The 206639-nt window shown below is 60.0% G+C and overlaps 17 protein-coding genes, 1 long non-coding RNA gene and 2 other non-coding genes across 31 annotated transcripts in view; 9 read left to right on the forward strand and 11 right to left on the reverse strand.

Moving 5' to 3' along the window:
- The window catches only part of ARHGAP45 (Rho GTPase activating protein 45), a 15542-nt gene extending 1091 nt beyond the window's left edge, over positions 1 to 14451 (reverse strand). The window contains exons 1-20 of one of the 3 annotated variants that reach the window (XM_057407437.1): positions 14259 to 14451; positions 12317 to 12653; positions 10366 to 10509; positions 9590 to 9674; positions 9214 to 9274; positions 8750 to 8828; positions 8503 to 8640; positions 8293 to 8357; positions 8068 to 8178; positions 7002 to 7082; positions 6623 to 6802; positions 6296 to 6433; positions 5545 to 5735; positions 5123 to 5280; positions 4048 to 4125; positions 3130 to 3231; positions 2421 to 2584; positions 1937 to 2125; positions 1493 to 1630; positions 80 to 318 (exon numbers count right to left, since the gene is read on the reverse strand). In XM_057407437.1, coding sequence (XP_057263420.1) covers positions 80 to 318; positions 1493 to 1630; positions 1937 to 2125; positions 2421 to 2584; positions 3130 to 3231; positions 4048 to 4125; positions 5123 to 5280; positions 5545 to 5735; positions 6296 to 6433; positions 6623 to 6802; positions 7002 to 7082; positions 8068 to 8178; positions 8293 to 8357; positions 8503 to 8640; positions 8750 to 8828; positions 9214 to 9274; positions 9590 to 9674; positions 10366 to 10509; positions 12317 to 12653; positions 14259 to 14348 — 2768 coding nt within the window. In that variant the 5' untranslated portion in view covers positions 14349 to 14451. Of the gene's footprint in view, positions 1 to 79; positions 319 to 1492; positions 1631 to 1936; positions 2126 to 2420; positions 2585 to 3129; positions 3232 to 4047; positions 4126 to 5122; positions 5281 to 5544; positions 5736 to 6295; positions 6434 to 6622; positions 6803 to 7001; positions 7083 to 8067; positions 8179 to 8292; positions 8358 to 8502; positions 8641 to 8749; positions 8829 to 9213; positions 9275 to 9589; positions 9675 to 10365; positions 10510 to 12316; positions 12654 to 13540; positions 13749 to 14258 lie in introns of those variants that run through there. The other 2 variants (XM_057407436.1, XM_057407434.1) reach the window with 2 other exon arrangements.
- Positions 14452 to 17916: 3465 nt separating this feature from the next.
- CNN2 (calponin 2) lies at positions 17917 to 21813 on the forward strand. The gene is made up of 7 exons (XM_057407438.1): positions 17917 to 18047; positions 20062 to 20183; positions 20421 to 20487; positions 20568 to 20705; positions 20803 to 20919; positions 21173 to 21319; positions 21396 to 21813. The coding sequence occupies exons 1-7, from the start codon at positions 17985 to 17987 to the stop codon at positions 21660 to 21662; spliced, it is 921 nt and encodes a 306-aa protein (XP_057263421.1). The 5' UTR covers positions 17917 to 17984; the 3' UTR covers positions 21663 to 21813.
- A 2666-nt stretch (positions 21814 to 24479) lies between these two features.
- On the forward strand, positions 24480 to 39409 carry ABCA7 (ATP binding cassette subfamily A member 7). 2 transcript variants are annotated; one of them, XM_057407439.1, is made up of 49 exons: positions 24480 to 24784; positions 24896 to 24989; positions 25215 to 25356; positions 25446 to 25573; positions 25658 to 25779; positions 25861 to 26055; positions 26160 to 26249; positions 26356 to 26593; positions 26712 to 26851; positions 26911 to 27027; positions 27642 to 27815; positions 27894 to 28102; positions 28195 to 28371; positions 28519 to 28741; positions 28846 to 29067; positions 29158 to 29362; positions 29431 to 29547; positions 29684 to 29855; positions 29983 to 30114; positions 30189 to 30328; positions 30417 to 30554; positions 30679 to 30890; positions 31017 to 31089; positions 31343 to 31545; positions 31667 to 31715; positions 31918 to 31980; positions 32586 to 32740; positions 32840 to 32964; positions 33041 to 33139; positions 33283 to 33478; positions 33953 to 34047; positions 34185 to 34217; positions 34363 to 34468; positions 34556 to 34630; positions 34808 to 34977; positions 35049 to 35226; positions 35318 to 35433; positions 35564 to 35708; positions 35795 to 35918; positions 36016 to 36145; positions 36227 to 36347; positions 36465 to 36527; positions 36608 to 36714; positions 37884 to 38025; positions 38098 to 38232; positions 38312 to 38415; positions 38535 to 38627; positions 38728 to 38965; positions 39044 to 39409. In XM_057407439.1, exons 1-49 carry the CDS (start codon positions 24719 to 24721, stop codon positions 39173 to 39175), a joined length of 6723 nt encoding a protein of 2240 aa, XP_057263422.1. In that variant the 5' UTR covers positions 24480 to 24718; the 3' UTR covers positions 39176 to 39409. The 2 variants fall into 2 exon arrangements, with proteins under 2 accessions (XP_057263422.1, XP_057263423.1); XM_057407440.1 differs by lacking the exon at positions 24896 to 24989.
- A 410-nt stretch (positions 39410 to 39819) lies between these two features.
- LOC130598238 (U6 spliceosomal RNA) lies at positions 39820 to 39926 on the reverse strand. Its single transcript, XR_008971963.1, has one exon. It is a non-coding gene; the product is annotated as a U6 spliceosomal RNA (small nuclear RNA).
- A 740-nt stretch (positions 39927 to 40666) lies between these two features.
- On the forward strand, positions 40667 to 51493 carry TMEM259 (transmembrane protein 259). The gene is made up of 11 exons (XM_057407443.1): positions 40667 to 40891; positions 42818 to 43084; positions 43688 to 43856; positions 45403 to 45513; positions 46799 to 46921; positions 47247 to 47347; positions 48208 to 48265; positions 48561 to 48644; positions 49095 to 49227; positions 49629 to 49728; positions 50454 to 51493. The coding sequence occupies exons 1-11, from the start codon at positions 40667 to 40669 to the stop codon at positions 51297 to 51299; spliced, it is 2217 nt and encodes a 738-aa protein (XP_057263426.1). The 3' UTR covers positions 51300 to 51493.
- A 1649-nt stretch (positions 51494 to 53142) lies between these two features.
- GRIN3B (glutamate ionotropic receptor NMDA type subunit 3B) lies at positions 53143 to 59980 on the reverse strand. 2 transcript variants are annotated; one of them, XM_057407441.1, is made up of 10 exons: positions 59531 to 59980; positions 58219 to 58817; positions 56897 to 57941; positions 56569 to 56714; positions 56334 to 56449; positions 55170 to 55321; positions 54909 to 55073; positions 54768 to 54835; positions 54171 to 54419; positions 53143 to 53231 (listed from the first exon to the last, which is right to left on the reverse strand). In XM_057407441.1, exons 1-10 carry the CDS (start codon positions 59978 to 59980, stop codon positions 53156 to 53158), a joined length of 3066 nt encoding a protein of 1021 aa, XP_057263424.1. In that variant the 3' UTR covers positions 53143 to 53155. The 2 variants fall into 2 exon arrangements, with proteins under 2 accessions (XP_057263424.1, XP_057263425.1); XM_057407442.1 differs by lacking the exons at positions 53143 to 53231; positions 54171 to 54419; positions 54768 to 54835 and having other exon boundaries at positions 54945 to 55073; positions 55216 to 55321.
- Positions 59981 to 61864: 1884 nt separating this feature from the next.
- WDR18 (WD repeat domain 18) lies at positions 61865 to 70210 on the reverse strand. Its single transcript, XM_057407446.1, has 10 exons — positions 69960 to 70210; positions 68308 to 68418; positions 67018 to 67151; positions 66702 to 66843; positions 66027 to 66170; positions 65797 to 65861; positions 65557 to 65681; positions 62963 to 63129; positions 62258 to 62326; positions 61865 to 62016 (listed from the first exon to the last, which is right to left on the reverse strand). The coding sequence occupies exons 1-10, from the start codon at positions 70167 to 70169 to the stop codon at positions 61885 to 61887; spliced, it is 1299 nt and encodes a 432-aa protein (XP_057263429.1). The 5' UTR covers positions 70170 to 70210; the 3' UTR covers positions 61865 to 61884.
- A 3915-nt stretch (positions 70211 to 74125) lies between these two features.
- Positions 74126 to 88520, reverse strand: ARID3A (AT-rich interaction domain 3A). The gene is made up of 8 exons (XM_057407445.1): positions 87707 to 88520; positions 86923 to 87238; positions 76906 to 76978; positions 75829 to 76012; positions 75432 to 75679; positions 74933 to 75229; positions 74769 to 74858; positions 74126 to 74657 (listed from the first exon to the last, which is right to left on the reverse strand). Exons 1-8 carry the CDS (start codon positions 88132 to 88134, stop codon positions 74458 to 74460), a joined length of 1836 nt encoding a protein of 611 aa, XP_057263428.1. The 5' UTR covers positions 88135 to 88520; the 3' UTR covers positions 74126 to 74457.
- A 2038-nt stretch (positions 88521 to 90558) lies between these two features.
- R3HDM4 (R3H domain containing 4) lies at positions 90559 to 96065 on the forward strand. 2 transcript variants are annotated; one of them, XM_057407448.1, is made up of 8 exons: positions 90559 to 90697; positions 93230 to 93384; positions 93499 to 93617; positions 93877 to 94000; positions 94370 to 94455; positions 95134 to 95219; positions 95358 to 95413; positions 95909 to 96065. In XM_057407448.1, the coding sequence occupies exons 1-8, from the start codon at positions 90654 to 90656 to the stop codon at positions 96010 to 96012; spliced, it is 774 nt and encodes a 257-aa protein (XP_057263431.1). In that variant the 5' UTR covers positions 90559 to 90653; the 3' UTR covers positions 96013 to 96065. The 2 variants fall into 2 exon arrangements, with proteins under 2 accessions (XP_057263431.1, XP_057263430.1); XM_057407447.1 differs by lacking the exon at positions 90559 to 90697 and adding an exon at positions 92822 to 92940.
- Positions 96066 to 97022: 957 nt separating this feature from the next.
- On the reverse strand, positions 97023 to 97129 carry LOC130598237 (U6 spliceosomal RNA). The gene has a single exon (XR_008971962.1). It is a non-coding gene; the product is annotated as a U6 spliceosomal RNA (small nuclear RNA).
- Positions 97130 to 97508: 379 nt separating this feature from the next.
- MED16 (mediator complex subunit 16) lies at positions 97509 to 105098 on the forward strand. The gene is made up of 14 exons (XM_057407449.1): positions 97509 to 97670; positions 98256 to 98363; positions 98547 to 98716; positions 99284 to 99715; positions 99909 to 100014; positions 100379 to 100534; positions 100848 to 101059; positions 101300 to 101506; positions 102398 to 102608; positions 102791 to 102924; positions 103014 to 103206; positions 103460 to 103676; positions 104071 to 104154; positions 104832 to 105098. The coding sequence occupies exons 1-14, from the start codon at positions 97535 to 97537 to the stop codon at positions 104956 to 104958; spliced, it is 2493 nt and encodes an 830-aa protein (XP_057263432.1). The 5' UTR covers positions 97509 to 97534; the 3' UTR covers positions 104959 to 105098.
- Positions 105099 to 105937: 839 nt separating this feature from the next.
- CFD (complement factor D) lies at positions 105938 to 107763 on the reverse strand. Its single transcript, XM_057407451.1, has 5 exons — positions 107627 to 107763; positions 107317 to 107470; positions 106987 to 107131; positions 106421 to 106678; positions 105938 to 106148 (listed from the first exon to the last, which is right to left on the reverse strand). The coding sequence occupies exons 1-5, from the start codon at positions 107685 to 107687 to the stop codon at positions 105975 to 105977; spliced, it is 792 nt and encodes a 263-aa protein (XP_057263434.1). The 5' UTR covers positions 107688 to 107763; the 3' UTR covers positions 105938 to 105974.
- Positions 107764 to 109862: 2099 nt separating this feature from the next.
- On the forward strand, positions 109863 to 112706 carry PLPPR3 (phospholipid phosphatase related 3). The gene is made up of 7 exons (XM_057407450.1): positions 109863 to 109987; positions 110099 to 110284; positions 110414 to 110543; positions 110674 to 110869; positions 110949 to 111006; positions 111199 to 111372; positions 111451 to 112706. The coding sequence occupies exons 1-7, from the start codon at positions 109913 to 109915 to the stop codon at positions 112696 to 112698; spliced, it is 2067 nt and encodes a 688-aa protein (XP_057263433.1). The 5' UTR covers positions 109863 to 109912; the 3' UTR covers positions 112699 to 112706.
- A 6182-nt stretch (positions 112707 to 118888) lies between these two features.
- PTBP1 (polypyrimidine tract binding protein 1) lies at positions 118889 to 142958 on the reverse strand. 6 transcript variants are annotated; one of them, XM_057407458.1, is made up of 15 exons: positions 142740 to 142958; positions 140993 to 141023; positions 131179 to 131254; positions 130095 to 130264; positions 128938 to 129084; positions 127582 to 127752; positions 126750 to 126860; positions 126249 to 126423; positions 125375 to 125464; positions 123936 to 124078; positions 121241 to 121274; positions 120611 to 120703; positions 120036 to 120252; positions 119707 to 119784; positions 118889 to 119316 (listed from the first exon to the last, which is right to left on the reverse strand). In XM_057407458.1, the coding sequence occupies exons 3-15, from the start codon at positions 131201 to 131203 to the stop codon at positions 119184 to 119186; spliced, it is 1587 nt and encodes a 528-aa protein (XP_057263441.1). In that variant the 5' UTR covers positions 131204 to 131254; positions 140993 to 141023; positions 142740 to 142958; the 3' UTR covers positions 118889 to 119183. The 6 variants fall into 6 exon arrangements, with proteins under 6 accessions (XP_057263441.1, XP_057263443.1, XP_057263442.1 ...); XM_057407460.1 differs by lacking the exon at positions 142740 to 142958 and having other exon boundaries at positions 125387 to 125464; XM_057407459.1 differs by lacking the exons at positions 140993 to 141023; positions 142740 to 142958 and adding an exon at positions 140303 to 140418.
- A 1460-nt stretch (positions 142959 to 144418) lies between these two features.
- On the forward strand, positions 144419 to 153560 carry LOC130598235 (uncharacterized). The gene is made up of 3 exons (XR_008971961.1): positions 144419 to 144517; positions 153065 to 153139; positions 153462 to 153560. It is a non-coding gene; the product is annotated as an uncharacterized LOC130598235 (long non-coding RNA).
- A 5098-nt stretch (positions 153561 to 158658) lies between these two features.
- On the forward strand, positions 158659 to 161796 carry LOC130598233 (uncharacterized protein KIAA1958 homolog). The gene is made up of 2 exons (XM_057407464.1): positions 158659 to 159865; positions 160199 to 161796. Exons 1-2 carry the CDS (start codon positions 158659 to 158661, stop codon positions 161038 to 161040), a joined length of 2049 nt encoding a protein of 682 aa, XP_057263447.1. The 3' UTR covers positions 161041 to 161796.
- Positions 161797 to 162603: 807 nt separating this feature from the next.
- MISP (mitotic spindle positioning) lies at positions 162604 to 168365 on the reverse strand. Of its 2 annotated transcripts, XM_057407453.1 has the most exons (5): positions 168217 to 168365; positions 164707 to 166719; positions 164071 to 164282; positions 163861 to 163899; positions 162604 to 163349 (listed from the first exon to the last, which is right to left on the reverse strand). In XM_057407453.1, exons 2-5 carry the CDS (start codon positions 166643 to 166645, stop codon positions 163263 to 163265), a joined length of 2277 nt encoding a protein of 758 aa, XP_057263436.1. In that variant the 5' UTR covers positions 166646 to 166719; positions 168217 to 168365; the 3' UTR covers positions 162604 to 163262. The 2 variants fall into 2 exon arrangements, with proteins under 2 accessions (XP_057263436.1, XP_057263437.1); XM_057407454.1 differs by lacking the exon at positions 164071 to 164282.
- Positions 168366 to 172506: 4141 nt separating this feature from the next.
- On the reverse strand, positions 172507 to 185038 carry PALM (paralemmin). The gene is made up of 9 exons (XM_057407465.1): positions 184930 to 185038; positions 178343 to 178391; positions 177296 to 177376; positions 177067 to 177197; positions 175940 to 176066; positions 175507 to 175529; positions 175297 to 175385; positions 174277 to 174408; positions 172507 to 173188 (listed from the first exon to the last, which is right to left on the reverse strand). Exons 1-9 carry the CDS (start codon positions 184932 to 184934, stop codon positions 172626 to 172628), a joined length of 1200 nt encoding a protein of 399 aa, XP_057263448.1. The 5' UTR covers positions 184935 to 185038; the 3' UTR covers positions 172507 to 172625.
- A 660-nt stretch (positions 185039 to 185698) lies between these two features.
- On the forward strand, positions 185699 to 187580 carry PRSS57 (serine protease 57). The gene is made up of 5 exons (XM_057407461.1): positions 185699 to 185870; positions 186013 to 186166; positions 186635 to 186779; positions 187050 to 187310; positions 187397 to 187580. The coding sequence occupies exons 1-5, from the start codon at positions 185807 to 185809 to the stop codon at positions 187574 to 187576; spliced, it is 804 nt and encodes a 267-aa protein (XP_057263444.1). The 5' UTR covers positions 185699 to 185806; the 3' UTR covers positions 187577 to 187580.
- Positions 187581 to 191024: 3444 nt separating this feature from the next.
- FSTL3 (follistatin like 3) lies at positions 191025 to 197649 on the reverse strand. The gene is made up of 5 exons (XM_057407463.1): positions 197495 to 197649; positions 195411 to 195596; positions 192694 to 192909; positions 191291 to 191518; positions 191025 to 191176 (listed from the first exon to the last, which is right to left on the reverse strand). The coding sequence occupies exons 1-5, from the start codon at positions 197556 to 197558 to the stop codon at positions 191124 to 191126; spliced, it is 747 nt and encodes a 248-aa protein (XP_057263446.1). The 5' UTR covers positions 197559 to 197649; the 3' UTR covers positions 191025 to 191123.
- Between the last annotated feature and the right edge of the window lie 8990 nt (positions 197650 to 206639).

Consider the following 206639-nt stretch of genomic DNA (forward strand, 5'->3'; position numbering starts at 1 on the left):
GTGGGGAGGCTCCCATCCTTATCCCATCCATCACCCTCCCACCCTTAGGGGCGATGCCCCCCGGGCCTGCCCCTCTCACCTCCTCAGGTGCTGCAGCAGGTACTGCAGCGTGGCCATGTTCTCCCGGGGCAGCTCCTTCAGCAGCTCCTTCAGCTTCAGCACCAGGTTCAGCACCACCCTGTCGGTGTCGGCTCCCTTGTCCTCCAGCTCGGGGCCCCCTTTGCCGCTCCTGCCCTTGGCCTCTCCGCCCTGCAAGCTCTCCTTGGCCAGGCCCATCAGCTCGTTGTACATGCGGAAGGGCATAAGGGGCTCCGGGAGCTGCAAGCAAGAGCAGGGGACATGGTCCTGGTCCTCCCTGAGACCCGGACGCATCCAGTGCTGTTGAGCTGAGGAAACCTGGAGCCTGCCTGCAGCAAGGAACCATCCCCGTGGTTGCAAACCACAGTACCCACAAGGTAATGGTGGGTTATCCATCGCCTGGAGCATGGGAATCAGCCTGGCCCATTGGTACGGGTGAAGCTCAAGCAAAACAAGCATCGTTTGATCGACAAGGAGCGGGCCCCTCCAGGTGGGGAAGGCAGGATGAGGGCACAGCCCGCAGCGAAGGTGGGGATGCCCCAGGTGCGAAGCTCTCGCTTTGATGCCTGCACCGAGCTAACGGGTGGTGCTGGGCGGCCCCAGGAGCTTCCCGGCTGCTGGAAGCGGGGCGGGGGGGGGTTCGGGACGGGCTGCCCCGGAGCAGGGTCCCTCCAGCCCTGCACTTCCCACAGGGACTTGAGCCTGCAGCGAGAGGTTGGATCCTGGCCCCTCCTCTCCGGGGTGGGGGGAAGCTGCCTCCTCCCTGTGGCTGGTGGAGGATGTGGGTGATGATGGCGACAGGAGGCAGAGCTGCTGGAGCAGCGCCAGGGGCTCAGCACCCATCAGAGCCCACCCCAGGCTGACCTGAGGGGCTCAGCACCCATCAGAGCCCACTCCAGGGGCTCAGCACCCATCAGAGCCCACCCCAGGCTGACCTGAGGGGCTCAGCACCCATCAGAGCCCACCCCAGGGTGACCTGAGGGGCTCAGCACCCATCAGAGCCCACCCCAGGGTTGACCAGAGGGGCTCAGCACCCATCAGAGCCCACCCCAGGCTGACCTGAGGGGCTCAGCACCCATCAGAGCTCACCTCAGAGTGACCTGAGGGGCTCAGCACCCATCAGAGCCCACCCCAGGGTTTACCTGAGGGGCTCAGCACCCATCAGAGCCCACCCCAGGCTGACCAGAGGGGCTCAGCACCCATCAGAGCCCACCCCAGAGTGACCTGAGGGGCTCAGCCCTGCTCCTGCTCCGGGCCCCATGGGCTCTTTGTGGGTCACTTCCCCTTTCATGCACCCGGTTCCCTGTTGCAGAGGGGAGCAGGGATTGGGGTTCCCTGCGGGTACCGATGCTGCAGCGGTGCTGGACCCCCGTGGAGCTGCCTCCCCCAGCAGAAGGTGTCCCCGGCACCGTACCTGCCTCAGGTAGAGCTTCAGGACGTTGCTGATATCGTGGGGGGAGGCCTGGGACAGCTCCACCAGCTCCTTCCCGTTCTCAAACGCTTGGCAGAGCTTCTCCACGCGGGTCTTGACACCGTTAACTCGGTAGATGCCCTGCAATGGGGAGGGAAGCGGGGTGGAAGCGAGGGGAGATGCTTCCCGTTAGGTTTGCACGGCACCGGTGAGCTTCTGCCTGCAAGCCTCTCCTTTTGGGGCTGGAAATCCCTCTCAAGCCATTCTGGATGTTCCCGTCATAGGAAAGAGGGAAGCGAGAGAAATGGGTTTCCAAGCACAGAGTTTGGGTTTATCAGCCTGGACCTCCCGGGTTCCTGTCTCCTGCAGCCGGGTGGTTTCCGTGGCAAGTGAAGGGGGGTCCAAGGCAAAGCAGCTGAGAAGAAAAGGGAAGAGGGAATTTGTCACCTTGGTTTTCAGCGCCCGCTTCTCAATCTCGGCCACGCACTTCTTGATGATGAAGGGGATGCCGTCGGCGCTGCTCTGAGAAGCCTTTGTGAAGTCCTGCCCAAAAAGCTGCAGCTTCCCTTGGAGCTTCTTGTGCCCGCACTGGATGGCCAAGGATTCCAGACACTTCTTGTGGCAGGCCAGGTTGCACTGGAAAACAGAGGGGAAAAGGCACGGAGGTGGGAACAGCAGCACGGGCCAGGAAGGACGGCAGCCACCAGGCATTGCCCACACCGAGGAGCTCCTGGAGCACAATAGCAGAGAGGAAAATGCCTTTGTGGAGGCATTGCAGGAGGCTCCCCAAAGGAGGAGCATCTTCCTGAGCACAGGTTGGAGCTGGGATAAGGAAGTGCATCAAGGGACCATGGTGAGGACACCCCACTGCTGGGATACCTGGGTATCCACCTGGCTATACCTGGGTATCCACCACTTCTCCCAGCTTTACCTCCTCACATTCTGCTCCCTGGAAGTAAACGTAGCTGTTGCACTCCCGACACTTGGAAGGGGTACGGAGCTTCCGCAGCCGATGGGTCTGGGCAGCCTTGGATAAGCCAATGTTTCGGAAAGGCCCCGTTGAAGCCGTCATCTCTGGGGTGATCCCATTGATGCCTATGAGCAGGTCAAAAGGAAATGCTCCTGAGGATGCAGGGTGAGCCAAGCTGGAATCCCAGGATGGTTTATAACGGAAGGGACCTTAAAGCTCCTCCAGCTCCAACCCCTGCCACGGGCAGGGACCCCTTCCACTGGAGCAGCTTGCTCCAAGCCCCTGTGTCCAACCTGCCCTTGAACACTGCCAGGGATGGGGCAGCCACAGCTTCTCTGGGCACCCTGTGCCAGCGCCTCAGCACCCTCCCAGGGAAGAGCTTCTGCCTAAGAGCTCATCTCAGTCTCCCCTCGGGCAGGTTCAAGCCATTCCCCTTGGCCTGTCCCTACATCCCTTGTCCAAAGCCCCTCTCCAGGTTTCCTGCAGCCCCATAAGGCTCTAAGGTCTCCCTTAAGGAGCCTTCTCTTCTCCAAAAGGCAGCTCTATGGGCTCCTCGTGCGGTCACCATCGGGTACCCTCCGTTACCTCCAGACCTCCTGAAGGTGGGAGAAGCCAGCGCAGAGCTGGCTTTGCCTGGGGGTGCTCAGCAGGACCCTGTACGGTCACGTACCCTGCTCGAAGGGGGCCGTGTTCTCATCCTTCTCCTCCAGCTCCTCGCTGGAGGACGCGGTGCCGTTGGAAGACAAGCGCTGGAGCTTGTGGCTGAACTCCCCTGGCAAAAGGAAACCCAAGAGCTGATTCCCACAGCGATCCCTGTGGGAAAGGGGACACCAGGAGCCGGCAGGGGCTGTGCAGGGGAGCGGGCTGCAGCTGGGGGGTGTGAAGGTTCAGTGGTCCCTCACCCCATCCCATCCCCTCCTATCTGTCCCATCCCATCCCCTCCCATCCATCCCATCCCCTCCCATCCCATCCCATCCATCCCATCCCCTCCCATTTCAACACATGCCATCCCTTCCCATCCATCCCACCCCCTCCCATGCCATCCCATCCCCTCCCATTCATCCCATCCCGTTCATCCCATTCCATCCCATCCCATTCCATGCCATCCCCTCCCATGCCATCCCCTCCCACCCCATTCCATCCCCTCCCATCTCATCCATCCCATCCCATGCCATCCCATGCCATCCCATCCCATCCCCTCCCCTCCCATCCCATCCCATCCCCTCCCCTCCCATCCCATCCCATCCCATCCATCCCATCCCCTCCCCTCCCATTCATCCCATCCCATCCCATCCCATCCCCTCCCATCCCATCCCATCCCATCCTATCCCATCCCATCCCTTCCTATCCCATCCATCCCATCCCCTCCCCTCCCATTCATGCCATCCCCTCCCCATCCCATCCCATCCATCCCATCCCATCCCATCCATCCCATCCATCCCATCCCATCCCAGCCTGTTGGAGACTGGGATCAGAGCACTTATTTACAACACCGTGTTATTATGAAGCAGATAAAAGTGCCAGATCCCCCCCTAACCCCAGGGCTCTGGTTTTAGGCTGATGGTGTTGGGCTGCTTTTGGTGTCTACCTGTGCTTGAATCCAGGCTGCCGTCAGCTTCGGTCACCGTGGTTGGCCAGGATTTATGGACCTGGTGTCCCCTCCCACCTGCAGAGGAGAACACATCATCCATTTGGGACTGCTTCCCGTGCTCAGGAGAGAAACACAGGGGAACGGCCTGGACACCGGCAGGCACTGAGATTCCTGCTTGGTTTCCTGCTCCCCATCGTGGCCTTGTGATGCCTTTGGTGAGACACCCAGCACGGGAAAGAGGAGCTGGGATGATGGAGAATGCTCTGGGTACCACCAGAGAGCCAAAGCCAAGGCAGCCCATGGATCTGATTCCTGTCCTTCAGGAGGTTCAGCCTGAAGAGCTCCCAGCCTGCCCTGATGCTGCACAGACCCCCTGGTACCCACAGAGGTCCGGCTCTGCTCCGGGCCCATGGGATGCTGTGGGATGCTGTGAGAGGTGCCATTGGGAGCCTCTGCTCTGTCCAGGGCCCATGGGATGCTGCGGGATGCTGTGAGTGGTGCCATTGGGAGCCTCTGCTCTGCCCCAGGGCCCATGGGATGCTGTGGGATGCTGTGAGCAGTGCCACTGGGAGCCTCTGCTCTGTCCAGGGCCCATGGGATGCTGTGGGATGCTGTGAGCAGTGCCACTGGGAGCCTCTGCTCTGTCCAGGGCCCATGGGATGCTGTGGGATGCTGTCTGGGAGCCTCTGCTCTGTCCAGGGCCCATGGGATGCTGTGGGATGCTGTGAGCAGTGCTATTGGGAGCCTCTGCTCTGTCCAGGGCCCATGGGAAGCTGTGGGATGCTGTGAGCAGTGCTATTGGGAGCCTCTGCTCTGTCCAGGGCCCATGGGATGCTGTGGGATGCTGTGAGCAGTGCTATTGGGAGCCTCTGCTCTGTCCAGGGCCCATGGGATGCTGTGGGATGCTGTGAGCAGTGCTATTGGGAGCCTCTGCTCTGTCCAGGGCCCATGGGATGCTGTGGGATGCTGTGAGCAGTGCTATTGGGAGCCTCTGCTCTGTCCAGGGCCCATGGGATGCTGCGGGATGCTGTGAGTGGTGCCACTGGGAGCCTCTGCTCTGCCCCGGGCTCACCTCTGCCCTCGGAAGCCGTGGTCCCCCCGTGCTGCTCCTTGGCTCCTGCTCCTCCTTCCGAGACGGCCCCGTCCTTGGGCATCCCGGCTCCATCAGAGCCGGCTCCCGATGGGAACTCAGCACTGAAGCTGCCTTTCCGTGTCCGAGTGAAGGGGGACCTGGGGGTGGAAAGAGGGGGAAAAGGGAACGTTTGAGCGGGTGAGGAGGGAGGAAAACCTTATTCACTGCTCCATCTGCCTGCCCTGGCATCCCTCTCTCACACACCGGGTAGCCTGCCCCATCCATGGGATGAGATGAGGGCGTTCCCAGCCGGTCCAGCCCCATCTTTCCCCCCACAGGAGCTGCCTCCAGGCCCCCGCGGGGAGGTTGTGACGACGAAGGCGAGCCTAACCCAGAGCTGGTTTCCCCTTCTCCCTTCCTACCAGGCGTTGTGTGAGACGTAGGGCTCGAAGTCGTACTGGGTGTCGGGCTCGTCGCCGCGCTGGAGCTGCCTGACGTGCGAGGCGTACTGCTGGCCCGGGTCGTAGAGCTTGCTGCTCTCGCACAGCGTCTGGAAGTTGACGGGCAGCGGAGCCGTCTGCATGTGCATGATCTGGTAGAAGGAGATCGTGGCCTAAAGGTAACGGGGGGGGGAAGTCAGAGGTGAGATTTGGGGAGCCTCAGAGAAGCCTTCGGTGTCTGAAAAGGGCTATAAGGATGCTGGAGAGGGACCTTCAGCAGGGACTGCAGGGATAGGACAAGGGGTGATGGGTTCAGACTGGAACAGGGGAAGTTCAGGTTGGATGTAAGGCAGAAGCTCTTCCCTGTGAGGGTGCTGAGGCGCTGGCACAGGGTGCCCGGAGAAGCTGTGGCTGCCCCATCCCTGGCAGTGTTCAAGGCCAGGTTGGACAGAGCCTTGAGTGACCTGCTCTAGTGTGAGGCATCCCTGCCCATGGAACTGGATGATCCTAAGGTCCTTTCCAACCCAAACCATTCTACGTCTCTATGGAGGAGATGGGAAGTCAGGAGCAGCCCTTGGTCTGCAGGCTTGAGCCTTGGCTTTTCAGGGAGCTCTCCATCCACCCGGACCTCATCTGAAACAGGGGCAGCCAAGCCAGGTCTGCTGTGGAGGCACCCCTGAGCAGGGTAGGGCCACCTCTCGTCCTGGGGCTGCCCCAAGCGAGCCCCACTCACCAGCTTGATGACCTGGTCGCTCTGCTTGATCATTTCATGGATCTGGCGCAAGGAATTCACTTTGGTGTCCTCCAGCTCCTGCTTCTGCGTGTTCGCATCCGCAACACAGGTCCGGTACGTGGCCATCGCCTCTTCCGCCTGTGAGGGCGCGAGGTGGGAACAGGTCATGGATGGGGAGAACAAGGAGGGAGAGGGAACAGCTCTGGAGAGCAGCTCTGGACCCCTCAATGCGTTCCTGTGCCGCTCGGCTCTGTGCGGGGACAGCGAGGGGGCGAGAAGGCTCTTGCCAGGCTCATCCCGTAGCCACGACGAGCCATTCATCCCCACCTTGTTCTTGGCTTCCTCTTCCAGCCTCCTCTTCTTGTCCAGGGTTTTGGTGGTGACGCTGCTGGCGATGCTCTGCTGCTCTTCTTCTGCTTTCACCGCCACGTACTTGGCCTTGTCGTGCTCCTCGCTGCGCTGCATGTAGGTCTGCTTGGCCTTGCGCAGGTTCGCCTCTGCCTCTTGCTGCCAGCGAAACAGTGACCCACGGTGAGGACTGCCCCATGCAGGGGTGGTGGTGGGGGGTCTTACCTCCTCCGGTGCCCCCCAGCACAGCCGCACGCAGCACCCAGCGCCGCTGGAGCGCAGCATCCTCAGAGGGGTATTTGCCACGGGATGCTGCAGACCAGCCCCGGGGCAGCACAGACCCGGTCCTGTCACTCACCAGCTTCCTCTGCGCCCGGTGCCACTGCTCCTTGATCTCCTTCCTCCTCTTCTCGTGTTCCAGGCGTCTCAGGGAGAGCGGCTGCAGCGGGGAGAAGCGGCCCCACGTGGGGCTGAGCTGCTCTTCCCTTTGCAAGAGGCTTTGCAGGGAGAAGTGCCCTGTGCTGGTGGTTCCCAGCACATCCCGGGGACATGGGAATGCTCCTCGGATGAGGCGGAGGTCATAGAATCATAGAATCACAGTTAGGGTTGGAAAGGACCTGAAGATCCTCCAGTTCCAACCCCCTGCCGTGGGCAGGGACGCCTCACACTAAACCATGGCACCCAAGGCTCTGTCCAGCCTGGTCTTGAACACTGCCAGGGATGGAGCATTCACAACCTCCCTGGGCAACCCATTCCAGTGCCTCACCACCCTCACAGGAAAGAATTTCCTCCTTAGATCCAATCTAAACTTCCCCTGTTTAAGTTTGAACCCATTACCCCTTGTCCTGTCACTGCAGTCCCTAATGAAGAGCCCCTCCCCACCATCCCTATAGGCCCCCTTCAGACACTGGAAGCTGCCCTGAGGTCTCCACACAGCCAACTTCTCCAGGCTGAACAGCCCCAGTGTTCTCAGCCTGTCTCCATACAGGAGGTGCTCCAGCCCCTGAGCATCCTCGTGGCCTCCTCTGGACTTGTTCCAACAGTTCCATGTCCTTTTTATGTTGAGGGCACCAGATCTGCACACAATGCTCCAGGTGAGGTCTCACGAGAGCAGAGCAGAGGGGCAGGATCACCTCCTTCGCCCTGCTGGTCACGCTGCTTTGGATGCAGCCCAGGACACGGTTGATCCTGGGCTGTGAGCGCACACTGAACCCAGCTCATGTTCATTTTCTCATCACCCAACACCCCCAAGTCCTTCTCCTTGGGCTGCTCTGAATCTATTCCCTGCCCACCCTGTAGCTGTGCCTGGGATTGCTCCAAGGTGCTGATTCATTTGGGGGGGGGGCTCTCCTAGACCCTGGTTTTGAACCCCTCCAAGCCCCCAGCAACTGGCTGCGAGCTTGGGCAAGCCGGGTGGCCCTCACCTGGAGGAAGGTTTGCTGCTGCAGGGTGCTGGCAGCCTGCAGAACCGATGCTGCATGCTCCGTGTCCTGCTCCAGGCTCAGCAGGTAGATGGACAGGAAGGGCATGTTGGCCTGAGGGAGGAGAAAAGGCATCACCCTGAGCCCGGCACCGGGAGCCGAAGCATCCTCCAGTGCTGCCTGTGGGGATGCAGAGCCAGAGGTGATGCTGGGATGCATGGACCGTACCTCCTGGCTGAAGGTTTGCTTGCAGCTATTGGCCATCTTCTGAAACCCTTTGGCAAACTCCATCTCTGGAAGAAGAGGGTTGGGAGTGAGGAGGCATCCGGGATGCCCTCGCAGCATCGCTGCCCGTAGAGGACCTGGACCTGTTCTGATGCTGCCGCGAGGGGTCCAGCCCCACACGGGAGAGCCCCCCCCAAGTCCTCCCTGCCTCACCCAGCGTGGTCCTTTTCTCCAGGTACCCCATGAGGTCCTTCATGTACTTGGAGATGTTCTTGGCGTACTGGAGGGCAGCGTCCACCCCCCCCTCGCAGCGCTGCAGCAGCACATCCACTTCCTCGGCAGGGGGACAGCCTGCCATGGGGCGAGGAGGAGGAAGGTGGGGATGCAGGCACCTGGCCGCCCTGCCAGCCCCAGCTCAGCCCCGTACCCCGGCACCCCAAACCCTGACCCACAGCCTCACCCGTGGCATAGCTCTCCACACCCGAAGGCAGGCCACCTCCTCCAGGCCCAGGGATCCCCCCGTAGAGGTTCTCCATAGTCTGGGAATTGGGAAAGAAAAGGGAATGATGAGAGAAGAGGAAGGGGAGTAGCTGAAGGGGCTGATGGATGGAGAGACCCGGAGCCATTCTGCTGTCCCTGGAGGTCCGCTGTGCCCAGCCTGCGGCCCTATGGAAAGGCTGGGAGCTAACGGGAATGCCACTGGGGAAACACCTTGCTCCGGGCAGAGCCAAGGAGGGCACCCAGAGCCCTGTTTTCTGCTTCCATCCCTTCCCAAGCCACCTTGCCCATTGGCTCCTGCTCCCAGGTGGCTTTTCCCATCCCTGGGGTGGTGGCGGCGAGGTCCGGAGCTGGGAATCAAAGACATGGGGCTGGGGGCTCTGAGCGCATCCCGGGAGCCGTGCCATGGGATCGGGCCCCACTCACCTGGTTCTGGATGGAGAGGATGGTGCTGCTGTCCACCTCCCCCATGAGGAACTCGGACACGCTGCGAGAGAGGAGCAGGGCTGGGCTCAGCAGAGGGGTCCCTGACACCCAGCAGCACCCCCCACCCCGCGCCCCATGGGGCAGGGCGAGGAGCTGCGGGGCTGGATTCAATGGGGTCCTGGAGGAGGAGCAGAGCTCAGCCCATCCTTGAGGAAGGGATGGGACGTGGATGCTGGGGGCTCAGGCAGGCTTCGGTGCTGGTGCATGTGGCAGGAGGGATGCGTGTGCCCTCCTCGTGGGGTCCCCGGACCCACCACCATGGGGACAGGGCGATGGGGTCCATGTGTGGGGGATGCCTGGCCCGAAGCCCCCTTACGTGCTGCTGAAGGACACGGCGATGGTCTCCACGGCCTTCTCGAACTCCCGCTTGTCCGCCTCATTGTTGGATTCGTAATGGAAGCCTGGAAAGGAGGACACGGGGAGGCTGTGCCATCGCTGTCCCCGTCTTGGCTCCTGCTGTGGGGCTGGGTCGGGGTCTGGGGCTGGGTTGAGCTCCAGGGAGCATTGGGATGTAGAAGATCACCCCTATGGATGACGGAGTGCAGCGCAGTGCCTCTGCCCCCTCCATCTCCTCCGTGCCAGCATCACTTGGCTCCTGCTTCTCTTTGCTCCCATTACCGGGAACAGCAGGAACCGGCACCGGCCGAGGCTCCCCTGCGCTGCTGGGGCCGGCGAAGGGCTGGGATCTGCTCCCCTGCTCTGCCCCGGCGACGGAGCAGCCTCGTCTCGCCCCATCGCAGCCCCGTGTGGGGCCAGCCCCACGGCGAAGCCCCTGTCACCCAGCACGAGGCTTCCTGTGCCCTCGCCGTTGCCGTTGGGTGTCCAGGAAGCGGCGGGTGACGCACGGTGCTGTTGTGCTCTGCCTGCGGTTAGCGCGGCCGTGCCTCCTGCCTGCCATGAGCACCCAGCTCCGGCCATGCTGGAGCCCATTGTGGAAGTGTTTGGAACCCCCCCAACCCGGCAGGGATCTGGGCTCCGTCGTTTCTGACTCTAAAGCCCAAACCGCAGCGAGCAGCAGGCGATGCTTCCACCCCCTGTTCCCGTCCATGGGGCTGCTCCCCCCCCCCCCACCTCCCAGCCCCATCGTCTCACCCTTGACTCTGGAGATGAGGGTCCCGGCAGCCGTCAGGGTCTCGAGGGTGTTGAGCAGCGGGTACTTGCTGATGACCTGGCGCAGGACGCGCAGGGTTTCACCCAGGCACTCGTGGGCCAGCGGCCGCTGGGGCTCTTTGGGGTCTGTGAGAGGGCGGGTCTGAGTTGATGCCACGTCCCTGCCCCATCCCTGCCTCACATCCCTGCCCCTTCTCTGCCCCACATCCCTGCCCCACATCTGTGCCCCACGGCCTTGCCCCACATCCCTGCCCCATCCCTGCCTCATGTTCCTGCCCCATCCCTGCCCCACATCCCTGCCCCACATCCCTGCCCCATCTCTGCCCCACATCCCTGCCCCATCCCTGCCTCACATCTCTGCCCCACATCCCTGCCCCACGTCCCTGCCCCACATCCCTGCCCCACATCCCTTCCCTTAGTCGCTGCCCCATCTCTGCCCCACATCCCTGCCCCATCCCTGCCTCACATCCCTGCCCCATCTCTGCCACACATCCCTGCCCCATCCCTGCCTCACGTCCCTGCCCCATCTCTGCCCCACATCCCTGCCCCACATCCCTACTCCACGTCCCTGCCCCATCCCTGCCCCACATCCCTGCCTCATCCCTGCCCCACATCTCTGTCCAATGTCCCTGCCCCACATCCCTTCCCATCCCTGCCTCACATCCCTGCCTCACACCCCTTCCCCACATCCCTGCCCCATATCCCTGCTATCCAGATCCCCCTTCCCATCCCTAACATCCACCCTCTGGGCAGGGTCCTGACAGGCCCCCAACCCATGCAGCCCATCCCCTCGGCCTTGGGCCTTCGCAGGACCGATACAGCCGGTCCTGCTGCCTCCAGGCCTCCGCTCCCATCCCGGCCGTGTCCCGGCGGGGGCACCCCGACCTTCCAGGCATTTTTCCCTCAGAAGTGACTTTTTCCCTTGAAAGCCTTTTGGGAATTTCCTCCTCGTTTCCTCCCCTTCCTCCCCACGGGATGGGCTCTGCCGGCCGCCGGCAGGGATGCGGCGCCTCGGTCCTGCTGCCGTGCCCCCATCCCTGGCATCCTTCCCCATCCCCTCCATGGGCTCCAGCTGCCAGCCCCGGGGCTCCAGCGGCCATGGTCTCAGCGCCGGTGCCTATGGGAGCCTCCCATAGGGAAGTGCTGGGGTAGGGAACCGGCACCCACCGCCCCACCAGGCTAAACCTGCCCCACATCCCAGCCCCAGATTGGGGTCAGGAAGGGGTTTCCTCCATTTCCAGAGTGGGAATCAGGGAGACCACCAGGGCAGGGAATGGGAATGGATGCGTTCAGAGGAGAGCCGGACTCTCCAAAGCCACGGCGACATCCCACAGGTCAGCCCCATCCTCTCCCTATCTCTTTGCCAGCGGCAATGGCCCCATCTCGGCCACCCCAAACCGGGTCCAGCCATAACTGTGGAACCCAGCAGTGGATGTCACCCTCCTGCTCAGGGCTGGTTCCTCCCTGCCCAGACCTTTGCAGTGACCTTAAAGCATCACCCCCCCCGACAGCGCAGACCCCAGACCCATGGGGCAGACCCCTGGGGCCGTGGTTTCCACAGCGAGCGGGGATGCGCCAACATCTTTGAAGACCCAAAGCCAAAACCACGGCACTGCCTGAACCAAACCCCCCCCCCCCCAGCCCCACCTCACGAGATCCCCGCATCCCCCTTCACCTCCCCTGCCCCACAGCCCTGCACCCACGCTGTGGGTCGCTGTGGGGCCGTGCCCGGTGCCCCACGGGGCCCCGACCGCTGGCACCGCCGCGTTGTAAACAGGAAAGCGGGCGGATGAAAATAGCTCGTGGGCAGGAAGCGGCGTTATCCCGGCTCCGAGCAACCGGCAGCCCCCTGCCGCGGCCCCCCCCCGCCCCCGGTGGGTCCCGGTTTGCTTCTTCCAGCGGGGCCGGTGCGGATGCTCCTGCCGGTGCTCACCGTCCCGCAGCACCACGTCCCGCAGCTTCTCCAGGGCATCAGCGAACCGGGCCACGTGCGCCAGGAGCTGGGAGATGTCCTCGGTGTCCACGAAGGGGCCCTCGCCGCCGTCTATGGGGCTGTAGGAGGAGGACGTGGGGGTCCTGTGGCCCTTGGGCACGGCCCTGGGGCCGGCGGGGCTGAGGGGGAAGCCGGCGGCGCTGGCATGGCGGCTGAGGCTGGTGGGGCGCTTGAGGGTGCCCATGGAGCTGGGGCTGGTGCTGAGCTTGGAGCTGGAAGGGGGCAGCTCCCCCAGGCTGGAGCCGGGCGCTTCCAAGCAATCCTTGCGGGAGAGGTCCTGGGGAGCAGGGAGGAGCGTGAGGCTGGGACCCCAGAGCAGGCAGGGAGCAGGCAGCACCCCGTGCCTCAGTTTCCCCATGCAGGAGTCCCGGCAGAGCCCCAGGGTGATCCTGGCCGGGTCCAGCCATCCCCCCCCATCCCCTCCACCCCAGCTCCCTGCGGATCAACCTCCCCAGCGCAGGGGTTTTGCAGAGCAGCATCGTCTCTGAAGCCGCAGGTCAGGAGCCAGCTCGGTCGCCACAACTGCCCCCGTGAGCCCCACTGGCCCCCATCAGAGCCTGTGGGTCCGGGTTTGTCCTGGGGGGCACACAACCACCATGTGGGTGACACTGCCCTGGCTCCACCAGCACCCAATGCACCCACTGTGCCGGAGCTGCCCATCCCCAGCGGGCCATGACGCAGCTGAGGAGCCGGCCCCACCATCCCTTCCTCTTTTGCAGCCCGTCCCATCCCCAGGTCGGGCACGGCCCCAATTTCTAGGGGTGAAATTGCCCCAGGGAGGGGTCGGTGCCAGCACCGGGGACCACAACCCAGCGAGGGTGCTTGTGGCACAGGGAGGGGAGCCCCATTGCCCATCCAGCATCTTCCATCAGCAGCCCTCAGGCGCTCTGGTGTGACACGAGCGCGCTGGGTCTCAGCATCCCCAGCCAGGCGCTGCTGCCTCAGTGGGACCAGAGCCCAGCTTTGGTACCGGGGCAGACACCAAACCCTGCGGGCAGCTGTTGTGGGTGAGACTGAACCGGAGCAGCTCAGCCCTTTGGGACCAGCCAGACCAGCAAAAAGGGGGTGCCCAAAGCCCCCCACCCTGCAACTGCTGGGGCCAACCCCTTGAGACCCCATCTGCTTCCCTGCGCCCCGGGGACCCCGGTTTCCCCCCAGCCGTACCGTCAGCCTCACGGCAGGCGTGTGGGGCAGCGAGTCCAGGGAGCCTTTGGGCGCGCTGGCCTTGCCCGTCCTGCGGCGCCCGGCCGAGTAGGGGCTGTAGCTCCTCTTGCCACCGGCCCGGCCCAGCATCCCTCCGTCCGCCACCCATAGGCCCCTCTGCGGAGGGCTCAGGGGTAGGGCCGGGTGCCCCTTGCTATGGAGCCATGAGCGGGCTCATCCCCGGCCCCATCTCACCCCATGCTCTGCGGCTGGGCGCAGGCGCGGGGCAGGCGGTGCCATGGGGTGCATGGAGGAACCCCAGCTGCCGGCCAGCCCCACTTCCTCCTGCTCCCCTCCAGCTCCCGGGGGGGGGTACAAATACATAAACACAGAGCAGAGCCGGGGCACCGGGGCTGCCCAAGCCCCCCGCTCCTCTCCCTGCCCTCTGGGGGTGTCTCTGCCCTCCCCAAACCCTTGGCCGCAGCCCCGTGGCTGGGCTCCCCTGCCCTTTGCCACGTTCCCTGTGCCTGCTCTATCCCCTTCATCGGGTGCAAAATCCCCCCAGGCGCACTGAGCAGGGTCTGTCTCTGTCTCCCTCCTCCTCCTCCTCGCAGACCCCCTGCCCGCACCCAGGTTCCCCCCCCCTCCCTTCCCACCCTGCGGCTCTTCCCCGCATCTCCACGGGTCCCGTGGCCCCATGGCCCCCCAGGTTGCCGTGGGGTGAGCAGGGGACACTCACCGGGAGGGTCTGCGGGACCGGGCTTCCCGCACGGCTCTTCTTGGAGATGGAGGGGGTTTTCATCAACTCCCGCTTCTTGCGGGAGAACATGGCTCTGGGGCGGCCGAGCCGCTGCCCCCGGGCCCCGCTGCCCTGCCCGGCTCCGGCTCCGGTTCCGGTTCCTCACCGTCCCGGCCACATTCGCCGGGGCCAACTGTCAGAAGGGAGCGTGTGACACCGCCTTATTTCCTCATCGGCCTCACAGCCCAACCTGAAACAGGAAAAGCCCCAATGAGCACCCAGGGCGTCTCTCGGGGGGGGGGGGGGGGACCCCGGCTGCCCCTTGGGGTTGTGGGGGGCTGCAGAACAGCGGCTGTCCCCTGTGGGGTTCACCCCTCTTTGGGGGTGTCCATCACCCCGGGGGGGGGGCAGAGCAGGGAGCACCCCGTGGGTGGGCACCCAGAGCTCGGCATCGCCATGACCCCCAAGGGTCCGGCCCCAGCTTCCCACTGGGGTCACCACCCGTGACCCACGCACCTATGGGTGCTGCAGCCCCACAGCCGCCTGCTCACCCAAGAGGGGCATCGATAAACCTCGATGGGAAATGGGGGAGCCTCCGGGGTCCTGGGGGGGGGAGTGTGTGTGTGTGTGTGGTGTGTTCCCCCCCCGGCCCCCCCTCCGGTCCCGGGGGACACGGACACGGATGCAGCAGATCCCGGTGTAAGGGGAAGGGGAAGGGGGGGTGTGGGGGGTGTGTGTGTCGTGTCAGCGTGTCCCGCGTGTGCGCGCACGTCTGTGTACATACGTGTACGGGGTGATGCACAGGCGTGTGCCCTCTATGGACGTGTGTTTGTGCCCGCTATGGACGTGTGTTTGTGCCCTCTATGGACGTGTGTTTGTGCCCGCTATGGACGTGTGTTTGTGCCCTCTATGGACGTGTGTTTGTGCCCGCTATGGACGTGTGTTTGTGCCCGCTATGGACGTGTGTTTGTGCCCGCTATGGACGTGTGCTTGTGCCCGCTATGGACGTGTGTTTGTGCCCGCTATGGACGTGTGCTTGTGCCCGCTATGGACGTGTGTTTGTGCCCTCTATGGACGTGTGTTTGTGCCCGCTATGGACGTGTGTTTGTGCCCGCTATGGACGTGTGTTTGTGCCCGCTATGGACGTGTGGTTGTGCCCGCTATGGACGTGTGATTGTGCCCTCTATGGACGTGAGATTGTGCCCGCTATGGACGTGTGGTTGTGTCCACTATGGACGTGTGTTTGTGACCGCTATGGACGTGTGTTTGTGCCCGCTATGGACGCTATGTGTTTGTGCCCGCTATGGACGTGTGCTTGTGCCCTCTATGGACGTGTGTTTGTGCCCGCTATGGACGTGTGTTTGTGCCCGCTATGGACGTGTGTTTGTGCCCGCTATGGACGTGTGTTTGTGCCCGCTATGGACGTGTGCTTGTGCCCGCTATGGACGTGTGTTTGTGCCCGCTAAGGACAGGTGTTTGTGCCCGCTATGGACGTGTGTTTGTGCCCGCTAAGGACAGGTGTTTGTGCCCGCTATGGACGTGTGTTTGTGCCCGCTATGGACGTGTGTTTGTGCCCGCTATGGACGTGTGTTTGTGCCCGCTATGGACGTGTGTTTGTGCCCGCTATGGACGTGTGTTTGTTGGACGTGTGTGCCCGCTATGGACGTGTGCTTGTGCCCGCTATGGACGTGTGTTTGTGCCCGCTACGGACGTGTGTTTGTGCCCGCTATGGACGTGTGTTTGTGCCCGCTATGGACGTGTGTTTGTGCCCGCTATGGACGTGTGTTTGTGCCCGCTATGGACGTGTGCTTGTGCCCTCTATGGACGTGTGTTTGTGCCCGCTATGGACGTGTGTTTGTGCCCGCTATGGACGTGTGTGCCCGCTATGGACGTGTGTTTGTGCCCGCTATGGACGTGTGTTTGTGCCCGCTATGGACGTGTGTTTGTGCCCGCTATGGACGTGTGTTTGTGCCCGCTATGGACGTGTGATTGTGCCCGCTATGGACGTGTGTTTGTGCCCGCTATGGACGTGTGTTTGTGCCCGCTCTGGACGTGTGTTTGTGCCCGCTATGGACGTGTGTGTGATTGTGCCCTCTATGGACGTGTGTTTGTGCCCGCTATGGACGTGTGTTTGTGCCCGCTATGGACGTGTGTTTGTGCCCGCTATGGACGTGTGTTTGTGCCCGCTATGGACGTGTGCGTGTGCCCGCTATGGACGTGTGTTTGTGCCCGCTATGGACGTGTGTTTGTGCCCGCTATGGACGTGTGTTTGTGCCCGCTATGGACGTGTGTTTGTGCCCGCTATGGACGTGTGTTTGTGCCCGCTATGGACGTGTGTTTGTGCCCACTATGGACGTGTGCATGTGCCCGCTATGTACGTGTGTGTGTGCCCGCTATGGACGTGTGTTTGTGCCCGCTATGGACGTGTGTTTGTGCCCGCTATGGACGTGTGTTTGTGCCCGCTATGGACGTGTGTTTGTGCCCTCTATGGACGTGTGTTTGTGCCCGCTATGGACGTGTGTTTGTGCCCGCTATGGACGTGTGTTTGTGCCCGCTATGGACGTGTGTTTGTGCCCGCTATGGACGTGTGTTTGTGCCCGCTATGGACGTGTGTGTGTTTGTGCCCGCTATGGACGTGTGTTTGTGCCCGCTATGGACGTGTGCTTGTGCCCGCTATGGACGTGTGTGTGTTGGACGTGTGTTTGTGCTATGGACGTGTGTTTGTGCCCGCTATGGACGTGTGTTTGTGCCCGCTATGGACGTGTGTTTGTGCCCGCTATGGACGTGTGCTTGTGCCCGCTATGGACGTGTGTTTGTGCCCGCTAAGGACAGGTGTTTGTGTCCGCTATGGACGTGTGTTTGTGCCCGCTATGGACGTGTGCTTGTGCCCGCTATGGACATGTGTTTGTGCCCGCTAAGGACAGGTGTTTGTGTCCGCTATGGACGTGTGGTTGTGCCCGCTATGGACGTGTGCTTGTGCCCGCTATGGACGTGTGTTTGTGCCCGCTAAGGACAGGTGTTTGTGTCCGCTATGGACGTGTGTTTGTGCCCGCTATGGACGTGTGCTTGTGCCCGCTATGGACGTGTGCTTGTGCCCGCTATGGACGTGTGCTTGTGCCCGCTATGGACGTGTGTTTGTGCCCGCTATGGACGTGTGCTTGTGCCCGCTATGGACGTGTGTTTGTGTCCGCTATGGACGTGTGTTTGTGCCCGCTATGGACGGTGTTTGTGCCCTCTATGGACGTGTGTTTGTGCCCGCTATGGACGTGTGTTTGTGCCCGCTATGGACGTGTGCTTGTGCCCGCTATGGACGTGTGTTTGTGCCCGCTAAGGACAGGTGTTTGTGCCCGCTATGGACGTGTGTTTGTGCCCGCTATGGACGTGTGTTTGTGCCCGCTATGGACGTGTGCTTGTGCCCGCTATGGACGTGTGTTTGTGCCCGCTATGGACGTGTGTTTGTGCCCGCGTGTGTCCGCGACGGCTCCCGCCCCAGCCCCGGTTCCCCCGGTCCCGGTCCCGGTCCCGGTGCTGGGGGGGGGGGTGGGTGCGGGACCCCCCCCCTCCGCGATCCGGGCGCTTCTGGCCTTATATGGGCATTTTGGCCCCGTCCAATCAGCACGGGGGAGAAGCGGGTCCTTGCCCCGCCCGCCCCGTCCCGCCCGCCCCGTCCTGTCCCGTCCCGCTGCCGCTGCCCGCTCCGGTACCGGCTCCGCCGCGCTCCCGGCCATGAGCAGCTCCCAGTTCAACAAGGGCCCCTCCTACGGCCTCTCCGCCGAAGTCAAGAACCGGGTGAGCAGCGGTGGGGGAAGGCCGGGACCGCCGGGATGGGGGTGGTGGGGGGAGAGTCGGGGCCACCGGGGGAAACCGGGGCCACCGGGGGCCCTGGAGAGCCGGGTGTCCCTGTGCTGCTGCGGGGAGGGTGCTTGGATCCCGGGGTCCTGAAGAGCAGAGGGGTCCCTGTGCCACCGGGGTCCGGGAGGATGCGGAGCTGGGCATCCCCCGAGGATGCGGAGCCGGGGGTCCCGGTGCGCCGGGGGCTCTGAGGGGTGGGGGGTGCCGGGAATGGGCTCCCGGCTCGGGATGCCCTGGCCCTGCCCGCGGGAGTCCTGAGGGGTGTCCCGGGGGGGGAACCGGGGCTGGGATGGCTCCCGGGTACCGGCTTCCTCACCCGGGTCCGTGCAGTGGCCGCTGTCGCTCCCTGCAAACCCGGGGCTGGGGCTCCCGGCGCCTTCTCCTGTGGGATGCTCCGACCCGCGGCGCTCCCTGGGGATGGGGCTCAGTGGCCCCGGGGGGATCCCGACAGGAGCAGCCCCCAGCCCTCACCGGCTCCTTGGAGCCTGGGACCCCCGGCGGGCACCCGGAGCCTTGCAGCGAGCCGCTCTTCGGCAGGGTTCCCATTTCGGGGCCCGAAGGGGAAAGGGGAACCGGTGCCTCCGGCTGCTGCAGGGTGCAATGAACCCCCTGACCGCCGGCACCCTCCGCCGGGCCGATGGAGCCTCCTCTCGGAGCTGGGTGCTGGTGATGGGCAGCCCATGGCGCTCGGTGCCTGCACCGTGCCCTGGCAGGGCCTGTGCTGCCGTGATGGGGGCACAGGGGTCCTGTGGGGCTGGGGGATGCAGCCACCCCCTCCCCTGTGGCTGGGCTCCAAGGCACTGCTGCTGCCCTGGGCAATGGCACAGGCAGAAGTTGCGGTGTTGGTCTGTGCCTGCCCCCAGGCGAGCTGAGGTTGAGCCCTGGTCACCCCAGGGCAGCCGGTGGTGGTGGCTCTGCATGGCCAAGGGGATGTGGCTGGGTTCTGCTTGCCCGGCCTTGCAGGGTTTTGCATTTCATCACCGGCAGAAGACGGGTCCCTGCTTGCATCTGGGCTGGGCTGCACCCGCGCTGAGCGGGTGGACACGCACCAGAGCCTTGCTGCTGCGTGCTCCTGGGTGCTTCAGCTTGATTCAGCAAGACCTGAGCCAGTTTTACTGCCCCGCTCTCTGCTGGAGGCTGACATCACCCACTGGGAACCAGTCAAACCAGCGGCACTCTCCCAGTCCGTGCCAGCCCTTGCGACTGGGCTGTGGTGGGGTCTGCTTTGGGGCCAGTCCCCTCCGACCCCAGTCCCGTGCTGGCCGTGGGGTGGGAAGAGGAACCTCTGCACTGGGAGGATGGTGGGATCCCCCGGATGGGATGCTCGAGGTGTTGTGTGAACCTGACCTCAGCTGGACCATCCCTGCATCCCACCAGATGCATCCCAGCTGGTCCATTCCCACTCCAGGGATCCCAGGATGGAGTGGGATGGGTGAGAGGTGGTGGCTGGCTTGCAGCCATCTCCGGGTACCAGCTGAGCACAGGAGGAGCAAGGATCGAGCAGGGTGGCTCTTGGGGCTTCCACCCATTCCATTCTGGAAGCCTTTTCCTTCCACCAGGCCACGCTGCCGGTGATGCTGCTGGCCCGGGCAGCTGGTCTCCATTTGGGAGGAGGCGTCCGCATTCCTGGCATAGCCGCGGTGACCAAGGAATCTGCGGCGGCGCATTCGGCCCCGCCGGAGGGGAGAGCATCGCATGGCCGGGGACCCCGGGGCTCAGTGGGGGACAGGGAACAGGGAGGAACGGGCCCTTGATGGGGGACGTTTCCCTCCTGCCCCAGGGGCATTTCCTCCTCATCCCCCTGGAATGGTTTGGAAGCTGCCGTGTGTGAGGGGCACCGTCCCTGTGCATCTGATGTGTGTGATGGCAGCATCGTGCTCGTGCTCCATCCCCATCCGAGGGGCAGAGGCAGGGGCTGACCCTGAGCATCCCCCTCGCTGTCCTCTCCCAGCTCGCCCAGAAGTACGACCCACAGAAGGAGGCTGAGCTGCGGACGTGGATCGAGAGCGTCACGGGGCAGGAGATCGGGCCTGACTTCCAGAAGGGGCTGAAGGATGGGGTGATCCTCTGCGAGTGAGTCCTCATCCAGATGGGGATGGGGGACCCCCACCAGCCCTTGGGGTGGGATGGGTGTGCTGCATCCAGCCACGCCGGTGGGACCCATCAGATAACGGCAGCCAGAGTGACCCCCAAAGCACCCGTGTTGGGGGAGCCCTGGGACCAGCAGGGACGTGGGGAGACCTGGGTTGGACCTTCCTGAAAGGGGCCTGTGCCCCACTGCAGCCCCGCTCCCCCTTTGCCTCCCTCCAGGCTCATGAACAAGCTGCAGCCCAACGCGGTGCGGAAGATCAACCGCTCGGCTCAGAACTGGCACCAGGTAGGGGCAGGCAGCCCATGAGCCCCCGGCCCCTCTGCTGTCACCCACAGGGGGTCTCAGCCCTCTCCCCCTGCCCACAGCTCGAGAACCTCTCCAACTTCATCAAGGCCATGGCCAGCTACGGCATGAACCCCGTGGACCTCTTTGAAGCCAACGACCTCTTTGAGAGCGGGAACCTGACGCAGGTTCAGGTGTCGCTGCTGGCACTGGCGGGCATGGTGAGCACATGGGGGGCGAGCGGCCTGGGATGGGGGCACTTGGGGAGGGTGGGAGGTCGGGGTCTCCCCATCCTTCCTCACTGCCCCTCCCCGGCAGGCCAAGACAAAGGGGATACAGAGCGGGGTGGACATCGGCGTGAAGTACTCGGAGAAGCAGCAGAGGAACTTTGACGAGGCCAAGATGAAGGCCGGGCAGTGCGTGATCGGCCTGCAGGTGAGATGCTCCCGAGGGTGAGAGGGTCCCGGTTGTATCCAACCCTCAGCACCATCACGGCTCCAAGCATCACCGGGGAGACCTGAGGCTCGAGGGATCCGGGGCGATCTCGGCTCCATGTCAGCATCTCATGGCTGGGAGCGTGGAGAGGGTTGGGGAGCGCTGGTTGTGTCCTCTGGGCTGTGGGGGGACAGGGAGGGGGAAAGGCACACGTGGGGCAGCTCTCGGTCCTCACTGGCCCCCTCCTTGTCAGATGGGCACCAACAAGTGCGCCAGCCAGTCCGGCATGACGGCCTATGGCACCAGGAGGCATCTCTATGACCCCAAGAATCAGATCCTGCCGCCCATGGACCACTCCACCATCAGCCTCCAGATGGGCACCAACAAGTGTGCCAGCCAGGTGAGCCACCGCGGCCGCAGTGGGGAGGGATAGGGGGGGAACCACAGCCGAGCCCTGCTCCATCCTATCCTTCCAGGTGGGCATGACGGCTCCCGGCACCCGGAGACACATCTACGACTCCAAGATGGGGACGGAGAAGTGCGACAACTCCTCCATGTCGCTGCAGATGGGCTCCAACCAGGGCGCCAACCAGAGCGGGCAGGTCTTCGGCCTCGGCCGCCAGATCTACGACCCCAAGTACTGCCCACAGGGCAGCCAGGGCGAGGTGGCCAACGCCACGGGCGACCCGAGCGGGGACCCCCCCGGGTACCACTACTACCGCGAGGAGGAGGAGAGCTACTGAGCGGGATGTGGCCCAGCCCCATCTCGCACCATCTCATGTACAGACCCTGCCACATTCCAGCCTCTGCTTCCGTCATTCCTTCTGGTTTAATTTTAAAATGGATCTATTTTTCTGAGCAAGGAAATAAAGACCCTGTTTCTAGAGAAGAGAACACCCGCTTCCCGCAGCCTGCAAGACCCCGAGGTCCTGGCACAGCCCCAGTGTTGGCTCTGGGAAGGCAGCGGATGCTCCAGCACCAAGGAGTGGATGGTTTCTCCTCCCTACCCAGCACCCACCCTACGACGGGGCAGGATGCAGCTCCCACATCCCTTGGCAAAGCAGAAAGCAGCTGCTCCTGGTGCCGCTTCTCATCCCAGTGCTGAGCCCCATGGAGGAGAGGGGCTCAGGATGGTGGGATGCAGCGGGAGCATCGTGTGCTCTCCGGAGGCGAAGCTGGAAACGCTTCTGCGGCAGGACTCGGAGGGAAGGGAGCTGGCGTGGCCTCAGGGCTGGGCTGGCAGCGGCATTCCCGGCACTCCCAGCACCGGCTGCAGCTCGGGAAGCCGCAGCGATGAGATCTTCTGCCAGGCTGGAGCCAAGGCTGCCTCCGACGGCCGCATCCTGTGCCACGGGGGGATGCCCGAGGGGTGGGGAATGTGGGTGCATGGTGCAGCCCCGGCCGTGCCCAGCGGCTGCATCCCCTGCGGCGGGGGGGGTTAATGAAGATCCTCGTGTATGGAACCCTTGTTTTTAAGAAACCCCAACTGTTTTCACTTCAGCAGGAGCCGGGTTCTGGTGCAGGCTCCTTGCATGCGTGCTCCAAGGGCTCTGTATTGCCCTGAGCACAAGAACCAAACCTGGGTGATGCCCCTGGAGCCCCGAGGGCTGTGTCCCAGCGGTGGCCCCGTGCTCATGGCCCCAGCCCTGCCTGCAGGACCCTGTCCGGGCAGGGATCCACCTTTTGGGGTTAAACGCTGCGTTTCAGCGAGTCCAGGGCCATCGCTGCCACCCAGCACCCCAACAGCACCCCAGGGGCTCTGATGGGGTGGCTCCGGGACCCCGAGTGGGTGTAAAGGGGTGGGAGCTCTCCCCACCTACATCAGCCATGGGGGCCAGCACGGGTTCCAACGGGGTCTCAGGCCGGGCTGCAGTGCCCATGGCGGGGTTCTGCTGCCCCGGGGGTCTCAAGGGAGGGGTAACAGAGTGGGGCAGGGCAGGGTGTGCTATAGGCAGGGTGTGCTATGGACAAGGTGTGGCGGGGACGGGGATAGGGATGGGGATGAAGATGGGGATGGGGATGGGGATGAGGATGGGGATGAAGATGGGGATGGGGATGAGGATGGGGATGGGGATGAGGATAGGGATGGGGATGAGGATGGGGATGAGGATGGGGATGAGGATGGGGATGGGGATGGGGATGAGGATGGGGATGAAGATGGGGATGGGGATGAGGATGAGGATGAGGATGAGGATGAGGATGGGGATGAGGATGGGGATGAGGATGGGGATGAGGATGAGGATGGGGATGGGCTCCGATCCCTCGCTCGCCCCCGTGTGACCCCGATTTCCCCCCAGCGCCGGGAGGGGCCCCTTTAAGATGCGTTTCCATGACGTCACACTCGCGGCTACTTTGTAGAGCGGGGAGGGGCGGGGCGTCTTAAAGGGGCCGCGCCGTGGCTGCGGGAGCAGGTAACGAGGGGGGGTCCTGGCTTGGGGGGGGGGTGCTGCTGGTCCTCGGCCAGGCTCCGGCTTCGCAGCGTGCCCCCGGGGCTGCCCCCACATCCGCCCGTCTCCGTTACCCCCCCCCCCGGGGTGTCCCTGGCACCCCCCCCCCCCCGTCCATTCACCTCCCGATGACTCCGCACCGGGCCAGCGCGGAGCTCGGAGCGGCGGGGACCGGGGATGCTGGAGCCGCCGTGCTCCGGGGTGTCCCCGTGGGGCGGCTGCCGGCGGATCCCGGTGTCCTGATGGGGCTGCCCCCGCTCCCCCATCCCGGTGTCCCTCCAGGCCTGGGGCTCGGGGTCCTCCCTCGTTGCCTCTGCAGCGGGGTGGGCAGCACGGCCCCCAAGCCCCCACAGCCCCCGGAGGAATCCCACCCCCTCAAGGACCCCTCTATGGGGCTGCTCGTGTCTGGCCCCACAGGCCGATTAGCCGGATTTCCCAGCCGGGATCCTAATCCCTCTGGCCGGTGCCCGCTTATCCCCACTGTGCCCAGGGACCCGATGTGGGCAGGGCAGGCAGCAGTCAGGCCCTGGCCTCCTGCCCGAGCTGGCTACAGGACGTAGGAAGGTGGATGGATGGCGAGGCCATAGCTCCAGCCACCAACACCAGGGTGATGGGATGGATGCTGTGGGTGGCCCTGGGGTGTCCCAAGGTGGTGGTGGCCGGGGAGCAGCTCCGGAGCTCGGCATTCCCGGGTGTGGGTGTTGGCCGGGCAAGAAGCTGCGAGTTCAATCGTGCCACCTCTGCCTGCCGGAGCTGGGCACGGAGCTGCCTGTGAGGCTGGAAGGGGAGGCTGGCGCCCTGCTGACGGGTCCCGGGAGCTGCAGCCCTGTGGGTGAACCAGGAGGGCACGGGGGCTCGCTGGGATGGGGCTGGAGCTGCTGGGACCCCAGCACAGCTCAAGGGGCATCCGTGGGATGTGGGTGTCTGAGCTTGCACCTCGAGCCCATTGCGCTGGGGCACTTTCCCGTCCTGGGGCACCGAGGGGTCTCACCAGAAGGACTGAACCTTGCTGCTGGTCTGGCCACATCCCTCACATAGGGAAATGGAGGAGCTGCTCCTGTAGCTGGGGCTGCTCCCTGTGCTTCTTGTGCTGTGTGGATCCCGCTCCTTGCTCCCAGCGCAGCACTGACCGGGAGGGACTCGCAGAGCTTGTGCCGGATTCTGCTGGTTTTGGGTTAAGGATGAATGAGATTTGAGTTCTTTGCTCCAGGAAGGAGCTTTGCTGCAGGAATGCCGGGCTGGCCCCTGCCACCCCCAGAGCCCAGTCGTGTGCAATAAGCCCTGATCATTGCTCAGTGCTGATCCCCCTGCTCTCGCCTGCAGCCGGAGCTGAGCTGGGTGCTGGACACACCATGGCTGTGGGCACCCAGCTGGGGCTGCTGCTCTGGAAGAACTTCACCTACCGCCGGCGGCAGCGGGTGAGCAGGGGACACGGATGGGAGAGTGCCCAGAGCTGCTGGCTCCTGCCACAGGGGCAGATAGAGCCCTGGGTGCCGATGAGGACCCCCCCAACCATGGGTTTCCCCCAGCTCCAACTGGCCATCGAGATCCTGTGGCCCCTCTTCCTCTTCTTCATCCTGATCTCCGTGCGGCAATCCCACCCGCCCTTCAAGCAGCATGAGTGTGAGTGGCCCATGGAGCCCCCGCTGAATCACCCTTTGGGTTGGCAGGGCCCCCCCCCAACCCCGTGCCTGCCGGGTTCCCCCTACATGGGAGCCCTGGCTGGGGTGGAACCAGGGGACACAACCGCGGGAGGTGGGCACAAGCTGGGGGCTCGCTGACACCTCCCTGCTCAGGGCTTGGTGCAGCCCCCCCCCACCCCGGGACCCATCTCTCCCTCTCCCGCAGGCCACTTCCCCAACAAGGCGCTGCCGTCGGCAGGGACCCTGCCCTGGCTGCAGGGCATCATCTGCAACATGAACAACCCCTGCTTCCGGCACCCCACTGCGGGAGAGGCCCCCGGCGTGGTGGGCAACTTCGACGGCTCCATGTGAGCGGCGGGGACCCGGGGAAAGGGAAGGGGGGGGGGGGGTTCGGGAGCCGGGCCGGGGGTCTCACCGCCCGCCCCGTGCCCCGCAGCCTCTCCCGGCTCCTGGCTGAAGCCCGGCGGGTTCTGCACCGCGCTCACGGGCAGCGGCTCCTGCGCAGCTTCACCCGGCTCCTGCCCGCCCTGCGCCGGCTCCGGGGGAGCGGGACTCAGCGGAGGGGTGAGCACCGGGCCGGGGGGTCCCGGGGGGAGCGAGACCCCCGTGGCTGACCCCGGCCTCCACGTCCCCCCCCCCCCTCCCAAGCCCTGCCGGTGCGGGAGTACCTGAGAGAGGACGAGACCTTCTCGCGGTTCCTCCGGACCAACACGTCGCTGGCCCCGGCGCTGGCGGACGAGCTGATGGGGGCTCGGCTCAGCCCCAGCATCGTGAGTGTCGGTCGGGGCAGCGCCCGCTCCCGGTGCTGGCTGGGGTCGGAGGCCGCGCTGTGACCGTCCCTCTCCCCGCAGCTCTCCCTGGCAGGCTCCGGCCGCCCGCTGCAGGACGTGGTCTGCAACGCCTCGGAGCTGGGGGGCTTCCTGAGGGGGGGTGACACCGCCTCCACCCAGCGCCTGCAGCGGGGGCTCTGCGCTCTGCCCGGCCCCCAGCTCCGTGCCATGGAGGGTTCCTTCCTCTCCCAGCTCGACCTCCCCCGGCTCCTGGCGGTGAGAGCCCGGCCCGGTGCTGGGTGCTGGAAGGCACCGGGGCAGAGACACCCCCCTTCCCCCCCAGAGGGGCTGAGATCCCGTTTCCCGTGCTCCCCTCATAGCAAGAGCTGAGCTCGGAGGCAGGCGGCATCGCTGGCACCGTGGAAGCCTTGGGGACCTTCGTACGGGATGCAGCATCCCTGATGGAGGAGGTAGCCCCCGGCCCCCCCGCAAGCGCTCACCCTTGTGCACCCCGGAGGTGCCCCATGGTGTTCCCAGGTATCCCAGTCCCCCACAGCCCCATCCCGCTCTCCCGAGGTCTCCTCCATGACCAGCCTCGCCGAGCTGCAGCGGGAGCTGCAGGCGCTGATGGCCACCAACGCCAGCGCCACCGGCTCGGGCACCTTTGGGACCCTGTCCCGCATCGCCTGCGGGCACCCCGAGGGCGGGGGGCTGCGGGTCCCCTCCCTCAATTGGTACGAAGACAACGATGTCAAAGCCTTCCTGGACCGCAACAGCTCGGAGCAGAGAGCCGGGGCCGCGGGCAGGAGCAGCAGTGAGCGGGCTGGGTAGCGGGGATCCCACCATGGGCTTGCTGGGCGCTTCCACCACCGGGCTGCCCAGAGGTAGTGCTGGGGGGCTGGTGGTGAGGGCTCGGTCCTGCTCCCACCCAGGCCCCTTCTGCCGGGAGCTGCTCCGCAGCCTGGAGTCCAGCCCCGTCTCCCAGATCTTCTGGCGCGGGATCAAGCCCCTCTTCACCGGGAAGATCCTGTACACACCACCCGGCCCCGGCCCCGACAGCGTCATGGCCGAGGTGAGCAGGGGTCTGGGGGGGTCTGACCCCGGCCCTGCCTCACCCCTTGTCTCTTGCAGGTGAATCGGACGTTCCGGGAGCTGGCGGTGCTGGGGGAGGCAGGAGCTGCCTGGCGGGAGGTGGGACCCCGCATCTACACCTTCCTCAACGGCAGCCTGGAGATGCAGGTCCTCCGGGTGCGTGACTCTTGGACCATCTCCCCATCAGGGATGGGGCTGTGGTGTGGTGCGGGACGGGGATGGGATGTGGTGGGCTACGGGAGTGGGGTGCAGTGTGGTGCAGGATGGGGATACGAGAGGGTACGGTGTGGTGCGGGATGGAGGTGCAGTGGGCTGCGGGAAGGGGGTGCGGTGTCGTGCAAGATGGGGATACAGGGGGGTATGGTGTGGTGCAGGATGGGGATGCGGTGGGCTGCGGGAGTGGGGTGCAGTGTGGTGCAGGATGGGGCTACAGGAGAGTACAGTGTGGTGTGGGATGGAGGTGCAGTGGGCTGCAGGTGTGGGGTGCAGTGTGGTGCAGGATGGGGATACAGGGGGGTGCAGTGTGGTGCAGGATGGGGCTACAGGAGAGTACAGTGTGGTGTGGGATGGAGGTGAAGTGGGCTGCAGGAGTGGGGTGCAGTGGGGCGCAGGATGGGGCTACAGGAAGGTACGGTGTGGTGTGGGATGGAGGGGCGGGAGTGGGGTGCAGTGTGGTGCAGGATGGGGCTACAGGAAGGTATGGTGTGGTGTGGGATGGAGATGCAGCGTGGAATGCGATGCATTGCCCATGGTACCCTGGTGTTTTGCAGGACGTGCTGCTGGCCCCAGGGACAGCCGAGCTCCTGGATGGGATCCTCAATGGCACCTCCTGGAAGCTGCCGGCACTGGCCAGGTTCCTGGTGGAGCCGGGGCCGGGGCTCACTTGGCACCAAGTGTACGCCGATGCCGACACGGTGCTGAGCACGCTGTCGCAGTTCATGGAGGTTTGTGACACCCCAGCTGCCTGGGGGGAGGCTGGCTCCTGGAGCCCCCCCTCCGAGCCCTGCTTGCCCTGCCTGCAGTGTGTCTGCCTGGACAAGATTGAGGCGGTGGCCACCGAGGAGCAGTTGGTGGCCCGGGCGCTGGAGCTGCTGGAGGAGCAACAGTTCTGGGCAGCAGTGGTCTTCCAGCCCCCCACCAATGCCACTGCCACCGCGCTGCCCCCCCACATCCGCTACAAGATCCGCATGGACATCGACGACGTCACGAGGACCAACAAGATCAAGGACAGGTTGGGGACGAGCCCCCCACCCAGGCACCCAGCACCCAGCAGTGGTGACAGTCATCCCGTCCCCCACCCCAAGCACCGTGCTCTGCCCCCAGGTTCTGGGACCCGGGCCCTGCAGCAGACCCCTTCAGCGACCTGCGCTACGTGTGGGGAGGGTTCGTCTACGTGCAGGACCTGGTGGAGCAGGCGGTGGTGCGGGTGCAGACCGGGGCTGCCCCACGGATGGGGGTCTATGTGCAGCAGATGCCTTACCCCTGCTACGTGGATGACGTGTGAGTGACCCCCGAGGGAGGGATGGGGCCGAGCGCATCCCTCATGCACCATCCCGATGCAGCTGGTCCATGCCCTGTGTGTCCCTTGCCCGGCGGTGGCCCGAGGTGTCCAGCTGGAGGTGGAAGGATTGGTGCCATCTCACCCAGGTTCCTGCGGGTCCTGAACCGCTCGCTGCCCCTCTTCATGACGCTGGCCTGGATCTATTCGGTGGCCATGATCATCAAGGGGGTGGTGCATGAGAAGGAGACGCGTCTCAAGGAGACCATGAAGACCATGGGTCTGAGCAGTGGGATCCTCTGGCTCAGCTGGTTCCTCAGCAGCTTCATCCCCTTCCTCCTCAGCTCTGCCCTCCTTGTCCTCATCCTCAAGGCAGGTTGCAGGGCACCGGTGACACCACGGGTGACACAGCGAGCACCGGGGCCGGGAGTTGGCACAAGGGGGATCTACAGGCTCCGACCTGCCTCTATCCGCAGCTGGGAAACATCCTGCCCTACAGCGACCCCGCCGTCATCTTCCTCTTCCTCGGCACCTTCTCCGTGGCCACCATCAGCCAGTGCTTCCTCATCAGCACCTTCTTCCCCCGCGCCAACCTGGCCTCAGCTTGCGGCGGCATCATCTACTTCTCCCTCTACCTGCCCTACGTGCTCTGTGTCGCCTGGCGCGACCACATCACCTTCCCCCTGCGCATCCTCATGGTGAGCGCCCACCGATGCCCCCTCCCCAGTGCCCCTCAGGGGGGTTTGGGGCTGAACCCCCCCCCCCCCGGGCTGTTCTTGCTGCCCTAGAGCCTGCTGTCACCGGTGGCCTTCGGCTTCGGCTGCGAGTACTTCTCCCTCTATGAGGAGCAGGGGATGGGCATCCAGTGGCACAACCTGGGCACCAGCCCCATGCCAGGAGACCCCTACAACTTCGCCACGGCCATGGGGCTGCTGCTCTTGGATGCCATCCTCTATGGCCTGGCTACATGGTACCTTGAGGGTGTCTTGCCAGGTGAGTGCAGCCCCCCCTGGGCCCTGGCACCCCCGGTGCCTGGCCCTGCTCAGCTCCATCTGCTGCAGGTCAGTATGGGATCCCCAAGCCTTGGAATTTCCCCTTCCTGAAGAGCTACTGGCTTGGGGAGGCCTCCTCAGCCAGGCAGCCCCCGTACCCGAGCAGCCACCTCACTGTGCCCCAAGGTGAGCCCCTGCCCTAAGGGTGGCAGCCACAGAGCTGAGCTGGAGCCCTCCCACCCGGGCTTTGCCCCCAGCGATGGGTCCTGCCCCCCGTGGGGAAGGGTCCAGCTCAGGACCTGACCCCTCCGGTGGCTCCCAGTGCTGGTGGAGGAGCCGCCTGCCCAGCTCCAGCCCGGCGTCTCCATCCGCAACCTGGTGAAGATCTACCACAACAGCAGCCGCGTGGCCGTCAACGGGCTGAGCCTGGACTTCTACGAGGGGCAGATCACCTCCTTCCTGGGCCACAACGGTGCCGGCAAGACCACCACCATGTGAGCCGGAGGGGCCGGGGGCTGGCCCAGGCAACCCGGGTCTGAGCATCCCACATGGAGCAGCGCACGCACCTCTTCCCCGAGCCCCGCTGGTCCATGACCCCCTTTTTGCTGGTCCCCCACCCAGGTCCATCTTGACCGGCCTCCTGCCCCCCACCTCTGGCACTGCCTACATCCTGGGCTGGGACATCCGCTCCGATATCGACAGCATCCGTAAAACCATGGGGATGTGTCCCCAGCACAACGTGCTCTTCGACATGTAGGCAGGGGAGCAGTGCAAGGGGGGGGGGCACAGGGAGGGCTGCCCCCTTCACCCCATCCTGCCCACCCCAGCCTCACAGTGGAGGAGCACATCTGGTTCTATGGGCGGCTGAAGGGGCTGTCGGAGGAGCGGGTGAAGGCGGAGATGGAGCAGCTGATCCAGGACACGGGGTTGCCCCACAAGCGCCGGGAGCAGACCAGGAACCTCTCAGGTGCGTGTTGGGGGCAGGACCAGTGCTCAAGCAGGGGTCTGTGGCCGTGGGTGTCCCCCCCCCACAACACTGTCCCCGTGCCCCACAGGGGGGATGCAGCGGAAGCTCTCGGTGGCCATTGCCTTCGTGGGAGGCTCCCGGGTCGTCATCCTGGACGAGCCCACGGCCGGCGTCGATCCCTACTCCCGCCGCAGCATCTGGGAGCTGCTGCTCAAGTACCGCAAAGGTCAGGGCTGGGGGGGAAAGGGGGTCGGGTCCCCCCACCCCGGTGTCTGCACCCCCAGCCCTTGGGGTGAGCAGGGACGTGCCCGCAAAGAGGGGTCCGGGGCCAAGCCCGCTCGCTGCCCCAGGCCGCACCATCATCCTGTCCACGCACTACATGGACGAGGCGGAGCTGCTGGGGGACCGCACCGCCATCATCTCGCAGGGCCGGCTCTGCTGCTGCGGGTCCCCGCTCTTCCTCAAGGCCAGGCTGGGCACCGGCTACCACCTCACCCTGGTGAAGCGGGAGCGGTTCGGCACCGCCGGCGCCAGCGGCATCGTCCCCGGCACCACCAAAAAGGTGAGTCCGAGCCTCAGCCCAACGGGTGGCCGGTGCCTCCATGCCGGCTGCAGAGGGGATGCAGAGCCCCGGGCTCGGGGCTGGATGCTCTGCAACGTGCCAGGTTCCAGCCACCCGTTCCCGCAGGAAGGCAGCGACTCGGAGCGCAGCAGTGACACGGGGCTGGGCAGCGAGCGGGGCAGCGAGGCCAGCGCCGTGGGTGAGGATCCGTCCATCGCTGTGCCCCAGCACAGCATCACCCCCGGGCGCTCCCCCATGTGTAGCGACTTTGGGTGCGCTCACTGAGCACCCTGCCCTGTGATCTCATAGCTCCCTACAGTGGTGGGGCAGAAGGGGGTCCCTGCCCTCCCATCCCCTTCAGCCCCCTTGGAGACCCTTAGGTTGGGATGCAGCCAGCTTTGGCCACCAGCTCCTGCCCCAGGTTTCCAGCCCCCCCTTCCCTGTCCCCCCAGATGTGGTCCAGTTGTCAGCGCTGATCCAGAAGCTGGTGCCCGGCTCCCGGCTGGTGGAGGACATCGGGCACGAGGTGCTCTTTGTCCTGCCCTACAGCGGGGCCAAGGACGGTGCCTTTGGGGACCTGTTCCGCGAGCTGGATGCCCGCCTGGGGGAACTGGGCATCTCCAGCTACGGCATCTCCGACACCACCCTGGAAGAGGTACTGGCTCCTGGGGTGCCCCTGTGGGGTGCCTGTGACCAGGGTGGGTGGGGGGGATTTGCCTATCTGGGGCTGTGGGTGCTGGTGGCCACATTTAATGCCAGCCCCCTCCCATCCTCAGATCTTTCTGAAGGTGGCCCAGGACACGGAGGTGGACACTGGCACCGCAGGTAAAACCCCATGGTGCTGGTGGGAGCTTTGAGGGGCAGGGGGGGCACCAGGGGGAGATGTTCATCAGCCCGGAGCAGGGTGCAGGTGTCTCCAGCACCCTATATGGCCCTCGCCCCCACTGGGAGCACCCATGGGTGCGGGAAGGTGTCACAGGGTGGCCTCAGTGCCCCCCTCCTTCCAATATGACCCTTGTTTTGTCAGGCACGGAGCAAGGAGCAGCCCCCGGCGAGGGGGGGGATACGGAAGGAGCTGATGGGGAGCTGGGTAAGGAGCAGGGAGCTGGGACCCCTGAGCTGCCCAAACTATGCCATGGGGTGCCCCAAACACCGCTGGGCTGGGGCCGTGGCACGTGTCCATGCGCACGCATCCATCCAAGCAGGCAGCCCTTTGGGGATGCATTCCTTTGGGTGAGGAGCAGGGCCAGCGGTGGGTCTGGGGGAGCCCAGCTCTGTGCAGGGATCAGGATGGGACATGAAATCCCAGGGAACGTATCCAGGCCCCTTCTCGTGGAGACAGAGCTGGTGTGGGGCAGCCAAAGGAGTCGGGGGGGGGGGGGGGGCTGTGACAGTTTGGGGTGCCAGGTCTGCCCTGGGGCAGTGCTAACCCAGGTGGGCAGGCACCGGCGTGGCTGTAACCCCTCTTTCCTCTCCTTTACACTGAGCCCAAGGACGCCGGCGAGGTAGGAACTGGGTGCTGGGGGGGGTCCTGTTGCGTCCCTGCATGCAGCACCCATCCCTGCTGGGCTGCGGGGTGTCCCTGCCAGCACCGTGTCCCCCTGTGCGCTGCCTGGTGTGAGCCCCTGCCCCTTGCTGCCAGCTTTGCCAGACCCCGACTTGGACCCAGCCCCAGCCCGCTCTCTGCCCTTGCAGCAGAGGAGCCCCAGGAGACAGACCTGCTGCGGGGGGGGCCCGGGCAGGCCTGCGGCAGGGTGAGGGGCTGGGCGCTCACCCGCCAGCAGCTCCGCGCCCTCTTCATCAAGAGGATGCTCCATGCACGACGCAGCACCCGGGGCTTCTTCGCACAGGTACAGCCCAGGGGATGGGGCTGCGTCGGGGCGGAGGTGTGGAGGGCGATGGGGCAGGATCCAGCCCTGACCCCTGGCTCTAACCCCCCCCCCCCCCAGATCGTGCTCCCCGCTGTGTTCGTCTGCATCGCCCTGCTCTTCAGCCTCATCGTGCCGCCCTTCGGGAAGTACCCGCCGCTGCGCCTGCAGCCCTGGATGTACGGGCAGCAGTTCACCTTCTTCAGGTGTGCCCCCATTGCTCCGAACCCCCACATCCTCCCGGTGCCTCCCCCCCCAGCTCACTCCTGCATCCCCCTGCAGCAACGACGCACCGGGGGACCCGGACACGAATCGGCTCCTGGGCGCTCTCCTGGCCGAGCCGGGCTTCGGCACCGAGTGCATGAAGGACGCTGGGGAGGTGTGAGTGCCTGCGCCCAGCGTGGGGCTGAGCGGCAGCGGGACCCCCAGTCCCCGTGCTGGGGGTGCTGGAGGCGCTGGCAGGTCCCGGTGCCTCAGGCTGGTAACGGGGGTCTTGTCTCCCCCCCGCGGTGCCGGGTGCCCAGGACGGGGCCATGTCCACCGGCTTCCCATCCCGACGGCTTCTCGACCCCCCCGGTCCCCCCGGCCGTGCTGGAAGCGCTGCGATGTGGGAACTGGACACAGGCTGAGCCGTCCCCCCCCTGCCAGTGCAGCGGCCCGGGGGCCAGCAGGATGCTGCCCGACTGCCCCGAAGGGGCGGGGGGGCTCCCGCCACCCCAGGTAACACCCAGCCCGCATCAAGGCCAGCCCTGGGGTGCTGCAGGGTGCGGGTGCAGGTGATGCTGCAGGTGCAGGTGATGCTGTATGTGCAGGTGATGCTGCAGGTGCAGGTGATGCTGTAGGTGCAGGCGATGCTGCGGGTGCAGGTGATGCTGCGGGTGCAGGCGATGCTGTAGGCGCAGGCGATGCTGCAGGTGCAGGCGATGCTGCAGGTGCAGGCGATGCTGCGGGTGCAGGCGATGCTGCGGGCGCAGGCGATGCTGCGGGTGCAGGCGATGCTGCGGGTGCAGGTGATGCTGTAGGTGCAGGCGATGCTGCGGGTGCAGGTGATGCTGTAGGTGCAGGCGATGCTGCGGGTGCAGGCGATGCTGCAGGCGCAGGCGATGCTGTAGGCGCAGGCGATGCTGTAGGCGCAGGCGATGCTGCGGGTGGCCGTGTGTCCGTGCAGCCCGTCCGTCCGTCCGTCCCCTCCAGGTCCGAAGGGGCACCGGTGACATCCTGCAGAACCTGACGGGCAGGAACATCTCGGACTACCTGGTGAAGACCTATCCCCAGATCATCCGCCAAGAGTGAGCGCTGGGGACCGGGAGGGATGCTGCGGGCCAAACCCAGCCGCAGCACCGCAGGGCAAAGGGGGCACTCGTGGCCGGGCGCTGCCGCAGCTTCTCCTCGGGGGTTATTTCCCCCCTCCTTGAACCTCTTTCAGGCTGAGGAACAAGAAGTGGGTGAACGAGCAGAGGTGAGCGCGGGCAGGGGGGAGGCTGGAGCTTCCCTGCGGGCTTGGGCAGAGCCCTTCGCTGTGTGCCCCTCCCCGTGGTGCCTGGGCGGGCGCGGGGCAGGGTTCGGCCAGGGGAAGGAAGGATGCAGGATGTCTCTCCCCGCAGATACGGCGGCTTCTCTCTGGGTGCCGGGGGCTCCCAGGCGCTGCCCACGGCGGCGGAGGTGGATGCGGCGGTGCTGGAGCTCCGAGCACTGTTCAACATCACCCCGGTACGGATGCGGCTCTGCCCCCCCCCCCCCCGGTGCGGGCACGGCTATGGGTCAAGCCCCCTCCTCACCCCCTATCCCCACCGCCAGGGCAGCCCCTCGGACCGGCTCCTGGCCAACCTCAGCCGCTTCATTGAGGGCTTGGACTCTCGCAGGAACATCAAGGTACGCCCGGTCCTGGGGGTCCCGTAGGGGTGAGAACTTGGGGGGGGACGGGGGAACAGCGGGGACGTGGCCCCCCTGGTCCCCACCCGGGGTTGGAGCAGCCTGGGATGGACCGAGGGGAGCGGGAATGGGGCTGGAGGGGGAGGCTCTGAGCCGCTGGGCTCTCCTGGGCTGCAGGTCTGGTTCAACAACAAGGGCTGGCACGCCATGGTCTCCTTCCTCAACGTGGCCAGCAACGGGCTGCTGCGCGCCCGGCTGCCCCCCGGCACCGACCCCGCGCTCTTCGGCATCACGGCCACCAACCACCCGCTCAACCTCACCAAGGAGCAGCTCTCAGAGGCTGCCTTGTGAGTGCCGGGGATGGGGTCCTGTGGGACCACCCCTCCCATCCCTGGCTGAGCCCTCCCCTCCGCGGCAGGATGGCCACCTCCGTGGATGTGCTGGTCTCCATCTGCGTGATCTTCGCCATGTCCTTCGTCCCGGCCAGCTTCGTGCTCTTCCTCATCGAGGAGCGGGTCAGCAAAGCCAAGCACCTCCAGTTCGTCAGTGGGATGAAGCCAGTCACCTACTGGCTGGGCAACTTCGCCTGGGATATGGTGCGGGATGGGGATAGGGATGGGGGCACAGCCCCAGGGGGCCAGGTCCCACTGTGACCCCCCCCCCTCCCTGCCTTCTCCATGCCCACAGTGCAACTACCTCGTCCCTGCGCTGCTAGTCATCCTCATCTTCCTCTGCTTCCAGCAGGAGTCCTACGTGTCCGCTGCCAACCTGCCCTCCCTGGTTCTGCTGCTGCTGCTCTATGGGTGAAGGGCTGGGGCTAACCCCCCCCCGGGAGGCTCTGAGCAGGGCTGGGGGCAGCCCTGGCTCTGGGGCTCGTGGTGATGAAGGCTGGGATCTGTGCCTCAGCCAGCTCCTGCCTCTCTGCCCCTGCAGCTGGTCCATCACCCCACTGATGTACCCGGCCTCCTTCCTCTTCAGCATCCCCAGCACCGCATACGTGGCCCTGACATGCATCAACCTCTTCATCGGCATCAACGGCAGCGTGGCCACCTTCGTGCTGGAGCTCTTCGTGGACAAAGTGAGCCCTGGGGTTTCCGAAACCCCCTTCCCATCCCTATAGGGCTGCCACCAGCCCCTCCACTCCTCTTCTTGCTGCCCCGGCAGAACCTCAACGACATCAACCGCATCCTGAAGAAGGTTTTCCTCATCTTCCCCCACTTCTGCCTGGGCCGAGGCCTCATCGACATGGTGAAGAACCAGGCGATGGCCGATGCCTTTGAGAGGTTCGGTGAGTCTGGGGGTACCAGGGCTGCTCCCCCTCCCCAAACTTGGTCAGTGTGGGGGCCCTCCCCTATGTGCCCCCCCTCCTATGGCCCCTTTTGCAGGGGACAGGCGCTTCGTGTCCCCCCTGTCCTGGGATCTAGCAGGGAAGAACATGTTCGCCATGGCCATTGAGGGCATCGTCTTCTTCCTCTTCACCCTCCTGCTGCAATACCGCTTCTTCCTGCGGCTCGGGTGAGGAGCGGCCGTGGGGCGGCCGTGGGGCAGCCGTGGGGCGGGCAGCCCTGGAAGTGCCCCTGCTGCTGTCACTGCCAGGCCTCGGGCTCTGGAGCTGCCCTCGCTGGGCGACGAGGACCAGGACGTGGCGAGGGAGCGGGCGAGGGTGGGCAGCACCTCCCCACACGGCCACCTCCTGCTGCTCAGGGACCTGACCAAGGTGCGCATCCTGCCCCCGGCCCCTCGCTGTGGGGCTGCAGCCTCTCCCATAGCCCCGGTCCCTCTGGTGGGTGCTGGGTGGGAGCCGGACCCAGCCCACCCCATCTCCTCCCCGCAGGTTTACCGGCGCAGGAAGGCTCCAGCCGTGGACCGGCTCTGCGTGGCCGTGCCTCCCGGTGAGGTGAGCACGGGACACAGGGATGGACAAACGGCCCCATGGGCAGGGATGGGGCTGCCGGTAACCCCGGTGTGCACCCGCAGTGCTTCGGCCTCCTGGGGGTGAATGGGGCCGGGAAAACGTCCACCTTCAAGATGCTGACGGGGGACACGGAGGTGACGCTGGGGGAGGCCTGGCTGAAAGGACACAGGTAGGACCCTGGGGCTGACCCTCTCCTTGTCCCCGCAGCATGTGCCGTCCTCCCCATCCCCACACTGCGCTCCTCCTCAGCCTCATCCCCGCAGCGCGCCTGTGCTCGGCTCCATCCTCATCCTCATCCCTGCAGTGCACCCATCCCGGCAGCATGCTGAGCGCTGTCCCCGTGTGCTGAGCCCTGTCCCCGTGCACTGAGCCCTGTCCCCGTGTGCTGAGCCCTGTCCCTGTGTGCTGAGACCTGTCCTCATGCACTGAGCCCTGTCCCTGTGTGCTGAGCCCTGTCCCTGTGTGCTGAGACCTGTCCTCATGCACTGAGCCCTGTCCCTGTGCGCTGAGCCCTGTCCCCATGCGCTGAGCCCTGTCCCCATGCACTGAGCCCTGTCCCTGTGTGCTGAGCCCTGTCCCTGTGTGCTGAGCCCTGTCCCTGTGTGCTGAGCCCTGTCCCTGTGTGCTGAGCCCTGTCCCTGTGTGCTGAGCCCTGTCCCCATGCACTGAGCCCTGTCCCTTTGTGCTGAGCCCTGGCGCCCTGTCCCTGTGTGCTGAGCCCTGTCCCCATGCACTGAGCCCTGTCCCCATGCACTGAGCCCTGTCCCCATGCGCTGAGCCCTGTCCCCGTGTGCTGAGCCCTGTCCCCGTGTGCTGAGCCCTGTCCCCATGCGCTGAGCCCTGTCCCCATGCACTGAGCCCTGTCCCTGTGTGCTGAGCCCTGTCCCTGTGTGCTGAGCCCTGTCCCTGTGTGCTGAGCCCTGTCCCCATGCACTGAGCCCTGTCCCCATGCACTGAGCCCTGTCCCTGTGTGCTGAGCCCTGTCCCCGTGTGCTGAGCCCTGTCCCTGTGTGCTGAGCCCTGTCCCCATGCACTGAGCCCTGTCCCCATGCACTGAGCTCTGTCCCCATGCGCTGAGCCCTGTCCCCATGCACTGAGCCCTGTCCCCATGCACTGAGCCCTGTCCCCATGCACTGAGCCCTGTCCCCATGCACTGAGCCCTGTCCCCATGTGCTGAGCCCTGTCCCTGTGCACTGAGCCCTGTCCCCATGCGCTGAGCCCTGTCCTCATGCACTGAGCCCTGTCCCCATGCGCTGAGCCCTGTCCTCATGCACTGAGCCCTGTCCCCATGCACTGAGCCCTGTCCCCATGCACTGAGCCCTGTCCCTGTCCCCACAGCGTGCTCACCGATCCGCAGTCCGCCCGCCAGCACATGGGGTACTGCCCCCAGTTCGACGCCATCACCGACCTGCTGACAGGACGGGAGCACCTGGAATTCTACAGCCGCCTGCGTGGGGTCCCCGAGGAGGAGATCCCCAAGGTATGGCCCATGCCCTGGCACCCCCCCCAGCGCAGGGGACCCCCATCCTCATCCCCTCGCATCTCCCCTCAGGTGGCTCAATGGGGCATCGCCAAGATGGGGCTGGTGCCGCACGCGGACCGGCCGGCGGGCAAGTACAGCGGGGGCAACAAGCGCAAGCTCTCCACGGCCATTGCCCTGCTTGGCTCCCCCCCCGTCGTCTTCCTGGTGAGTGGGGGGGCAGCGATGGTGGGGGGGGGGGGGTGTCTCATAGCAGCTCCTGGCCCCCACACGACCACTGTCACAGGATGAGCCCACGACCGGGATGGACCCGCGAGCGCGGCGCTTCCTATGGGATCGCATCCTGAGCGTCATCCGGGAGGGCAGGTCCGTGGTGCTCACATCCCACAGGTGAGCCCCTGCCCTGGGATCCCTGCACCCCCCCCCCAGAGGGGAGACACCTCTGCCCCATGGCACCTCTGGAGCGGAGCCCCCCTCTGCCCCACGGGGCCCCCCGTTTCCCCCCACAGCATGGAGGAGTGCGAGGCGCTGTGCACCAGGATGGCCATCATGGTCAACGGCCGCTTCCGCTGCCTGGGCAGCGTCCAGCACCTCAAGAGCAGGTACTGGGGCTCAGGGAGGGGGGGAAACCACACAGCATCAGCATCGTGTGTTAACAGGGATGTGGATGGTCCCTGCAGCGATGCCTTTGTGTCCGAGCAGGTTTGGGGATGGCTACACAGTGGTGGTGCGGGTGGGGGGCCCCGGTCCGGCACCGGTGGAGAGCCTGATGCAGCGGCGCTTCCCCGGCATGGTGCTGAAGGAGCGGCACGGGGGGCTGCTGCAGTTCCACCTCCCCTCCCGCGCCGGCTCCCTCGCCAGCATCTTCAGCGTCCTGGCAGCGCACCGCGGGCCCTGCCACATCCAGGACTACTCCGTGTCCCAGACCACCCTGGACCAGGTGATGGAGGATGCAGGGCACAAGGACAAGAAGGGGCTGGGGTCCTGCTGGCGCTGCCCCTCACCTGCTCTCCCGCAGGTCTTTGTGCACTTCGCCAGGGAGCAGAGTGATGAGGACCCTGGGCAGGATGCGGCCCCCGCAGCGCCCAGCCCCGGGAGGAGGCTGACACCGTTCCTGGAGGATGACAGCTACCAGGAGAGCGTTGTGTGACTGGGGCCATGGTGCCCCACGGACCCCCTGGACTCCAGCGCAGGGTTGGCCCCAGCTCCCCCCATCAGCGGGGTTGTACCCTCCGGGGGGGGGGGAGCTGAGTCAGATGTGGGGTGTGCATGGGCCGGGCTGGGTGCTGGGCTGGTCCCAGTCCCCCCGGGTGTTCTGTGCCGGAGCAGAGCCTGATGCAAAGAGGAATTCAATAAAGACCCATGGTACCACCCCGGGGCAGCATCGCCCTCACCCCAATACATCCCCATTGGGGACACAGGGTGGGGGGGCACAGCAAGGTGGCCCCCACATGGGAACCCCTCCCCATGGCTTCCAAGAGGCCAGAGTCTTCCTCACCCCTAAGCAGGGGTCCCTGCCCCACATCCCCTTCGTCTCCACCTTCACCCCTCCAGGGTGCCCAAGCGCTGGGGTCGTGCCCCTCACCCCTGGGTGTCCCCTCAGCCCTTGGACCCCAGTCCTGTGGCACCAAGGTTTTGGGGTGCCCATCTCCCCTCAATATCCCTCTCCTGTGCTAGGGCTCGACGTGGGGGGCCACGGGTACCTCCCCATCCCTCTGCCAGTGCGCGGGGGACAAAAGGGGTGTCGGCGGGCTGCGGGGGTGGGATTGTCCCGTAAAATGGGGGCAAAAGGAGCAAAATATGGAACGCTTCACGAATTTGCGTGTCATCCTTGCGCAGGGGCCATGCTAATCTTCTCTGTATCGTTCCAATTTTAGTATATGTGCTGCCGAAGCGAGCACGACTGCTTCTGTGTCCGAGGCGTAATTTAAACCCCTCTCATTTAATATTTTTCACGTCATGGTGAATGCTTATTTCTTCGACTCGTCCCTCGTCTTTCCTCTCCCACCATATTCTGCGCAACACCCGCCGTTTCTCTGTTCTAAATCCGTTTGTTTCTGTCGGGATTCCGGCCGTTTCGGAAGCGTTTTAAAGCAATGTACGCAGGGACCGCTTCTCATTTGCATATCGGGGCGGGGCCCCGGCCTGGCCGCTGCCACAGTCCCAGGGTGCCCCGGCGGCGCTCGCGCATGCGCACCAACGCCGCCGGCGGAGGAAGATGGCGGCGGGGCGCTGAGGGGCCGGGCCGGGTCCGGTCGCACCGCACCGGGAGAGCCGAGGCGGCCGCCGCGCTCACACCGACCCCGTAACGGGGCCCCCCTCATGGCCGCGGGGCCGGCCCGGCAGCCAGGTCCTCGCTGCGCAGCTCCCGGGCCCCTCCGCAGCCGTGGCCCGCTGAGCCCCGAAGCCTGGCCCTGATCCTGGCCCTGCCGGGCCTGACCCGCCCTCCGCTCCGGAGGCGTCTGCGCGCAGGAGGCCAGGCCCGAGGGCAGCGGGACGGCGGCGGCAGCAGGAGCAGCACCGAGCAGCGCCGGGCACCGGGAGGCAGCGCTGAGCGGCGGCGCCGAGCCCGCTGTGCGGCCGAGGAGCGGCTCCCCCCCCACCCCTCCCCGCCCCGTGGCTCGCAGCCGCAGGAGCCACGATGTCCGAGAACCAGCCCAACGCCAACAACCAGCACCCGGGCAACGGCGGCGCTGCCGGGGGCAACAACCGGGGCGGCGTCCGCAACCCCAACCTCAACCAGAACCCCCTCATCAATGTGCGCGACCGCCTCTTCCATGCTCTCTTCTTCAAGATGGCAGTGACCTACGCGCGCCTCTTCCCACCCTCCTTCCGCCGCGTCTTCGAGTTCTTCGTCCTGCTCAAGGTGAGGGGAGGGGGGGGTTTGTGGGGAGGAGCCGACCTTGCCCTCGCTGCCCGGGCACGGAGGCACAGGTTCCCTTATTAACACGAACACCTGGTCGCTGCTAGAGGTCACAGCCTGCCTTTGGGGCCACCTGCACCACCAGCTCCCCTGGGCCTCTGCTCCGTGAGGAAGATGGGACCTGGTTGTAGTTAGTGGTCTCTGGTGGTCTCGGCAGTGCCAGAGCTGGGATTCCAGATCTGGAAATGGCAAGGAAATCGCTGAGCCAGCGCGCTGGGCAGGGACAGGGATGTGGGTGCGAGAGGTTTCTGTTTGCAACCAGTCCCTCTTTTTGGATACGTTGAATACGTGATCGTTGGAGTTCTCTTGCAGTCTTGTCTTCTCTGGAAGCACTTAATATACAACCCTGGTTTAACCCCATTTCCTTTTAGCAGGCAGCACCTTCAGCAGTGCTAGTGCAGCATCACACCGTGGGTACAAACCCTCCTGCTTTCTTGTCAGTGTGGGTGCAGGATTATCATGTGGGTGCAAGGTTGGAGACCCACGGAGGGACCTGTTGGTGCCCGCAGGGTGAGCTGCCTGTAGGTTAAATCCTGCTCCACAGCTCCTGGGGCACGCACTGACCAGGGTGACAATTAAAGGGAAGGGGGAGAGGAGCTTGAAGGCTTCTGCTCCGAGTTCCTAAAATTCAGCTGCTTGAAGCAAGGAAACATTTAGGACAACTTGTCTCACACTGCACATGCTTCACCCCTGCCAGGGGGTTTTACCATCTTTCTTCCCCAGCTGTCCTGACTGGATTCAGGGGGGACTGGGACAGGGCTGGTGCTAGCTGTGGGGCTGGTAGCGGTTCTTGCTGCTGTCTCCCTTCGATCGCATCACTCCTAAGGAAGTAAAGAGTATTCCCAGGGCACCTGCAGGGAACAGCCTGCTCCCGCCGCGGGGTTGGGATCAGCCTCTGCGCACCGAGGCCTGCGGCTGCCCGTGGTTGCGTGACGAGGGAAGGGAGGTGTTTCTGCTTTACCTTCCCTCCTGCCTTCCTGCAGATGGGCTGTTTACCAGTGCCTAGCAAATGGGTCAGGAGCGCTGCGTAGCAAGGGCAGCTGGTTAAACTGGGAGCGAGCGTCTCGCTGCGCTTGGGCCCTGAGTGCGTGACACCCGGCTGTTCCGCTCCACCGGCGTCGCGCGGAGCTTTCAGCTCTGAACTTTGGACGGCGTTGGGCAACGTCGAGCTGGATCCATGACCTTCGCTGCAGGGTTTTATTGGGCCGCTTCGGTTTGCTGTGGCTTTAGAGCTGTTCCCTGGGCCAGGGAGCGGTGATGTCCCTCACAGGCCAGCTCGACCTCCACCGCGGCAGCAGCGAGAGGTGGATCTGAACGCGGAGCTGGCTGTTGTGTGTGGATTTGGGTTGCCCTGCTCTTGTGGTGGGCTGTCTTTTGTTGGAGCTTGCTTTATGCTGCCTTTGGAAGCTGGGTGGTCTCCTCTGGGCTTCAAGAGGAGATGCTTTGTGCTGAGGAGGGAATGGTTGAAAGCCACGGGTGCGTTTCTGTGTCTTTCAACGTGCGTTGGAGCCTCCTTAGTGCTGTGTTGGGTCTGTTTGTCTGTGTGCAGTCCTGAGGATGGTGTTGGTTTGCAGGATCTTACGTGGTGCTGGGGCCTGTGTACTGCACAGGTATCAGTGGCAGCTCTGGCCTTGTGAGCAGGAGGAGATTGATCTTGCTCTGTGTGTTTTTGGTGCGTTCCCCCCTTGACCCAGCAGTGCTGAGATTGCCAAAGTCTGGGCTGCTTGGGTTGGGAAGCGTAAAAAGCTCGTGTCCAAATTAACCCAGTGTGTTTAAGGGCAAAGAGGAGATGGTTAAAACTGGGGAGGGGGCAAACAGGCCAAGGCTGGTTGGGCTGATGGTCTCTGCTTTGTTTCCTGCTGTGTGCAGGCTCTCTTTGTGCTCTTCATCCTGGCGTACATCCACATCGCCTTCTCCCGCTCGCCCATCAACTGCCTGGAGCACGTGCGTGATAAGTGGCCGCGCGACGGCATCTTGCGGGTGGAAATCCAGCGCAATTCCAGCCGAGCCCCCATCTTCCTGCAGTTCTGTGGTGCTGACAAGTTCCCAGGGATGGTGGTTGAATCCACGGCTGAGGAAGAGGAGGAGGAAGAGGAGGAAATGACAGTGGATATGTTTGAAAACAGCTCTGTCAAGGTAAAGGCGCCTTCCCAGCATACACAGAACCTGGTTGTGGGTTTGGGGGGCAGTGGTTTGGTAGTGCAGTCCACCTGTGATCTCTCAGTCATCTGGGAGCAGAGTGTGTTCCTTGGCTTTTCCTGAGCTCTCACAGCAGCCTCTGATGATAGAATCATAGACTAGTTAGGGTTGGAAAGGACCTTAAGATCATCCAGTTCCAACCCCCCTGCCATGGCCAGGGACACCTCCCACTAAACCATCTCACCCAAGGCATTGTCCAACCTGGCCTTGAACGCTGCCAAGGATGGAGCATTCACAACCTCCCTGGGCAACCCATTCCAGTGCCTCACCACCCTTACAAGAAAGAATTTCCTCCTTATATCCAATCTAAACTTCCCCTGTTATAGTTTGAACTCGTTACCCCTTGTCCTATCACTGCAGTCCCTAATGAAGAGTCCCTCTCCAGCATCCCTATAGGCCCCCTAAACTGATTTAAGATAGGAAGTAAAGTCTGAGGAAGGGGCCTCTTAAGTTCTCCTTTTGGTGCTGGGGGCACAGAGGGAGTGCAGAAGACTGGAGCTTTGGGGGTTTGCTGACATGCCTGCCATGATTCTCCAACAGTTTGAGCTGGATATCGAGCCCAAGGTGTTCCTCAAGCCATCCCGGGTGAGCAGCACCGAGGCGCTGACCCACAATGAAAGCCGGGAGTTCTCATTTAGTGAAGCAGCCACTAAAGGTATGGAGCCTCTGAGGGAGACTGTGTCCGAGTTTGAGATGCTAGCCAGAGCAGGTAAAGACAACTTCCACTGCTATCTGTGCCCCTCCCTCCCTGCCCTGTGCATCCTTCCTGCACGTCTCCTTCCTTCTGGCTTCCCTGGGCACGTGCATAGTAACCTTAAATGTTTTCCCTGATGCATTTGCCTGTCATTAATTGTGTCAGTACTAACAGTAGATCCACAGCAAGATCTTTCCTTTGGCTGGGAGGGAGGCTGGGAGTTGGGGGTTGCCTGGGCTATAAAATGTGCTGAAGCCTCTTGTTCCGGCACCCTCTTTCTGCAGTGATGGGTGGTGGATATCTCAGACAAACATGAACCTCCCTCCTTGAGCTGTTCTCTTTCCTCTTGAGGTCTGCAGGGGTGGCAGTGACAGGGCACATTCCTCCTTGCATTAAGGGTTTGGGTCCCTGAGTCAACACCAGGGCTTGGAACAGCCAATTAATCCCCAAAGCCACCGAGCGGGTTTTAGAGCACTGCGAGATACAGCACTGCTGCTCTGCATCATCCTGCTTCATCCCTCCCCTGGTCCCAGCAAGGCTTAAGCTGCTGATGCCTCTTAAACTCAAGGGAGGTTTTAGTGGCTTTGTATTATTCAAAATGGAATTCCAGCATTGGAAAATATGTTTCAAGTGGTTAGGGCTGGAAATCTATTAAAAAGTATTTATGTTAAAGTAGAGTCATTGGATTATTTCTTAATTTGCCTTTTTCACCTCCACTTTTATCCCTGGAAAGGCTGGAGTTCTTTGCTGTTCAGAAGGACTGGATATTGTGGAGGATTGTGAGGCTGGGCATTGCCTTGGCACTGTTCCCTTGCTCCTGCAGTGATTTTGCTTGATGCTGATCTAGAACTCGTTAGTCCTGAATTTAAGATCCTGAAGTGACAGAAGACTAGAGAGCAGTGACTATTTTTGGTGCAATACCTTTATTGGTAGCTGCTGAAGCTGAGCTGGGTGCACTGATGGGCTGTGCCTTGCTTTGCAGAACTCCTGGTTGGAAGTGATCCAGCAGCATGGTGGGGGAGAGAATTGTGCTGCTTCCTGATGTGATTTAACAACTGTGATCTTTTCAAAAGGGTCCCAGAGCCTCAAATCCCTGCTTTTATTGTTTGTTTTCTTTCCAGGTTTTTTGTGCTATAAGCACACCAGATTTGATACTTAGACAGACTGTTTTCCTCTGGAAAGCTGTACTTGCTCCTGCCTTTAGCTCTGAGGTTTGTCATTGCAGGGGTGAGCAGTGCATGCTCTTGCCTTGTGCGGTGTTTACTTGGTGCTCAGCAGGTGTAATTGTATTTTCCTGCTGTTTTCTAAACAACATAGAAAGCAGAAGTGGAACAGAGTAAGAACAAGTGCTCTTGGGCTTGTCAGGCAGGGTTTGGAAGCAAAAGTAATGTCCAAGAATGTGTATTGACTCGTTCTTAACAGGTTGAAGGAAGCCCGGAACCTGTGCCTGCAACTGATTCTCTTCTCAGGACGTGGTGGGAGGGAATCCAGAGGTGGTATTTCTTTTTGATGGCTGTTCCCAACCCTGCTGTTGAGTGTCCCTTCCCACCCTCTCTTGCAGTGTGGCCGCAGGAGGAGTACATAGTGGAGTACTCGCTGGAGTACGGCTTCCTGCGCCTGTCCCAGAGCACTCGGCAGCGCCTCAGCATCCCGGTTATGGTGGTGACTCTGGGTGAGTGCTGGAGCTGGTGCAGGGGTGGGTGACTCTGGGTGAGCGCTGGAGCTGGTGCAGGCAGGGGTGGGTGAGGGCTCTGCAGAGGTTCCTACGCCCCGGTGCCTCTTTAGTCTTGTGGAAACTATTTATAACAGTTGATGGCGCTCCTTGCCCACGCAGGAGAGCTGCTTTATGGAGCCTTGATTGCTTTAGTAGGTCATACCTTTGCAAGAGGAGGAGCCTGAAATGGTGGAGCCTGTTTCAGCAAGCCCTAGTGTTGTGTCCAGCACAGTTTCCTCACTGAGGAAGGAAGAGGCTCGTGGTACTGAAAGATTTAGGCTCAGTGTGGAACAGCAGCAGCAGCATGGTGTTAGAGCCCAGCAGTGGGAGCAGTTGTGTGTCGGGGCAATACTGAGCAGATCTGCTTAGCACTGTCTCCACATGGTTCTTGTCCCTGTGAGCACCAGCAGACCATTTCCCTGAAGTGTTCTCTTCTCCTGGCATTTACAGAATCATCAGGAATATGGTTTCAAGCCTTCTCAGGCCTGTGAACTAAATTAATGTGTGATGAGCTGTTAAGGCAACAATGGGACTAGATTTCATTCCTTACTCCTAATCAAGCTGAGTTACAGCTGGACTGGAGTATTAAGCAGTTCTTCTGTACAGGCAATGGGCAGTTTCCCTGTTAAATGTCTGCTTCCTGACCTGGGTTTTCCAATTCAGCTAGAAAAAGTCCTTCAGTAGTACTTTACTGAGAAATTCCTTGTGTTCACACTTCCTGTTTTGTATAGATCTGGGTTATTTTTACAGGCTTCATGAGATGGAACTGAGCAGCCTTCATCCATGCCTAGAGCCATGGGGAGGTGTTGGTGTGTCCTCCACTGCAGGAGGGTCCAGCAGTGTCATGTTGAAGCCAGCTCATGGCTAAAATGTCCTAGCCTGGCCCTGTGAGTCTTACTGGAACTTGTTTCTCTGGGCCATTAGCTGGGGTGAGCCCAGGGAAATAGTCCAAGGCTAGAAGGCAAATTCCTTTCATGTCAGTGGCAGCAGAGAGCGTGAGAGTCCTGATGGAATTCTTGAGGCCTGGCTGACATTAGCATTTTGACAGCCTGGCTGGATCTGTCAGGGTGTGACATTTTCCCTCCCTGTTCTGCCCAGTTTATACTGCCAAAGGTCTGAGCACAGACAGGGCTCTGGTGGCACATGGGTCCTTCTGAGTGATAAGAAGTCTCTGTCTGCCCTGCTGCCTCCTCTGTGGCTTCAGGTGGGGACAACCTGAATGGGGTTTTTGTCTTCTCTCCAGATCCTACCAGGGACCAGTGCTTTGGGGACAGGTTCAGTCGCCTGTTGCTGGATGAGTTCCTGGGTTATGACGATATCCTGATGTCAAGTGTCAAAGCTTTAGCTGAAAATGAAGAAAACAAAGGTAAGGCTCAGAGGGATCAGCAGAGCAGTTGATGGTTTTTCTGTAGATGCGTGAATATCATCCTCTGCCTATTGATTCATCTCTAATGAAGGGAATGGCTCCCTGTGTTATGTAGAGATGTTATTGTCAAGGACAGAATGAGACAAGCAGGAGGGGAGAGGTGTCTGCAAACGTGACTTCCTGCTGCCTCGCTGCACTGCATAACAACAGCAGTGCTGCTGAGGAGGTGTTGCTTCAGATCCTGTTCCTTTAGAAGGCACTGGAAGTTTGTTCTTGGGTGATGGGTGAATCACACTGAGCTTGTGTGCTTGTGGTTTCTCTTCAGGTTTCCTTCGCAACGTGGTGTCTGGGGAGCACTATCGCTTTGTCAGCATGTGGATGGCCAGGACTTCTTACCTGGCAGCCTTCGTCATCATGGTCATATTTGTAAGTTGACAGGAGTTGGGCATTGCCTGGACTCTGGGCCTGATGCTGGTCATGTTTGAAAGTAACAGCCCAGGCCTGAGCTCTCCTCATCTGCTTTTAAAGCTCAGCTGATGGAGCAGGAGGTTCTTGTCTTTGTGATGCTTGGTTTTCTGCATGTGGGTTCTGAAGTTCTAACACTGAAACAGAGGAGCTGCAGTAGGATGAAGTGATGGTTTCCTTGTCCAAAGGGTTATTCCTGTTAGAAAGGCTCGAAGCATAGTTAAACCACTCGGGCTGCTAAGGCACTGGGTGTGGAATTTTGTCCTCTGAGACTTCCAAGAACAGGCCTAATTTGCCAAGAGTGCTAAAGATAGATCCAGGTCTCCTGACTGTGTGAGATGAGGTGATTACAGATCAGCGTTAGATGAGATCCCAAGGGACACCAGCCTGTGTTCCTAGTCCTGGGCAGCTGTCTCTCTTCGTGTCTGTGCACTGGTGCAGTAGGGTACGACTGGCAAATTGGAAGGGGAAATGAGAGCTGGTGACTGTCAGGCGGCCTTATGAGCTGGTGGGAGGAGCACACATGGAGGATGGGATGAAACTGGGCTTCCAGCCCTGTTGCTGTTTGGTTTGGCCCCTGCTGGACTCTTCAGAATTGGTCTCTTTACAATCCTCACTGCAGTGACACAAAGAGGAAGTTGGGGAAGTTGCAGTTATTCTTTGTGAGGTCTGCACACCTCAAATGGAGGAGCATGGGCTACACACCGTGTGCTGAGCAGCACAGCAGGCCCAGGCTCGCCTGGCCAGGCTGCAGGGTGATTCTGGTGGTGACTCCTGGGCCTCTGTGGCTCTTAACTCTGGTTTCTGCTCTCGTGTTTCAGACTCTGTCCGTTTCGATGCTGCTGCGCTACTCGCACCATCAGATCTTTGTCTTCATTGGTAAGGATTTTGGAGGGGTTTAGGGTGTGCTGCACGCTGTGCCTGCTCCAGCACAGTAGCCCCTGTTGTTGGTTTAGAAGGCTCTTGTGTGTAGCTGCACAAGGAATATATCTCCCTATGGCCCTGTGACCGGGCTTGGAGAGCTGTTCTGTCTCTGACAAAGTGTCAGGGACAGTGGTCTTGGGACACTGGACTTCACTGCGTGTTGCAGTGCTCTGAATGGGGAGCAGCATGGGATGGAGGGTCCCGTGGCCTCACAGCCACTTCGTGTCATAGTCTGTTCTCCTTCTTGCAGTTGACCTGTTACAGATGCTGGAAATGAACATGACAATTGCGTTCCCTGCAGCTCCCCTCCTCACTGTCATTCTGGCTCTCGTAGGTAAGGACATGAGCTCACTTCTTGTGCTGTGCAGCATGTCTCATTGGGATCTGCAGGGAGTCTGACACGCAGCAGCTAGTTAATGTGGCACCTTGTGAGGACCCTGAAATTTGATGGCACCCTAAGCTGGATCATCCTTGTGGGTCCCCAGAAAGCAGCTCATTTGGAAATCAGTTCATGTCAGATTCATGCTTCCCGTGACCATGCTGCATTAGCGTAGTCTGAGTTTGAAAAGCCCCCTAAACCTCCCCAAAATCTGCGCTGTCTGGAGCCAGCTGATCATCTGGCCTGTGCAGTGGCTGCAGGCAGCAGTGAACATGTTTGCCCGTAGCTGCTGCTTTAGGGCAGTTTGGTGCTGCTGTGGCCTATGCTGCACGGTCACCAGGCCCCTGCTCTGAGGTGACAGAGGATTCCCTCCTGTGGCCCTGATGCAGCTGCTCTGTCCCGCAGGGATGGAGGCCATCATGTCTGAGTTCTTCAACGACACCACCACCGCCTTCTACATCATCCTCATCGTGTGGCTGGCCGACCAGTACGATGCCATCTGCTGCCACACCAATACGAGCAAGAGGCATTGGCTCAGGTGAGGGCTGCCCGGGGCCTCCTTCCCGTGTTCTCACCACGTGTCCTCTCCTCAGGTGGGAAAGGGGCCGCTTCAGATCCCTTCCAGCCCTCCCAGGCAGCAGCACTTCTGCTCCTGAATGCTTCTGTGGGAGCTGCCCTATGTGTCACAGGGCCCAAAGTGCAATTGCTTCCACTTTGGGCTTGTTCCTGGATGTCAGGAATCGCCTCAGTCCTTTCCCTGCCCTTTGTTCTGCCCTGTTGAAGACTTGTTCATAACAAGGCAATTTGAATTACCTGTTAATTGGAGTCTGCACCGCCCTGTGCAACCTGCCCCAGCTCGGAATGGAACTGGGAGCAGACAGACGCTCACGTTTGTCCTGTCTGTTGCCATATCCTGATGATTTCTGCCTTTCCCTCCAGGTTCTTCTATCTGTACCACTTTGCCTTCTATGCCTACCACTACCGATTCAACGGGCAGTACAGCAGCCTGGCTCTGGTCACCTCCTGGCTCTTCATCCAGGTGAGTAGCTGCCACTTCTGCTGCATGTTGATGCAGCCAGCCCAGAGGCAGGAGCCGCTGTGTGACTTACCACACACCTCACAGGGATCTGGCTTTATCTGACTTGTTGTCAAGCTGAGTCTGAGCAGTGATCTTTATGTAAGAGATGGAAAGAATCCCTGGTTAGGAAACGGAACAGCAGGAGGAGGCTGGTGAACAGGAGGGCTTCTTGGCCACTGGCTCAGATCCAGCCACGTGACTGACAGTGGCTGATGTCACTTGTTAGGAGGTGTTAGGGAAGGGTTTCTGTCCTGGCTCTCAGGAGGAAATCCCACCGAGGATCTCCCCTTGAAGAGGCTGAGGAGCTGGTCAGGCCTGTGCAGTGCAGAGAACAGCCCCAGGCTTGAGGTCTCCAAAATCCTGGTTCAGGCAAACCTTTTGTGTGTATTGCTGGTGTCCTGCCCCTTTCTCTGCTGCCACCAAGACAGGGAAGGAAGGTGGGCTAGAGAAATGCCTTCACCCTTCCAGTTGTCAGCCCTTACAAGGGAAGAGGGGTTGTATTCCATTCTCCTTAGGGAGAAACTGTACATGTAGCTTGCAGGGGTTGTAGTAGAAGGGATAAATCTTCCCACAGTGTCAGATAACCTCGTGGTCAGAGCAGCTGATCTCTCTAGTCATGAGGAAAGCGTAGTTCTCTAAGGTGTGTTAGGCCCAACGAGTGACTCCTTTCCCTTTGCCTTCTCTAGCACTCCATGATTTACTTCTTCCACCACTACGAGCTGCCGGCCATCCTCCAGCAGATCCGCATCCAGGAGATGCTGCTGCAGACCCAGCAGGTGGGCCAGGGCACTCAGACCACGCTGCAGGACAACCTCAACAACAACACCACCGCTGCCCCCGTCGACGGGGGGAGCCGCAGACCCCCCCTGCCCGCCGGCCCCTCGGGGGACGGCGCCAGCCCGGCCGCCCTGGCACCCAGCACGGCCTCCAGCGTCATCGCCGCTGCCACCGCGGGCAGTGACCTCAACTGGGTGGCGGAGACAGCCGCCATCGTCACCGAGGCCTCCTTCCTGTCCGACCTGAGCACGACCCTCCTGGAGCCCAACGCGGTGCACGAGGCCATGGCCAACGGGAGCCCTCAGGACGCTGCCTCCGGCTTGGTCGCCCGCATCAGGGTGAGCAGCGAGCACCCGGAGACGGCCGTGGGCTCCATCACCATTGAGCTCACCTCGACGTCTGTGGTGGCTGCAGCAGATGTTCCCCCCGCCGCAAAGGCGGCCCCGGCTGCAACCCCGCTCCCGCTGCAGGAGGAGGGGGGCTCTGTCCCCAGCCATCCCCTCCCGGAGCAGACTGAGGCTGGGGAGGACTCGGGCAGCCAAGGCCGAGCGAGCAGCAAGGACTGTGCTGGCAGCAGCAGCAGCAGCAGCAGCGTGGCGCAGAGCCCTGCAGCCTCTGCCGAGGACACGGAGCAGGACAGGCGGTCGGGGCGCGTGCCTGGGGACCGGGGGGACAGCAGCCCTTGCCCAGCACCAGCAGAGAGCCCACCCCGCTCCGCACCCTGCCCGCAGCCTCACTTGAGGAGCCTGTCTTGAGCCCCTGTTACTGTAACTCTGGACTGCCGGGGAGGCATCTGGATTTTCCTTTGTTACCGTTTCTCACTTCACCGTCATCCTTAACCCATGAATTCCTCTTAGTGCAGAGGTGGAGCAGGCGGGATAGAGAAGAGGTGCTGCAGTGAGCCTCCTCTGGGAAGAGCCCGTGTGTGCTTGTGTGCGAGAGCCTGATGGACGCGGGACGAGGCAGCCGCTCTGGGTCCCTGCCCCAGCTTTTCCTCTTTGCCTCCTGTGTTCATGTTTGCGGCCTGGATCACAGCCATGAGCGTGTGTGCGTGTGGCAGCTTCATGTTAGAATAGCAGCTGCGTGTGGACAGGGGGTGGGTTTTCAGACCCCCCCCCCAGGAAAGCAAGAGAAACCTGATCGCCTCCCCTTCTCCTTAGGGGGAAAAGGAGCTTCAGCCCTTCCCCAGAGACTACGTTTGCTGCTGCCAGGGTAAAGCTGGGCAATAACCAAAGCCGAAGCTGCAGTTCAGCCCCATCTTTTCTGTCCTTGAGTGTCTCCCAGCCCATGGCTTTGGGATGGAAGCTGCTGTGTCCAGGTGGGAGCTTCCATCGCAGGTGAGAGGCGTGTGGGCGGTGCTGGCCTCTGTGCCACTGGTGATGGCTGGGAGGGCGATGGGAGCTTGGCCTCTTAACCTGCCTGCAGCCAACATAAAGCAGGGGAAGATGGGCTCAGGTCACATCCGCTGGGAGCCTGTGGGGCCGTTTGGGGACAGCAGCTCTGCCCTGGGGATGGTGTCTGCTTTTCAGTGCCTTGTCCCTGCCATGGGACACGTCTGTGTCCAAGATCAGCCCCATCCCAGCGCAGAGAGCGCCTTTTCCCTGGCTCAGCTCTTGCAGGAGGTGGTTTAGCAAAGAACCAAAAGGAGCCAAGACATTTCAGCTGGTTTCCCTCCTTTCCTCACAAGCTGCCTGTGTCTGAGCCCTCTGCCCTGCGCCTGCTGGGCTTGGGGACAGGGACGGGCTGGCCTCACAGCAGGGTTTGCAGGGGCAGGTAGAGGGGGGATGCTCAGGGCTGCAGCATGTCCATAGGACTGAGAGGAGGAGGAGGAACAAGGTGGAGAGGGGAGGTGCCTCATGGGGTGCTGCCCTTGGCGGGGGGAGCTGTCACTGTGCCCCTCAAGTTCAGAGTCATCTCTCTGCACCTGGAGTCCATTCCCTCAGAGGGCTCTTGTGCACGTTCCAGCATCTTCCACCACAAAAAGGTTTCCCTGTTGGTGCCAGGGGGCTCAGAGCCCCCCCCCCTTCACTGTCTCTGCATTTCCCACCCCAAGGCCCCCCTTTTCTTTGTGTTTGGCCTCAAGGAGCCCCGGGTGTTGCTTTTTTTGTGGGGGGCCCTGCTCGTGACTGGGCACAGGCAGAGCTGGGGGCTGTTGGGCAGTGGGGTGGGGTGGGAGGGGAAGGGATGGGGGGAAAACCAAACCAAATGCTTTGACGAATGAAGAGTAGAGTTCATTCTATTTAATTAATGTACAAAATGTGTTTGTATATAATAATAAATATGATCTCTAACGCTGCTGCCGGGGTGGCCTGCAGCCGCTCTGCTGGACGTGGGGCTCTGAGGAGCATCCCGAAGGGATGCGCCAGGGGAAGGGAGGATCTTGCTGTGCTGTCGCCTGCTCCTTTCCCAGCTGCCCCCAGCTGGAGTTGGGGGTTATTTCCTGCCCAAGAGAGGGGCTTTTCCCTGCTCCATGTGGGCCAGTGCATCCACCTCTCAGCATCCACCTCTTGCCATCCACCCGCAGTGCCTGGAGGTCCGCCCAGCTTTGCTGCTCCTGGAGGGGCGTTTGGGACCTGTCCTGCTGCGACATCGCTGCGCTGTGGGGTGAGGGCTACTCACCTTCCTCTTCCTCCTCCTCCTCTCTGCTGCTCTGCGGTGGGGCTGAGCTGGGCCGGACCCGTGGGTGCCTGCGGTGGAGGGAGGGGAAGCGTTACCCTCGCCCCGAGCGTTGCTGCATTGAGGATGCAGCTGGAAGGCAAAAAGCAGCCGTTCCTTGTCTCCATCGTCTTTGTGACTTAATCCCCCAGCCTTCAGGAAGGGGCTGTGGGGGCCTCATATCCCATCCCATTGCTTAAACCCCCATCCCAAACCTCACATTCCATCACTGCTTAAAAACCCATCCCAAACCCCACATCCCATCACTGCCTAAACCCCCATCCCAAACCCCACATCCAATCACCGCCTAAACCCCCATCCCAAACCCCACATCCCATCACTGCCTAAACCCCCATCCCAAACCTCACATCCCATCACCGCCTAAACCCCCATCCCAAACCTCACGTCCCATCACCGCCTAAACCCCCATCCCAAACCCCACACCCCACATCCCATCACCGCCTAAACCCCCATCCCAAACCTCACATCCCATCACCGCCTAAACCCCCATCCCAAACCTCACATCCCATCACCGCCTAAACCCCCATCCCAAACCCCACATCCCATCACCGCCTAAACCCCCATCCCAAACCTCACATCCCATCACCGCCTAAACCCCCATCCCAAACCCCACATCCCATCACCGCCTAAACCCCCATCCCAAACCTCACGTCCCATCACCGCCTAAACCCCCATCCCAAACCTCACATCCCATCACCGCCTAAACCCCCATCCCAAACTAAACCCCTCAGCTAAGGCTGCTGCCTGCAGTTTAACCCGCAGGAAGGGGAGATGAAGGACCTGACCCGGGGGGGGGGAGCCCAGCCCCAGGACCACCCCCTTCTCCATCCTCCCATCCCAAAGCCCGTTTCCTTCCATCCCTCACCCCTTTGCTCCCGCTCCTATGGACGGGACCACCGCACCCTTTGGGCTGCTTTGGGGCTACCCACCCCGCTCCCTGCCCTCATCACCTCTCGGGGGGCTCCTCGGTGCCCATGGGCGCAGGCAGCCCCCGGCCGCCCTTGGCCGTGCCCAGCGCAGCCCCCAGCTCGCTCCTCCTGGCCAGCGCCGCCCGCAGCCGGTCCCGCAGCTCCCGGATGCTCCGCTCCAGCTCCCGCAGCTCCCGTTCCAGGGGGGGCTCCTCGGCCTCGGGGGGGGCTTTGCTGTCCAGCTGGAAGCGCACCCGCCGCGTGCTCCAGGGCCTCGGCTGCAGGGCGCACCTTGGGAGGGGTGGGAGCCTTGAGCGGGGACCCCCCCCACAACAGGGGGGTGCCCATGGGGAGGAAGAGAAGCATAAAATGAAGCGGGGTGGAAGAGAGCTTTAGGATCACGGAATCCCAGCATGGATTGTGGCGGAAGGGACATTAAAGCTCCCCCAGTTCCAACCCCTTCCACTGGAGCAGCTTGCTCCAAGCCCCTGTGTCCAACCTGGCCTTGAACACTGCCAGGGATGGGGCAGCCACAGCTTCTCTGGGCACCCTGTGCCAGCAGCCCTTTGAATGAGGAATCGTTCCTGTATCCAATCCAAATCTAAAGGAGGAGTGGGGCAGCACCCGCTGCGGCCGTACCTCTGCTCCAAGCCCAGCTTTCGGCTCTCCTGCTCCTCTGTGCCCGTGTTCAGAGCCCGGTGGATTTTCTATGGGGAACAAAGGACGCGTGAGCAGGGGGACCAGAGGAGGGATGAGCGAGGGAAGAGGCAGCAGCAGCACCTGGCTCGTGTGCAGCCAGTAGTTGAACTTCTTCTTGCGCTTGATGCGGGGCAGGACGAGGCGGTAGAAGACGTGTTCACCCAGCGAGGTGAGCAGCGAGGTGCTGAGCCCGATGCAGAGCAGCACGAAGAGCCCTGAGAAGTGGTAGATCCCCATCTGCAGGGTCTACGGGGGGGGGGGGGGGGGTAACAAAGGGTGGCGGTTGAGCTGGGCTGTGTGGGGCTCAGACCCCCCAGAGCCCCCCTCCCATGAGCCCAGCACCTCGGTGACGGCGAGGACGCGCTTCCCGCACGGCACCATCTTGTACCACTTGTCATGGAGGAGGTCGATGAAGCCGGAGGACTTGTACCAGCTGATGAGCTTGGAGATGTTGGAGGTGAGCGGTGAGTTCTGCGGCAGGCCGATGCCGTAGCCTGGCCCCGGGGACAGAGCGCTGGGGAGCCGTGGAGCGGGGCAGCATCTCCCCGGCACGGCCCCATGGGAGCCACGGGCAGAGAGCACACATAGGGACACATACAGACACATAGGGACACATAGGGACACATACAGACACATAGGGACACATAGGGACACATACAGACACATAGGGACACATACAGACACATAGGGACACATAGGGACACATAGGGACACATAGGGACACATACAGACACATAGGGACACATACAGACACATAGGGACACATACAGACACATAGGGACACATAGGGACACATACAGATACATAGGGACACATAGGGACACATACAGATACATAGGGACACATAGAGACACATACAGATACATACGGACACATAGGGACACATACAGATACATAGGGACACAGAGGGACACATACAGATACATAGGGACACATAGAGACACATACAGATACATAGGGACACATAGGGACACATACAGATACATACAGACACAGAGGGACACATACAGATACATACAGACACATAGGGACACATACAGATACATACAGACACAGAGGGACACATACAGATACATACAGACACATAGGGACACATAGGGACATATAGGGACACATATGGACACATAGGGACACATACAGACACATAGGGACACATAGGGACACATACGGACACATAGGGACACATACAGACACATAGGGACACATACAGACACATACAGAGACATACAGGCACATACAAATACATATGGACACATACGGACACATACAGACACACACAAATACATACAAACACACACAAACACAGACACATATGGACACATACAGCCATGTACAAACATAGGGACACATACAGACACATACAGACACATACTGACACATACGGACACACGCAAACACACGCAAACACACGCAAACACACACAAACACACACACACAAACACGCAAACACACACAAAGAGTCCTGTGCCCCCCCCCCCCCAACAGCTCCCCCATTTCCCCCCAGACCTTCAATGGCGAAGGGCTTCCCCACGGTGAGCAGTTTGCAGTCGGAGTCGATGGAGACCTCGTAGTCCAGCAGCGACTTGTCCATGATGAAGGCGTTGAGCCTGGGGGGCTCCGTCCTGCACCAGCACAGGGGCATGCAAGGGCTGAAGGGATGGGGCAAAACCTGCCCTGGAAGGGGTAAAAGGGGGGGACGACACACGGGACACCCCCTCAGAACGCTGTCCTGGCCCCTCACTTGAGCATGGTGATGCCGGCGGGGGTGTTGGGGACGTTGTGGCGCCGCATGTGCTCGTGCATCTCCGGGAAGCTCTTCTTGATGTACTCCTCGGCGCTGCTCTCCCACACGGTGCCGAAGCAGAAGCCCTGCGAGGGGTGATGCAGCTGGAAGGAGGCACCAGAGCATCAGTCGGGAAGAGCCCCGGCTCCCTGCGGACGCATCCCAAGGACCTGGGCTGTGGGGACCTTTAACGCGCATCCCATTGGGGAAGGTGGAGCCGGGACAGATCCCTCTTCCATGGACCCTGCTCCCACCCCATCCGAAGCAACCCGGACCCTCTCCCAACCTTTGGGTCGTGGATGCCCGAGAGCTCCTCGAAGGTCTTGTCCCCCACCATGACGGCCGCCAGGTTGGCCGTGTAGCTGGAGAGCACCAGGAGGCAGAAGATGGCCCAGAGGTTCATGAGGAAGCGGCCGGTGCAGCACTTGGGGGTCTTGCTGGACACGGTGCGCCCAAAGAGGATGGCGTAGCAGAGGTTGAGGGCTGAGGAGTAGGAGAAGATCTTCATGCGGTTGCGGCCGAGCGGGGTCATGCCATAGGGGCTCTTCCACTCGTAGAGGGTGAGGAAGAGGGCCGTCATGTGCAGGGCCACGAAGATGCCCACCCACATGGTCCAGTGCAAGGGCCACATGAAGGCCCCGATGGGCGACGCCGTGTCCTTGGTCCTCACCAGGATGCCCAGGCTGGTGGAGAAGAAGGGGCTGGTGAAGTCGATGACTTTGCTCCGCGCCGAGTTGATGCTGAAGGAGGTGACGGCCATGTGGGCCGTGCCGCTGAGCAGGTCCCCCACCAGCCCCGTCCAGCGCCCGTTCTTCCAGGCCCCGTATTTCCCATCGCCCACGATGTAGAGCTCAAAGGCAAAGCTCATGTCCTCCGCCAGCTTCTCCAGCAGGTCGATGCAGTACCCGTAGCAGCACTTCTTGTACGCCCGCGGCACCGAGCCGTTGCCGGCACCCAGCTCCTCAAAGAGGGCGTCCAGCACAGCCGAGTCGTTGGTGCCGGGGTCCAGGCAGAGCTGCCCAACGGGGCAGCTCTCGTCCTCGTCCACCTCCCTGGTGAAGACGAACGGGTGCTCCACCAGCGTCACCACGCGCAGCCGCCGCTGGCTGCCCGCCGCCGCCTCGCCGGGGCCGTGGCGCTGGCTCTGCCGCACGCCCTCGTCCAGCTCCAGCCTCCCCCGGTGCCATGACCCCACCGTCCCCCAGGCCGGGGCTCCCCGTGGGTCCCGCTGCAGGCGCCACACGTGGAAGCGCTGCTCCGGCCGCACCAGCCTCGCGCTCTGCACCCGCACCGGCCCCGTGCGCCCGTGGAAGGAGGCGTTGGACAGGAACCTGGAGGGGAAGGGGATGGGGGGCGGTCACAGGAGCTGGGAGCCATGAGCCTGATCGAGGACCGGGTGTTATTGATGGTAATGGAGCATCCGTGCTCGGGAAGCATTGAGGGAGATGGGGAGTGACACGTCCCCATCCGTGCAGCCAGCACACAGCGCGTCCCGGAAGCGCTGAGCCCCACGAGGGACCACACAGGGCTCTGCACACCCCCCCACACCCCCCCAGGCACCCCAGTGTGATGGAGCCGGGGAAAGGGGCACCCCAGCACCTCCCTTACCGGGACAGGATGAGCCCCGGGGCCTCGCCGCCCACCGGGCGCCCGTTGCTGCAGTTCCCCGTGGTGTGCAGCACAGCGGGGCCGGGCTGCGTGCGGGCTGCGCTGCCGACGGCGCGGGCCACCAGCTCCACCACGTCCTGCATGAAGAGCTCCAGCGGCGGCGGGTTGAGCTCCCCGTAAGCCAGCAGCCCCAGGGGCAGCCCCTCGGTCTGCAGCTCGCCGGCGCTGAGCGGGGACCCCAGCACCCAGTGCAGCTCCTGAGGCAGGAGCCCCGACTCCTCGGCCGTGCGGAAGATGAGCCGGGCGCGCTGCAGGTCGCAGCCGAGCATCAGCACCGGGCTGGAGAGGGCCCTGAAGTGCTCCCGGTGCTGCTGGAGGTAGCGGGAGGCCCTGGGCTCATCCAGGTAACCGAGGTCCAGGATGGTGCGGAGCAAGAGCTGGGAGCGCCGGGCCCAGAGGCTGAGGAAGCCGGAGACGTCCCAGGGGTGGCAGAGCACCAGGTTGGTCTCGTGCCAGTCGTTGGCCTGCAGGATGCTCACCACCACGTCCACCAGCGTCTCCAACGAGCTCTGCCGGTCCACGTGGAAGTGGAAGGGGCTCTGCCGACACAGAGGGGTTGTGGCTGTGCCCCTGCCTGGCTCCTGCCCCACGGGAAGAGCCCAAAGGCAGCACCAGCCACGGTCCCTCCCTCCCTCCCTGCCCGCGCTCTGCCCATTCCCTGCCCCATCCAGCACAGGGGACTGAGGGGGATCCAGCACCAGGCACATCCCTGGGGTCGGGACTGGGGCTTGGGGGATGCAGGGCTGCTGGAGGAGCCAGGGAAGTTGCCTTGGGCTGAGAGCTGGGATGGGGCTGCGATAGAGTCGGGCAGGGGGCCATGAGAGATGAGATGGGGGCTGGGATGGAGCCAGGATAGAGCTGGGATGGGGGTTGGGATAAAGCCAGGATGGGGCTGGAACGGGGGCCAGGAGGGGGCTGGGATGTTGCTGCGATGGGGGGACAGGATGAAGCTAGGAGGGGACCCGGAATGAGGCTGGGACAGACAAAGGATGGGTGTTCAGGATGCGGGTGGCAATGGGGGTGGGATAGGGCTGAGATGGAAGCCGGGACGGAGCCAGGACAGAGTTGGGATGGAGCCGGGATGCAGCAAGTGCGAGGAGCTGGGATAGAGCCGGGGCTGGAGCTGGAATCAGCATCGGGAGAGGAACCGGTTTGCGACCCGCTGCGGAGGGAGACGAGAGCTTGGACGGAGCCGGGCCGGGGACCTGCCCCCGGTGCCCCCGGTGCCCGGCGCGGCGGATGCGGGTCCTACCTGCGCTCGGACGGGCAGGAGCCCGCGGGTGTCCGGGATGCTGAGCACGGGGATCTGCAGGGCGGCGGCGAGGAAGTCGAGCAGGAGCAGCTCCCTGCGGGAGCGGGGCAGCGCCAGGACGGCGGCAACGCCGCGCCCCGCCAGCGCCCCGCAGAGCCACCGCGCCAGCGAGCGCGGGTCCCGAGCGGCCGGGCCGCCCGCCACCACCTCCAGGCTGAGGTTCGAGGGCAGCGGCGTCCCCCCGGGGCTGGCACCGGCACCGGCACCGCTACCGGTACCGGCGGCTCTGACCAGCGCGGCGCGGAGCCGGGCGCGGCGGGGGGAACCGGGGGGCAGCAGCGCCCCGAGACGCACGGCGGGGCCGGGGGGGGCCGGGACGCGGCAGGGCTGCGGGTGCCCCCCCGCCGCTCCCAGCGCCGCCAGCAGCCACAGCGCCCGCAGCCCCGCCATGAGCCCGCAGCCACCGGCCCCGCCGCGATGCGCCCCGACGGGGCGGGCCCGGGGAGGGAGCGGAGCGGGGCGGGCGCGGGGAGGGGCCGGGAGCGTTGGGGGGGGGGAGTGGCTCTGGTCCCGTCCCGCAGCCCCCGGGCACACGCAGCAACGCGGATGAGGTCGGGGGGGGGGTTCCGGGGCAGGAGCCCCGCGGTCCCCAGCGTGGTCCCGGCTGCCTCTGGACCCACCGGCACCTTCCTCCTCCTCCTCCTCCTCCTCCCCGAGCCGGGCTCGGAGCCCTGACCTCGCCCCCAACACGCGGTAAAGGCTGGGGCTGGACCCCCCCATCCTCAAAGCCGATGGGGTCCCCGGGCCGGGGGGTGGCTGCAGGGTTTTGGAGCCTTCCTCCCCTCCAGGGTCACCCTCCTCATCACCCCCGGGGAAACTGAGGCCCGGCCCCAGGAGCACAGACACGGGGGTACGAGGAGGCAGGGACACGCTGCGAAATCCATATGGAAAAGAAAGTGAGGGATGGAGCCAGGTACCAGCTGGCAACAAGTATTGATCACTGGGCTGATCTAATGAGTCACAGCTAATGAATTACCCCTGCAGAGATGGGGGGGAGCAGAGCAAATCCTGCCAGGGCAATGGGAACCCCTCATCAGGGGGTGCTGGTCCCCCCTGGAACAAGATCTTCATTGTGGGACCCCCAGCAGCTCCTTCCCCCAGGATAAAGCTCAGGTGGGTGAGTGCTGGGGAAGGGGGGGAGCAGGCTCTGGGTATGAAACTGCCCCCCAAAACCCAGCTTCTGCCTGGGGGCAGCACAGGAGGGGGCTCACAGGGAGCCCCAAGCAGCACCGCAACCCCACTGCTGGGCAACACCAGGCTCTCCTTATGGGGGGGGGAAGAGCATGCTCCCAGCTCCCTGCTGCAGCCACTGGACCTGGATCCAAACTGGCAGGAGCAAAGTGGGAGCAAATGGGAGCAAAACGGTGCCTTATTAAGCTAAAAGCATTATCTAAGGCACTGTGAGGAGACAGGGCCCTGCTCCATCCCCGCAGGGACCCATGAACTGAGGACGGACGCTTCCCTCCCCTGGGAACTGCCTTCCCCATGGCCAGAGCTGCCACTGGGTTACAGAGCCCTGGCACCAGCAGCAGGGAGCTGAAAAGAGAAACCCGAGGCACCTTTCACTATAAAATCCAATTCTTTTATGTAAAAAATAAACCTAAACAGAACCCACCCCTCCCACCCTCCCCTGCTGCCATGCTCATGACAATACAAAAGGCCGAGTCCCCCACCAGAACACCCCAATCCCAAAGTAGCTGGATCCAAATATATATAAATCGTCACGTTATGAGATTGGAAATAGCACCCGTGGCCCAAAACCACCCCCTGCACCCTGGGGCAGAGTCCTGGTCCCCCTGTCCGTGTCTCCCCCCCCCCCCCCCCCAGGAGCAGGAGCTGCTCAGGACCTGCTGTCATGAGAGTGGAACCCAGTGGGTCCTGGCTGTGAGGGGTGCAGCGATGCCAAGCAGCATTCCCAAGGGTGGCAGGGGTGGAAGGGGTCTCCAAACTCCAATCTCAAACCGTTGTTTAGGAGAAAGCCCCCGCTTCCGTCTGCACCGCAGGGTCAAGTAACAAAAAGAACAGGAAAGGGCCAGGGAAGAGACAGGGAAAAGAGCAGGAGCCGCCTCCTGAGCCCCACGTCGGAGCCGGTGCCGCTCCTCCTGCAGCCCCATGGATGCTCCGAGCCTGCCCGCAGCACTGAATCGGGGCTGACAACGATCCCTGCGTTATCCCCACAGCACCGGGTGAGTGCCAGGCCCAGCTCCGTGCATGGTGTGGGGCAGGCTGGGGCTGGGAGAGGCAGAGTAAAAGTGGGGGGCGAGGAAGGGGGGACCAGGGCAGCGGCAGCCGCTTCATTTAGCGGGTTTGGTGATGATGCGGGCCGAGAAGTCGAAGAGGTTCTTGTTGATCTTCCGGAGGGTGCTCACCTCCTCCTCCAGCTCACTCACCTGGATCGTCAGGTGCTCCTGGTCCCCCACCAGGTTCTGCCACAGGGAAACACGACAGGGAAGCATCAGGCACCCGGCAAGCGGATGCTGCGCGTCCCCAACCCTTCGGGTCGCTCCCAGCTCCATCTCCTCCCTCCTGCTGTCCCCAGTGAACTCCAGGGCTCGTTCCTCCCGTCCCCAACCTGCACAGGGCCCCAGGAGCTGGTTCAGCTGTGGAGGACCCCCAAGAGGTCTGCACCAGAAGGACACCACTTCCCCATCTCAGAGCAGCTCTCACCTTTTCCCTCGTGGAGTACATCTGTGAGTAGGTTCTCCTGGCCTTCTCCAGGTAGCTCTCTCCAGACTCCTGCAGGGACCAGACATGAGGGACTGAGATAGGCGACCCAGATCCTCTCCCAGTGCTCCCAGGTAGGGTTCCCTGCTGGAGCAGCCAAAGAACCCCCTCGCCTTCCCCCCAGCCCCATGGGACAAAGCAGAAAGAGAGCAGGGTATGGCCAAGCCTGCAAACAGCACCCGACACAGAGCTCATCCATCAGCCGGGGCAGGACTGACCCTCACCCGGGGACAGACACTGATAGGGAAGAGAAGCTCTGGGGGCACCAACAGGCACCTGGTGAGCACCAATAGTGCAGGACCCCCCTGCCTGGGGATGGCCATGCCTGGAGCGAGGGCCCCATGGTGATGGGACAGCAGAGCCAGGCCGGGCTGTGGCACGAGGCTGGCAGGACAAATGACTGCAGCAGCCAGGAGGGATTGTGGAGCACGGGGAAGAAGGGGAGGAAGAGGTTGTGCCACGCTGGAGAAGGGAGCGGGCAGGGCTCAGCTCCTCTGCTTTCAGTGACAGCACTTGGGGGGGTGATGGCAACGTAGGGGAGATCAGAAGAGGCTGGGGATCAGCACGGAGCAGCCACCGCTGCTGTGCCTGCAGGAGAGGGTTTGCAGCCTCCAGCACTGCGTCCACCCCATCCCCTCCTCCCAGTACCTGCTGGTGGAGGCCCAGGCGCAGCGTCAGCCCCTCGCTGCCCTGCTCGTCGCTGCTCTCGGCGCCGTGGAGGTGCCTGCTGAACTTGGGCAGGGGTGTGCTGGGCTTCCCGTCGGGGCTGAGCATGTTGGCGGGGGCCAGCACGATGAAGGCGTTCGTAACCGGACCTGCGATGGGACAAGAGGAGGGCACGGGTCAGGTTTCCCCCCCTCTGGGTTTGCCTCGGGGGCCCTGAGAAGAGAGAATGACCCAGGCCGGGCTCCCAGCTCCCTCCCTGGGAAGGGGCAGAGCCCCTCAGCCCGCTGCAGCTCGGGGAGGAGCAGGAGGCCCCGTCCATCCCCTATAGACCCAGGCACCCCTCAGCGCCTGGCTCCTGCACTGATCTGTCACACACTCTCCTTTGGCAGAGCCACTGAGCATCTTCATCGCTGCTCTTACCCACACAGGCTCTCTCCTCCTTCTGCTGGAGGACTCCCACCACTGCCCCCCATACCCAAACCCTGCCCGGGTCAGACACAGCAACAGCCCTGCTCTGGTGTGCGAGCACCACGCTGAAGCCCTGCCCATCCATCTCCCCCCCGGGCTGCACTCAACAGCGTGAAGGGGAAGGTTAAAGGGACCCAGATGCACCTAAGAGGGGGCAGGTGCCTGCCCAGTGGCAGTGGGAATGGTGCAGGATAAGAGAGGGAGCCAGGGGAGGCAGGAAGCTGCCTGATGCTTTCAGTCTCTGCAGAGGAGATGGACCAAAGCACCTCCGATGCAGACAAGGGCTCCCTCTCCATCATCTCCCCATCCGGCTAGCCCAGAGCCTGCCCCAAAGCCCACCCCTCCCTGAATCCCACTGGAAAACCAAAGGCTCTGCCAGCACTCCCATCCTGGTCCCCAAGCTGCTCTTTGCCAACACTTTGCTGTAACAAACCCATTGTTTTCCTCTTGCTCCCTGCCCAAAGACAAGACAATTGCTGGTTCTTCACAAGCACCCAGCAGCGAGTCACCGCTGGCAGCACAACGGGAAAGGAAGGGATAGGACAGGCAGAGAGCAGGACCCTCACAAGACCCCCCCCCAGCCACTCGCAGGCCCAGTGCAAACACAAGTCCCACCCAAGCACCCCTTGTCCCAGTGCACCAGCAGCCAACGTGGGCACAGGGACTGGGCTCAACAGGGAGGACACAAATAATCCATCTTCCAACTGGTATCCCTGGGCCAGGAGGGATCTGCTGGAGCAGCCCTGGGCCAGGGGAAGCACGAAGGAGCTCGGGGATGGTCTGTACCACACGGTGTTTGCAGAGGGAAGGATGGAGCTCATGCGACAGAAAGGAACTGGGGTCTGAGGCAAGGGGGCTTTGGGGCAGTGCTGGGAATAGAACCAGCCACACTGGTGACTGGGAGCAGCCCTGCCTTGCCCAGCACAGAGCTCATTATCTGAGAGCAGCAGCCCATCTGAGCCCATCTGCCTGCCCATGCCCTGCTTCCCCCACCAAGGACGGGCAAACCTTGCAGGGAAAGCTCCCTGCATGTCTCCTGCTGCACAGTCACACTCCTCAAGCCCGGAGCCACGCTCCAACCCTTCTGATCTACCTGCAGCACCACCAAGGGGAGGGCCATGCTTCCCGAGCACACCAGGCTGGAGGCTGCAGGAGCAGCAGGAGAGCTCCTGTCAGCATTGCCTTGGGGAATGCACTAGGGGGGCAGCAGGGAAGAGCTTGTGCCCATCTGCACTCCCCTGCAGCCTTGGGGCAGGGGGGGGTTAATGCCTGATGCCCTGGTGACTCACACAGCTCAGATCCTCTTGGCTTTCACCCCCCCAGTGCCAGTTGAGCAAGGCTGGATGGGCACTGCAGTAGGTCCCCATTAGAAGCAGCCCTTGGCAGCAAAAGGCAAGGAGGGAGCCTGGCTTCCAGAGCCTGCCCTGCGGCAGCAGCTTGCCCACCTCTGCCCCCAGGAACAGGGTCCCATTGCCACCCCTGGCACCTTCTGGGAGGGCTGAGGCAGTGCCCAGAGAGCAATGAGCCAGCCCCACCAGAAAGAGCAGTGTAAAGGGACTGCAGACCACCGTGAGCACGTAAGAAACCCTCTGTTAGCAGCAGAAGGGCTAAATCCTAACTCAGCCACTGCTAAGAGGCACCCAAGTGCTAATCTGAGCTTGCAAAGGTTTGCTTGGGTGCTTTATTGGAGCCACTGTCTTGCAATCCCAGACAACAGCTTATATCAGATTCACTTCAGGCCCAATGAGCTCATGGGTGCTCCTTGCTGGGGTCACAGAGACAGTTTCTTCTCCAGACACATTCCACCCCCTCTCAGCCTCCCCAGGCCTCTGGGTGCGTGTGGGGCAACCGCTCCCTTTGGAAAACAAGGAGGAAGATCCTGGGTGTCCTCAGTGACAGGGTGAAACCTATGAGTCACTCCCTGACAGTGCCCAGCGGGGCTGTCAAGAGACATAGGCAAGGTCAACCATTGCTCCAGACAGCTGAGGTGTCCCTCTGCTTCCTCTGCCCTTCCTGGAGGCGTGCAGTAATGCCTCGAGCGCCCAGGGCGGTGTGAGAGCAGCAGTGGCTGAGGAGGGAAGGATCCTGGTTGATAAGGGCATGCCTACCTTTGTGATTCATCGTCTTCAGGCACTGCTTGCTCTGGATGTCCCACAGCCGGACTGTTTCGTCGTGCGAGCCGGAAAGCAGGAGGCTGCCATCCGTGGACACCGACAGGCACGTCACCTGGTTCCTGGAATGGGGAACAGGGTGTTTCAGCTCAGGATGACCCGTGGACCGCCCAGAAAGTGCCCAGATGGGCAGACAGGGGCAAGGAGGTGCTGGGCAAGTAATGGCTGGTCCCTCACCTGTGCCCTTTGAAGACCTTCCCGTTCTCCCGCTCCGTCTGGAAGGTCCGGTCTCTCTGGACCGGCTGCAGAAACGAAGGAAGGAGGGAAGGAGGAGAAGAGCTTAAACAGGGGAAGCCAGCAGGTTCCTCACTGTGTCTGGAGGGGGCAGAGGACACGCAGGGGAACCCAGGCCCCGGAGAGGGAGGTGACAGTGGCTCAGGGTGCGGAGAGCAGCAGCGAGCACTCACCCAGGCACAGAGGTCAACCTGGAAGATGGATCCGTCCATGCCACCGCAGAACATGTGGTACTCGGAGAGATCAAGAGTCACAGCCATGATGCCCACGTCGAAGAGGACAGAAAGCAGGAGCTCCCCAGATGAGACTTCCCAGAGCTGGAGCGAGAGGGTACAGGAGAATTAGGGGCTTAAACACCGGAAGAACAAGCGGCTGTCCAGCAGCTGCACGTAGAGCATCCCGTCCTTGCTGCCGCTGAGGGAAACAGAGCCCACGACCAGGCTCCTTGTGACCATGGGACAAGTTTCCCAGGCGGCTCCAAACCCATCCCATGCCCATCCTGCCCCCCAGGGCAGAGCCCTCCTGCAGGACAGGAGGAGCGAGCTCCAGGCTGCTCTGCTCTTTCCCCTTCCAGACTAAAGGACATGAGGGAGGGAATGAGAGGAGCTGGTCCCAAGGTTCCCCAGGAGAAGAGGGACTGCAAAGGGCCAGCTCGAGGGCAGGTGCAGAGGAACTAACTGCTGGTGTTTGGAGAGGCAAAGCCCATTAGGTCTGGCAGCTCTGAGTCATCACAGAGACAGCCAAGACATTCAGCTACCGCAACCCTGCAGCCCAGCAGAAACTGCTTTAACCCTGTAGGGCCCGTGTTCCTCTGGGACTCTGCTGGGTGGGACAGAGCTGAGCCTCACCTTCGCCGTCTGGTCCAGGGAGGCTGTGGCAGCTCGTGCCAAGGGGCCTCCAAAGCCACAGCACAAGTCTGTGATGGGGAGGCTGTGTCGGGACCACACGTGGCGTGGGTCAGGGATCTGGGAGGGCTCTGCCTGCAGCACGCTGTGGGGAGAACAGAGAGGCTTTACCAACAGCTCAGGCACAGGGGCTTCCAGCTGATTCCACCCCCAGGAAGCGGTGGCTGATCTCTTTTCAAACACTCCTCACCCAGATGCTCTCTGTCCCCCAAATGAATGAGCTTGGATGAGCTGAGACCTCCTCACAGGCCACCGTTACCTGTAAAGGTTCCACACCAGGGCCAGACAGTCCTTAGCCCCTGAGAGAAAGTGGCTGCTGTCATCTGTAAAGCAGAGGCATGTGAGGTCCTGGTAGTGGCGGTTCAGGATGGCCAGGAGGTTCCCGTTGGAGACCTGCAGCAAAGGGAAGGGCAGGAGAACATCAACAAAGGCGCACTGAGGCGCATGGAATAACGCAGCACCCTGCCCTGATGGCTGCGGGTGCAGCTTCATCGGAACCCGGTGTAACCCCCATGTAATTACAGCACTAATTAAGAGCAGGAGGACAGTGACCAGAGCCCAGCAGCCTCTGCAGACACCCAGCTCACAAGTCACACGTCCAGCCAGCTAAAGCAGTGCTGAAGGATAACTTGGTGTTGAGCTTCGAGGGAGCGACCTCAGCAGCATAGGAAGAAGGAAGGGAAAGGGAAAGGGAAAAGAAGAAGGGAAAGGGAAAGGGAAAAGAAGAAGGGAACGGGAAAGGGAAAAGAAGAAGGGAACGGGAAAGGGAAAAGAAGAAGGGAACGGGAAAGGGAAAAGAAGAAGGGAACGGGAAAGGGAAAAGAAGAAGGGAACGGGAAAGGGAAAAGAAGAAGGGAACGGGAAAGGGAAAAGAAGAAGGGAACGGGAAAGGGAAAAGAAGAAGGGAACGGGAAAGGGAAAAGAAGAAGGGAACGGGAAAGGGAAAAGAAGAAGGGAACGGGAAAGGGAAAAGAAGAAGGGAACGGGAAAGGGAAAAGAAGAAGGGAACGGGAAAGGGAAAAGAAGAAGGGAACGGGAAAGGGAAAAGAAGAAGGGAACGGGAAAGGGAAAAGAAGAAGGGAACGGGAAAGGGAAAAGAAGAAGGGAACGGGAAAAGAAGAAGGGAACGGGAAAAGAAGAAGGGAACGGGAAAAGAAGAAGGGAACGGGAAAAGAAGAAGGGAACGGGAAAAGAAGAAGGGAACGGGAAAAGAAGAAGGGAACGGGAAAAGAAGAAGGGAACGGGAAAAGAAGAAGGGAACGGGAAAAGAAGGGAAGAACAGGCCCCAAAGAACAGACCTCAACCTCACCCAGCGCTTCCCACCAGAGTTTCTTGCCCCCTGCTTTGCCAACCTGCCCCACGAGCTGCACACCCATGGAAGCCGCTGGCCCCTGGGGCACCGTGGAGCCCACAGCACAGCTGCCATGTCCAGGGCCCAGCAAAGCCCCACTGCAGGGCCCAGAGCAGGTGGGTTTACTGAGCTCGGATGGCACAGGGGCAGCTGTGGAGCGGTCAGGATGTGACTCCATCCCTCGTGCCAGCCCCTCACCTCCCACAGGTAGATGCTCTCAGCGACCCCGACCAAGATGTAGAGCCCATTGGGAGAGGCTGTCAGGCAGGTCACCGGCCCGGGGCAGATGATCTTCTGCTGGAGCTGGTCCTGGGGGCAGAACGAACACAGCAGCCATTCAGTATGTGGGGGGAGATGGGGGGCTCAGGGGTGTCACTGGGGGGGAGCTCTGTGGAAACAGGGATGCTGGTGATGGAGGTCTCTGTGGAGCGAGGAGGATAAGGGGAAAGGGGCCCTCACCACAGAGGTGGGGGTCTCCAGCGATGGGGTACCTGACCTGGCTCTCTATGGGGAAAGGGGGGAGGAAGCAGGACCCCCACCACCGAGATGGGGGTCTCCATGAAGTTGGTGCAGCAGGGAATGGAACTGCCCATGGGGACCAAGGCTCTCAATGGGGAAAGGGGCCATGCAGGCAGGGGTCTCCATGGGGGAGAGGGATCCCCACCACTGAGATGGGGGTCTCCATGGAGGAGGTGCCACAGAGAACAGAACTGCCCATGGGGACCAAGGCTCTCTATGGGGAAAGGGGGAAAGAAGCAGGACCCCCACCACAGAGATGGGGGTCTCCATGAAGGAGGTGCTGAGGGGGACAGGACTGCCCATGGGGACCAAGGTTCTCTATGGGGAAAGGGAGGAGGAAGCAGGACCCCCACCACAGAGATGGGAGTCCCTATGAAGTTGGTGCTGCAGAGAATGGAACTGCCCATGGGGACCAAGGCTCTCTATGGGGAAAGCGGGGGGAACGGGACCCCCACCACCGAGATGGGGGTCTCCATGAAGGAGGTGCCATGGGGGACAGAACTGCCCATGGGGACCAAGGCTCTCAACGGGGAAAGGGGCCATGTGGGCAGGGGTCTCCATGGGGGAGAGGGACCCCCACCACAGAGATAGGGATCTCCAGCAAGGGGGTACCTGACCCTGTGGACCAAGTCTCTCTATGGGGAAAACGGGGGGAACGGGACCCCCACCACCGAGATGGGGGTCACCATGAAGGAGGTGCCACAGAGAATGGAACTGCCCATGGGGACCAAGTCTCTCTATGGGGAAAGGGGAGGGAGAGGGACCCCCACCACCAAGATGGGGGTCTCCATGAAGGAGGTGCCACAGAGAATGTTAACTGCCCATGGGGACCAAGGCTCTCAACAGGGAAAGGGGCCATGCAGGCAGGGGTCTCCATGGGGGAGAGGGACCCCCACCACCGAGATGGGGGTCTCCACGAAGGAGGTGCTGACGGGGACAGGACTGCCCATGGGGACCAAGGCTCTTTATGGGGAAAGCGGGGGGAACATGACCCCCACCACCGAGATGGGGGTCCCTATGAAGTTGGTGCTGCAGAGAATGGAACTGCCCATGGGGACCAAGGCTCTCAACAGGGAAAGGGGCCATGCAGGCAGGGGTCTCCATGGGGGAGAGGGACCCCCACCACCGAGATGGGTGCCTCCACGAAGGAGGTGCCATGGGGGACAGGACTCCCCATGGGGACCAAGTCTCTCTATGGGGAGCGGGACCCCCACCACAGACAAGGGGAGGGGTCTCAAGGGAAGGGATCCCCGGCTCCATCCCCACAGCCGCAGTGGGTGGTGGCGGTGGCGGGGGGTCCCTCCGGAGCGGAGGCCTCTCGGGGCCGGTACCTTCCTCTGCAGCTCCCAGACGTTGATGTAGCTCTTGCCGAGCTGCGCTCCCAGGAGGTGCTCCCCGCCCAGCAGCGCCAGCCCCCGGGGGCCGCTGTTGCCTCCGCGGTAGCCGGGCAGCGCCGAGCCCGAGTGCAGCTCCCAGGCCGAGCAGTTGCACAGCGGCCCCGCCGCGTCCGTCACCAGCGCCACCTCCATGGGCGCCGCCATCTTCGCGGTCCGCCAGGCACAGAGAGAAGCGCGGCGGACGCCTAGAGCGCCGCCCCGCCCGCTGTCTCCGCCAATCAAAGGCGGCGGCGTGGGGCGGGGCCAAGACAGCCCTGGCAGCCCATTGGGTCACGCTGTAGGGGTGCCCTATAGGGACAGCCCATAGAGGAGACCTCGAGATCCTATGGGCATCCTGTAAAGGACCCCGTAACCCTAGGGACACCCTATAAGGGCCCCATGGACACCCTATGGGCACCCCATGAGGACTCCGTGACATTCTATAGGTATTCCATAGGGATCCCATAGACACCCCAAGCCCTATGGACATCCTATAAGGGCCCCATGGACACCCTCTGGGCACCCATGGGGACCCCGTGGTACTCTTACAGGTATTCCATAGAGATCCTATAGACACCCCAAGCCCTATGGACCCCAAATGTGGACCTCATGAACACCTCACAGCCCTATGGACACGCTGTAAAGGACCCCATAACCCTATGGACACCCTATAAGGGCCCCATGGACACCCTATGTGCACCCCATGAGGACCCCGTGACATTCTGTATGTATTACACAGGGATCCCAGAGACACCCCAAGCCCTATGGACGCCCTGTGTGGACCTCATGGACACCCCACAGCCCTATGGACACTCTGTAAAGGACCCCATAACCCTACGGACACCCTATAAGGGCCCCATGGACACCCTATGTGAACCCCATGAGGACTCCGTGACATTCTATAGGTATTCCATAGGGATCCCATAGACACCCCAAGCCCTATGGAAACCCTGTGTGGACCTCCTCGACACCTCACAGCCCTATGGACACACTGTAAAGGACCCCATAACCCTATGGACACCCTATAAGGGCCCCATGGACACCCCATGGGGACCCCGTGGCACTCTTACAGGTATTCTGTAGAGATCCCATAGACACCCCAAGCCTTATGGACGCCCTGTGTGGAGCTCATGGACACCTCGTAGCCCTGTGAACACCCTGCAAAGGATCCGATAACCCTATGGGCACCCCATGGAAACCCCATGGACACCCTATGGGCACCCCATGGGAACCCCATGGCACTCTTACAGGTATTCCATAGAGATCCCATAGACACCCCAAGCCCTATGGACACCCAATGTGGACCTCATGAACACCTCACAGCCCTATGGACACACTGCAAAGGATCCCGTAACCCTATAGGCACCCCATAGGGACCCTATGAACACCCTATGTGCACCCCATGAGGACCCCATGACATTCTGTATGTATTCCACAGGGATCCCATAGACACCCCAAGCCCTATGGACGCCCTGTGTGGACCTCATGGACACCCCACAGCCCTATGGACACGCTGTAAAGGACCCCATAACCCTATAGGTACCCCATAGTGACCCCATAAACACCCTATGGGCACCCCATGAGGACTCCGTGACATTCTATAGGTATTCCATAGGGATCCCATAGACACCCCAAGCCCTGTGGACACTCAATGTGGACCTCATGGACACCCCACAGCGCTATGGACACTCTGTAAAGGACCCCATAACCCTACGGACACCCCATAAGGGCCCCATGGACACCCTATGGGCACCCCATGAGGACTCCGTGACATTCTATAGGTATTCCATAGGGATCCCATAGACACCCCCCAAGCCCTATGGACGCCCTGTGTGGACCTCATGGACACCCCACAGCCCTATGGACACCTTGTAAAGGATCCCATAACCCTATAGGCACCCCATAGTGACCCCATGGACACCCTATGGGCACCCCATGAGGATCCTGTGACACCCTGTATGTATTCCATAGAGATCCCATAGACACCCCAAGCCCGATGGACACCCTGTGAAGGACCCTGTAACCCCATGGGCACCCCATAGAGACCCCATGAGGACCCCACAACACTCTATAGGTATTCCATACGGACCCCATGGACACCCCCAAGCCCTATGGACACCCTGTAAAGGACCCTGTAACTCTATAGGCAGCCCATAGGGACCCCATGAGGACCCCATAGTCCCATGCCCATCCTATAGGGACCCTCTAGGCACTCCAGAGGGACCCCATGGCCACTTCCCAGCCCCATGGCCACCCTATGGCTCCTTAAACACCCCCATAGGGCAGTGGGGGGGGGGGGGGGGGGGGGCACCCTCAGGACACAACCCCCAGCACACCACACTTTATATATTTTTTTTCCTTTTTTTTTAATATTTCATCAACTTTACAGGGTTACAATTGTCTTAAATATTCTGACGTTTAAATACAATCTGTATAATAATGTTATTATAAAATGTAAACTTTCAGTGGTTTTTCTTTTATTTTCTCTTTTTTTTCATCTTTTTTTTTTATTATTATTTTTCCTTTCTCTTTTTTTTTATTTTTTTTAATTTTATTTTTATTTTTTTATTAAATCATCAAAAGTTTCAATACCTGAATGGCTGCAAAACTGAAATCTTTCACCGGCGGCCCCGGGTGCGCGCGAGGCCGCCGCTCGCAGAGGTAGAATGTGGTTTTTATTCCTATTTTTTGTCCTTTTTTTTTTGTCTTTTTTTGTTGTTTTTTTTTTTTTTTCTCTCCGTTTTTCATTCTTCTGTCTATTTTTACCTGAGTTAAGATGCGCTCGCTGGGTCGAGGCGGCTGCAGCTGGGTCCGTTCCTATTGAGTTTTTGCTTTTCTAAACCCCAGAGAAACTGATTTAGGCTTCTTTTTTTTATTATTATTCTTCTCTTTTTAAACTGATATGTAAAAAAAAAAAAAACAAAAAATCCAGTGGGAGGTAATATATTCCCCAAAAAAAAAACCTCAAAAAACAAGGGGAAGGAAAAAGGGGGGGCGTGAAAATCATGAAAAATAAAGAAACCAACCCAAAACGGTGACTGTACAAAGGAAAAAGTCACTGAAGAGAATCTAAAGCCCACCCTGGGTGTAAAAACCTCCCCCCCCCTCCCTTTGGGATATCTCCTTGTGGAGAGCTGGATCCGACAGCGGCAGGAGGTGGATGGACCCCTCCCCTGCATCACCTCTCTACCCACCCCATAAGGGATGGGGTCCATGGAGCCACTAAAGGGGCACTTCCAGCTGTGGAAAGAGGCTAAAACCAAGCTGGAAAAGCCCCGAATCCCCTGAGATCGCCTCTTCCCCAAGGGAAAAGCAAAGAAAAGGGGGGGGTCCAAGAGCAAGAGAACCCCCCCACACACACCAGGCACCTGGGGAAAGGGAGGGGGGGGGGAACAACCCACCCTGTGCTTGAGGTGGGAACCTGAGGACTTGAGATACCGAATTGGGGTAAGAAAGGGGGGGTGGGTTCGGTATCGGGTCGTGATTGTGTCTCACGCAGATGGTTTGGGATGGAGGGGGGGGGCAAGGAAAGGTTAAAAGAGTGGGAAAATCCTCAGCGTGGCAGGATGGGGAGAGAAAGATGCTTCAAATCCACCCATAGGGCTGGGGGATCCTGAAGGACCGGGGCACCCCACAGCCCCCCGGTCCTTGAGCATCCCTATCACGGATACAAGCTCCTGCATCCCGTTGCTAAGTGGCTATTTAAGCCAATCCCCCCCCCCCCCCTCCACCAAGAATCTCCTGGCTCCTGCTCTCACCACGCTGCTTGTTTTGGGGAGGACAAGATGCCCAAACGGGCTTTCCACAGTAGTATAACGGGGGAAGGAATACAAATCAGGCTTTCCACTAAAGCTTTCCCAGTTTCCACTACAGATTTCCCAGTTTTCCAAGCTCCTGTTTCCCTGATGAGCACTAATATATATCATTTTGCATGTTAAAGTTTGATTCTTCTTTCTGAGAATAAAATAGAAGCTATTTACAACGAAACAATCAAACAACAACCTCTTCAAATCCCGTATAGCGAGTCCTCAAAAAGAAAAGGGATTGGGGATAGGGGGAAAAGGAGCTAAATGAGGATCTAAATGGATAAAATATCCCGATTTATCGATGGGGTATTTTTTTTTGCCTTTAGAGAGTGCACCGGAGGGGGGGTTTCACTACAGCTCGCATCGGCAGGCGTCCGTGCGTCTGTCTGGAGGTAACACGAGGTCAAACCCAATAATTAATAATTAATAATAATAATAAATGTACAGTGCAAAGTGTGATGTGAGTGAGGTAAACGGTCCCGGACCGGCGCGGCGCAGCGGGACGAGCCGGCGGCTCCGGCAAAACCCCCCCCCTTGGGCTAAAGCTTTTCTGGCTTGTGAAGGGAAAGCCAACAACACGAGGGCACGGGCAGAGCCCGCTGAGACCCCAATGAGACCCCAATGAGGCCCCGGTGCAGGGGTGTTTGTTAAGGCGAAGCGTTGTTGGAGGTAGAAGTGGGCGGCACGGCCAGGTTGGTCGGTGCCGCGGTGCCGCCGCCGCCGCCACCGCTGGTCCGGCTGCCACCGCCGCCGCCGCCGTTGCCTTTGCTGTAGGCAGAGGAAGGGAGCGAGGAGGAGGAGGAGGAAGAGGAGGAGGAAGGGCCGGGCGTCTGGGCGAACAGCACACCTGGGTGGAGAGAGCAGGGGGGCTGAGCCATGGGGCGGTGCGGCCGTGCCGACGCTACCGGGAGTGCCAGCACCGGGGGATGCTGGGGACGGCAGAGGACGAGCCCCTCACCTGTGTAGACGATACCGTTGATCTCAACCGACATGCTGATGCTGTTGGTGCCGTTGCTGCCCAGGCCGGTGGCCGAGTCCTGGCGGTTCTCTGCCGGGGAAGAGCCGGGTTACGGACCCTGCAAGGACCACGGGGCCGGGGGCTCTGCCGGGGCTGGCACTGACCTGGCGAGCGGGTGCCCTGGCTGTTGATGCGGATGCTCATGGGCAGCTGGGCCGTCATGGCCAGGAGGTTCTGCTGCAGCGCCCGCTGCATGAGCCGCTGCTGCTCGTCCGTCACCAGCGCCATCTTCTTCTCCGGGGGCTCCCCCGATTCCAGCTTCTCCCGCAGCTGCTCCAGCGCCGCGGCCTGAGCCGCCGCTGCCACCTGCACCGCGGCCGCCTGCGCTGCCACCACGGGGTGCCCGGCCAGCGAGACCGGGAGCCGGCTGGGCACGGAGATGGGGATGGGGGAGTCCTCCTCTGCAGGGGCAGAGCGGCGGTCAGCGATGCGGGGCGCAGGGAGGGATGGATGCCACCACCCCGGCGTGTCCCCTCCTGCCCCTGAGCGGAGTGAGGGTCCCTGGAATGATCCCCAGTGCCCAGAGGAGGGGGACAGGAGCGTGAACACCACCACCCCCCCCCATTGCTCAGCCCACAGCCCGGGCCCCATAGCGGCCGTTACCTTTCTTGATCTTCTGGACGGGAGCGATGGATCCGCCGTTGGTGGTGGACGCCAACCCCAGTGCCGGCACCGGCAGCTTCGGGGAGGAGAGGAGCCCATGGGTGCCGCCGGGGGAGTAGGTGAAGAGGGAGCTGCCGAAGCCCTGCCGGCGGCCCTCCCGCCGGTTGCTGTCGATGGCCGCCTGCAGCTCGTTGGGGTTGCTCAGCCCTCGCTTCTCACATTCGTAGGGGTACAGGTACTTCATGTACCTGCCGGAGGAAAGGGATGGGGAGGATGATGCTGACGGCGATGGTACCCATCCATCCCTGTCCGCCCCCATGCAGGGCAGCACCATCACCACCGCAGGACCCCCCCCGTCCCCGTCCCTGCCCGCCGCGCCGAGCCCCCCGCCGCTCACTGGGTGCGCAGGGTGAAGGCAGCGCTGGTGATGGAGGTGGGCAGGTTCAGCCCCTTGGTGATCTCTCGCCACAGCTTCTTGTTGATCACCTCCACCAGGCCGCCCTTCTCCGTCACCAGCGTGTACAGCATGTACAGGTCCAGCACCTGCTTGGCCATGATGGGGATCCGGTTGACGGGGGTCCCTGGGGAGCGGGGAAGGGAGGAGAGAGCGGGTCTGGGTTCTGCTTTCTCACCCCAGGGGGAAGCCATCGAGACCCCCAGCGAGGCAGCGGGGGGGGGGGGGTGTGTGTTGCTGCTCATCCCCTCCCTCCCACCATCTCCTTCCCCCCTTGGACCCCCCCCTCTGAGCATCAGCCTCATGAGCAAAGGAAACAGAAACTCGCGCCTGCAGCAGCAGCTGAGCGCGGTTTCTCAGGCTGAGCCCGGTGGCACCTGGCAACACGAGTTATTTATAACGGGGGTTATTCATGGGGGTCCCCTTTAGGGATGGGGAAGGGGCTGCAGCGCATCCCCCTCTCTGCCTGCCCAGCTCCGGGGTGTGATCTCGGTGGGACGCTGCCAGTGGGGGTCCCCCCCCCTCTCCATGCACAAACACACACACACAGAGCACACGTGCTTCCCCCAATGCCAGCCCCACAAAGGGCTGGAGGCAGCGATGTGTCAGCACTTCCAGAGCTGTTTTCCATGCAGGAACCAGACCCTTAGCTTCGTTTCCAGCCCTTTCCATGACTCCCCCTGCCCCCCGGACACAGCATCCCACACCCCAGCAGAGTGAAGAGGTAGCAAGGGGCTTCATCCTCAGTGATAACCTGGGGGGGGACACACACACTGGCTGGGGGCAACATGCCCAGGGTTGGCCAAGAGCCGGAGCGGGTGAGGGGAGCCCGGATCCAGCCCAGCAGGTTTGACCCCATTGTGCAAAGAGGTTAAAAATTAACCATGGGCCCGAGCGGGGCTGGGACTGAACTCGGGGTTGGGATGAGGGGTGAGGAAATGAGCCCCCAGCCCCGGGGAGGATGTGGGTGGGTGGGGGGAGAAGGGGGAGCCTCCGGGGCAGAGGTCCAGGGGAGCTCACCTCGCTTCTGCATGAAGCTGAAGAGGTCGTCCAGGAACTCCTTCCTCCTGGGGTCCCCATCCAGCTCATACAGCTGCACAACGAGAGGAGAACACCACTCAGAAACCCCTATGCCGATGCTCCCCCCCCAGTACCAATGCTCCCCACTCCTGTACCAATGCCCCCCACCACCCCAGACCCCCCCCGATACCCCAAACCAGCATCCCTGGGCTGTGATCCTGGAGCCTCACAGGATGCCGAGGGCTCTGGGGGTCCGTGCATGGGGCCATGGGGTCCCCAAGGTCCCTGCAGCTGAGGCTGGACCTGGCACCACCATCCCCTGCCCCACTGAGAGCCGGTGCAGCTGCGAACACCGTGCTCGGCCCCTGCTCCTCTCGGGAATGCCGACCCCAGGTATTTTTAGCATCCTGCTCGGCGCAGACTGGAGCGATGCTTTGGCACGATCCCTCCTCCACACCTGCAGTGCCGGAGAGACCCAGCGCCAAGAGAACCGGCTGGTGCGCGTCCGTGAACCAGGAGGCTTGCGCCTGCAGCGGTGGGCTCAAAACGGCTCCCTGGGGGTCCAGCGCTGACAAATGAGGAGGGCAAAGCTGCCCCATCAGGGCTGGCAGCACCTCCTCCTGCAAGAGCATCTCCCCGGGCTCACCGGAGCGAACCCCGGCACTGCCGGAGCGGGGCAAGGCCTGGGGCACCTCGAGCGCCCGGTTGTGCCGGGGCACCTGGTGTCAGGGGTGGCTGCATCCCGACACGGCGCATTCCTGCCTGATTTATGGCAGCAGGGATGTGCTGCGGAGCGCCCGGCCCCCTCAGCGCGGCGCGGTCCAGAGCCGCAGGCGGTGGTGGCTGGGGGGAACGCTCCTCATCCTCATCCCCCCTCGTCGAGGAGGAGTTGTCAGAGCCGGGGGCTGCCCAGGCGCCACGGGGATGGACGGCACGGCGCGGGGCTCCCGCTTTCCTCAATGACAGCTTTGAGCAGCTGCCAGCGGCACGGGGCTATAAATATCACTGCGTAACCCAGCCAACGCGCACCGCGTTCAACCGGGTCACCGGTACACCCGCTCGTCCCGCGGGCACACGGCGGCACCGGGACCCACTGCCGAGGCCCCTTCTCCCACTGCACCCCCCCCCTTCACACACACACCCCCCAGATCCGGACCCCGCGGGGCTGAACTCAGCTGCCGGCGCCGATCAAAGGGATCAATGGGGCCGTGATAAGAGGGGCCGGGCGTGCAGGAAAGCCATAAACCCCCCAGTTCCCCTGGAAACCTCACCCGGCCCCAGCAATCCCGCCGGGAAAGGACCGGAGCCACCGGCACCACCGGCCAAGAGCCCTCAAAGCGCATCTCCTACCCCAGCACCCCGGGGTCCATGGGCAGCGGGGAGCCTCGAGGGGCACCGGCACCAGGGATGGAGTGAGACAGAGAGGGCACTGCCGTGGTGGTTCATCCCGACCGGCTGAGGGATGCGGGGCTGGAGCCAATCCAGCCTTTCCTCGAGCAGCACTGGAAGCCGCTCAAGTTAAATCCAAACCTGGAGAGGGAGAAGGGTCCCGGACCACGGTGGGTCACGGCATGACCGTGGAGCTGTCCTGGCACAGTGCAGGGGGGTCACGAGGAGCCCATTAACCTACAGAGCTCTAAAACGGATTGGCCGTTTAGGAAAACACCGGAGGGCTCCATCCACCTTCAGCAAGGCAGCTCTTGGCTAAAGCTGCTACCGGGGTGCGTATGGAGAGTTATTGACTGCCAGGACCCCCTTCCTCCCCCCCCACCTTGGCTGTGAGCCCCCCTTCTGGCATCGTCCTGAAGGGAACGTTTAAGAGGATGAAGGAAAACGAGCCATCAGCTGAGGAAAGCGTGCGCCGGGCAGGACATGGGGATTAGCGGCCGCCCTTTCACGTGCCCCCCACTGCCCGCAGCATTGGTGGTCCCAATCCAAGCTCCGCCGGCCACAACCGTCCCCCTTCCCGTCCCCCCCCATCAGGATGAAGCAGTGTGGGGTCACTAAGGGAGCCCCATTCCCAGCCGGTGCCCTTGAGGCCCTGCGGCACGCCCAGCGCCGCAGCCGGGCAAAGGCCGTGTCGCAAGCTGCTGCCTGCGGTTACCGGTGAGATTTCGACAGCTCCACCGCGCTCCAGAGCAGGGAGAGGGGCTCAGCCGGGCCCACAAGACCTTGGTGCGGCTGTGCCAGGGCGCTGGAGCAGGGGATGTGCCGTGACCGCGGCATCACCGAGCTGTCCCCGTTCCCCCTCGCCACCGGGCATGGAATGGGGCAGGGCGGGGGGGAACGATTCCCAGCAGCACCACGCAGGGTTTCCCTTGCATTGATGGCAGCCTGGCTGTGCCATCACTGGCAGCCGCACACCCCGGCACCACTGAAAGGCACCGCAGGGCAGCTTCGATACCGGGGCTCAAAATAAAGATTGAGGAACAGAAACGTGCTCTCGCATCGGCAGCGGGTGAAACCGAGCGCGGCACCACCGCACCGAAATCAGCAGGTGCCGGTGCCCTTCCGGCCATCGCTCACGGCCTCCTGCGCGGCGCAGAGTGCGGCTCGGTGCAAAGGTAGCGCCGGGCAGGGAGCCGGGAGAGGCCGCGGGGCCGCTGCTGAGTCAAGAGATTCCCGTTTCTTAACTGGGGAGGCTGCAGGGAGGTGGAAACGGCTCAAACCGCAACGCAACGAGATCCCCTCGCCACGGCGAGGCCGCGGTGCCGGGGATGCCGCGGCACAGCCAGGATAAGAGACACCCCCCTCCCTCCCCTGTCCTGGGGATGGGGATCTGGTCCCAAGCACCCACTGCTCCCGGTGCTCGCTCAGCACAGGGCAAACACCACCGGCTCTGTGCCACGGTGCCCGACCCGCCTTGCCGGCGGCACAACCGCCATGGGTCCCCCCATGGCCGGCTGAGGACACGGTGCCAGATGGCTGTTGCCAGCAGATATATAATTAAGTGGAGGAGGAATGAGGAAAGGGGGGGGGGAGGCGGTGCTGAGCCCGCACCCCGGCAGGATGCCGGCCCGGCGTTTGGTGTGGATGACCGGATTAACGATTCAAACCAGATTACGGGAAAATCCCAACCCGGTGCCTTTCAAAGGGCTGGCGGGGAGGCGGCCCCTCGGCAATGCCAGGAATGCAGCACAGAGCCCTCGGCACGGGAGCGGCGCGTGCCGGGGGTCCGGGAGGGACCGAGATAACCTCCCCAGCCCACTGCTCCCCATCACGGCAGGCAAAGGGGTAATTACAGCAGGGAGGGGAAGCACTCAGCAATGCCGGGACTTACACCAGAGACAAGTGAGGGTGTCCCCCCCCCACAACCAGAGCAGGGGTGTGCAGGGCTGTGGCTGCAGAGAAGCCCGAGTTAAAAGCATCTCCCCCCCCCCAACCCCAGCTTGGTTCTGGTTTTCAGGCCTTGGGGATTAATTTCCAAGTCTCTTTTCCATCGCCAGGAAGTCCTGGCACTCTCGGCCTTCCTCCCTTCTCCTCGACACCGGTTTGGGACGTGCATGCCGTGACCCTGGGTGGCGGGGGGGGGGGTCAGGCCCTCTGGCAGATCCCGCTGCCTTCCAGAGGCTGGAAAATCCTGATTTTCTGTATTTAGGGAAAAACCCCAAAGGCAGCAGCAGGGCAGAGCCCACGCCGGTGCGGCGCCTGCGGCAGGTACCGAGGGAAGCCTCTGATTGATGCTAGAGCGGCGTGAAAGCGGCGGCTGCAGGGAGTGGGGGTCTCCTTCTCTTCCTTCCTTCCTCCAAGCATTCCATAGGGAACGTCCCTTTGTCCCGCTGACAGCGCAGGGGCGATGCCGGGCAGCGGGGGGGGGACGGGAGGAACCGCGCACGTTAACGAGTTATTTAACGCACATAAACACCAAGGGGGTGTTTCCCGGCCCCCCGCATGCCTTGGCACCGGCCCCGCACCGCGGCTGGGGGTTGCAGGGGAAGAAAGTGCTTTGTAAGAACCAGAGAGCGGGGATGAGGCGTTGCGGGAGATGCTTGAGCTGCTTTCCCGTCAGACGGCGGCTGAGTCACGGCTGGGGTTCCCGAGGCCGTGGGGCCCCGTCGGTCCCCCCCATCCAGCACAAGGAATGGGGTTTGCTGGGGCCTCTCCCTCCCAGCGAAGGGCAAAGGGGGAGTCCGGCGCAGATCCCGCTGCAGATAAAGCGCTCGGCTTAGGGACGGGGCAGCTCTCGCTGCTCCCATCCCCGAGCCCCCTCCAAAGCACAGCGGTCTCCATTGCGGGCTGGGAAGGGGCAGCAGGGATGTGCCCCCTCCCATTAACCCCTCCCGGTCGGCCGGCCGGGAACACGCCCGTGCGGGATGGGGCCGAGTCCACTGACCGGCCCGGCGGGATTCCTGCTGCCGGAGCGCGGGGGCAGCCGGGGAGCTGAGGGGAGGGGGGGTGGCGAGAGCTGGGCCCTCGCCCCGTGCTTCCCGTCGGCACCATTGTTCCCGCTGGTTCCCAGCATTGTCCCCTTGGCGGGCCAGGACACGGCCCCATCACCGCTCCCCACCGGTGCCCCCTCCTCAGGGACAAGCCCGGTCCCAATCCCCGGTCATCGCCCCCCGACTCGGGGGGCCCTGAGACCAACCACGCTCCCCCCAGCATCAGCAAACCACCACCACCCCCCCCGAGTGATGCTGTAGCTGCATCCGTGCTGCGGTCCTGCGGGACCCACACCACTCGACGTGGGGAAGGGGACAGGGATGAGTAGAAGCTCACGGCCAAGCAGTGCCCCGACCCAAACCAAGCCCCCCCCATTAGACCCACAGAGCCCCCGTGCCCAGGCTGGGGGCAGCAGCCGTACGGGTGACCCAGGGGCACGCAGGCCGTGTCAGCGCCGGCACCGCGGGTGCCACCGGCACGGAGGGGGGACATTGAATGGGCGAATTAGTCGCCGTTTAACCTCCCTGACCCACCATTGTCCCTGCGCCCGAGGCCGCCCTCCCCACCGCGCTGCGGGGCCCGGCAGCAGCCGCAATGCTCCGCATGGAGCCACCGGCCCGGGCGGGCTGACAGCGGCTCCCAAGACGGCTGCGCTGCGGCTGCTGCTGCTGCTGCTGCTGCTGCTTCCCCTTCCTGCGGAGGAGGAAGCGAATCCTGCTGCAGTTGCATTTCAAACCATGGTTTCTGCGGGTCCTGCTGGGCAGCAGCATCTGAGCTGAGAGCTCGGGGCCAAGCAGTGGTAGGACGGGGGTCCTGGGGGCTGTCACCCCCACTCTAAGCCGGGCGATGGGATGCTGGCCCTGGTGCGTGCCGGCGCATGCCCTTGACACGAGCTCGCTATCGCCCCAGACCTTGTGCAAATATTAATTCAGTGCAGCCAGGCAGGGTTCACAAAGCTCGGCCCAGGCTCATCCGCAGCCCCATGGCACGGGCCGGGAGGGGGGAACACGGCCAAAAGCAAAGCTTTTCCTGACAGAGAAACAGAGCAAAGCCTTGGGGGACCCGGTGAGCTCCCCGCTTCGGGCTGTCCGTCCCCCTTGAGACCCCCGGGTGCGGGGCAGTGTGTGAGCACAGGGACAGCGGCCCCGGCAGCAGAGCTGGGGTTTAAATTCCACCATATGTAAATGATCGGCTTAGAGCGGGATCGCTGGGAGCCGGAGCAGATGAGTCACTGTCACCAGGGCTTCCACCACCGCCCGGATTTGGCTAATTGCAAATCTGTTCCTGAAATGCGAGGTCCGTCCATCCAGGGCACAGCAACTCCACCGGCTACACCAGTGTCCCTGCTGGTATCGGTTTGGGGGGGGGGGAGAGACCCACACTCCCCAGTCCTACCCATGGGAGCTGGCAGAGGTCCAGCAGCCCCTCCAGCAGATGGTTTTGACAGGGAGCCAGCACTGGGTCATCAGCCCTGCAGAGGCAGGGAAACTGAGGCAGGAGGCAAAGGGATTTAGGGCCAGGGTCTGCCCCGGTGCTCCCCGCTGCCATCTCTAGCAGGGGGGACAAGGAAGTGACCACAGCAGGGACGGCGCTGCCCCGTCCATGGGATACACGTGGGTTGTCACCAGCTCCATCGAGAGGGGACCCTGGCACAGGCACATGAAGTGACCAAATGGAAGGGGCCGGGAGCAGGTTGGGAGCCAGGACCTGCACCCTAAACCCCCCGATCCGGCTGCCCCAGGGACTCGGCGCCTGGCAAGCAGCTGAGTACCAACAGAGACGCTCCCCCCATCCCTAAAACACCACCTGCCCCCCACCCTGGCCCCCGATTGCAGCACGTCCGGCTGCGCGCCGGGTCCCGCTCCTGCGGTTTGGGCCAGAAATAGGGCGATGGAGCAATGCTGCTCCCTTGCCCAACCGCCCCGCGGCCCGGCGGGTGTTTGCTTTGCTGACAAAAGACCTGCCCTTGCTCTGCTGTTCCCCCCCCTCCCTTCTTCTTTTAAATAAACCATCATTCCTGTTGGTTCAGCTGTGCCGGAGCCTCCTCTGCAGCCCTTGAATCAGCCAGAGCCGGGGGGGGGAGCTGAGGCTTGCGAGGGGGACACTAACAGACAATGCCAATGCGGGAGGACCAAGCCTGGTTCCCATGCGGAATGGGGTGGGGTGCTGGTTCACCCAGAAGCAAACACAGCGAAGGCACTGGCCACTGGCCCATCCCTGTCCCCTACGTTGTGCGTTATCCCTGGTCTCCTTGGGAGAAATGGCTTCACTCAGTGTCCAAACACCGGAGCAGGCACCAGGCGGGGCTGGGGGAGGCTAAGCCGCTCTCACCAAGAAGTCCCTGACCCCCGGCCAGGGATCCGGTGGGATTACGGCTCCGAGAAGGCTCCCTGAGCACCGCGAGCCAATTACCGGGATGGATCCCAGCTTGGGAGCACCCTGCAGCGAGCCGGGCGCAGGACGGCGGCACCGCGGTGGGCATGGCCCTTGTCCCATGAGGGGTCCCCTCCTCGCCCCCGTTATCTACCTCCTCCCAGCACAGGGGGGGCCCCATGGTGCTGCCCTTTATCTGGCCACGCCACGGCACCGGCCAGAGCTCAAACGCCTTTAGGGCTGGGGGGCTGGTGACATGCGGGTCCCCCTTTCCCTGTGCAGGGGCCCCCTCGCCCTCGGCTCATGCAATAAAGCACTAATCAATATTTTAAGGACAGTAAATGGACCCTCGTGAAGGGGCTGTGGGCCCCCCCCCCGGGCCCCCAACCAGCACTGGTGGGGGGGCAAAAGGAAATAAACCATGGGAGGAAGGGTTCAGGGCCCCCACGCCTTAACCAGAGCCTGGGTTTTGGAGGAAAACCAGGCTTTTCCCGCAGGAAAATCCCAGCTTCATCTTCCCGGGAGTCACTGTGCTCCCAGTGTGTGGAATCCTGGAAGCAGGCAGGATGAGGGGGGGCAGGTTTTGGCTTTTGCCCCCCCCCCCGAAGCTGCAGATTTGCTTTTGGTTTACTTCTTTCTTCCCCCCCCCCCCCAAATCATTGCCCTTTGAAACGCTGCAGTGGGGCAATGCTCAGCTCAAGATAAGGGCTGAGGTTTTCACCCCCTTCCATGTGCCACCGTTGCCCCCATTTGGGACACCTTAAGAAACCTCTTGCACCCCCCCCCCCCGCAAAGCATCAGCTTCTCAAAGCCTCCGCTGCTTCCTCTGAAGGCGAGGGTGTTAAACACCAGCCTGAGGCAGCCCAAACACAGCACCCCAAAGGGGACACCCAAATCGGAGACAGTGCCTGGTGCAGGGGGCACCAGGAGGTAGATTCCTCCCCCCCAACCCTGCAGGACATGGTGCTGGTGCCCGAGGGAGTGCAGGCAGCACAGGAAGCTCCCCAAGGGGCACAGGCAGGAAACTGGTGTTAGTAGGGCACAGTAATAGCAGTAACGAAACAGAAAGGTCAGGAGGGGGGTTCCATGCAGAGCCCCGGGGTTGGGGCACGGACTCAAAGCAGGTTTCTCCCCGGCAGAGCTGGCTGTGAGCAGCACCGGAGCTTTGGGATGGCTTGTGCCCTATGGAGCAGCAGTGTGACCGCTGCCCCAGGCTCACCCCCAGCCCCTGCGACCGCCACAACCAAGCCGGCATCACCCAGCCCCTGTGGGGACCTGTTGTGCCCTTAGGGGTGCCAATCCAAACCCACACAAGAGCATCAGTTGGGGATGTGCTGATGCCATCCCGGTCCCCTCCTTGCTACGACAGGCACGAGGTCAAACCGAAAGCGAGCCTGGAGGAGGAGGAGGAAGAGGAGGCTGTGGGGGCCATCACCCATGGGGATCCTCCTCCTCCGGGCCCCAAAACGTCCCTTTCCCCATCGAGGAGCCACCGAGCCCCCCATAGCGCCGGGGGCTCCTTTGTTCTGCTGCCTGCGCCCGGGTCAGCGCCGAGCTGACCTCTGCCTCGCGGTGGCTGTCCCCGGGGACGGGGAGGTGCCACGCGCCGGCTCCCTCACCTCCATAACCTCCATAACTCTTCCTCACGCCCTCCCCTTCCTCCTCCTCTTCCCCCCATGGCTCAACCCGCTTTGCAGGAATCTGTCCCATACGGGGCAATGAAACCCCGTTGTGGAGGATGGGGACAGCCCCTGGGAAGAGGTTTTGGTGCAGACGGGCACCCACATGATGGCATTACCCGGTGAGGACCACGTCCTCCAGCATAGAGAGCACCATGCTGGGTCATTCACCAGCACATCCAGAGCTGAACCCCAACCGCGGCTGCAGGGAGAGCACCCCTGGACCCAAACCGACCCCTTCCTCATCTCCCCACCGCTGCGGGAAGGCAGAGCACCGGCACGGCTGCGCTCCCGGCACCGCATCCCCATGGGGATGCGTTCGGCCACGACGCGCCGGCGGGGCAATGGGGAACGCATCCCCCCCCACCGGCACTCACTGTTTACATTCCTGCTGCTCCTCGGCGGGGCCGGGGCTGGAGCACGGCACGCGCTGGAGGGTGGCCAAGGAGGAGCTCCCGGCCAGCGCCGCGCTGAGCTGAGCCCAGCAACCCCTGGCCCGGCTCCAGCGGCTGCGATCCAAGCGCCGGGGAAAGCCTCACCCGGCCGGCGCTGCTCCCACCGCGGCCGCTTCCCCCCCCCCCCCCCCCCCCAACCTTGGCTGTTGCCATGATTAACCATAACCACAGTGCCGGGCTCTTCCTGCCCCTAGCACATCTATGGGCTGCCGCACCGGCGTGGCGCGGGTCGACGCCAACCACCCACCCTGGATCTTCCTGTTGGATCCCAAGGGCTGCGAGCGACTGCCGGGCACCGAGACGGTGATGAACAGGAAGATCACGGCTGAGGTATCACAAAAACCTGTAGCAGACAGGAGCTCACGGGCCCGGCCCTTTGCTCCCCGACAGCAGGAAGCACCCAAAGAGAAACCACAAGACGGGAGCAGTGTGGGTGCTGCTGGGGCTCCGCGCTGCCTCGTGCTTCCTCCCCGCATCCAGATGTGCCGGCAGATCCCGGCAGCCCCTTCCCCCTTTTGGGAAGGATGCGAATGGGAAGGGGCAGGGGCCATCGCATCCCTCCCAAAAGGCCACCACCAAGCCCCGGCTGCTCCATCTGGGTCCCATCTGCTGCTGTTGGCTCCTGTCCCTTCCCCCAGCCCTAAACTCAGATGTATTTAAACACACACATCAAAGGTGCCGGGCAGCCCCCGGGGAGCCCCAGCTCGCACAACGTTTCCTTCTATTAGCTGGAAGTGGGGCACAGCGAGCTCCAGAGCCTGCAGCATCCATGGGGCCGGAGCCGTCCCGCTGGGCATCACCTCTGTGGTGACGGTGATGGGGAGGAAGCCAGGTCCCCACCAGAAGCGGGAGTTTGGGATGGATTTTCACACCGTTATCAGCAAGAATCCCTGCGGCAAACCCCATCACACCGCCCGCCTGCGCTGGGGCCTCGGCGCCAACCGGGACACCAGGATCCCACCAGAGCCACCGACCAGGGAAGGGGTGAGGCTGAGCCCAAGCACCAAGATCCCAGAGGATCCCAGTGTGCCCTTAGCAGCTCGACCGGAGGACACGGCGGCACCGATAGGGATGCACGGCAGAGCCGAGAGCAGGGGAGGGGACGCACGCGTGTCTCGGCGGGCACCTACTTGCTTGAACTGCTCCTCGTAGGTCCAGTCACCGTGGTCGGGCGCCGGTGGCGGGGGCTGCGCGTGGCCCAGCCCCGGGGGGAGCCGCTCCTGCCCGCCCGGCACCCGCTGCGGCTCGCCCCGGTAGTGCTGCGGCGCTGGCGGCTTGCGGAGCAGCAGGGAGCCCGCGCCGGCCCCCACCGCCTCTGCCGAGCCGAGCCCTTCCTCTCCCATATCTTCCTCCTCCTCGTAGTCTTCCTCTTCCTCCTCCTCCTCTTCTTCCTCTTCCTCCTCGCCCAGGTCCTCTTCAAAGTCATCTTCGTCCCACTTGCCCTTCCTAGAGCAGGAGGGAGAGGAAGGATTCAGCGGCTGGGTCCCACACGGGGCAGTGTCCCCCCTCCTCTCCCACCTGCCCTCCCCATGGGCACCCCACAGCCGTGGGGCTGGGACCACCCACCCGGCACACAGTGACCTGGTGCAGCCCCAGCGGTGGCTCTGCCATATGGCTCCCGCATATTCCCTGCTCCAGAGAGGCTGTGAGGAGGCAGCCACGAGGGCCCTGCATTATTTAGAGCCAGCGCAGCATCCTCTGTCACGGCCCCACACAGCTCTCGGGCAGAGACGGAACGTTGCCCCATGCCAGCATCCAAGACATCCCCACAGCACTAATCCACAGCACAGGCTTCCCCGGCAGCCTCCACCACCACTGCCAGCCCCAGTGGGATGCTGGTGTCCCCAGCTGTACCAAAACCCACCGGAGCCGGATCACATCCCTGCCCCTTTCCCAGTGCTGGCGAACACTCACAGATCCTCCTCCTCCTCCGAGCCCATCTCTTGCTGGTACCCGCCATCCTCCTCCTCCTCCTCCTCCTCCTCGCCGTGTTCCTCCTCCTCCTCCTCCGAGGCCTGGCTCTCATCCGACGGCCCGGGGCTGGACGAGTGGCTCAGGCCGGCGGCTGCCGCCCGCATGGCAGCGAGAGCGGCCATCTGCGCCCGCTGCATGTGCGCGCTCTCGGGCTCCGCTCCTTCCTCCGAGGGTGCCGGGGCCGCATCCTGACCGCGGGCACGGGCCGGGGTGCTGGCTGGAGGCTGCCCCGGGCCCGGCGGGGGCTGCGCCGGAGGGGACGCGGAGCGCTGCTGCTGCTGCTGCTCCTGCTGCCGCGCTTCCAGCGCCTGCTGCAGCCGCGCGCGCTGCTGCCGCTGCAGGTTCTCCATCACCGCCTGCAGCTTCATGGCTCTGCCGGCGGGCGGAGGGTCCCCGGGGGCACGGGGGGCCACGCAGCCGGGGGGCAGCACCCGGGGGCCGCGGGGGGCAGCGCCCGGCACGCTGCTGTGCTCCAAGGCTGGGCCGCGCCGTGGGGGGCAGCCCTGCAATGGGGCTGCCCGGGGGGGCGAGGGCGGCTGAGGGGCTGCAGTGCTGGTGGGTGTCCGGGCAGGAATGGCCACCACCGGCAGGGCAGGGCAGCAGGATGTGCCCCCGGCCCCCCTCAGCCTTGCCCCGATGCCTCCTTCACTCGAGGGCTCCCTGGGCTCAGGGTGCTGCCGGTGAACGCGTCCGAAGCCTCCTTGGGCTCAACAGGCAGCAGCTGTAGCCCGGAACATCGCTGCCTCCGTCACCAACCGGGGTCAATGCGGTGTGTACCCCCCCGTTCGGAGCCTGGCGTCCCTCAGTCCTCCTCTGGCTCAGCTTCTGGCACGCGTCGGCGCAAACCTGCCGGGAGAAGCGGAGCCGAGGGTCAGCGGAGCTGGTGGCAGGAGCCGGCGAGCAGGAAGGAGTTAAAGACAGCGCAGGAGCCTCATTAATCTCGAGCTAATGAGATAGGGCCGGGGCCCTGCTGCTGGAGGGGGAAGGGGCCTGCCGGACCCGATAGCCCAGCCCGGCCCTGCAGGCAGCGGATACCGGGATACGGGGGGGACCAGCGCACGCAGATAACAGACCCGCTGGGAGGGCAGAGCCGCACCGTGGGTCGCCCATGGGGGACAGGGCAGCTCCGCACGTGGGGACACCAGAACAGTCCCAAAGTGTGGGGGGAACCCATGTGGGATCCCCAGGGTGATGCAGGGCTGTGGGTGCCTCAACTCTTTTTCACCCCGCCGGCGCGCACTGGAGGAACCAGCACAGCACGCCCTCACCCAGCACAACCAGAGCCCATGCCAAAGGCAAGGAGGGAGCTCACGGCCGTGGCGGTGCCACGCACGGGCAGTGCTGCCCCGGCGGTGCCGGAGAAGGCGGCAGCGACTTCTGGAAAGGGGAACCCATTTCCAGCGCGGTCGCTTCCCCCGCGCCTCTCTGCAGCCGCCGCCGCCGCATCCGCTCGCAGCCCCGCCGCGCTCTGCTCGGCCGCTGCCGCCACGGGGAGCCCGCGCTGCTGCCTCAGTTTCCCCTCCTCTACCGCAGCCATCCCCATGGTGCGGGAGGCATCGGGGCAGGGGACTGGGTCCCTCCATGCTCCGCACCGCAGCAGCGTCCGGCCGCGTCCTGTGCCAAGGGCTCGACTCCGTCCCCTGCACCGGCGAGTGCCACGAGCAGAACCAGAGCGAGACTCGTCCCAGGCACGTGCTCCTCTGGCGAGTCACCAAATCACTCAGTGCCAGCACCGGCGCTGCCGGGAGCCGGGTGCGGAGCTGCAGCCTCCAGCCCCGGCCTTGCCCCCGCTGCCACATCCCCGCAAGGGACCGGAGCCCGAGCGTGGCCCCCGCGGTGACTCCAAGCCCAGAGGACCGTGGCACCCCGGCCCGCGGTGACCTTGAGCCGTGCCCCTTTGTCCCCTCCTGGCCGCTCGGTGCCTCCCGGCTGCGGGGGGGGGGGGGGGGCGGATTTGGGGCGTCCCCGCGGGGGCAGGTGCTCGGCAGCGACAGCGGCTGCACCGGGCTAAAAATACCCGGCACGGGCGGGGTGGGAGCGACGGGGCCTTTGTGCCACCGGCACCGGGCCCGGCCGCGGACGGACACCCCCGGCTCTCCGGTGGTGGGGGGAGCTCACGCTACCACGGGGCATGAAGCGAGGACGGGCCCGGGGGTTGCCGGTCCCTGGGGACAGACGGAGATAAGGGGGGCCGCGGGGGGGGTTCGTCCCCAGGGCTGAGCCCGGCCCCGGGGCACGTGGCACCGGCGGCCCCCGCCAGCAGCGGGGGGGGTGGGGGGAAGCGGTCCCCCCCCAGGCCGGGATGAACCAGCGGCTCCCACCCGGTCCCGGCCGCCTCCTCCGGTCGGTGCCTCGGGACGCCCCGGGCGCGGGTACAGGGCGGCGGCGGCGGCTCCGTCCCGTGTCCCCGGGCGGGGCGGGGCGGGGCGGGGCGCGGGGGGCTCTAACCGGCCGGGACAGTAACGAAGCCGCATAGCAGCGGCGGCCGCCCGGGGCTCGGGCTGCGGCGGGGCCGGGGCGCGATCGCTGCCCGCTCGGCGGCTCCTCTCCCCGCGGGCAGGGGGCGGTGCCCGGCCCCGCCCCGCCCCGCGCTGCCATTGGCCCACGGCGCCCTCCGCGCCCCGCCCCGCCTCCCCATTGGTCGGCTGCGGCTGCCGCATGCAAATACCGAGCGGGGAGCGCGGCCGCAGCGCCGCCTAGCGGCCGGGAGGGGCAGCGCCGCCGCCTTGAAGGGCGCGGCCCCTTTAAGACCAGGCCGGGACCCGCGTTCCGTCCCCCGAGCGGGACCCGGTTCCGCCCCCCGCGGCACCCCGGGGGTGGGACCACGAGGAGTCCCGCCCTTCTGACGCCACTTCCTGCGGGAGCGCCCCGGTGCCGGTACCGGGCCATGGTGGTGCTGCGCGGCGGTGCGGGCCCCGAGGAGCCCTACCCGTGAGTGCGGGGCGGCGGCGGGGGCTGCCGGGGCGAGGGGCTGCCGGGGGCCCGGCCCGGTCTCCATCCTTTGGGCTGTCGGTGCGGTCGCGGCTCCGTCCCGCTTTCTCCTCCCGGCTCCGGTCCGTCTGCGGCTGGGGGGGATCGGCGGCGGCTGCACCGAGCCGGGAGAGGTTCTGCGCCGTCGGCCCGGACGGTGTCAGTGGCCGGAGGCCGTGATTAGGGTAATGGGGTAATGAATGTTTACCCCGTGAAGGTCACGGGCGCTCCCTGGGGACACCGGGACCGGGGTTTTGCCAGCTCCGAGCAGCATTCCCGCCTGGCAGCGCTGTCTGTGTGGGCGCCGGTGGGTGCCGTGTCCATTCGCTGCACGATAACCAACGGGATCTGGTTAAAACCCCTCCGGTCGGGAGCGGGGACGGCTTCTTTCTTGCTTGGCAAAGAGCAGATGGAGGAAAAGCCGCTCAGCTCCGTGTGGAGCCGGCTCCCGGGGGTCGGGGTTTTACTGCGAGCTGCTACGGGAAGGGGTCCCCGTGATGTTGGCACCATGGACGTGGAGCTCGTCCGAGCCCGGTGCCAGCACTGACTCCTGCGGCTGTGTCGGTGCCAAACGGGACGTGGCAGCGCAGGGTGCCCGGGATTGGTGCCCCGGAGGCTTCGAGGAGCTGAGGCTGAGCCTGCACTGAGGCTTGAGGCTCAAAGAGGGACCGAGGGGTCCCTATGGGGGGCCGGGGATGCTCCCACCCTGGCGGCACTCACCCATCACTCACCCCTTTGTTCCTGCCAGCAGAGCCCGGAGGTTGAGCCCTCCTCTTCCTCCGCCCGCTGCCCTGGGTGAGGGCTCCCCTGCCTATGAAAGCAGGGTCAGTGTTTCCCACTCCGTGCCTTGGACCCTTCTCCTTGAAGGGCTTTTCCTGCTGCCCCAGGGCCGAGCTGGTGGTGCTGAGCTCTGTGTGCTCAAACCCATGCTGGTGGAAGGTGACACCCTCCATTTATTACTGCTTTTAATCGCCTCTCTAGCAAACCTCAACCTGCCCTGGGGTTACCGCTCCCCACCCGCCTGCAATAGCCCTTTTATGTATTCCAAAGCCACCTCTCTGCCGCTGTTTCCACTGGAAGGGGGGAGATTGTTGGTTCTCCCCCCCCCCCGCAGAGGCTTCAGTTCAGGGCAGTGGTGGGGGGGAAATCAAGGTTTTGGCATGGGCAGGTGGCTGGCGGCTGTCCCGGGCTGGAGCTTGTAATCGGCTGGAGCAGCCCGTGCTGTGCCAGCACCTGATTGCGGGATGGGTCTGCCCTGAGCCCCACGGTGCTGGGAGAGCTGGGCTGGGGCAGCCTGGAGAAGAGAAGGCTCCTGAAGGGGAGACCTGAGAGCAGCTCCAGTGCCTGAAGGGGCTGCAGGGAACCTGGAGAGGGGCTTGGGACAAGGGATGTAGGGACAGGCCAAGGGGAATGGCTTGAACCTGCCCCAGGGGAGACTGAGCTGAGCTCTTAGGCAGAAGCTCTTCCCTGGGAGGGTGCTGAGGCGCTGGCACAGGGTGCCCAGAGAAGCTGTGGCTGCCCCATCCCTGGCAGTGTTCAAGGGCAGGTTGGACACAGGGGCTTGGAGCAAGCTGCTCCAGTGGAAGGGGTCCCTGCCCGTGGCAGGGGTTGGAGCTGGAGGAGCTTTAAGGTCCCTTCCAACCCAAACCAGGCTGGGATTCTGTGACAGGGTGGACACAGCTCCATGGCAGGGGCAGGGGAGGACGTGGGTGCCGCTCCTGTTTGGTCTGGGGGTGTGGGTTTTCTCGCCCGCCCCCCCCTTCTGCTGCGCTAAAGGAAACCCACACAAACCCAAGGGGAAGCTGCAGTGCAGAGCTGATGGGTAAAGAACGAGCCAGGAGGCAGTGCCGCTTCCTGCCTTGGTGAACTTTGAGACCCGAGCTGTTGCATTGAGCTCAGCTTCTTGCTCATCCCATGAAATCATCTCCAGTTCGACGGTCATCCCTAAACCATGCGCGTGGCCAAGTGGCACCGTGACCATAGAGTTACTCATGAACCACCTTTGGGGGTACCCGGCAGAACCAGCACCACCAGCCCGTGCCGGGAGCCGTGGGGAGCAGTACCGGTGTGGAGGGAAGCGCCGGCCCAGCCGGTGATGACATGGCCAGGGCGAGCGCTGCCTCGATAACCGGAGATAGGAGCCGCTGCCGTTGCCAAGGGCAGGACGGCTCCGGTGGCTCTGGCTGGGTGATGGCGAGCGTGAGGTGCGGCGGGGTCCCCCCTGTGGGATTGACCCCTCTCGTTTCGCCCCGTGTGCCGGTGGGATTCGTTACCTGGAGCGCGTGGCTGCTTTAAGCAGGCCTTGGAGCCAGCCGTGGTTGAGCCGCACAGCGCTGCCGTCAGCAGGGAGCGGAGGGGTGCAGGGTTAGGGGGAGGATGGGGTGCCTGCTGCTGACGCTCTGCTGCTGTGGGCTCTCCTTGGGTTTGCAATCCTGCGGCTGCCCCAGTGGGTCTCAGGGTGGGCTCAGTCCCTTCTCCCCTGTGTCGCCGCAGGAGGATCGAGGACTGCTTGCCCCCGCTGGAGGATTCGCCATCCAAGAGGTTCTCCCCTTCCAAGAGGAAGCAGTATTACATCAACAAGGCCATCCGCAACTCGGACCTCACCCCCAGGGCCAAGGGGCGCAAGAGCCTGCAGAGGCTGGAGAACAGTAAGGACCCGGTACCGGCTCCCTGCGAGGGGGTTTTGCCCCCCAAAACCCCTCTGCCGGGGGCCTCGCTGAAGGCACTGCCTCCTCTCTCGGGGGCTTTGCTCTTCCCCACAGCCCGTTACCTGATGACGCTTCTGGAGCAAGATGGATGCGGGAGCGAGGAAGGGGAACCCATCCACTCCGCTGCCCCGAGCATCTTCACCGAGGCCTGTAACAACGAGACCTACGTGGAGGTAGGTGCGGGCATGGCCACGGTGGTGACCTTGTCCGTGGTGTCCATCCTGAGGGCTGTGCCTGGAGCGCTGCTGGGTGCCCATGGGACCTGCAGGGACCGGTACCGGGTCATCGCCTGCGGAGCCACCTGCATCCTCTCCCAGAGCGGCTTTTCCGCCCTGGGATGGACGATGAGGAGATGGGGAGGGAGGTGTGGGGATGTGGGGTGAGGAGGGGGCTCCCCGGCCAACTCTGCAGCCCGGTGGCCTGTGTTGTCAGATCTGGAATGACTTCATGAACCGGTCGGGAGAAGAGCAGGAGCGAGTCCTGCTCTACCTGGAGGAGGAGGCCAGGAAGAAGCACAGGAGGAAGCTGCCTGTCAAGAGTGAAGACAAGTGGAAAGGTGCTGGGAGGGGACGCTGGGTGGGGAGAGCCTCTCCCTTTCCTCCTTGCTTGCTTTTGGGGAAGGGCTCTTTCCCGAGGGCTGCATCCTGGTGGGGCGGTGAATGAGGGACCTCAACTTCATCATAACGGGGGGGTTATTCCTGACAGTTCCCACATGGGCCTGGGGAGGGAGTCGGGAGCATTGGGGTGATGCCTGCAGCCTCCCTCACTGCAGGGGGGCTGCTGCTGCTCTGGGGGTGACCTCGTGCAGGCCCCCAAGGGCCGGGGTGCAACGGGGAAGGGAGTTGGGCTCAGTGGTGATTCCATGCGGGTACCAGGGCTGGGCGCTGTGTCCAAGCCCTTTCCGTGTTCCCTCCGCCGGCCCCAGAGCACGCGTCCTACTCGCCCCAGGAGTGTTTCCAGCGCATCAGCCGCCGCCTGCGCGCCACCCTGAAGCGGGGCCGCATCCCCATGGTGAGCCGGGAGCTCTGGGAATGCCGGGGTGGGAACGCTGCCGGCACGGCGCATATCTGGGCTTGCTTTGGAGGGTTCTGGCGTTAAAAGCTCTTTTGCTGGGGCTGTTCCCATGGGCAGCGGGCGATGGGGGTGTTCATCCCCAGGGGAGCCTTGGAGCGCTCCACACGGGCTAGTTGGGAATACCCAGATGTGTTCGCAAAGGGGGCCCGCAGTGAAGCCTGGATGGGGAGGGAAGCCCTGGGAGCCTGCTCTGCCTGCCCGGAGCCCCGGTGCTGATGTTCTGCTCCGTTTGCTTTGCACTGAGAGCAGCCCCAGCTCCTCCTGCCCGCTGGCTTCTGCTCCCTTTGCTCTCAAATGAGACTCGGTGCTGCTGCTCTCTGGGGTCGTGGTGCTCCGGGGACCTGCATTGAGCTGAGCTTTGGCTCCTGGGAGGAAAGGAGCCGTGGGCACGAGGCTGGGCTGGCTGCTGCCGCTCTGAGCATGGGGAAGGTGCCAGCCCCTTGGCACGCGATGTATGGGGTTGGCAGGAGCTGGATCCTTCCCTGCCCCAGGGGATGGAGCTCCTTCCTGCTGCCTCACAGCCAGGGGCTCTCCTTGGAGCTGCTGGCCTCAATCCCTCGGGAATCGGAGGCTCCATCGCTGCTGCCCTCCCCTCACTGACACCTCTGCCCACAGGGCACGCTGGAGGGGCTGGAGGAGGAGCTGCTGGCCTTCTTCTCCGTCACCCCTCACTCCGTCTACACAGCCCTGATGGACAACAGGTACTTGCCCAGCTCGGGCTCTGCAGGGGCTCACCCCAGGGCACTTTGTGCTCCCCATCTCGGATCCATGGGATCCAAGCCCCGGGCGATGCTGGTTTGGGCCATGCTGGTTCTAACCCTGTCCCCCATCTCCCCCAGCTTCGAGCGGCTCCTGCTCCACGCTCTCTGCCAGTACATGGACCTCGTCTCTGCCAGTAGGAGCCTCGCCTTTGCTCACGTGGGGTTTTGGGGGCTTGGTTTTGGGGCTTTGTTTTTGTTTTTCCCTTCCCTTCCTCGCTATCTCCCCTCTGCAGCTCAGCCTCTTCCTCCCTCCCTCCTCCCGGCCCCACCTTGAGCTGCAGCTCACAGATAACCCCGTGCTCCCACCACTGAAGCCCAGCAGCCCAAAGCACGAGGTTGCTTGTGGGGCTCCCTCTTCTCTTCCCATAGGGAGCAGCCATGGGCATCCCTCAAAGGTCTTGTTGCCAAAGCAAGGCTGGGGGGGGGGAGAGGCACCGGGCTCCATCCCTGGAGCATTTAATTAGTAGCTGCTCATGGAAAACAGTGTGAGAGTGCTAATGATGGAGCCCATGGTGCAGACAGGGGTCCATGGAAGGGGCTGGGGATGGAAGGAGCTGGGAATGCCGCAGATGGGATCCCCGAGGGGAAGGGGTGGGATAAACAGCTCCCTTTTCCCCCCCTCATCCCAGGTTCGGACATCGAAGGGAAGCGTCAGATGAAAGTGAGCAACAAACACCGCATCTTCCTGCCCCCCGAGCTCCTGCTCTCAGACTACCTGGGGCAGATGAGCTGATACCCGCCCCCAAGGGACCCCCAGCCCCTCGCTTTGGCACGCCGACGTCTTCCTTCATCCCTTCTCTCCCTGTTGATGCCCTCCTGAGGGGCTCATCCCTCTCCCTGCTCTGTGGAGATCCCGCATGGATCCGGCACCGGGGATGTGTTTTGTGTGTCTATTGATGGCCCAGGCGCTTCGAGCGATGCTGGGGCTGGGCCAGACCCCACCTCGTGGGGTGATTTCGGGCCAGATTCCTCCGTGGTGAACCAGCTCCTGGCGGCTGCTGAGCCAGCGGAAGAGCCTCGGGGCTGTCGCGTTCCCGGCGTGGTTTGTCCAGCGCCCGCAGCCCTGTGCCTGCGGTGGGGTGATGTGGGTGCTCCATCACCACCACCACCACCACCACCCCCCAGGGCAGGGTGCTTCTCGCCCCGTGGGTGTTTGGGCAGCGCCGTGTTCCCTGCGCCGCTGTTTTTAAGTGTAATATAGCCGTGTTTTTTATTGTGTGCAGTGTATTTGTGTGCGTGCTGCTTGGGGTGGGGGGGATGCGGGGTAGGGGTGTCCCTGAGGGGGGTGTAAAGGGTGCTTATGGGGAGGCAGGGTGGCTGAGAAGCCCCATATGTGAGATCTCGGAGAACCACGGCATCAATCAAGTTGGAAACGAGCTTGAAGCTCTTCCAATCCAACCGATCCCAGCGCTGCCACTGACCCACGGCACTGAGGGTGAGCGCTTGTAGGGCCGGTGCCTGCAGCCCTGGGCAGCCTGTTCCAATGCCTGAGCACCCTCTGGGGCAGGAATTGTGCCTCAGCTCCATCTAAACCTGCCCTGGTGCAGCTTGAGGCCGGTTCCTCTTACTCCTTTGGAGCAGAAATCCCTGCACCCTCCTGTGGGGCAGCTGCAGGGAGCGAAATCCCTGCCCCTCACAGCAGCACCCATAGAGGAGGTGTCCGTGGCCGTGCCCCCACTTGGCAAAGGGGACCCCTGGGCTCCTCTCGTGTGCCCCGCGTCCAAAAGCAGCGCAGAAAAGGAGCAAAATATGGAACGCTTCACGAATTTGCGTGTCATCCTTGCGCAGGGGCCATGCTAATCTTCTCTGTATCGTTCCAATTTTAGTATATGTGCTGCCGAAGCGAGCACGAAAGCCAACCTCACCACAGCGGTATTTAAACCCCTCGAATCCAAATATTAACAGGAAAGGGTGATTCCGAGCTAACTGCATTATGGGCCTTCCTGTGTATTCCCCCGTTCCGACACGCCTCGCAGGGTGTTTGAACACTTCTTTTTTTCACCAAAATCGCCTAAATCTCTCCGTTATTTTTGCGGCCGCCGCCGCGGTGCCTTCTGGGTTGGCAGCTTGCAAATGACATTGCCACCGGTCCCCTCCCCACCGCGGCGTTGAGGGCCTCCAGGCCGGGCTGCCCGCCGCGGTGCCTGACAGCGCGGGGCGGGGTGGCGCAGGCGCCGGGGGCGGGCAGCCCGGCGGGGCGGGGGCCTCCGAGGCATCGCGTCCCCGGTACCGGTGCCGGTGCCGGTGCCGGTGCCATGGACCTGGCGTACGTGTGCGAGTGGGAGAAGAGGCCCAAGAGCAACCATTGCCCGTCCGTGCCGCTGGTGTGCGCCTGGTCCTGCCGCAACCTCATCGCCTTCACCACGGACCTCAAGAATGAGGAGGAGAAAGGTGCGGGGGGTTCGTGCGGGTCTTACCCCCCCCCCCCCCCCATTCCTTAGGTTTATGGAGTCATGGGATGGGTTGGGATGAAGGGACCTTAAATCGCATCCAGTTCCAATCCCCTGCCATGGGGACCCCTTCCACTGGAGCAGCTTGCTCCAAGCCCCTGTGTCCAACCTGCCCTTGAACACTGCCAGGGATGGGGCAGCCACAGCTTCTCTGGGCACCCTGTGCCAGCGCCTCAGCACCCTCACAGGGAAGAGCTTCTGCCTAAGAGCTCATCTCAGTCTCCCCTCTGGCAGGTTAAAGCCATTCCCCTTGGCCTGTCCCTACATCCCTTGTCCCAAGCCCCTCTCCAGGTTCCCTTCAGGCCCTGGAGCTGCTCTCAGGTCTCCCCTTCAGGAGCCTTCTCTTCTCCAGGCTGCCCCAGCCCAGCTCTCCCAGCCTGGCTCCTTCCCAGCACAGCAGGGCTCAGGGCAGACCCATCACCATAGCAGTCATTCAGTGGCTTCCCCTGTGTCAGCCGTTGGCTCTGCAGCCTCACCGGGGCAGCCGGTGGCTGCTCACGAGTGGTTTCCTTCTGCTCCTGTGTAGATCTCACCCACATGGTCCACATCATCGACACCGAGCACCCATGGGACGTCTACTCCGTTAACTCTGGCCACGCTGAAGTCATCACTTGTCTGGAGTGGGATCAGTCGGGTGAGCTTGGACCTTATCCCTGCGTCCCACCATTCACAGGACACGATTCCTCATGGAGAATGAGTTTCTCCATCACTTCACAGCCACGAACTGGCCATCTCCCTCCAAACCGCACTGGGGTGCTTTGATTTCTTCATTCTGCGTTGATTTCTTGCCCTTACCCCCTGGTTCTCCTCACTGCAGGCTCCAGGCTGCTCTCTGCAGACGCAGATGGGCACATCAAGTGCTGGAGCATGACGGATCACTTGGCCAACAGCTGGGAGAACACGGTGGGCAGCATGGTGGAAGGGGACCCGGTGGTGGCCCTGTCCTGGCTGCACAACGGCGTGAAGCTGGCTCTGCACGTGGAAAAGGTTTGTCCCAGCTCTGCAGGGCATGCGGGCAGGAAGGCTGGCTCGGGTCTTGGAAACCTCTGCTCCTGCTGCTCCGGGCTTCCTCCGTGGCCTTGGGCATGTCGCAGAGGGGAGTTTTTCCAGCCACAAAGAGCAGTCAGGTCCCAGGTTCCTGGGGGGGGTTCAGGGGGGTTGGATGCCTTGTTTCTCTTGGTGCTTTAAAAGCATCGTCCTCAGTCTGGTGCTTCGGTTTCCTCGGTGTTAAATGGAGATCAAAGAATTTCTTTGCCTACCAGAAGAAACCCTTTTGAGGTCCTGAGGCTTGATCTGGGTGTTTGGGAATGGGAGCTCTGTGTGTGCACGGAGAAAAGCAGCGTGTAGAGAACCCTAATTATGCCAGGCTCAAAAGGAGCAGGGCTGCCAAGAAGTCGCCTACTGATGGGTTCTTACACCTGAACTCTTTGTGTGTCCCACAGAGAGGAGCTTTTCCCTCTCCTTAGTCCCATTGCAGAGCTGGTGCCCGTGTCCGACCCGGTTCAGCTCCACCTGGGGTGCAAACATCGTTGTGTTCTTGCCTTTTATTCCCAGTCTGGAGCATCCAACTTTGGTGAGAAGTTCTCCAGGGTCAAGTTCTCCCCATCGCTGACGCTCTTTGGGGGGAAGCCCATGGAGGGCTGGATCGCAGTGACCATCAGCGGGCTGGTGACCGTGTCCCTCCTCAAGCCCAACGGCCAAGTGCTGACGTCCACAGAGAGCCTGTGCCGGCTCCGCTGCCGCGTGGCCTTGGCCGACGTGGCCTTCACCGGAGGGGGGAACATCGTGGTGGCCACCTCGGATGGCAGCAGCACCTCCCCGGTGCAGTTCTACAAGGTCTGTGTCAGCGTGGTGAATGAGAAGTGCAAGATAGACACCGAGATCCTGCCTTCCCTCTTCATGCGCTGCACCACGGACCCTGCCCGCAAGGACAAGTACCCGGCCATCACTCACCTCAAGTTCCTCGCTCGGGACATGTCGGAGCAGGTGAGCATCTGCACTTAGAGCAAGCAGGAGTTACACAGAGAGGTCTCAGCCTCAAAGCAGCCTCTCTCCATAGGGATTATAAACTACTTGGGAAGAGGAGCCTCGAACGAGAGCGGGGAGGTGGGACAGGAGGGCAGCTTGCCCCGTTGTGCAGTCTCCGCGTGTGGCTGCAAGATGGGTTTCTGTTTGGCAGGTGCTGCTTTGTGCTTCCAACCAGAACAGCAGCATCGTGGAGTGCTGGTCTCTGAGGAAGGAGGGCTTGCCAGTCAACAACATCTTCCAGCAAATCTCTCCTGTGGGTGAGTCTCTGCACCAGGTACTCTTAAGAACGGGAGTGTGGTCTCAGTGGAAATGGAAGGCAGGTTCTCAGCTCCATTATCACACCCAGGGGACCATCCAGAAGGCCATGTTTGTTTTACAGGGGGTCTCAGTCCATCTCTTTGCCCCTTAGGAACCAGCTTGCTGGTTTCCAGGAGGGGATTTGTTCCTTTAACTCGATCCAAGGCATTCTGTGTGTTCTGTCCTCCCACCGCCCTGGTGTAAAGAGCAAACACTCAATGTAATGTGGAACCCCTCTGAGTCGAGGAGGGTGGGCAGCAGTAGGAGGGGATGTTCTGATCTCCTCATGTAGAGGTGTCTCACTTGCTTACTCGCTTCTCAAAGTTGGAGACAAGCAGCCCATGATCCTCAAGTGGCGGATCCTCTCTGCCACCAATGACCTGGACCGCGTCTCGGCTGTGGCTCTGCCGAAGCTGCCCATCTCCCTGACCAACACTGACCTGAAGGTGGCCAACGACACCAAGTTCTTCCCTGGATTGGGTAAGGGGGTTAATAAGTACTAAATAAGTAGCTTTTGCCTGAAACTTTGCCTTCTTAATTTGCTGAAATAAGAACGTGGAACAAACCATGCGGAATGCTGATGGGAAAACTGCCCAAGACGTGGTATCTTCCTCACCATCCCGTTTTTGGTTTCCATGGAAAGAGGTGTTTCTCTGTGGAAATGTGACCTCAAGAGACAAAGTGGGCTGGGAGCCTACAGCCTTTTGGCTGCTGTGAGCCCCCTTCTCTGGGCCAGGTCTGGGTTATCCCGGAGGAGTCACTAGCCCAGCCTTGGTTTGTCTTCTCTCCCCAGGCTTGGCTTTGGCTTTTCACGATGGCAGCGTGCACATTGTGCACCGCCTGTCCTTGCAAATGATGGCTGTCTTCTATGGGTCCTCCTCCCAGCGCCCCGTGGACGAGCAGGCCATCAAGAGGCAGCGAACTGCTGGACCCCTGGTTCACTTCAAAGCCATGCAGCTCTCCTGGACGTCCCTGGCCTTGGCTGGCATTGATAGTCACGGGAAGGTATTGTGCTCTGTTAGGGGGGGAGTGAGATGTTCTCATCCAGGCTGCCCCTAAGTGGTGATGGATCACTCAGAAGAATGCTTGGAGTGTGATTGACAGCTGTGAAACGAGATGGGAGGTACCCACTGCTGAAGGAATTCTGCCCTTGGACCAGGAATGAGCCTTGTGTTGCCTTGTAGCTTCATGGAGTATTTCCAAGCCAGTTCCTGATGCAGGTTTTCCTTTGCCTCCTCCCTTCAGCTGAGCATGCTTCGCATCTCGCCCTCCATGGGCCACGTGCTGGACATGAACATGTCCCTCCGTCACCTGCTGTTCCTGCTGGAGTATTGCATGGTGACTGGCTACGACTGGTGGGACATCCTGCTCCACGTCCAGCCCAACATGGTCCAGAACCTGGTGGAGAAGCTGCATGAAGAGTACATGCGCCAGAACGCGGCCCTGCAGCAGGTCAGGAGCTCACTGCAGAGGGTGGGAACAAGGAGGGGGCTCTGGGGCTGAGAGGAGGGAGCAGGAGTTGCCAGTGCTCACAGGACTCACACTCCAACTGCCTGGCTGTGCTGTCCCTCAATGCTCGAGCAGCACTCGAGGTGGGAAGAGCCCCTGCTTAAGCCTGTTCCTTTTAACCATAGAATCATGGAATGGTTTGGGTTGGAAAGGACCTTAAGATCATCCAGTTCCAACCCCCTGCCATGGGCAGGGACACCTCACACTAAACCAGGGCACCCAAGGCTCTGTCCAGCCTGGTCTTGAACACTGCCAGGGATGGAGCATTTACAGCTTCCCTGGGCAACCCATTCCAGTGCCTCACCACCCTCACAGGAAAGAATTTCCTCCTTATATCCAATCTAAACTTCCCCTGTTTAAGTTTTAACCCGTTACCCCTTGTCTTGTCACTGCAGTCCCTAATGAAGAGCCCCTCCCCAGCATCCCTATAGGCCCCCTTCAGACACTGGAAGCTGCTCTGAGGTCTCCACGCAGCTTCTCTTCTCCAGGCTGAACAGCCCCAATGTTCTCAGCCTGGCTCCATACAGGAGGTGCTCCAGCCCCTGAGCATCCTCATGGCCTCCTCTGGACTTGCTCCAGCAGTCCCATGTCCTTTTCACGTCCTTTTCACTAACATCAATGGGTCTCTACCTGGTGGAACCTTCAGGGGAGATGGTGAAGCCTATTTCTGGCAGAGATCTGGGAACAGAAGCGCTGTTCATACACGCCCAGAACAGTGCTCCCTATTCCTGTCCCTCGTGGGCACCGCAGAGAGCGGTGAATTAAAGCTTTAAAGAGCTGATTGGCATTCTGCCTTCCCTCCTGCAATCCCCTCGTGTCCTCGGGGTCGATCAGGTCCTCTCCACCCGCATCGTGGCCATGAAGGCCTCTCTCTGCAAGCTCTCCTCCAGCACCATCGCCCGGGTGTGTGACTACCACGCCAAGCTCTTCCTCATCGCCATCAGCTGCACCTTGAAGTCGCTCCTGCGCCCGCACGTCCTCAACACCCCGGACAAGAGCCCTGGGGACCGGCTCACCGAAATCTGCTCCAAGATCACGGATATAGGTAGGGATTGCTCTGGCCACCGGGTGGTTTGTGTTGGATCGTTCCTCTTTCAGGTTCGGGATGGGTTCCCTGCCTTTGAGGGAGAGGGGGGTGACCTCTCTTGGCACTGCAGGGGCAGGGAGTGCAGTTTGGATCCATCTTTCCTTTCCCCTGAGCCAGGAGACGTCTTCTTTCTGTTTCAGACATTGACAAGGTGATGATTAACCTGAAGACAGAGGAGTTTGTCCTGGAGATGAACACCCTGCAGTCCCTGCAGCAGCTCATCCAGTGGGTGGGAGATTTTGTGCTCTACCTGCTGGCCAGCCTTCCTAACCAGGTGAGAGCAGCCCCGGGGCAGCCGGAGGGGGCTGCATGCAGTGCTTGGGCAGCATTCAAACCCCAGCCTTGCTGCTTTCCCCTTCGCAGGGCTCCCCTGTGCGGCCAGGGCACAGCTTCCTGCGGGACGGAGCATCCCTGGGCATGTTCAGGGAGCTGATGGTGGTGATCCGCATCTGGGGACTGCTGAAGCCAAGCTGCCTCCCTGTCTACACAGCGACCTCCGACACGCAGGACAGCATGTCCCTCCTCTTCAGGCTCCTGACGAAGCTCTGGCTGTGCTGTAAGTGTTTACCAGCGTTCCCGAACAAAAGAACCCTTCCCTCATGTGGCTTGTGTGTGGAAGGAATAATTGCAGGGAGTAACTTGAGAGTTACTGAGCGTTTAGAAAGGGCAAGTACAGCTGCCAGGCTCTTTGTTTCCTGGGCTGTGTTGGCGGATGGAGGAGGAAACCGCACGCGGTTCTCTTGATCTCTAAATGAGAAGTGTCAAGATCACGCTGGTTCTCTCCTCTCTTCGCTTTATTTCCCATGCAGGTCGTGAGGAAAATCACATCACGGAGCCCGACGATACCCTCGTAGACGAATGCTGCCTGCTGCCCAGCCAGCTGCTCATCCCCAACATCGACTGGCTGCCCATCAACGACGGCATCATCAGCAAGCTGCAGAACAAGCAGCTCGTCCGGCTGCAGTTTGGGAAAGCCCCCGGCCTCGTCGGGCACACCGTCTCCTCCCAGTTCGATGCCTTTGTCAGGTACAGACACCTGAGGCCAGTGGCTGGGGTGGTGGCAAGAGGGTGCAGGGGGAGGCTTTGGGATGGATCTCGGTGGTTCTGAGAGGTCATTGGGTGTAGGACACCTCTGTGTCTTGGTTTGGCCTCTTGCTCGTGGGGCCCAAGAGCAGTTTGTCCTCTCTGTTTGAGTTCATCTTGCAGCAGGCTGGCGATTTAAAGTGTTGAAAAGAGATCAAAACGGAGGGGGGAAAGGGCTGCTTTGTGGTTCAGTTCATGTCAGCACGGCCTCCAACCCCATGGCACTCGATGGACGAGGTGGCCGAAGCCTGGTGGCCGCTGAAACGCAGCTCCCTGTCCTGTCGCAGCTTTCAGGAGGGGATGCTGTAGAAGCATTCCCATTCTTCTTCCTACCCAGGGCCCCTGGACAGCCTAAAATCGACCACCTCCGGCGGCTGCACTTGGGAGCCTACCCAACAGAGGAGTGCAAGTCCTGCACCCGGTGAGTGATGTGGTGTGACCCCCCTGCAGCAGCCCTGGCACCACCTCCGCCTGCTCTGTGTCGCTCTGAAGCTGTCTCTCTTTACCATCCTCGCTGCTATCCCAGTAGCACCTCACGTTGATCCCATCTGAGCAGAATTTGGCCCATAGAGTCCCGATGAGTGATGGATGATCCCCAGCTCCCTTTGCAGGTCTGGCCTTTAAAGCAAACTGCTGCTGTTCTTGGGGAGGAGCTGGTGCAAGGAAACAATCAGCATCCCTGGTTGCCTTCCAAGCTGGGCTTGCAACTTTAAGTCCCTTTGTGCTCTCCTCTTCATCCACCCTCCCGAGAGAGCCTGGATGTCAAAAGTAATGCGGGGAGCAGACATCCATCAAATCATGTGATTGAATTAGCTTTAATTACTGGTTTTAATGGCAAGGCTCTGCAGCAGATCATCCTTACAAGATGACTGGCTGCTGTTTCATGTATAAATAGCAGCTGGGGGCCGGGTCCTGTTCCCAGATAACCTCTCCTCAGTTAAGATAATTGCTCGCTTGGTTTCAGCTGGTTTTCAGAGCTCACAAACGTCACCTGCACATGACAGAAACTGGTTTCCTCCTCCACTTCCCTCTGTGATCCATAGACTCCCCAGCAGCACCAGCTGCTTTCCCTGGGCCCAGCTCCCTGTTTCTCTCCAGGTGTGGCTGTGTCACGATGCTGAAGTCACCCAACAAAGTGACGGCGGTGAAGCAGTGGGAGCAGCGCTGGATCAAGAACTGCTTGTGCGGGGGGCTGTGGAGGAGGATGCCCCTCAGCTACTCCTGACCTGTGGGGCCCGGGGGGGGGGGACACAGCACCAAGCAGGGGAGCTGCTCTGGGCCTCCTTTCTCGGCCGTGTCTGGGGCAAGGGATGCTCGGGGAGCATCATCCTGGTGCTGCCAGTGAGCCAGTACCAGGCAGCACCGCGCTGCTGCTGCTGCTGCTCTCGTGTTGATGTACAGAGGAGGGGAGGGAGCTCCTTTTCCCTCTTCTTTCCCAGGAATATCTAGAAGGGAATGAGTGCCAGAGGTTTCCTGGGGAAGGGTGGTGTCTGGGCCCAGCAGGTCCCAGTGCAAGCCCTGGCCTGGGCACAACGCGGTGGCTGGAGGGGACCAGAGCCCCCAAGGAAAGGGGAGCAAACGCTGGGCCCTCCCGTTCCTCCTGTGCTTTGGGTTACTCCCCATTTCCCTGCACTCCTCCATCCCTTCATCCCAAGTAAGCCTTGCCCCTGTGGGAGACTCCGCTGCCTGTGCTGTAAGGGAGCCATCCCTTCCCTGCAGGAAGCACCCGGGTGCTGTGCCTGGAGCAAAGCCCTGGTTGGCTTTGGCTGAACCAGCAGCTCCTTTGTAAATAAAAGGCCCCTTTCTTTTGTACTGAACGTTTGGGTGCCTTTCGGGGGGGGGTTCAAGTGACTTTGGTGGCACAGCGCCGAGCCCTGGGCACGGTGCATCCCTTGGGAAGGGTGCAATTGGAAGGGGAATTCATGGCTCCAAGCTCTGCCAGGTTATTATGGACACAGGACACCCCCCCCCAGCAGCTCTGCAGGAATCACTTTATTGCAGCAGCAAAGCCTGGGGCTTGATGCAGCCTGGGTTAGGGGGCACTGACCCCCCTGTGCAACCCGGCTGGGCTTGCACTTTGCAAGCGGGGGGCCGGGGACCCCCATCCCCTGGCTTCACGCTGGTCCCCAGGCCCGGGGGATGGCCCAGGAGTGGGTCAGGGCAGTGGTAGGAGCATCCGGTGCTTGGAGCGGGTGCTGTGGGTGCCGTGGCCGTGGCGTGGAGCCGGGGGCTGGCGCGGGCTCAGGGAGCGGCCCCATCCCGGTCCGCAGCCGCGATGACGCCGTCGATCCAGGCAGCGTAGGGCGCGATGCGGGTGTAGATCGCCGGCTTCTTGTAGTTGCCGCAGACGCGGGACCCCGCCGTGACCACCCCCTCGGCCACCCCATTGCAGACCAAGGGGCCGCCGGAGTCTCCCTGTGGGACCAGGGCTCATCAGCGCCGTCGAGGGTCCCCCAAGAGCCCCAGCCCATCACCCACCCCGGGGCTCCCCCCGACCCGAGGCGCGGCAGGGACACAGTGGGGCAGATCCATCACTGAGCACCCTTGGGTTGTGCCCATGGCCTCATCCCTGCCTCCAGCCCCCCCGAGAGCCGCTTTGCAGTGACGAGCCCAGGGCAAGGAGCTCCCCATCACCCTGGGGACGCAGCCCCGGGTACCCCAAGCCCATGGGTCGGGGTGGGAGCTACCTTGCAGGTGTCCTTCCTGCGGGAGTCGGTGCACATCATCTTCTCGGTGATGGTGTGGTCGTGGCGGGTGCGGTGGTTGCAGACGTCGCGGCTCAGCACCGGTCGCTCCAGCTGGTAGAGCTTGTCGGGCCGGCGGCCGCTGTGGTTGATGGTGCCCCAACCGGCCACGTCGCACACGGTGTCGGGAGCCACGTCCCGGTCCTCCCGCTGCACCGGCAGCACCTGCACGTGTGCGTTGAGCTCCGCTTCCTCCTCCAGCTGCCGCAAAGCAAACGCGGGGACCGGGGGTCAATGGGGGGGACCCCAGTGTGGGCCATGGTCAAGGCTTCACCTTCCACCCACAGCCCCCATCCCGGGATGCAGCCAGGGACCGGAGCTGCCGTCATGAGCACTGCAGGGAAGACGTTCGGATGCAGCCCGAAGCTCTTTGGTGGGGATGCAGCGATGGGGAGGGATGGACACGGAACTGAGCAGCCCCAGCCTGGCCTTGGGGGTTTCCTCCTACCCCGGGCACTGTCCCACCGTGGTTCTGAGGGGCAGGGGGTGTCTGGAGAGGGGGGTCCCACCTGCAGCAGGAGGAGATCGTCCTTGTTGTTGTGGATGTTGCTGCCGGGGTGAGGGATCTGGGCACGAACCCGGTACAGGCGCTTGTGGGGCTCCGGCTCCGTGAGCGAGTGGGCGCCCAGGAGGACCTGGAACATTTTGCCATCCCTGGAAGAGAGCCAACGTGTGGGAATGGGAATTCCCAGCAGAGGGAATTGGGAGGGGTGGGGGTGGGATGTGCTGCAGCCCCTGCCCAGCCCTGGTGCTCCGACACAGGGTATGGAGCCCCAAGTCCAGCATCACCCCCCCCCTCCCCATAGCACAGAGCAGCTCCCCCCCCTCCTGGCACTCACGTCTCCTCGGTGCAGTGGGCAGCGCTCAGCACCCACTGCTTGGCGATGAGGAAGCCCCCGCAGACGTGCTGCCCGTCCAGCTGCAGCGAGGCCATGTACGGCCTCAGGTGGGGCTTGGCCTCATAGCCCCCCAGGATCCGTCCCCGGGGCTGCCCTGTGGCAGCAGAAGAGGCCGGGTTAGGTCGGCATCGCCAGCGGGCACGGGGCAGGGTCACCCCGGACCCCCCCCCTGTGGTCCAGGATGCGGACAGAGGCAGGAATTGGGGGGCTGAGTGGGAGCCCCGCGGTACAGGGGGGGTAATGCACTCACCATTCACCGTGCCCCCCAGCAGCAGAGTGAGGACCAGGACGGGTGCAGGGCTCAGCCCCATGGCTGCAGTGGGGCCCGGGGGGTGCCTCTGTGGGGTGCTGGGTGCTGTGGGGCGGCCGCAGCTCAGCTTTGCCGGGGCTGGGTTTTATGGTGAGGTTTGGGGCGGCGGGGGGGGGGGCAGGAAGGGCAGCGCGGAGGGAGCCGGGGGGGGGGGGTTTCCGCAGCGTTGTTAAATGTTCCCCTTATGAAAAGGGTCAGGAGTTCCCGGCACAAACAGCGGGGCGGGGGGGGGAAGGAAACCGCCCGGCCCCGCTCCAGCGCTGGCACCCGCTGCCGGAGCCCAAACCCGCCTCTTGGCAAGGGGAGGTTCTGGCACACGCACCCCCAGAGCAGGGACCCGCACCCGGATGGGCGCTGGGTGCTGGGGGGGTGCCCAGGGGCGAGCATCCCCCCATGGATGCGTTTGCCCTTGGGGCTGGTGAGGATGAGGACAGCGGGGTCGGGACCAGCAGGACCTGGTGGGGGTTCCTAGAGGAGACCCTGCCCCGAGAGGAGCTCCTGCGGGGCTGGGGGGTGGTGTTGGCACTGGTGGCACTGGTGGCGGCACTGGCGGCACTGGCGGCGCTGGCAGCGGAGGCGGTGATGGCGGTGGCAGCCCCCGTCCCCTCTTGCCTTTCTCCCTGGTGCCGCTAAGCGGAGCCACCTCCTCGGCTCCCGCACGGTCCCTCCGCGTTCCCGAGCTCCGTTCCCCGCCCGTCGCCACCGCCCGGGCTCGCTCCCGGAGCCCATCACCGCGCCTCGGGTCTCCTCCGCCGCCGTCTCCCGCAGGGAGAGCGGCTTAATCGCGGCTTCCAGGGATTCGGGATTTAGACGTTAAATACGGGAGATTTCTGCCCACTTAGGGCCAAAAATGGAACAAGGCGCCCGGTGCCGCGGTGCGGGGCAGCGCAGGGCCCAGATGGGGCCGTGAGCCTGGGGGGGGGGGGGGGGGGGTTGCAACCGGGCAGGGCTCGATTGGGCCGGGATCCACCGCAAGTTTGGGACGGGGGGGAACCGGGGCTTGGCCTCGGCACCGGCTCCTCTGCCGCAGGGGCCTCACCGGGTTTGCCCTCGAGGACCGGGGGTGCCCCGGCCGGGAGAGCCCCGCTGTGCGCCGGGGGCTGGAGCAGCTCGGGGGGGGGGGGGGGGGGGGGGGGGGGGTGGTGATTTCGGGGGTACCGAAAATCGGGGGGGGGCACCCCGATTCCCCGCAGCACACGGGGGGGGGGGGGGGGGAGCCTCGGTGCGGGCCTGGGACCCCCCCGGTGCCGGCTGCGGAGCGGGGGGCCCCAGCCCCGCCTTCCCCTTCCTTTGTCTCATCCCCGACCCCCCCAGAAGCCCCCGCCCGCGACCCCCGGGAGGGGTCGGGAGCGGCGGGGCGGGGCGGGGGGGGAGGAGGAGGAGGAGGAGGAGGAGGAGGAGGAGGGGGCGGAGGAAGCCGCCGCTCCCCGCGCTCCGCCGAGGCAGGAGCATCCCGGCCCCGGAGCCCCGCGGCCGCCGCCCCCAAGCTCCCGAGCCCGCCCCCCCCCCCCCCCCCCGCCGGCCGCAGCTCAGGTGAGTGGGGGGGGGTCTAAAGGGGGGGGGGGGCGCGGGGCACAAAGGGGCCGCTCCCCGACTCCCCCCATCCCCGGCCCGACCCCCGCCTGCGGCTGCGGCACGGCCGGGAGAGCCCCCCCCCATCCCGGCCCCGCCGTTATCACCCCCCCCCCCCGTTAACACCCTCCCCCCGTTAACACCCCCCCGTCAATGACCTCCCGTTAATACCCCCCGTTATTGCCCCCAGTATTGCTCCGCCCCGCTATTGCCCCCCGTTGCTCCATCCCCGTTATCCCCTCCCCACCCCTTTCGCAGTCAGGGGCAGTTTCGGGGGTCGCGGGCTGCGCGGGGACCCCCATCCCCTGCTCTACTCTATGGGCAGCTCACCCCCCCCCCCTCCCCACGCCCTCCGCAGCAGCCTCGCTGCCTGTCACAATCGCGGCTGCCTGTCGCGATAGCAGAGCCTCCACTCCACCTGTTGTCACAGCTCCGGCTCGGCCGGAACCCCCGGGATGCTGGGGGGGAACCCCGGGAAGAAGGGGGGGGGGGGGGGGGGGGGGGAAGTGGGGATACCCCTGCCCGGTGCAGCCCCATGGTACCGGTACCTGGTGAGCAGCATCCAGATGAGCCAGGACCCCCCCATAGGGCTGAGAACTGGGGGTGAGGCTGCGGCCCCACAGCAAAGCAGCACCCGGCTCCCACCCCAGGACCATGATCCCCGCCAAGGAGAAGACCAGGGCTCCCAAGGACAGCATGACGCTCCTGCCCTGCTTCTACTTCGTGGAGGTGGGTGAGGATGGGCTGGGGGGCTCCTTCCCCAGGCCATGGTCCTGTGGCAGGGCACCGTGCCATGGCGGAGCGGTGTTCCCAACACTCTGCCCCCCCCGCCGGCTCCAGCTGCCCATCGTGGCCTCCTCCATCGTGACGCTCTATTTCCTGGAGCTGACCGACCTCTTCAAGCCGGCCAAGGTGGGCTTCCAGTGCTACGACCGCGCGCTCTCCATGCCCTATGTGGAGACCAACGAGGAGCTCATCCCACTGCTCATGCTGCTCAGCCTGGCCTTCGCCGCGCCGGCTGCATCGGTGCGTCCCGGGGTTGGGGGGGGGGGGGGGTGTGAGGATGGAGCCTGGTTAGGGCTTGGGGTCCTGGTGTGGGGAGACCCCTGCTCCCCATGGGGCAAGCGCTCCCTGAGCTGCCGGTCCCTCCCGCAGATCATGGTTGGGGAGGGCATCGTGTACTGCCTGCAGTCGCGGCTGAAGGGCCGCGCCGGCGCCGAGGGCAGCATTAACGCCGGCGGTTGCAACTTCAACTCCTTCCTGCGCCGCACCGTAAGGTTTGTGGGTACGTTGTGCAGGAGCCGGCACCCCATGGTGGGTGCCCGGAGGGGGGGGGGGGGGGGGGTGAGCCCTGACCACCCTATGTGGGACAGAGGAAAGGGGTGACCCGCCGTGACGTGCCACCCTGTCCCCAGGGGTCCACGTGTTCGGGCTCTGTGCCACGGCGCTGGTGACGGACGTCATCCAATTGGCCACCGGCTACCACGCTCCCTTCTTCCTGACCGTCTGCAAGCCCAACTACACGCTGCTGGGCACCCCTTGCGATGCCAACCCCTACATCACCCAGGACATCTGCTCGGGCACGGACAAACACGCCATCCTCTCTGCCAGGTATGTGCCGGGGGGGGGTCCATACGTGCCGCGGTGCCAACGCTCCTGCCCCATCCCAAGCACTGCAGTTTTCCCACAGGAAAACCTTCCCATCCCAGCACGCAACGCTCTCGGCGTTCGCTGCCGTCTACGTGTCGGTGAGTTCCCGGCTCTCGGGCACGGCGTGGGCTCCGTGTTGGCCCACGTGTGTCTGCGTTGGGTTGGCTGGCGCTTGGGTTGGGTCCGTGCGCACCCATGTGCATGGCTGGGGAAGGGGGATGCTGCGGTGCGTGCCGGTGCCATGAGCCGCGGATAACGGCCTCTTCCTGCCCCATCGCTGCCGCCACCAGATGTATTTCAATTCCATCATCTCGGACAGCACCAAACTCCTCAAGCCCATCCTGGTCTTCGCCTTCGCCATCGCCGCCGGCATCTGCGGCCTGACCCAGATCACCCAGTACCGCAGCCACCCGGCCGACGTCTACGTGGGCTTCCTCATCGGCTCCGGCATCGCTGCCTACCTGGTGGGTGCTGCGCGGGCAGGACGCTCGGCGCGGCCGCGGCACCGGGCCGGTGCTGACGCCGCGCTCCCGCTCCCGCAGGCGTTCCACGCTGTCGGCAACTTCCGCGCCCCGACCGAGAGGATCCCGGTGCCGGCGCCGGCCAAGGATGCTCTGCGGGCGCTGACGCAGCGGGGCCACGACTCCGTGTACCAGCAGAACAAGTCGGTGAGCACCGACGAGCTGAACCCGCAGGCGCGGCTGGAGGAGGCGGCGCGACCGGTGCCGCGGGAGAAGAACTCCCTGGGGAGCCTGAAGCGGGCGAGCGTGGACGTGGACCTGCTGGCCCCCCGCAGCCCCATGGGCAAGGAGAACATGGTGACCTTCAGCAACACCCTGCCCCGCGTCAACACGCCGTCCATGGATGACCCCGCGCGCCGGCACATGACCATCCACGTCCCCGTGGACGCCTCCCGCTCCAAGCAGCTCATCACCGAGTGGAAGCAGAAGTCACTGGAGGGCCGGAGCATGACGCTGGCGGAGGAGGCGGCGCAGGGCCGTGGTGCCGGGGATGCCGCTGAGGACGTGCCCCCGTCGCTGTACCCCACGGTGCAGGCGCGCGCGGCCGAGCGGGCGGCCGTGGGGCCCCGCGTCCTCATCCAGCCCCGCGCGGGCGCCTCGCAGCTCGTGCACATCCCCGAGGAGACCCAGGCGGGCGCCGGGGTCCCCGCCGGGGCCAGCGCAGCCGCGAGGGCCAAGTGGGTGATGGTGGCCGAGAAAGGGGGTGCGCAGCGGGTGGCCAACCCCCCGCGCCTCATGCAGGTCATCGCCATGTCCAAGCAGCAGGGCATGGTCTCCGTCACCCCCAAGCACTCGGAGACGTCGTCGTCGTCCACCAGCTCCGACTCCTCGCAGTACCGCTCGCCCTCGGAGCGGGACAGCTCCAGCATCATCACCATCGACGCCCATGCCCCCCATCACCCCGTCGTCCATCTCTCCGCCGGCAACGGGCCCTGGGAGTGGAAATCGGGGCCCAAGGGCCCCGAGGGGCCGGATGCCTACGAGCTGGGCGAGATGGGGAAGGAGTTCCGCGGCTTCCACCCGGCCAAGAGCGCCGGCGTCTCGCCGGGCTCCTCCATCAGCGACATGGAGCAGGACGAGCCGCGCTACGGCAGCCTGGCCGCCATGGCCGGGGGCGAGCGGGGGGGGGACACCGAGGGGCTGCCGGGCACCGCCAGCCGCGAGTCCACGCTGCGGAGGAAGCCGGCGGCGGAGCGGGAGGCGCAGGGGGACAGCGATGGGGACCACTACTACAAGAAAATGCAAGCCGGGCGCAGGTTTAAGGACTGAGGCCCCCCCCCACTCTCTGACCCCGGTGCCTTCCCCACGGCTCCCCCCCCCTTCCTGGTGATGGGGGGGGGGGAATGAGGATGGGGTCTCTGTGGCATTGGGGTGATGGAGCAGCGCAAGGATGCAGCCGAGCACGGTCACAGCGGACCCTGAGGCAGCCGGGATGTGTGGGAGTCCCCCTGTGGGACCCTGCTCCCACCAGGGCGCTGGGGAGGCTCAGGGGGCTCTGCCCCCCAACCGTGGTTGGGCAGCTCCAAGCACTTTGGACGTTTTTCTTCTCTCTAACATGGTGCTGACATTTCAGAGGGGGTCATAAATTATTCCAGCTCTGGAAGAGTATTCCTGGGGGGTGGGAGGGGGAAAATGATGCTGAAGGGCTTTGGGGGGGGCTGGATTGAGGGGTGCTGGGGGTTTGGGGCTGCCGTGGGGCAGCGGGCCCTAGTTTGTGGATGCTGGGGGTCCCGCAGCCCCACATCCTGTGCCAGTGCTGGGGAGGGACGAAGGGGGACGGGGGGGGGCCCAGGGCCGGGGCTCTGGGCACACGGAGGCTGTAAATAGTGCATGGGCTGATGGAGAGGGTGGGCCATGGGGTGGGCGCAGGGGGAGCTGGGGCTGAGCTCTGACCCCAGGAGCAGCGGCAGCAGCCCTGGGCTGGGATGCGGGGGGGATTGGAGGCTGTGAATGCATTTGTTGGGCGATGGCTGGAACGGCCGTGGTTTGGAAAGCAAATAAACACGTGGATGTTCCCCCCCTGGGCTCCTTTGCCATGGGGGAGCTGCTTGGGGGGGGGGAGGATGCTCCTAACGCACCGCATGAGCCCCCCGTTCCCAAGGAGATGTGGCCACCTGGGGACCCCCATGCTCCAAATGGGCTCAGGATCCTTCATCCCCCCATCCCCAAGCCGGGTTAAAGCCCCCCACATGCTCCTCAACCCATTGACCATAAACTCGACGTGACCCCCACACCCCCCCGGGGCGAGGAAGGGGCTGCGGGTCCCCATCGCACCCCAGGTTGATGGGGAGGGGAGGGGGTACCCCGTCAATAGAGACCCCCCCCTCCCCGTGTCGCTGCCGCTGCGCTTTCCCACCGCGTTGCCGTGACAACGCGGGATCCAGCACCGCAGCATCCGGCACCGCATGGGCCTCCCCGTGGTGTGGCCCCCCCTCCCGGCGATGGGCCCATGGCACCGAACTGCCAGCGCCAATTGGATTAACGGTGGAGATCCCAAAGCCTTCGCCTTGCAAACATATGGATTATCCTGCATAACCCCGGCTCCGTGCGGGAAAAACCACCCCGGGATTAGCGGGAGGATCGGGGGCAGCGCCTGCCCAGTGAATGGGTTGGGGGGATGCGATGGGGCGGGGGGGGGGGGGGGGGGTCGCTCAGCACCATTCGGCAGCAGCACAAGGGTCGTGGGTGAGCCCGGGGGGGTGAAGCGGAGCCGGTGGCCGAGGCCGGGTGGGAGGGAAGGGGGGGTCCCAGCAGCCCCCGGCGCCGCTCTCGCGGCTCCTTGCGGGGAGCGATGGCTCCACCGCCGCTTCCCGCTGCCTCTGACCCAGCGGTTTCCATGGCAACTGCCAGCCCCGCACGGCTCCCGCAGCACTGACAGCCCCCCCCCCCGGGGAGCAGCACCCCCAGCAGCGATGCTTGGGGCCCCATTGGGGGAACAGGAGCATCCGCATCCCCCTGCATCCCCATCATCCTCCATCCCCATCCTCCTCCATTCCCATCCTTCTCCATCCGCATCCCCCTGCATCCCCATCATCCTCCATCCCCGTTCTTCTCCATCCCCATCCTCCTCCATCCCCATCCTCCTCCATTCCCATCCTTCTCCATCCGCATCCCCCTGCATCCCCATCCTCCTCCATTCCCATCCTTCTCCATCCCCATCCCCCTCCATTCCCATCCTTCTCCATCCGCATCCCCCTGCATCCCCATCATCCTCCATCCCCGTTCTTCTCCATCCACATCCTCCTCCATCCCCATCCTCCTCCATTCCCATCCTTCTCCATCCGCATCCCCCTGCATCCCCATCCTCCTCCATTCCCATCCTTCTCCATCCCCATCCCTCTGCATCCCCATCCTCCTCCATTCCCATCCCTCTGCATCCCCATCCTCCTCCATTCCCATCCTTCTCCATCCCCATCCTCCCAAGGCTGGGAAACATTCCGGTCTCCCATTGAGGAGCCCCCTCCCCTGTCACAGCAGTGTCCTGATCACATACAAGGTCAGCGCTGGCCCTGGGCTGGGGACGGGGCAGGGGGGGTCTCACAGCCCCCATCCCCTGCCCCATCCCATAGGAACAATGGCAGAGACCATCCCATCCCATCCCATCCCGGGGCCACACTGACCCCACCGGGGCCATTCCGGGACGCACGGGGCGTTCCTGTGGATCCATGGGCAGGATCCATCCTCGTCGGCAGCTGCCGCGTTTCCACGGCAACGCAGCCCCATCGCCATCAATATTTGCCCGCAGGCAGCGCTGGGAGGCCGCAATTCCTGCATCAGGGAGCTAATGAGCCATGATGCCAGAGGGACAGGGACGGGCATGGGAAGCAAAAGCATCCCCAGGGAGCTGCTGGAGCGCCAGGCCGGCAGCGGGAGCTGCGGATGCCGGTGCTGCTTTAGGGTTCAACCCCTTGAGGTTGTAACGACCACCCCGGCGTCAACCATCACCAACCGCATGGCTGCAGGGGGCAGGAGCAGCTCGCTCCCATGGGAAGGGCCAGGTCCTGCTCGGCCGTGCTCCCACCCCAGCAGCCGTCACAAACCCGGTTACACTTCAGAGAACACCAGGGATTCCTTCCAGCAGGCGGAGGCTCCCCCGGGGATGGGGTTGGGAACCCTGGAGGCTGCTCCATGCTCCGCACTGATGGGCTGGGCACAAAGGGAATGTGGTCAAGGACAGCACAGCAGAGCCATGGAAGCACCAGCTCTTTCCCACTGACGGATTCATCCATCCACCTTTCCCCCTGCCCCTGGGCATCCTCCTCCAGACTCCTGCTCCAAAGCTCCCGGCTGCTCCATGGCATCCAAGCACATCCTAAGGGCCCCAGGCCCAACGCTGACTGCTGGGAAGGAGCTTTAACCAAGCTGAGCACACAGGGAAGACCCCAACTCTGCTCCGTGGGGAAACAAACGGGTCCAAGAACCAAAAGAATCCTGCAGGAGACAGCAGGGAATGACGCTCATGCTGGCCGGGAAGCGGCAGGCCCTCCAGCCAGAAAGGTCCAACACAGCTAAGGCATTAAACTAGAGAGTATTTGACTGGGAAGTGGGTTATTCCATGGGTATTAGCTAGAATATAGGGAAAGTTTAGGAATGTGAAGTTAAAAAGGCAGAGCGCCAGGTCGCAGCTCCGCTCCATGGCTGGTCAGGATAGGACACGCAGCCCAGTGCCCTTTTGGGCATCACCACCACCCGCTCCCCATGGATGCGCACGAGGAGGATCCCAGTAACACAAACCAAGCTGGAATTACGTGAGGAGGGAAAAATCAGAAGCAAAACAGGCACAATAAAGAGAGAGGGAAATCAGAAGCAAAGAATACAGAAGAAATTTATTGAAAGCACAAGTACAGACTGGCCAACAACTGCTTTCTACAATCTGAACAGTAAATAATGGAGCTACAGAAAGGTACAAAGGTTGTTATAAAATAGTTTTAATTTCATTTCTTTTTGCATTACAAACATTCGTTGAAAGAGGCAATGGAATTCTGATGGTGTGGTAACGCTTCCCCTCCCCACCCCGCCTTCCGCAATACTGAACCTGGAATCGCTGTTATCAAAATATACAATACATCTGTTTCACCATAAAAAAACCGGGTTTTGCTGCCCCCTCATGTCTTACAACAGGTATAAAAAAAGTATAAATATGTACACCCTTTTGTTACTCACATTCTTTACATGCAAACACAGGGATCCAAAGGAAAAGACCCACGGGCGCCTGGTCGTGGGTCACCTCCATTTGCCTGCACTTGGTTCCAGCCCGTGGGGTGACCGAAGCAGCGGTCAAGGCACCCCCCCAGGGGCAAGTCTCCTTCCAAGCAGCCTCTTCCCAACGCCCTGGGAGAGGCTTCTCAAACACATTTCAGATCCAAGCCCGGCCCCAGGGCTGCAGGGGAATGGGTTTGTCACCTGGGGAGGGACACCCACCACCAGACGCCTGGGTTTGCCCTCCTGAACGTTGAGGTGCTGGCAAGGAGGCGCGGAGCTGCAGCAAGAGGCTTTTGCCCACGTTTCGGGGTAACCAAACCCGGTGGCGCCGGCACAAGTGGGGCAAGGCTTCCAAGGAAGCTGGTTTTCCACGCCGCAGCCAGACACCCCCCCTCCTGTCAGCAGCCCAAGCTGAACCCTCACTCAGACCTCACGCGCTTCTCCAGTACAATTCACATCCTTGAGAGCTCAGGGAGGAGCTACGGCAAGTTAAGACTTTTCCAAACACTCAGTGCCAGGCAAGTCAAGAGCTCCCACACTAAGCCAGGAAATCCTGACTTGCAACACACTAAGACAATTAAAAAACAAACTTTGGTCCACAATTTGCAGGAAAAAAAAAACAAAACTAAACAAAAAACCCTGAAAAAAAGTACAAGATTCGTGTTATTTTGCATCCGAACAGGTTGCAGGTTAGAGGGAAAATGTAAGGCAACATCGGATCACACGAAAGAGAAGGCAGAATGGCCCGGGAAAGAGGCAGAAGCCAGGAAAAACAAACAATACATGGGTTTTCTTGGGGGGGGGGGGGGGGGGGGGGAAGAAACCAATCTGCTGCAATCTACTTTTAATAAATTCCCTTCCTATAACTTAGATCTGGGCTTCGAGGTTAAAAAGGTAAAACCTTCACCTGCGTCCTTTCCTTTAAGGCACAAGCTCTTTGTGCCCGTCACCTCCACCGCTTGGCTTCCCAAGTCTGCTTTTTGCTTCTGGTGTTTCACGGATCTCGGTACATTCCTCATCCTCAGTCATGACCTCAGCCTGCAACTAAAGATTCCTGCCCTACTGATTTCAATTACCAACGAAACAAAACAAAACAAAAACCAAAAAGAGAGAAAGGAAAAGTACAGTATAGAGGGTAATAGCACAAAGGAGTAAATTTAGAGTACGTTTATACCATCTTACCATTCTATAAAAAAAGGTACTTAAAACTATTTCTTTTGCATAATAAAGAGATTAGAATATTTGGTCAACTGGAAATATTGCTATAGGCACAGATGACAGCAACAGCATCCAAAAGTATAATACAAGAATTAACACCCCACCACCCCCCCAAAAAAAAAAGCTCAAATGCTGAAGACATGCTATAAGAACGATGGCAGAGCTACACTGGTCTTGTTAATCTCAACTCAGGGGCACGAAGGTGGCTCAGGGGAGCACCTTCCTAAACGTGGGATATCCCATAATTCTCCGAATCCTAGCCGAGTATTTAGACATAGATATTTACACACACGATTTCTGAGAGACTCGTAATGATTCGTCTTCACAAGTGTCCAGCAGTGGTTAATTTTGTCTCTTGATGGGAGGCTCCCGCACAGGCGGAGCCTCCGGCGCTATCAGCAATGGAATGTCAGTTGGGTTTGGGAACATTTCCCCACCCTGGCCCCTTCTGCTCGGTCCCAATGTGATGGATGGGCAAAGGAACTCCCTACTCGGCAGCTTGCAGATGGTGATAAAGCAGGAGCAGAGTGGGAAGTGGCACGAGACACACGATACTGTGCACACGGAGACATTTCACAACTGCCTGAAGAGTCAAAGCCCAATATTTTCTTTATCCACTTTGCCACCTTCACCTCTCCACCACCACAAGCTGATCCCGTTAAGCCAGAGCTCACTCATTGCCCTCAACTCTCCCAAATCCACTCCCTGCAGTTCAGATGTTTTCCCCAAAGAAGGAACAGGTTTTTAAGGCACAGGACAGCAGATGCACAGTTAAGGTAGGATCAACAGCCAACTTCTCACAGTGCTGGGTGAGTTGGGAGCTCCTGGACACCACGGGTTTGCAAACTCCTGACTCGAAAGGCGCTCAAGTGAATTCACACAGTGGTTTTAGGTCTTTCAAGGCATGGATGGGTAAAGAAAATAGACAAGGCATCAATGTGAAACCTGATCAACATGGTAGGATCTGCTTTTTGGAGGAAGGAGGGGAGAAGGAACAGCAAGGGAGAGGGGGAAACTTCCCAGAGCAGGTTCCAAAGTGTAAACTTGAACTTGTGATTTTTATTGGAACAGTCAGGATTGTTACCCATCACCGCAAGAGGAATTAAGATTTCACTGGGTTTTGTTTTTAAAACCGGTAAACCGATTTCTCTCTAAAAAAATAAAAATCTCTGGTCTTTTAAGGTCACTTCAGCTGCATTTTTAAAGTGGCTTTTTTTTTTTTTTTCATGGAATGATGGAAGTTGAAACCCTCGTGTTCAGCCTTTGAAGAAGGCCTAAGGCTGAACCCAAGAGGTTTTAAGTCAAGTCCATTTTGTCTCACGCCTTCCAAAGCTTTAGATGGTGGACTTCGAGAAGGACACACGCAGGTGATGGTTCTCACCCAGGTCATGGTTATGGAGGTCAATGAGGGACTGGATGGCCTCTTCCACAGAGCCCATCTGGATCAGAGCCATCTTACGGTCCTTCCTGACAAGACAGAAGGTTAATCAAGATCAGCACCACCTTGTGCTGAGCTTCCCCAACATGACACAGTGTTTTCTGATCGAACACTCAACGCCAGCAGGAAATTAACTGCCCAGGAAACTGCAGTATCCTTCCTTTTTACATGCAAGTGCCTCTCTCCATGAAAAACAGGCATATCCAAAGAGCTCACTTGGCTGCCTTGGTTTTCAACCCATACCATGCACTTAATCCAGGGTTATTCCTGAATTCTTTACTGCAGAGAACCAAATACTGCATCAGTGACGGTTCTGCTCACCTGAGCCCGAGTTGGAACTCCCTCAGAACAAAGTACTTCTAACCCTTCTCATACTGAAAAGCCCAGGGTAAGGAGAGGATGCAAGACAAAACACTTACTGGAAGAATTTGAATCCTTTGACCACCCCACTGTTGCTTGAAAACAACATCTTAAGGTCTTCTTCAGTTACTGAAGGTCTGAAACAGAAGGTTTTCCAGTCAAATGTATGCTGACAGGCTAAATTCACCCCTACATACAAATCCTCATCAGAGCCTTTCCTAAATTCTCTACCAGCAGCTCCTTGAACTGGCAAGGCTGAGAGAACAACAGGAATAGGGGCAAGCTCTCCTCCTGCTCGCCCCATAAAGCTGCCTGTGTTCACCCTGCCACTAAATTTGCAGCCCACTTTATACTCAGCTCCAGAGGAACTCTCCAGGAGGATACTTACGGAATGTTGGACAGATGAAGAGTGGCAGAAGGAGGAAAGATGTTCTGGAAATTTTTGGAGCCTGGTTTCTTGAAACGATGTAGAGGAGAATTCCCATAGTCCTTTGTCAGGCCGTGGGTTTCCTGCCCCTCACGGGGGAGCTGGACTGTCTGGTGCTTGGACAGGGTGATACGGATGGGCTTCCCGTGGAGCTTCTGCCCATTTAAATGGCTCATGGCTGCAAGGGTTAAAGACAGCGCTGACTGCAACAGGCTTCACTCCTTTACTCAGCTACACCCATTTCATTCTGGTTCTTCCCCATGCAGGCACCACATCCTCCAGGAGCTGCAGGACAAACACTGGTACTCTGCTTTCCTGCACTGTCTGGTCCATTTTCCCTCTGGGTTTGCTCACCCAAATCAAGCACACCTTTCTCCAGAGCTGCCCCAGCCTGCACTATGTACGCAAGCAAGCGCACGGACACATTCAGGTTTGGGGTCTTTGTTTTGGAGGAAGAGAAAGGACTGATATTAAAGCTTTAATTCCCCATGAGGCCTCTTAATGCCAACAGTCTGATACTGCTCAAGCCTGCTTACCAAGCTGGGCCTGGTTTCCATCAGTCATCTGAACGAGGGCATTCTCTTTCTTCTTAAATAAAATCTTCACCCTCTGCACATCACCATAGACTCCTTCAATAAGTGAGGAAAGAAGAAGATTCTTTAGGTAGGGAAAAAACCCCACAAAGTCTTTTTAACTTACTATTAGCTAATCAATCCAACAGCAAAAACATTCATTCACAACCAGAACTGATCTCATTCCAACCATGGTTATTTATTCTGCTCTAGTTAAGGAAAATTCTTATATAGCAGAATAATAATGGAACAATACATTAAAGAAAAGACACTGGGTTTCAGCAAAAAAGCAAAACTCTTACTGCCAGAAGACTGGACAATTTAGCATGCTATCACCATTTAAAACTCTTCTAAAAGGCATGCAAAGCAATAACCCATGCATAACTGAACATAAACCAAAAGGCAAACTAAATTAAATAGCAAACTTTAAGTAAAACAATGTAAAATAAATGAAAACAAATAAAAATTACGCATTCAAAACCAAAAACTAAAGCAAACTGCAAACTGTACATTTCTGAAGTATCAACAAAAAAAGTAAATCTCAACTAAATGAAAAAAAAAACAAGGTAATAAAAAGTGTGAATAATAACATACCGAAAAGAATAAAGAGGCATTGGGGTGTAACTCTCTTTAGAGAACAGCAGAGCAAGGCAGCGGAGGGACAGGGAAGAGGTAAGGAATCGAAGGGGAGAGCGAGGTTGCACAAATCGTCCACAACGAGGAAGGGCAGAGTCCCCGCAGGAAATGGCGAAATTGGTTGATGGATGATGAAGTTTTCAAGATGGTTAATATTGAAGGGCAGGTTGGTTTCCGAAGAGCAGGGTTTATGGTTTTTTTTTTTGGTTTGGTTTGTGTTTGTTGGGTTTTTTGTTGGGTTTTTGTTTGGAAGGGGAATGTTTTGTGTTTTTTTTATTGTTTTGTTTCAAGCAACAACAGGAAGCAGAAGTACCGTGCAGTCAGTTGGCAAAGAAATTCCGGATCAGGGGAAGAAAAAAAATTCAGGGATGGGGAGAAAAGAAAAAAAAGTAGCAAAAAACACAGGTCAGTAAATACATAAGGAAATATGTAGTGTTCCATCAGTCAGATTTATAGAATTCTACATACAATAACTCGTTTACAGAAACAGTTAATAGGTTTTACCTAGTGGAACACAATGATAAAGAAAAGGCATTTTTACTTAAGATATACAAAGAGGTAAGAGACAGTATCACAACCGAGTGACTTCTACAGGCTTCAACAGTCAATTCCACTGCAACGGGATTCCCTAAAACTGGATTTAAAAGTATCTGCTCCGATTGCAAGAATTTCTTAAGGGGAAATGACTTCACAGCTCCGGTCAAACCCAGCTGCATTTGCTGCTTTAGGCCCGGAGACTGCAGAAGTGCTCCATGCTGTGCAGCCCAATTCACTGCCTTTACGGCAAGAGATGGCTCTGGATGAGCAGCTGTACCACTATACAAAACCCCTCAAAGGTCTGCTAAAAGCTCTTGCTCCAGAAGAACTCGGTATCTGGTTTGCAAGAGGCCTCCAAGGCTTGAGCTCACCACGTAGAAACCCCAAACTGCTGCTATGCAGGCAGCTGGAAAGGCATGAAAAACCTCCCTGCGCCCAGCACTTTGTATTCCAAGTCAAGCCAGACTTCTTCCACTCATCGTGGCAAGGAAAAAGGGAGTTATTTCAGTTTCCACAGTTCCAAATCAGGGAAAACCCACCTACGTTATGGCAGAGCAGTCACTCCAGAGAAATACTGTCTCTTAACTAACCAGTTGTGGCACAGGTAAGTTTCTACAACACTGATTATACAGGCAATGGAAAAAAGTTTCATGTCTGTTAGTTCACAGCTTCAGTACAAGTATCAAAGTCTCTCTAGCCCAAAGATAAGCTGGATGGATAGTGAAGAGCTCACCAAAAACCACAAGGCATGAAATAACTGCTCTCTCCTACTTCACCAAGAACTGCGTGCACCGTTCAGACACTGCTCGGAGCTGAGAACTCGTGCAAGTTTAACAGGTCCAGCACAGCCCTTGGGCCTGCCACTGCCACCCAGGCTACCAAATCCTCCCAAGAACCACACTCCTGACAGCGCTGGTTGAGAATAATGTCACCAGCTCCTAATGTTTGGGACTTCTGTTTGACCAGCAAGTCATGGGAGCGAGGCAGCGGTGACACCTCCTGGGATGGCAGAGGAGTTCCTAGGTAGAAGAGCAACTCATCCAAACCAAAGCTGTATCCCAGTCCCTGCCATTATTTCATGCCCTGGAGAAAACAGTAATGACAGATAAAAAGAGCAGTCTGAAAATATTGAGTCAATTGGTTCATCTCATCACGAGTTAAAAACACTTTGATCATTCATCACATCCAGGCTTTCCCTTTGATGCAAAAGAGGTTTTGTGGTTACTCTGACATCACCGGTAAGTTTGAGAGCTTTGCCAAGTAGCATTAAACTTGTGTGCACAGTCCCACCAGTTAAAGGGGTTTGCAGCAGAGACTCTACTGCACACACTAGAAGATTCTACACTTTCAATCCAACAAAGAGCCAAAAGCTGACTGAAAAAGTCCAAGATACCCACATCAGATTCTCTTGTGCTGCTGTCTTTAGTGAAAGATTTTTGTTCAAATATTATTTGCTGTATTTTTAAAGGAATCCAAATATTTCAACTCACTAAGTTAAGTAGAATTGAAAATGTGAACTGTGAGCTGTTAAGGGGTTTAGCTAAGGAAAAACTTCCAGGGATCTTGGAAAGGGAAAATGTGCAAGCACATGGCAGAGGAAATACTGCACAGGTACAAGGTCAAGCTGGCAGGCGTCCAGACACTACACAGAAAGAGCAAAGGTCAGAACAAAGTCTCTCTGTAGTTCTGAATTAATGTATTAAAAACTAGAACATGCCAAGGAAAAGAAAGCATGGACATGACTATTCTGTGACCCAAATGACACTACTCCATGGGAATGGCAGGGAGACTCCAAATAAAAAGAGGGAGGAAGGGACAGGCATTGTAGTCTTTATGGGATGAGAGCAGGCAGGCAGCATCCTTGGCTTTGAACCAAAGAAGAGCAAGGTTTTAATTTGAGATGGACTTTCTCATTTCCCTTCAGCAACTAGAGTACTGATCTGCTTTGAGTTTGAGAGCTGGCAGAGCACAGCAGCTGCTTTTCTAGTTTTGCCATTTCCTTTAGGTTATGGCATTTCACTTTCAATGACTTTCAGCACAATCTGTGTTCAGAAAGTGAAAGCAGAGGTAATAGAAGGAGGAGAAAAAAAAAGAGTAAAGTTAGGACTCCACTAACCTCAGGATTCAGACTGCTAACCAGCAGCACACAGTTCCCTGCCCCAGTGAGGCCGGGAATGGCAATCCGTCCTGCTGCAGCCGCTGCAGCTGCTGGGATAGCCAAAGGAGCTAGTGCTCCATGAACACTTGGAACTGTCAGGCCTGGAAATTAAAGAATATTAACCAGTAAAGAAATTAACAGCACGTACTCTAGTGTATTTGCTGCACCAGAAGGGAGAACAGCACCTTCTGTAACATGCAGGTCATAATTCGAACCACAGTGACCGTGCATGCTAAGAGCAAGAGGAGCCTCCAGTTCTGGTGCTGCAGGAAATGGCATGGTTTGTGATGGGATTTGCTCTTGCAGTGCCTGGTGCTTAACGGGTGCCTCAGCACTGTCTGGCTGACTACAATATGCTGCATGTCTCACAAGAAGCGGAATCAGCACAAAGCCTCAGCTCTGCTGGTGCAGGAAAGGTATCGCACACAGTGCATTTGGAAGGGTCTTTCCATCCAGTGCATGCCAACACACTTTTGTTCTTTAACCATGCATCTAACAGGAGGCGTTAGCTGGTGGTAGCCTACCACCAGCTCATCTCTTCAGGAATGGAGAAGCATTAGTTTTATTTACAGGCATTTCTAGGTTGCTCACACTAACTGCTGGCACCTCGCTGCATTAGCTCTCCAAAGGGCAGAGCTTTGGAGCTCAAGAAACACCACTAGTAATCAATATAATCCCTCCTCCACCTGGCACAGGATATTCCCCCAACAGGGTATTAACAAAACATTAACAGTTCCACCCTTAGATCTGTGCTGCTTTGTCCTAAGCAAGGAAATTCCATCAAGTTCCAAGGAAGTCAACAGAGTTTGGTCTGCGATAAAAACCAAAGCAGACCTTGTTTAGTCTGGCAATGCAGTAAGTGGGTTCAGCACCTAAACCCCAAGCCTTGAACCTTGGGCACTTGGCTACTTCTGCAAGTAGCAGTAATTTGTTACCTGCAGGATGAGCTGCAAACTGCCAGTGCAGCTCCAACAGTGCGTGTCATATGGGTCACGTTTAGACAACAGCTTTACTCCAAATATTTAGGGAAATATGGACAAGGATTCCTTGCTTTTGACCACATCTACGGCTGTCAAACTGAGCTCAAACCTCTGTAATAGCAGGAGGAAATTCAAAACGTTTCACCCCCCTTCCCATCTCCCCCAGTTATTTTAACTACTGCCTTTACTGACTTCCCCATCCTGCTCCCAGCTTCCCTCTTTGCCCTGGGATACTTCCTAGCCAGAGGTACCACATCTGCATTCTGAGTTGAGCTTACCTACTGAAACACCATTTCCCTCTGTGCCCAAGTGCCAGCATTGAGAATTGACACCACTAACCTCCCAAAATATGGCTACTTAGCTTTAAATCATCAAGATGCTTCAGCAACAGAGAATCTATATAAAATTTCAACTTACGAAATACAGTACCTGCAGCCTGAGGAATTGCAAAGGCAGGAGGAAAGCCAGTTCCTGCATATGGAGAAGGAGAGATTATTCCTGGGGCACCTGGGAAAGATATACACATTATACACAACACCCAATAGCAAGAAAACCTCTAGACTTAGCTGGAATGTCTTCATTTGGCCTTCAACGCATGCATTCAGTTGAAAGCTAAACCCTAAACCAAGCAGGAACTCAAAAATGTCTCTAATTTAACACTGAGCTTCAAGACACTACAAGAACGATTCCCCCTTCCTCTAACTATGCTGTTAACAAGACTACAAGCTAATAGCTCCTGTAAGTGCCTACCCACCCCAGGTTTCCAAGTGCAGCTGACACCACCCCAAGTTCATACTGTTGCCAAAGCAGCAGATGGCACCAGAAGCCCAGATAGCTGCAAAGCCTCAACCAGTCCTCACCCCAATGAAGAACAGCTTCCAAAGCAGCAGCAAGCACCCATAGCCACAGGGGCCTACAAGTAGTTTGCACTACTCTGATCCAGTGGTTTCTATGTTTTCCTCCTCAGTCATATTTCACAATTCCGGATGACCCAATAGAATCATTGAATGGTTTGGGTTGGAAAGGAACTTAAGATCACCCAGTTCCAACCCCTGCCATGAGCAGGGACTCCTTACCCTAAGACCATGTTGCCCAAGGCTCTGTCCAACCTGGCCTTGAACACTGCCAGGGATGGAGCGTTCATCACTTCTCTGGGCACCCTTACCCTCACCACCCTTACAGTAAAGAACTTCTTCCTTACATACAACCTGAAAATACACCCAGGTTACATCCCCTCCCCTTCCCCAACTGCCACATGCATCGGTTCTGTGCCCACTGCAAGGGTTCTTACCAAAAGCAGCTGCCATGGTCTGATCAAGAGGGGGCTGGCTGTCCCCAGAAGGTAGGTCCGGTCGTGTGTAATCTCTGCTCTTATCATTATTGTATTTCACATTGAGACTTGTGAGCTTTGAGAAATCTATGCGCAGCGTGCAACAGGCATTGTAGATGTTCTGTCCATCTAAAGACTGCAAAGAAACAAACCTTTCCTTACCCAACATGCATTTACCCTGAGATCACACAGAAGGTGTTACAACATCCCAGGTACCAGGGCTCTGTTGGGACGTCTGCAGGTATCCCCCACTGTGTGGGGAAAGCACCACTTCATCCCCGAGACCCCTTCAGTGTTCTCCCATTAGCTGCACCACTCCTGCTGATGGGCAATGCTCACATAAACCCTGTGATCCCCTCGCCCCAGCACCCCAAAACACTTCTAACATTGATCCTAAACTAATAAAAGCAAACCTAAAAGTGAAAATAGCTCAGGTATTGGCACTACAAGTACACTACTCACCAGTTTGGCATGCTGAGCGCTCACTGGGTCAGCATATTGCAGCAGGGCCTGGAACTGGTGGTTCTTTGTGAATGTGATGATTTTCAAGACTGTACCAAACTTGGAGAAAATCTGTAAGAGAATATTTGCATCTCTTGTTAGCTCCTTTCCAGCGAGTTCATCTCATATTGATCTCCATGAGTAGAAGCAGAAACAACAAAACGTTATTCCTTCGCCTTGTCAGCTTTCCAACTTCAAAATGTAAGGCTTTAAACTATACTTGTATCATGGCATCCGACTAGAAAAACACCAGGGTGACCCAGCTGTCTCCTTAAAGTGTCTGTTAGGAACTTTTACACAGGAAGGTTCATATACACCTTCCCAAACTGAAGCTTTTCCAAGCATTTCAGAGCTGCTTCAACGCAGTCAAGCTTGCATTTTAAACACAGAGATGAAATTAAGCAACTGCAACAGGAACTTGCCAAATAAGCTACTGCCCAACGACCTCCAGGCACAGGATTGGTTTCCCCCTACCCTTGCAGACAAACATGAGGCAGCTACTTCTGCTAAACCCCAAGCAGAACTTGAAGAGCCATCTTGAAAGCGGAACTGTTTTCAAGTAATCCAAGGAAAATGGACCAGCAGCCAAATCTCTGGACATTAAAGTCTGGCCAGACTGGAAGCAAAACCAGAGCAATCTCTGGTAGGTGTTGGGGTCTCCAGAAGACTTTTGGCAGCTGCGTTCAGAGCTTTTATCATAGAGGTAAACCCACATCCTGTTAGAACACAGACATGGCAAACACAACCCCTCCTTCCAGGACCACCTTCAAGAAGGTGTGGCGCCAGGTTTTACCTGATGCAGAACATCCAGAGCGACAGGATAGAAGAGATTCTCCACAATGATCCTCAGGACAGGGCTCTGGCCAGCCATGGCCATTCCTGCATCCACGGCTGCGGCAGCGGCCGGCAGGGCCAGGCTCCCCGGCGGCGCCAAGTTCACGGCTTGCAGAGCTGCCTGAGCACGCTGCAGAACCAGACGCTGTTAGACACACACTTGTGCTTGCACAACAGACACATGCAGCTTTCCTTGAGCTTCCTGTCTGCAGACTGCTAGAACTCAGCAGGGAGCACAATGCACAGAGCAGTTTATGGCTCCTAAGGCTGGGGAAGTACTGACTTTGGCAGGTTTTGAACACGGGTGTGCAGACCATCCCCATCAGTGAGAGCAAACTCAGTAAAATAGCTTATTAGCACTAGCATAAGTACTACTTTAAGTACTTTCTAAGGCCAGAACCTTGCTCAGCATCTACTGATGCAGCAGAATTATTCCACTGTTCAGGGAAAGCTAGGCTCTTCTGGAGTGAAACTCCATCTCCAGAATGCTACAGAAGCTGACAGGACTGAATAAGATTAATGCCCATCTGTATTGGGACCCAAGAGCAAGAACTGGCTGGGAATTTACTTCCTGTAGAGTCCCTCTTGCTCACACAACACTGATGCTCTCTCTGTCCTGCATCAGGTGCTGCCTTTGTTAGATGCACCCAGAAGTAGCTTTTTCACCTGCACAGCACTAGATGCTCTGCTCCTGATGAAACTCAGCCTGAAAAGTGAGAGGCAGCAAAATGGGTGTACTGGGTAGCCACCCCGATAAGGAGCCACAAGTAACTTGAACTTCTTTCCAGTGCTCCTGTCCTGAAAGGCTGCCAAAAGCAGTCGAGTCAAAACAGGGAACTTCTTACCCTTTGCACAGCAGATCTTGCACATAAACTCCAGACAGCCCAGCCAAAGCCTGAGGAACTGCTGTGTTCCTGTGCTGCCTGCCTCAACACCAGTGCTTCCCAGCAACAGGCTGCACTCTGCTGCATGCTCCAGTTTTGCCCATCAGAGTTTCATTTCATATAAATCTTGAAGACATTAAGTAAGTCTTCGGATCTGTACTCGGTTACTGTTTCTACCTAAAAGATGCTAAGCCACCTTCTATCTCCTATTCACTTTGCATCTCCTTCTCTGACATGAAGCAAGATTTAGCAGCTCATTTAAGAGTCTGCTGAGACTTTGGATAAAGGCTGTTATAAGAGACTTTGCTCTTTGATTGTTAAACCAAACCTTAAAGCCCTCCCAAGCCTACACCAGCAGCACAACTCAAACCAGCTGCCAAGAAGTGTCTCTCCCTCCCACCTGTACGACAATGTAAAGAACAACAACTAACAGCTTGGTTTGAGGAGTTGTCTGTCTTCAGCTCCTTGTGGTTAGAGAACTGAATGTAGACGGGCTGGCTCCGGAGGACTGGAGTGACAGTGGTGTAGTAGTTCACCATGGTGTTGGCTGCCTCCTCCGTGTTCATTTCTATGAAAGCCTGTGCAGAAGTGAAACCCAACAGACACATCAGAGTCAGCACGAACTTGGCAACAGCATCACGCTATGGCTGCCTTTAGGAGGAACTTCCAGTTGAACTGCAACTGGATTTGATTTTCACAACTGCATTTCCATGCAGGTTTCTGTATATAGGATTAAGAATCGACTGTACGAAGATCAAGGGAGGATCTTCGCTGTCCAGAGTGATTTAATGTAATGTTTCAGCCTCATCCTAAGACCTCCATGCTATATATATTTAGGAAAGTGGCAGAAGTGTCTGCAGGAACACAAGCAGCCAGCAGTCATCCAGATTCTTAACACCTGTCATTTAAGCAACTCCCCATACTTCTCTAAGCAGCAGCAAGCCCACCCACTGCTCTGTGACTTTATAGTCTTCTACTTCAGAACAAAAGCCTAAGGGATTGTGGCAAGTCATTCCATTAAGTACTTACATATAATCACAGCAGGTGATATATCAGAGGCACATTTTCATAATTAATATTAAAGACAGAGTATTTAAAGAGATTATTAAAGCTGGCTTTGCTTTTTTACTCCTTCATTTGCAAGACAATTTTAGTTACCAAATTAGTGCACACCTTTTGCATTACCCAAGAGTGGTTTGGCTTTACCCATCTAATTCATTGTACCTGTAAAGGTGTCCCTAATATGCAAAGTTACACTGGTGGTTACTCAACTGTCAAAGCAGCTTGAGTGAAAGAGGCCAACTCATGTCACTGCTGTCCAAATAATTTACCTGCTCTGCAATTTAGCAACCAGGCACAACGCTGATTATAGGAGACAACCTGCAATTATGGACTTAGCTCCTTGCACAGCCTGAAAATAGTATTTTCTACAGCTCACGGGATAATCATGGAAAAGTCAAATAACAGCATGCAGATGTTATTGACTCCTAATACTTGACAGTTGTTTAAACAACTTGGGCCTGGTTTACAGATGACAAACTCATCAAGCCTTTGCCACAAGCCCCGCCTGCAATTACAGAGACAATACCTGATTTTTGCCTTTCAACATGAGAAGATTGGTGACCTTGCCAAAAGGTAAGCCCAAGGAGATGACCTCTGCCTCCGTGACATCACTGGGGAGCTTACGGACATGGATTACTCGGGATGGGACTCCAGCACTTCTATCACCTTTGAATTTTTTGATGTCGTTTCCATTAGCTGGGAAAACAAAGAGTTACCCAAAACTTCAGAGCTTCTCACATCCAGTCTGTGCTCCCCATCCCGTTATTGCTCTCTTACAGAGAAATTCCATACACTAATTCCACTAGAATCTGAAGACACATGGTTTTACTTCACCCCCTCACAACCCCCCCCAAATGACACGTTGCAAGTGACGTTGCTGTGTGCCACTGCAATAGAATCAAGCCTCCAGTGGCCATTTCACAGCTTGTTTACAGCACACACCCACCCCTCTAACTCTGTGTAGGGCTGAGCCTCTGATGCTACAGCACTGTTCAGATCCTTTTCACTTGGTCTGGCATCCTTAGCAATGAAGCTGTTTGAAAGGCGCATCTTCAAGCAACTGATACTCTTAAATACGACCCAAACTGTCCTTTTGGGTCAGCTGGATTGTCCACAGGGCAAAGGCTGCTGCAGCACAGCACCAGAGCTGGCCCAGTGTGGCAGGGAGGCCATTGGCAGGACATGAAGGTAGCTCCAAGACAGGCAATTCAAGGCACGGACAAGCACAGAGGGCAGAACTCTGGACTGAGCACCCATGGATACTGCCTTGGGTGGGATTCCTGACCTCTCCATAGGGTCACACTCCCAGAGAGCAGCAAACTATTCCATACAGCCCAAATAACCCTAGAAAAATTCAACTGTGCTTTAAGTTTAAAGCAAAATCTGCATGTTCTAATTTTGTAAAAATCATTTTAGCAACTGGTCTGCCCCAATTTTCTTCAGTCCACTAAAACTCACACAGGTATAGGGCAGAAGTTTATTATTACTATTCAGCACTGTCCTACAAAGGCCTAGGAAAACATCAAAGCTAAAGAGGTTTTAAAACCCAGACCTCCTCCTAGTATCTGCAACGCTTATAAAGTGCTGTTCTTTTTTAGAGGCAACATTACCTGCAGAAGAATTGTTGTCGTTCATGATAAAGGGTCCGTTAGTAACACAAGTAGGGAAAAGCTCGTCAGCTCCCCGCTGGAAAAGAAAAGACGAAAGGTAAACTGAGAGCATTTCTACTGAGCTCTATTCAGGTCCTCCTAAAGCAGAACAATTGAGCCTAAGCTGTAGAGAAGCTGAAGTGTAAGTGAAAACATACTGAGAGTGGGCAGTGAACCTCACCTCCATAAATTAAATATAAGTAAGATCCAATTTAGTAATTGAGTAGCACTATCCAGTATCTTTCTGCTAAGCATTAGGGATCTCCAGAGCTGAAGCATCATTGAACTGTCCAAAGCCACTAAATGCACTGAGATACACCAGGAGGATGGGAATGCAAGAGAACAGTCCCACGGGTGAGGAAGAGCAAACCGAACAGGCCCCCTGGCATCCACTGAGGGCACAGGAGGGTTACAAGGAGCAAAGACATCTTAAGCAAAAGACAAATTACCAGAAGCTGGCCAAAACTGTGTGTGACTATAAACTCCAGTTACCAGCAGAAGATGCAGCTACAAGAAACAGAGATGTGATCCCTTCCCTACCCCCAAGAAAGGGCAGGGCAGGAGTGTAATGTTACTGGCAAAAAGCTACTTTTCAGATTTCACAGCAGAAATGGGTCCACGTTTAACAATTTGGATTCTAGTAGAGAACACTGTCCCTGGTTTGGCATCCTGTAGCCACAATGCCCAGAACAGCAGCACCATCAAGTCTCCAAAAGCACATGTAGGTCCACAGGGACTAAACCTTCAGAATCCCATCCTCTGCTACCCTGCACCTCAGGCTTTGCTCCACATCAGCATCAACGTGGCTACTGGCAAATCCAAACCCCACAAGTAGCACAGCGTATCCCAACATCTGGATTCTGTGACTTTGCTCCCTGCAGCACTGTGGAGGGAGAAAACATCTGACAAAGCAATTCTAAACCAGACTGTTCCTACTAGGATTAGACAACAGCCCCTGGTACTGCAGAGCTTAAGAAACACGTCTGCTCCAGGTTTTTTAGGAGCTGTAGGTGTAATTCCATCTGCTCACACAAAAGTCACTCAGCCCAACTGCCTCCAAGCCACCCTACGTTAGCCTAACCCAAGCAGGAGCTACAAAAAACACTACTAAGACTACAAATCACTTCTTAGCACAATCGATGCTTATATACATAACACAGCTTAAAATCAGGATGGCCTCATTACACAGAACAACCCCAAATCCCATTGTACCCTGTGAGCAAACACAGTAATACAGATGCAACACGAAGAAGCACTTCTCTTGCAGAGAAATGCCACAGTCAAAGGCTTTCACCAGCAGAAAAAAGAACAGAGCTCATGTCTGCCTCGTTTACCCCCCCCCCCCGCCTTCCTGATGGAAACGTGCCCTGCTTCACCCTGTGGCTACCAGACACTCCATCACCCACCATGCCCTAGATGTGGCAGCACCTGCAGAAACACTATCTGTGTGACAACAGCAGCTCCCCGCTCCCTTCCCTGCACGCAGGCAGAAGTAGGTCACACAAGAGCCCCAGCTCACTGCAGAGCAGACACAGCACTTGTGCTTTCAAACCCTGTGTTTCTCGTTTGACTACTCACTGCTGGCTCTTCAAACGACAGGCTCAAGGACTTTGATCTCTTGAATCCAAGGAATTAGGGCCAGGTTCCAGCCCCGTGGTTCGTGCGCTGCTGGTGGTCACCTGCAGCACTGACCAGTTCTCCCAAGGCTGTGGGCACCAGGGAGGTCATTCCCTCCTGACATGGTGCAGGAATTGGGAATGGGCCTTTTTACAGCTCTTCTAATTAGCACTTGGATTCCCCCAAGCTACTCTGGGAGGCTATTCCCTGTGATCCCAGTTTTTTGATGACTCAAGTTCATGCATAAAAAATCCCCAGCACTTTACTGTAAAACCACTCTTGTGCCTGAGCTCCTGCAGCCACTCTGGGCATGGCTTTACTCTGGGGCCTGGGATACAACTGGCAGCTATTTACAAGCACCAGCCAGCAGCAGACAAAAGCCCTCCCAATGCAGACAAGTGTTTACTGGCCTCATGAAACCCCTCACATGAGGCCTTAATGGGCCCTGAACTGTAGAAAAAGGGGTTCCTGAATAGCAGCTTGTACATTGGTGAGCACGGAGAACTCCAGCACTCCCAGCAGGAAACAATGCATCTGTGCAGGGGCAGCCCCTGCAATCCACCACGACAACACCAGGAGAACAAGCCACATATTTGGCTCTCATGGAGGCAACACCAGGAAACTATAAACTGGGAAAACAAACATTTATACTATTATGGAAAGAATTTCAGTTCCCTGAATTTCACTTTCCTGATGACCTGTTCAATAACAACATTTTCTCGCATACTGCAATCTTTACCTGCAGGGCACACGGACAAAGAATGCTTCTGGCTGCTGGGTTCCACATGTTCATGTTGCTTTAATGAAAGAGCCATTTCAATCCACTCCCCTCTTATCTTGGAGACAGTCTCCGCTGCCTACTACACCCAGAGCCAGGAGGCAGAGGGGGACGATTGTTCCACATCAAAAGCAGCAGCAGGCAATTTGTAAGCTTCCCAGCTGGAAGTACGTGCAAGTGAAGAGGGAAGGCTACAGCAGCTGGAAAACTACTATTATTCCAAGGGCTCTTCTCTACACAAGGAAGTTCACAGGCAGTACATGCAGAACTCTGTACAGTTATACCCACACTCTTCCACACAAGCTTCCTTTGAAGATATCACTTTTCTAGGGCAGCTTTACCACGCGCTGAGGAGTTACACCAAGGAGTAACACTGAGCACACGGTGCTGCCAAACCTCCTCCAGCCACAGGATGCTGCATCAAGGACGACTCTTCAGCGGTGTTTGTTCCTCCTCTGCTGCTCTTGGAGCTTATCTCAGATAACCCCGAGAAATCTCTAGGGAGGACCCAAAACCCACCTGGTCCTTGGAAAAGGTTTAGAAGAGTTTTTCCACCACCACCACATCCATTGGGTGTCCTGACTGACACTGGGAAAGCCAAGCCAAAAGCGACTGATTCGGAGGTATTGTTTTATTCAGGTTTAAAACCACACAAACAGCAAGGAAACGGCTGTGTGGGTGCTCAGCAGCTCGCCAGCACCAACCCACACCTCCACCCCTGTGCAGCAACAACTCAAGACAGCTCTTCAGATCCTCAAGTCCCCATCCCTGCTCACAAGAGGCACGGATTCCTGTTGACATTCACAGCGTGCTCACAGCAATGGCAGCCTTCACTTGAAGAAACAGATCTCCTCTTCCTCGTCATAGAAAACAACCCCCACTCTGCAGCTCCTCCCCAGGCTGCTCCACCACAGTATCACCAGGTAGAACCTGGCCCGGGAGCGTTTCTATGACAGCAGCCTTCTTTGTTTGCACTCCTGGCTATGAAAGCTCGACTGCTCGAGCTGCATTCATTTACTCCCAACACCCCTGCTCTGGGTAGTTTTGCCATCAACGATTTAGTTCCCTTTTCTGAGTTAAAGACAAGGTAGATTTTTCAAATAGTTCCTATTTTTCCGAGTTAACTTTGAGGAACTTTGATCTTTTTGCTGTAGTTTTAACCAGGCTTTCCCAGCTTAAAAAGCAACTCTCAATTGTCCTATTGCTGCTAGGATTTTACCTGAACCTCGTCACTGTTTGGAGTGAAGCCACAGATTGTCACAACTTCTGCCAGCATACCTATATGTGCTACAGCTGCCCCATGTAATCCTTGATCAGAGAAAGGAAGATGGCAATAGCCAAACCCAGGTGCTGCAGGAAACTCCTGGCTCATGAGGAACCCTGCAAAGAGCAGCAGCACTCCCAGCCCTGACTCCAGAGCTGCTCTAGCGATGAGCCATAGCAGTATACCTCCTTTTGGTGCAGAACAAGGTAGATGTAGGTGGTGTACAGGCCATCACCTAAAAGGTGCTTCCAGGAAGTAAGGCACCTTGAAAATCCCCCCTCTAGCAAGAAACCAGTAAAAATCTGGACTGTTGGAAGTCCTTGGTTTGCTTAAGTTTGGATAAAACCCCTGTCTCAAGTCTCATGGCAGAGCACACCAGCATCCTTCTTCCACTTCATTTTGCCCCAAGTTTGTAGGATGATTTTAGAGCCAGTAAAAGGCCACCAAAATATTCTGCACAAACGACATAGGGATCATGGGGAAGCTCACACCGACCCTTTGCTTTGATGAAAGAAGCAAAAACCATCGTGTCTTTGAGCTCAGAAAGAATGGAGTGCTGCTGAGGTATGCTCAGAGGGCTTGCATGAGCTCAGCCCCAAAGGAATGTGCTCCATGCTGCAGTGCTCAGCTCCAGTTGGTTCGCAAAGGAACTAAGAGAAATCCAGGCTGGTGACATCATCATTCACACTCCAGCTTTTCTTGCTGAGAGATTCAAGAGCTAGGAAGGAAATTAACCTTAAACTACTCGAAGGATGCCAGCTTTCCTTGTCGTCCCCACAAGACTGGTTTCCAGCAAGGCTCCCTCGTGTTACCCCCGTCCCATCTCCTGCTGCCAACACTCTTGAGTAACGTAAAGGTAAAGCAGCGTGAAGAACATTGCCATTTGGGTCACAAACAGCACACCAACTGCATCCTCCTTTGGCCCCAGTAAAGCTGGAAATGTCTGATCAACACAAGGGAGCTTCAAGACCCTGCAGACAGCAGGCCTGGGCCAAATGAGCCACTGCAGGATGCTGCTGTCCATCTTCAGTGTCACGTAACCTCTTGCTGCCAAACAGCTTGCACAACCTGATTTGAACCTACAGTTTTTTGGGGGGGTGGAGGGAGAAATACCAATTTCATTCATCAAATAGCTTGTGGCTGATTTTTATGTACCAATTCAAATAGAGCAACTCCTGCAGCATTTGTCAGATTAAATCTAGCCCTGTAGCTGGTATATTCCATCCATGGAGGAGTCAGAGGCATCAGCCTGTCTGGCAGGCCTTGAGTAGGTCCTTTTTTAACTACACTTTTTAGCTGGGGCCAAGCAATGTCACCTACCACTTACAGCCTCTGAAGTTGTTCTAACCTCGCTCTTGCCTGCACAAGATTGAGTCCGATACCTTTCCCAAAGAGCCAGCATGGCAGACTTCCCACCGAGATTCCAACAGCATACTTGGCTACACACACACATTGCACCTTTGAAACCAGGTCAGTCGGTCAGAGCACTGCAAAGAATTCGGTGCTTAGGAAAAGTGTCCTACCAGGTGTACTGCCACAATAGCTGGTACCATTTCTAGTGTACACAGGTGGGGCTGTGAGTGCAGACACTGGAAGCTCAGGCATTACATGAGAGCAGTTGCTCACACAGCCCAGCATGAGGTTGTGCAATAAGGTGCACTACCAGCTCCTCAACCCACTCACCCCAGCAGCCCCTCCCTGACTTTCTTTCTCAGTCTTTGCTACTATGGAGACACCCTGTAAAACAAACCTGCCCTTTGAGCAAACAAAAGGTGTGGCCATTTCAAAGAGCCCCAAATTCCTGAGCTCCAAGGGCTGCAGCAATGCAGTCAGGCTGGCTTTGCAGGGCAATCCACACCCAGGCTTTATGAGGTTCTGCTCCCAAGCTGAAACTTAACTGCTCCTCAACCTTGAGCTTTTACATCCTGCAGCTGAGCAGACAGGTCCTTGGTGAAGCACAGGACAAACACTATCACAAAGAAATGCCACGGGGTGAGTCATGCTGGGAAAATGGAACCTGCGAAAGAACATTTTGTGTCCAAATCTGGAGCAGAGCAAACTGAACATGCAGGTTTAGAAGAAACTACTAATTCAATCTCGTCTAAATTGCAGTTGTGTAATAATGGCACCTGCTGTGGCAACCATGGAGCCTTCATTGCACTGGGATTACCAGCACACACTTGCTGAACTAAGCAGAGTATTCAATGAGTTCTCATATGAAGCTACACCAGAATTACACAGGATTGGAACTGAAATCATGCTTACTCTCCTTGCTGGTGTAAGGTGGCAGCAAATGTGGCACTGGCACTACTTGAAACCAGTGGCAGTGACTCGGGGCCCAGACTCTGTCCCATGCTTATGGGATTAAAGATAAAGTTGAATAAATTCACGTGTGTTCAGAATTTTGCTATTTGTTTGAATCATCACAGATTGAGGGCAAAGGAGGCCTGAGGTTAAACCGAAATACTTTCTACAACCATTTCATTAACTGATTGTTTTCTACAGTCTCACATAGATTTCTTTTCACCTACAGGGAGTCCCAGCTCCTTTCCAAGTGCAAGGGACTTGAGGTGGCTCCCACATGAAAACCTGGGTTACATGTGATGGAGAAACTGCTTTGCACAGCTCAAAGAGCTGCTAAGCCTGTGGCAGTGATCTCACCTCACCCAGCAGCTTCAGCTCCTGGTAACACAGATGTAGCCAGCTTTCAGAACCCATCACAGGACAGGTACCTGTACATTACAGGTGCATCAAACCCTACACAACGGGAACATGGATCACATGAAGCTCTTTATCAAACCTGCCTGACGTGGCATTGCCAAAGGACACCATCATCCATGCTCCCTGCTATCAACATGTGGCTTACACGTGTGATCACGCCTGTTACAGCAGCCACAAGAGCCAGCTTGTTGCAGCCTCGAAGCAAAGCCATAGGAGGGGACTGGAATTTCCTCGCAACATTCTTGGCCTGCTGCCTGAAGCCATAATTACTGTTCCCATGGCAAAGATCCTGGCTTGATCACAAATGACTTCTATGCAGCCAGCCCGTACCACACTCCAGCAAGCCCTGCTTTAAAAATTAACTTCTCAAATGCCACCAAAGTGGTTGCTCTTTGCTTCTGGAAGCATCAGCTTTCAGGAAAAAAAAAAAAAAAGAATGTTCAACTTAACCAAGAAACTACAAAATTACTCTGAGACTTTTCCAATCATTGAAACAGCTTCACTTAATAATGATGTACCATAGTTCATACTCCTTCTAGTAACCAGTGCTGTTTGGAGACCGTTAGAGCCTGAGGAGGTAGTGGTATCCTGGCAAAAGAAAGACAGGGAAAGGAGATCCAGAGGAATCTTGATCAAATTACTGAGAAGAGGCAACTGCACGGTGAGACACACTACCCTGGAGTTCAAATACAGTGCCTCCATCTTAAGGTCATACTTCCTCTTCAGTCAGCAATGACATTATGGGAAGAAACAAGTCCTAACTCATGGGTTTCTAATGTGTAGAACATTCCAGAAGGCTGTGCATTAAGAGCCCCACACCAGCATTGTAATGAGCTTCCTAAACTAATTCACACACTTGAAACTGAGGAGGAGCCTGTGGACTAGGCTAAACGTGAAGCCCAAGAACAATGACCATCCTGGTTCAGAACCAGAGCACCAGGCAGTGCAGTGCTGAGCAGCTAGCCCGAGAACATCTGGGGACTTCTTAAGGTAAGGTTTGTTCAGCATCACAGGCACTTTTCCTACCTGTCTGAGAATGCTCCAACTTTGGGATATTCCTTTATGAAGCCAGAGATGACAAAACTACAGCTCCAGAGCATTACATTTTCAGGCAGTTCTAAAGCTTGTGAAGGTGAGGCAGCAGTTAATCCTTGAAGTGATGTCAGTGATGCCCCAGGGAGCAAGCAAATGCTGGTGGATGGACAGAGCTCCATCACTGTAGTTATGTTGGCAAAGACAAGGCGAAATGCTTCTGTGGCATCATGGAAACCTTCTTCTGCATTGCCTTCAAACTACTTCTTGGCAAACCCAAGTGAGGCAGGTTGAAGGAGAAGCACCACAAAAGCAACAACAACGTTTCAGGAGCTGTAGCCAATGAGGTTTTACACTTACCACAGAGGTAACTATTTTTAAGAAGTGACTGACACAGCTCTTGCAGAGATGCCTGTAGCTCTCTGTGCACAAGCCCTGCAGGCAGGGGATCTCCAGTGATACAGGAGCGTGGGGAAGCTGTAAGGGAAGCCTTCCCTTTGCTCCTATAGCTGTGCACAAAAAGGGTTCTGACTTAACTGAGCAAATCTATGACATGTAAAACACCCCAACATTAAAGAGCGTTCTGCCGCATGAGCTACATGGTTTATTCAATGACTTATTCCAACATCATCAGGTAACATAGCAATGTCAAAAATCATTTTAAAACTTACCTTTATCCCAATGATTCAACTTTCCTTCTGCTTCTGCCACTCTTAGTTTTGATTCAACTTTCTCAAGACTCACCTTGTCTGACTGCACAAAACCCTCAGTTTTGATGCCCACTTTGGTCCCACCACTGGCCACCCCCATGGTACAACTGCCATGACTGTGGTTACAGCTCTGGCTGTGTGAGGAGCAGAAGCCCTTGGATGCAATTGCTCCCAGTCCTCAGTTTAGACACTGTATGCACTACGGACTGCAATCACCCCACAGATGGGAGTGATGAGCTGCACAATCCCACATCCGGAAGCTTGAAGATTCACCAAGAAGACAATTACAGCTTCAGAAGCTTCCTGGTGAAGTTGAGTTGTGTAAAACCACTTCTTAAAGCTGCAGAAACCTAAAGCTACAAATTACCCAGTTAAAACCAACTGAGTGGACTCTTACCTAGATTAATCAGTTTACTAGAAGATCAAACTGCTCTGCAGGTCAAGGGATGGCTTACTCCACCTTTTACAATAGCTCTTAAGTATTAATCAACCTCATTGCCCAGGCTGGAGCCTTCCCTCCTCCGATGTCAAACTGAGCTCCTCACAGCAGAACCAGACACTATCATGGCACTACAATTAACTCCAGTTTCAGATTCCCATACGAGGGAAAGTGAGAATAACCTCCCTCTATAGCTATTAAACCAAGCCCCCTTCATGCATTTGATGCCCCTCAAACCCTGAAGCACTAAACCATGCTTATGGTTAACAGCAGTGCACTTCCAGCACAAAAACCTATTTGCAGTTTAGGAGCAAGCTCTCTCTAATGCTCCTTCTTCACTCATGTAGACCTAACAGAGCTCACCTCTACTTCAGCCACCTCACCAGCCTATTTCAAGTCACCACACTGCTCAGTTCATAATGGAGATGCTGATGCTACCGCCACACAAGTCGGGCCATTAAAGAAGCCAAAGGCCAACATTCACACATACTATCTAACAAAAGGAACTCAAGGGCTGAACTTACTGTAATCCTGATCCCAGAGCATTAGCTCCAATGGTCAGGAAGGAACAAGAAACCCCTTTAATGCAGGAAGGAGTGCCAGTCTATCCCACACATTCCAGTTGACCATTTCACAGGCCCCAGCTTTTATCCTGGAACACAACAGCCTGTTACTAAGCACTGCAGATAAGGAGGCTCCTGTCAGCACTTTGAGTTTCAGGGCTAAGTCTGCACTTTCAAAACCTGAGACTAGAAGGATGAAGGTCATATTTACTGTACTCACAAGAGATAAAACCCAACAGCTAAACACGGGGGGGGGGGGAAGGGGGGGCAGAAGGATTTTTGACATACAACTGAACAGGAATTCACATAAAGGAAATCAAGTTCTCAAAAGGCCCAATTTCTCCACTGAGAAGCAATGCCTAGCACCCAAATAACAAGCATGGCTTGACATTTAGAAGGGGAAAGGGCTGTTTCTAAATGCAATAAAGTTCTTTTCTGACAGTTGATAATCAATGTCCAAATGCCAAGAGCTAAATACTGAGCCATAATAAAAGTTTTCAATGCACATGAAACTAAATTACCTTCTGGTTGCAACCAATTTACATGGGACCAGAAATAACCCCTTAAAGCTGAAGATCTACATTTGGTGAGGCTAAAACAAGGTCAGATGCTGAGCAGTGTAAAAAGAGAGAAAAAGTGAGAAGTGCCTACCTTTGTACCAACTGTTAAATCTTGGACAATGCTGTAGAAAAAAGAAAGAAAAGGATTAAAAAAGTTAGATAGGTTTGCCACAAATATCCAGCATAGTTTACAGCAGTAAGAAAAAAAAGCAAGTCAAAAGTGCACAGTTGTCTTTGCAAGTGAGCCAAGGACAGTTTACACAAAGGAAAATTATTAGATGGTGATGGTGGAGACCCAAGACCCAGCAGTGCTAGAAACCCACAGCTCTTCCCCTCCCTAGCATGGGGCTTGCTCCTTGTGCAAGGGGTCACAGGGGCTAAGAGCAAACTCCGCAGGTACCTCACTTCCAACACCACCTCTGACCAAGCAAGTCAACTCCATCCAGAGTATTCACTTCTACAATTCTTAACCCCCTGGTTTGGAAAGGGGAAACCTCTAAGGAGGCTCTGGAGCAAAATCCTTGCGTTGGTAGCAAGACTAAAGGGGTGCAGGAGAGACGTGGGCAGCTCCCAGGCTGGGGTTTGCCTGCACTGTACACAACATTCCTCTATCAATTCCTTTCTACTCAGAAAAACAAACAGTATTTTCCCTAACACAGATCTCAAGGGAAAAAAAAAAACAAACCCAAGCAGTTATTCAACTCTACCATAAGCGCTTAAACCTCCTACAATGAGACTTCCTGATTAACTAACATGATAAACAGCACAGTTGTACCTCAGGCACCTCACACCAGCAAGCACACACATGGACCTAGAGCAGCTTCTTTCCCAATGGCATCAGAGTGCCTTGTCTACAGCTTGCTGTGAGGTACCTGGGTTATGTCCCAGAGTATTCCAGCACCTACACGTTACTCCTTGTTACAAGAGTGCTCCAGGATTCCAGTTTTACCCTTGCACTGAAGACCATGGATATACGTTTTTAACAAACTCCAAACCACTGTAAAGCAGCAACACAAAACAGAGCAGAAACGACCATTTCAGACTGACATATATGCAGCACTGCCTGGCTCAGCGCAGTAACTGCAGAAACAGCCTGGTTCAACTCCTGCCTTCCCAAAAGCTGACCGTGACTTCAGAGTACAGGATCCAGGAGCAGTTAACAGACCTGTAGCAACCCTAAAGGACCATGGCAGAGCAGCAGCAGGCAGGGCAGCCCTTCCTAAACCAGCAACGTGAAAGCCTGAAGTACTTCAGAACAAGCCTACAAAGGGATTTAAGGCAGAGAGAACTCGCATTTCCTGGTCCTTCCTGCCTTACCCGCCCCGCACCAACTTCTCAGGCCATTAAATACTGCTCCGTGTTGAGTCACTCCCATCTCCCCAAACACGCCATCACCCCAGGCCAGGCCAGCTCAGCTCCTCGGACTTCCTCCTCCAACCCAACCTGCCATGTCATCATAACCCAGCACTTTAGAGCCGGAGCTGTGGCCACGAAGCCACGCGATAGTTTCTTTTCCCTTTTTTTCCTCCCCCCGCCCAACCACTCCAAGCCAACTCCTTCAAGACGGCTCCGTGCGAGGAGAGCGCCGGGATCCATGGAGCACAGATGGGGTTTGGTGCACTGGGAGGGCCAGCAGGAATGAACTAATCAAACCCATCTGCAGAGAGCACTTTAAAGCATCATGTTATACCAACGAGAATGACTCCGAGTACATGTTCATCAGTGAAAACGCACACATTCACCCAGCGAGTTTCACAGCCTTAGGAAAGCAGCAGTATTTCCAGCACAGCAGAAGAGCAACAGGGTTGCTCCCGAGTTTCCCAAACTCTCCAACTTACCCCCGAGCAGTTTCTCTCACTTCCTGTTCCTCCTGTGGGCCTCTCACACAGGAAATGTTTTACATAAAAGTACTCTTAACAGGGGACAGCGTTTCCAACTCGCCAGCAGGAAGAGCTGGTTGATTTGCCAAGAATTATCAATTCCTGGAATACTGGAATATCGTGGAAGCCCATTTGATAACAAATGACCACATGGAACAAGCAGCAACAGTATGGAAGAAGTTTGACTCCAGAAATGTGCAACGTACTTCCCATTCAACCCCACCCCAATAAATTATTACATCTTAAGCTTCTCTTGTCTCCTCTATCAACCTTAAGCAGGGGATTAAAGGCTTTTTCAGTTCCAAAAGAACTGGCAATAAAGCCCCTATCCGAAAGAGGTATTTTTGCATTGAATTCCTACACAACGAGGGGAAAAACAATCCAGCAGCACCAAGAAAACCTCGAGGTCATTTTCCAAAGCAGCGTTTTTCCTCTGTTAACTCCTTGTGTGTTTTACCAAAGCAGTTTACTCAGGCGGGCTCAACTGAAAAGCACAGTATTGGTTTGAGGAGGAAGCGATGGAAGCAACCAGGGGACAGGGAGGGAGGCAAAGACCTAAAACCACCCTCAGAAGCAGCTTTTGGAAGTTCAACAGCCTCCACGGGGAAACCCGATCCAAGATAACGGGGTGGTTAAGGCTCAGACGATACTAAACCGTCTCCATTCAAAAACCAACTGCTTTAACACGCACAGTAAACCAGCCTGCCTCAGAACTACGGTGAAGCCAGCTGGTAACCAACCGGGTTTGCCATTAGAACGCCTGATCTGACATGCTGGAGGCTTTATTTTTGATGCCCAACGTGGTGAGCAACTCGTTAAAAGCAGCAGGGCATCCCCTGGAGTGTGAAATCTGCAAGAGACACAGCTTTTATGGGCCTTTGAGATGGAAAAACCACTTTGAGATGGAGACGCCACTTTTTCAACGCGTAAGGGAAAAAAAACGCAGCCATGTGACTGCGCCTGATTCTCACCACCCCAGTGTTCGGAGGCAAAAAGCGAGAAGGCACTCATTTGGGCTTCCTGTGCTTAAGGCTCTGTGAAAACAAACCGCTTACTCGGGGTGGGGAGTCAGAAGGACTTTAATCGCAAGAATCAGCTCGCTAAAACTACAGATAACGAAGAAAATGGAGCCCTCGTTTGGGACGGAGTTGCCATCAGTTTACTTGCGAGACACCCGGCGAGGTGGTGGTGAAAGGGTGGAAGAGCCGCGCTCTGTTGGAGCGGCAGGAGCCCAGCAGGCACAGGCTGGGGCTTCAGGCGCCGGGGCAGCGGGAGCGCAGGTCTGGGCTCGCCCCGCGCTGCCAGGTATGGCCGCGGTGGAGGCTCCTCCCGGCACCGCTCGCCAACAGCGAACCCAGACAAAAGGACCGAGGCCCCTGTCAGGTGCGACCGCTCCCGGATCCCACCCGCGGGGCCGCCACGGAGGCAGCCGCCGGGCCCGGCCCCGCCGCAGCCTCATACCCACAGCGGGCTGCAACCCCGGCCGGGACCCCCCCGCCTCCCTCCGCCGAGACGCGGACACGAGGCGGAGGCTGGAAGGGGGGAGGAAGCAGCGCACGAGGCGGCGCGGATCGGGACCACCCCGGCTCCCAGCACCCACGAAGGGCTCCGGGAAGCACTGCCCGTCTGGTGCTCAGCAGCACTTAACAGTTTCACTTGACATACAAGGTAAAGTGGTTTAATTGCAGTTCATGTCTTAAGGATAAAGATTACCCGGTGGGGAGACAGCCCATAAGGTAAGGCACAACACCTACCTGCTCTGCTGAGGTACGAGGAAAGTATTTTGTCCTAAGTTACAGTTCCGACGCTGTCTGCTGGCCAAAGCAGCTCTTCTTCCAGTCAGGTGAACCTCAGTGGTTAAGTAGATCAGCTTGTTTCACTCTTAATATGTGGCATTACCTGTAGGGCTTAACTCGTGCAGAGCTTCTGGTAAAATCCATGGATTTCTGGTCTTTGGGCATTTTCAGACCTCTAGAAGGTTTGCTCTTCAGGTGCCGGGCCATCTCTGGTAAAGTGAAGCACACTACAATGGACTTAAAGGGGTTACATCTTCAAAATGATCCTGGAGCTCACTGAGGCGAAGGCCCCCCAAAACAGAAGGGAGAAGCAGACCCCAGCCCGGTCCTCATTGAGAACGGGGCTGTTTCACCTTGTTCCTCTGCAGGAACAGGCACGGGAGGAGCTGGGTCCTGCTGGAGGCTGAGCAGACCTCAGGAGCAGCGCCCCAAGGCCATGGCTGGTTCCTCTCCATGGACGCTAATGAAATGCTGCGTGTCTCTGTTTAAACATAGACAATATTTGCTCACTGGGAATTCTACTCCTCTTCTTTGCCTCGCTTGTCATAACCCTCTTTGCTGAGTGCAGCACAAGAATTAATTGTCCCGGCCCTCGTCCCTTGTGGAGCATTGAGTCAAATATCAAATGTCCAGCCCACAATGACCTCGCTTCGTTAGCTGCAGCCCTCTTTTGGGAGTTTCCAGGCAACATAACACAGGTCAGGTCTTCACTGCAGGAAGGAGCCTTCATCCCTCAGCAGGCCCCCCCACTCCTGACACTCCTTGTACAACTCTGCCAGGCAGTGCCCAGCAGCAGTAAAGCACTAACACAAATCAGTGCCACTGCTGGAAGCACCTGAGATGCAACACAGCAGGTCAGGGACAGATAGAAAAGTTCAGAGGAGGATTTGAAAGCCAGGGTGCGCATGAAATGGGGAGTCTTATCCTTGGGCAGTGTTTCTGCTTCGCAGAAGGTAGCTTTGACAGGCCCAGACATGCATTTTATAGTCTCCTTTCTTTCTGAAGCATACACTAGGCACATGAGTATGGAGAAAAAAGTGATAAAAGTGAAACCATCTATTATTTTCTCCCAAGCACGTATTACTGTCCTGCTTCCTATGGCACCTTGGTTTCTCAGAGAGCGGAGCAATGCTCAGATGGCCAGGAGCAGACAGCAGCTCACTACCATTGACGTTGGTAGCTCTCATTTTCCTGTCTTTGGTTTATTGGGCTCCCCAGCTTGTTCCAGCAGTGAAGTTTAAACTAGAGAAAAATAGGTTCTTACCTCTTGCTCCAGCTGACCGAAGGCCCCAGCTGAAACCAAACTTACTGTGCTGGGTATCGCATATGAAAGGCCACAGGTAAGAAATTTACAACTCAGATGAGGCAAAGAATGGGAAAACAATGGGATTATGCGATCCACTTTGGAGCTGCTGAGCTGAGAGCCAGCGAGATAAAGTGATTTAGGCAGAGCAGAGCAGGAATTTAAGGCCCAGCTCACAAGCCACAAGGCACCTTCTTGAACTCTGCCTGGTTTCAAGCTGTTTCCTATGGAGGTGTTGCACTTCATCTTCCCAATAACCTGCTTTATGTACTGTAAGTAAGAAACTCCTCTGGAGCAGAGGATGGTATGGAGACAGAATCACCCCCTTTAATATGGGATACCTCAGTCCACTTGTAAAGAAGTGTTCCCTAAAGAAAGGTACCCTGAACATGACACAAAGGTTTTAGAAAACTATCCTTAATGCTAGATACTGATCACTAGTTGCTCTTGACATTAGTTCATTGCATGCACCAGCTGCTTGCCTGGCATCTTTGGAAAAGCAAACAGAGGTGGATGCCATCAAAGAATTCCTGCTTTTCCAAGACCTCTCCTGTGCAGCTGTGGCTTTGCTTAAAAGACTCCTTTCAAGGTTCTTGCACGCTCACTCCCCTTTGCCTTAGTTGTAGCAGGAATGCTGATTGTGCAACATTTCATCGGCCATTTTGCCTGTATCTCTTTTGGGTTGATACGAGAAAGAAATCCCAGTAAAAAGGCCATGAGAAAGAAACCAAAAGGAGGGAAAAAGGGAGAAAACAGAAATCAGGATCTTTAGTAGGACCCAGCAAAATAGTCCCACCCTCCGGCTCCGGTTACTCACATGCTCCAAAGGCCTTAGTGGGGCACACCCAGGTTTGTCTCTTTTAAGCCCTTCCTGTTATCTCTTTGAATTTCATTTACCGTGCAGGGAAAACCAACAAAATGCTGAAACAAGAAAGACCCTGTTCCTGCCTTTTTTCCTTTGTGGGTTTAAAATAGCTCCATGTTCGCAGGACACTTTAGGGAACAACGTTCATTTGCAAACTAGCAAAGGGGTTTCCCCCCCTTTTCCCCCATGTTCCTACATGTAACCTGAAAACAAGAGGTGGAAAACTATCACTGGAGAGTTGGCTGCAGTTCTAGTGCTCAGGAAAACGTTCCTTCCTTACCTGCAGCCGTGTGATACTACAGCAGCACAGCACACATTGCTAGCAGGGGGAGGATTCTTCCCATGCTTCATATGCTTAGTACTGATAGAAGGAACTGTTTCTGCCTCATTCCCAACGCAGGATTTTCATTACAGCCATGGCCACCGCAGCACTTTGAGACCCCTTTCCAGGGACAAGGTTGAAAAATGCTTGACAAGCACATAGATCTGCACTTGGAACTTCTCTTAGTGTCCCACTGCACATTGCAATTTCACCTTTCAACAGCACTGCCAGCCTATTCCTACAGCATTTCCTGTGTTGCAAGCACTTTGAGCAGTTTCACACGTTAAGGATAACCACAAGAGCTCCCATTTTACGTTTCTCTCCTTTCTGTGGCAGGACGAGGGACTTGCTGCATTCAGATTCTGTTGTTATCAGTCCCTGTTGTTTCAGAACTTCCCCGTCTCGGACGATGCTTTCGGGTGACTCATTTCCTGTGAGGGATGAACCAGCCATTTCCTGGCTCTTCAACACGGGATGGGGGGGGGGGGGGGGGGGGGGGGGGAGTTCTTCTCGCTTCAGTTGGAGTCGTCTGGATTCATCTCTGGTTTGATTGTACCCCCTGCAACTTGCACCACAACTGCAGCTCTTCACTGCAGCCTTCCAACGTCAGCTTCTGTTGCATGGGGATGGTGGCTGGCCCCTGCTTACCTGAGCCACAGGTCATTTTGGGCTGTAGAATTAGAGTCATTACAGCAATACGGTTTGAACAATGACATCCTTCCAGCCCTTCCAGCCCAATGCTTCTCTTAATTCAAGCCCTGTCAGCTCATAATAAATGGAATGTTTAAAAAGCACCACAGGGCAAAGATATTGATCTTGTATCTTAAGCCCAGAAATGGTGAGTTCTACCAAGATCACATGTTGAGAAATCCAGGTGGGGTTTTTCTGTGTTAGGCACAGGATCCTGGGAGGCTGGGTCAGCTTCTGTAGGGATTCTGTGCCCAGAGTTCCAGCTCTTCCCTCCAGCCTGTATTTCCAACTTCCCAAGCTGCTATTTATTCCTGTTTCCCATGATGATTCTATTGTGGACGGCTTACTTTAACACTACCACTGAGCTGAATGCTTGGCCGCTGTAACACCAGCCTGAGGTATCCCAACTCTCTCAAGCAGCTTTTTACTGCTGTTTTTAAACATTATTCTTTTAATCTTATTTCCCATCATTTCAGTTGAATCTTTCAATTCCTTAACCTGTCACACATCCATAATATTCGGAAAGAAAAGCCCCACACCAGGGCTGCTGCCTCTTGAGTCTGAATTTAGCACACGTTAGAGGGATCAGCACTGAATAATTCATACCCTTGATGATTTATTCATGCCCAAAAGCTGGATACCTCCTCTGTGAGTTTCCATTAGCTCACAGAGGATACGAGTTCCTCTCCTCACCTCCACAGCAGCCCTGTCCCATGGAGCCCAGAGCAGGGGAGCATTGGAAAACACTCCCAGATGGGCCTTCGGAGATGCTTCCGCTCAACAGCAAACAGGCCCCTTGTGCCACTCCACACACATTAAGCTCTTTTCCACCAGTACACATGTAAAGAGGGGTGCTGCAGGATGCCCTGAGCCTGGAAACCAGACAAACAGGCCGTGACTTCATGAGGTGATACAGTAGAGCTGATCTCCTCCACCACCAGAAATGACAGGTTTATTTTACATGGTAAAGTCACAGGTTTGGAGACAGTACAAACATAGGGAGATAGTTTCCTACCCCTCAGGAAACCTGGACAAATAGCAGCAGTTCAGACTAATCTCCTTCCTGTGTGGGCTGTCCAAAGATATGCCTGTAGTACAAGTTGGGAAGCCCACGATGTGAGTTTCCTGACCTAGGTGAAGATTCTGCAAGCCATTCAAATTCCATCTGTCTAGAAAGTATGAAGGATGGTTCCATGTTCCAGGGTAGTCTCCAGACCCACAAACAGCACCACCCCTCCCTGGCTGCTATGAAATTTCCTAATTGTTTATCCTGTGCTCCTGACTCCTTTTGTCCTTGGACCAGGCTCTACATCAGCATAATTAAAAATGCCAAACACGCTTGAGAAACTCTCCAAGTTGCTAAAAATGACTGTGAGTTTCCTCCCCACCGCCCCGCTGCAGCCCTCCCTTGCTCTGGCCTCAGCTTTACAAAGTGGTCTGTTTCCAGCCCTTCAGCATAGTTTGCATTCCACTGCCAAGAATGAACATTTATTTATACAAACAACCCTCCTTACAAGCACATCTCCCTGTGCTGTCCTGGGGCAGGGAAAGAAGCTTCGTTGCAGCTCTCTCCTGCTATGTAGCTGCAGTGCTAAAGTCCCTTTTTGCTTTAGTCACTTTTCTGCAGGGAAAGGGTCATGCAGCGCAGGCCTTTCTGGTGTTACAGATCTGCTCTGAAATGGACTGGAATGTTCTTTCATTTCCTTAGAACCATTTTGTTGCCCTTAAATGATGGTGCCAGCATCAGGGTCCTGTGGTCTCACACTAGACCCTCGAGGCCTTACAGAAACAGAAAGTCCCAGTGCCTGTTTCTCCCAACAGCACCCCCATATCGTGGTTTTCCCAAGGCCTCCATCAGGCTGCTGGGCTGTAGGAATTCTTCCAGCAGAGCAGCTGGAATTGGGATCAGTGGGAAGTGAAGTGGCAGGTCCCAGCTGAGCTGTACCAGACCGACGGGGAGCTCATGTATTATTCCTACCGCTGCTCCACCGATCACCTGGCGGCTGAGGTTGTGTTCTCTGAAATCCTACCTCCTCTCTGGCCTCAGGTTGTCTCCTGTTGCATCTGCCGTGTGGATGGATATTACACAGATGCTGGGTGACTCCAGACGGGGAATGTCACTGTCTGGGCACAGGTCATTTAACTGGAAACAGGGGCCCTGGAGCAGCACGTGAAGGGCACCACCATGGCGTTGGTCACCCTCTTACTGTCAGCACATCAGCTTTTGCTGTGCAGGAGCCAGCTTCCATTTCTCAGCTGGTACAACTGTTTGTAACTAAGAGTAATATTTAGATTGATAAAGTTTATAATTGCCTCCACCAGTGACTAAGCTAAAGTGCTTTTGTTGGGAGCTCTCATAAATGCATTTCTAAAGCAGCCTTCTAAGAAACAAAATGTTAAAGTACTTGCTGAAGAGGAATAATCTTTAAGGAATAACAGCAAGTTGGTAGGTTAGAATGTAGTCCTAACATTGTCTTTTTAGGAAGAAAACACAGCCAGCTCCTTCAGCTCTATTGCCAAACCCAAGTCAATGAACTACAGCTAATGAATGAATTAGGAATTTTTAGTGACTGCTTTCCATGAATCGTTAGTGACTATCTGATGGATCTCACTGCTTTGCTGTTGCAAAGTTTGCGAAGATAGATTTACTTTTGCTTCAGTATGAGGTGTCAGTCCTTTCAATCTTAGTCTTCTTTACTGTGATACACACCAAAGGGCTGATGTCCTTTAAGAATATCCCTGTGACATTCTTAGCCTGGGGATGCACTCGATTCTGAAGAGATATTGCTATATTCAGGAAGATGAGCCGATTAGCTCATAGAGCATCACCACAACTAATATATAGCAGGGGAGAAGAACCCCCATACCTCTTCCTCAGCAGGCTTCCCTGTAGAGCAGGGTTTGTTCTAATCCTGCGGGTTATAAACGCATGCCTGGAGCACAGCAAAATGTCTCCTTACTGGGTTCTTCGCATGGTTTCTTTAAAAGTAGTTTTCATTAACTTCTCTCAGTGAGTATACTGGGAGGAACTGCAGCAGCATTGGAAGAGGTGGCCTGCAACCTAAAGGTGCGTGAACACACAGATAGCGCAATATTGGCCATGTGTATTCCACCTCCTGCTTAGTGCAGTGGTTCCCCTGGAGCTAAGGGAGGAACAAGTGACCCCGAGGTGGCAGGAAACACCCGAGGACAGGAACAGAGACACACCAGCTCCATTTTAGAGCTGGCAGAATTGGCCTCTCTCTTCCTGACTGCTATCTGAGGTCATGCTGCAGTTTCTAGCAATGCAGCTGAATTCAGCTCCTTGTTTCCACATTGCTTCAGGAACAAATGCGTCCAAATACATCTGGAAAGTAAGAGGAGTGCCACAGCAAAGCGCTGTGTGCCTGCCATGAGCCCCGCATTGTCATACAGCCTCATAAAGACATCATTTTCCCAGGGCTTCAGCTCTATTAAACACAAAGCTCCAAATGATTTCCTACTTGGATCAAAGATGTGCTTGTTCCAGTGGCACTTCAGCTTAAAAGGCAATACTGGGAATGAATGAAATCTCCCCAGTGGCAGCTGCTGAGGTTCAATGGGTTTGTCAGTGCCGTAATTACGCAGCGGACGGCTCCTGTTTGCTGGCCCATGTGTTCCTAAGGGTGTTCTGCAAGGGAAACAGCACAGGGAAGCCTTGCTCCCAAAGCTGAGGGGCTTCTGCTGCTGTGGGATGGAGACCTGCTCCAGTTTCACGTGCTGAAACGTGAAGAAATTTCACATGCTGATTCCAGACTTCAAACTGGAGTGCTCTTACTTGACCAAACTAGGTGGAAACATCTGACAAGAAACAGCAGCCTACTCCCACTGTCCCAGCACTGGTGTGTTAATACGGACACTAACCACTTTTTGGTAATCCCTGTACAGTTACAACTGCTCTCTGGAAGTGAGCTCTTCCCTCAACTGATGGAGGAGCCGGCACTGAGGGCAGCAGCAGGGTTTGCCATGACCCTTGGTGCTAAGATGAGCCCACCTCTGCTCACAGCGCTTCTCCTTGGTGGTTAGGGTCTGGATGCTGATGAGCAATGTCTGCTCATTCAACAGCCATCTCCTTATCTAGGAGACTGGGCAGCAAGTTCTTGTCTAACAGACACGAGTGTATAGTAAGAACTTTGGAGTATTAAATTAGGCATTAAAAGAACATTAAGACATGGACCTGCAAAATGTGAAGTCAGGGAGAGCAGAGGGCACTCGAGCTCTCAGTTGCCAAAGGAACAAAAGAAACCCAATATCCTTTAGGAGGTTTAATATTGCATTTGTTAAGGTGCTCAGGTGCCAGGGTAGGGAATGCAGAGGGTGATGACGGGCAACACTTCACATCATCCATGGGGCTGCAATGGGTGCACCAAAAAATACATAACCAACACTCCATTCATGGAGAAAATAATTCATTTCATACTGTGAGTTGACCAGTTCTGCAACAGCTAGAAGTTGGTTAGCAAGAGTCTTCCCTCTAAAGTGGTATTGTGGGGACCTAAGTACACGTGTGGTCACGGGGGGGAACAAAGGGGGTCACATACACAGCCCAGTGTGACTGTGGCCAGTCCCCCAGCAGCTCTGCTGGGAAGCTGGCGTGAGGTTCTGGGCAGGCTTCAGGGAGCCAGCAGCTATGGGGACTCTCCAAGAAGCATTCACTGATAGCTCCATCATCCAGGAGCTCCAGGGAGCAGCTGGGTTGTGGGGCAGGCTCGGAGGAAGTTTCCAAAGTGCCTGTTGTGCGTTGAGGGTGATTGCAGCCGAGAGCTCCGGATCTGAACCCACCCATTGGCTCAGGTTTTGTTTCAATCTGGAGGGTGGGCTTAGTTGTTTGCTCTTGCTCATGCTTTGGAAAGGGTGTTAGCACTGCTTTGGGGCCAGGGCTGGCAGCCTCTCATGGGTGCTATGCCAGAGTGTATCTTGCTTTTCCAAATCAGCAGCTAGGTGCGCCAGTGCTGGGCTTTGCTGCCTCTCCACGAGGCAAGGTGCCATCCATCTGGGGTCTTTGTCATCCCTGAGCCTCTCTGCTCCTGCTGAATGCAGCACTCAAGAAGTGGGTGACAGAAACCGGGAGCCACTGCCTCTTACTGATGCCTCTCTGGATGCTGCCAGTGCTAGCTGTGGCCTGAAGCCTGCCATCCAGAACCTAGGAAAACTGCATGTAGACTTACTCTTGGAGCAGGGAATTTTTGGTTTATTCCTTTCATTCCGTGAAAAGGATCTTTGGGTTGCTTTAAGATGCCTTTTCTAAATAACTAATACCTTCCCTCTCCCTTCTTCCCTGTCCTCCAGGTGCTCCAGGATACTTGTCCTCCTGCCAACTGCTGTGCTCCATGGGACACTTCCCAAAGTGTGAACTTGAAGGAGGTAAGGGAGAGAGTGGCACTTGAGAACAAAGACAAGAGTAGAATAGGAACAAAGCCTGCAAGGGTGACAGAAAGCAGATGGGCAACCAGCACTGCCAGATAGCATGAAGGAATTAACTTGCCTGTGGCCAAAACCCTTGGCTGCTGCTTGGTAAGATGTGTTTTGTGAGGGACAAGCACCTTTCCTTGCGCCATGGTAAGGAAAGCTTCCCTGTGCCCCCCCAAGAGCCCCCAGCAGAGCCTGCAAAAAGGGATCACACAGAGAGGGAACATTCCCTCCTCTGAAAGCTCCTTGTTTGCACAGCAGTTACTTCTCCCTCCAGGAGCCCTTTACCATCACATCCTGAGCAAACCTTCACAAGCCCTCGAGATGTAAAGCTGAGAGCTCTTTGCCTCTTGCTGGTGAGCCTGATTTTCACCTCCCTCCCCCCCACACCCCCAAAGGCTGAGTCACTGCAGATTCAAGGTGAAATCCTCAAGCCTGGGAATGAGTCGAGGTGTCAGTCGTTAAAACTGTTCTGTATTGTCTAAAAGTAGGTTACTGCATCTCCCTGTGAACAGCTCTGTCTAATTACAAGTCACAGATTCACCACAAATACTCTTTAATAACAAATTTCCACCGCCCTGTGTTGTGAAGCAGCACATTCCCTCTGGTGTGCGGGCAGGGAACGCGGGATGTGGAACACCAGGAAAGAGGGGTTTGCCTCTGATCAAACAAAGAGGAATGGATGCTTGGATCCAGCTCACTGTTCTGGGGCTGAGGCTTTGCATGATGTGTTCAGTTTAGCTCATAGTTATTAGCATTGGTTAGGTTAGGTTAGTTTAGCAAACGGTAGGAAAAAATGACTTGTGCCACATGATTTTAGTTAAACTTTCACAGGCTGCTCAGAAAGATACAAAACTGCAATACCCTCTTGGACGATCAAATTAAACAAGATTTGCAACTTCCCCTCAGCAAACTCCCAAACAGGATGTTGGGTTTTGCTGGCTGATACAAGAAAATGCCCCTGCCGGGACAGAAATGGGAAGAGCTGGAGCCAAATGAACACCCTCACCCTGCGCCATGGGCTGGGAAGGGAGAAGCCCCTGTCCTTGGCCAGGGCAACGTTATCAGTCAGCATTTTCGGACTGTGCTTTTAGGGGTAAGATAGCACATTTCCCATGCTGAGAGCTCAGGAAATCTCCACCGAGTGCTTTGCACTACATTTTTGCTGGTTTCTTTCTCTGATGCTCCAAGTGCAAAGGTTCTTTGGCAGGAATAAGGAAGTGCACTGGGATGGTGCCTTCACCTGAGTTATAAATATAAGAGATCCTTGACCTCTGCATTAATAGTTGTGTTTATTCAGAACGGAGCCGGGGCAGGGCTTCGATGTGAGCCCTCGGGGAAGGGCGAGTGGCCGGCGGCCGAGCACCCTCTGCCGGGGACCGAGCGGCTGCTGGCTGCCCCCGGGGCCAGGTCTGCGGACAAAGAAACAAAAAAGGCTCCAGGTTTTACATCATTCCCATCTCCCTTGGGAGCCTGTGGTGATCAGACTGCGCGAAACCGTCAGGATTCAAAGCGGTTTTATAGCAGGAGATGATGATGTTATCCCGCGAGTGGCAGAGCTGTGCTTTAGGAGAAATACCACAAAGAGGGAGAGAAGCAATTAAAAGAGCAGCAAACACTCCTGCAAGTGCCTTCATGCCAAAAGACATCTCCTTCCACTAATTAAGTGAAAGAAGATCATTTTAACACAAAAGGCTGCTAGGGAACCAAGCACGTTCCCACAGTCAGTGCTGCGATACCACAATAAGCTCATCCTCAGGACTGGAAACCAAAAATCCTGGGAAGAGTAAAGCAGCCTGTATAGAATTGTTAGAGAAGGCAGTGCCCTGCTCTCCGCTGGTGGCACTCACAGTTTGTTATCAGTGTTATCAGTGTAACTAACACTGTCAGGAGCAAGCTCATTGCATTTGCTGCCCTTCACTAATTTCAGCTTTCCCACTTTAGGTCCTATTCATGGGTTTAAATGAAGTTTGCCCTTTACCAGACCTGGTTTTAGTGGCTGGTTACTGGTTGCTGGCCCAAGCAACCCTGTGCCAGCTGGCTGTGGCGTTTAGTAGCTCTGTTAAAGACAACTTGATGCAGTGCTCACAGTTCCAAGGACGGCAGCTCTGCAATGCCGCCCCTCAAGAGGAGAGATAACTGGGCCCCATGGAAAAAGTTGGGTCTGATTCTTTGAACAAAACCTCTCTTTGTCTCAGGAATGTGGAGCTGTAGGGTAATGTTTAACAGCAGACCCTGCCCGCCCTCACATCCACGGGATATCATGTTCCGGGTGCATCTCTCAACATGGAGGAATGCCGCCCTGCAGCAAGCACAGAATGCTGCTTGGGATTGTGTTTCTGCAGGGAGGGCAGGAGGCAGTTCTGGAAGGACGTGGTGAGGCAGGAAAAGAGCTGAAGAGGTGCTGAGAAGGCTCTTGTACAGGGGGAGGGGGAGGAGAGGAACAAACATTGCAGAGAACAGGAAAAACGATGTGCTGGGAAATGATTAATCCACCCCAAAGGCCCTTGCTAAGAAGTGCTGGGACAAGCTCGATGGGTTTTGGCAGCCATGAGCTACTTCTGCTCTGCTCTCGACTCCCGGCTTGCAACCAGATGTGTTTAACTGCAGCTCCATCCCTCCCCACCGCATCCCCTCAGTGTCCTCTGCCCGTCCTGGCAGCTCTCTGGCCTTACACCCCCTCCTAGATGTGCATTTTCCACCCTTCCCCTGGCCCTCCACCTCCAGCAAGTGTTTCTCAAGCGCACAATCCCTGCTGGGGGAAGGGGGCGGGAGCCAAGTTGAAGGACTGCTGTTCTGTATCCTGTTGTTTTCCTACCAGGATTGTTTCAGTTTCCTGCACTGTCTTATCTGGAGCTGAAAAGCCAAAGCTCTCGTATTTACTTGCTTTGTGCGTGCCTCAGGTTTCTCATCTGTGAAATGGACCTTACAAGACTGAAGAGAAACGCAGCCAGGACTATTACTGGGTGGAGGAACAGGAACAATGTGGTTAAAGGCCTTTCAGTGCCTATACAATTAGGTTCTTTATTTAGGTTCCCTGCTTGAAGCCTCTGTGTGTGTGTGGCAGAGGATTTCAGTGAACCTTCAGCACACCCTAACGCTGCACAGAGCCCACCGAAACAGAGAGGAGCAGAGATGGTTGTTCCAGGTTCCTGTGTTTGACTGTAGAACACAAAGTGCTGGGTTTGGGTTTTCCCCTCAGGGGCTCAAGCTACACAGGGGGAAGTCTCAAACCAGAATGCCTGTTTCAATGCTTTTAGTCAGCTTGGAGTTCTAAGAGCTCCCCTGCAATACTGGAGACCTCTTGGAAACTCTTTGCCACCTTTCTCTTGATGACAGCAGTAAAATAAGCATATACAGTGCTGCCACCTCCAATGCTTCTGTGTACACCAGGCATGGGAGAAATCCGGTAGATTTAAACTGCAACACTTCTTTCTCCTCGTGAGCATGAATTCACCAAACTACAGGTTCTATTAGTGCACTAAATTCCCGATAGGTTAAAGCAAAATGAAAAGCAAACGTTTACCATAGAGCTTTGGAATGTCCTGTTTTGCTGCACAGAGGTGTGGGTCCTGCACACACGGTGCTGTTATCAGATGGGAGCCTCTCCTGGAAGGAGCATGAAACCGCTGCATCACTCCCAGCTGTGCAGATACCAAACCAGACAGAAGGTTTCCAAACAAACCCCCAAGCCCAGACCCTCCCCATCCACAGGGATCCTGGGATTTTATGAAGCAGGCAACGATCACATTAATTGAAGAGGGGAGAAGTATCTGTTCTTCTTCATGGGGAAATAGATTTCATTCCCCCCCCACTCAGCTGGGACAGTAAAATTCAGGCTCATGCTGCTTAGTTCCTTTGGAAGTGAATACCAGAGCAGGGGTGGGCTGAGGGGGGTCCTGGCTGGTTACAGAGCCCTTACTGGGAACTAGATAGCCAGAGAAAAAAGGCATTTTCAAAGAGCTCAGGAAAAGGAAGACATGTGCTTGGAGATAAGGAAGGATAAAAGCATTCCCTGTGGTAGAAATCGCGATGTTCATCTGCCAGGTCAGGCATTTCAGGGCCTTCTGACCGTGCAGGGCTTCCGTTTCTGTTGCCTTTTCCCACACAGACTGGAAGCACCAAATTACTGGCATGAAAATTCCTTTTAGCTTGTCCAAGCAGCTCAGGCCTTTGGGAGGAATTACACAGGTCAGACACGAAGATAAAACGCTGCTTGACTTCAGAAGGGAGAAGTGGATTCCCACAAGTCGATGTTGGGCTGCCCAGGAGCAGGTTGTGGGTTCCCTGGGTCGGTCTGACATCAGGTTGACAGACACCTCTCAGCAGAATCTTGGGCAGAGCTCAACCAAGGACAGTTGGCATGGCCATTTGAGGTGACTTCCAACCCCCTTTCTTGTGCTTCAGGAGATCAGAGTGGCAGCAGATCCCATGCCAAAAGCTCAAAATGCATTTGCTGCTTTAAAAATAGGGATTTTGGTCTGATTGGTGTTTAAAGCAAGCAGTGGATTTTAGTTAAACACTTGCACGTTTCACAAGCTAGCAACAAACAGCACAGCACTGAGGCTAAAATTACCCGTCCTGTTACTTAAGAGCTGTATGAGGGAACACATGGATTGATACTGGTGCTTCTTCCTCTTCTTTTTACCGCTTGAAAGTCAGAAAATGTCTGAATCCGAACCAGGGACTTCTGGTTGTGCAGTTCCCTCCATTTGGGGAAGCAAAGATTGCCAACCACAGAGGGCTGAAAGGAACATCTCCCAGAGCCTGGTTCTTACAATGCTCTTTGCTGTGTTTGTATTTCATGTCTCTATAGAGGCTGATCCTGCAAATATTGACACAAGCCCAGCTTTTATGTACAGCTCATTGGAGCTCAATGGGGACTCACCTGAACGAGGACATGTGTTCTGCAGTAGCTTTTGGACTGAGTATTGAAAAGTTTAGTTGCATCTGCTAGTCAGATTTTATATATATATATATGCACACACATATATATAGACATGTATTATTATTACTTTAGGCTCTGAGAGAGAAAGAGAGAATACTCAAGCAGTCATGTACTGATCTCCACCTGAAATAAGGCTCTGAGAGACAGACAACAGCATCATGGTGAGTATTCTATAGCATAAAAGACACCTTAGTTCTTTCTAACACAATCAGTTTTGTTAAAACCAAGTTTTAGCCATGGGGATGCAAGGTCTGGGCTTTAGTCGCTGAAAAGCAGCTCCCAAACCACCTCTTCACATATCCCATTGACCCCTGGATGCACATGGTGGAGCCAGAGGTTTGAGTCCTGTGGGCCGTGGGGAGGCTGTGGAGCCGATTCCAGACACTTCCCCTTGTTCTTTCCCCCAAGAAAGTACAGAATTGTCAGGGATCACTGATCTAGAGTTACTACTCTATTGAACAGGGCTAGAAGCAGTCCCTGGGACTGCTGCTTTATGCAGATCCTCTTCCACACAAGTCTCTCCAACATGTTTCTGCAGAATGAGAGCATGGGTGATGGGAAGTGGAGCAATGCCAGCTCACTTTACATGGATCTCACCAACCTTGTGACCTGGGCGCACACTCATGGCACCATATGCAAGCAGATCCCAGCCTTGGAAATTGTGCAGAACGTGGCTCACGCAAGCAAGGACAACTCTGTGCTGTGGATCTGTGGAGTTGGACACGCGTATCACTGGCAGTGTGAAAAACTCTACATCAGAAGCAGAGAGGAGAGCAAAGCTGCAGAGAGGAGGAAGAGGTCAATGTCCTGTGAGACTTCAGCAAGGGAAGCTAACCTGAATGAAAAGAGGTTCCGGGTGACCCCATCTTTCGAGTGGGGCAAAGATGCTGTTAGCACGAGGTCATGTAGCAGATCTCCAGGGGGCACTCAGCAGAAGGGCGATGCAGTCTATGTAACACATAATGAGCCATCACCCACTGAGAATTTGAAGGCTGGCAAATCCATGAAATCAGGCTTTGCAGAAAAGCACCAGTTCTCAGTGTCTGCTGGGGAAGCCCATACCAACAGACCTAAGGTGAAGCAAGAAAGCAGCAAAGATCTACAAATCATCTCTGATGAAGAACAGTATATGTCAGATGCAGATGACCAAGAAGATGGAATCAACCAGAATGTTCTGTCAGAGCCACCAGTGACAGGTGGAACTGCTGAGGTAGATTCACAAATGCATCACAGTCAAAATACAGCATTTAACAAGCCAACAGCTACCCGAAGGCCTGAATTTACCCCCACAGGAAAGCTGTCCCCAACTCTTGTGTGCATTCTGAAATCCCCTCTCAGTGACCAAGGGAGCCTGGACAGCAGCTTCCTGAGGCTGGGTTCTCCTCTTCATCCTGCAGGATCAGTAATGGAAGATTCTAGAGCAAGAAATCCCTCTGAGTCAGCAATGCTGAAAGAACACGTCAGATCTGTTCCTGCCTCCAACGCTGATGCAGAGGCCCATGTTGAGTCCCCAGCCTCTGTGGCATTCTTTGAGTTTGAAGCCAGTGTAGACATCCAGCAGGAGCTCCAGCTGAGCCCTCTGGAGCCCAGCATGACAGGAGTTGACTTCAGTGAGAATGTTCCTGACAGCCCCGCTGAGGAGAGTGAAACTTTGAGATCTGTGCAGGCCCCTCATCCTTCAGGCTCGCTGAATCCAGAGAGCAGTAACACAGAGCAGCCACCTGCAGCTGGAGGTGAGAGGAGGGTTATTCCTGGAGGATTTGGGGGAGGGGGGGGGGGATGGTTTTCCGAAATCCTGAAGAAGGGCAAGTTCATACAGCTGCCAAAACCTGTATTGCAGCACTCTTGTTCCTGCTAAATGGGGCTATAAAGGTTCCACAATGCGCACTTCAGGTACCAGATGCACTTGGCCATGGACCAGCCCCGGAGCTGGATGCAGGACTGCAGGGATGGTGGTCAAATGAGAACGGGGCAGGGGGGGGAAATCTGAATTCCTTTGAGATGAATATTAATCTGCATCTCCTTGTAAGTTCTTGTTGTCCACAAGGCTGTGTCTTCTCTTTCAGGTGTGTTAAAGACTGAGAAGAAGAAAAACCGTAACTCTGGTGATATAAAAGTGTTCAAGGACTGGCTGGCTCTGCATTGCCCGTTAGAAACACGGGAGGCCTATGAGCTGCCACCCCAAGACCTTGATAATTACCTCGCCTTGTTCTACAGCTCTGCAAAGAGACAGAATGGCACAGATTTCTCCCCCTGTTCCCTGCACTTCTTTCAGAGCGCCATAGAGAGATACCTCAAGGATCACAGTTACAAGTACAGCGTGGTGAGAGGGCCAGAATTCCGAGCATCCCAGGAAGCCTTGAAGCTGAAACACCAGCATCTGTCTCAGAAAGTGAGGGAGGGAGCGTGGAGCATTCTGGAGAAGCTGACAGATGAGGATGTGGAAAGTCTTTGGAAGAAGGGACTTTTAGGTAAGAATCACCCTCAGGCCCTTTTGCACCTCATGTTCACAAACATCATCAGGGGGTTTGGGGCACGCACGCACGCTCAGAGCCACAGCCCATACTGGGGCCAGCTCGTGCTGAAGAGGAAAGAGGGAGAGCCAGAGTACTTGGAGTGGAAGGACAATCTGAACATGGAGCTGAGCACAGGGGGCTCGGGTCCACATCTCTTTGCCAAGCCTGATGATCCAGATAACTGTCCAGTGAAAAATTACAAGGAGTACACTAAGAGGAGGCCACTGGATATGCTCCACGACCACGATCCGCTTTACCTGGCTCCCAAGCCGCTGTGCTCCATCTGGGACCAGGTGTGGTACTGTAGGAAGCCACTGACAAAAGCCAAGATGGAAAAGATGCTGAAAATTATCATCCAGCAAGTCAAAAGACCCGTGAAATCCAGGAAGTAAAGGTATCCATGGAGGTTCTGCTCCACCTCCTGTTACTAGGAGTGTGTTTCAGAGCAGTCTTTGAGAGGTTCAAGTATCAATAGTGTAGGTAGGGGGAAAAGCCTTCCCCTCAGTCTCACATTAGAGCAGAATTCACCTGCACATTTGCATCACCTTTGCTCTCAGGTTCAGTGAAAAACTACTGTTGTTCTGTTAGTGGGGTTGATAATTCAGGAAGTTCAGTAAATCCAAGACTCTTTGGTTTCACATTTGCCAAACAAGTTCATTTTCTGCTGTATTATTAACAACATAAACCAGCTGATGTTCCCACGGAGAAGGCTCAACAGCTAGAAGCTTGGCTTCAAGCTGGAGCTTTTAAGCTTGAGTTTAAGCTGCCCTCTGGGGAGCTGACACCTGGACACAGCATTTGTTCTAGAGCATAAGCCTGTGTGAGAAACAGGAGTTAGTTCTGGGGTGGGGGGAACAGTGAGTGCCAGGTGCTCATCCATATCCTGTGGGAATGCTTTCAACAAGGTTAGTGTCCTTTTTCTTAGTGAAAGATTAGTAGGTTTAAGAAGCTGTGACTGTGTTTTTAAAGAGCTGTGTAAGGCAGCTGACAGCATTATGAGGTTTTATGGTCAGTGCTTTCCCCAAAACACTAAATACAGCCACACAAACTCACTCTGGTGGAGGCAGTCTTCTTTCATCTGTTCAAGCACTGTTCAGTGGATGTTGTCCTACAGCCCAGTCAGTTGTTGGTTGACATAGCTTAATAAAAGAACATTTCACTCCCTCCTGTCTGTCTGTCCTACCCACATGAAGGTGATCATATTAGCCCTTATAATGGTAGTGCCATTAGTCAGCAGCAGCTCCAGCCCTCGCAAATGAGCAGCATCAGGCAACAAGCTAAATCCCACCTCATCCAGGGCTGATGCTGTTCTGATGGTCCATGAGGCCTCAGCAGCCCCATGGGTAAACCCAACCCAACACCAAGAACCGACACTGGGGCGAACGTTCCCATTAAAGTTTATTTTTCATTAAATGGTTTTACATCTACATTTGGTGGGATATGATTCCTGGGACCAGCTTTGTCTGCAGAAGTGAGACCAAAGGCTCCTGTCTCACCAACAGATCGCCAGCAGCCCTCGGGGCCGGCCGGAGGTTGCAGTGTCCCTGCTCCAGCCTGTGTCACTGCAGGGCTGGGGGGGGGACACTCAGAGCATCCGGGGGTTACACGGGGCTGGAGACCAAGCCATGGGTCAGGTCTGTGCTGTGACCGCGGCCACGGGAACCAACCTCTGCTCCTCTCTTTGCACAGCGGGGGCTGGAACCTCGCTGCTGCAGGTTTAGAGACCAAAGCGTCCTGGGGCAGGGGCTGCAGCAGGAGCAGGGGCTGCAGCAGGAGCAGGGGCTGCAGCAGGAGCAGGGCTGCAGCAGGAGCAGGGGCTGCAGCAGGAGCAGGGCTGCAGCAGGAGCAGGGGCTGCAGCAGGAGCAGGGGCTGCAGCAGGAGCAGGGCTGCAGGAGCAGGACCGGGCTGCAGGAGGGAGCTGCAGGAGCCGTGCCCCGCCGTGCCCGCACCGCGGCTTTCGCTCGCCGGGAGCCCCCTGGCGGCAGCGGCCGGGCCCCGCCGCTCCCGGTACAGCGGCCACAGGGACCCCCGGACACCGCGTCCAGCCCCGATCCCTGCTGCAAGCCCCAGGAGCGGCCGGACCCGACCGAGAAGGGGCCGAGCAAACGCGCGGCGGCGGTCGCTGGATGCGATTCCATCGTTGCAGCCCCGCTGTCACGGGCGTTAAGCACTAAAGGGTGATTCCCGGCCCGCTGCAATTCCCTGACCCAAAGGAGCGTTCCCGCCCGCTCCCAGGTGATGCCGGACATGGAACATCAACTCCCAAAGCCCCGAGAAATAAAATCGCTTTTTGATAAGCCAGAAACGGCACTTCCAAGGAGAAAGGAGCTCAGTGACCGTCTGATTTCATCCGGCTGTGTTCTGGCAGAGTGATTACAAGGACAGTGATCCAGGTTTTCCCTTCGGAAGAAAAAAGGATTATCTCAACTGGACGGGGAGCAAAAGAGCATTGGAAGGATCATCAGTGACATTAAAAAACGATGCGATTTGCAGTGTACAAGTCTCTGATCCTCGGGATAACCAGGAGCTGGACTGGTCAGGGGGATCATGTGCTGGTGGATCCCAAACTGGGCAGTGCATGGTGAATCCAGGGGCCCCGGTGCCGCTGTCACCTCAATCCTCATCCCGCACGTACTGCCCGGCCTCCCAGCGCTGGGCCATGGCGCTCTTGTGGCGAGTCACTCGGGTGCTCTCCACAACCTGCAGGAGGGGGAACACGGCTTCGGTTGTGTGAACCTTTCCTTGACTTCCCAACCAGCCGGGACTCTCCTCTCTGGGTACGTTCTGGCCCACACAGTGCCCACCTGCAGCCCTCCAGGAGCTGAAACCCATGTCCATCCCATCCTGCTGCCGGACTTCGGAGGAAGGGGAGCCCAGTGGGGCTGTGGGGATCATAGAGAATGTGAAATGGATTGTGTTGGAAGGGACCGTAAAGCTCCTCCAGCCCCAACCCCTGCCACAGGCAGGGACCCCTTCCACTGGAGCAGCTTGCTCCAAGCCCTGTGTCCAGCCTGCCCTTGAACACTGCCAGGGATGGGGCAGCCACAGCTTCTCTGGGCACCCTGTGCCAGCGCCTCAGCACCCTCCCAGGGAAGAGCTTCTGCCTAAGAGCTCATCTCAGTCTCCCCTCGGGCAGGTTCAAGCCATTCCCTCTTGTCCCATCCCTTCATCCCAGCACAAGCAGAACCCTTGAGTGTGGAAAGGGCTTTACCTCCGTGTTGACCTTGTCAACGGGTTCAATGCCTGCGTACTGCAAAAAGAGGGGAAGAAGGTTCAGGGAATGGCAACCTCATGTGGCAATATCCCAAGGCAGCTGGATACAGCCCCCAGCCTGGCAGCCCGGCACTGCTCTGGTGCCTCCAGCCCCCGGTGCCACCAGCCTCCTCCTGGGCTCCATCCCCCCGACGGCGGCTGCTTTCACCTTTCCATCCTCCTTCACCCTCTTCCTCCTCTCCTCGAAGGGGCTGGACTGGGCCGAGTCGGGGCCGAGGCTCTCGGTGCTGCCCAGAGGGGGACCGACCACTCTCAGCGGGGTGAAGGACGACACCAGCCCCAGGATCCCCATCTGATGCGAGGCGGGAGTGGAGATCGGAGACCCGGACACCGAGTGGCTGCCGCTGGCACCTGAGGCAGCTTCAAGAGAAAGAGCCATGGGGGGTGAGGGACACCGGGAGCGCTCCAGGGGCTGCAGGAGAAGCGAAGCTCCTGCCCCTGACGGCCTCCTCGCCAGGACCAGCACGTTTGGGCACGGCTGGGCCCTGTGTCTGGGTGCCAGCCAGGGCTTGCTTCCACCCAGCACTGTCCCCTTGGTGCCTGCTGCGGCCGCTCTCACTCTTAGGTAGAGCCCAGGTCACCTCTGGCCATGAGGCATCTCAGAGGCTGTGGACATTGGCCATAAGGGCGTCCTGCCAAGATCCCTTGGGATGGGCAACTCCCGGTGCCACTCCTGCCCCATCGGATGCTCCCACTGAGACCCAGAGCCGCAAGGACTGGGAGGGCAGGAGCGATACTCATGGGCCTGATCCCTGCCCCATCCCAGCTCCTCTCCTTCCCTTACCGGAGCTGTGCCGCGAGCGGGAGCCGTCCTGGGAGCAGCCATCCATCATCTGCCGCCGCCGCCGCTGCTCCTGCAGCTCCTCTTCCCTCTGCAGGTCGCTCCGGATCTCCTCCTCGATCAGTGCCGATGTCTGGGGCTTCCAGGTCCTCAGCTTGTACTGCTCATCCCGGCCGTCCTCCCTCCTGAGCGGGCTCTGCGTCCCCATCTCGTCCACGAAGGAGACCTTGGGCTTCCAGAAGGACAAGGAGAAGTACTCCCTGGGCAGGACAGCAGTGCCGGCGGGGCTCGGGGTGGAGCCGAGGAGCCTTCCTCCTTGGGAATCCTCACTCCTCCATTTGCTGGTGCTGGTGGAAACGTGCTGGGACACCGCGGGCTGCTCCCAGCTCTTCTCGCTGGGGCTGGATAACCGGAAGCGCGTGATGCTCCCTGTGGAGCTGAGAAAGCTTCTCCCACCCCTGGGGTCTTCTGTGGGGCCCGTGGGCTGCTCCTGACCCCAGCTCCTCGAGGGAATGGGCTTCGGCACGGGGTCTTCCTCCTGCTCAAACACCCTCCTGCGCTCATCCAGCTCCTGCTGCGTGCCCCGGTCGTACGTCCCCAGCAGCCTCCCCTGCCTCTTCAGGTCTTCCTCGCGCTTGGTTTCCTGCTCGATTTCCCTCTGGACATAAAGGGAAGCGCGGCCTTTGTCCTTCCCTTTCCTGCCTGGCCCCGGGGAGGTGTGCATGGAGAGCAGCGGCTTGGTCTGGATCTCCACCAGCTCGCTGCTGGAGGTCAGCCGCTGGATCCCCCTCTCCTTCCAGAGGTTCTCCTCCCTCTCCATCGCCATGCGGATCTCCCGCTCGATGGGTGTCTCGTTGCTGATCTTCGTCTCCTTGTCCAAGCCATTGCTGCCGGTCCTCATGTCCACGAGGCCATTGAAGACCTCAGACATGCTTCCATCGCTGGCGTAGCCTATGTTGGCTTCGTTGTACATCTCCCCCAGGCCAGAGTCCAGGTCTTCTCTGGAAGATGCCTTGGTGAAGCCGGACATTCTCCTGGTGGGATGCGACCTTCCAGCATCAGCCTTTCTGGGAACATAAACCTCCTCCTTCCCTGGTGTCTTGTAGGACACGCTATAAACCTGGTACACGCTCTTGTCCGTCCCGCTCTGGCTGGATGCATCAGCATTACCGTAACCTCTCGCAGCCTTTGTGGCCATCTCAGGACTGTGCCACTCCTGCCTGGAGGCTTTTGTCATGGACTCCGGCTTTGGAGACATGGTCTGTTGCTCTGGGCTGAAGAAAGAGCCTGGGTTGGTCTTCTCCAGCATCAGGAACTGCTGCCGAGCAGCGGGGAAGTTGATCTGCTCCGTGTCAATGTTCTCAGGGTCAACCGGCGTCGCTGCCCTCCCCGGGGAAGCTTTGTCAAAGCAAATGGCAAAGCTGGTGCCAACGCTGCCCTTGTGCCTGCCTTCCCCCTGGCTGATGGAGCTCAGCTCATCCATGGAGCTCCACCTCTCGGCCATGGTGGAGCTCTTCCTCATCACCTGGCTCCGGATGACCTCCCTCCTCTGGTCCTCCAGCTCCCTGGCTTGCTCGGGGGAGATGTTTGGTGGAGGGACCCTGCGCTGCTCCTGCTCATCCTCCTCGTAAAGCCTCGAGGGTTTCCTCTCCCCTCGGTAAGCCCTGAGGTCGTAGAGGCTCCCCGACCTCACCACCTCCAGCTTGGACTCCCTGTCCGGCGATGGGGTCCAGACATCTCTCCCACCATGCAGGAGATACGAGGGTGACTTTGACGTCGTTTTCCAGCCGTATCCATTCTCCACCCTCTGGCTTCCGAACACGTCGTCCTCGCTATCGGCCCTTTGCTCTGCCAAGGAGCCGGCCGGGGCAGCATCGCCGTGGTCGTGCTTGTGCGAGGGCTGTGGGAGCTGGAACACCAAGTGCCGGGTGACTCTGTCCATCTCCTGGGAAGAGTCAGCATCCACCCCTCTGCCAACCTCACCCTCGGCCGGGGCCGCTGCTCAGGCTCCTGGCTCTGCAAGCAGGAGGAGAGAGCGTTAAGCAGCAGTCGAGGGTCCTGCCCTCAGCCTGGTGCTGGTGTCCTGACACGACCCAGCCACATCCCGGCTTCATTTGCTCCCTTTCCCTGCAGAAACGCTGGGTCTTGGTGCAGCAGCAGCCAGAGCACGAAGCACCATTCCCAGTGGGAACTGCTCCACAGCCAGCATCCCCTTCCTGCCTCCATCCCCAGCCTGTGTCCTGAGCGAGTGAAACCAAACTGTGTTGCCCCCACCACTGAGAGGGACACGGGGCTTTGGGTGACACCTCCCCGCTCCAGCCCCTCATCCCACCCTTGCCCCTCACCACTCAGGGACCATCGGCACTGGGAGCATCAGCCCACGGCAGGGAGAGGCGGCGGCACCGGATCCACCTCTGCCTGGAATTTCTCCTTGCGCATTTACTGGAAGGAGGCTCCGGATTGCCCGGCTATTGAAACAGAGGGGACCATAAACGTGGTTTCATGGCTCATAAAAAGGAGGCGACTTTAACCCCCGTATCACACAAAGCGAAAGGAAACTGCCCTGACCTTGGTGTTGATCTTCCTGCTCTACCCAAGCTGGAGCCAGATGGGTGCCAGGGGAGGGATGGGCAGCACAGGCGGGTCCCTGTGTGACAGTGACTCTCTCCCCGTGTTGTAAACACCATTGCCGCCCCTGTGCCACCCGGACTCACATAACCCATGCCCGGCAGCCCATCTGTGCCGAGGCAGGAGGATGTGGGTGCCGCAGCATCCTGAGTCATGGAGGGTGGATGCAGCGTGCCCTGGACCCGTGTCCTGCCCTGCGGATGCAGCCCCCTCCACTCCCCTTCCTCCCGCAGCCGTTTAAGCCTTTCGTGGGGTGGGAGCACCCGGGTCTCATCAGGGGCACTGGGGCACCACAGGGTGATGCTGGGTCACTGGGTGGTTCAGCCGATCCCAATGCCTTTGCCCAGCTCAATCCCGTAAGCTCCTCCTGCTCCTCCCAGTGCCTCACTATTGCTCTTTTACAGCCCCCGACGACCTGAAGAGCGAAACCTTTTCTGCCCACACCTCTTGGAGGGTTCAGAGGGACGGGGACTCCCCACCGGAGGGGAGCAGGGCTGTTATCAGGGCTCCCGGATGGCACCGCGGGCACAGCCCCTCCCACAGCACCACCCGAACCCATCCGGCTGCTTCGGCTCAGCCCTGGCTTCCCGCTGTTGCAGGAGCCGGAGGCGGGGGGGGGGTTTAGGGGTCCCGGGCTCATCATGGGGAGATGCTGGCCCTGGAGCACCCACAGCCTGACCTGGACACCCCCATAAGGAGACATCAGGGGAGCGCCCCAGGGTCCCCGCACCCCGCAGCACCCCCGGCCCCATGGCAAACACCGCCCGACGTGCGGCAACTGCCTGCGGCCGCGGATGGAGCCCGGCTGCTGCATCGGGACGGCCCCCTCCGCCCCCAAGGTGCCGTCGTCACCCCCCCCTCCAATCCCGACCCCCATGCACTTACTGCGCCGGAGCCGTCGTGCCGGGGGTCCCCACCCCGGGGAGGCCGCGCCGTGTGTGTGGGGCAGCGGTGGGGCGGGCGCTGTGGGGCGTGGGGGCCGCGGGGCTGCGGCACCTTGATAAGGGCAGCCCGAACCCGAGTGGGGAGTTCCAGGAACGGCGCCGGGCCCGGCGCTGGCTGCGGTTCAATGCCCCGTTCCCAGCGCCGCTGCCGGTGTCTCCCACGCCGGGAGGGCTGCGTTTGGCCCCCGAGCGCCGGTGATGCCACGGCCATGGAGACCCCGAGGTGCCGGCGCATCCATGCGCCGATGCAGCAGCACCTGCTGCAGCACCGAGGGGGTCTGGCTGAAGGAGGAGGCAGCAGCGCCTGCGCTCCCCTGTTTACACCGTGGGGCCTCTCCTGATAAGCCCTTGCTCCCCAGCAGCCCCTTTGCAGAAGGGACGAACCCCAGCGCCTGGTCTGGGAGCATCAGACCTAGGGCAGTGGTGGCCGTGATGTCCTTAGTGCCTGTGGCCATGGCTGCTGGACCCTGGTATTGGGGTACCAGCACCCAAATCCACCCTCCTTCCTTCCAGGCCCAGCTGATGCTGTGCCAGGATGCTCAGCCCTTCACTGCGCCTGTGTCAGGGGCAGGAGATCATGGAATCATAGCATGGTTTGGGTTGGAAAGGACCTTAAGGTCATCCAGTTCCACCCCCCCCGATGATGATGGAGGATCTCATCCCTATCCTCCTCTCTGCCCCACCTCTGCTCCCCACCAGAGCCTTCTCCCTCTGGAAAGCCCCCGTGACCCCTCTGCTCCCTGCAGTGGCTGGAGCACTGCGATGGTGTCAGCCTGCGGCAGGTCCCACTTACCCCTGCCTGGTGCTGGGTGCCCTTGGGCGCGCTCTGGGTGCTCTGGGCTGTGTCCCGGGGCCGGTGGCTCTGGTGCGGCTGCCGGGCAGCTCTGTGCTTCCGGGCAGGACTCAGGAGCCTGTTTTACCACGGGGCTGAGACAAAGTCCATGGGTGATGTGGGGAGCAGGAGCTCACCACGCCCCGGCAGGGTGTGTGCTGGGCTCCGGCGCTGGCACCGGGCATGGCCGGGCCCCACTGCCCCAGAGCCAGCCCTGGCATCCTGGCTCCCGGCACAACCAGGACCTGCGGTGGGCAGAGACTGCAGTGATGAGGATGGGACCGGAGGGTCCTGACCCCAGCACTGCCCCTTGGGACAAGCAGGAAGCTGGGCTGCCACGTCCCTTTCACCTGGGCACCCACCAGCATCGCGCCTGCATCCTCCCAGCATCCCACTTCCTACCCACCTCTTCTTCCCCACTCCTCTGGTGCGGCCGGGTGTCCATCACCGCAGCACCGGGGCTGGCAGTGTGATGGTGCTGGGACTAATCCCAGCCGTGCTGCCCTTACCTGCACCCTGAAGGACCCGCTATGGTGGGGTGTCCCTGAGCATCTCCCTTGCCTGGTGTTACCAGGTGCCAGGGTCAGGTCCCTCTGGGGCCTGGGGACATGCAGGGGTGTCAAGCTCCTGCCTGCCCCCATCACCGGGGTTTATTCCACTGGGAGAGACCTGTCCTGGCTGGAAAGGCAGCTCCTGCTCTGCCCCAGGCTGGTTGGCTCCAGTGCTGCTGTGGGGGAATGAACGTGGGGAGCAGTGGGGTTCCCCATGTCCTGCCCTCCTGCTGGGCTGGCACCGGCTGTGCCGAGGCTCGTGGTTGATGAAGCTGAGGCCGGAGCACCGGTGTCTCCACGTGGGGCTCTTGCACCCATGAAACAACCAGAGGGGAGAGGATGATGGAAGCCTCTGGGCAGGGATGAGAGGGGCCACAGCCCAGGCAGTGAGGGGCTGGTGGGACCCATCCCAAACATCCCTATCCCCATCATCCCAGTCTCCATCATCCCCATCCCCAACATCCCCATCTTCATCATCCACATCCCCAGCATCCTCATCTTCATCATCGCCATCCCAGCATCCTTATCCCCTTTGGCAGCATCTGCATCCCAGCATCCCCCATCCCCAGCATCCCAATCCCAGCATCCCCATCCCCTTTGGCAGCATCCCCATCCCAGCATCCCCCATCCCCAGCATCCCAATCCCAGCATCCCCATCCCCTTTGGCAGCATCCCCATCCCAGCATCCCCCATCCCCAGCATCCCAATCCCAGCATCCCCATCCCAGCATCCCCCAGCCCCAGCATCCCAATCCCAGCATCCTCATCGCCTTTGGCAGCATCCCTATCCCAGCATCCCCATCCCAGCATCCCCCAGCCCCAGCATCCCAATCCCAGCATCCCCCATCACCAGCATCCCAATCCCAGCATCCCCATCCCCTTTGGCAGCATCCCCATCCCAGCATCCCCCATCCCCAGCATCCCAACCCCAGCATCCCCATCCCATGATCCCCACCCCGGCCCCTTTCCCACCGTCGGGTGCTCTTCCCGGTCCGAGGCAGAGGCTCCAGGCTGGTTGTTCACACAGTTTATTTGCTCGGTTCGGGTGTTTTACAAACAACGGGGAGGGTCGGGGGGGGGGGGGGGGGGGGGCAGAACTTCAAACGGCTTCGGCACAAGTGAAAAGCTCGGGAATGCGGGAAGTGCACTTCAGCGGAGCCGGGCGGGGGCTGCGGGATGGGGCTGGGACACATGGACAAGGTCCTCAGCCGCCCCCCCGCCCCCCCGACCCCGTGGGGCCCGATCCCGCTCCCTGCGCCGCGGGATCGGGGGGGGGGGGGCAATGCGGGACCCGGGGTGGGGAGAGGGGGTGCGGGAGGTGATGCGCGGCCCCGCTGGGGACCAGCCCGGAGCCAGCCCCCAGGAGCCATGGGGCACCCGGCTGAGCCCCCGCTCTGTGTCCCCCCGGAGGTGCCAGCCGCGGGCCCCCCCTCCCCACCGCAGCTCTGCCTTTCCCAGGGGGCTTGGGATCGTCTCCCTATGGGACACAGCCCCAGCGCCTCCCCTATCCCTGTAGTGATTCCATGGGGGGGGGGGGGGGGGAACTGCAGCCTGGGTTGTAACTGGGGCAGCAATTGGGATGTTATGGGGGGGGGGGGTGTCACTGCTCACACAAGGTGGGGGGGGAGGGAGGAAAGGCTTTGGGGTCTGAGTCCCATTTCTGGCAGTTCTACCACCCGCATCCCGATGGGCTGATCCCAATGCCCTGCGCCGGCTGCACCGGGGGGGCCCCCAGGCCACGGGGATGGGGACCGCCAGCCCGGCTGGGACAGGGTCGGTGGGAGATGGGACCCCCCCCTCTTGGAGACAGCCCCCACCCCAGGGCAGGGCAGAGGTGCCCTGAGATGGGCTCAGCACCCATGGGTGCTGCCGGGGGCCCCCCGCCTGCCCCAGCGGGTCTCAGTGGGGAGGAAACGCTGGTGCTGGTGGTGAAATCCCCGCTGAAGGGCTGGGGCATGGGGAGGGCTGCGCAGTCCCAGCACGGACACAGCCTCCCAGGGACACCCTCCTGGACCCCCAGCAGCTCCCAGTCCCGGTGCCTGGGGTGAACTGGGCTGTCCCACTCATCCGGGGCCCCAGAACGTGGCTTTAAAAGCTGCCGCTGTGGGGGACATGGGGCTGGGCCCCCCCCCTCCTGTGGCTTGAGGACGCACCAGAGCTGCTGCCCCATTGTTGGCCCCATGGGGCTGGGCTCCCTCGCTGCCATCACCACCCAGGTCACCCTGGGAGAACACGGGCACCGGCCACCACCGCTCAGCCCCAGCAAGGATGGAGGATGGAGGAATGGCCCCGGCCTTGGGACCTGGATGGTGACAGCATCACTGTGGAGGAGCTCCTGCACGGGGTATCCAGGGGGACAGAGCAGCATCTCCCGTAGGAGCCACACATGGCCCATGGCCCCCTGTGAGCTCCCAGCTGTGCCCAGCGTTGTGGAGGGGATGCTGCCCTTAGCACCCTTCCCTTGCCTGGCCACGCTCAGTCCCAGAGGGGCTCATGGCTTGGGGAGCCCAGGACTGAGGCTGCAGGATGGAGCAGGGACATCCATGGGCAGCCAGGGCAGGGGGGAACGACAGCAGCCCAGGGCCTTTCCCTGCAGGAGAAGTGGATGATGGAGGTGCAGAGAACCGGGCTGGCTCCATGCTGGCCGTGTGCTGGGTCCCGCTGGCCACTGGTACCCGGGAGTCACCTACGGATGCAGCAGCAGCATCCTCCAAGCCCCGGCCGGCTCCGGGTGGGAAGTTGTCGGTGAGAGGAAGAAGGGGGGGGGGAAAGGCTCCGGCGTCGTCGGCAGGAGGATGAGGGGGGTCTCTAATAAATACCACAGGCAGCGCTGGGCAGAGGGGGCCGCGGCTGCAGCTCTCCCGTGTCGATGCTGCAGGAGGAGGGTCCGTGTCCGGTGGGAAGGAGCCCGGCGCGGGCCTGGCGAGCGGGGGGCCGGGGCGGCGGGGGGCTCGGCGCGGGGGGGGGCTCACATCACCGTGCAGCACTTGCAGCGCTGCTTCTTCACGTCCGTGTCCTGCTCGGCCTCCTTGGCATCCGTGGCGTTGGTGCCCGGGTTCTGCCCGCCCGGGCTCTCCTCCCGCAGCGGCTGCGCGGCCGCGGGCTCCAGCGCGGTGCCGTTGGGCGGTGCGTGGTCCTTGAGCGCCGGCTCCGGCTTGCTCTCGGCGTCCTCGATCACCACCAGCTCGGCCTTGATGGTGCCCTCCAGCCCCAGCACCTTCTTGGTCTCGTCCTCGTCCTCCACGTTCTGGTAGCCCATGAAGATCATGGTGACGGGCTGCTCGCGGCTCGGCTCCGTGCCCTCGGGCGCGGGGCTCTCCCGTGCCTTGGTTTGCAGCCCCGTGATCTCCCGCCTCGGCGTCGCCTTCTGGCTGCCCGTGGCACTACCGGGCTCCTCGCCCGCCTTGGCCGCGGTGCCCTCGCTCAGCGTGGCCTCGTCCGCCTTGTGCAGGAGCTCCTCGACCTCGGAGGAGCTGAGGGGATGCGCCCCGTTCTGCAGAGCCCCGTCCTCGGCGCTCACCGCGTGCACCACTGCGGGGACAAGAGACGGAGAGTGAGGGCAGCGCGACTGCACCCGGGCAAGCTCCTCCTCATGGAACCCTTCCCCTCCCTCGCATCGAAGCCCGGACCCCCCCTCCCATTCCGCCCCGGCAGCAGATGGGGAAGCCAAAGGGAAAGCAGGAGAGGAGCAGCTCCCAGAACTTGGCTCCTCGGGAGCTGCCGGGTCGCGGAGCGGGATGCTCCGCGGCAGATCCCCGCTGCCACCACCAAACAGCCCAGCAAGGCGCTGCTCCACCACGGTCCTGCCGCATCCCACCGCATCCCGCTGCATCCCGGCGGGGCCGCGGCGCTCCGCACGGCTGCTGGAGGCAGCAGACGGCAGCATCCCTGCCTCCGGCTCATCGCGTTTTCCACTTGACTTGGGGCATCATGCGATGATCAGTGCAAGAGCGCGTGGATGGAGCGATGGATGAGACAGGACCAGCGCGCGCTGCCCTGCGCCGATCGCTGCCGAGGAGCATCCTTGGAGCCGAGGGTCCTGAGCCAGGCGATGGATGGTGTGGTCCGGCACAGCCACGGCCACAGTGAGGGTGTTGAATGGCACTGGCTGTCAGTGCCACACGGTTCCCTTGGAGAGATGGTCGCCACCTGGCCACCGGTGTCCCAGTACCGTTCTGCAGCTCCGTGGCTGGTCCTTGCCACCAACACGACCATCCCTCGTGGGTCACCACAGAGCAGGTTCCCAGAGGTCCCCAAAGGCAGGGGCTGGTCCCTATTGTTGCACATCCTCTGTGCCTGCAGCCAGCCAGGGCACGCCACAGTGCCAGTGCCACGTTCCCCTGGGTCTTGGACACAGCAGATCCTCTTCTCCGTGCTGCAGGGCCATGATGTGCAAGCCAGGGCTGATACCACCATGGATGGATCCCGCACCGGGGGGCCGGGGCGCAGGATTGGAGCCATTGCGGGGTTGCCCCCATCAAGTGTTCCCTGCAGAGCTGGTGAGGGCGGCCAGGAGCAGCCCTGGCACTTCCCGGCCCCGGTGCCCATTGGGATGCTCCGGCCGCTGCTCCCTTGTGCCCTGCTCCTGCCGCCCACGGGCGCTGCGGGCCGGGCCGTACCTTTCAGCTCATCCTCGTACACTTTGACCCCCTGCAGACAGTGGTTCTGGGGGAGCAGGGTGGTGCTGGACAGGACCTTGGTCTCCCCAGTCACTCTGTCCTTCTCCACAGTGATCTCCACCGAGTACATGGCTGGGACACAAAGCACACAGCACGCGTTACAGCGGCCCTGGCCCTCCCCAGCCCCTGCAGCGAGCAGGCGCGGTGCGGTGCGGTGCTGTGCGGTGCTCAGCGGCGTTAGCGAGGCAGCAGCAGGAGCAGTGAATGGCAGAGGTGGGTGCGACATCCCGGGCACAGCGTTCCTACCGGGACCTGCGGGGCCGTTGCCATCCCAGCATCCCCTTACCTCCGCTCCTGCATCCCCCGTGTCCGGCTGTCCGGCTGCTGAGGACCAAGCTCATGCTTGGTGGCATCCCCCTGCGAGGGTGCTGGCGCTGGGGCAGCCCCATGGCCCCGGTGGGATGGGAGGTCCTCAGCACCAATCCTTCAGCTCCTGGCACCGGGATCACCAAGTCCCGGCGGTGCTGTGCTCCAATGAGCCTAAGATGGGCTCTGCCACAGCCTGGTCTGAGCCATCCCCCCGAAACCAGAGCAACCCCGTCCAGCAGCGGAGCCGGTCCCAGGGCCCCCAGCTTGGCTGCTCCCCCTGGCAGCCGGCCATGGGGCTGTGGGGCCATGGGGCTGTGGGGCCACGGGCAGAGGGTCAGCCACGCCGGCAGCCAACGCGCTGCTCCCTGACCCGTGTGCCAAGAAGCCGCAAAGAGAGTGGGAGGTGAAGGATGAAACTGGAGCAGAGACATGGAATGGGGGGTGAAGGGGGGCCCTGAACCACGACCCAGCCACGGCGTGGAAGCGAAACCAACCCCTCTGATTGCAAATAACTGATGCTCTGTGCCTTGGGCTTGGAAAGCCATGGAGCGGTGCCGGGGCTGCGGAGCAGCAGCGAGCCGAGGGGCGGCGCGGGACGGGAGCGGGGAAGCGGCCGGGAAGGAGCGTTCCTCCCGGGAAGCAGGCACCTACCGGCCTTCATCATGTCAGTGCCTTCCACCGCCTTCATGGGGCTGCTGGAGACCTTCTTCTCGGCTGGAGGTGGAGAGGGGAGACACCCGTGTGCCCATGGATGGCACCGCTGTGCAGGAGGGGATGGGGACAGGGGATGGGGCTGCCCCGGCTTCCCCCCCACCCCACCCAGGGCAGCACCAGCCGGGAGCAGGGACTGGGGATCACCTACCCTTGACAGCGCCCAGGGGACTCTGCAAAACAGAAGGGAGAGGTTAGGAGCTGCTGTGCGTCGATGCTGCGCACCCGGGGCACGGGACATGGCACAGCACCGGCACTGCTGGTCCCCACTGCCCACCGCTGTGCCAGCACCAAGAGCCAGCTCTGGTTTGGCTGAATGAAACAGGGGAAGCTCAGGTTAGAGATAAGGCAGAAGCTCTTCCCTGGGAGGGTGCTGAGGCGCTGGCACAGGGTGCCCAGAGAAGCTGTGGCTGCCCCATCCCTGGCAGTGTTCAAGGGCAGGTTGGACACAGGGGCTTGGAGCAAGCTGCTCCAGTGGAAGGGGTCCCCATGGCAGGGGTTGGGGCTGGAGGAGCTTTAAGGTCCCTTCAACCCAAGCCAGGCTGGGATTCTGTGACCCCTCTCACACTGCGGCCGTGCCCACCTTCTGCGTGTTGGGGACGGGCTCGGCTTTCTCCTCCTTGGCTGGTGCCGCTGCCGCCTCTGCCAGGTTCTCCTTGGTGGAAGCCACTGAGCTGCTGTTCTCCAGCGTCTCCAGCTCCTTCTCCAGCCTGTGGGGAGAGCCGGGGCTGAGAGGCCACGGTGCAGGCAGCAGAGCCACCAACATGGGCCAGAGACATGGCACAAAAGGAGAGGGGAAGCACAAATCAGCCCCTAGGCTCATGGGCAGGGACAGAGACCGACCGACCTCCAGCACAGCCACCACTATCCCTTGGCTGATGGGATGGAAGAACCCATTTCACTGGCACCAGGCAGGGACGTGGACTGACCCCATGGGGTGTCCTGCTGTCCCCATGCGGTGTCACCCAGCCACGCCACACACTGGTGCTCGCTGGCACGGAGCGATGCTGCTCCATCCCTGCTCCTGTTTGAGCTTCCCATGAAGGCGACCGCCCGTTCCCGGCCACGAGCCCCACCGGGACGTGGCTGAGGTCCGGGGAGCCCCCAAGGATCCGTGTCTGTGTCAATGGGAGCCGTCAGAGCCCCCCCCCCCCCGCCTTCAGCACCGCGAGGCGCCGGCGGAGGAATGCACCGCGCCATTAGAGCCACACAAAGGCCCCTTCGTGCCTGACCCCTCTCTGCACCGATGCGCAGTAATCGACGGCACAGCCGTGACGGATGGCATTCCTGCCGCCGGGACACCCCCCCGGCAGCACAGGCACGACGGGGCCCGGCAGGGGCTGAGGATTCTCTCCACCAACCTCCCACCCAGTTCCTTCCCCAAGGGCCAAGCCACCACGATGGGTCCATAAGGAACCAGCCCCCCATTGCCCTGCCCTGCTCCAGGGATGGAGCAGCCCCCCCCGGGGGTGTCCATGCTCAGAGGGGCTGGATGCAGCCCCCGGTCTAAAGGCAGCACAAACCCAACTGGGGGGTTTCATGGCTCAGCACCAGCAGCGCCATGAGGAGGCATCTCCATTCCCTGCAGCTGCGAGTGGGATCACAGCATCACGTCCTGAGCTTGTGCATGGGACCGAGCTGCAGCTCAGCATCCCTCCTTGCCAGGGGGGTCTCTGGAGGGTGCCACAACCCCAGCACCGTCCCCGTTACCTCTGGATGGTTTCCTCCAGCTCCTTGGTCTTCACCTCATCCTCCTGCATCTGCTTCTTCATGGCCTCCTCCTCCTCGGAGGCTGAGGCCGGGGCCCCCTCCAGCAGCCATCTCTCCCGCAGAGCCTTGGACTGGGGAGCAGAAGCGGGTCAGGGTCCTGCCTGTGGGCACCGCAGCCTGGGGGGGGGGGGGGGGTCCCCGGTGCAGATGCAGCCCGGGGAATCCTCACCTTGAGGTGCTGCAGCTGCCTCCGGTCGTCCTCGAGCTGCCGCCGCTTGTTCTCGATCTCTGTCTGACGCTTCCGCTTCTCCTGCAGGGATGAGGGCGGCAGAGCCGGGCTCGGAGCAGGGAAGGGGGGGGCTCATCCCTCCCGGTCAGGAGAGGGGCTCCCGGGCACAGAGCATCCCACCGGGGGCTGCCCCATCCCTGCCCTCACCGGGGGAAACTGAGGCACGGAGGGTGCAGAGACCTGGGGCTCTGCTCCCCATCTCCAGGTGTGTTCCCCTTGCCCGGCCCCATGGAGCGAGCTGCCAGCACAGGGGAACCGGGGCCCCCCCAGCCATGGGGCCCATGCAGGTCGCTTGAGCAGGCTCAGCCCCAGCCTGGGCAGCGTCACCCGCGTCCCTTCTCCTCCGGCCAGGAACAATTTGCCCTTTGTGTGGCAGAGATGGGCCGGTAGTGGATGGGATGGGGAAGCTGCCAGCCCGTGGCGGGGTTTAAAACCAACCCAGAGCCCTGCTCCGTGCCAACGGGGCTGCTATGAATGGGACCACCAATAGCCACGGCTGGGTCTGCACCGTCCCCGGCCCCATCCTGGGAAAGGGTGAAGGGGAATCAACTCTTGTTCCCCTCCCGGGACTCGTCAAGATGCTGCTTCATTAATTAAACCTCCTGCTCGCTCTGTCCCTGTTTCACCAGCGCAGCCAAGCCCTGTGGGATCCTGCACTCGGCTGCGGTGTGTCCCTGGGACCGGCACCCTCATCCCTGCTGGGGTCCACCCTGTGTGGCACTGGGATCTGGGGACACTGGGATCTGGGGACACTGGGATGCGGGGACACTGGGATGCGGGGACACTGGGATGGGGGGACACTGGGATGGGGGGACACTGGGATAAGGGGACACTGGGATGGGGGGACACTGGGATACGGGCACACTGGGATACGGGGACACTGGGATACGGGGACACTGGGATACGGGGACACTGGGATGGGGGGACACTGGGATAAGGGGACACTGGGATGCGGGGACACTGGGATGCGGGGACACTGGGACTCACCGCAATGGCCTGCAGCCGCTCCTGCTGAAGGGTGCTGGCCTCCACAGCCCTGCGAGAGAGCACAGAGCGCAGTGAAGAGCGTGGCCACCACGGCGCAGGGACTGGGGACATTGTGCCACATCGTGCCACCCCACAGAGGACACAGCCATGGGCCAGACGCTTCCCTTCCCCTCACAGAGCCGAGTCCCCCTCTGCCTGGATCCCTGGGGACAGGCACCTTGCCCAGACCTGGCACAGCCAGGCCCACTCCTGCCATGGTGCAGATGGAAACGGTGACCACGGCCGGGCTGGAGCGGGGCTCCCGGTCCTGGCCATCCCTGCGGTTCAACCTGGCTCACACTTTCCATTCCAAGCCCATTCCTTGGCTGCTGACACCTTTCCTGGACGCTGACCTTTCCGGGCTGCATGCACAGCACACGCATGCACACGGGGACACACACACACACATGAACACACACATGGATGCGCATCATGCGCCTGGGTGGCAGCAGCCTCATGGGTCCCTACACAGCTCTTCCAAGCATTTGGGGTCTCGTGCCCATGTGCCACAAGCGCCCTGGACCAGCCCAACCGGCATCGCAGCCCCATGGGCCCGGTGATGCCAACAGCATCAGGTGCAGGTCCAGCAGTTGCCTGGGGCCCTGCGGCCATGGGGGATGCTCCAGCACCACAGGAGGCGGCTGGATGCTCACCAGACAGCGCTAACGAAGTGCTTCGCTGTGACAGTAATTGGGGTGGGAGGCACAGAGGTGTCGTCAGGCGATGGATCCGTGCCACTCGGCTCCCAGAGCACAGGGCAGCAGAGCCTGCAGGCGGGAGGGAACCCGGGCAGGGACCCCACCTGCCTCAGCTCCCAGCCCATGGCTCTAGGACCCGGTGCTTCAGTCACATCCATGTCACAGCTCCCAGGAGAGGAGCCCTCACAGGACACTATGGCCCCAGCACAGCAGGAAAAGCCATTAGGAAGGAGCCGGTGCAGAAGCGCCGCCGCACCGCAGCTGCGCACGTGGGGGCCATGGCCCCACTGACACCGGTTGGAGCCAGCCCTGGCTTCATACAGCACCAACCCCAATGGGAGGCACAGAGAGGGCAGCCCCGGTTCCCCCTGGGGCGTCCGGTTTGGATGGCAACGGAACCCATGCGACATGGGGCGAGCACTGGCAGCAGCCGCACCATGGCCCCTGCGTTGGGCTCCAGCCCAAGGGTGAAACCGCCCTGGACCCCCCGAGTCCAGCTCACGGCACCACAGACTCAGAGCACTTTGGACCAGGGCCTGCTCCTCTCCTGGATCTTGCCCCATCGGATGGTTCCAAACTTTTACAGCATTCCTGAAACGTCCTCTTCTGCTTTTCCTCCCTCCTCCATCCTCTTTTATTTTCCATTATTTGCTACAGCCTCCACATTCCCGGGTCGGACGCCAGGAACCTTCCTGGCCCAGGGAAAGACATGGAACAGGCCGGATGCCCCTCGCTCCACCCTCTGGCCCCAGTTGCCCCAGCACGTTGTGCTGGACCCCAGCCACTGCCCCGGGAGCACTGATCCATCACACTGGGGACACCGGGCCCTGGCCCTGGGGCCGGCTCCCTCAGCTACCGGGAGCAGGAAGATGGAGCCAGGGCTCAAGGCAAGCTCCCCCCCGCCCCCAGCCACCATCCTCCTCTTCCTCAGCACCCCTGGGCCGGGCCGGTGCCAATGGGGCCCCCCAGTGACTGATGGCTCCGCCGAGGCGGGAGGCGGTTCCCTGGCAACGGCGCCATGGCAACAGCGCCATGGCAACGGGGCGAGCCGCTGGGAGGGGGATGCGCGAACCCAGCGCCACCAAACCGGGGTTGTGAAACCCAGGGCCACCAAACCAGGGCCACCAAACAGGGGCCATCAAACCCGGGCCATCAAACCCAGTACCACCAAACCAGGGTTGTCAAACCCAGGGCCACCAAACCCAGTGCCACCAAACCCGGGCCATCAAACCCAGGGCCACCAAACCGGGATTGTGAAACCCAGGGCCACCAAACCAGGGCCACCAAACCCAGTGCCACCAAACCCACTGCCACCAAACTGGGGCCATCAAACCCAGGGCCACCAAACCCGGGCCATCAAACCCAGCACCACCAAACCGGGGTTGTCAAACCCAGGGCCACCAAACCCAGGGCCACCAAACCGGGGCCACCAAACCCAGTGCCACCAAACCAGGGCCACCAAACCCAGTGCCACCAAACCCAGTGCCACCAGACCCAGTGCCAACAAACCAGGGCCACCAAACCAGGGCCTCCAAGCCCAGTGCCACCAAACCCAGTGCCACCAAACCCAGTGCCAAGAAACCCAGTGCCACCAAACCAGGGCCACCAAACCAAGTGCCACCAAACCCAGTGCCACCAGACCCAGTGCCAACAAACCAGGGCCACCAAACCAGGGCCTCCAAGCCCAGTGCCACCAAACCCAGTGCCACCAAACCAGGGCCTCTGAGCCCAGTGCCAAGAACCAGTGCCATTGAGTCCAGTGCCACCAAACCTAGGGCCACCGAACCAGGGCCATCAAAGTAAGTGCCACCAAATCCAGTGCCAACAAACCCAGTGCCACAAAACCCAGGGCCACAAAACTAGTACCACCAAACCCAGGCCACCAAACCAGGGCTTCCAAGCCCAGTGCAACCAAACCAGTGCCACTAAACCCAGTGCCACCAAACCCAGTGCAACCAAACCCAGGCCACCAAACCAGGGCCTCCGAGCCCAGTGCAACCAAACCAGTGCCACCAAACCCAGTGCCACCAAACCAGGGCCATCAAACCCAATTCCACCCAGCTCCTAAGGAGCCACAAACTGGGAAAAGAAGCCCAGAGTGAGCCCTTCTGCCTCCCCCCTCACTTCACCGGGTCTCCGGAGCAGCGGTGAACAGGCTCATGCTGTCCCGCCCGGTGCCCGTGCTGTGCATGTCCCAGCCCCGCGGGTCCCAGCGCAGCTCCTCGAGCCGTTCCTGGATGCACCACATGGCCGGGAAAGCCGCGGGCTGTGGTGTGGGAGAGGAGGCTGAAAGGACCAGGGATGCGGGTGGCACCGGGGGATGACGTCCTGGGAACTCCCACCTGCAACGGCAGCATTCCCCGGCCCCCCGGGATGGATCCTCACACACGTGGGAGCACGCGTGTGCCCCGTGCATGCACTGCGCTCTCCCTTTGCTCTCCAGCCCTTTCCAGCCCTGCTGATGCTGCCGTTTCCTAACCATCACAAGGGAAGCCCGTGACCTTTTGTCTCCTCCCCGCCTGACACGAAACAATAATGTTTATTTGCCTTCCTCGGTCTTTTTTCCCATTAGCTCATCCAAATGTGCAAAGAGCCGCTCCTCCGCTGCCCTGACCTCCGCTCCCTCTCCACCCGCTCAGCTCCGAGCCCAGGGGAAGGCAGGGGGAGAGCCTGGACCTCCCCACCGGCACCGGGGATGGCGAGGGCTGCACGGCCTGGACCCCGTGTGAACGGCAGCACCGGCAGCAGTCGAGGCACCGGCGCTGATTTACGGCCCCGTTCCCATGCCAAGAGCCGGGCCCCTTGCCTGGGCCTGGAGTGACGCTGCCGTGGGGAGGCTGCAGCCTCCGTCAGCGGGGCCGCGATCGAACGCCCTCGCCGGGAGCGCATCGACCACAAAGGCAAACGAAAGCTGCGACACCACGGAGCCGAGCGCGGGGCGGACCCCTCCGATCCCTGCCCCACCGTGCTCAGCCCCTTCCCTCCCCATCGCTGCTGCGGCCCTGGGAGGAGATGGGGAGAGCGGGGAAGCGATGGGGAGGGGGGGGGGGCAGGAGGAGGAGATGGCAGCCCCAGGCTCCCGAAAACGCAGGATGCATTAGAGCAAGCAGCGCTGCCTGATTGATTCTTCGGGCTGAGATGTGGGCTGGGAGTGCCAGGAGAAAATGGATCCCATGAATATTTGATGAACGGAGGCTTGGGGAGGGAGTTTGATTGGAAAATTACAGATCTTTCAAACAATGGTTCAAGTGCCCTCCAAACACTCGGGTTTCCAGCTCCCTTCCAGTTAGAGGAGCAAGGCTCCACCAGGAAACTCCCCCCCCAGTTTATGAATGAGCATGGAGCCGGCCTCTCCCCATGCCTGGGAGCGCCAACCGGCCGGGACACAGCTCCTGGCACCTCGGGGCAGTGTCACTCGGTGCCTGGGTCCCCATTCACACAAGGCAGCACGGCTTTCCCACACCAATGCCCTGTCCATGGGCACACACGAGGCTCCAAGGAGCATCAGGAACGTGGCTCCAGGCAAGGGCACCCCCATGAGCCCCAGGAACCCACAGGAGCTCGGTCCTCGGCGCCGAGCCAAAGGGGCTGGGCTCATCCCGCATCCAAGCCATCTCCACCAGGAAACACCTGGCTGGGGCAGGATCCGCCCCGGCTCCTCTCTGTGCTCCCGGGCTGCTGCAGGGCTCATCCACACCCCCCCAAGAGCAGCTCCTGTCTGGGGCCCTGGGGCTCACTCACCCCCGGATGGAGCAGACGGGCTCCTGCACACGCTGCCTCCACCCGACCCTGCCATGGTGCTTCCCGGCTTTCCCCCCCCCACCCCGCCCCGGCACCTCCGGTGCTGGAGACGGGCCCACGGCCAGGAAGCGGCAACACCAACACCAACACCGGCAGCTTCCCAGGAAACCTGCTCCGGTTCCTGCCCAGCCGAGAGGCCCCGGCCCACCGTACATGGCCAAAGCCTGCAGGGATGGACCTGACCTCCGCCGGCTCCCTGCTGCTCCAGCCTAGGGAGCATCAGTGGGGTTCTGCTTCTCCCCAGCCCCAAGTCCCAAGTCCCTTCCCAAAGTGCTCCCAGATGATTCCTCAGGCAGAAGCCTCCCTCCTTCGCCAGCTACTGCTCAGCGTCAGATCAGGGATGAGCAGGGTTGGGAGGGCAGGACCAGGAGGGTCCCCACTCAGAGGAGACCCACAACCTCCAGCTGCTCAAGCACATCAACAGCAGCAGGAGCACGGGACAGACGAGCAGCTCCGATGGGTCCAACGTCTTCAGAAGAGCTGGAAGCTTTCAGCCAAACCTCCCCAGGCACCAGCGCCTCGCAGCAGCCAGGACCCTCCTCCAGCCACTGCCAGCACCAAGGAGAAGCAGGAGCCAAAGCACCCACGGTCTGCTTCAGAGCCAGGCCGACATCAGGGGAGACCTCGCTGCGTCCCCACTGCCCCAGGACCCTCCTAAACCTGCCCATGACCAGGATTGGAGGCAGCAGGACTGACCCAGCGAGACCCGGAGCTGCAGGGCTCCTCGCTGCCCGGCTCCTGCAGCTCCTCGTCCCGCTCCCCAGGGCTCATCGTGCTCCTCGGTTCTGCCCTTTCCCTCCCTGCCTTTTGGCAAATCACACACACGTTTTGCTCCCCAGTGAGGCACTGTTCTGAAGGCACCAGCACCCCGAGGAGCTGCCCAAAGCCATGGACCTGCCTTGGCGAGCTCTCGCCTCCCGTCCCTCCAGCAGCACAGGGCGCTGCTCTGCTCCCCCAGCCCCACCGCCTCTGACATGAGCCCGGGCCCCCAATGGTGCCACCACGACCAGAGCCCACCCCGACCCCAGGAACCCCCCTTCCCACCTCTCACCAGCACCCCATGGGGTTCTCCCTCAGTGGGAGATGGATGGAGGCGAGGGGGACCTGTTGAGCACCCGGCATCTCACCAGGAGCATCAGGACAAGGCCGATGGAGCGTCGCTGACCCCGGGCAGGGTGGATGCGCCCCAAGGGATGCGGGGAGACCCTTGTTTGCCACGGTGGGGACCAAAGCATGGGAGGGAAGGAAAGGCCTCAGTGAGACACAGCTGCTGGCACCCAGCGCCGTGAGCAGCCGCCCAGCCCCGCGTTCTCCCAGCACCACCAGTCCCCGTGGGGCAAACCCAGTGCGGGGCAGGATGGATCCCAACCACGGGCCTCCACCTGCTCCCTCCATCACCCGCAAAGCCCCATGCGCGGCTCTGAGCCCGCCTGCAGGCACCGACCCAGCCGGCAGGGCCCCACCGCAGCACACAAAGGACGAGGCCGGGGTACGGAGAGCACCCGTCCGTCCCTCGGGACCCCGCACAGCAGCAGCCGCGGCTCAGGGCTGGGGGTGCGGGGGGGGCTCCGCGGTCCCGCAGCGGCAACAACAGGTTCAAAACACAAAAATAAACGCCCCTCCCACCCCCCCCCCCCCCCCCCCCCCCCCCCCGCTTCCCGCACCGCTGCCAGCGGAGACGCCCCCCCCGCAGCCCCCGCTCCACACCGGGGCCTCCGCCGCTGCACCCCGAGCCGGAGCTGCGGCACCCCCGGGCAAGGACCCGAGCAGCACCGGGGGGGCAATGAGGGCGTGGGGGGGGGGGGGTCCCGAGCCCCGGTACCGGGGGGCCGCGAGGCCCCGGTGTTGGGGTTCTGAGTCCCCGGGATTGAGGGGAGGACGACGGGGACGACCCCCCGGTTTCATGCTCCCGAGCTCCTGCATTGACGGGATATGAGGCCCCGGTGTGAGCTCGGTGAGCCCGCGGTGCGGGGTCCCGGGCCCTGGCACTCGGGGGGACCCCCCCCCCGCCCTCCCACCTCAGCGCTGCGGAGCCCGGCCGGTACTCACTCCATTTTCCGTGCGGGCTGGGCGGCGGCTCCGCTGGGCTCGGGGCCGGACGGGGCGAGGCGGAGCGGGGCCGGCGGCCGCCGGCGTCCCGGCGCTCAGGGCCCGGCGGGCGGCGGCATCCCCGGTGGGGCTGCGGGATGCGCAGGGATGTCGGGGCCGCGCCGGTGCTCCCGCCTCCCGCGCCGCCCGCACAGCTCCGTCTGCCGGGCGCGGCCCGCCACTGCCGCCGCCCCTCACCCGGCCTCGGGGCGCGGCTGCTTTTGGGGTGCGGGGAGGGGAAGCCCCACAGCGGGTCCCGGCTGCGCAGTGACCTGGTCCTTGTCCCGGACACCTCCTTTTGGCCCCCCCCAGCACCACAGGGGGGTCTCCCCCCGGGGCACTGCCGCTGCCGGAGGCCACTCTCATGGCTCCCGTTGCACCTCCATGGCCTCAGCACCCGGCCCTGAAGATGCAACCGGGGAGAGGATGGAAAAGGGGGAGCCCGGGTCCCCCCCTCACTGCTCCTGTTTCCCAACGCGTTGGGCAAACGCTGGCAAACTGACACAGGAAGCCCCGAGCCAGGCTCCGACCGCAGCCCGTTAGGAAATGTGCCCACTGCTGGGGCCAGAGCTCCCGGCTGCAGCACTGGGGTTCACCCCCCCCCCCCCCATACACCCACCCCGGTACACGCACAGTCCCTGCCCCGGGGTGAAGCTGCACCTACCCCTGAGGCACCATTGCAGCGCCTGTGCCCCCCACCCGCAGCATTGCACAAAGCAGCGACACCCAGAGAGGAAGAAGCAGGAGGGAGATACCCGCTGGCACCCAGAAGTATTTAAGCACCCCCCCCATCCTGAGCGGCCCCACAGGAGGTGGTAGTGACCTGCTCTGCCCCAGCATGGTCACGGTTGGGCTCTTCATCCTTAGCCTGGGAGGCTCCATCCTGCTCCTGGCCCCAGCAGGTAAAGGGGGAGCTGGGGCTGAGGAGGCTGTGGGGTGGGAGATGGAGACCCCGGGACAGAGCACTGCGGGGGGGGGGGGGGCACAGGACACCCTGGCAGCCAGTGACTGCCTGCACTCCCCCCCCCCCCCCCCCCCCCCCAGGCACCCAGGGGAGCCGGATCATCGGGGGAAAGGTGGTGCCCCCCCACTCCCGGCCCTTCATCGCCTCCATCCAGATGGACGGGCAGCACGTGTGTGGGGGCTTCCTGGTGTGGCCCAAGTGGGTGATGACAGCAGCCCACTGCCTCATTCCCCGGTGAGCTATGGTCCCACTGGGGGGCATGCACATCCCAATCCCCACCCCGGGGCACAGCACAAACAGCCACCCCCATCCCAGATGCAGCCCTCTAGGGACAGGTCGAGGGGTGATGGGTTTAAACAAACAGGGCAAGTTTAGGTTGGAGATGAAGCAGAAGCTCTTCCCTGGGAGGGTGCTGAGGCGCTGGCACAGGGTGCCCAGAGAAGCTGTGGCTGCCCCATCCCTGGCAGTGTTCAAGGGCAGGTTGGACACAGGGGCTTGAAGCAAGCTGCTCCAGTGGAAGGGGTCCCTGCCTGTGGCAGGGGTTGGAGCTGGTTGAGCTTTAAGCTCCCTTCACCCCAAACCACTCCATCTTTCTATTCCATCATTCCCACCCACCCATGCACCCCTCAAGCCTCCCTGCTCCCTTCCCCCCCCACTGCCCCCCAGCCACAGCAGCACCCGCTCAGGGCCCCTCCACTGCAGGCGCAACCCCTCGGTGCGCGTGGTGCTGGGCGCCCACCGGCTGCAGGAGCCCGAGGGGTCCCAGCAGGTCTTCAGCATCGCCGAGTCCATCGCCCACCCGCACTATAACCCCCGCTCGGTGGACAACGACATCCGCATGCTCAAGGTGAGGCCCGGGGTGGGGGGGGCCTGGGGGTGCCCCATGCAGGACCGAGCCGACACTAGATGTCAGTGCTTCTCCGGAGAAGCAGGGCCACGCCATGGGGTGCGATGGAGGCGGGTGAGGACCAACCTCCCTCCCTCCCTCCCTTCGCTCCGAGCACACTGGGACCAATGCAGAGGGGCTCAGCATGAGCAAGGAGCTGGGGTGGGAATGGGATGGGGCGCGATGGGGCGTGGGGCTCCGCCATAGCAGCAAAGCCACCCGTGTCCCCAGCTCAACAGGTCGGCCACGCTGAACCAGTACGTGAAGCGGATCCGCCTGCCCCCTCCACACATCGACCTGAAGCCCGGCACCGTCTGCTTCGTGCTGGGCTGGGGGGACACGTCCAACTACGGCGACCGGCCCACCGAGCTCATGGAGACCGGCACCACCATCGTCAAGCGGAGCCTGTGCCGGACGCTGTGGCGGGGCAAGGTCTCGTCCAACATGATGTGCGGGGCGAGCCGCAATGCCACGCTGCAGGGTGTCTGCGCGGTGAGTGCGGTGCCGGCATCGAGACCCCCCAGACAACCCCCTCCAGGAGACCCCCTCGTCCCCTTCCCACCCCTTGTGCTTTGCAGGGGGACTCCGGGGGACCCCTGATCTTCAAGAAGAAGGTTTACGGCATCGTCTCGTTCTCCGGGCAGAGGTGCGGGGACCGCCGGTACCCCGACATCTACACCAAGATCTCCAACTACATCGACTGGGTGCATCGCACCGTGCAAGGGCATCGCCATCAGAAGGGGCAGCCGAAGCCCTAGTGGGGCTGGGGAGGGGGCCTGGGGCCGTGGGGAAAGCTGCTTGGCAGCTCCTGGGAGGGGAGAAGAGCACCAGGACTCCCAGGTCCCCTGTCCCAAGGGGGTTTGGGAGCTGATGCTCAGCCTGAGTCTGCCTGTTGGGGATGGGAGCCCAGCTGCCCCAGCCCCAGCACCTCGCTCGGCCTCTTGCAGCTGCGAATTTGCCTTCCTCAATAAAACCCTGGTCCCAGACCTCTCTTCATTCACCTTCCCTCTACCCCCCAAGCTCTGGAGAAGGGGAGCTCCTTTGCTCCCCACCAGGGATGTGATGGGGAGCCCAGGAGGTTGGACTGGGGCTACTGCTTCTGCCCAGCACTGCCCAGGCGGCTGCTGCCCGTCTCACTGGGGGCTGGTTTTTCCAGGCTTTCCCTTCTCCTGTCCTTCCCCTACCCACTACAACCCCCTCTCTGGCTGTCCCACTGCTCCCCTTTGGGTTCCAGACCCTGGGCTTGTCCTGGACTGGGGTGAATGGAGCAGGGGCTGCAGGAGGAAGGAGGGACCCACTCATGACCAGGCCCTGCTCTAGAGGAGCCAAAACCCACATCCATTCACTGCTGCCCCACAGAGCATCCCCAGCAGCGCTGAGGCTGCCCCACTGCCGGGGTGGGGCTCCCCATCCCATCCCATCCCATCCCACCCCGTCTCACCCCATCCCGTCTCGTCTTGTCCCGTCCCGTCTCACTCCACACCCTCCCCACCGCGGTGTGGGACCCCCCAAACAGGGGAACCACAGAGCCCCCGGGGGCAGATGATGGGCTCCGGCCGCCCGCTGCACTGGCAGAGCCCGCGGGGTGCCGGCACGCTGGGGCACGCAGCCGGGTGCTCCCCACGGGGGCACTGGCGTGGCTGTGGGCACAAGGGCCAGGGGGGACGTGTGCTGAGCTGCTGCCAGGCCTCAGCGTGCGGCATTGCCAGCGTCTCCAGGGACATTCCCTGCTCCTGGTTTGATGTGGCTGCAAATTGCTGGCACGCCGCGGGCACGGGGTCCCCGCACGAGGCTGCAGCGACCGCAGCATCCGGCACCAGCCGTGCCACAGCCCCCAGGGGCTCTGCCAGGGAGGAGAGGATGAAGGCCAGGCCTGGGCTGAGAGGTCCCCAGACCGACCCTCACCATCGGCTCCCTGCGCTCACCGCACCGGGAAGCTTTGGCTGCCACATCCCCTCCTGTTGCAATCTCCGCTCCCCGCTGCATGCATGGGATCAGGGGGCCACAACCACCGGCATCCATGGCTTTGGGGACACCCAGCAGAGGACAGACCCCTGCCAAGCTGTCAGCCTCCAAGGAAGCCCTGTGGGGCTCCCAGCAGCATGGGGCAGAACCCCTCCGCCCCACTCCGGGATGCCGGGGCAGGGCTTCTGTGTGCTGCCGGGAAGCCTGGAGAGCCGGCGCCTGTCCCGGCTTGTCCCAGACCACCCAAAATCCTTCGGGAAGGAGGCGCCTGACTCACGGCCGTGTTTTGGAAGCCGAAATCTCCCGCTCATCGGCAGGAGCTGACGTCGCCGCCGCAGCCCGTGCCCGCGGGGCTCGGCGCGGGGCCAGGCACCGGCGCTCCGGGCACCGAAAGGCCGAGGATGAGGAAGCCGCCCCGGGGAGGAAGGCGCTGGGGCGGGCTCGGAGGAGCCCAGGCCACACACACCACCACGTGCCGCGGGTGCTGGCGCCAGGGGAAGCCCTGGGCAGCGTTTTGGCAGCGTTTTACACCCGTCCCCAAACGCAGACCGGGCATCGCTGAGCGGGGTGGGTAGAGAGGGGCTGCAAGGAGAGCCCCTGCCTAATGGTTGCGATGCTGCTGCCTGGTCAGGCTTCAGCTCAGCGCCGGGGTGCAGGAGATGCGGGGTTCAAGCAGTGGCTGCAGCCTGGGCTGGATCCTGTGCGATGCTCAGCACCGGACCCCAGGGAGGGCTGAGGGTGCTGGCCCAGGAGCGAAGGTCTCATTCCCCCTCAGTGCCCCAGTTTGGGACCCCCAGCCCAGGCGGGGAAGGGGGGGGGGGGGGCTGCATCGTGCTGTCCCCCAGCACAGGGGATGCGGCTGCCGTTGAGCTGCCGGTGCCAAGCCACTGGCTGCTGCCTGGGCTCCCGCGGTGGGGAAGCGCCGCACATCAGGACCCAATTACGTGCAGGAATTGTTTTGTGAAATACCAAACCCTCACGGCACGGCCTGATATTGGGAACAGATTTATCTGCCTGGCTGCTGGCTCTTCCCTTTCCTCCCACTGCAGGGAACGGCCTCAGCCGGGCTGGAAACATCCAACACTTGGAGCCAAGTGGGAGCAGGGGCTCTCAACCATCCCCATCCCAGCAAAGGAGCTCGCAGTGATGCTGCAGCAGCGCAGCCTTGGGGGATGCAGCCACCTCCTGCGGCCCCAGAACCCGCTGAACAGAACCGGACCCACGGCACCGTTTATTCCGGGTTTTAATGATAAGCCAAACGGTAACAGAGCTGTTAAATGCCCCTAACGCTGCCGAGGAGGAAATGGGGGTGTTCCCAGAGCGTCTGCTGCAGGAATCGGAACGCAACCATACAAAAATAGAAAATAGGGTATTTTTTATATATATATATAAAATATATATGATATTTATATAAAGGCAATAGCTTTTCAGTGTCAGAGATGTTATTTACACAGGTGACAACACACAACATGAGAGAAGTAGTAAAAATAAATACAGAGGGTGTTGACAGGGCAGTCAACAGAGCAGGGGGTGCCCGGGGGGGGGCCAGGCAGGGCCATCAGCCCCTCCTGTCCCCCTTTGTCAAGCCACGCTCCCCACGGCCACCCCACAGCGCTCTGGGAGCCAAGCACTGTCATGGGATGGAGGGAGGGAGGGGAAACTGGACCCGGGCGATGGGCTTTGGGTGAGGGTACTGCAGGGTGGGGAGCTCAAGGGGACGGTTGTGCCCCCCCGGTCAGGGCTGCCATGGCCCATGATGGTGCGGCCACCATCGCACCAGCATCGCCTCCAAGGATGGGGGGGAGCCTGGGCTGGAAGGGACCAGGAAAGCTTCAACTAAAATCTGTTTTAACATACACATGATAAAACCTTAGGATAAACTTACATACATATATATATATGTATATATGTATAATTACACATCGACCCATCCCCAATCCTCTGCAGCACCGTGCTGCCCTTCCTGCCACTGGCAGCTGGGAAGGCGAAAGCGCCGATTCCCTCTGGACCTCAAGGTCCCGGCCAGGAACGTCAGCACAGTACTGAGAATTCCATCCAAAAATAAATAGGCCCAGGGCTGGCAGCCAAGGACACAAGGTTGGGGGGGGGGGGGGGGGGGGGGAGGGCAATGCCCGGCAGCACCAACACCCCCATGGGTGCTGGAGCATCCCCAGGGCGGCTCGGAATCGCTCCGGGAGCCCCCTGCCCTGCTCCCCTGCGGCTGCATAACATACACAAGTATAAATAAAGGAAGGTTTTATCTTAATAAATATCAGGTATATGGTTTGTACAATATACACATAATGCCCCTGTCTCCCGGGTCCGGTGGCGAGGGAGGATTCACACGTAGTTCTCTTCCACGTTGTCCGTCTCCGCGGAGAATTTGGCCGCAGCTGGAAACAGAGCAGGAGAAGGGGAGAAGCGGTGATGGAGATGCTGGGATGAGAGGGATCTGAGCCCAATGCCCCCCACACATACACAACCACCACCCCCTGGACCCCACTCACCCGAGCAGCTCCCGTAGTGGCGCACGCCGATGGAGCGGCCGCGGTGGCAAGTGGCCCGCCGGAGGTGGCAAGCCGAGGGGTAGGTGATGTTGTTGTTGCCGCAGAGGGCATGGTCCAGGCTGGTGGGCTCGGGGCAAGGCGCCGTCCGGCACATCACGCAGTGGGCGCTGCCCGTCTGGTCCACCACGCAGGTGTGGGTGCCGGGGCACACCACGCTGGAGCAGGACTCTGTGGGGAAGCACACACTGAGCTGGGGGGGGGGACCACGGGCATCGTCCCAGGGAAACCCGGGCAGCTTGAGCCCCCTCCTGCCTTCAGCAGGGGATGGAGCCAAGGCTGGAGGGTCCCAAGCATCCCCCATCACCACTGCTTCAGAAGACAGGAGCTGATGATGGGGTGCGAGGGACCGCTTGGCCCCACAGCCCTTGAGCACGGCTCCATCCAGAGCCGAGATCTGACTGCAGAGCCAAGCACATGGGGCTGAGCCCATTGGGACCTGGCTGGGGCGAGCGGCCCCACACAGGTGCCTTGGCAGCGGGAGCAGCAGCCGCTCCAAGCGGGCTGGCAGCACCGCGAGGAGGGAAGGGTCACGTTGGACCCTGCACAGAGCTCAGGGCTTGCGTAGCCCCCATCCCACAGTAAACCCCAGCACATCCCCGTGGCTGTGAACACTTCCCAAGGCCCTCCCTCCTTTCCCTGCCGGATTGGAAGGGGATTTGGCATCTGCAGCTCCCAACTCACATTTCTTGCCCCACATTTCCCTGCGCAGGCCAGAGCTTGACAGGCAAAAGCATTTCAGAGAGGAGGGCTGGCAAAAATAACCATAATAATTCTGACAGCTCTTGGCAGGCAGGGAGGATTGCTGCTCGCTTTCACAAAGGAACAAAAAAGGGGCTTGATGCTTGCAAGTGACATTTTACGGACTGTTATTCCTCAGCCTGCGGCGAGGTTAAGCCTCCATCGCATGGATGGGCTGTTGGAATCATCACACGTCCCAACCGGGTGGCAGGGCCAGCTCGGAGCGCGGCGAGGGCGATGCTGAGGGATGAGAGCCAAGAGATGCCCGTGTCCCACCAGGAGCTCTGCACCAGGACAGAGCTTCCCTCTCTGGGCATGGCCAGGCACTGGGTACAGACCCTGTGCTGGGGCAATGGGAGCAGCCAGTGCTCAGGGCAGGACACAGTGGAGAGAATGGGGAGATCCGGATTCCCAGTGGGAGAGGGAAGGATGTGCCTGGCCGCATCACCACAACACAACGGGAGGGGGGGCACCCAGGGACCCGCGCTGCCGTTCTTCATCTCCTCCCATGCAGGCAGAGCTTGGAGCTGGGAGAACGGGAAGCAGAGGGAACAGGGAGGGAGAGGATGGGCTAAAGCAGGGACAAGGGGCCCGACCGGACCTACTTTTGCATTTGCCCTGGTACATGACTTCGAGGTCGGGGTGGTCCCTGCACTTGGCTGTCAGGAGGTCGCACTCGTCGCGGTAGGTGTAGCCGTCGGAGCCGCAGACCTGCAGCTTGCGGGGCAGGCTGGAGCAGTCGGGGGCACAGGCACACTGGGGACGCCCGTGCTTCATCTTGCAGACCTTGTCGGGGCCGCACACCACCCCCTCGCAGCTCTCTGGGGACAGAAGGGAGCAGAGCGTGAGGAAGATGCGGTGCCAGCATCCGGGAAGGATCCATCCTGCCCAGCCTCCTGCAGGGGCAGATCCACAGGGATTGGGGCCCCGCATCAGCGCTCTGGAAAGAAGACGGGGGGGGGGGGGGGTGGAGGGGGGCAAATCCCTGGTCACAACACGCAGCATCTGGATCTGCTCAGCTCCAAGGAGCAGGTCGTTGGCGGGAGCGCATCCAGCCGGAGCCTGGCGCTCCGCTCCGCACCAGCTCCTCGCTTCCATGTGCCGAGTGTTTTGGAAGGAGCCCTTTCATTTGCTTGTGCAATGGAAAAACCTCCCCGTGCGCAAGGCCCCGGCTCCTCCAGCAGGATCTGGGCTTCGGGAGTTGTCTGGGCGATGGGGAACGCCGCTGCCATCACACAATACCCGGCCCTGTTCCGCTCTGCGCCTCCGTGACTGGAACACAAGAGCGGGGTCCCCAGACAGGCGGCAGCTTTGTCGTTGTCGTGTCCCCCCCCATCCCCCGGGTCACCTCCCGGCCAGCTCGGGGGCCGGGTTCAAGGGGTCCCGGGGCCGTGCCCACTCCGGCAGGGATGGAGAGGGGCCCATCGCGGGTGCTGGTGGCTCCACAGGGAGAGGCAAAGGGCTCAGCACCAAGACCAAGGCAGGGATGGAGGCTCCGGAAGCCCCTTGACCCGCACACAGCCCAAAGGGACCCTTTGCCTGCTGAGCTCCCCGGGACACGGACAGTGATGGGAGCTGGGGGTGCAGGCACCCATCAGCACCCACACGAAGCACCGAGGAACTTCCCGAGATGGGGATTCACCCCCCAGGAGGAAGGATTCCCGCAGACAGGGTGTGTGTGGGAGCTGTTGGGAGGTACAGAGGGGGATTTCCCTGCAGGAGATGGGTCACTTTGGGAGACAGGGGAGAGGAGGAGGAGGAGGAGGAAGGGGAAATTCCCTGTCTTCTTGGCCCTGCGCTCCCTGGGGGAAATTCCCTGGTGGGAGACAGTTTCCCAGCTTGTTCCCTGATTTCCATAGCTGGGGCTGGTCCAAGGGAAGGGGAGAGGGACAGGCTGAGCCCTGGCAGCATCTCTGCTGAGAGCTGCAGGGACAAGACCCCAAGACACAGGGGCCTGGCCCCGTGCCCCAGTGCTGCTGGAGCAAGCAGGACCCTGGTCACCCTCCGTGCGGGAATGCTGCTGCCGGCACAGCAGGATCCAACCATCAGCACGGGAGGGAGGCAGCTGGAGCATCCCTGACCCCGACCCCTGGTCCTGGAGCGGGGGACACCGTGTCCCCAGCAGCTGGAGCCAGGAATTCCGCCTCCCAACCCATTGCAGAGCCCCCGGGACCCGGCCAGCACCTTCCCGCAGGGCTCTGCTGCTGGCGCGGGGCTGGTGCCTGCAGCCCGCTGTATCCTGGAGTAACCTCGCCGGGCCCCAAGAGCCCGGGGAGCGGGAGCACGGCTCGGCTCATCCGCCCTTTTCCAAGGCCTCCGGTGGGGAGCAGCCCCGGCTCCATCTGGATGGGGCGCTCGGCAGGGGGGGGGGGAGATGCGGTGCACGTGCCAGCCGGGGCTTCCAAAGCCCCAGTGATCCCCGGGAGCCGCAGACACCCCCCTACCTTGTCCCTCTGCCCCAGCACAGGGGGGGACCATGCTCCGTGACCAGCCCTTGGAGAGGGTCCCAGTGCTCCCAGCACCCACCGACCTGATCCCACTCAGTCCATGCATGCACAGGGCACAGCCCTGAGCCAGGACCAGGCTGAGGAGCAGCTGGGGCTGCAGAGGAGCTGGAAGAAGCCTTCAGTTCCTTCAGAACCCTTTTCCTTTCCCCCCCCCTTTCCTTTAAACAAATCCCAACCTGACCTCCCAAAGACCTGCTCCTGCCTCCTGCGGTCAGCAGGTCCTCGAGCGTGTTCTCACATGGCCACGCAATTGCGACTGGGGGATCCGTGCCTCCGGCGCACGCCAAAACATCTGGCGGGGCTGGAACTCACAGCTGGAGAGTTTCCACTGCTGGAACTGCCCGTTACATAAAGCCATTCCACACACACGCGCTGGGAGCGGGAAGGGGGAGCGGAGGGGAAGAAACAGAGCTTTTTTTTTCCTCCCCCTTTACAAATGAACCTTAAGAAGGTTCCCTCTGAGCAGCCCTGGCAGGGACAGGGGGTGGGAGGCCCCCGCCACAATGAGTTAACCTGGGACCACGGAGCCCCAGCTCAGCTCCTTGACTCATCGCCCCATAGCCAAGAGCCAGGTCACACATCCCACTCCATAGAGAACAACAAAACTACGCACAAAATGAGAGGGGCCGGGGCACGGAGGCTGTCCCGGGAGCCCTGGCCCCATGGCAGCATCCGTCCCACAGCAGGGGCATGGGGTCAGTGGTCCCTGAAGGAGGGTACCAGGGCAGCCCAGCCCCATCGCTGCTGCTTCACCCAGAGCATCCTTTGAGCATCCCCCCACACACACACCCCAGGCAGAGCTCGGCTCCACTCACCTTTGCAGGGGTGGCAGGTCACCAGCCCCAGGAAGCCCAGCAAGCTGATCTTGTTGCCTGGGTAGGTGTAGTTAGACCAGGCGACGTCCACATTGCCATTGGCACAGCATTCCTCCCACGTCACTCCCGTCTTCAGGATCATGGTGCACTTGGCCTCCTTCCCCTGCTGCAGCCAGCAGATCCCACCTGCGGACAGGGCAGAGAGTGAGGGGTCCCTGCTGTGCCAGGCTGGCTCCCATCTCCCCTGGTGCACAAGGATGTCCCCATGGACCCTGGCACCCCAAAGCCTGTGCTCCTGGCAGCCAGCAGGCTCCAAACACAGCACCAGGACTGCAGGGACACCCCAGTTATCTCAGTGCTCCCAGTGATGCTCTGGGAGATGGCCAGGGTCTGTGCTTGCAGCTCGCCCTCCCTGCAGTGGGGATGCTCCAGCCCCAGAGGGTGCCCGCATTGTGCAGGCTGGATCCCCCCACACGCACCAGCAGCCCCCCACAGCGGGATGGAGCATCAACACCCACAGCCTCTGCAAGCAGCATCCGAGGCACCGGCCGGAGAACGGGGCACTTGACACAGCCCTTGGGCTGGGGCCAGCCCAGCGGCATCAGATCCCTGTGAGTCAAAAGCCTGTTTGTTCCTTCACCCCCCGGACCCGGCAGCCAGAGGTTTTTGTTGTGAGTGATTCCTCTGCGATTTCCGCCCCTGCAAACCAGCCTCTTCTGATGCTTATTTGGGTTCCTGCTCTCATTAGCTGCAGTTTGAGGTTTGTTCAACGGCTGAAGATGGGAGGGAGCAAGGGGGAAGGGGTGGCTCCTGCCCGTGCCGGGCTGCAGTCGCTCCCCACAAAGCAGAGCCTGCACCCACCTTGGGACTGCTGACCCCCCGCTCCCTCCCATGCACCCCGTTTTGGTTCATCCAAAAGCACGTGAGGGCCCCAGCACCATGGGGCAGCCATGGATGGAGCAAAACCCTCAGGCTGCAGAACCAGTGGCCTGGACACCTCTGGAAGCATCAGCCAGGCCAAGACACCTCTGCCATCAGTGGGTTTGTCTCATCACTCTTTCAAGCCAGTTTTCCCCCTAGAAGCCCCCCCATGGCTCCAGCTCCCCCATGGTCCAAGCTCCCTGGGGGCCACATCCTGACTCCGGACCCTGCTTGCCCCATACACACGGGCACAGGCACACACAGAGCGATCCCACCCGCACTGGGACAGCTCCATGCACCCCTGCTCTCTGGGGTGCACCCACCATGTCCTGAGCCACGCTGGGGAGCGGGAACACCAACAGGGGACATTCCCTGAGCAGGGGGATGGAGCCACCCTCCCTGCAAGGGAGCAAGGTGGCCATGGGATGTGAGGATGGAAACTCGAGCGCTGCTGAGGGAGAGCCGCCCCTGGCTGCAGTAACCACGGCTCCGCTGGGATGAGCTTTGGGATCCCCGCAGCAGGGTCCGGGACAGCCTGGGCACGGGGATGGAGCAGCTCCCGCACAGCCCCGAGAGCTGGGAGCGCCGTCAGCTGAACCGGGAGGGGTTTGAGCTGCAAACTCCACACCCAGATCACGCTGCTCCCGGTGGGCCTGGGGCGAGGGACCCCAGCCCGGGGGCTCAGCGGGGGCTCCCGGGGCCGGCCATGGGGTTGTGCCCATCATCACCCCATCGCGGGGCACATCCCGGGGGGGGGATGCCGGGGTCCGGCACCACAGGACGAGACGTGGCAGCGGGACCCCCGGGGCACCCTCCGGGACCAGCCGGGTGAAGGGACACAGCGCGGACCGGAGCCACCGGGTGGCACCACCGGGGACCGGCTCCCGCTGCTCCGCCAGCGCCCAGCACCCACCCGAGCGCCTCCCGGTAAAACGGGATCCTACGGCCGAGAGCCCAGCCCGGGGCGGCGGCGGCACCAGGGGGGGGGGTAACGGGACGCAGCCCGGTAACGGCGCCGGCACACCGGACCGGGCCGTCCCTGCCCCGAGCACCTGCCAGCGCGGCGGGGAGCGGCGGCACCGACGGCTCGGGGCGGGGAGCGGCTGCTCCGGTGCCCCCCTCCCACGGACCAAGACACCCCCCCGCTTCGGGGCGGCACTTACCGTGCGCGGCGGCGGCGGCGGGGCTGCAGAGGGCGAGCAGGCAGAGCGCCAGCCGCAGCGGCATGGCCGGGCCGGGGCGGCGGGACCGGGACCGGGACCGGGACCGGGCCGGGACGCTCCGGCGACCTGTTGCCTGTGAGGCGGCGGCGGGGCCGGCGGCGTTATAAAGCGGCGGGGCGGCGTGAATCACCGGGCGGGGCGGCGGCGGCGGGGGGGGGGCCGCGGCCGGGGGCGGGGGTAAGTGCGGGAGGGGGGCTCGCTGAGAGATGGGGGGGATGTTACCGGGGGTCTGCTCGGTGGGACGGGTGTCGGTTGGGGGGGGGGGGGGGGGGGGGGCGGTCCGGGTGCTGATGTGCCCGTGTGTCCCCAGGGCTGGACCGCACTGAGATGGGGAGGGGAAGGTTTGGGGGTGCTCCCCCCCCCCCCCCCCCCTTGTTCGGTGCAGCCGGAGTCTGGGTGCTGCCCCCCTGTCCCTCCCGCACCCACCCATCCCCGCCTGAGCCCTCCGTCTGCCTCCTCCACCCTCCTCCTCCTCCTCCTCAGCAGCCCCGTCTGGCAGCGGAGTTACGGGAAGGTCTGTGTCATGTGGCTCCTTTCATCTCCGCTCCCCAAACCCCACAGCCCGGCATCACCCACAGCGAGCCAGGAGGGAAACTGAGGCAGCGCTGGGCCCTACAGCCTCGAGGCAGCGGGGATGGGGATGTGTGGGGAGCACGGTGACAGCGTGTGCCATGAGGGATACGTCCCCCCCAGCTCTCCTCCTTCCCGCTGCCACATCCCGTCCTGTGGACCCGGATCCCAGCATCCTGCCTCGGGATGTGCCCCCGCGATGGGGTGATGATGGGCACAACCCCATGGCCGGCCCCGGGAGCCCCCGCTGAGCCCCCGGGCTGAGGTCCCTCGCCCCACGCCGCTCGAGGCGTGACTGTGGGCAAGTCACTTCCTGGCCCCATGGCGCTTCCCAATGGCTGCGGGGCAGAAGCTGGGCCATGGGGTTGAGTGGAGCCCCCAGCGTGGTTCTGCCAGGAGCAGGGCTCCGAGCCCCACTAGTGCCCCTGACCAGGAGCCCAGGGGCCTTCTCCATCCCCGTGCAGCTCGGGAGTGTTTTACCCTTTGCACTGGCCTCAGCTGAGGTCATGTTTTCAGCACAACTGCTCCGGGCTCTTTCAGAAGAGGGGCCCCGGCCGGAGGGCTCCGGGGACCTTGCACCACCCCTCCAGCCCGGCAGCAGCCTCCTTGCTCCCAGCCGGTGCCAGCACAGGGTGAGAGGCTCGGTTTGGTGTGGGATGGGGCTGGGGGCAGCTTTGGTCCAGTGAGACTCAGAGCAGCCGGGTCCCATGGCCAGGGGAGAGCTGGGTGCGATGCCAGCATCACGCTGCTCCTACACCCATCACGCTGCTCTTCTCCCATCTCCTCACGCAGCCCTTTGCACCCCAGGGAAGGGACGGCAATGGGGAGGGCTGGGTTTGCTCCAGGTGGCATTGGTGGAAACCGCAGGGCTTCAGTCGGTCCTGCACTGCCCTGGTACCTCCATGGAGCCCCGGGCAAGGCTCTGCTGTCCCGGGGGAAGGAGGGAGTCTCTGCAGGCTCCTGGCGTGCTGCTGGCCCTGGGCTGAGCACTGCTGCTCCCTCCCGTGTCCCCATCCCTGCTGCCGGTCGGCGTGACCCCTGGCTCGCTCGGGGCTGTCCATGTAAGGGCAGAGGGCTGCGGAGCCAGACCTCGGCGCTGGATGTCAATGGGTGGTGATGCGCTCGCTCACATGCTCCGGGATGCAAGAGGAGCTTGCGGAGGCCAGGCAGGGATTTTCCCTGGCTGCGAGTGGGGTTGCACAACCGGCGGCTGCTCTGGCAGGGAAGGGGTCGGACCTCGCTCCGGAGCCGCATCTGGAAGGGAGCAGCCGGGCTCTGCTGCGCCTGACGTGGGGCAGGAGGAGCCTGCGAGGGAGCGGGTCCGGTTCCTTCCGTAACCCGGCAATGCCTGGCAAAGCCTCGCTGATGCCCGCGGGCTCGGAGCCCTGCTCCTGGCAGAGCCACGCCGGGAGCTCCGCTCAACCCCATGGCCCAGCTTCGGCCCCGCAGCCGCTGGGAAGCGCCGTGGGGCCGGGAAGTGACTTGCCCACGGTCACGCCTCGAGCGGAGGCCGGGGCCGGTTCTCAGGCAGAGCTGGGAGCACAATTCCCCCAAGCCCTGGGGTGCTGCTGCCGCCTTCCTGCTCCCCTCTTGCTCCCTCCCCAGCAGCGCCCGCGGAGCGAGGGGGGGCGAGGAGCCAGGCTGGGAATCATGGAGAAACCGGCCCTGCCACCGGAGCATCCCGGGAATCAAAGGAGCCCGAAGGCCGGGCAGGGGGCGGCGGGAGGAGCCGGAGCGGGGACAAAGGAGCTCTTTGCAGCCGCAGTGAATGGCAGCCTCACATCTGACCTTTCCGTCTGGTGCTGCATTGTGCTGGGGCAGGATCGGGCTGAGGTTCAAGAGCCAACCATACCCCCCCCCTAACTAAAACCCGGCTGCTTCATTCTCCTTCCGAGCTGCCGGGCTCCTTTAAGGAGGGAATCTCGCCTCTCCCATCAGTTCAGGCTAATTAAACTCTGCTAAACCAATTAGAGCTGCAATTTGCAACAAGACATTCAATTGAGAAGCGTTCCGCACAGAGCCCAGGGTCAGGGCACAGGCACAAGAGCAGAGGCTTCGTGCGGAGCCGCTGGCGGGCACTGGGCAGGTCTCCGGGTGCCTCTTTGGGTCGCCGGCAGCTCTGAGCCTGGGGCTGGGTTTTCTCCACACGGGTGAACCGGGGAGATGCTCGTGGCTCACGGGGGGGCAGGACCCACACCTCGGTGGCCGCCTCAGCGCTGACAAACGCAGCTTCGCCCCGCGCCCCGGGGCGGCAGCATCACCGCTCCGTGCCTCAGTTTCCCCATCTGCCTCGGCGAGATAATGCTGCTCCGCTTGATCCTGCCCTATCTCACAGGAAGGGTGCAGGGATTAGTTAGCTAATGTTTGCAAGGAGCTTTGAAGATGAAAAGCCGTGAACCAATGCCAAGAAATGCTGAGCTGGATTCTCCTCGCCGAGTAATCGTTTCATGTTCCTGGGACACTTCCACTTGGGCAGATGAAGGAGGGCAGGGCGGGGGAGCTTGCATGTGGGGAGGGCCGGGGGGTGGGAGGCTCCCACAGCTTCCCAAGACCTGCCCCTCCAAATCTGATCACCCGGCCTGTGTGACTCCTGAGCAAACCCGGATCCCTGCTGCCAAAGCCTCCCCAGCACCCGCCTGCACCCAGGCTGCGGAGCGGGACTTGTGAGACAGCTCCTAATGGAGATCATGGAATCCCAGCCTGGTTTGGGTTGGAAGGGACCTTAATGCTCATCCAGTGCCACGGGCAGGGACCCCTCCCACTGGAGCAGCTTGCTCCAAGCCCCTGTGTCCAACCTGGCCTTGAACACTGCCAGGGATGGGGCAGCCACAGCTTCTCTGGGCACCCTGTGCCAGCGCCTCAGCACCCTCCCAGGGAAGAGCTTCTGCCTAAGAGCTCATCTCAGTCTCCTCTCGGGCCGGTTCAAGCCATTTCCCTTGGCCTGTCCCTACAGGCGCTTGTCCAAAGCCCCTCTCCAGGTTTCCTGCAACCCCTTTAGGCACTGGAGCTGCTCTAAGGTCTCCTGTTAAGGAACCTTCTCTTCCCCAGGCTGATCCAGCCCAGTGGAGACTGGGAAGGCCGGGATGCGGCAAAGCAGCAGCCGGAGCCAGGAGGCTCAGGGACATCCCATCCCATCCCATTCTGTCCTATCCCATCCCACAGGACTCTGCTGCCTGGCCCAGGAGAAGAAACCAGCAGTCACACAGCACATTTCCCCCCGCAGTGGAAGCACAGCTGTCTCTTGTCCATGGCCAGCAGCCGGTTTCCATCTCTCCTGGCTGCGCACACACAGATTTCCAGCCGCCTTCCTGAGCTCCTCATAGAACCAGCTTGTTGCCCACGTGGCTGGTGGAGCCTCGCAGGGGGGAGCCCCAAACACCGGCCCAAGTCATGGTCACCGGCCGAGGTCCAGCCCCGCTCTGCTGCTTCCACACCAAGAGCTCCCACCTCGTGTTCAAGCAGGGAACATCTCCATAGGGAATATGATGCAGGAAAACCACCCCTGTAGGCGCATGCAGGGGGAACAGCAGCAGTGCAGCTCCATCCTCCAAGAAGCCATGAGGACAACACCGTGAGTAAACCAGGGTCCTTCCCCCTGTGGAGGTACAAGAGGACGATGCTCCCAGCATCACCCATAGGGATGCTGCAGCAGGAATCACCTCGTGCCTGGCCACCCCCTCTGTGCTTCCCGTGCCCATCCGTGCCGGGTCTTGGTGCTGTCGTGACACGGGCACGGTGTGAGTCAGCAGCCGTGAGGTTTCCCAGTGGAAACGCTTCCTGCACCGCGGAGCAAGGACCAAAGGGAGCCTCGAGGGAAGCGCAACGAACCCGCATGGGGCTGAACAGCATCCAGGGAGTCGGTGCAACCTTCCGGGTCATTGAAGCCTCCGGCCCCTCAGGGAGGCTGCAGGGAAGCGCAGAGGATGCTCCATGGATCATGGGCTGGGTGCTGGTTATCCCCATGGAACAGGAGGGCCAAGCCTGCGACTCCACCAGCACCTAGGGGCATCGCTTCCACCTTCCACTGTGAGCTGATGTGACAGCAGCCACTGGCTGGGGCATCCCAGCCCCACCAGCCTGGGGCAGGAGCCTGGTCCCCAGCTCTCAGCAGGCCAGCAATGGGCATTTCCCCCCATGGAGCCCCCCATGCACCCCGCAGCCCTCCTCAGCCGAGGAGCTTGATTGCTTCCATAGCCCAGGCTTGCAGCTAGAAAACACAAAACATGTTTTTTGCATTAAAATTTCCCTTGAAAAACAATGGTTTAAACCAAGCATCAGAAAAGCAAAGAATCCAGAAAGGGAAAAAAAAAAAAAAAGAAATAAAAAGGGAAATTTTTGGTGGAGCCTGAAAGCAGCTCCCTGGAGACCTTGAACTTCCCCCGAGGTGGGCTCTAGGAGATACATGATATGGGCACTATATGATATGGGCGTTACAAACCATGCTGCTTCCCTGCCTCCATGGCTTCCAGCCCCTGCCTGCTGGTGACATCCCAGAGGCACGCAGGGAGCTGGCAGGGGCCCTCACACCAGCAGCATCCCTCCCTTTGGCCTCCCAGCCTGTCGGTGCCGGGGCTCCTCGCAGGTTATCAGGAGGAGCCGGATGAGCGCCAGGGAGGGATCCGGGATCCGGACCGGCAGCCGGAGGGGCAAGGCTGGGGGAGACGAGGTGGGGGATGTAAATCTCCTGATGTGATCTGTCTGCTGAGTGAATTCAAAGGGAGACCGATTCAAATGCGCCGTGACATGACTGGCTCGGGGCTGGCAGACAATCCCTGCAGTGTTTGTAACAAATCTCGCCGCTTTCCTTTGAGTGGCCTCCAATTTATTAATTAAAATAGGCAATTATATCTAATGTGGGGTGGAGGGGAGCGGGGAGACCAGCTGCACCAGTTATTCTCACTTGGCAGGAACCGTGCTGGAAAGCTGCTCGAGCTCCAGGAAGGTTCTTGTGCTCTCAAGCCTCAAGGCAGAGCTTGGGACGGATCCCGCCTGGCACAGCCGGGCCTGGAAAACCGAGCAGCGAGTGGGCTGGAGCTACAGCGACCGCTTCATTTAAGAGCAGAAGGCCCAGAGGGCAAGACCTTGTAGGAAATGACTTGCTCGAGTTGGCAGCAGAGATGGAATTCCGTGCCCAAAGTCACTGCTCCCAACCCGGACCCACGAGCCAGGTCCTGTTGAGTGTCACCATCCATCCCTCCGTGTTCACTGAGAGGAAACACAATGAGCCAGAGCCCCTTCAGCACAGCACCACAGTGGGGAGCACCATCAAGCACATGTTGGTGCAGTGCCGCGGCACCGGGCTGTATCCCAGGGTCAATCCTGATGGAGCGCTCGGTGCTCCCTGCAGGACACGCTGCCGTGGGGCTGGTGATGGGCTCCCTGCTCTGTGCTGGAAGCTGGACCCCACTGCAGCGCCATGGGGCTGGTCTGGCGCTCGGGACACGTGCATGCACCAACACAGGTCCGTGCCGCAGCCCGCGGCTGCCCCCCGCCAGCGCCTGGCACGGGGGCACTGCATTAAGTAACGTCTCGGGCCGTGAGCTCATCGCCAACACCCACAGCGATGTGAGGGGCAGCACCGGGTGCTACGGGAACGGGCCTTGACAAACCTCCACCGCAGCCACCTGGGCTGCCGGGAGCACCCCGGGGGCTGGCGGGCACCATGGCACAGGGCATCCGGTGCTCCCCTCCGCCTGACAGCACTGGGGATGTGTGGGCTTCGCTGCCTATCCCTATGGCGGGGGGATCTCAGCCCTACACCCAAACACCTGCAGGTTCTGTGGCAGAGATCAGAGCACCCATGGGTACCTGTGGGCCCTGGTCAGGGATCACCGAGGGCCACGTGTCCCCCTCCGCAGCGTAGCCCAGTGGGGTCTGGAGAGACGTCTCCCACCCCATCCCACAGGGCAACAACGGACCCAGGGTGTTTTCCACTGCCCTTGGCCAAAACCCTCCCTTCTTTCCCTTTGGCTCTCCTGGAGCAGGCTCTGCCCAAGGATGAATCGATACCGGGCCGGGAGGTGTCACCCCTTCGTCAGTGCTCTCAGGTGAGGGTGCAGTTCACTGCTTTCTGCAGCACCGTGGGAAAGCCTCCCCAGCCGCTGCCTTCCCAGCGTGACTCAAATGTGCTCCGGACCAACCCCAGCGCCCTCGGGGGCAGCGGCAGGGGACCAAAGACCCGGCTCCTGGGGTGTGTGCAGCCCCCCAAGGAGCGATGGAAGAGATGGGATTGCAGCGGGGCCAAAGGCTGGGCATGGGGCTGCGTGGGGGCAGTGGGAACATCCAGCCCTGACAATGCGGGATCCCGTCTCCACACTCAGCATCAGGGACAAAGCGGTGCTGGAGGTGGCAGGCTGCAGGCTTTTATCTCCACGTGCGTTAATACCCGTTGCCGTTTGCATCCCGACGAGTGTTGCCACGTTCGGCTTCCACAGTTCCTGCGTCAGGGAATTCCAGAGGGACAAAGTCAGTGGAGCCGGATCCTTCCCTCCCCATCCCACAGGCACCCGGCATCCATTTGATCAAGTGGCAACTTGTCCTCCAACCATGAGACAGGGCAAGGAGAAACGCATCCATCCACGTCCTCGGCGTGGAAGGGAACTTCCCTGCGGGGTGTGCAAGTGCCCCATCCGGGGCTGCGGGCGGCCGCGCTCCATCTGGCTCCAGCCGGAGCCACCTCCCGAAGTTCCAGGACTCGCAGCACTTTCCTCATGGACCGTAAATAATTCCTAACGCGTCTCATCACCAGCTGGGCTCATCCATCAGCCGCTAAACGGCTGCGGAGTTGTCCCGCCGCTGTCATTTTCCACATCAAACCCTTCCAGAAGTCCCGGGCTGGCTACGGAGCCGTTCCATGGGCACTTCCCGCAGTGGTTTCCCCCTTGTCCCTTGCCCAGCAGCAGCTCTCGGAGGTCTTTGCTCTCCCGTGCTGGGGTCTGGAATCCCGGCTCAAAAGCTGGAGCAGCAAAACCTGGGATGAAGATGCCACCTGCTGGAAGCGGGGCTGGCGCACCCCGAACGCCCCCCCCCCCAAACCCAGCACCCCACAGCCTCACCATGCAGAAACCTTCAATCCCGCTGCCCTGCAGCCTCATCACCCGCACCCCAAAACCCCACCACCCGATGAGTACCGTGCAGCCCCCCTGCTCCCCCCAAAGCCGTGCCCTTGGGTTTGAGCTGGATTTGCCACACGGTTCCAAGCCGGCAGAGCCAAGTCCTGGCTCCTTCCCGAAACACCCCAAAAGCCCGGCCATGGAGGGAACGCCCTAAACCCAATGGCTTCATCGGCTACCCCAAATGCTCCCAGCACCCACCAGGGAGCTCTAGGAGGGGAGCTTACACGGAAGAGGCTTTTGCCAAGGTGGTACATCCACATCCTTTCAGGGCTTCGGATTGGCACTGGAAAACGCGCTTTTCCTTCAGTTTTGGGGGGCCTCAGTCTCTCCCCATCTCAAAGTAAAACCGCTCGAGTTTAGAGCTGAAGTTTTAAAACCCCCTTCACTGAGGGGGTTCATTAGTAAGGGGAAAACAATCCCAAAAGCACAAGAATGGGCCCAAATGACCCCAGCGGGTCCATCCCACTCTTCCTCAACAGAAACATCTCATCCTCCTCATCACATCCTCCTCAGTGCTGTCCCCATCACCACAGGCCGGCTCTAACCGGGCCATGAAGTGCCTGGAAGACCCGGGCACCTCTCCTGAGGCCGTGGGGCCACAGCCCTGAGGGAATAAAAGGGATCGGGACCGGGACCGGGACTGGGACCGGGACCAACACTGACACCGAGACTGGGGTCGACACCGAGACCGGGGTTGACACCGAGACCGGGACCGACACCGAGACTGGGACCGGGACCAACACTGACACCGAGATCCGGACCGACACTGACACCGGGACCGACACTGACACCGAGACTGGGACCGGGACTGACACCGAGACCGACACTGACACCGAGACTGACACTGACACCAAGACCGGGACTGACACTGACACTGAGACCGACACTGACACCGAGACCAGGACCGACACCGAGACTGGGACCGGGACTGACACCGAGACCGACACTGACACCGAGACTGACACTGACACCAAGACCGGGACTGACACTGACACCGAGACCGGGACCAACACTGACACCGAGACCAGGACCGACGACTGGGACCGGGACCGACACCGGGACCGGGACCGGGACCGACACTGACACCGAGGCCGGGACCGACACTGACACTGAGACCGGGACCGACACAGACACCGAGACAGGGACCAACACTGACACCGGCACCGGGACCGAGACCTACACCGGGACCGACACCGAGACTGGGACCGACACTGACACCGAGACCGGGACTGACGCCGAGACCGAGACCGAGACTGACACTGACGCCGGGACCGACACCGGGACCGACACCGGGACCGACACCGGGACCGACCTAAGCTCCAACCCAGGTCTCGAACCCATGTCCTCCCTGCAGCTACACCCTCAGGGCCACGCCCCTACTCCCTTAAGCCCCGCCCTCC

Source organism: Pezoporus wallicus, unplaced genomic scaffold (assembly GCF_028554395.1).
Source record: "Pezoporus wallicus isolate ANWC-B61680 ecotype Strahan unplaced genomic scaffold, APGP_CSIRO_Pwel_v1 contig_14048, whole genome shotgun sequence".
NCBI lineage: Eukaryota > Metazoa > Chordata > Aves > Psittaciformes > Psittacidae > Pezoporus > Pezoporus wallicus.

Excerpts from the sequence above, each read along its gene's own strand:
- GRIN3B (XM_057407441.1), bottom strand. The coding sequence starts at position 59,980 with ATGGCGGGGCTGCGGGCGCTGTGGCTGCTGGCGGCGCTGGGAGCGGCG. Across the intron at positions 58,818-59,530 it reads TCCTGCCCGTCCGAGCGCAG|AGCCCCTTCCACTTCCACGT; the intron begins GTAGGACCCGCA and ends CTGTGTCGGCAG. Across the intron at positions 54,420-54,767 it reads AAGCTGGGCTTGGAGCAGAG|GTGCGCCCTGCAGCCGAGGC; the intron begins GTACGGCCGCAG and ends ACCCCTCCCAAG.
- CFD (XM_057407451.1), bottom strand. The coding sequence starts at position 107,687 with ATGGGGCTGAGCCCTGCACCCGTCCTGGTCCTCACTCTGCTGCTGGGG. Across the intron at positions 107,471-107,626 it reads GCTGGGGGGCACGGTGAATG|GGCAGCCCCGGGGACGGATC; the intron begins GTGAGTGCATTA and ends CTGCTGCCACAG. Across the intron at positions 106,149-106,420 it reads GCAGGAAGGACACCTGCAAG|GGAGACTCCGGCGGCCCCTT; the intron begins GTAGCTCCCACC and ends CTGGTCCCACAG.
- ARID3A (XM_057407445.1), bottom strand. The coding sequence starts at position 88,134 with ATGAAGCTGCAGGCGGTGATGGAGAACCTGCAGCGGCAGCAGCGCGCG. Across the intron at positions 75,230-75,431 it reads CGTCCAGAAGATCAAGAAAG|AGGAGGACTCCCCCATCCCC; the intron begins GTAACGGCCGCT and ends CTGCCCCTGCAG. Across the intron at positions 74,859-74,932 it reads CCAGGGCACCCGCTCGCCAG|AGAACCGCCAGGACTCGGCC; the intron begins GTCAGTGCCAGC and ends CTTCCCCGGCAG.
- ABCA7 (XM_057407439.1), top strand. The coding sequence starts at position 24,719 with ATGGCTGTGGGCACCCAGCTGGGGCTGCTGCTCTGGAAGAACTTCACC. Across the intron at positions 26,056-26,159 it reads ACCTCCCCCGGCTCCTGGCG|CAAGAGCTGAGCTCGGAGGC; the intron begins GTGAGAGCCCGG and ends CTCCCCTCATAG. Across the intron at positions 26,594-26,711 it reads GGCCGCGGGCAGGAGCAGCA|GCCCCTTCTGCCGGGAGCTG; the intron begins GTGAGCGGGCTG and ends GCTCCCACCCAG.
- FSTL3 (XM_057407463.1), bottom strand. The coding sequence starts at position 197,558 with ATGCCGCTGCGGCTGGCGCTCTGCCTGCTCGCCCTCTGCAGCCCCGCC. Across the intron at positions 192,910-195,410 it reads GACCTGCCACCCCTGCAAAG|AGAGCTGCGAGGGGGTGGTG; the intron begins GTGAGTGGAGCC and ends TTCTGTCCCCAG. Across the intron at positions 191,177-191,290 it reads CCACTACGGGAGCTGCTCGG|CTGCGGCCAAATTCTCCGCG; the intron begins GTGAGTGGGGTC and ends CTCTGTTTCCAG.
- PLPPR3 (XM_057407450.1), top strand. The coding sequence starts at position 109,913 with ATGATCCCCGCCAAGGAGAAGACCAGGGCTCCCAAGGACAGCATGACG. Across the intron at positions 110,870-110,948 it reads CACGCCATCCTCTCTGCCAG|GAAAACCTTCCCATCCCAGC; the intron begins GTATGTGCCGGG and ends GTTTTCCCACAG. Across the intron at positions 111,007-111,198 it reads TCGCTGCCGTCTACGTGTCG|ATGTATTTCAATTCCATCAT; the intron begins GTGAGTTCCCGG and ends TGCCGCCACCAG.
- TMEM259 (XM_057407443.1), top strand. The coding sequence starts at position 40,667 with ATGTCCGAGAACCAGCCCAACGCCAACAACCAGCACCCGGGCAACGGC. Across the intron at positions 45,514-46,798 it reads GGTTATGGTGGTGACTCTGG|ATCCTACCAGGGACCAGTGC; the intron begins GTGAGTGCTGGA and ends TCTTCTCTCCAG. Across the intron at positions 49,729-50,453 it reads CCTCCTGGCTCTTCATCCAG|CACTCCATGATTTACTTCTT; the intron begins GTGAGTAGCTGC and ends TGCCTTCTCTAG.
- PRSS57 (XM_057407461.1), top strand. The coding sequence starts at position 185,807 with ATGGTCACGGTTGGGCTCTTCATCCTTAGCCTGGGAGGCTCCATCCTG. Across the intron at positions 185,871-186,012 it reads CCTGCTCCTGGCCCCAGCAG|GCACCCAGGGGAGCCGGATC; the intron begins GTAAAGGGGGAG and ends CCCCCCCCCCAG. Across the intron at positions 186,167-186,634 it reads GCCCACTGCCTCATTCCCCG|GCGCAACCCCTCGGTGCGCG; the intron begins GTGAGCTATGGT and ends CCTCCACTGCAG.
- MISP (XM_057407453.1), bottom strand. The coding sequence starts at position 166,645 with ATGGACAGAGTCACCCGGCACTTGGTGTTCCAGCTCCCACAGCCCTCG. Across the intron at positions 164,283-164,706 it reads CCGCTCGCGGCACAGCTCCG|CTGCCTCAGGTGCCAGCGGC; the intron begins GTAAGGGAAGGA and ends TTTCTCTTGAAG. Across the intron at positions 163,350-163,860 it reads TTGACAAGGTCAACACGGAG|GTTGTGGAGAGCACCCGAGT; the intron begins GTAAAGCCCTTT and ends CCCCTCCTGCAG.
- WDR18 (XM_057407446.1), bottom strand. The coding sequence starts at position 70,169 with ATGGCGGCGCCCATGGAGGTGGCGCTGGTGACGGACGCGGCGGGGCCG. Across the intron at positions 66,844-67,017 it reads CTGGTGTGGAACCTTTACAG|CGTGCTGCAGGCAGAGCCCT; the intron begins GTAACGGTGGCC and ends TTCTCCCCACAG. Across the intron at positions 65,682-65,796 it reads AAGGTCTTCAAAGGGCACAG|GAACCAGGTGACGTGCCTGT; the intron begins GTGAGGGACCAG and ends TCCCCATTCCAG.
- PTBP1 (XM_057407458.1), bottom strand. The coding sequence starts at position 131,203 with ATGAACGACAACAATTCTTCTGCAG. Across the intron at positions 129,085-130,094 it reads TGTTGAAAGGCAAAAATCAG|GCTTTCATAGAAATGAACAC; the intron begins GTATTGTCTCTG and ends ACTTCTGCACAG. Across the intron at positions 121,275-123,935 it reads TTAGCAGTCTGAATCCTGAG|AGAGTTACACCCCAATGCCT; the intron begins GTTAGTGGAGTC and ends TGTTCTCTAAAG.
- CNN2 (XM_057407438.1), top strand. The coding sequence starts at position 17,985 with ATGAGCAGCTCCCAGTTCAACAAGGGCCCCTCCTACGGCCTCTCCGCC. Across the intron at positions 18,048-20,061 it reads CCGCCGAAGTCAAGAACCGG|CTCGCCCAGAAGTACGACCC; the intron begins GTGAGCAGCGGT and ends GTCCTCTCCCAG. Across the intron at positions 20,488-20,567 it reads CGGCTCAGAACTGGCACCAG|CTCGAGAACCTCTCCAACTT; the intron begins GTAGGGGCAGGC and ends CCCTGCCCACAG.
- PALM (XM_057407465.1), bottom strand. Across the intron at positions 177,198-177,295 it reads GGCAGCTGCAGCACCTCAAG|TCCAAGGCTCTGCGGGAGAG; the intron begins GTGAGGATTCCC and ends TCTGCTCCCCAG. Across the intron at positions 173,189-174,276 it reads GTACGAGGATGAGCTGAAAG|TGGTGCACGCGGTGAGCGCC; the intron begins GTACGGCCCGGC and ends TTGTCCCCGCAG.
- MED16 (XM_057407449.1), top strand. The coding sequence starts at position 97,535 with ATGGACCTGGCGTACGTGTGCGAGTGGGAGAAGAGGCCCAAGAGCAAC. Across the intron at positions 100,015-100,378 it reads CCAGCAAATCTCTCCTGTGG|TTGGAGACAAGCAGCCCATG; the intron begins GTGAGTCTCTGC and ends CGCTTCTCAAAG. Across the intron at positions 101,507-102,397 it reads AGAACGCGGCCCTGCAGCAG|GTCCTCTCCACCCGCATCGT; the intron begins GTCAGGAGCTCA and ends GGGGTCGATCAG.
- LOC130598233 (XM_057407464.1), top strand. The coding sequence starts at position 158,659 with ATGTTTCTGCAGAATGAGAGCATGGGTGATGGGAAGTGGAGCAATGCC. Across the intron at positions 159,866-160,198 it reads GCAGCCACCTGCAGCTGGAG|GTGTGTTAAAGACTGAGAAG; the intron begins GTGAGAGGAGGG and ends CTTCTCTTTCAG.
- R3HDM4 (XM_057407447.1), top strand. The coding sequence starts at position 92,837 with ATGGCCAGGGCGAGCGCTGCCTCGATAACCGGAGATAGGAGCCGCTGC. Across the intron at positions 93,618-93,876 it reads ACAACGAGACCTACGTGGAG|ATCTGGAATGACTTCATGAA; the intron begins GTAGGTGCGGGC and ends CTGTGTTGTCAG. Across the intron at positions 95,414-95,908 it reads CATGGACCTCGTCTCTGCCA|GTTCGGACATCGAAGGGAAG; the intron begins GTAGGAGCCTCG and ends CCCTCATCCCAG.